Source organism: Phascolarctos cinereus, unplaced genomic scaffold (assembly GCF_003287225.1).
Source record: "Phascolarctos cinereus isolate Bilbo 61053 unplaced genomic scaffold, phaCin_HiC Scaffold_726;HRSCAF=1367, whole genome shotgun sequence".
Classification (NCBI taxonomy): domain Eukaryota; kingdom Metazoa; phylum Chordata; class Mammalia; order Diprotodontia; family Phascolarctidae; genus Phascolarctos; species Phascolarctos cinereus.
The window spans coordinates 409,540,045-409,817,085 of NW_027556098.1; the positions used below are offsets into that span (position 1 = coordinate 409,540,045).

Here is a 277,041-nt window from a genome sequence, read left to right on the forward strand (position 1 = left end):
ACACCCACACACATCCCACCATCCCTGTGGCCCCAAGCTGTGCCTGGATCCCTCCTTGTGTAGGTTCTAGTCTTGACCAAAGATGTGACCACTCACTTTACTAAGAGGTCCTTTTTGTGGGTCCCTGGGGATCAGTTTCTTTACCTGTGAAACGGGGATGACCCTGAGTAGAACTACAGAAACATTCTTAAATTGAAATTCTCAAAGTTCTGTGAACCTCAGAGCTACCACCATTCTAATAACTTCCCTCTCTACCAATGGCTACCCCACCCCAGGCCTGAATAAGACATCGTCCTTCTCCTGTGAGGCCCACAATGCTAAAGGGGTCACCACATCCCGGACGGCCACAGTCACAGGTGACCCTGGGGGAAAGGATGGGCTGAATCCTTGGAGGAAAGGGCTGAGGCTGGAAGGAGAAGGAGGGGTGGGGGGACAGGACTCTGGAAGCAAGGCGGGGCTGTGGGTAACCTAGAAGGTGGGGTCTAGGATTTGGGGGCTCTGGAGGGGAGGGAAAGGGGAAGGCTTCACACCATCCCTTGTCTGTGACCCCCTAGTGCTTCCACAACGTCCTCAGCATCTCCGGACCACGTCCAGCAGTCCCACGGAGCTTGAAGTGGTCTGGACGCCAGGGGACAGTGGTATTTACCCCATCACCAACTGTGCCCTGCAGGTGAGAGGTCCTCCTAGTGGCATCTCCCTGTCCCCACCCCAAAAGAGGAAGTGTCTCCCTCCGAGGCCCGAGGCCCACTTCCCACTGGGGCTGAATCCAGGGCCAATGTCAAGGGTGGGGGTGGGGGGTCACTACTTTACCAGGGAAAGGAGAAGTGGGAGTCAGGCTGGGGACATCCGTCTGTCCCTCTGTCCTCAGCAAATCCCACTTCCCCTTCCCCTCCATGGCTGAAGGACAGAGGGCAAGACAGGTGCCTGCTCCCACCCATTCACCGCTTTCTTCTTGCTCAGCGTATGTTGGAGATGATTAGGGGGAAGGGGGAGGGACCTCTTAAGAATCCCCTTCTCTCCAGTATCTTTACAGTTCCCTGCACCTCTCAGGGCCCAGAAAATCAAAGAACCTTAGAACCAGAGTTATAGAACCACAGAAGAGAGAACCTTAAAATATAAGAACCAAAGAGTACAGAATCTGGGAACCATAGGCTCATAGGCCTGAGAACCAGAGAAAGCCACAAAACACTGAACAAAAGAATCGTGGAATACAGAACCATAGAACCATAGAATATGGAATCCCAGAACACAACATTTAGAACCTTAGGAACCAGAGGGAAGCATGGAGCATAGAACCTTAGAACATAAGATTCACAAAATACGGAATCAAAGAATATAGAGCCTCAGAACCATAGCATTAAGAGCCTTAGAATTAGAGGGAATGGCAGAACATAGAACCTTAGAACATAAGAATCCCAGAAGCCATAGAACCTTAAAGCCATAGAATATGGAACCTCAGAATCATAACATTAACAACCTTAGAACTGGAATGGCAGGACATGGAAACAGAACCTAAGATTCACAGAATACAGAACTTTGGAGCCATAGAATATAGAACCTCAAAACCATAGCAGTAAGAACCTTAGAATTGGAGGGAATGGCACAACACGGAAACTTAGAACCTAAGATTCACAGAATACAGAACTTTAGAGCCCTAGAATGTAGAACCTCAGAACCACAGCATGAAGAACCTTAGAATTAGAAGGAACAACAGAACACGGAACCTTAGAACATAAGAATCCCAGAAGCCATAGAACCTTAAAGCCACATAATATAGAACCTCAGAACCATAGCATTAAGAACCTTAGAATCAGATGGAAATTGCAGAATGTAGAACTTTAGACCTATAAGATTCCCAAAATACAGAACCTTAGAACCACAGAATATGGAGCCTCAGAACCATTGAATTTAGAACTTTAGAATTAGAGGGAGTAATAGAACATGGTACCTTAGAACAAAATATTCTTAGACAGTGGAACCTCAGGACAAAAGAATCATACAATAATGGAGCACAGACAGAAAAGATTCATAGAATGTAGAATCTTAGATCAAAAGAATCATAAAACCTTAGGTCCATAGATGGGCCCTGAGCCCTGTTCCCTCCTCCTCCCTCCCTCTCTCCCTCTAAACCTAGGCTGTGCTATCAGATGACGAGATTGGGGCTAGACCCGGAGCCCTGGAGCCACCAGAGGAGCCCCTGGCATTTCAAATAGCTGTACCACCCCACAGCCTGAACATGACAAACCTGCAGCCCCACAGTGCCTACCACATCCGTGTGGCCTGTGCCAGCTCCCAGGGCCCCTCCCCTTGGACACACTGGGTGCTGGTGGAGACGCCTGAGGGAGGTAGGCTGGGGCTTGGGTCCCTACCCTTTCTATCTCCTGGCCTACCATCCAACCCCCTTCCACTCTAGGGAAATGCTCAAACAGTTCTCCCTTCTCCCGCTCACTTGTGTGCTCATATCATAGGGTGTCTCCAGGAGGTACTCTGACTCACATGGGATGGGAAAGAATGGGGGTTTCAGCCTGCCTTTCTATCCCTCTTTGCCCAGTGCCAATGGGACCCCCAGAGAATGTGAGTGCCATCCGAAATGGCAGCCAGGCTCTGGTGCGCTGGCAGCCACCTCGGGCTCCGCTGCAGGGGACGCTGCAAGGATACAAGCTGGCATACCGGGAAGAAGATGCGCTTGAGGTGGGCATGGCCTCAGCTAGGCAGGAGGGGGCAGGATGGGGAGAGGCTGCTGAGCCTCCACTCTCACTCCCCTCCCTACCCTCACCATCACTCAGGTGCTGATGGATGCAGGGCTGAGGCGGGAAGTGACTCTGGAGCTTCGGGGGGAAGGGGTGCTGCCCAACCTAACCCTGCGGGTGGCAGCCTACACCAATGCCGGTGACGGGCCCTGGAGCATGCCTGTGCTTCTGGAGCCCTGGAGACCAGGTACCAGCCAACCCAACCCTGGGACCACCCCACTACACCCAGGCCTGAGACTCCCTAAGCCTGGCCCAGAGACCTTCCCTGAACCCAGATCAGAGACCCCAAATGTGGCCTAGGATCCACCCTGACTTCCTCCCACCACATACTTGTTCCCGAGACCCCCAAAACATTGCCAGGACTCCTCATTTACGTCATCAAAAGGAGAACCCTATTCCCCCCGCTGCCATATGCCCTGTTCACCACTAAGACCACTTTCCCGGTTATGACCCTTAGTACTCCTCTCCCTTTTCCACACTAAGCCTGCTCCCCTTCCTTTCCTCCCCTCTTCTCTCCACACAGGGAATGGGCAACCAGTGCGCCAGCATGGTAAGGGCCCCTTGCATGGCCCTGGCTCAATCATCAAGTCCCCTCTCTTGTCCAGTGTGCCCCCTAGAAAGCTTGGCATGGTGCCCAGATCCCCTTTGCACATTCAGGAAGCTCCCTTGAATGCCAGTCCTATACCTCACCCACCACTCCTGATACGTTGCGACCCCTTATTTGCCCCCAGCATGACTTGCTCAGGACCTTCTTCACACCCCTATCGCACATAACTGGCATAGCCCTGCTCATTCCTTACAAACTGATGTGCCCCATCACATACCCACTGCATGCTCCTTGCACACCCTCCTCACCTCAGTTCCTTGCACTCCCACTCTGGGCTGTATACCACAATCATCACTCATTGCACACCCTTCCCTCACACTCGTCCCTTCTCCCACCACACAGCCTTTTACACACCTACATTATTTCACTCCCCTCTCAAACACTCACTACATATTCCTTGCCCTCCCGACCCCCAATCCAATCCCAGGTACCTCCCCTCTCCCTACCTCCTCGGGTCCCTGGTGGTGTGGGCAGGGCTTCCTCCAGGAAAGGGGCTTTGCTTCTCCATGACCCCTCCCCAACACCCTGCAGTGAAGGACCCCCCAGCCCCTGCCTTCTCCTGGCCCTGGTGGTACGTGCTCCTGGGGGCTGTAACAGCTGCTGCCTGTGTCCTCCTCCTCGCCCTCTTCCTCTTCCACCGGAGAAAGAAGGAGACACGTTATGGGTAAGCCAGGCCTGCCACATACCCAAGTCCCTCTTCCCAGGCCTAGGACACTGCTGCCAAATCCTAGACCTAGCTTTGGAAGGGACCTCAGAGACCATCCCATACAGCCCAGGGGTAAGTGGACTTGATCAAGTAGCAGAAAGAGCATTGAAATTTAGGTACTCTTGGGGCAGCTTGGTGGCGCAGTGGATAGAGTACTGGCCCTGAAGTCAGGAGTACCTGAGTTCAAATCCAGCCTCAGACCAAACACTTGACACTTACTAGCTGTGTCACTTAACCCCAACTGCCTAAAAAACAAACAAACAAACAAACAAAGAAATTTAGGTACTCTGACTTCCCATCTAGACCTTCTATAACAGGGATAGAAGAGGAATTTGGGGGGGAGGCCCCAAGGACCAAACAGGACCCAGGCTTCTCCCATGTCCCTGGAGGAGCTCTGTCCTCACCACCTGCCCTGATCTCCCCAGGGAAGTCTTTCAGCCCACGGTGGAGCGTGGAGGAGAGCTTGTTGTCCGGTACCGGGTCCGAAAGTCCTACAGTCGGCGCACTACTGAAGCTACCCGTAAGGGACGGGCGGTCAATAGAATGCTCCCACTTCCACTGACGCTACCTCCCCCCGTGATAGTCTCCGAATCTTCAAATCTTAGGGTTCCATAACTTTAGATTCTTAGAATTCCAGAGTGGACTGCCCCTAGGACCCTAGAATCTTGGCCTTCTATAACCTTAGAATATGCGAGGGGAAGGAATTTGCAGGAATCTCCTGACTCAGTCCAATATCTTTCTACCAGCAATCAATGAACAAGAGCGCATTCACTGGGCGCTTTACTAAGCACCAACCATACAGAGAAAGGCTTTTTTAAAACGGTCCCTGCCTCAGGGACTTTACACAACAGGGAAGAAGGCTGGAGGAGAAGAAGGAACACACATGGGGCTTTGGGTGGATTGCTGCCCCTAAGACCATTTCTGATTCCTGGCCCTTGCTTTGCTCTCAGTGAACAGCCTGGGCATTAGTGAAGAGCTGAAGGAGAAACTCCGAGACGTGATGGTGGACCGACATAAGGTAGCCTTGGGAAAGACCCTGGGAGAAGGTGAGTTTCCCAGACCACTCTCAACCCCACCCTGATTTCTTCCTTTCACATCCCCAAGTCCAATGCCTTTCCATAATTCAGTAAGAAACATGGAGGTCACCTATGGCGCCTGAGCTGCACTCTGGCACCTCTCTCTCTGCTCGGGCTCAGGGGCCACCCCCCAGCACCTCCTTCCCCTCCCTCACTCTTGTCTCTGCCTCCCTCTTTCTCTTTCCCACCCCCAGGGGAGTTTGGCTCTGTCATGGAAGGGCAGTTGAACCAGGATGACTCCATCCTCAAAGTGGCTGTGAAAACTATGAAGAGTGAGTTTGCTCGTAGGAGACGTCTCTCCTCCCTTCCCTTCCAAGCCCCTGCCTTCTTCCTCTATGCACACCAGCCCTGAACCAGAGCACCTAGAACCAGACCATGTGGCTTCAAACCCAATACTTCCATTCATGGAGGCAGCTAGGTGGTTCAGTGCTGGGCACTGGACCTGAATTTAAATGGGACCTTGAACTAGCTATGTAACCCTGGGCAAATCACTTAACCTCTTTCTGCCTCCATTTCCCCAACTATAAAATGGGGATAATGAGAGTTATCACAAGCTGTTGTGAGGGTATTTGTAAAACACTTAATACAGTGCCTGACACAGTAGGTGCTTAATAAATGCTCGTTCCGGGAGGGAACGAGCATTTATTAAGTACCTACAGTGTACCACTGGAGATCTAAAGGCAAAACTTAAACAGTCTCTGACCTCAGGGAGCTTACATACTATTGGGAGGAAACAACCTGAGTGAAGAAAATGTATATGATTCTGTTTGGCACTTCATGCCATACTCCTTGCCTTCTCAGTCGATGGGGGAGGGACAGGAGGGAGAGAATTTGGAACTCAAGAAAAATTTTTAATGCATGTTAAAAATAAATAATTTTTTAAGAAAGGAAGGAAGAAGGACAGAAAGAGAAAATAGGTACAAAGCAATTGCCAGCAGGGAGAGCCATCGGCTTCCTGTAAATGTGGCACTTGTGAAGGAAGCTCTGGACTCTCAGAAGCAGAGCTCCCCAGGCACAGGTGGAGGGAGGTGCTGCCTGTACAAAGGCACGGTGATGGGAAAGTAACGTCACATGTGGAGCCAGATTCTGGCACCAACAAGAGGTCATATGGGAATCCTAAAGGCAACAGGGAGCCCCAGAAGCTTCTTAAGCAGGGGAGGGACCTAGTCAAGAGCTGGGCTTGCCCAGGCTCAGAGCTCTAGAGCAGAAGGGGACTTCAGACGTCATCGAGCGCAATCCCTTGCTTTTACAGATGAGAAAATTGAAGCAGTTTAAGTAACTCGTGCAAGGTCACCCAGGCAGGATTTGAACCCATTCCTCTGCTTCCAAAGCTAGTGCTCTTCCTACTGCCCCGAGCTGTCTGCAACAAGGTTGAGCTCTGTGGTCAGCTCCACATCTCCAGCCCCGGAGCCTCTAGGGTTCATTCTAAATCAAAACCCCAACGAGCCTGAGAGGCGTCAGGGTCAGGAACACCGAGGTCCAAACCCTGCTTCTGCCTGGCTGTGTGGCCACGGCCACCTCGCTGCCCCTCAGAGTCTCAGTTTCTATTTCTGTTAAAACGAGTGTGGCAGGGGATAACTGGCCAGTCCCCACATTATATGGCAGCATCTTGCTTGTACCTGGGTCACAGGTGCTACAGAAACATCAGCCATTGTTGTAATTGCACGTTCCCCTCCTCTCCCTAGTTGCCATCTGTACCCGGTCGGAGATGGAAGACTTCCTGAGTGAGGCAGTCTGTATGAAGGAGTTTGACCATCCCAATGTTATGAGGCTCATTGGTGAGTTGGAGGACGGAGAAGGGAGAGGATGGTACATGGAGAATTGGGAGACCCCAAAATCTGGGGGGAATGGAGGGAAGGGAAGGGAAGGATTGGGTCTGTCCTTTAGCCTTCGTGGAAGCTGGGCCAGCCCCCACCCATCCTCCGCAGCCCCTCTCTCCGCATGCCCCTCCCCCCCAGCCTGGGAATGTGGCAGCGATGTAACCCCTGACCTCTCCCAGAAATAGCTGCTCCCCTCCAACCCCCTGGGCTCCGGAAACAAACCCTGGGAACCAGCCTCCTCAACTGTTAGCTTCTCTGCTCCCCTCCCCTCTGCCTGCAGAAAGAGACGGTGGCCAGGGGGAGAAGTTGGATGGGGTTCGTCAGGGGGTAACCCATGAAAGTGGGAGACTAAAGGGCTTCCCTGGTGGGGAGCGGGGATCAGGGGTCTGCCTCCAGGGCTCTGAGTGTGAGGGATTTCCTTCGCCTGTGGTCATCCTGCCCTTCATGAAGCATGGTGACCTGCACAGCTTCCTGCTCTATTCACGACTTGGGGACCAGCCTATGGTGAGGGATTTGGGGTTGGGGGAGGGGTGGGAGGAGCAGGCCATCACCAGAGGTAAATTACACAGCTAAAAAGTGGCAGAGCTAGGGTTTGCACCCAGGATTCTGGGGGCCCAGGGAAGGGACTGGGGTGAGGGGCACAGAGGGAAGGGAGAGAGGAGATGGAGAGGGAGAAGGGACACTGGTAACCATACAGCTGAGGCTTCTTAAAATCACCAGGTCTTAAAATACAACTTCATAGAACCTTTGAATCTAGAACTAGAATATTAGAATGCAGAATGTCATGGCTAGAATGGATATTAGACCTAGGATTCCTTTTTTTTCCTTAATGGACCTGGGATTTCATTAGTGTATAGAGTGTTCCTGGTAAGAAATTCCCTCTAGCAAAGTAGGTCACCACCTGCAGCTTAGAGTCTTCCCAAGCTGCCTAGAGCACTGAGAGGTTAAGTAACTTGGCCAGGGTCACACAGCCAAGATGTGACTGAGCAGGACTAGAACCCAAGGCCCTTGTCTCTGAACTCTCTGGAAGTTCAGGATCTGCCTCTCAGTCCTCTCTACCTCAATTGCTCCTTTCCAACACCCAAACCTCCCAGCTCCTCTCTCTCTTTCTCTCTCTCTCTCTCTCTCTCTCTCTCTCTCTTCTCTCTCTCTCTCTCTCTCTCTCTCTCTCATCTCCCCTCCTCTCCTCTCTTCTTCTCTTTTTCTTTCTCTCTTCTCTCACTTTATCTCTCTCCCCTCTCTCATCTCTCCCTCTGTCTTCATATCTCTCTCTCTCTCTCTCTCTCTCTCTCTGCACATATATATATATATGTATGTATGTATGTATATATCTTCCTGGACCACAAACACATGGCCATTCCACGCTCACACTCTCAAGCTGGGGCACGTGTGGCCCCAGGGGCCACCATCCCTTCTTGCATCTCTGCCAGGAAGGACCATAACATATAGCCACTTAGAGCTGGAAGGGGCCACAGTAATCATTCAAGTCAGCTCCCTCCCTATGCAGCTGAGGAAGCCAGGGCCCAGAGGGGAAACCAGGGTTAGGGGAGTTGGGGAAAGTGTTGGGTTGACTAAGAAGATGGATGTATGCTTGGGGGAAATTAAGTTAGGAGAAAGGCTTTGGGGAGTGAAGGTGGCCGGAGTCAAAGAGGCCTCTCCCTCCCTCACCTCCTTCCCAATACCCCTCCCTCTGCCCAGTTCCTACCAACTCAAACACTGGTGAAGTTCATGGCAGACATTGCCAGCGGTATGGACTACCTGAGCACCAAGAGGTTTATTCACAGGGACCTGGCTGCCCGGAACTGCATGTGAGCCCTCCCATGTGTTTGTGTGTGGGAAGAGGGTGGGGAGATGGGCACAGATACTCATGGAGAAGTCAGGGCTATGGGAGGGGCTGAGAAATGGTAGCCTGGGGAGGGAAGAGTCTATACCACCCCAGGCAATCCTCAAAGAAAAGGGAAAAAAAGGAGAGAAGGTACCCCAGGCTAGAGCATGGGGCCTGTCCTAGGCGGCTGGAGGAGCTCTGGAGAAGAGACATTTTTGGGTCCTGGAACAGTCACAGAGGACTGGGGAGAGGAAATGACCCCAATTAGGCCCTGATGAACTTAATTTCTTACCCTAGGAAACTGAGGGTTGAGGAATGATAGCCTAGAAAAATTAATGGGGCAATACTGAGGGCTCAGAAAATAGGTTCTAAAAACACTGGGCTCCTGTGATGCCCCCAGCCCACCATGGTCCCTGTCCCCTGTCCCCACAGGCTGAATGAGAACATGTCCGTGTGCGTGGCCGACTTTGGCCTCTCTAAGAAGATCTACAATGGGGATTATTACCGCCAGGGCCGAATTGCCAAGATGCCAGTCAAGTGGATTGCCATTGAGAGCCTGGCTGACCGTGTCTACACCAGCAAAAGTGATGTGGTGTGTATAGGGGTATGGCCATGTGTGTATAGGTGTGGTGACTCATGTGTGGGCCAAAGTAGAAGAGATCCCTGAGGGACTCCACTAATCCTCTTCTTCCCTGTTTTCCTTGTCCCCCAGTGGTCCTTTGGGGTGACCATGTGGGAGATTGCAACTCGTGGCCAGACGCCCTACCCAGGTGTGGAGAACAGTGAGATCTATGACTACCTGCGGCAAGGCCATCGTCTCAAGCAGCCAGCAGACTGTCTAGATGGACTGTAAGCCCTGCCCTACCCTGTTACCATGAGCATTTCTCATGTCCCCCCATCTGAGCCCTGAATATCCCCCCAACACTCTGAAATGTTTGACAGAGACCCCCGAGTGCACCTAAGCACCCCAAGATCCTGACCACTCCCCAAACATAGAGACCCTGAAAATCTACCTACAAACTAACGCACTGAATGACCCAAGGCTCTGAGCATCCCCAAAGACATCCCCAAGGCACCAGGAATGTGACCAGGAGCTTCCTCCACCAGAATGCCTCCCGAGACCCCTGAGCCACCCCCCCATTTAGCCTTCTAAAGCCCCCAAAACCCTACAAACACCCTAAGAACCTACCAAACGCTGGTGATGCACTTTCAAGACCTTCCCTGGACCCCCCAGAGAATGTTCGAAATAAGTGCAGATGCTCTGAAAGCCTCCTTGGAGACAGCCCAACTCCTAGGGCCCCTTAAGGCTTCCAGATGCCTAAAGCTCCTCAGCCTCTCCACACCAGACCCAAATCCCCCATTGGACCTCCCTAGACATCCAGTACAAAGAGCAGTGGACTTAGAAGAAAAACACCTAGGTTTGAGTCCCAGCTCTGATCATTACCATGTGGCTTTGGCCAAGTTCCTTCCCTTCTCTGGGCCTCAGTCTCCCCCTCTGTAAAATGAAGAGTCTGGATCATGTTTCCTTCCAGCTTTAAATCCTGTCATCCTAAGGATTCCCATCATTACCCCTAAACCCCCTGAGACCTTCTCCAGGCCTCTGAGACTCAGCCTGAATCTCCCAGAATTTCTGGAGATGGCCCAAACCTTGAGCTGAGGGCCCTTGAGTAATCATCCCCAAAACTCTCTGAGCTCCAAAGAGCACCCTCAGCCCTTCCCTGCCTTGCCCCATCCTCTGAACCCTCCATTCCTCAGCCACTATTCCCCACCAGGTATGAGCTGATGTCTCGCTGCTGGTCCCTGAGCCCCAGGGATCGACCGACCTTCGCAGAACTGCGAGAAGAGCTGGAGATGACATTGAAGAGCCTTCCCCTGGCCCAGGACCCCGAAGAAATCCTCTATGTCAACATGGATGGGGAACCTGCCGGGGCTGCTGGGGGCACCCCCCAATCTAGCCCCCTGCCAGCCCCAAAGGCCTCCTGCAACTGTAGCTGCGTCACCTCTGCCGACGTCCACCCAGCTGGACGATATGTCCTCTGCCCCTCCACAGCCCCTGGGGCCCCAGTGCCCACAACCAGGGGGCCACCTGCACCTCCTGGCCAGGAGGAAGGGGCCTAGGTGAGGCCCCTCAGATCCCACCTTGAGCTAGGCACTGCCACTGGGGAAGCTCGGGGAGTCTACTCCTGGCTTCACCCACCCATCCCTGACCCCTGGGCCCTCCCACCACTCCTGCCCTTCAGACCCCTTGAAGCCACGCCTCTCCCCTGACTCCACCTCTGTCCCTTGTCTCTTACCTTCTCACCAGCTGTCCCTCTTCTTCCTCTCCCCCGTCCCCCAGATCCCTATTTCTTGGACCCATTTATTTCTCCATTTCTTCCCATCCCTGCCTCCATCCTTTCCCCGTCTTCATTCCCCTCTTTTCTCCCTATCTTCCATATCTCTCTTTTCCCATTTCTTTCTCATCTCTCCACATTTTTTCCTTTCCCTGCCCCAGGCCCTATATCTCTATCCTCCTATTCCCTGATCCCCTCCTTGCCTCTTCCCATCTCTGTCCACCTCTTCCTTATTTCCTCCCATCTTTGTCCTCTTCCCTTTGTCCATTCCCTTCTCCCTACCTCTCTCCATCTCTGCCCCTCATCTACCCATCTCTGTCCTATTTTCTCCCTCCAGTTCTGTGCCTCCTTTCCCCAACCATGTAACCCTTTTCCCCATTTCCCTCCATCTTCATCCACCTCCTCCTTTCTCCCTATCTCTGTCCCTGGCCCCCACAGTTCCATTCCCCCTTGGGGTATGCTGCCCCAGCTCTGTGCAATGCATTAGGGATGACCCCCTCCCCAGGCCATCCTGCCCCCCTGAGCCAGTCCCTTCCCCCACATACAGAGATTTTGTACAATATTGGTTCTCCCTCCTCCTCCTTCCCCTTTCACTCCCCAGGGCCCAGATTATCCCCATAAACATTTTGTACCAACCAATACCTGCCTCTTGTCTTCCCTGCACACACACAGACAAAGGCATTCACAGAGACACAGGTATAGAGACATTCAGAGACAGAGACGTGGGGGGAAAGGGGGGCATACCCAGGGATAAAGACAGAAAGACATCTATGTCAAAAAAAAAAAAGACTGAGACAGTGATTTTCAGAGATGGGACACAATTTACAGTTGACAGCTATACAGAGAGATGGTGACACACTCAGAGACATGCAGAGAAATAGAGACAGACATTCAGGAAGAGGGAGCCACCCTCAGACGCAGACATATAAGACACAGGGACCCACACATAGGTAAAGAGACACAGACAGAGGCTGAGATGCGTGCTCTGATAGACAGACAGATACACAGAGAGACAGGAACATACTGAGATAAAGACACAGAGAGACAGGAACAGACACAGATATTCACAGAAAAACAGGCACTGTGCAGGAATAGAGGCAGGCAGAGACACTCTCAGAAGCAGACAGGCACATGTGAGGGACGCTCATGGCAGGCGCACAGACAGATGCATGCAGACACAAGCGCCCAGGCGCACTCAGGCCGTGGTGGACACACACTCATACACATTCCTGGGGGCGGCGACAAGGGGGACAGATTGCCAGCGCCCGGATGCCCCCTGGTGGCGAGTCCTGGTGGCGTCCAGAAGTAAGCCGCAGAGCTGGGGGTGGATAGAATGGAGTGAGCGGTCTGGCTTTGTGCCTGTGTCCAAAATGATGTAGCCGTGTTTGTACTCGCGGGCCTGGCGTCCACTGGTTCTGATGTGGGATTCGCGTCTGAGTGGGGCATTGTGCGGCGACGCCCTATCCTTGCTCGTGTCCCCTCAGGATGGCTTTGTTGAGTGCCTCAGTTACCCGCAGCGGAGTGGGGAAAGGGCTGAATCCGAAGTCAGCAGAGACCTGGGTTCGAATCCCAGCTCTGCCACTTCATAGCGCCCTGATTCTGGGCAGGTCCTTTCATTTCTTTCACTCTCTCTTTCTTCATTTGTAAAATGTGGGTGGTAATAGTTTCCCCGCCCCTTTCGAAGGGTTGTTGTAAGAAAAACCTCCAAGGGCTATATTAAGTGAAATGTTGTGCTTGTTGTGTCTTTGTTGACTCAGACCAGTGGGGGCATCTCTGGTTGTCCTGATCTACAGCTCACCGCTAGACCCAGATGGCTCCGGAGGAGAGGGTGAGGCAGGTGACTTTGCACAGCCCTCTCTCACTTAAACCCAATTCACTTGCAAGTCAAGGCATCACCTTCCTGATGGCGTGGTCCTCTTCCTGAAGCAAGGACAAACAGCAACAGTGTCCTCTGCACCTCGTCGGGCATCTGAGTGTGTCCCCTCTGTGTACCTAACAGGGATGCCATGCAGAGGAAGGGGCATGTGGGTCTGTCGTTGATACAAGTCAATGGATGCATCTTGTGTCAAAGTATTGTGTCACTGTATTCCTGAAAGGGTATATTTAGTGGCTCTGAGTTTTCTCTCTGTCATGTCCCTGAACCAATATGGTGTCGCTGTCTGGCAAATGTGGCAGCCCTTTGTTTGTGCCAGTCACTATGCTGGTGATAGAAAGAAAAGATGAAAAATGGTCCCTGCACACAGGGAGCTTCCATTCTACAGGGAAGAAACAGATTGCATGAAGATGAATAAATATAACATACAAAAAATTTAAATAGAGGCAGCACATGTATAATCTGTATCAAATTGTTTGCCTTCTCATAGAAAGGGGAGAGGAGGAAAGGAGAGAATTTGGAACTCAAAAAAGTTTTAAATGAATGTTAAAAATTGTTATTGCATGTATTTGGAAAAATATATAATTTTTAAAGAAAGAAAATAGAGGCATCCAGGTGGCACAATGGATAGAGTGTTGGACTTGGGGTCAGGAAGACCTGAATTCAAAACCCAGCTTAGACATTTACTGGCTTTAATACCATGGTCAAGTCCCTAACCCCTGTATTCCTCTATTTCCTCATCTGTAAAATGGAGATAATAAAAGCAACTATGTCCCAGGGTAGTTGTGAGGATCAAATGATATCATATTTGCGGAGTGTTTTGCAAACCTTAAAGCGTTATATAAATGCTATCTATTATTATTGTTAATAAGTTTTCATTGACATCCTTGTTTTTGTAGGTTTGTTACATCACTATAATTTCCTCCAATGTCCCTCCTTCCCCCTCTCACACAGCCATCCCATATAACAAATAACATTTTTAAGAATGAGAAAAATTGCCGTAACTGACTGATACATTAAAATATGTGCTATGTCCAACACTTGTGCATCTCCCAGCTCTGCAGCGGAGTGGGATGGGACGAGGGGGTCTTCTTTCAAGCCATGCTTGATCTTTATACAAAATAATCTTGGAAGGGTTGAGGGCACTGAGTACTGGGGAGGATCAAAAAAGGCATCCTGTAGGAGGTGGCATCTCAGCTGAACTTCAAAGGAAGCAAAGGATTTCAGGAGATGGAGATAAGGAAGGAAGGCATCCCAGACATGGGGACAGCATGTGCAAAGGAGATGGAATGTTCTGAACAAAAGAGAGCAAGGAGGACAAGTTGCATGAAATAGAGTTCACAAAGGGGAGTCATCTATAGTAAGCCTGGGAAGATTGCCCGGAGCCACAGCATGAAATGCCAAACAGAAAAAGCAACAAGTTATAACCTAGAGGCACTAGGTAGCCACTGAAGGTTAAGCAAGAAAGTGAAATGACTTACTTGTTCAACTATGTGAAGGAGGCAGTGGACAGGAGGCGGCTATTACAACAGAGCAGACAAGCATTGATAAAGGTCTATATTAGGGCGGTGACCATGAGTGGGGAGAAGCAGGAAAGGAAAGAAGAATGTGCATTTATATAGCGCCTGCTGTGTGCTAGGCACCGTGCTAAGCACCTTCTACAAGCGTATCTCATCTGACCATCACAACAACCCTGGGAGGTGGGTGCTGTTATTATTCCCATTTTACGGTTGAGAAAACAGGCAGCGAGTAAGTGACCTGCACACACATATAGTCACACATCTAATATGTGCCCAACGCTGAATTGGAACTGAGGTCTTCCTGACACCCAGCCCAGCATTCTGTCCACTGCACCACCTCACTGCAAATAGACAAGACCCGGTGACTACATGGGTAGGAAGGATAAAGTTGAGGGAAAAGTTGAGAAGGATGAAGTTCCAAACCTGGATAACTAGAAGGATGGTGGTATCCTCAGCAGAAGCAGTAAAATCGGGAGGAAGGCCAGATCTATGGGGAAAGGTAATGAGTTCTATTTGGGATTTCTAAGGATATTGAATTGGAGACGTCCAGCAGGCAGTTAGTGATGTGGGACTGGATTGACGTCTTTGAGGGTTTTGTTGTTTATTTGTTTGCTTTTGCAAAGAGATGATAACTAATCCCCTGGGAGCTGAGATCACCAAGAGGTAATGCAGAGAGAAAAGGGGGACCGGGATGAAGCCCTGGGGAACATCCAGGTTTAGGGGATGGGACATGGATGATAATCACACAAAGGCGACTGAGAAGTAAGACAGGTAGGAGGTGAATCAGGAGAGAGCAGCGTCATGAAAACCCAAGGAGGAGAGAGTGTCTGGAAGGAAAGGATGCTCAATGGCGTCAAACAGTACAGGGAGCAGGGAGGATGAGAAGACAAAGAGGCAGGGGCATATTCTCAGAGTTAGATGTGCAGAGAGACAGGTGTATACTGAGGCAGGTCCGTACGGGGAGGCAAGGACACACACTCATATATAGAGATGCATGGAGAGATAGGAACATACGTACACACTCAGAGACACACACAGGAGGAGAGCCACAGAACGCTCAGGAAGGGCGAGGACTAAGCAAAGACCATTGGATTTAGGAATTAGAAGATCATTGGCACCCTTGGAAAAAGCCGTTTCAGTCCTTTGAGCCGTCTCTGCAGGCATCTCTAGCTGTATCCTGGGCATCTTTGCTACCCACCACTGCTGATGCTGTGTATGAATGGTACTTTTGTTGTGTCTCCAAAGAGAAGCAAGCAGGGTGCAGGGTATGGGATGTTTGTGTATCTGAGCTGTATCTCTGAGGGAAGCAGTGGTGTTATTGTGTGGCTGGGGTGTGTGTGTGTGTGTGTGTGTGTGTGTGTGTGTGGTTGCTATCCATCAGATTTGGAGTTGGAAGACCAGGTGGTGCTTTCTTGGTGTCTCCAAATGTCTCCAGAGGCAATGTTGTGCGCCTCAGTTGTAGCTCTGGGGGATGCATCATCCCCTGATAATTGGCAGCTTCTAATTCAAATTCAAAAAGAATACAAGATTGTTGTGCAGATGGATGTAAACATTAGGCACATATAACAATGGAACAATGTAATCGATGGAGGAACAGATGAACAAGGATTTATCCAGTTTACATTTACTATGTGCTGGGCATGGAACTCTCCTCCCTTTCCCATCTTAGCCCCTCACCTCTGCATTGTCCTCCTCTCTTGAATCTCCAACACCCTTATCATATCCCTGATTGAGCCCTGCCAAGCCGCGGTCTTGAATCACTCCCACGATTCCCTGCCTTCAACTCCTACACTCTGAGGATTCTCTCCAATTTATCTTGTATGAATCTTTTGTTTGTACAGTTATCCTCCATTACCCTTTGAGTTCTTGAGAGAACAGACTATTTTTTGCCTTTCTTTGAATCCCCAGCACTTAGCACCACAGTGCCTGGCATACAGTAAGTGCATATATAAATGCTTGTTGTCCGATGACTGGTCCTTCTTTCACATGACCGCTCTTCAAATACTTGAAGCTGTCTTCTAGTGTCATTCACAGTGTCCCCTGAAAGTCTTTCCTTCCCAGTTTCTCCGAGTTCATATGGCATAATCTCCCTCTTTTGGAAATACTTGGGAATATCATTTCCCTTCTTCTGGACATTGCAGTTCACCCAATGTGGCCTAAGACTGAACTAACTCATTTGATTTGCCTTATCAAGTTGTTGACATATTGAGCTTGTGTGCCATTAAGACACCTCCCACCCACCCACCCTAAGTCCTATATTATAGGAAGCTGCTGTCCAGCCACATCTCCCTCATACTGGTACTTGTGAAATTGTTGGGGGGTTTTTAACCCAAGTACAAAACTTTACATTAGTCCTTATAGAAATTCACTTTATTAGATTTGGTCCACGATTCAGCTCCTTTACATGAATGTCCATGTCCCATGTCTGAGTTTTTCCTCCTGTGTCTAAGTGTAGGTTCTGGATATCTGTTGTGCCCCTAAGCAGACATTTATAACATATGTGCATGTGTGTGTGTGAGTGTCTTTATTAGTGAATCCAACTGCTTGTGTGTGTTATTATTCATTGGGTTTGGTGTTGTGAGACTAAGCTGTGACTTTATCATGACTCCAATGGAATCCATATCATGTATCTGAATTTTAACTTGATGGGGATATGGCATTTCTGTTGCATGGCCACTTTGTTAATGTGGCATTTTCACTGACATATCTCTTTTTGGGGGGGACATAATTGTAGGGTCAAGTGCCCCCCATTTGTGTGATGTGAGAGAGGGCCAGGATTAGGATTTAAAGACTCGTGTCATGGAACTGCTGGGTTCAAATCTCACCTCTGTCCCTTCCAACCTGTGTGACAAATAAGTCTCTTAAAGTCTCTGAGCCTCAGTTTCCCTATCTCTAAAACAAGGGGAACAGTGTCTCTTAGCGACAGCTCTAAAAACGACGCATCGCTACATCCTCTCAGGTGCTGACTCTGAGGTCCTGCCTGCTGATCTCAGACAGGACAGTTGTTTGATCGCTTCCCTCTGTGGGTCCATTCTGTACCATGGTCGTGGTACAGTGTGGCGTGGTGTTGTGCATTGGTTACGGTTCCACAGGCCAGAGTTGCATTATGTGGACTAGCTGTGCGCGGAGGGGGGGGTGGTAACATCTACTAGCGCTGTGCTTCCACATTACAGTGAGATCACTCTCCTACACAACAAGGTTGTAGTTTTCTGTGGCATGATCGAAGACTTGCATGACATAGTTGTAACTTAGTGTGACTTTGTTGTGGCGTTGTGGCACAGTTGCTGTGCATCATGGTTGTGCTGTTGTGTGGTATTACACAGTGTTGTGTGTCACGATCGAGTCTTGGGGCTAGATGGGAAAGTTGTGATGTACGAGATGGCTGTCGCATTATGTCACAGCTCTGATTTTGGATGACTAGGTTATAAAGCCTGGCTGTGATTTCTGAGGTAGAGTTGTGTTATTATGCGACAAGGCTGTTCATGTGGCACAGTGGAGGTGTTAGCAGTGGCTGTGGTACCGTGGGGCACACTTATGGCACTGAGCTATGGTTTGGGTGTTGTGTGCCACTTGCGGTAGTATGTGGCAAGGTTATTTGGGTGGCAGAGTTGTGGTGCTGTTGCATGTCACGGTGGTGTGTGTCACAGCTGTGTCATATGGCATGTATGTCATGCTGTACATCACAGTTGTCTTAGTGTTATGTACCACGGTGGGATTGTGTAATAGTTATGTTGTAGAACATCATTACTGTCATGTCATATGGTGGTATTACAGTTGTGTTGTGTCATCGTTGTGATGGTGTTGGGTTCACAGTTGTGTTGTGTGTCATAGTTCTAGCGTTGCACTTCACAATTGTGATGCTGTTTCTGTGGCACGGTGGTGGTGTTGTGTGTCCTGGTTGGGATGATGTTGGGTTCCCAGTTGTATGGAGTATCCCAATTGTGATGATGCTGGGTTGGGATGGTGCTAGGTTCCCAGTTATGCTGTGTTGCGTTGTGTTGTGTCACGGCTGTGATGGTGCTGGGTCCCCAGTTGTGTTGTGTTATATGTCATGGCTGTGATGGTGCTGGGTCCCCAGTTGTGTTGTGTTGCGTTGTGTTCTGTCACGGCTGTGATGTTCTTGTGTGTCACCGGCAGGCGCCGTATCACCAGCGGCGGGTCGGCACCGCTGTGGTGTGTCCCACCGAAGCCCCGGCGCCGGGCCACTTCCTGGGGGGGGGGTCTCAGCACGGGGGCGCCCCCCGCCCACCCCTCCGCTGACGTCACTTCCTCCCGGAAGACTCTATGGTGGCGGGGCGCGTCATCGCTGCGTCAGGCTTCGCCACCATAGAGACGTCGTCGAGGGGAGTGGAGCTGGCTCGGAAACCGCAATCGGGCGCGGATCTCGGCCGCTGTGGGGAGGCGGGGAAAGGCGGCCGGCGGAGCGAACCACTGAGGGGGAGCTTCGTGTGCACCTGCTCCGCCGTCCCGGGCTTCGCCTCCCGGCCCAGGCCTCCCCGCGGCTCCTCGTCGGCAGACTCGCTCGCCCATGGACGCCAACGAGTATTTCTCAGGTAAAGCCCGCAGTTTTCGCCGCGGTCTGCGCCGCGGCCCAGGATTCCTCCCCCCGCCGCCGGCCCGCGCCCGTCATCTGGGATTTAACCAATCCGATCCGCGCTTATTAGCATGCCCCGGCAGTCGAACGCCTCAGGATAAATCGGTCGCGCCGATTGGTCCATAGATTAGTGGGAGAGGGTTGGGGGTTTGGGGGTTTCTTGGTTTTTTGGTTTTAATTGTTGCCGGTGGTGATGGGGTTTTTGGGGGGTTTTTTTGGCGGTGCTAGGAAGGTGCAGGCCTCTTAATCAATCAACCTCCTTCCGGGTCCTCAGTGGCTGAAAAGCGCTGTAGGGGGCGGGGCTGCAGGCTCCGCCTCGTCCATTGGCCGAAATGGCTTCCCCGGCTAAGCCATTCCCTCCGAGGGGCGGGCGACTCAGCCAATTGAGGGGCGCGTCACTGAAGCCAAGTTGAAAGTTCGAGGGGCAGCTTTGTGGGCGGGGAGCCGGTAGGCGTTTCGCGAGGCAGGCGCGGATTGGTCGGTAGCGCGGCGCCCCGTTCTCATTGACTGCGGGCGGGCGGGCTTCGGCCAATCGGAGCTCGGCCTAACGCCCTTTCCCCCTTCCACGCCCTAAAGGGAAAGGGGCCTGAGAAGGGCGGTGTCGGAAACGGGGGGCGGTACTGAGCGATGTCTGCGGCTCCCATTGGTCGCTGTCTGCCCTCCGCGCGCCGGCCGCCTGGGCCGCGGGCCAATCAGGACGCGCGCCGGGGCGCGCGAGGCGGTGGGGGGGAGGTGGTGGCGGCCATTTTGAGCCGCTACTGCCGTCGCTAGTGCCGTCGTTGCCGCCACCGCCGTCGAGGCAGTCCTTGGGGGCCGAGGCCGAGGGGCCGGGCCGGGGCCGGGGCCGGTGTCGGGCCAGGCGCAGCGGAGGAGGAGCAGGGTGCAGAGCGGAGCCGAAGCGCCGGACCATGGACGTGAAGCGGCTGAAGGTGAACGAGTTGCGGGAGGAGCTGCAGCGGCGCGGACTCGACACGCGCGGCCTCAAGGCGGACCTGGCCGAGCGGCTGCAGGCGGCGCTGGACGAGGCCGCCGCCGCCGAGGCCGAGGCCGCCGCGCCGGAGCCTGAGCCCGAGCCCGAGCTGGAGACCCAGCCCGAGCCGCCGCCGGGACACCCGTCGGGGCCGCCGCGGGACGGCCAGGAGGGGTCCCGGGCCGAGCAGCCGCCTCCGCCCGTCGCGGAGGCCGCGGGCCCCGACGGCCCTTGTGAGCCCCTGCGAGCTGCGGAAGGAGGGCCCGGGCCGGAGCCCGCGGGCCAGGAAGGCAAGGAAGGAGCGGGCGGGCGGAGGGAGACGAAGCTGGGCCGGGCAGGGGGCCCAGGACCCCGGGGGAGACCGAAGGGACCGTGCGGGCGCCGGGGCCGAGCGCCAGGAAGCCTCGGAGGCGGCCCGCCCCGACCGCGGGGCCCCGCTCGGCCCCCAGTGCCGGGGCTTCCCCGGGCCGTTCGGCCCTCGGGGCCCGTCGGGGCCACCCGGTTCTGGAGGCCGGGGGGACGTGGAGCGGTGCCTGTGAAAAGTCCGATCCCGCACTCCACTTCTCTCGGCGCGGCGCTGCTGGGTCTCCCTTTGCCAGGACTCTTCTGGCTTTGCGTTTGGCTCTTGCTTTGCGAGGTTGTCGGCCTTGATGTTGGTTCAGCTTTTACCCAAAAGCTTCTGGTTTCCAAACTCAAACTTTTTTAGGACGTTTTGGGTAGCTCAGTTTTCAAAGCTGTGAGTTTATTGATGTGGTGTCTTTGACGTACTCCACTGCCATGTAATTGGTCGTATGGTTTTTCATTTCATGTTGGAAAGATTTTGCAGGTAGTGTGTCCGTTGTTGAGTGAGTCTATTTAGGGGTGATGAGACTAACACAGCTGCACTAGAGAAATCATCGCTTCCTGCTTCTCTTGTTGGGAAATTGCTGCAATACTTTTGTTGTGGTGTCTAGTTAGGCTCCTCTAATTCTGGATTGTCAGGGCCCGAAGGAACTTTCAGAGTCCAACTCTTCTTTGTACGGGTAATGACAGACCCAAAGAGGGGGATTTGCCCAAGTTCACACAAAAAATGAGTGACAGAGCTGCGACTGGCACCCCCTCATAAATACTGTGGTGGCGTTGCTTTTATTTTTGTTGAGATGCTTTCATTTTTCTCTTAATTTTGTCCATGGATAACTTGGTGGGGCTAGGTCATTTGGCAGCAAAATCTATTTGTTCCGTGGTCTCTGGAACCTGTCCCCCTAACCCTCCCACCACCACCCCTTCTGTTTTAGATGTCACTGGCAACACTGCAGAACAGAATCAATTTTATGAAACCACAAATGTTCATCAGGAGAAAAAAACTGGATATGAGAGTAAACCTCCAGAGCTGGAGCTGGAACAGCAGCTGACTTCCTACCCAGGTGAGAAGTTGGGCATTTTGTCTCCATCTGCTGGAAGGACAGTGTGAATACTTATATGTAATGTTTATTGTTTTCTAGTCATTGGATAGTTAGTATAGAGGGCCACAGTGCTAGTTTTCGCTTTATGGTTTGGCATCTGGGTGCCGTGTTTTAGGAACAACTTTGACAGGCTGAAGAATGTCCAAAAGAGGTCAGCCAGAATAGGGAGATGACTGAGGAGACCGGGCTGTTTGCAGACCAGTTCAAGGGACTGTCTGGAGAAGAACTCTAGGGGAGCTTCAGCTTGCCATCTCTGAGGATTTCAGAGACCCTCAAGCAGAGCACAAGTTAGACTCGTCCAACTTAGGCTGAACTAGTTGCTGTGGGTAGAAAGTCACAGTGAACTGTCTTGGGAAATTGTGTAGCCCTTCGGATGATGCCAAGTTGTTTCCCCTCTACCAAAACGTATCATCTCAACACCACTTCTCTAGGCAATTCTCCAGGGCTGGGAGTGAGGGGACCAGAACCATCTCAACAGAATCCGGATGACCAGTGCTAGGCATAGGGGGGAAGGCTGTCAAGAATATTTTAAAAAGAAGGCCTCCCCAGCTTCTCGTCTGTGGTTTGGTTATCAGCAGACTATAAGTGACTTACGGACACACACACTGTTCTCTCCTGTAACAATTAGGAGGCACTCGGTAAGGAGACCTCAAGCGAACCAGCCTGTCCCTCAAAGGCTGCCTTGCCTGCCTTTGTGGGAAACAGTGCCAGACAGCTTGGGCCTGAGCTGCAGTGTCCAGTAGGGGTCAGAAAGGCTCAAATGACAGATCGTACCACAAGCATCTATGAAGCCCTGTTGTGCTGTGCACTGGGGAAAGGGGGAACCATCCCTGCTCCCGAGGACTCTGGATTCTAATGAGGCAAACAGCAAGGCCATGTAGCAACACAGACAACGTAAATACACAGGGAGCAAATAGAGATATATGCGAGGTAGTTTGAGAGGAGGTGCCTAGCAATTATGCCTATGAGGACGGTGGTAATTCAGCTGCATCTTAAAGGAGGTCACTAGGGGGCGCCATAGTGAGCAGAGCACCAGGCCTGGAGTCATCGGTAAGACCTGAGTTCAAATGTGGCCTCAGTCACTCACTAGTTGTGTGACCCTGGGCAAGTCACTTCACTCTATTTGCCTTAATTCACTGAAGAAAGAAATGTTAGGGGCAGCGAGGCTAGGTGGCGCAGTGGATAGAGCACCAGCCCTGGATTCAGGAGGACCTGAGTTCAAGTGTGGCCCTCTTACACATAACACTAGCAGCGTGACCCCGGGCAAGCCACTTAACCCCATTGCCTAGCCAAAAAAAGGAAAAAAAAGGAAATGGTAAACCGCACCAGGATCTTTGCTAAGAAAACCCCATACAGGGTCACAAAGAGTCAGAAACAAGTGAACGACACAAAGGAAGAGAGGCGCTGTGATTGGATGAGTGTGGGCATTCCTTAAGTTCTCTCCAAAGAACCTGTCTCATGCTGGGTACCTTCTCATGGCGAGTCTAATATGTTAAGAAATCAGGGATTATTGGAGCTGGAAGGTCCCTTAGAGATCATCAGGGCCAGCCTTTTCCTCTTACAGCAGAGAAAAGTCAAGCAACTCACTCCCAGCCCCAGAAATAAGAAGTAGCAGAGGAAGGGTAGCAGCCCAGGTACGAGGTCTCTTGGTGATTCATTGATCATCGTGGGTATACCCATGCAACAGTCCAGGGCTCTGTCTGCTTTCTGTCAATTAACATGTGACTGCTCTGGGCCTCCCTTTCCGGTCATGTGTGTCCTTGAAAGTATCTTGGGCCACTTAGCACACCCAGGTCCTATGTAGTAGTAAATATACTGAAGTCTGATCCTACCAGTGTGTGCCTGACTATTGCCCTTTGGGCTACCAGCAGTTTTGATTCCTCTGAGATGGTTCTATTGTATAATCCTCAGCCCTGGGGTGTTACCAAGAGAATTGATATTAAGGAGATTTAAGGCTCTGGTAACAGTGAACAGCTTGGAATCCTTCAAAAGGCAACACATTTCCTAAATGTTGAACCAACCTACTGTCTTCTCTTCAGTTCTGGACTGGGCTTATCATCCATCTGCAGCACCTTTCTAGTTTGCGGTTTGTTTTGATTAAAGGGAGAGCCCCAGGGTGGGGCTGCCAACAAAGTCTTCTATGCCAGAAGTGTCAGACTTGAGGCCTATAACACTCCTGAGTGTGGCCCAAACCACATTAAAATGTAATTGGGAAATATTTAAAAGATGAATTAAAAATACATATAAAAACAGGGCAACTAGGTGGCTCAGTGGCCTGGAGTCAGGAAGATTCATCTTCCTGAGTTCCAATCTGGCCTCAGGCACCCACTAGCTGTGTGACCCTGGGCAAATCACTTAACCCTATTTGCCTCTGTTTCCTCATCTGTAAAATGATCTGGAGAAGTAAATGGAAGAATCACCGTTTTGGCCAAGGAAACACCAAAATGGGGTCATAACTGAACAACTGTCAAAGAGATATAACATTAAATGTGTTTTCTTAAGTTGGTATATGGCTCATGGGTCCCTAGTGGCACCTTGCTCTAGTCAGCTTGGTCTTAGACTACTAACACATTTGTACTTTTGTTTCTTCCATGTTTTAAGTCTTGTGTGACATATTTAGTTTCCTCTGCTGTAGAAAGGTTATTTTTCCTGCTGATTTGGAAGGGGAACAGAGTGACAAAGAAATGAGGTTGGGGTGTCACGTGGACCTCTTTGAAGCAGTTCCTGCCCCCCAAAATGTTTCTCGAACCACTGAGACAGATTCTTTGTTAGAGCCCAAGGGAGAATGGAAAGCCCGGCTTCCTAAAAGAAGCAGGCGTAAGTCTGGCTGCCTAGCAGATCATTCTGACTCTTTCCTTCTTTGAGGGCTATTCCTCCCACTGAAAATAATGTGGCTTCTGCAGGGATCCTTAACCTGGTTTTTCTTTGGCAGTCTGGTAAAGCTCCTTCTCAGAATAATGTTTTTAAATGCATACATAAACTACATAGGATTACAAAGACAACTAGCTATGTTGAAATAGTTATCAAGCATTTTGTTGTTGTTTTTGTTTTTAAGAACAAGTTGATGGATCCCAAGTTAAGAATACCTGGTCTCAGGAAATGATGGCTAAAGTTTTTGTCTGTCTTGACCCTCAATGTTTGTCTCCACAGTTGAAGTAAAGCCTGGGATAAAGAAGGAAGACTCCTTTGCCTGTTTCCCCCCTTGTAATCCGTCACAGCCTCCCCTATCAAATAGACATCATTACCAGAGTCGGAAAAGGGCTTTTGAAGACAGCCGGGGACGTGGTTACTATGAACACCGAGAGGATAAAAGGTAGGCTGATGTATGAGAAAGAAACTGGTCCCTTAGAGTGCCCCACAGTCCCGAAGGCTCCATCTGAAGTCCCCTTGTGCCCAGTGCTGCGGCGGGAAGCATTGCAGATAGAAGCACAAGCATGCCCAGGGATGTGAGGCAGAGCCCTCTGGTAAATAAGGCACAATTCAGTCCTGGAGTCAGGGGTCCCCGACATGGGCAAGTGCCATCAGAATTTTATGCCCCGGCTTCTTTCCCTCCATTAGTTCAGGTAAGTCTGACCAAAGCTTTACTTTGCTCATGTCACCCCCTGCCCCAGAACCGTAACTGACTCCCCATTACCTATGGGCTAAAACCCAGCTGGGTGAGTGATAATCTTACCACAGCACCTTACAGGTGGGGATGCAGTCAGTAGGGAATCAGTGACCTCGCTGTCCCCTAAATATGCCTTGGACATTTCAACTTCTGTGCTTTTTACTTCCCCATGGGCACTGCCCCATTTTGGGCCTAGATCAAGTCTAACCTCTTCCCTCAGCTGGAAATGTCCAAGCTCCACCTTCATCTTCACTTGGAAGTCCGGGCTGTCCCCTTGGTGGTGTCATTTGTTGTCCGTTTTTCCACGTGTCTTTATAAACTAGAAACTAGATGGTCGCTCAGGGCAGAAATGGGCGAATGGGCAGCTCCTGTAGGCACCACCCCAAATCTCTCAGGGCTGAATTGTAGTGCTTGGCACAGTAGAGGGGGTGTAGAAGCATTGACTGGGAGGAGGAAAAGGTCACTCCAAGGTTACCCAGAGGAAGCAAGGACTTGAATTAAGTAGGGTTGGCATTGGAGACACTAAAGGAGGCATAAGACCCAGGGTGCAAGCAGAAGCCTGTAGGAGGAAAGGCTGGCAGCCATTGCATCTACCATGCTCAGCCATCCATGCCGCTTGGCAGAGTCCAGGTCAGAGGTGGGGAAACCTCAAGGAGGCCTCAAGTCCTTAATAAAAAGATTTGTTCTATAAAACTTGGGCTCAGTCAAAAGGCCACACCCAAGGACCTAGAGGGCCGCACCTGGCCTCAAGGCCAAAGGTTTCCCACCCCTGGTCCGGGTGTTTAGTCCCTGCTGTTCCTTCTCATATCCCTTGTGAAAGTGCAAAACTTTTGGGGGGTTTTGAGATTAAGAGAACCCTTAGTTCACAAGTTAGGACACTTTAAAAACTGAGAACTAAGTCATTTGGAATCCTGATTATTGCTGCTCACTTGTGCATCCTTTGGAAAAGCCCTCTGCAGCCAGATCTCTGATGCTTGAGAATGGGTCCTCTGTTGGCGAAGAGCCCCGCCCTTGGCTTCTCTTCTTTCTCTGTTTGTACTGGCCACCTTTCCAACCAGGCCATTTACTCATTAACACTTCTGGCAGAGGGTAGGCAGAATCCAGGCCAAGGGTCCTGCTTCATTGGGGGAGGACATGAAAGCAGGTAGTGTAGGGGGAGACAGTGGGGATTGGACTGTGGTCTGCCAGTGTCATCCGTGAGCTAGCCATTCTCTTTGACGGTCTCTCTCTGTCACAGGGGTCGATCGCCTCAGCCACCCGCTGAAGAGGATGAGGAAGAGTTTGACGACACCCTCGTCGCCATCGACACATGTGAGCTTTAAGGAATAGCATTTCCTTCACCCTCAGTGGGGTCCCCGCCACACCCTGTACCGCCCGGTCTGACTGCTCCCTGTCCTCTTAGGCTATCCTCACCTTTGGTTTTCCAAAGAAAGATTCCTTCCCTTACGTGGGGGTCCTCATGTCTCAAGCTTGTGGCCACATCTGGGGCAGGCTAAGCTGGACCTCGTTGAGTGGGTGTGATTTCTGTAAGGGGGGTGGCAAAGAAAAGAAATGTTGGTAGTGGGATTCTGCAGGGCGTGTTTGGAGGTTAGTCTGGTGGGGGTGAGGGGGCTTGGCATGATTGGTGGGAGTCTGACTTGGTCCTGGCTTTGCTCACGACAGACCCTTGATGTCTGTTTGACTGACTTGGTGTCTCCCAGCCGGCTGCTAGGCTGGGCCCTTGTAACCATCAGGGAAAGAATTTGAGCCCTGGTTGGCAGGCCAGATGGAGGACTTTACTCTAGCCGGTGGTGTTTCTCCTGAAATCCCCGCCACCAGAGCGCTCAGAGGTGCCTCGCTGTTGGCCTGTCTGCTCCTTGTCTAGTATTCTTGATGGTCAGTCTTAACTCAATAGAGAAAGGCATTTTAAAAATCCATGTGATAACAGACCTTTGTGGAATGACTCCTGTGCACACTGCTATTATGCTACAGGAGGGGTGCTCCCAAGACAAGGTAGACAAGCACCTTAGAATCTTCTTGAGCAGGCAGGACGCACCAGAGTGCCATGAGCACAGGGCCTCCCCAGCTGTTGCTTCAGTGGGGAAAGTAGTCCAGGCCTGCGGCACAACCGGTGCAAACACGGGGAGGAGGAAGGTGGAGTGACTTGTGTGAAGAAGAGCAAGGAGGCCACTGTGGCTGCATCAGAAAGGGGAAGAAAGTCTGGAAGGACCAGGTTGTGAAGGGCTTGAAAAGCCAAGCAGCGGGATAAGGAGGTACCACAGTGATTGGGGAGGGATGTCATGAGAGCTTTGATTTGGGGAAGCCTCTTGGAGTTGATGGAGAATGGAGTCAAGGGAGACCACCCACAAGAGTGTTTCACCATGTAGACGTGAGGTGATGAGCTTCCCCAGGGTGGGAGTCAGGGAAGGAAGTTAAACAAGTATGATGGTGAGGAGTTGGAAGCTGGGGGTGCCGTGGACGGGCCAGGAGAAGAGGGGGGCAGCCGCAGGGGAGAGATGATGGAATCTCTTTTGGAAGCTGTTAAGCTTGAGGTGTCCAAAAGGCAGAGGCTGATGGGAGACAAGGTCAGGAGAGCTGGCTTTAAAGATCTTGGATTCGTCTGCTTAGAGATGAGACCTTCACAGATGAATGGGACTGCATATCATTGTTATACATAAGAGGGTTTCATTTCCACATTCCTTATGTTGGGTCACCTATTCCTTTTTCCAGATAACTGCGATCTTCACTTCAAAGTAGCCCGGGACCGAAGTAGTGGCTACCCACTCACCATTGAGGGATTTGCATATCTGTGGTCTGGTGCCAGAGCCAGTTATGGGGTCAGGAGGGGCCGTGTGTGCTTTGAGATGAAGGTAAACCTTGGCAGTAGCCGCCACAGTGCCTGACTGGTAGGAAGGGGAGGAGGTGGGTCAGTGTGGCCCAGCCACTCAGCCCGATGACACTAGGTTAGGCATTCGAGTTTCTGACCTCTGGATAGATGACAGGAGGTGGCCAAGGGGGTTCTCTTTTCTCCCATTAGGACTCCATTACATGAGACATGCAGCCTCCTGGGAGGGCATCTTTTTGTTGAACAGAGATGTTTGTTGTAGAATTTGCTCTGTGTGTTGACGGTGTTGGTTTGGACATTTCTTTGCAGTGAAATTGGGAAATAAGAATGGCCACTTGGGGGAAACGTGCTGTGTAGAACGTTAGAGCTGGAAGGAAAGGAGTCAGAATAGAGCAGAGCCCAAGAATGGAGATCAGTCCTTCAGTCTGGGCGACTCCCACTGTTTGCTACTTGTATGATCTTTGGCAAGTCACTTAATCTTACCAGACCTCGGTTTCCTCACAGATCTAAACCCCATGATCTCTGTGACCCCCGAGAGGTGACCATCCGACCTCCAGTGAGAATGGTGAATATGTCATTGTGGAGGTTTCTACTTCCTTTGCCTCCTGAGATTCTCCACTCACTGGTCCTCCTTCTGCCCTCTCAGACCATGTGCCTGGTCCTTTCCTTACAGAGAAGGGAGACGGGTACAATGAAAGACTGTCCTCCCATCCCATTACTCTGAGTCTGGAGTCACCATGCCTCATGGTTTGGAAGGTAGCTTTGACCTCAGTGGAAGGAGAATGAAGCTTTTCTGTGTGTGAGATCTTTCTACTGCTGTTTGAGACTCCATTTCACCAAAGCTAGTCTTGGAACGTGGACCTGCCAAGGGTCCCAGTGTCCCTGTATGGCGTGGGGCCCCCTCACCCCTATGATGCACTGCCCGTTGAGGAGGTGGAGGTCAGAAGGAGCGGTGCATTCTCAAGTGCCAGGACAAGGACGTGACAGCTTGAGTAATTGCTGCTTAACTTGGACGTTGGGGGGGGGGGGTTGTTAGTATGTTTTAGCCAAATACTTATGTAGCCTTTCTGTGTCATGTGTATTTCTTGAGACCCTGTTACTGTATTATTCTGTGGTGTTTGGCACCTAAGACAAAGGAAATCTTGATGGAGTAGAGTGTTGGAACGAGTGCTGGCCATTCCCCAGGCTGGCCGTTTGGAGTGTTGTCTTTGGCTCTCAATCCCAAGTTTTGGAAGGCTCTGTCCAACTGACAGACCAGGGGGTGCACAGGGGAGGGTGACCACGATGACCAGAGGCCTGGGGACCATGTTAGACAAGGATTAGTTGGAGCCTCTTGGCATCTGCAGCCTGAGGAAGGGAGTAGAGAACTGTTCCCAAGTATTTGCAGGGCCATCCCTTCAGTGGGAGAGGGATCAGATTCTTCTCTCTGAACCAGAGGGCAGAACCAGGAGCCATGGGGAAAAGTTGCCAAGAGGCAGAGGCAGGTGGTATTGGAGGGTCTCCTTGTCCCTGGAGGTCTTCACAGACGTTAGGGGAGCACTTGTTGGGGTTTCTTGTCAGACCCACTCTGGATTAAGTGGCCCTGTGAGATTCCTTCCTTCTCTTTAACATTTGGCAACTGGATGCTTTTCATCCGTTAGCATTTGACTCTTTCAAGAACTCTGTGATTTGGTGATTTTGTGATTAAGGCCATGGACCCAAAGCACATCAATCTTAAATCTTCTCACTTCATATCCAGTGTCCTTTTCCTAAAGAAACCTGCTTCTTGGACCCAGAGTAAAGATGGAGGTGATTCCTCCACAGCGTCTCCTCAGCCCCCCCGTCCCTTGCATGTGGAGCCCTGATGTTGTCACCAGTGGCCTCCTAATCCCTCTCCTTACCTCTGTCCTCATGACTCCCTCCTTAGAAGGAGCAAATCCTCCCCCTTGTACAGTATGTGCTGCCTGCATCTCTTAAGGTGTAGCAAGGGTGTTGTCCCTGTTTTATAAGTGAAGGAAACTGAGGCCCAGATGACAGGCACTTGCCCAAGCTTATATACGTGTTGAGTGACAGCTGGCTTTTTAGTAAGAGGTATCTTCAACTGACCATACTACAGTTGGTTTTCCTTGAGAGATGGAGTAGTCGCGTGAGTTGTAGTCTGTGGGTATTTTTTAACTCGGGCCCCCATGCTTTCTGCTTCCTCAGATCAATGAAGAAATCTCTGTAAAGCACCTCCCTTCTACAGAGCCTGATCCCCACGTTGTGCGAATTGGCTGGTCTTTGGATTCTTGCAGCACACAGCTAGGTAAGGATAAGGTCCTCTCCCCCCAAGGAAGCATCTTGAGTGGAGGGGCAAAAACCAGGTCACCTGCACAGCCAGGTTTGGCTGGGGTGGGGCTGGTGCCCCTCTGCCTCCAGGGTGCTGTTGGCGGGCACTGGTGAGGGTTGTGGGGTCCCAGAAACAGCGAGAGTCGTGGAAAGAAGTCTAGGATTGAGCCCAGGAGATCTGGATTCCCTTCCTCTCTGTCCTCATTTTTCAAGTACAATTTGTTACATGCTGCTATCTCCTCTCACACAGGGTTGTTTCAGAACATAACATTTGGTAAACTGTAGGTCCCTGGCCATGGTTATACTTTGGAGTGGGAGTAGATATCCCTTAGTAGCCTCACCCCATTGGCTAAATGGATAAAGGACATGAACAGGCAGTTTGTAGAGGGGGAAAATGCTCCAAATCACTAGTAATTGGAGCAATGCAAAGTAAAACAATTCTGAGGTACCACCTCACACCCGCCAGATTGGCTAAGGTGACCAAAAAAGAAATCAACCAATGCTGGTGAAGCTGCAGGGGCACATCAATGCCCTGTTGGTGGAATTATCAGCTGGTCTAGTCATTCTGGAAGCAGTTTGGAGCCATGTCCCAAAAACTAAGTTGCGCAGAGACCCTTTGGCCCAGCAGTGTTAATACTGAGTCTGTATCAGAGAAAGATCAGAGAAAAGAAACGCACCATATGTACAAAAGTATTTGTAGCAGCTCTTTTTGTGGTGGCAAAGAATTAGAAAGTGAAAGAAAGACCTTCAGTTGGGGAATGGCCAAACATGGTATGTATGAATTCGATGGAACATGGTCGTGCTGTACGAAGTGATGAAAGGGGCGGTTTCAGGGGAGCCTGTGAGCTGAGGGAAGGGAGCAGAACCAGGAGGACGATTTTCACAGTAACAGTGTCACCATACACGATCCCATCAGACTCATAATGAAACAGGCTGCCCACCTCTTGATAGAGTCGACCCACTGAGACATTGTTGGGACGTATCCAACGAGGAGATTTTTGGATGGCTATACGTGTTTGTTTTCCATGGCAGTGGTTGGGTGTAAGGAGAAAATTTGGTCCTGAAAATGAAATTTAACTCTAAAAAGATAAAAAGCTCTTCGCTAGCTGTACTGCTACCATTTAAAAACATATCTAAGGCTTGCTTTATCACTATTAATATCTCATTTTAATTTTTTCAATTAGCAAAAATCTGCCTTCTCTCACCTCCCCCTCCTCCCATTAGAAAAGAAAAACAAAACTCTTGTAACAGATGTGCACAGTTAATCAAAATTCAGTCCCACACTGACCATGTCCAAAAAATGTATGTCTCAGGAGGCCCCTGGGTCCGTCCCTCTCTGTCAGGAAGAGGCTAGCGTGTTCCATCCTATTTCTTAAGTCTTTCAGAGCTGTTTGTCGTCTCAGTGTTGTTGCTTGTGTTTAAATTGTTCTCCTGGTTCCGCTTACCTCGCTCTGCATCAGTTCATGCAGGTCTTTCCAGGTTCCTCTGACGCCGTCCCCTTCCTCACTTGTTAGAGCACATGCCCTACCTCAGTCAGCTGTTACCCAGCCGAGGGGCGTCCCCTCAGCTTCCAGGTCTTTGCCACTATGAAAAGAGCTGCTGTAAATACTCTGATACGTATGGGTCCTTTTCTTCTTTCTCTGCTGTCTCGGGGTCTGGGCCTGCTAGTGGCATCGCTGGTTCAGAGGGTGTGCACGGTTCAATAATCGAGGGACATCATTTCCCCAGCGTTTGTCGTTTCCCTTCTCTGTCATCTCGGCCGATCCGGTGGCTGCGAGGTGGGGCCTCAGAGTTCTTCCAGCTTGGATTTCTCTGATTCTTAGTGGCTTGGAGCATTTTGTTTTTCATGTGGTTGTTGACAGCTTAGATTTCTTCCTCCAAAAACTGCAGGTACCCTAAATGTCTCAGAAATGAGCCCTTTTCAACTTGGATAGATTTTTCTCCCTCATTCATCTGTTGTCTCATTTTAGCTGTTATTGGCTTTGTTTGTGTAAAATCTTTTAGTTTTATATAACCAAAACAGTACATTTTACTTTCTGTGATCCTTTCTGTTCCTTGTTTAGGCACAAACTCTTCTTCCTTCCCTTTTAATGCTAGTGGAAAACAAACAAAAATACTTATCTTGTGGAACATCCGTCTGCCTAGACTTAGGGGGTGCTGAGGCATGGGGGTCTTTACAGTCCCCTCTGACTGAAGCCAGACCCAGATTATCAGGGAACAGCAGTGAGCATTGTGCATTTGGTGTACTTGGGGTTCTATGAAGGGAAGGGGAAAGTGATCTCGGGACAGGTTTCAGTACGCATTCTCTCCCTCTTCCCCGGTACCTCACGCCACAGACCTGGAGTTCCGAGGACCTTTAAACATGAAAGTCACAAGGTCACCTAGTTCAGCCAACTCTTTTTTAAGTATACTGTATAAATAAATGCTATCTTCATAAAAACCCTGTGGAACAGATAGGGCAGATGAGGGCTTCCCGGGGTCTCAAAGCCACAGTCTCCTGATCCCCAGGATGAGGCTCTTGCCCTTAGATTCTCCAGACCAGCTTGAAGACCCACGGGGCAGGCACTGTGTCAAAGTGACCACCCGAGGTTTCACATCCTTTCTTTTTTAGGTGAAGAGGCATTTTCTTATGGTTACGGTGGCACTGGAAAAAAATCTACCAACAGCCGATTTGAAAACTATGGGGACACATTTGCTGAAAATGATGTCATTGGCTGTTTTGCGGTGAGTATGAGTAGACATCCCATATCTGGGTGGGGTCATGCTGATAAAATGGAGCGCTCCACATCTGGGAACTGTGCGCATTTCTTTTGAGAGAGATAGCTACAAGATGCCCTGGGTGCCAGGGATGTCGTGAGAAACCAGCTCCTTCCCCCAAGTGATTTCATTCTACTGGGTAGATGCCCAGTGTAAAGTTTGCAGGGGCTGGTAATGGGCAGAACAAGGAGGGCCTCAAATAGGAAGGGGCATATGTGAGCTAAGCCTTTCAGGAGCTTAGGATCGTGCTCTGTAGAAGTAAGATAGGGTGATGCATGCCAGGCATGGGGCACAGCTCGAGCAAAGGCCTGGCACCAACAGGTGAGAGGTCCTGTGCAGGAAACAACATGTAAACCACTTGGATGGGGTGCCAGGTGTATGAGGGAAAGCGGTATCTTGGGTTTGAGTGCATGACTAGTGGAGAGAGAAGGGAAAGAGGGGCCTGGCTGGCTCTCAGATATTGGTGAACAGAGCCCTCAGTAGCTCAAAGGGGGATTTGGGGTGGCAGAGCTGAGCAGGACTGAGTTGAAAAGAGACTCCTGGCACCAAGGCTACGGGCACCTGCCTGGCCTCTCCTTAGAGCTGGTGTTCCTAGGAAGAAGCTGCGGCTCCTCGGTGGGGGCTGGTTTACTATTTGCTGATGAGTCCTTCCTAATGGTGCTCTGCCCTTGCCTGCATTGAAGCAACCAGGTTAGAAGCTTGTTGCTGCTGGCTTCCTTCCAATCCTGGAGAGCACTCCCCTCTTCAGCCTGCTGCCTGACGGTCTACAGGCACATTTGCAAGTGCCCTGAGGTACCCCTGGCCTCAGACTCTGTTGCTGGTGGGCAATTCCCCTAATGGTCCATCAGAGCCCAGCAGTCGGTGCAGGGGAGGCCTCTTCATTTGTGTCATCAGTCCTGGTTGAGGGCCTCTCTGCTGCTGGTTTGCCTAGAATGTGGAGAGACCCCCGGGGCTGCCGCAGAGCGATGGTTGTCCTGGTGGCCCACAGGTGCTCACCTGGCTTGTGTTCCTGTGTCCTCTCTTTGCTAGCAGCTCAGCACTTGTTTTCTCATCTCCTCTCTCCTCCTTTTCCAGGACTTTGAATGTGGGCACGAAATAGAGCTTTCTTTCACCAAGAATGGAAAGTGGCTGGGCATAGCCTACCGCATCCAGAAAGATGCCCTGGGGGGCCAGGCACTCTACCCCCACGTCCTCGTGAAGAACTGTGCCGTGGAGTTCAACTTTGGCCAGAGGAGAGAGCCCTACTGCTCCATCATCCCGGGGTTCACGTTCATTCAGCACGTGCCTGTGGGGGAACGTATTCGGGGTACTGTGGGACCAAAGAGCAAAGCAGACTGCGAGGTACGGGCCGCCAGGGGCCGGTGCCACTGGCAAGGAGAAGTCAGGGAGGTGGCATCCAGTTTAGAGCTGAAAGAGACCTTGGAGATCACGAGAGCCAAGCTGACTGGGTCCCAAAGAGGGTGTGGTTTATCATTAGGGCAAGCGTTTTGTTTTATTTGTCCAAAGTCACACAGGAAGTAAATGGAAGAATCAGAACTTGAAGACGGCTCCTCCTTGTCTGACCATTCTGTGTTACAGGTTGATGGGGGGGGGGGTGCAGTGAAGAGTTTAAATCATCATTAGCCTCACTGTTTCCTGCTTAGACCAGAAAGAGGCTGGGGGCAAGGGTTTGGCTGGAAATAGGAACACGGGCTAGGCAGGTGCAGAAGCTCTGTCTTTGAGACCAGCAAGTGAGGCAGAAGGGCCTGTGCACAAAGAGCAGCCTCTGCCCTCGAATTGCTCAGCACTCGGGTCTTTTGTTTACCCGCCCGCAGGACAGGCAGCCCCTTCCCATTGCCTTTGCCCTGGGTTATGTCTGCTACATCTCTTTTGGGTGGTTTGGCAGAGGACTCTCAACCTGTGGACGCCTCTCTGATTCCAGGAGGGTTTCTGCCTGGGAAGGTAGAAAAGAGGACAGGAGAAAACCGCCCCAGACTGGGAGCCAGGCCCACGTCCAGTCCATTTGGTCTGGGCTTTGTTTGTGTTACATGCATAACCCCGAGCCACCCCGGACTGCTGCGGCTCTCTGATCCCGCCCCGAGGCCTTCTCCTCCCCTCTCATCATGGCCTTGCCTTGTGGCCTTGCCGTGTGCCTGTCTTGATCGGGTGAAGGTCTCTGGCTCTGACCTTCTCTGATTCTGCTGTTAGGGTGCTTTCACCAGCCTTTGAGTATTCACAGTATTCTCCACTGGATCTTCTTTAGATTCTAATGATGGTCGGCTTGCCAGCGGCTGGCAAAACCACGTGGGCTGTCAAACACGCCGCTGCCAACCCCTCCAAGAAGTACAACATCCTCGGCACCAACGCCATCATGGATAAAATGCGGGTGAGTGTGGCGCGGCCGCCGTCCCCCACCTGCTTGTGGCCTTCAGCGGGCCACCAACCGCGTCTCCCCCTGCAGGTGATGGGCCTCCGCCGACAGCGCAACTACGCCGGCCGATGGGATGTCCTCATCCAGCAGGCCACCCAGTGCCTGAACCGCCTCATTCAGATTGCTGCCCGCAAGAAACGCAACTACATTTTGGATCAGGTACTGCCCGCTAGTCCCCGTCAGCCTCTGGGCACGCAGTAGGGAGGTTGCCTTGGCCACACCCCATGGGTTTTTAAGCCTGATGACATCTTATGGCCTTGAGCCTAAACATGTTGCCACCTTCATGGCTTGCAGAAATGTTTCCAAGCCCTTGTGTGTCTTTGTGAGAACATGGGAGCCAAACTGAGCCCTGCGCTTGCCATGGGCTGTGGAAAGGTGTTGGTGCCCCCGGACCTCCACATCCAAGATTGTGACCGGGTAGGGGCGGCACCAGGCAGGGGCAGCACCTGTGCTCTCATCTCCTCTCTGACCCTGAGAACCAGCCTCTCTCTGGGTTTCGTCTCGCAAATGACATGTTTGTATTTAAGATGGGGGCTGGAAGGGTCCCCCATCCAGCCTCCGGCCTCCTCGTGAGGCAAGGAAACTGAGGCCTGCAGAGAGGAAGGGCCTGTCCAAGGCCACCCAGGTATTAAGTCATGGAGCTCAAACTGGGGCCCCTGAGTGTGGGGTGCTCCATCACAACACGGTCCCTTCCCTCCAGGAGTCATCGTGGATGTCCACTTCCTCAGAATCCGTGGTCATTCCCCAGCAGCATCACTTGGGGTGTCCTGGAACAAGTGCCATTAAAACTGCCCAGTGTGCAAAGGATTCAAAACATGCCTTCATCAGACCTGGGAGGAAACCAGCTATAAGAGATGGGGGGGGGGTTGGAAACAGTTGTTCTAGGGAGGCAGTAGCAGAAAACAGTTTATGGGACATGTAGTACGTCCAAGCCCAGATGGGTGGGGCAGTCGCTGCTCTTGGCTTCTTGGGCCTTGAAGATGGGCCAGGTGAGCGTGGGTCACCTGGACAGTCTGCCCGGGCCGGAGGAACCGTCAGTACCTCCAGGGGAGTAGTGAGTACTTCGGGAGCTGGCTCTAGCAGAAGTGCCTCGGCCCACTTAGAGTCCAGCCCATCAGACAGGCCCAGGCCCCACACTGGTGGCCAGTTATTCTCACTTCTGTCGTTGTGACGAGAGTCTGAATGGTCTCAGAAACAGCAGTGTGTGCCCCATCGGGTTGCCAGCCAGCTAGTTTGTGTCCATTGCTATTTGGCTTTGGCTGTGATGCCTCAGTGATGGCAGTGGTGTAGTCACCCTTATAGTGGCACGGGTGCACATGCACACACGCACTCATGCACACACACACACACACACACACACACACACACACACACACACACACACACACACACACACACACCCCGACCAAGACCTGCCACCCCAGAAAACGCCCTACCACCACTGAGCTCACCCGTGGCTTCCTTCTTCTCCGTCTGTAAATCCCACTTGGTGGGAGCTGGTTAAATCAGTAGTGAGACCCCCCCTCTGACCCCTATCTAGATGGGATCTGGGTGGAGTGCCCACTTGGGGCACAGAGAAGTCAGGGGAGTCCAGCAGGCCAAGTGGGGCTTTGTGTGCGTGTATAGCCAGTGTCTCCTTTTACAGTAGCAAGAAAGAAAGAAGCCCTGATGGCATGGAGCGGGCGGGGGGGGGGGATGAGAGCTGCTTGGCTGTCAGAAGCTGGAGTCCTTTGGAGTGTGTGTGCTGGGGTGAATAGAGGACAGGACTTGAGGTCTGAGGACCGGGGTTCAAATTGTGCCTCAGACCTTTCTTAGCTGTGTGGCCTTGAACAAATCCCTTCACTTTTCTGGGCCTCCATTTTCTCATCTGTAAAATGAAAGGGTTGGATTCATTGACCTCTGAGATCCCGTAGATGTGTGGTCTTAATGGTGTGGGTTCAGAGCTCAACTTTGCTTGACCTTGAACAGTTTACCCATCTATGGCCCTTCCTGTCTTCCTCCATGAAACTGTTTGGGCTGGATTAGGTCAGGGATTCTTACCCTTTTTTCTGCCGTAGACCCCTTAGGCATCACCAGAATGCTAGTGGACTGCTCAGATTAATGTCTTCAGATGCATAAAATGCATAGGTTTGCAAAGGAAACGAATTTTATTGGAATAAAGATGTATTTTTTCCATCCTAGTTCGCAGATACCCCCCATCCCATCCTGGTGGTCTTTGGCCTCTGTGCTTTCAAGAGCCCAATGCTTAGGTTTCTGGGTATGCAAGTCTAGACCCAGGACCACCTTTGGGGCTTTTCCCACTTCTCTTATGGCCTTGGCTGTGGTATAAGGAGCTCATGGGCTTGCAGACGAGGAGAGGGAGCTGCCTGTGCTCCCTGAGCTTACATGGAGAGGCCATATGTAGCCTAGCAGCCCCTTCCTCGGGGGCTCCTGCTTACTTCAGGCTGCTCCGAAGACACAGTTCCACAGACATTTGTAAGGGGCAGGGTCTATTGGCCACTCGGTTGTCTGGGGCTGTGAGCTTTCCTCCTCCAGAGTAAATGTTTTAGCCCAGGCCAGGTGGCTTCCCCCTAAGCTGGCCAGCCAATTATTGGCCTTTGACTTTGTTACGGTATACACAGAATAGATCTGGTGAGGGTCTTGAAAGGTTAGTGAGAAGAGGAGGCTCAAAGAGGCCCACAATTGAATCTGGGCACTTATAGGTGTCCACTTGTGTCCTGAACTAGCTTCTCAGCCTCTCCGAACCTCAGTTTCCTCATCTGTGAAATGGGTCTTATCTCTTGCTTGCCTCCCAGAGTTGTGAAGAAAATTCTTTGTAAATATTTAAATGCAATACTAAATGTTAAATAAAATATCTGTAGAGCTGGAAGGGAAGATAATCTAATCCAACCACCTTCATTCACAAGTGAAGAACTTGATGCCCAAAATGAGAAAAGTGACTTGGCCAAGATCTCTTGGGTAGTTGAGTCAGTATTCGAACCCTGGGCCACTGACCCTCCCCAGCTTCTGTACCCATCACCTCATTTTATAGGTGAACGTAAACCTCAAGTTGAGGACTAACTTTCAGGCCAGTCGAGATGGAGTAGAACGTTCAACAGTCTGCTTCTCCCTCCATCCCCAGGGCTCAATCAGCGAGTCTTAGCAGTGCCAGCAGATACTACCAAGGGATAGCTGTCTTAGGAATTGGGCCTTGAGCAGAACAGCCAGGGGGAACAGAATGGCTGCTGCTTTCAATTGTTGTGAGCACTCTCTCTGCCTTGGGGTCCCAGCTGCCTGTCTCCCCTTCTTCCTGCCCCCCATTGTTGGGGTATATGTTCTTCCCAGAAGCCAGGCTAGGGGCCCCATAGGGCCCCTCTGAGATTGGCAGAAGTCAGCAGGATGTTGAAAGAGCTGGTCAGTCCTCAGATCCTCGGGAGGGTGTCTAGTTCCGCCCCATCAAGGAGTCCTCCATCTGCTGCTAACGGATCCCCAGATCAGGCGTCTCCAAAGTAGATTGTTCCTAACTCCTGCTGTCCCAGAGCAGAAGCATTTCCTTAGATCAAGCTCGTTCTGCCCTAATTCCTCTGCCCCCAAACCCCTTCCAGCTGTCCTTCAGATAAATAATGTGGTGGTGCTCCGCACCCTCATCCCCTCCATTAGGAGTCACCTCTCCTGTTTAGTAGCCTAGACTTCCCATCCCTGTTGCCTGTGTGTGGCAGGAAGGAAAAGTGGAGACTGGGAAGAAGAGGTTGACCACCATTAGCCCAAGGACCCATAAGAATGACGCTTCTGTCTGCCACCTTTCCTAAGGCTCTGATCCCGGCATTAGTAGTAGCAGGAATTTTTGAGACCCAGAAGCTTCTTGTTTGTTTCAGGAGGCAGAAGGCTGGCTTTGATACCTGTAGGGCATGTACTTTGAAGAAAGGGGCCCGGTTGTGGGGTTTGCATCAGCTGAATCGGAAACTCTAGGCTGGGAAAGAGCTGTGGCCTGGAGGAAACTCCTGACAGCTGTTGGCAGGCTTGCTGGAGGAAAGTGTCATTCCCACACAGGCCAGCTTTCCATCCCGCACACGTGGTTCCACCAGGAGGGGAGCATAAGCCAAGTCTGGCTCACTCAGGATCAGAGTTTCCTCCTTATTCAGCCTCTGGAACCAAACAGGCCAAAGGAATAGGTCACCAGGGCCCCTTCCTCTGCCTCCCAGATAACCATGTTCTGTAGCTACCCACAGCAGAACCGAAGGGGGCAGTGTTCTCTGACACTCTCCCCACCTACCAGGGAGGGAGCATCCATCACGCCCCATGCGTCTGATTTGTGCAGGGACCTACCTAAGGTGGGTACAGATTGGCACAATAGGAAAAACTAAAGGCCAGCAGAACCGGCTTCCTACGAACGGACGAGCCAGCGCTGCAGGCAACAGCCCCACCGCAGTGCAGCTGTTACGTATCCTAGCAACCAGCCCTGGTGGTCCCTCGGTGACTGCTGTGGCGCCACATCTGGCCCAGGGGCCCCGGGCTCAGGCTGTGTTTGCTGTAGCAACAGCCTCTGAACTGGAACCGTTTCCTCCCCTTTTCCAAGTGGGAAATGGCCAGAAAAACAGCCTCGGCCCCACGCTTGTAGCTGGATTTTAGCCGTTGGATTCATTTTCTAATATTTGCCACCATTGTCGCTAGGAAGCACCTTGGTCTGGGACAGTTTTCAAACCACAAGGTTTGGCCTGTCTCAGTCATCAGTAAGTGGCCTGCTTTACTCCACAGGGGATTCTAGCCACATGTTGGGGAGTGTGTGGTCTTCTGCCCCAGCTCCGTCGGTATAAAAGCAGAAAGACCACTGCGTAATCCAACAGCCCTAAGAACCCTCCCACCAGAACTTGTCCACAAAGACCACAGGGGCCTCAGACCAGTGCACGCCCCTTCCTAGAGGGAAACATTTGAGGTGTTCTGAGACAGTTCACCTGGAATCGGGACCCTGAGTTTATCCAGATCTGACACCAGTGCCATTTAAAGATGTAAAGTGATCCAAAGGGAGGCACAAAAAAGGTGGGGAAGAAGTGGATCCCATCTTCCAGGCGGTGAAGGCAGGAGCATGCCCACTGGTGCATGGCATCGTATCCCAGCTCTAAACTTTTCTACTTGCCAGAGATCTCTCTGTACCTCAGAAGGCGTAAAAAAAAAAAAGCTGTTCTGTGACCAGTAGACTGTGTGCCAAGGTGGTGTTTTTGAAGACTTTTGGATGACACTAGGTGGTGACAAGCAGAGATGGTCAGTGACCTGCTCTGCCAAAAGACTGCTTCCTTGTTGGACTGGGGGGGAAAGGTGCCTTTTAATTAGGGAGATAGGGGGTGGGGTACTTTTGAGAGGTTACGCTCCTGCTGATCGTAGTGAGCTAAGGACCGTGGCTGTTCCATCACCTTTCTCCTCTCACCCCTACCCAGTCAGACCCCCCTCATGGGCCATAGCCGTCAGGAAGTGGAATCCTCGGTGCTTCATGAATCAGCCTGTCCCTTCTCACCTTCCTCACAGAAGATACAACCCAACATGGCTCAGTTAGGAGCAAACTCCCTACTTTTCAGAAGAGGAAGTAGGCCCAGAAAAAAGGACCTTGCCCAGGGAGCCAGGACCCAAGTCTCCTTCTTGGCTTTACCCATTGGCCTGGCCTCCTCGGTGCCCGAGCTTGTAGGTGAGCACCAATTGCTGTGTCAGAGGCAGGCTCCTGAAGCCAAATTCCTTCCATGGCCACCTGCCGTGTAGCCAGTGACCTCCCATCCAGAAAAGCAGAGCATTGCAGGCCCTTTACCTCCTAAAAGCCCCGCTACCTTTAATGCTTTATGGTTTGCCAAGGACTTGCCTTCCAAAGCACGATGTGAAGTGGTGCCAACTAGATGACAACTAGTCATCTTTCGAAGTGGAAGTTCTCCATCTTCATGACTAGACGTGTGCCCCAGGCATGAGGTACACGGGTGCCCCAGCATAGGCTGGCTGACCGCATGAGTGCCTCGTAGAGGGAACTGTTTTGTCCATGCTCACCCTACCCCATTAGATCTCTTTGTCCCTAAAGGAAGGGCTTCCTGTGGAGGATAGTAGTACATTTGAGAGGTTACATCTAAACATACACAAGAGGATATCTGTTTCCAGACAGCTCTGATTGTCTGGTGCTCCAGAAGGCGGCCCTCATCAGAGCCCCCTTCTGCAGTTCGAGGGCGGGCTTGGGGATGTATTTGTATGTCAGCTGACAGGACAGAGGTGGGTTTCTCAAATTCCATCCCCCTTCTGATAGAGTAGAAGCTCTTAGAAGACAGGGCTTGTGGTGTTTGAGCTTTTGTGTCCCCAGCACCTAGCACAGACCCTGGCTATAGAGTGGGTACTTAATAAACACTTCCTTTTGGCACCTTGCTTAAGAGCGCTCTGTGACACCCACCCCTCACCAGCTCACTCAGTATCTTTCCCCTGGCCTGACTTTGTAGCTGCTGTTTTTGTGTATTCCCTGGCAGCATCAGGCTCCTGGCTGACCCTCAGCTCAGCACAATGGGGTGGCTGGGGAGAGCATGGATCACTCTAAGATCTCAGTGTCCGGGAGCAAGGAGTCCACCTGTGAAGCACAAGGGTCCTAGAGGTTGGTCAGGCTCCAGAAACCTAGAGAACCGTCCTGAAAAGGAGGCCAGGGCTCTGCCTTCAGAGTCCACCCACTCACACAGCCACCCCGGAACTCAGTTTCTTCATCGGTAAAATGTCTCTAACTACATGGCTTCAGGGCCTTCCAGCTCTGGCTCCATGATGCTGTACTGGAGTGTCTTCATTGACCCCCCCCAAACTAAAGAATATGCAACAAACAATCGTTTGCCTCTTTGTCACTTATCGCTAGACAAATGTTTATGGATCAGCCCAGAGACGAAAAATGCGTCCTTTTGAAGGTTTCCAACGCAAGGCTATTGTCATCTGTCCCACGGACGAGGACCTGAAAGATCGGACGATAAGACGCACAGATGAAGAGGGGAAGGATGTGCCTGACCACGCCGTGTTAGAAATGAAAGGTAGGAAATGAGGGAGGAAGAGTAGCCAACTCAGTCCTGGCCCCACAGTGTTGGGGGGGGGTGTCTCTTCCTCTCCCTTGCTAGTTTTCTCTTTGCATTTCTTTCTGCCCCTCCTCCCCATGGTTGCCTTTAGTAAAGATATTCCATAGACTCGTTAACAGCCAAGAGGAAAAAGAGATGTCTTTCCCCTGGCCATCTTGTCCTCCTTCCTTCCCCCCACCCCCTGCCACCAAAAAAAAAGCCTGACTGCTAAGAGTCGGTGGTCAGTGTGAGGTGGTAGGAAGAGCATGAGCCTGAGAGTCAGGGGACAGGTGTCCGCTGGCCTTTCACTTAATGAACTGGCTGACTGTACATGAGATGCAGCACGTCTTGGGAAATCTCTTTCCCCCTTTCACTTATCTGTAAACTGGGGACACCTTACCTTACCTGTCCCCCTTGGAGCTGTTGTGAAATTGAGATTCGATGGCCAAAAAGTGATTTGGAAAGACTGAGAGCCCCTGCCCCTCCCATGCAAGGTGATATTAGCAGAGCATTGCTGAAGGGCTGCCCCAGGAAGAGTCCTGCCGGGGGCATCAGGGACTGTGTAAGCATAAGAGGCACGTGGAAATAGAGGGGCTGCTCTCCATACGTTAGGTCATTTTCTTGGATGACCTTCATTCTCTTCTCACTGCCCCCGAATACATTTACCTTCCAGCTCTCTGGGGGCAGAGGGGCTGGCTTTCTTGCCTCCAAGGTGAGCTTGTTTCTCGGGCCCTGGAAGTAGTTGACCATGTCTCCTTTCTTCCTCTCCCCTCCTGGGCACACCCCAAAGCCAACTTCACACTGCCCAACGTCGGGGACTTTCTGGATGAAGTCCTTTTCATCGAACTCCAGCGGGAGGAGGCTGACAAGCTGGTGCGACAGTACAATGAAGAGGGCAGGAAGGCCGGACCTCCTCCAGAGAAACGCTTTGATAGTCGTGGGGGCAGCAACTCAGGAGGCTTCCGGGGCCGGGGAGGCGCTGGGGGCTTCCAGCGATATGACAACCGAGGACCACCTGGGGGCAACCGAGGGGGCTTCCAGAACCGAGGGGGCAGCAGTGGCGGTGGTGGCAGCGGCGGCAGTGGTGGCGGCGGCAGCTACCGAGGAGGTAACGCGGTCCTCCCTTCCTTTCCTTCTCTCTGTTCCCGGGTCAGCATAGCTGGGTGATTGCCTACGACTTTATGGGGCCATTTTATCTTTTCCTCTGATGGTAACAGGGTTGCCCTTTTCCCCGACCCAGCCAACAGGGGATGCCTTCTGAAAGGCATCTCTAGCATGTATCCCCATCCCTGACCTAGCTTCCAAGATCATGGACTGGGGAGTTAGTCTGTTTGGGAAGACAAAACACACAAGTGAAGTTCGTAACATAAATGTGGAGATGAGAGGCAGGTCAGGACCAGGAAGACCTGGGTTCAGATCCCACTCCTGGCACATTGCTGTGTGACCTTGGGTGAGTCACTTCTCAGTGTTCCAAGTCACTGCCATCGTGTGCTCCGTGGCAGAGAAGAGGCTGTTCTGCCTTGGGAGGGTTTCCTTAGCTGGGAGTTGCCTCTGTCATTGAGGGCCCAGGTCCAGTCCTCTCTGGCAGAAGTGAAAGTGGAAAAGCCTCAGTGTCTGGTCAAAGAAACACTGGGCCTTAGAGTCAGGAGCCCCGACTCACAGCGTCAGTGTACTGATCTAGGCAAGTCCTTCCCCTCGGTTTTTTCATCTGTAAAATGGTATCCTTAGTGCTTGAGCTGGAGGAAAAGCATGTTGGTAAACTTCAGCCTGTTCTAGTGACAAACTGTGAAGCTGCCTCACTGGGACCAAAACAACTTGTAGCTTAGGCCACCCTGTGGGCCTGAGCAGAACAAATCCAAATCAAAACTCCTTTCCCTTCCTTCAACTGACTCTGAGATGTCTGGCTGTCCCGAGTCACCCACCATGGATGGCTCCTGCCAGAATGTGAGGCACGTGACCAGGGCAGAGTCCAGCTGGACCCTTTCCTCCCTTTGTGAAGCTAGTCTTTTGAATATAAGTGAAGGCCATGACATAAGTATAAATTTCCATTTTGTCCGTTCAGTCTATCCTTCAAGCACATTGATATATCTTATTCTTTGTTAGTGATTGTTATCTGCATATTTGCTAAATACCACGTGTCATTAGTGAGGTCCCTTCCAGCTCTGAGTCTGTGCTTCTATGACTGTCATTCAAAAAATTGGAAAAACAGTCAATACTAGTGAGCCAGCAATAGATCTTTGGGACCCGGCACTAGAGACATTCGCCAATAATGATATGTCACCATTAATGACAGTCTGGGTTTGCTCATTCAGCCACTTCTTAGCCCCCTGCCTGTACTGTCACCCAGTCTAGATCTCTTCCTCGTTCTCCACAAGAATATACCCAAACCTGGAAGACTTGTCAAGTGCCCACACCTGCACCAGCTCACCACTCAAAGGAAGCCAAGAGCGAGCCTGTTGAAGAGGCCCATCTCTTTGGTGTGGTGTGGCTGCTGCCTCACTAATCTCATCACGTTGAGCTGGGGGTGCTGGGTCCAAGCTAGCATTTGGCCAGGTATGCATAGCAGCAGCCAGCACAAGACCTTTACAGATATGATCTCCATTTACAGTTGAGGAAACCAAGGCAGATAGAGATGAAGTGACTTGCCTAGGGTCACACAGCTGGTCAGTGGCTGGATCTGAACTCAGGATTCCTGACTCTGTTCTTCCTCTGTGCCACCTAAAGTCCAGCTCCCTGGCTTCTAGTTTGCAAGGCCTTTACTGTTCCTCCTCAGTTGTGGAGCTGCCCAGCTCTGGTACTGGTTTCCAATCTCCCAAGCGTCCATGAAAGCAGCAGCCATCTCCTGCCCATTACCCGCTTCTGTCCTTGTTCTTCCTTGGCTTCTGGTCCTTCTCCTTGATCTTGTCTCCAGTGTAGCGTTTCTGAGGCCGGTCGGGTATATTTTGTGTCAGTCGCCAGCTTCAGTGCTCCTGACGCTGCTGTGTCTCGTTAAAACCCGTGAGGGGAGGTGCTGTTGTCCTTGGTTTACAGATGAGGAAACTAAGGCAGGCAAGTTAAACGGCATGCCCAGGATCTCACAGCCAGGAAATGTCTGAGGCCAGATTTGAATTCAGCTATTCCTGAGTCCCCTGCAGTGCGTGAAGTCAGAAAGACCCGAGTTCAGATCCAGCCTCAGACACGTGCCCCAGGCCAGTCACTCAAACTCTTCTGCCTCTGCTTCCTCAGCTGTGGAATGGGGAGAATAATAGCACTTCCCCTCTGAGGCCAAGTTGTAAGGCCGAAGAGAGTTTGTAGAGCACCACATGGTGGTAGTCTGTGCTATTGCTCTCCAAGGATATGCCGCTCTTGTCGTGAGGCTTCACTATCTTAGTTAACTTCGCTTCTGCTTCGCATTTTAAAGACTCCCGTGTAGCTAGTGATAGCAGCATCTTTTGGAGTCAATTTGGACTCTCTTCTGCCCTGTCTTCTACCTTTGTGATAATCACTCAGCCCCTCTGGACTCAGGGTTCTTTGCCCATAGGATGAGGTGGTTATGCTGGACGATCTGGGAACTAAGGGATTTTTAGAACATCCGTGGGGATCTCCAGACCCCATCCCTGGAGTCAGGAAGACCAGAGTTCAAATCCCACCTCGGACATGGACTAGCTATGTGACCCTGGGCAAGTCATCTGTTAAATGAGCTGGAGAAGGAAATGGCAAACCACTCCAGTATCTCTGCCAAGAAAACCCCAAATGGGGTCACAGAGAGTCGGACACAGCTGAGATGATGGAATGGCAGTCATAATGCCCGATCCTTAGGCACACTCAAGGCATTTACGATGCTTGTCCAGTGAACGAATGGGGGCAGTGACAAGTCCTATTCCGTTTCAGCTCGAGGGGCTTATCACTCAGGGCCTGAGAGCTCCTGATCGCTCCTTCCACGTTACAGATGAGGCTCGGATCAGTGCCCAGTTCTCCTGGCTCTGCTCGGGGCTCATCCTGCCACTCTGGGGTTGCACTAAACCTAGTATTGCCCCCCAAAAAATTCTCTCTACTCGGTAGGCCCTGAGTGAAGTGAGTGGCCACCTGACCAAATGACCTTTTGCTGGTTCCAGGTTTCAACCGAGGTGGGGGTGGAAGCAATAACAGTGGCGGGGGCTACACTCAGAACCGTTGGGGCAGCAGTAACCGGGACAGCAGCTCCAATAGCCGAGGGGGCTACACTCGAACCCCTCAGCCACAGAACTACCCCCCTGCCAGGAGCCAGCCCCCCAGCAGCAGCGGCGGCAGCAGCACCAGTGGCACCAGCTACAAAAGCAGCACCATCCCCACCTCGGGGGCCAGCAGCGGCAGCAGCAACCCTCCAGTCAGCAGCTACAGCCCCCCCCAGGTGAGGCCCGCCACGAGAGTGGGGAGTGAGCGGGGTGGTGGCCCCCGGCTCACTCAGAGCTCTTGTCACAGAGGCACTCAAGTCAGTCAGCAATGATAAGAGCTGAGCCTCTAGAGAAGCCAGGGGTTTAGAGGGGACACCCAGGGCAGCCCAGAGGCCTGGCCATTTAGTCTTTCTGGTGCCCTTTCTCCCTCGTATGAGCACAAACCAGCCAGTGCCCTCGATGAAGGGACTGGATTGGAGCAGGGGCTCTTGACCTTTTGGAGTGTCTCGGATCCCTTGGGCAGCCAGTCTGATGAAGCCTGTGGACTCTTTTCCAAAAACATGTCTTTAAATGCATAAAATGAGGTACATAGGATTACAAAGAAAGCCAGTTATCTTGAAATGCAGCTTTCTAAATATTTTAAGAAGAAAAAAGCAGCACAGCTAGGTGGCAAAGTGGGTAGAGCACCAGCCCTGGAATCAGGAGGACCAGAGTTCAAATGTGGCCTCGGACGCTTGACAGTTAGTAGCTCTGTGACCCTGGGCAAGTCATTTAACTCCAATTGCCTCACCCAAAAAAAACCAAGTTTATAGCCCCCAAGTAAAGACTCTCCTATCTCAAACCTTGTTCCTTCTCAGTGTGGGCAGGAGGCCCATGGTGTGGTCTGTCTTTGGGGTACCCACGTCCCTTACTCCCCGAGTTGCCATTGAGGAAATGGAGCTCAACCCCTGGGAACTGCTTGTGGACATGTTTCCTGCCAGACAGGCGGCATCAGCATCCTGTCTTAAGAGCTAACTTGATAGGAGGCCTTAGTGGTCTTTTTGTCCAGGCTTTCATTTCACAGATGAGGCACCTGACACCTAGGGTTGGGTCACTTGCCCAAGGTCTCCAAGGAGGGAAGCTTGGACATGCACCTCAGGCGTCTGACCTCCCTTGGTCATATGCTCAGCGGTGGGGAGGGACACCTGGTGCCCACTGCCTCCAGGTGCTGTGATGATCCCTGATTATCTGGAAGAACCGATTCTAAACTGGCCACCCAGACTGGGGCCAGAAGAACCTCTGTGGTCTGTAGCCCAGGGCCTCACTAGGCCTCAAACCCAGGTCTGACGACGTCCCGGGAAGACATGAAAGTCCTAAGGTCCATCAAACCACATTGGGGGGGGGGGGGTGAGAACAGGTACAGCCTCAGGTCTGTCCTGGGCCTGTCTACAAATCACTCTGTTTTCCTTTGCAGCAAACTTATACCCCAACCTATAATCAGGGAGGGTACACCCAGCCAGCTTACACCGCGCCTCCACCTCCTCCGCCGCCACCCCCTCCCACCTACAACTATGGGAGCTATGCCACCTACACCCCACCCTACACCACCCCCCCGCCACCCCCTACCGGACAGACCTACAGTCAACAGAACTATAACCAGTATCAGCAGGTACGCCCTAGGAAAGGAGGGAGTGTGTGTGTGCGCGTGTATGTGTGTTGTGCGTGTGAATATGAAAGGGTGTGAATGCATGTGCGTGTATGTGTGTTTGTGTATGAATGCATGTGTATATGCACGCATGTGAGTGTGTGTGGTGTGTGTGTGATGCCTCATGTGATCTGGGCCTCAGAGAAGTTGGCCCAAGGGAGAGCACTGGGGCAGTGAGCTCACAGTCTGGCCCTCTCTGTAACCCCCCTGCGCTGCCATCCTCGTCCTTTCCTGACACAGGGGCAGGAGGCGGTGGCCCAGCAGAACACAGGCCCTGTGAATGTTGACTGTGTGCATATGCACGTGTGTGTGAATGGATGAAGTCCAGGGCGTTTTCTGGCCAGGTGGCCTCTGAGCACCTAGAGTTGGGCCGCCCTGCCCCAGGTGCTGAAGCCTTGTGTTCTCTTTCCCCCCTATCTCCAGTATGCCCAGCAATGGAACCAGTACTACCAGGGCCAGTGGCCGCCATACTACGGCAACTATGACTACGGGAGCTATTCGGGGAACACACAGGGGGGCTCGAGTACGCAGTAGCGGGGGCTGCCCCACAGGCAGAGACCACACCCTCCAGCCTGGGCCGAAGGGCAGCTGCCGCCTTGCCTGGCCATGTCCGTCCGTCCGTCTGTCCATCCGTCCTCAGCTCCTGCCTTTCTTGCCCATCCTCCCGTTGAGAAGGCGCGTGATTTCTTCATCCTCTCCCACAATTTTTACAGTTCCACAATGCAGAAAAAAAAAAGAACCCCCCCCCCTTTGCTTTTCTTTTTTTCTTTTTGAAACACCAGCCCTGTGCTGCCCATCCCTGCCCCTTCCCCACTCGGAGGCTTCAGGGGCCTCCAGTGGATAGCACTCAGTAGCTCCAGGGGCCAGAGGAGAGCCCAGGGTGGCCACACCTGCTGCCTTGATTTCTCCTCCTCCCCCTCAGATTTCCAGGCCTTCTTGAAACCGACCCCTGCTGGAGATGTTTTATTGTCTGAGACATTGCAGAAAAAAACAAAAAAAAAAAAAAGAAAAAAGACGGAGGGAGGAAGAGGCAAGCCAGATGTTTTATGGTAATTATGCTGTTTTTTAATTTTTAGAATTTATGTCAGTTTTTACTGTGGGACGGCTGTTAATATTTCATCAAGGTAACAATTTCTTTGCTGAGTTCAGGTGACTGAGGAAGAGCGCGCATCCACTTGGGAAATGAAACCACAAAATCATCTTTAACCTAACTTTTTATACAATGTCTAAGTTCCCGTAACTTTGCACACACGCTTCTGTGTTGAGTTGAATTGTAACTGCTTTTTGTATTTGGAGAGAGTGACTATTGAACTTTAAAACTTTTATTCTAGACGTGCTGGTGGTCTCTTGGGGAGGGAGGGAGCGTGAGCGGCAAGGGATGGGAAGGGGGAGGCCCTTGGAGAAGGCCCAGACCCAGGGTCGCACTCCACGGGCAGAGCACCAGTTCTCAGGAAACAGTGTGGCTGCCACCTCCGTGTAGTTCCCCCAGCCCATTTCCCTTGGGCCTTCCTTCTTGTTTTCTTCACCTACACCCCAAATCAGCCAAGTATTCAAGCCCCTAATGTGTGCGGAGGCCTGTGAGGAAGAGAGAACCAGACGTAGGAAGGCTCTGTGACTTGCCCCAGGCTATACAGGTCACGTCCGAGCCTCTGGCACAAAGGCGGCATTGCCGGCAGAGAGGACCACAGGGGTCAGAGACCGCCTCCCAGCTGCCCTTTCTCCAAGGACACCATGTTGGGGAGAGGCCTCCAAAGGAGCGAGACCTCCCCTCTGGGGAGGGCCAGAGTGAGCGAGGGAAGGAGAAGCTGGTGTGTGCCGGGCACAGGCTGGGGTGGTGAGACCGAGACCCCTGGGGGCCCTGGGGAAGCTAGGGCTGGACGTGTTAACCCCACTGAGCCTCAGGTGAAGTGACTGCCTCCCAGGGTCACAGTGTGGCAGGGCTCAGAGGGGTCATCCAACAGCATCCCACACAGCTCACCCCAGAAAGCCTTTGTGCAGCCCCCAAATCCTGGCGAGTGCCCTCTGTCAGGCACCCCTGACCATGACCACTGTGTTAGACTGAGGGCACAGAGGAGCACGGCAGGATGAGCTTCAGGACCAAGCGGCGGTGGGGCTGCAGTTTGGTAGCTCGGGTGGGGGAAGGATGGATTAGAGTGGGAAGAAGGAAGGGGTGAGGAGGGCCCAGATGAGGGTGGTAGTGATGTAAATGGGGAGCCATTGGATGCAAAAAAAGGAAAGGGAGGATTGACTCAGAGTGTATCTGGAAGGACTGTAGTGCCCTCAGCAAAAAGGGACGAGTTTGGGGAGGGGAGCCAATGAGTTATGTTTGCAATGTGCCTAGCTTGAGATGTGAGGGGGATGGGATGGAGATAGGCTGAGAGTGATGCGAGACTGAAGAGGAACTGTGTGCACCCCTGTCCCCGTGGATTAAGGGTGAATGGGCAGCCCAGCTGTTGGGATGCGCACCGCAGAGGGGGCGGGGCCTGGGCCGTTTCCTGACATCTACTCTGGCCGCAGACTGACCTGTAGCTCTCCCTGCTGGCTTTCTTCTCCTTTGCCCTCTTCCCTTTGAACATCCCAACAAAGATGGTGCCTTAAGATGGACACTGCATTCCTGAGAAGGAAGGCGGTACAAATTGCATACCCACTTTGCAGAAGCAGAAACTGGCTCAAGCAAACTGACCTGCCTGTGTTATGTGAGGACGTGGAAGGATTGAGAAACGAGGCCTGAAAAGTGGGTGACCACTCTCTTCTCCCTCCCCTCATCATGCTTGTCCTGCATGGGCTACCACCCCTCTGCAAGGTCCCTCCCCCCACAGCCTCCCAAGGCTAGGATCTGGGATTGCCACAGAGGCCCTCCAGCTTCCCTGTCACTAGACTAAGCTGTCTCCACAAGTCTGAGGCTCTACAAGCCTTGTAATGAGTGATTGTCTGGAGGAAAGCAGAAGGTCCCCTTTGGCAAGCTTAGACTCCCTGAGACAGTGAATGGTGGTGGGAGGGCAGTGCAGAACTGGATCCTGCAGCAGGGCTGGGTCAGTGCAGTCCAGATCAAGTGGAAGCTGCACACCGACCTAGAAAACCGTACACTTCCCTGGATTTCTTTTCCATTACTTTGCCACATATCTCCCGCTCTGATCTGGTTCAGGGCCACGCTTCGCAGCGTCCCAGCTGTGTGTCTGACAGCTCTGCTCGGGTTCTGACTCTGCAGTTGGTCTTCAACATCCAAAAAGGTCGGTCATCAAGCTTGTTCCTCATGACAGCTCTGAGGGCTACCCTAAGTCTCCAGGCCACAAGGCCTCAGTTCCTCCCGCTGATCCTTGGTGTCATTCCCCGGTCTGCCCTCCTGTTTGTCAGTGGCTTAAGTAAAAATGCCCAGAACTGGGCCCATTCCAGAGTGGGGCTATATTGAGTCAGTGCCAGAGCCGGCAGGCTTAGAAATACCAACTGTTTCAAGCTCCAAATGGGAGCTGATGAGCCCAAAGGGCGGCTGAACACTAGGCCTCTCATCGCAGCCTTCGGGTAAGCCAGCTTTCTAACTACCATTTCACTGTTGACTCACTGGTCTATGTGTCCAGTAGAATCCCCAATTGTTCAGTCATGTCCATGGGGTTTTCTTGGCAAGGATCCTGGAGTGCTTTGCCATTTCCTTTTCCAGTGGATTAAGGCAAAGAGTTACAAGGCATGTTGGGGCCAGAAAAGGAAGCTGAGACCTACCCAAAGTAACAGGATTTCAGCCGAGGTCATCTGACTCCAAAGGTTCATGTAACTGAATTATAAAAATTGGGCCTTCCTTTCCTGTTGGAATTAGGACAGGTCACTAGGTCTCTCCCCCCACCTGAAAATGAAGGGTTCATGGACTAATATGGTTCATATCTGAAAGGGGACTTAGAAGTCCCAGAGTTTAACGCCTCTCATTTTATAGCTGGGGATACGGGCCCAGAGATGGGGGAGCTCTTGCCCAAGAGCTGAACCTCCCTAGCAGCTCTGTCCTGGGTCTGCTCTCGAGTGAAAATAAGGCCCTCATTGCTACTCGGTGGCGATAATGTTCCCTGATGTTCTAGAATTCCGCTCCTCAGCTGTCACCTTCCTCTTCCTTTCTGTCCTTCCTCCCTCTTCTGTCCTCTCCATTTTCCACTTCAAAACTGCCCCCTTCTCTCCTCTGCTTCAGGCCCTGGGAAAGAGGTGGTCTGTCTCCCTGCCAAAGCCAAGCCTTGATGCCATCTTTTCTGTCTGTTCTATTTGTTTGCCTCTCCAGTCCCCTTATCTGTGGGCTTCTTCCCCAGCTGGCTACAAACATTCTCAGGTCTCGTCTGTTCTTCATTTGACCCTATCATCCCTCCTTTAATCTCTCTTCTATTTCACAGCAGAACTCTTAGGAAAAGCCTTCTACATTCGTTACCTCCACAACCCCACCTTCCACACACCTCTTGACTCCTAGCAATCTGGCTTCTGACCCCATCGCTGGTCTGAAGCCTCTCCAAGTTTAGATTGATTTCATAATTTCTAAATCTGGTGGCCTTTTCTAAGTCCACATCTTGCTTGTCTCTGTATTTCCAGTAGCTAGCACAATGTTCAATGGATTCTTAATCACTCCTCAAATTTTGACACAACCAACCCTCTTCCTGGAAGCTTTGTCCTTCCTTTCCACGTTCCACATTCTCCTTTAGGTGTGACCAGTCCTTGGTCTCCATTGCTAAGTCATCATCCACGTCCCTGTACCCTAAGCACAGATAGTGTTTCTGTAGTGCTTATTATGTGCCAGGCACTGTTATAGATATCTCCTTGGACCCACTGGTATCTTGGACTCTTTCTAGTGACACCATCATATCTCATGGGTTAAATCTTTCATATGGGATGCCCACTCCTTGGCAGAGTGGGAGGGGAAGTCTGTGGGTGTCAATTTTTTTTCCCATGTATTGGTTCGTTGAATTTTCTTCGGTAACTTTTTAAAAGATTCAGTTATTAGGAATGAGCAAGGGTGGGGCATAGGGGAAAATTTAGGCAACGTTAAAAAAAAAAAAACTTAAAATCAGTTCTGTGGTTTTTTTAAACCCTCCATCCCCTATGCAGATGATTCCCAAAACTATCACATCCAGACCTGATCTCTCTCCAACTGCCTGCCGAACACTTCAGCTTCTCCCTTAGATATCTGGAACTTTTTTATTTTTTAGGCAATTAGGGTTGAGTGACTTGCCCAGGGTCACACAGCTAGTAAGTGTCAAGTGTTTGGTCTGAAGCCGGATTTGAACTCAGGTCCTCCTGACTTCAGGGCTGGTGCTCTATCCACTGCGCCACCTAGCTGCCCTGACATCTGGAACTCTTGATGACCAAAACAGAGCCCACTCAGCTTCCCAGCCTTGACTTCCCTCTCTCTCCTACATCCCCTTACCAAGCCTTGTCAGTTCTACCTTCCCAGCATTTCACATCCCTCTACTCACAGGGCTATCACGCTGTCACCTAGATCACTAGGGATCTGTGCAATCACCTTGGTTTCCCTGCTTCCATACAACTGCCAGAACCATTTTGGCGGGAGGGGGGCTAGGTGATGGGGTTAAGTGACTTGCCCAGGGTCACACAGCTAGTGTTATGAGTCTGGCTCCGGATTTGAACTCGGGTCCTCCTGAATCCAGGGCCAGTGCTCTATGCACTGCGTCGCCTAGCTGCCCTCAAAACCATCTTTCTAAAGCACAGGTCTGACCACATCTCTCTCAAGAGTTCAGTAGTTCCCAGATTGCCTCTAGGATTTCAGAATGCAAATTCCTCAGCTTGGCAAAGCCTGGCTTCAGCTTTTCTGCCCACACTTCATTCACATTCCACTTAACACCCACTCTGCTCCATTCAGAAGGGGCCACTAGCTCTTCCCTGAAGTCACCATTTCATCCTCCACCCCTTTATCTTTGTGTCTGCCTGGCCTGGAATAATAATAATTACAATTTACATAGTGCCCCACGGGTTGCAGAAATGCTTTACAAGTAGCTCATTCGATGCTGACGACAGCCCTGGGAAGTAGGTGCTATTGCTATGCCCATTTTACAGATGAGAAAACTGGGATTTGCTCATCTGTGGTAAATTTCTGAGATGAATTTGAACTCCTGACTGCAGGACTGCGCTGCCTAGAGGCCTCAATTGGTAGCATCCTTAAAGGCTTTGCTCGTTAAGTCCTTCCTTCAGTTGAGTGCAAGCTCCTTGCGGGCAGAGAGGCAGGCTCCCTTTCGCCCCAGTCGGTTCCACTGAGGACACTGCCTTGGGGCGGGCACTGCGCGGAACCAAGGGCCGAGAGCGCTGGCCGAGGCAGGGACAGTTTGAGCGTCGCACCCGGGAGCGCCGGAAGCGGGTTCTGAGAGCCCGGATCGCGACCGAGCGGACTCAGGATGGAGACGGAAGCGGTTCAGGGTCCCCTAGCAGGTGAGAACCGCACCGGGTGGTGCAGGGGTAGGGTCTCAAGCGCGGCGGCACCGCCAAACCGCATCTCCCCCGCCCCCAGAGTCCCTCCCCCTCTATCCGAAGGCGTTTATTGAGAAGCCTTCGAGACAAAAGCTGCGCTCAGGGAGCTTCCCTTCCCCCACCCTCCTTGGTGCTTTGTCCGAAGCCGGCCCCCCCTGAGCTGGTGGCGCTTGCGCACACGGACAGGCCGGGATCCGCTGGCGCCTGCGCACATGGGCACACCTGACTCGCGCCGATGGCGCCTGCGCAGATGAGTTTCCCTCTGTCGTCGCCGTACCTGGCTGGTTCCCGCCCAGGGTTTTTTGTGCCCCCACGAAGGGTGGGGCAGTGGAGAGAGGGAATGGGTTTGCGATAAGAAGGAGCTGGATTCGAATCCAGCTTTCCCTCAGAGTTCTTGGTTTTGTGCAAGTTGGTTCACGTCTGAGCCACAGCCCCCCCGTCCCGCCCCAGTCTGTGAAATGAGGCCCCTTTGCCCCCCAAGTCTGGAGAAGGCAGGCGGTGCCGGGGGAGGACCAGAGTGGAGGTTCGGGGGGTGGGGGAGTGTCAGGAGGGGAGGTGCCCAGGTAGGGGGCGGTGCCGAGGGGAGGGAGGGCCGGGGGGGAGGCGGTGCCAAAGTTGGGGGCGGTGCCGAGGGGAGGGAGGGCCGGGGGGGAGGCGGTGCCAAAGTTGGGGCGGTGCCGAGGGAGGGAGGGCCGGGGGGGAGGTGCCCAGGTGGGAGGAGGTGCCCAGGTGAAGGGCGGTGCAGGGGGGAGGGGAGGCGGTGCCCAAGTGGGGAGTGCGGGGGGGAGGCGGTGCCCAGGTGGGGGCAGCCCCGCCCAGTGGGCGCGCTCACTCCTATTCCCAGCAGCAGCCGCAGCCGCAGCAGCCCCTGAGCTCAGGGCCGGGCTGGGAGGGGGCTCCGTGCACTGGGGGGAACCGAGCGGGGCACAGCCCCCTGAGGCCCCCCAGTGCCGGGGCCCGGCCCAGGCCGAGGAGGAGAAGGAGGAGGAGGAGGAGGGCCAGGAGGACCCCGGCGTCCGGGCCATGCTGCGCGCTGTGGCCGGCAGCCGCATCCCCGTGCAGAGCCAGCAGAAGGACGAGCCCGACTTCACGGAGCGGGAGAAGGTGGCCATCCTGGGCCGCCTCTACCGGGACAAACCCCTCGTCTTCCTGGAGCGGTTCCGGAGCAGCCTCCGGGAGGAGCACCTGGCCTGCTTCCAGCACCTACGCGGGGACTACCGGGCCGATTTCTACTGCGCTGAGGTGCTGCGGGGGGGCGCCGGCCGGGACAGGGCCTCCCGCACCCGGCTAAGGAACAGGCGATACGCAGCCCTGCAGGAGCTTATCCGGGGTACGGAGAGCCACGTGCAGGACCGGAGCTGCTGGCAGACTTCGATGGGGATGGGGACATACACAGGGCCAGGGACATGCACACAGACTGGGATGGAAAGGGGGTCATAGACTGGGATGGGGATGGGAACAGGGCCAGGCACACAGACAACGATGGGGACAGGGACAGGGACAGACATGAGGTCATTCATACAGTTGGGACCAAGGTCAGCGCCATGGCTGCAGACCAGGATTCAGGGACAGAGACTAAAAATGTAGCCAAGAACCCAGACTGGGACAAGCAGGCTTGTCCCACTGTGACAGTTGTAAATATACGAGCCCAGGCCTAGGCCCCTGCCCACAAAATAGTCACTCACCTACAGACGCCCATCCCCTGATGTTCTAAGAGATTCGCACACTGTGTGTCTCCCTCCTCTCCCCAGCTGGAAGACTGGGAGTGTTGCCGAGAAGGAGACAGGGAATAGTGGGGCCTTGTGAGGGGAAGGATTGTGGGGAGAGGGAGGGAGGGCAGTCCGTGGCAGCTGTGTCCCACTGTGTCTCAGGTGGGGAGTACTTCAGTGACGAGCAGATGCGAGCCAGGGACCCCCTGCTATATGAGCAGTACATTGGACAGTACCTGAGTGAGGAGGAGCTGGCTGCCCGCTCCCCAAAGACCCTGGCCCCAGATGGCTGCCCTCTAGCCGACCTGCTCCTCCAGTCCTATCAGGAGGGGCTGCTGCAGCGAAGGCTGCTGCAGCAGCAGGAGGAGGAAGACGCCTGCCTGGAGGAGGACGAAGACGAGGAGGAAGAGGAGGAGGAAGAGGAGGAAAGTGAGAGAGGGGGCAGCGAGAGCTTGGTGGGGCTGGGGAAGGCTCCACAGGGCAACCCCACCCACTACCTGAATGGTCTGTCCAACAGATGCCGGGCCTGGGCAGGAGGAGGAGGCCTGGGTCCCTGACTCAGAGGAGAAGGTCATCCTGAGGGAGGAGTTCACCAGCAGGATGCACCAGCGCTTCTTGGATGGCAAAGATAGAGACTTTGATTACAGGTGGGTCTGGCCTCCCGCTGCCCTCCCCAGTGAACTAAAGCTCTGAATAAGTGGAACACTTCAGGGCTTGGGGAGGGCGGGAACACAAGTATTAGAGCCCCCATTTTGCTGACTGAAATTCGGGGACTGGACCCTAGAAACATTGGCTTGAAGAGCCCCCTGTCCCCCACTCCTTTTGGCTGAAGTTGGGTTGAGAGGGACAAGCCTGTAGACCCCCTTTAATGCCCTCCCTCCCCCCACTGCAGTAAGGTGGATGACAACCCGGAGTTTGACAACTTGGACATTGTGTCTCGGGATGAGGAAGAGCGGTATTTTGATGAAGAGGAGCCTGGGGAGGCGCTGAGCACAGAGCTGGATGAGGACTAGGACCTTGGCCCCAACTTGTCTCCCCCACCTCCCCCAGAGGGGGCCTGGTGCAGTGGCCATCGGTCCCCAGGAGGGTGTGCCCTCTGCTAGGCACGGGCCATCCCCCACCTGTAACATGACTGATGAGGAAGCACAGCCTCTGGTGCTTTTGTGGGCCCCCAGGGCAGCACCCTGGAATCCCTCACTGTCTCCCTTCTGCCTCTACCTTGCTGTCCCCCCTGAGCTCCCTTCTCCTTTCAGGCCCCTGAGCCCCGTCTTTGTCAAGCTCACCCGGTCAGGCACTCAGAACAGAACTGGCCTCCCAAGGAGTGGAGTTTGCTAAAAGAGGCCAGCCCCCAGCTCCCCTCCAGTCCCAACCACAGCCACAACTTTCCCTTCCTTCACTTCCTCCTGCCCTGTTTACGCTCCCCAAATACTTGCAGCCTGTTATCATGGGCCCTGAGTCATCCTTTGCCTTCCCCCTCCCCTCCCCCTTCAAGTCCAGCCCCACGGCCTGCCTGGGTGGGGGGCTCAGATGGCAGGCTAGTTGTGCCTAATGGGACCCAGATGACCCTAGTGACTCAGCCAGTTGTGTGGGAACCCAGGCGTCCTGCCTTCCCAGGCCCCTGGCTCCCCCTCCCCCAAAGGAAAAGAAGGTTTGGATTCCCCCTCCCCCAAACCCTTGGGGGAAGAGGCATTGGAGCTCCTGAGACATCTGAAACCATGGGAAAGAGACCACCTAGCTGCCTCCCCCCTTCCTTTCTCCCTTCCCAGTGGGGCTTTCCTGCTGAGTCACAGGGGGGAAGTGGGGTGAGTAAGGACTGGGGAGACATGCCCCACCCCTACCCTTCTGCCTGCTGGGGGGAAGGGGGCAGGGGCAAAGTGTTGGGATTCCCAGGGAGGTAGGAACCTGCAGGAGTGGCCACAGACAGGCTAAGATGAAATCCCAACAGCTTCTGTCACAAGGAGACAAGATGTGCTCATCCTTCGAGACCAGAGAGGGAAACTGAGGCCCCAGAGGACAAAATTCAGAAAACCCAAGCCTGTCAGCTGCTAGCCCAGGGCTTGGACTACCAGCAGAGAATGCCAATGAAGAAATGCAGGGACTGAGAGGGGGAGTGCTGTTCCCCAGACCCTGTCCTTCAATCCACCCTACCCCCTACTCCATGTGCCACTAGAAGAGGGCCAGAGCCTGGGGGTTGGGGGAGGGGGCCAAGGGATGGTCCTCCCTGCATCTCTCCGGTGACTAGCCCTGGTTCTGAAGCTATTCAGACTGGTTTTCCCCTCTCTCCGTTATCCCCTGCTTTTTCCATTGTCTCTTGCTGTCTCCCCCCCACCCCAGCTCGTTTATCTCCTGGGATAGGCTGGGTGATTCCAGGTCAGGGGATGGCTGGTATCCCCACAGGGGACTGAGGGGTCGGTGGGTCGGTCACTCTGTCTGTGTCTCTCCCTGTGGGGGTTAAGGGGAGTGAGTCTGCGTCTGCGTCCTGGGCCAGGCCCTGTCTCGCCCACGACTCTGGAGTCCGAGAAAATATTTGTGTTCTGGGCTGCCCCCTGCCGCCCCCTCAGGGACCCAGGCATCCCAGCCCTGGGGCTGTGTCTCTCCTCTCCCAAACTAGGGAGAAAGGAGTTGGGGAGAGGATGAGTGTCTTGGGCTGGCTAGTGCCTCCTCAGACCCCCCCTCCCCAGGGTCCCCTCCCCAGGATATGTACCATGTAAACACACCAGGCCTGGGGATATTTATACAGTGGGCCGGGCTCTATGCCAACGCCCACCACAGCCCCTGCCCGCGGGCGCCCGCCTGCCACCGTGGCAGGCAGAGAGGCCCCGGGGAAGGGGGAAGGAGGGGTGGGCACACAAACGCACACCCCAAGCCACAGACAACACAAAACACACCAGCAGGAGGGAAAATACCCAAACTCCAAGACACAAATACACCCACTCAGATGTGAATTTGCACAAACTCAGCTGAGACGCCCTGACCCCCCTAAAAATTCACACATGCTCCTAGGGAAGGAGACTGGGGTGGGGACAGTGACAAGCCCTTGTTTAAGACCAGAAGGAGAGACAGGAAAGGTCCCTACCGCCCTCAGTTTCCTGCCCCTGTGGGGGCCGGACAGGAAGCCACGCCGGAACCCAGGCATGCCCCCCTTCACTTCCCTCCGGCCCCAGCCTCAGGGGAGGGACTTGGGCCTTTGGGGCAACAACCACCTTTGTAGCCCTCCTCTCCCCCCTCCCCCACACACCCAGCCTCAAGCAGCTTTAGGCATGGGGCAGACGTGCCCTGACTTAGCCTGACCACCCAGCCAGGGGCCCCTGGCAGGCACGAGTCAGGCATGGGGCAGGGCCCCGGGTGCGAAATGGGGAAGGAGGAGGGGCTCTGGAGATGCCAGGGTGGCACACAAAGGGGTGGGACTTCCCCCCACCCACCACCTCTCCCGAAAGGGGAAGGTGCTTAGCTACACAGTTCCTCTGCTGTACTAGGCAGGGCGGGCACCCCTGAGGCCCAGCCCCCTCCTCCTGCCAGCTCACTGGGCATCCCTGGCCCAAGAGCTCGAGCCTGGGGGCAGAGGGAGCAGCTAAGAGGAAGACAGAGGCGTTCCACTAGTGTGTGTGTATGTACACAAATGAGATACATCTGAACTTCCATGTTCATTGAATCTGTCCAGCTTTCATTCTGTGGGTATCTCTGACCAGTTTGATGTCCATTCCGTACTCTATGCTTGTGAGGAGGGGGGTTGGGGAACAGAGCTGTATCTACGTCAGAGCTGTGTGTCGGGGGCCGGGGGGGGTCCTTTATGTCTGAGTCTGTTCGTGCACCTTCCTGCCCAGCCTCCACACTCGGTCCCTATCCCAGCAAGTCCTGACACAGTTCCCCCACCACCAACACTGCTACCCACCTCCCCCCCCCCCCATCAGAAGTAGCTGGGGGAAGGAGGAGGAGCAAACTCTCAGAATCCTGGTCCTGGGCCTTGGGAGACCCTACTTCCCCCAGCCTGGCCCCTGGCTCATGCCCTCTTCAGCCCCCACACTGGGGAGGAAACTCTCTATAAGGAGTCCTGGCTGGGGGTAGGGCATAGAGAGATGGATAGAATATAGACTTCAGGGAAAGATGGATGAGGGACAAAAGAGAAAGCTGAAGACTGATGAGGACAAAGACAGGAGGGAGATAGGGTGAGAGAGGCGGGTTAAGGATGCAGAGACAACTAGGCAGAGGGAGACATGGCATAAGGAAGGCGGACAAGTAGAGACGTGCCTCCAGCTCCCCATCCCAAACAGCTCCCCCATGCCCTCAATAACACACAGATCCCAGTTTCTCTCTCCACCTTTAATCGGGCCCCAGGGGGTTGGGGTCCAGGTGGCCTTTAAATACCACACACACACCCCAGGCCAGGTCCCTCTCCCCCTCCAGTAAGGGGCCAGCTTGGGGAGGAGTGGGGGGAGGGGGCCGGGCCTGCCGGGGGGTCCCCGGGGATCAGGGCAAGGGTCTCAGCTGCACTTGCAGGAGCGGACAATCATGTTGGACAGCTGCTCCACCTTGGGCTTCCGCCCTACATAATAGACGATGGGCAAAGGTTCCAGGGCCTGGGGCACACAGCAGGGGTTCACTGATGCCCCAGGGTTGTGCTGGTTATAGAGGGCCAGAACCTGCAAGGAGGGAGATGACAAGACTGATGGACCATGGGGCCCAGGCAGCTTCCTCCACCCCTAGCCCTGCCCCTTAGGCTAGGGCTCACCTTACTGTACTGGTTGTCCAGGCTCCAAATGTAGGGACAGGGCCCCAGGCAGAAGTTGGCATGATAGCCTTTGGGCTCATGGATCCACTTCCAGCCCAAGTCCTTACGAAAATCAATGTAGAGCTGACGAACACAGCAGTTCTTCTCCGAGGAGCTAGAGGGAGGGGGAGAGTCCCGAGTGCTCAGAGGAAAGGGAGCCTGTGGTCGAGGAGTTACAGAAGATGGGAGGGGAAATGGGCAGCCAAGGGAGAGTGTTGGGCACCACAGAGGTCAGGAAAGAGATGGGGCATCCAGCAGAGATGAGAGGAACTGGGGAGATGTCAGAGGGTCAGGAGTTAGAGGATGGGAAGAGGAGAGGTAGGAGTAGGGATCAGGTGGAGGGGAGGATTATTACAAGGGTTAGGGGAGATGGGAGAAGCCAGAGGCAGGTTCACAGTAAGGAACAAAGGTCAGTCATTCTCACCTGAAGCAATAGTCAGTGTCCAGGGCCCTTCGGTGCCTGGGGCTATGAAGGTTCTGTGCCCGCTCTAGGGGGGTGGCCATCAGCAGCAGGAAAGGACGATTTTGGTTCTGAATAATTCCCATGTCCCCCCGGACATTGTTCAAACCTGATCCAGGGAGGAGGCACAGCGGTGAGACCAAAGCCTTGGGGGTGGGAGGTGGCTAGATTCTGACCCCAGAGATGCTCCGTTCCCCCCAGATACCCAGATTGGGCACTCACCACTAATATCCATATGTAGCTGGATATCTTTCTGGTCACAAGAGCAGTGGGCACTGAGGCGGAAGGTCTCAGTCTTTTCTGGGAGCCCCAAGAAGAGAGAGAGGTGAGGCAGGGAGTGGGCAGGTACACAGGGAAGGTGAAGGGATAGGTCTAGGGTCCCGGGGGACACGACCTAGAGACAGCACGGGTTCCTAACCTAAGGCAACCAAGTCCCCAACAGGGTAGAAAGGATTATCAAGGGGGCACAGGGAATATCTGTAGCTACATTCTCCTATTGACATGAATTCATCCCTCTTTTATTTCTATGTGTGCATGCGTGATGATCTCTGGACTTTATTTCCATTCGTGGATGGGAATGTTCATTGAAAGGGGAGGGCCCATGAAGCCCCCCTCTTCTTCCTCCTCAGTGCATGCACCTCCCTCTGCCTTTCCCAACCTCACCTTTGCTACTTAACCACTGGTATACCACACTGGTAACATCAAAGGACAGCCACTCCACAGTCTGGCTGGGCCGGACCCGCTGGCTGGTCAGGTAGCGCCAGGAACCATTGCCAAATTTCTTGGGGGAGGACGAAGGGAAGTAAGGGGGCAGCCCTGGAGGTTACCTCCCCCACAGGCCCTGCCAGCCCCACCAGCCCCAGCAGCCTGGGCTCACCTGATACAGCTCCACGTGCTGTTCTACTGTTGACTTGATCTTCAGCATCCGGAGCTCAGCTCGAGACAGCAAAGCTGCATTGGGTACAGCTTCCTGGAGCTCTGAGGTGTTGAAGTGGAAGTAGACACTGTGGGGGATCTTCTCAGCATCTGGGGGGCACACAGGGAGAGAGCAATCAGGGGAAGCCAGCCTGTGACAGCCTTTCTGGGGCAGGGCCCGCCTGCCTCATCAGAGAGATGTAAGGGAAGCCTAAGGAAAGATGGTGGAGGCTGGAGCCAAGGGGCCTGTACACACTGGGAGACTGAAGAGATGTCTGGGGATAGGAGGCCCCTTCCCTCCCTCTCTACTTCCTGATATGGTGCCCCCTCCAGCCCCCACCCCCAGGCCCTCCAAAAAGCTTTCTGTGGCTGAGCCAATTCAGAAACCACACAGCCTGGGTGGCCTGAGCCCCAGACAGACCAAGGGACCAGAATGCAGGAGAAGTCAGAGGACTAGGGGTCCCATAGGAACTTAGATTTAGATGTGGATGATGGGACATCATGAGAGATTATCTAGTTCAACTCTCCTTTCACAATTGAGGAAACTGAGGAGGTCCAGAGGATAAGTGACTTGCCCGATGTAACTCAGGTAGCTAGAAAGTGGAAAAGTCTGGGCCTCCTCTGACTCCAAATGCTGGGGGGGGGGGGGGCGGAGAGCAGAGAGTCAAAGAGAGGAACCTGGATGGCCAACGGGAGAGAGAGGGAACAGGACAGAAAGGGGGCGAAAAAAATACAGAGGAACCGCGATGCAGGAGGACAAAAAGCCGGACAATTCAACAGCCGGAAAGGAAAGGATTATCCTGCCTCGCCTGCCGTAGTAAGTGGAAGAATTTGGATTCGAACCCGAGTCTTCCGACTCCAAACTCAGGGCTCTTTCAGAGGAGGAGGCAGGAGAACACAGATGGAGAGAGGCCAGGATGCAGAGAACCGGACCAGGAGTGGGGAGAAAAAGCAAGCCAAGTCCCCAGGCCCAACAGAGAAAGTGAGAAGCCTTCTCCAGAGCCAAAGGTCGAGATCAGCCCGGGAGCCCCAGGCCTGGGTCCCCAGTGGGGGCCGGCATCTGGGAGGGTCGGGCCAAAAGCTGGCGACCCAGGCTGGAACCTGTCTCAGCTCGCCCTGCTGCCCCGAGGCTCCTAGCCGCTGATTCCCTGCCCCGGGGCCACTGGCAAGAGGGAGGGACAGGGGCTGGACTCCGGGGTTTCCCGGCCGGCAGAGGGACGCCCCGCCCACGGCGTGTGGCCGCCCTCGTGGGTCTGGCCGGGGCTCCCCCGTTTACCCGAACGTGTTTGCCTCAAGCTCCCCGGTGGTCCCTTCCTCTCCCGCGAGCGGCCCTCGCTCGGCCCTTCTGAAGGGGCCCGGCCGCCCCCCCCCCAAGGGCTCTCGGTGCCCGCTTCCCCCGAGGGCTCACCCGGATTCTGGGGCAGCATGAGGACCCGGGTGACCTCCTTGGCGTAGTAGTCGGGTTCGGCCTCGGGCCCCGGCTCGGCCACGCGGTCCCGGGTGCTGTTGTAGAGGGCGAGCACGGCGTCGGGCAGCGGGCCCGGAGGCACGTCGCTCTGCGCTGGCGGGCTGTCCAGCCGCAGCTTGGACAGGATCTGCCCGCGGATGGCCTCGATGCGCCGCCGTTTGACCAGCTCCATGTCCAAGGTCTTGCAGGTGGACATGGCCGCAGCCGGGCGCGGCGGGGCCAGCAAGAGAGCCAGCAGCGGCACCAGGGCAGCCGCCGCCGCCGCCCGCAGCCCCGAGGGCGGCATGGAGGAAGAGGTACAAGCTGCGGCGGCGCTGGCCTCGGGGCCGGCGGCGGGGGAAGGGAAAAGTTTCTAAGCCCGGGAGGGCTCGGGATCCCCGATGGGAAAAAATCTAACGCTTTTCGGGGAGGTCTGCTAGAGGGGTAGGGTGCCTGAGACTAGAGGGAAGATGTGACCACTGCGGGGGGGTTGGGAGGGCGGTGAGAACTTCTAAGGAGAGCGCGTTGAGGGCCAGGCGTCGCCGACTGCCTCGAGCGTGAAAGGTCCGGGGTCTACGCGAGTTCTTCTCGATTCGGGGAGGGGGGCGAGGCAGGCGGGGAAGGCTTCCTCGGGGGCTGCTGGGTGCGAGGGACCAGGGGTCCCGAGGGGAGGCGGGAGCGGGCGGTTGGGTCCGGAGTGTCCAGGGCGCGGTGGCCCTGGCTCCCGGGGGCAGGCAGGGCGCGCTCCGGCTCGGCCGGTGAGAAAGTCTCAACTTCTGGGCAACAAGTCCCGTCCCTCCTCCTCCTCCTTCTCCCCCCTCCTCCCCTCCTCCCGGCGGTGGCGGCGGCGGCTCCTGCGGCTGCTCTGGAGACAGCGGCTCCTGGGCCCCCGGCTCCTCCTCGTCCTTCCTCCTTCCTCCCGCTGGGGCCGGCGACCCGGGCCCCGCTAGAGCCGGGGGGGTCCCGGCCGGCCCCAGGGGCCCCGCATGAGCCGGGGCGGGGCTGGGCTGCGAGGCGGTGGCGGTTGTGCGGGGCGAGACGGGGCGGGGGGCGCCCCCCAGGAACGCAGCTTCGGCTCGGGGGTGGCGGAGGGCAGGGGCAAGGGGCGGGCGGCGGCTCCGGCGGGGCAGCCGGGTTCGGGCTTCGGAGCTTTTTGAAGCGGCTGCGGCCCCACCCAGGAAGCGCGCGCGGGGGCCGAGGAGGAAAGGCGGGGGGAAGGAGGGGAAGGAGGGAGGGAGGGAAGCGCGGCTCCCCCCACCACCACCACCACCACCACTACCAGCCGCCCGGAGGCCGGGGGATGGCGCCCCGCCTCCGGGACCCCGGCGTCCTCACTCCCCCCACGCCGGCAATGGGGGGGTGGGGTGGCAATAGCGAGCTGGACTAGGGGCTCCCCCCGCCCGGGCGTCTGCCCAGGCCCCGGCCGCAATGGGGAGGGGCCGCGAAGCGCCGGGAGAAGTCACTCGGGGCTCTCCCAGCGCCAGGGGAGCGGGGCGTACGGACTCTATTCCCCCCTGGGGTGGGGGTGAGGAGTTCCCCCCCACGCGCGGCGGATACGGCCCCTTACTGGCCCCGGTGCTCTCCCTCCCCACCCCACCCCAATTCAGACCCCGGGACGAACTCGGCCTGCGATCCAAGGCCACTTATTGGAAGGGGTCGGGAGGAAGAGATGGTGGGGATGGCAGGCTTCAAGGCGGGGATAGATGGATAGGGCAGGACAAATAAGGGATTGGAAGCCTTGGGGTCTCATCCCCTGCGCCCCTAGAGGGAGGATTCTCTGAGGACAGGGAGCAAGCCTCATTTCAGCACGAGGTAGCAGTCTAGAGCACAGAGCTTCACCAGGTAAGGCAGTGCAGAAAAGCTGTAGAGAAAACACCGGAGGAGGAGAGAAAAAGGAGGAAAGAACGCGGGGAGCTTACTGGGGGGAGGGGGCAGGTGAGAGGGAAAGAAGCCAGGAGACAAGGGCAAGGGAGAGGAGCTCCAAAGACAGCCTGGACCCCGAGGGGAATGGCCAAGGAGAGGGGGAAGAGGGAAGGAGCTGCAGGCGCTGGGGGAGAGGTCAAGAGGGGAAGAGAATCAGTGGGGCCCACACGCAGAGAAGGAAGCTGGAGTCCAGGAAGTGGGCCTATGGAAGATGGCTGGGCCCAGGGCCCCTGAGGCAGGTTCCTTTCCCTTTATGGACCTGGTGTTCCCATTTTCAAAGACTGGAATGAACCAGATAGCATCCAGGGTCTCTAAGGCTCCTCTTAACTCAGTCACTCAATGGGGTGTCCCTGGGCTCAGTTTCCCTGAAGGGGTTGAACTCCAGGGTCTCACAGTAGGGGAGGGACAGAGATGAGATGTTTGTACTCTGGAGGAATCTTGTATATACCAATTCATGTATTTCTTTCCATGAGGTCGCCCCCCATTGGCTCGGAAGACCCCGGAGAGCAGGGCCATGCTGCTTTTTCTTGGTACCCCCCAAGGCCTCCTTAGGGCAGTGCCTGGCACATAATCAAAGCTCAGCACAAGTCTGATGATCGACTGCTGAGCGCAGAAACCTGGGGACTGACAGAAAAGAGGAAGGGAGGGGAGGACAGTTAGACAGGGAATTGGGGAGGGGTAAGGAGCTGGGAGCTGGCCGAGGTACTCAGCACTCAATGCCATAGCGGGAGAAGTTTCTCAGGATCAGTGCCAGCTCCAAGTGCACGGTGCCCCCCGCTGCTGTGTGGAGCCGGTATCGGTCAGCCCCGCAGTAGACTACGTCCCCGTGGAGCAGCTGGGGCCCACCACCCACGAAGGCCCTCGCCAGCTGCTCTCGCCAGCCACCCAAGGGGCGCCACGTCACACAGTCAAGGCTGTGGGCCCCAGGGCTGCTGGGGATGTGCAAGAAGCCATAGCCGGACAACTGGCAGCGCCCAAAGATGTCCTGAGACCAGACTTGCAGGTGGAGCCGAGGCCAGCCTGGGGAGAGGAGCCAGAGCCTGCCTCAGCCTGCTGCTCCAGCCCTCCTTCCCAAGCCTTGGGCTCCCGGCTCCCTTCCAGGCTTTTGCCCAGGCCACCAGCCACCCCATGGGTCTGCCCCAGTCCCCAAGGGGACTCCCGCCCCAAGCTGCTCCTGCCAACCAATGGTGACCACACTCTGACCAGGAATGACAAGTCTCTGTCAGGCCTAAGAAACAACACAGACTGTCTCTGGGTCTCTCGTCCTTCTCTTCAGCCCTCCCAGTCTTTGGGGGCCCAGGTGGGATTCCCCAAGCCCAGAATCCAGCCCTGGGCTCCTCTGTAGCCTGAAGGCCTGCTAGGCTCACTGAGCTGGACAGAGCCTCATCTCCCCTGGCCAAAGGCACTTCTTGGAGCTGTCCCTTCCCTGCTCACTTACTCCCAAGCCTGGAGCCCCTGCCCTTACCCTGCAGGCCTTTGGTGGCAAAATGCAAGTCAATTGGGTGAGACCAGTAGGCCATGCTGCCCAGCTGAGGGGTGTCCACTTGTGTCTGGCCCTCCCGAACGCCTGACAGCAGCTTCCATGCTCCTCCTGCCGGTCAAAGAAGGAAAGAGGCTCTGAGGGGAAGGAGGGACTAGGAGGAAGGGGATGTTGGGTTAAGGGGAGGTGCCACCCTGGCACTATAAAGAGCCCACCGGTAACCTAATTAGGCCTGGGCTTCTTCTACTGTACAATGAGCTTCTTGGCTGAGATGTCTAGGTCCCTTCTGCCTCTACAATCCCAAATCGAGTCTAGCCAAAAAGAAGGCCAGTGAAGGTCAGTAGCTTCCCTGTAGGACACAGACCTGTGTCAGATATCCTATCTCCCCCCCAGGCTAAGGGCTCTCTCACAGTCCCAGAGGAAAGGAGGAGAGGAGAGAGGTCTAGGACTCTTTGGAGTTGAAGGGTCTGGTGGGCAGGAACTCTGCTGTGGAGACACAGCTTGGGGGTGTGGGTCCCGAAGAATCAGGAAGAGGACCTCAGGACTTCCCCCCCTCCATCCAATACTCTCTCCAGCTGTGTAGACAGGGAAGGTCAAGGAGGGTCAAGTTCCCTCCTGGGAAGAGAGGGGAGGGTATAGAGGAATCCCCAGGGATCTGAGCAGAGGAGGCTAGGTTGTCTCCACACACATACCTATATGGACACCCCACTTGCAGAAGAGGCTGCTCTCAGAAAAACCTGTTGCCCCAATGATCTGCCCAATTACATGGACCTCAGCCATGGCTCCGTGGAGACGAGAGGAGAAATGTCAGAAGACCCCAGGAAGGAAGCCTTTGGAGTTCAGCAGTGACCAAACTGCTTCCTGACTTCAGACATGTTTCCTTCTCTGGGCCTCAATTTTCTCACCTGTAAAATGAGCACATCATGATTTCAGCTCAGTGGATAGAGCACTGGACCCAAAGTCTTGAAGATCTGAGTTCAAATCCAACTTCAGGCACTTACTAGCTGTGTGACCCTGGGCTGTTTGCCTCAGTTTCCTCAGCTTTAAAAAGAGGGATAATAGTATAGACCTTCCAGGGTTGTTGTGAGGTTAAGTTAGATAATTTAGAGCGCTTTGCCAACCTTAAAACGATATATATGTATGCATGTATGTATATACGTATATACATATACATGCTAGCTATTATCTTGACTCGATAACGCCTATCCTGTAGCCCCGCCCCCTTGCGCCTCTAACCCCGCCCCTGACGTCTAGTCCCGCCCCCCACTTCCAAATAGACATGCGCAGTATCTCTGGAGCGAAGCAAAATGCTCGCGATTCCAGCCGCCGCGCAGGCGCCGTTTCTCTGGCAAGCACAACTCTACAGAGACACGTCCCCGCGTCTCACGGCGCCCGGCCCCCGCCTCCCCTGCCCCTAATTTACCCGAGAAACTTGAAGACTTCGGGACCGTCGGCAGGCTCCACGGCTTCCGGGTGACTGCTCGGACCGTTGCTCTGGCAACAGAAGCTCGCTGTCGTCCCTCCGCAGCATTCGTGCACGCCCTCGCGTCGCTGATTGGTCATCGGAGAGGAAATGGGGCGGGGCCAGTAGGTATCTCCCGCCTTCCCTTCGCTCACGCCTTTGCTCTGTGCTGATTGGGGCCTCAGCTAGAGTGGGGTGGGGCGATAATGAAATCCCTCCCTTTCCCTGCGTGTGTGCCCGCCCAGCACACTGCTGATTGGTCTTTACGAAAGGTGATGGGGTAGGACTAACGTCTTCTCCCTTCCAAGATCCCTTGCGCCCACCCCATTGTTGGGCTCTGATTGGTCTGTGACTAAGGCGCTGTCTTCCCCTCTCTTTCATGAAACGTTTCAAGGGGGCGGGCGGGGGGGGGAAAGGGGGAAGGGCAATATCGTACCCTGGTGCCATATTGGGTGTGGCATGTGGACGTTAGGGTGCGGCCATATTGAGTGTGTAGCCCGACTTTATTCTACCTTCGTATTCCAAATAAACAAGAAGAAAACCCGAGCCTGCCACCCTTAGTAAAACCACTTTCTGCTCACATAGCACCTGTCAGATCTACTGGAAACTGCCTTCTTCTCAGTGTAGCCATCCCCCTGCCTCACAGCCAGAAATCCAATTCATTTCAGGCTGAACTTGTGAAGTACCTACTATGTGCCTCTTGTAATACTAAAGCTTGTTCGCTTGACTTGCTACACACTGGGGCTGCTAGGTCAAAAATGAAACAATCCCTGAAACAATCCCATTTGGCTGGAGTATAAAATAACTAATCACTAAGTTGAAAAAAAAAATCAATCAGCATGCATTTATTATTTAGTGTTTCCTGTGTTCCAGGCAGCGAGAAAAGCACCAGTGTTAAAAGGACAAAAATGAAACATGAAACCAGGATCATAGACGTGTAACAGGTCACTTGTCTTCAAGGACTTTACATCCTGCTGAGGGATTACATGTGTACAGACTGGTGATGTAGGTGGATAGAGGGATAGATGGAAGGATGGATAGATACATAGGTGATAGATATGGATGGATGGATGGATGTATAGATAGATATGGATGGATAGAAAGATAGATATGGATGGATAGATATAGATATGTAGAGAGGTGAGGTAGATAGATGTGGATGGATAGAGATAGATCATAGATATAGATGTGGATGGATGGATGAATAGATTAGATTGATATATAGAAAGATGATATTGATAGACAAATAGATATGTAGATCGATGCATGGATGGATGGATAGATGAGTGGATGGGTAGATGGATGGATGATATCTATAGATAGATGTGGCTGAATGGACAGATTAGATAGATAGATATGGATGGATAAATAGAGATAGATCATAGATATAGATGTGGATGGATGGATGAATAGATTAGATATATAGAAAGATGATATTGATAGATATGTAGATCTATGGACGGATGGATGGATGGATAGATGAGTGATAGATAGCTATGTCGCCTCTGTCTGAAGCAGCTTGTTTCAGCCTATACTTATTGTCTGCCTACATTATCTTCAGTCTTTTAATGCTAGAACAGCCTTTGGGCATTTAGCTGAAAGGGAGTTGCCTGAGGTTATCTAACCTCACATCATGTAGGGATTTTACTTTTTAAAAGAAGGTCATGGGGCAGCTAGGTGGGGCAGTGATAGAGCACAGGCCCTGAAGTCAGAAGGACCTGAGTTCAAATCCAGCCTCAGACCAAACACTTCACACTTACTAGCTGTATGACCCTGGGCAAGTCACTTAACCCCAACTGCCTAAAAAAACAAAATAAAACAAAACAATAAAAGAAGGTCATGGTGCTTGGCCTGAAGAACAAGAGGCCCAGAAGTCCAGCAAAGAAGGAAGGCACCTGTCAGAAAAAGAAAGGGACGGGCCCATGGGAACAAAGTAAGTAACTCAGGAGAGTATCATCCTGATGGGCTTCCTGAGGACCTGATTTCATCGACTCTGCTGACTTACAGGTAGAGATCACGTGACCTTGAATCACCTGGATCTGAAATGGGGTGAAGGTGATTTGCTTCTCTCCCTCAGGTTAAAACCAATTCCTCTGACACAAGAGAAGGGGGGAATCCAGTTTTCACACCTGCTGCTCTGTAATTTTCATTCCATACCTTTCACTTTTCCATTTAGATTATGCAAAGTCCTTTCCTTTGTATGTGAGTTGAATAATCCCATGAAGTTGATGCTGCTGTGAGGAAGACGCTGAGCCAATGGCTGTGAGGACTAGAGCCATCTCATAATGTGTGCATTAGGATGGAAACACTCATCCTTTTTTTCTAGGCAGATTCCCTGGAAGATGGAGACTGGAGGGATGCAGGGCCCAGGCAAGGCTCTCTCCTCCCTGGATGTGCCCAGTGCCTGAACGTAATCCAGACAAGCTGTGCAGGGGACTTGAGTTTGCTCAGTTTCCAGTGGGCGCATTTCCACTGCTGATGGCAGCCTACCCCTGCACAATGACGCTCTCTTAGTTCAGGGCTTCAGGTGCCACCTGGTGGCTGGCTCAGATATAACACCCGGAGTAATTTCAAGCTATACCTGCCTTGGTGACAGTATAGAATAGCTAGTTGCCCCAGTGGTAGGTACATGCCCTTAATATATAGAAAGGAAATGGTATATGAGATGGCTCTGTGGGAAAAGGGACAGGGAGAAATACAGGGGGAAATTTTGATGATGTAAAAAAACAAAAATTTTATAAGGACTTTTAAGAGGGAAAGGCACCTGGGCTGTGCCTTGATACAAGTTAGGGAGTCAGGCTGGCAGAGGTGAGGGAGGATTGCATGCCAGGCACGAGGGGTGAAGTGAGGGGATGGAAGAGCACCTCCCGGGGATGGCCAAGGAGGCAGTTTGGCTAGAAAGTACAACGAAAAAGAGTAAGGGGAATTACGTGTGGAAAGGTGGACTGGAGAGAGTTTGTGAATACCAGGCTGGGAGAGAAGGCACAGGGGCTATCATGTAACAGAGGGCTTAGAGGTGTTCTGTTTGGTCTGGGGTAAAAGGAAGGGAGGAATAGGCATTTATAGAGCACCTGCTGTGTGCCAGGCTCGGTGCTCAGCACTTTACAAATAGTATCTCCTTTGATCTTCACAATAACCCTGTGAGGTAGGGGCTATTATGATCCCCTTTTACAGCTGAGGAAACTGAGGCAGGTAGAGGTTAAGTTCTTGCTCAGGATCACACGGCCAGTAAGTATCTGAGCTGAGATTTGAACTCAGGTCTTCTTGCCTCTAGGCTCAGCACTCTCTCCACTGAGCTGCCTCAGCTCAAGGCCCAGCGTATTACATGAAGTTGCAAAAAGACAAAGTAAGTTGAGGCTTGTTGTCAGGACAAACTTCCTAATAATTAGAACTATCCAAAGGTGAAATAAGCTGCTTTGAGGGTGATGGACTGTGCCTCAGACACCGCATAACTAATGGTCAAGCCTCATGATGGCGTGCTTTCCCGGGTTCTGGACAATGGATGGTACTTTCATGCTTTCCCAGTCACCAGTGGAGGGTGCTTGCTCCCATGCTTTCAAGGGTGATGTTTTCAGCAATGTTGTCGGACTCCCTCAAAAAAGATGAAGGTGACATCGAGGTCAGTTACCGAATTGATGGTAAAGTATTTAACTTGAAAAGGCTACAAGCCAAGACCAAAGTAGAGGGAGTGTTGGTGCATGGTTTTCTGTTTGCAGATGCCTGTGCACTCCATGCAGCCTCTGAAGCCGAGATGCAGCAAAGTATCCATCGATTCTCTGCTGCTCGTGCTAATTTTGGCCTAACAATTAACACCAAGAAAACGCAGGTGCTCCATCAGCCAGCACCACACCATCCATCCGTGCAACCATCAGTTACAGCAAATGGAGAGATTCTCAATGCTGTGGATAAGCTCACTTACCCTGGCAGTGTACTTTCCAGGGATGTACACGTTGATAACGAGGTTGACACATGCATTGTCAGAGCTAGCTCAGTGTTTGGGAGGCTCCAAAGGAAAGTATAGGAGAGAAGAGGTATTAAACTGACTTCAGTCTGGTGACTGAAGGCCTACAGAGCCATTGTGCTGACCTCATTGTTGTATGCCTGTGAAACCTGGACAGTCTATCAGCGTCATGCCAGGAAACTGAATCGCTTCCACTTGAATTGTCTTGGGAAGATTCTGAAGATCCCCTGGCAGGATAAGACACCAGACACTGAAGTCTTTTCTCCAGCTGAACTCCCAAGCATTCAAACTCTAGTGCAGTGCAGTTTTAATGAGCATGTTGCTCCGATGCCAAACAGACTCTTTTATGGACAGCCCACGCAGGGCAGGCGCTCCCATGGAGGTCAGAAGAAGCAATACAAGGACACTTTCAAGGACTCTCTGAAGAACGTGGGAATCAGTCGTGAGACACAGGAGACACTGGAACAGAGCCACCCAGTATGGCATGCCTGCTGCAGAGGACAACAACCATGTTATAACGCGAGGGCAGCTAGGTGGCACCACAGTACATAGAGCCTGGAGTCACGAAGGCCTGAGTTCAAATGCAGCCTCAAATACTTACTAACTGTGTGACCCTGGGCAAGTCACTTCACCCCGTTTGCCTCAGTTTCCTCATCTGTCAAATGAGCTGGAGAAGGGAATGACAATTACTCCAGTATCTCTGCCAAGAAAACCCCAGATGGGGTCACGGAGAGTCAGAACCAACTGAAAAATGAATGAACCACAATGTTATGATGGATTTTCCTTTCTAGTACACGTTGCATACGCTGGTTGGGGATGTCTGCCTCTAAATTCTCTATTCTGAAAAAAAAATTCTCTATTCTGAGTTTGTATTTTAACCAAGAGATAGAAATGTTCTGATGAATATTTAACAACAGCTCTCTTGGAAAATATTCAGTGGGACACACTTTTAAGTTTAATCTGAATTACTGTCATCCCCTCCATCACTGTCTTAAGTCTAGACAATCAACCAAACCCAAGGTTGCACCAAGCCCTGCATTAAAGCATTTGCAGTCTTCTGAAATTTTCACCCTGAAAATTTCACAATCGGCTCCTGAGATCATGTTCCAGTGGGCTTCCGCACCCACTGCAGAGGGACAGTTAGGAAGCCCTGAAGGTTCTTAAGCAGAGGAGTGAAAGAGTGAGACCAGTGGAAGATGACTGTGGCGTCTGCATTAAGGATGGATCGGGGAGGCTGGACCAGGAGCAGGGAGTCGAGCTAGGAAGGCGTTGCAATAGTACAAGCAAAAGAGGAGATGAAAAAATAGAACACATCAGGGATGGCATTGAAAGATATCATGGATGGGCAGCTAGGGGGCGCAGTGGATAGAGCACCGGCCCTGGAGTCAGAAGGACCCGAGTTCAAATCCGACCTCAGACCCTTGACACTTACTAGCTGTGTGACCCTGGGCAAGTCACTTAACCCCGACTGCGAAAGAAAGAAAGAAAGAAAGAAAGAAAGAAAGAAAGAAAGAAAGAAAGAAAGAAAGAAAGAAAGAAAGAAAGAAAGAAAGAAGGAAGGAAGGAAGGAAGGAAGGAAGGAAGGAAGGAAGGAAGGAAGGAAGAAGAGAGGGAGAGAGAAAGGAAGGAAAGGAAGGTAGGAAGGGGAAGGGGAGGGAGGGAGAGAGGAAGGAAGGAGGGAGGAAGGAAGAAAGAAAGGAAGGAAGAGAGGGAGAGAGAAAGGAAGGAAGAAAGGAAGGAAAGGAGGGAAGGGGAAGGGGAGGGAGGGAGAGAGGAAGGAAGGAGGGAGGGAGGAAAGAAGAAAGAAAGAAAGAGAGAGAAAGAAAGAGAGAAAGAAAGAAAGAAAGAAACAAAGAAACAAAGAAAGAAAGAAAGAAAGAAAGAAAGAAAGAAAGAAAGAAAGAAAGAAAGAAAGAAAGAAAGAAAGAAAGAAAGAAAGAAAAGAAAAGGAGGGAGAAAGGAAGAAGGAGGGAGAAAGGAAAAAAGAAAGGAAAGGAAGGAAGGAAGGAAGGAAGGAAGGAAGGAAGGAAGGAAGGAAGGAGAAGAAAAGAAAGAAAGATATCATGGAGGTTGAATGGGCAGGATTTGGGGGATGGTGAGGTGGACTTGAGATGGCAACCCTGGGGAACCAGAAAGGACAATGGTGCCCTCACCGTAGAGTGGTCAGGAGAACATGGTATGAGGGGAGAGGCAGTGAGTTCTGCTCTGGACATGTCCAGTTTGAGATGATAACGGCCCATTCAGGTGACACAGACCTGGGGCTCAGGAGGGTGATGAGGGCTCGATATTGAGAGGAGGGAGTCCTCTGCATGAACTCATGGGAGCTCGTCAGGCCACCAACGGGGAGGGTGGTACCTTTGCTTGAGGGTGATGAGCCCACAGAGGAAACTGAGAAGTAGTTGGGCTTGTACAAGGAGAACCAGGAAAGATCAGAGTCACAAAAACTTAGAAGGGAGAGAGTGACCGAGAGTAGACCATTCATCACGTCAGAAGCTGCAAAGGAAGGATGAAGACTGAAAAAAGAGCGTCAGATCTGGCGTTTGTGGGTAACTTGGGAAAGAGCAGTTTCAGCTGAGTGATGAAGGAGGCAGCCAGATGGAAAAGAGCTGGGGGGGGGGGTGCTGGAAGCGGCAAGATTAGATTCCTTTTTCCTGGAGTTTGACTGAAGGAGACACATAGGACGGTATCTGGAGTGAACAGTCAGATCCATTGAGGGTTTCTAAGGATGGTTGGGACTGGACACATTCAAAAGCAGTAGGGAATGAACCATTGGACAGGGTGAGCTTGTAATCTGCTGGAGAAGATGCAAGAGGCACATGGAGAGAGTGAGAATTCCTCGGTTTTGCTCTACTTTCTGCCTGGCAGACCCATTTCTCGGATGAACGTGTTGAGGCCAGGGTTCCCCTTTAGCCATTAAAGACTCTCCGCCAGTGTCCAGAGAAAGGCCTCTTCCTGGACCCCGAGATTTGTTCTGTTTAGCCTCAAAGGGGAGAACCACAGGGCAGACTCAGCTCAGCCTGAGCCAGCCCAAAAGGGTATCTCCCAAGCCCTAGAAATTGGCAGCCCTAAAGACATAGCCCCAGTCATTCCTTGGTGCTCAGTCTCAAAATCAGGTCTTCCCAGGTCTTCTAGTTGTGCCTCCCGTCGTCCCCTCTTGGAGACATATGGGTGTCCCTCCAACTCTGCCCCACCGAAAATCCCAAAGGGAGGTTTCAGTGGCGGGCAGAGCGGGCTAGAAAGATGCCTGGATCCCAAACCTCCTCCATGAAGCCTCCCCTGATTTCTACCCCCTCTTCAAATGAACATGTCTGTACTTATCTTCGTACACATTGGATGTCTCCTCCCCCCACTCCCTGCCAAGTAAGTCAGCTCCCCATTTCCTGGAACACAGTAAGCAAGTGCTTAATAAATATGCATAGAAATGCATCGGTGAATTAATGAAATTCAGTTCTGGATCATGGAATCCTGACCTGGGACTTTAGAGATTACCTAGTACAAGGGTGGGGAACCCTCAGGCTCGAGGCCACACGTGGCTCTCTAGGTCCTCAAGTGCAGCCCTGTGACTGAATCCAAACTTCACGAAACAAATCCCCTTCATGAAAGGATTTGTTCTGTAAAACTCGGACTCGACCTTCCACACCCAAGGACCTAAAAGGCCGCACGTGGCCCCGAGGCCACAGGTTCCCCACCCCTGACCGAGTACAGTCATCTCATTTTACAGAGGAAGAAACTGAGGCTGAGAAGGGAAGGTTATCCTAGATTACTCACAGGCAGCTACGCACTAGAGCCCTGGGAGTGGTAGTAACCCCCAGACCACCAACCATCATCTGGGGAGGCAGCTCCTGTGGAGAAGGGGTCAGCTCTCCCCACCAAATGCCAGCCCAGCATCACTCAGGGGCCGGGCAAGCCAGCCTCGCTGAAGGAACAGAACCACCATCTCCCTCCAAATCCTGAGCCCCAGAGCCTTTGGGATGGCCCGGCTTCTGGCCCAAGGCCCCACCATCCCCCTGGGAAGCAGCAGCCTGGCCACTGCCTCTGAGGGGCGGCAGCCACAGCTCCTGAGGACCCAGAAGGGAACATCCTTGGCCTTGCCCAGGGGCCCAACGTCAGCAGTTTGTCAGCGGGGAGGACATTGAAGAAGAGGTGTCAGCATCCTCTCTGCACCTGAACCCAAGGACCGTGGGCCCTTCTCCCGCACTGGAACTTGAGAGCAGGCTGGTCCTCTTGTCTGTTTGTGCTCCCAGGGACTAGCGCGGTGCTGCCCACGTTGATAAAGGAGGTAGCACTCGAGGCCATGGTCACCTCCTGGACGGGGCTGGTTTTGGCCTGGGCATCCATCTGTCTGGGAGCCACAGGGCCTTTTCCGGACTGTAAAGCCAATTCTCTGTCCTCTCTATCCCTTAAAAGCAGCCCTGCCCCCAAGCAGAGCCAGGCACATCTCCAATATCTCCCTCAAAACAGGCACTTAGTTCCTGGAAGGAATAAATGAAGCCAAGGCCTGCCTGCACACACCCTGCCCCCAGACTCCGAAGGTGCCAGGGGCTCCGAGGTTCCCCCCACTCCAGAGGCAGGCCGAGGCAAAGCATCGGGTTTTCACAGCCTCCTCTGTCCCCCAAGAGACAGCAGATGGAGCGTTTGGCACCTCATCTGCGCCTGGCGATAACCAGACCCTGCAGCCAGCAGTTCTGGAAGGGATGCCAGCGGTGGGCGGCTGCGCAGGGAGAGACAGAGAGAGAAGAAAACATCCCTCCTTCTTACTGGCGAGAAATAACCTCCCCCTGAGCTAAGTCGCATCTCACCCCATCCGTCTTCATCCATTTCCAGAGGATCCAGGAAACATTCACAACTTTTGTGAATGAGAGGCCGGGCTGACACTTCATTAGCATGCCCTCATGCTCTCTTAGCCTTTTGTGTACTCTCTCATCGTGCCAGGGGGCCTTTTGTAAGACTGTAGATAGAGAACTGCCACCCCCCTCCCAGTCACAAAGGCCTGTGTCCAGGGCCTGTCTTTGACATATAGCAGCTGTGGGAGCCGAGGCCAATCCCATAGCAGCGTGGGCAACTCTGGAAAGACTGTAAGCTGGAGATCTGCATCACTACAGAAAGTTTGCACAGTGGGAGTTCCTTGCTTCAATGAACTCACAGGGCTGAACCTTCCCCAGGTGCTCAGTGACACATTTCCTGGGCTTTGTGGCTGGACAGAGGGCTGAAGGAGATTCCCTCTGCTGACTGCTGCTCCCAGCCCCGCTGTGTCCGGCACATTGGCTGAGGACTGCAGTCCTGGCCATTCACCCACTACTTAGCCATTCAGCATGTCTGCTAAGAGTCTTTGGCTCACAACCGGCACACAATCATTGCAGGCCAACCATCCCCCACCTCTTCTGCCCAACTAGCCAGGTCCCACAGACTCCACTAGCAGACCAGAAAGTCATTCACACCTACACCCAACGGGACACTAGTCATTGCAGGTGTCACCCCTGATTGGCTGCCCAGGAGCCCTCACCCAACATGCACCTTTGGGCACATTGTCCTCACCAGTGCCAACCTCCTACTCACTGGATGGGCACACCATAGGACTACAAGCCCTGGTTCCCTATGCAGTGACCTTTCTAGAAGCTTCCCCTGCTAGCAGGGGTTACCTCTTGGAGGGTACTAGTCTTAAGGCTCTCTGTCTGGGAGCTAAAAACCTGAGCTTGGCCTGGGGCCAGTATCCACCAAGAACCACCATCAGAGGGGCTGGGCTTGAAGGCCATCTCTGTGTGTGTGTGTGTGTGTGTGTGTGTGTGTGTGTGTGTGTGTGTGGCTTTGGACTCTTCATGGAACCAGTTAGACTGGGTGACCTTGGATGACCTCTGAGGACCTTCCCAGCTCTACATCGATGGCCCTGTGAACTCCCCCTCCAGGGGACTCAATTTCCACGTCTGTAAAATGATTAAGTTGGACTAGCTTCTAAGCTTCCTTAGACCCTGAAATCCTATGAATATGTTCCATGAACATGGGGGCTGGGGAGATGTGGGAGGAAGTCCCACATCCTCAATTTATTGAGGCCTTAGAGGGGTGAAGGGTATTGCCTGAGGTGACCTAGGGAGGCAGGCAGAGCTGGGTCTGGAACCAAGGTCATTCCTGATGGCAGAGGGAAAGCTTCAGACTCTATTCCCAGGAAGGGAACACACCCCAGCCACCCAGATCTCTCAAGACTGGCCCAGCCCCAGTGATGGAGGGTGGGATCCACCCAAGGAGGCTGATGGGACTCAAGTCCCCCTCAAGGGTCCAGCGGCCTGACCATGGCTAGAGGCCTTCCTGCAGAAAGAGGGCAGAGACACACTGGAGGTGTTTGTGAGGCACAGAATTCTGGGGGTCCTGACACATTTAGGAGGAGGGGGACTCATGCCCAGAGCCTAGAGGTGTTTAGGGGACGAGAAATATTGAGGGTCAAGGAAGATAGGAAGCATTCCTGGAGGAAATGGAGAGGGGGGCGGTGTGTGCGCAAATAGTGCAGGACGGTGAGGGGCGGACCCTCGTGACAGGAGACCACCCTCCCGGCAGCCTTCCGAGGTAGAGAATTCAGGCTCGGCCCCCTCCCCTGCCTTCCCCTCCCAACATCTGCCTTCCCCAGGTCCAGGGTAGGGAGCGGGGGAGTGGAGGGAGGAGGGGGAGTGCGGTCCTGGGCGCCTGGGGCTCCGGGCGGGGGCGGCGGGAGCAGCTGCGCAGAGCGAGGCGCCTAGAACCCGAGCGGACTAGCGATCTCAGCTCCGCAGTACCAGCCTCGGCCCTGTCCTTCCTGGCGTTGCACCCGCAAACCCTGGGCACCCTGAACCCACAGACTCAGGCGTCTGGGCTGCCCACTCCCGGAGGGCCCGGGTGAGTGGGGCAGCAGCGGGAGGGGGAGGGCTCCTGGGATACCCCGCAGAGCCCAGGACAGGTCCTTGTCACTTAGCATCCATCGGCGCGGGGCGGGGGGGGGGGGGGGGGTGCGGTGATGGTGGAAACAACTGGGGGACGCGGGGGTCAGGTTTTCCCAAACCCCTTCACCTAGAGTCGGGGGAAGCTTCCCAGGGCTCTGTCTCCTGTCCCAAGGGTACAGTGAACCCCTAGCTTCCAGATTTTGGGGGAAGGGGGGGCCTTGAGGATGTAGGGAATACTGGATGACCACAGTAGCTAACGGATGGGGGGGGCCAACATTGGGTCTCTGGAACATATATGCAGAGGCTGGGGGCACGGAGGCGGGGGGAGGGGCGGGAGATCTTTCCTAGAACGCTAGAACCCTGGGTCTCAGTGTGAGGGGATGATGAGTAATTGGGGGAGGGGGGATGGGCTGGCGAGAAACCTAGGCTGGGAGTCTGGACACTGGGTTCTGACCCTGACTCCCTTTCTGGGCCTCAATTTCCCCACCTGTAAGATGGGGGGAGGAGGTGTTAGGATCTTTAAGCATCCTTTGAGCTGTGCAAGACCTGGGGTAATTGAGGATTGGGGTTCGTAGAATTGTTTTTATCTCATCTATTTCTTGTTCCCTTCCCCTTGTGGGGGTCTAGACAAGCCATGGACAGTCCCCAGGAGCTGCATCAGCCCTTGCTTGGGTCACCACCTGATGGATCCCCTGTCGTGGAGCCCCCCAACTCCAAGTCCCCCAGCTCCAAGCCCCCCAGCTCCAAGCCCCCCGGCTCCAAGCCCCCCAGCTCAGCCCCAGGGCCAAAGCCAAAGCGGGCCCATCGCAAAGACAAGGTCAAAGAGATGCTTCAGCTGCCCACTGTGAGCTTGGGACTGCTGGAGCCCAAGAACCCCGATCTAGAGGTAGGAGCTGGGCTCAGCCATTTGGCAGGAGCCAGCAGAGGCTCTGCTATCCTCCAAATCCCAGACCATCCCCTCAGCTCTCATGCCCGGGGGCTTTTTCTCTTTCCTCTGGGTCTCCGTCCTGGGACATCTCTCAGGGACTGCATCTGCGCCTCAGAGCTAGTGAGCTCCCCGTCCGGGCAGGGCTCCAAGCAGAGGCATTGAACAGCCACTTGTTGGGGATCCTCTTCAGATGCAGCTCGGCCGACTCAGTCTCCCCAGGGCCCTCTCGTCCCTGCTCGGCAGCAGGGGCAGTCTTTCCCTGCGTCTGCACCTCTTCCTGGTCCCCATCCATCCACCCATCCATCCGTCTGGTCTGCTCCTCTGGGGCTGGCCGTCTCTGCCGCGTCCGCTCTGGCCTCATCCTTCTGCAGTCTCCTTGCTTTGTCCCCGCTTCTGCCTCTTTCTGCTTGTCTCCAGCTGTTCCTTCAGGCCTCTGCTGCGCACTGGCTCTTGTCTCTCTGCTCTGTCCTGCAGACCTTTCTCTGCTCCTCCCCCTTTTTTTCTTGGGGTTTGTTGGTACTGGAATGGGAGTAGGGGGGCATTGCCTGATGGAAGGGAGGGCTCACTCCACTGACTCCCCTTCGGCTGAGGATGGACCCCCTCTCCAGCCACCCCCACACCCCCACCAGTCTCCCTCCTTAGGGGTTCCACTCAGCAGCCCCAAGACTCCCCAGATCAGAACTCTCTTCTCCCATCCCTGTCCATTGTCTTCCACTAGTAGGAAAGGGATTTCACCAGTTTTTCTATCCTCGATGCCTAGCACACAGTAGGCATTTCACATCTCTCACTGCATCTCGGTCCAGGGGGTCAGACGCTACACTATCACCCCTCTGCTGGTCCCTGGCACTCTCTGCTTCTTCCTCTGCCCGCGCTTGGGTGATGGCAGTGGACTGGATAGTGAGGCCAAAAGGCCACTCTGGGCAGGTCCATGCAGGGGCTCAAGAAGTCCCCCCCACCCTGTCTCCTTCCTCCACAGGATTGCTGGTCCAGTGACAGTGACTATGAGGGAATGGGGGTTGGCCAGTTCACCCCACTGCTCTCTCGGGATTATGTGGGCCTGGCAGTCTTCTCCATCCTCTGCTGCTTCTGGCCTTTGGGCATAGCAGCCTTCTCTCTTGCCCAGAAGGTCAGCAAGTGCTGGGGAAGAGGGTGGGTGGGAAGCAGGGAGGAGAGGTCCCTGGGGCCCAGGGCTCACAGCCTCTTCCCCTCTCATCCCTCCAGACTAACAAGGCCTGGGCAGCAGGCGATGTTCGGGCAGCCGGGGCGTCTGCCAGGCGGGCTTTCCTGCTGGCTGTCCTTGCCATTGGGCTGGGGGGTCTGCATCTACACAGCAGCCCTGGTCACACTGGCCACCTACCTGACCTCTGGAGATTCCCTCTAGAGGCTCAGACACCTGTGGGGCCAGTGGGGTCTTGAGTCATGACAGCAGCCAGGACCTCAAGGACTCCCCACCCCCACCTACCCCATTCCCCATCCCCACCCACCCCATTCTCCACCCCCTTACCCCATTCCCCACCCCCACCCATTCCCCACCCATCCCATCCCCTTATCTCTATTTGCCCTACCCCACGACCCTTCCCCATTTTACCCTTTCTATCCCCAGCCCAGGAAAAAACAAGAAATTAAACCTGGGATTCATCTAAAGCCAAAGTGTTGTGTGTCTGTGTTGGGGGTTGGGGGCCCCTGAGCCCTGGCCTTGGGAAGGGCCCACAGAGACTTAGGAGCAGATGACTGGTCCCAGCTCACGATCTCTCTCTCCCCAGGAAGGGCAGGGGAGGGCCAGGCCAAGGTCCACGGAATCGACCCTGGGGCACAGCTGGCCTCTTGGCTGTTCCCAAGGCCCGATCGCCATGCCCCCCCTGAACTTCCCCAGGGCGCTCAGGCCTAGAACACGGTCACTCCTTTCCTCCACCTTAACTCAACTCAGGCACTGTTTCAGTTCACAACAAGCATTTATTGAGTGCCCACCGTGTGCAAGGCACACAGAAACAGTCTCTGCCCACACCAATCTTATTTTCTTCCCCCACAGGACGGTTTCCAGATGCCCACCAAATGTTAGCACTCTCCCCTCTTCAAATGTCCTTGATCTGAATTATCCCTCCAGGAAAGAACAAGTTCCCCGAGGTCAGGCTCAAATCCAGCCTCAAGACACATACAGACGGTGGGACCCTGGGCAAGTCACTTCACCTGCCTCTGTTTCCTCAAATGTCAACTGGGGATAATAACAGCACCTCCCTCCCAGGGCTATTGCGAGGATTAAAGAGACCAATTCGTAAAATTCTAAGCTCGGTGCCTAGCACACAGTAGGTGCCACATAAATGCTTGCTCCTGCCCCATTCCCCAGCACCTGAGTGTCTGGGCAGGAACAACAGGAAGACAGGGTTTTAGCGCTGGACCAAGCCTGGAAGGCCAGAGCCCCGACTTGACTGATGGGGAAACTGAGGCCCACAGAGGGGGTCCTGGGGATCTTGCCCGACCCCCTCCCAATACTCCCTGCAAGGACAGACAAAATCTCAGACAGATTCACAAGGCGGGTGGGGAGTGTTCAGAGCTGAGAAGAGGCCTGAGACCCCGGCCCGGCTCTGGGTCAGCTCTTGGAATAGCGTCGCTGTAAAGAGTCTCTGTAGAAGCGGAAGATATGATGGGAGGCGTGCTGGGCAGCGGCGAGACACTGTTGGAACTGGAGGAGGGGAATGGGGTCAGCTGAGGCTCGGAAGACCCCCTCCCACTGAGAGTGGAGCCCGGATGCTAAGGACCCTCCAAGTCTGTGAGCTCCTCCATTTACAGAGGCACAAAGCTCCCCCCACCCGGGCTCGTCTCGCTCAAGGTTACGGGGCCAGGACGCGCAGCGTCACAATTTGTAGCCAGGTCACACCCCTGGCCTGCAGACCGCACATCCTCCCACCACAGCTTTCAGCTTCCCTCCAAAGCCCACAGACGCCTGTCTCCCAGAGGGCTGGGGAGTGGGGGGGGGGTTCCCCCTTTCCAAATCCCTGCCAAATGTGAGGGCTACAGGAACCAGCCAGAGGGACCCCAGGAAGGACCTTGGGTCTCTGGGAAAAACAAGCCTGAGTCTCTAAGACCACTGGGAAGAAGGTGCAGAGGCTGGATGAGGTCCAGGAAGGGAAGGAAAACCACAAGGCCGACCTCAGGCAGTATCCAGGCTGAGCCAAAGCCACAACCAGCCAAAGACGAATGGGTCTCTGGTCTGGGGGCGCTTAATGTCTGCGCGGGCTCACTGCCTCATCCAGATGCCTAAGCTCTGGAAGCAAGTAGGGCAAATGCCCCCCCCGCCGAATGACCTCCCTGACCCCCCCAAACAGTCCCAGGGCCGCAGGGGCCTCTGGGCCTGGCAGTTACCTCAGCCACAGAGTACAGTCCTTTGGTGGTGGACATGAGCAGCTTCTGTTCAGTGCTGTCCAGGGCGAAGGTTAGGATGGCCCGAGCCTCCTGGAAGATGAAAGCGATGAAGCCCCTGCCCACCTCCCGCCCACTCAGAGACAGAGAGGCACACACACATACACACACCCCCCCCTCATCCATACATCATGAGAAGCAGGGGCTCCCCTCTGGCAGACCGGACCCCCTCCCACCCTTTCCCAGCGGTCACGGACCAGGGGCCTTCTGGTCAGGTGGATGATCACTGGGACTCAGGCCCACCCACCAGGACCATCCTCCCTGCAACAGGATGCTCTTCCATGTGACCATTCATTTGTCCATTCATTCATTTAGTGGTATGACCTATACCCGAGGCTCTGCTCACCTTCTCCTGCTTGGTTGTGGGGTCGAGGACAAGGCCGCCATCTGGGTCCAGGGCACAGGTGACCCCACAGAATAATGCCCTCATGGGCACACCCGCATCCACCAGGGCCAAGCAGGCAGCATTCAGGCAGCAGGCCAGCAGCTGGGCAAAGGTCAGGGTCAAGGAGGCAGGCCCCACCGAAGGCTTTTATCCAGGCTCGGAATCCTGGACCGATGGTTTGGGGAAAGCCTTTAGAGCTATCTATTCTAACTCTCTCCAGCCCTTTAGGGAAGGGAAGAGACTGGGCTGAGGTCACTCATCAAGTCAGAGACAGAATCTGGGTCACAGGCTCTGGGTTGAAAAGGGCCCAAGAGCCATCGGTCACAGCGAGGCGAGAGCTCCCGTCTCCTGGCTGAAAGGGGCCCTTCCCAACAAAGGTCCTCCGACGGCAGACCCTCCCACGCCCCTGGAGAGGCGTGTCTCCTGAGGCAGCTCCCACATCTGCTCCTTTTTCCACATATCCAGGCTTCCTGCCAGGGCTCCCTGGTCTATCCTCTGGAGCAGAGTGGAAGAAGATTAATCCTACCTAGGACAGCCCTGCAGACACCTGGCTACAGCTCCCACCCCCCAGCCTTCTCTTCTCCAGGCTGAGCACCCCCAGTGCTCTCTAGTCTTCCTCAAGGTCTAACCTGAGCCACCCTCCCAACCTTCTCCTTCCTAAACCATGGCTCCCAGCACTAACACGATCCCCCAGGTATGCCCCGACCAGGTCAAAGGGTGGTTGGGCCATCACCCCCTCACTCCTGGAAGCCATGGTTCTACTGTTGAAGTTCAAGATGTATCAGCTCTGGGGGCTCCTCCATCCCACTGCTGCCTCCTACAGAGCTTGCCGACGACCATTTTTTTATAATTGGGGAATCTGCCCCCCAGAAGGGTTTAGAAGGGATCTGCCCCAAACCATGTGAGAAATCATCAAGAAAGTCCAGGTGTCCTAGCTCTCAGCCTGGGGAAGAAGGAAGAGGGAGAGGAGAGAGGTCCCCAGGGCAGAGGATACAGAGCCAGCATCACTGACGATCTGCAGTACGATGGTGATGGAGGTTCGGGGATGCAGGGTCCCCAGCACGACAGCCTCACACGTGTTCCGGATTAGCCGCTCCCTGCTTTTCTCTGCTACTCCTGGGAGGGAAGAAGAAACGACCGACCTCAGTTCTCGCATCATCCGGGGCCCTGACATACCCTCTTGTCCACCCCCTCACCATACAGCAGGGAAGGCCCCCCACAGGTAGCAGAAATCCAGACCAAGACCTCAGCCCATCGTATACAACTCACAATCTGGCCTTTCCACACATCACATGATGCCTGTGGCTGCACCCGCTGGCCACCAGCCCAAGGAACTCCCTAGCTGGCCTCACCTACCACCTCGGCAAATCCCTGGTGGGGCCGGGGTGCAGGAGTGGGACCCAAAATTCCCTCCCCCTTGGATGAAGTAGTTGGGGGGGGTACCCTCAGCTGCCTCTGGAAGGGCCCAGGACCTGGAAGAGAACAACTAGAGCAGCCCAAGGGGGCGAGGGAGAAGTGAAAGCTACAAACACGCCCACAGAGGAGCCCCGCGATGCAGACAGACAGACATGCCCTGGCCCATGACCTTGGTAACAACCACTGAGAAAAGAGCTGTCTCATCCAACTTCAGCCTTCCACTGTCCTTCCCTCCAGTGTCTGAAGACGCGACTCTGCTCCCCTGGCCCCCATCCTCTGCCTGCCCTCCCTGAAGGAGCGCTCCCTCCCTCATCTTCTTTTTTTGTTTGTTGGTTTGGTTTTTTTGTTTGTTTTTTTTTTATTTTAGGCAATTGGGGTTAAGTGACTTGCCCAGGGTCACACAGCTAGTAAGTGTCAAGTGTTTGGTCTGAGGCTGGATTTGAACTCAGGTCCTCCTGACATCAGGGCTGGTGCTCTACCCACTGCACCTCCTAGCTGCCCCCCTCCTCATTTTCTCTCCACCCTTTATGCATTAAGGCCCCAGGCTCCTTCACTACTGCCTGAAGGCACACTCAGAACTGTGGCCTTCTCTGACCCAGCTCCTCCTCCAGCCTGCCTGGAGTCCTGGAAAGAAGCCCTTTCTCTGCCCTGCCTTTACTACACACACACACACACACACACACACACACACACACCCCACATACAAACATACCATACACATACCATACACACATCACATACACACACACACACCACACATACACACATCACACATATATGCCCCACACACCCCATACTACACCCTCCCACATACACCATACATATATACCATATATCACATTCCCCACACACATATACAAACATACCACACACACATCAAACACACCACACATACACACCCCCCCACACATACCACATACCGCACACAGACCACACAAACACACCACACATATACACCAACACATGTACCCCACACCCTCCCACATAGACCACACACCCCACATGCATACACACAGACCCCACACACACACACACACACACACACACACACACACACACACACACTAATCCAGTACTGGACAGATGACCAAGCCCTTCCTCCTGCACAATCTCTCCTCCCTTGTTTCTCGGCCCCAGGGCCCTTCTGGTCATCTAAGCAGATGACCCCCAAATCCGCACATCCGCCTCCAGCGCTGCTCAGTCACGTCCAACTCTCCGGGAGCCCACAGACCATACCGTCCGTAGGTTTTCTTGGCAAATTTTCCTGGAATGATTTGCCATTTCTTTCTGCAACGCGGTGAGGCAAGCACAGGTTAAGTGACTTCCAGGGTCCACAGCCAGTAGGTGTCTGAGGCTGGATCTGAACTCAGGAAGAGGAGTCCTTCGGAAGTCAGGTCCGGGGCTCTATAGCGCCCCCAGAGGTCCTCTGTTTGTCTGTTTAGTCAATTAGTCCATTGGATTCTTCACAACCCCATGTGGGGTTTTCTTGGCAAAGATACTGGAGTGCTATTTCCTTCTCCAGCTCATTTTACAGACAAGGAAACTGAGGCAAACAGGGTGAAGTGACTTGCCCAGTGTCACACAACTAGTTAGAGTCTGATGTGATCTCAGATCCTCTGACTCCAGGCCTGGTGTTCTATCCACTGCACCACCCAGCCACCCCAAAGCTCCTCCTGTCTGTCCTAATAATGACTCAAACCTATATAATTCTTTAAGGACTGAAAAACCGGTTCACTGGCGAGACAGACACTCCAAGTACTACCCCCCCCTTCCCAAAAGAGGCGCCTGAGAGGGATTCGGTAAATGCCAGAGCTAGAACGGAGCCCAAGGGAGGGGCCCTCCACGTTCTGCTCCTCCCACAGCCCCTCCTCCCCAGCTGCCCAGGTCAGATTCCCATCCGTACCTAAGAGCCGGGCTCCTTTCTACACATTCACTCAGAAATAGCTCTGATCAAGCAGAATTTAAAGCAAGCTTGCTTTCGTTGTCTGAAATTAAACTTTGAACAGGACGTACTAGATCTGTGATCTAATTGGTATAGGGAAGTTCCAGGTGAGAACATTCCCTCAACCGATGCTGAAGTCAGCAACTTATCTTCTTAGAAGGTTGCCTAGAGGGGGCAGCTAGGTGGCGCAGTGGAGAGAGCACCGGCCCTGGATTCAGGAGGACCTGTGTTCAAATCCGGCCTCAGACACATAACACTTACTAGCTGTGTGACCCTGGGCAAGTCACTTAACCCCACTGCCTAGCAATGAATGAATGAAAAAAATAAAATAAAAAAGAAGGTTGCCTAGAGCACAGAGAAGTCAGATGACTTGCCCAGGGTCACACAGCCAGTGTGTTTGCTCTTCCAGGTCTTCCAGGCCAGTTCTCTGTCTACTTTACCACAAAGCCTTAGAGGTAAACTGTTAGCAAAATGTTAAAGTTTTAAATGCTGCATAAGAAACTATGAAATTTCTGTATTTATGTTTAGGATGAGATGACATTATTAACAGGTAGATGTCTAGAAGAAAACAAAAACAAAAACCCACTTAACTTGGAAAGGTGCAAGAATTAAAATCACTAAAGAGACTCCAAAAACAACATGATTTTTATGGGACAAAAACTTCTTGTTAGGTTTAAGATCAGCAAAAATAAAATCATTCATCAATACAATCATGTTAATGATTAATTTTAAAATGTAGGCCTCTAGAGTAGAGGTTCTCAACCTGGGATCCAAGAGATTGGTTTTTAAAATATACTTTGACACGATATTTCAATATAACTGGCTTCTTTAGTAATCCCATGCGTTTTATTTTATGCATTAAAAACCACAAGGAATCCATAAGCTTTATCAGACTCCCCAAAGGGTTCTTGACACAAAAAAGGATAAGAATCTCTACTCCAGAGAACAAATAGGTTGAAAAGTATATTGAAAAGATGATTTGCTTTAAATGGCCTACACCATCTAGTTGTTTCATGAATTGAAACAATTCATGGAAGGGCATGGAAGCCCTCCAGGATCCGCAGGGTCCAAATGGGTCACAATCTGCATCATCAAACAGAATACTTAAGGGAATGAGATCACAGAGACAAAGCTTCTTATTACAAGCATACGGCCCCCTATCTTCTCCAGCCAAAAATCAAGAGGCAGAGCCTGGCCAAGCATAGTCATTTTGTTGATTCAGGACCAGGAGATCATTTACATTATGGCCAACATTAATTTTTACTGCTTGCCTTCTCAGGGAGGGGGAGAACTTGGAACTCAGAATTTAAACAATGAATGTTAAGCATTTTTACATGTAATTGGGAAATATTTAACAAGACAGATAAATACACAAATTAGTGTGTGTGTATGTGTATGTATGTGTGTGTGTGTGTGTGTGTGTGTGTGTCACACACACGATATATCTTTTTTTGTTTCTTTGTTTTTTAGGCAATTGGGGTTAAGTGAACTTGCCCAGGGTCACACAGCTAGTAAGTGTGTCAAGTGTTTGGTCTGAGGCCGGATTTACACTCAGGTCCTCCTGACTTCAGGACCGGTGCTCTATCCACTGCACCACACCTAGCTTCCCACAAGATATATCTTTAAAAGGCTTCAGTGAGTCCCTACTGTTAAAACAAAAATGACACAGCTTAGCCCGGAGTTCAAGGCCCTTGACCTTCTAATTCCAACCTACCTTTCCAGACTTCTTTTTTTTCCCCTTTCCCCAATCTTTTGATTTCATAATTATTCTCACTTTGGGAACACATGCTTCCCCTCTCCCATTCAGCAAACCATCCCTTGTAATAAGAAATTTAAAAACAAAGAAAAAACGCAGGTCAGCAAATCTGGTGAACGCACCAAGCAAGCCTGACGTTATCTGCAGAGCTCCCGCCTGCGCTGATGGCAGCCAAAGGAGCCTCCTCTGCCATCCTTCTGACTGCCACCAGCTCCACCCCCCAACCCCACCCCCGCTTTCTACCTTCCGCTCTGGAAACAGTAATCAAGCCCATACTACCACTGGTGGAAAGGAGGTCAATCAACTGTCCTAAGCCTCCAGGCCTGGAGTCAGGAAGACCCGGGTTCCAATCCAGCCTCACATGCTTCCTGGCTGTGTGATGCCAGCCAAGTCACTGAAGCTCTCTCTGCCTCAGCTTCCTCCTCTCCAAAATGGGGATAAGAGCACCCACCTCCCAGGGTTGTTGTGAGGATCAAATGAGGTGTCTGTAAAGTGCTTTGTGAACCTGAAAATGCTATACAAATGTTAGCCATTACTGCCATCCTTGACCTCCCAGATCAAAACACCTCTCCCTGGCCCCAGCCCAAGTGTGCTGTCCTCCTCATGAGAACACACACACACACACACACACACACACACACACAGAGAGACACACACACAGAGCTTACTTAATGAAAGCTTTTTCAGCTTTTGATAAAATACAGCACCCATTCCTATTAAAAACACTAGAGAGCAAAGGAAAAAATGGAGATTTCCTTAAAATAACTAGCATCTATCTAATAAAACCATCAGCAAGCATTATCTGTAATGGGGATGAGCTCGAAGCATTTCCAGTAAGAGTGGGGTGAAACCAGGATGTCCACTATCACCATCGTTATTCAATACTGTACTAGAAATGGGGCAGCTAGGTGTCGCAGTGGATAGAGCACCGGCCCTGAAGTCAGGAAGACCTGAGTTCAAATCCGGCCTCAGACCAAACACTTGACACTTACTAGCTGTGTGACCATGGGCAAGTCACTTAACCCCAATTGCCTAAAAAAAAAAAACCCTAATATTGTACTAGAAACGTTACCTTTAGCAATAAGAGAAGGAAAAGAAATTGAAGGTATTAGATAGAATAGGCAATGAGGAAACAAAAGTATCACTCTCCGCAGATGATATGACGATATACTTAGAGAACCCTAGAGAATCAACTAAAAACTCCTTGGAACAATGAACAAATTCAGCAAAGTTGCAGGACATAAAATAAAGCCATATAAATCATCAGCATTTCTATAGATTACTAACAAAGCCCAACAGCAAGAGATAGAAGGGGAAATTCTATTTAAAATAACTGTAGACAATATAAAATTTTGGGGAACCTACCTGCCAAGACAAATCCAGGAATTATATGAACACAATTACAAAACACTTTTCACACAAATAAAGCCAGATCTGAATAACTGGAAAAATATCAGTTGCTCATGGGTAGGCCGAGCTAATACAATAAAAATGTCAAGTCTACCTAAGCTAATTTACTTATTCAGTGCCATACCAGTCAAACTACAAAAAAAATTATTGGATAGAGCTTAGAAAAAATACCAAAATTCACATCCAGAAAAAGAACTATGTAGTACATGACTAATGTGAAAATAGGTTCAATAGGTATGTACATGCAGAGCCTATGTCAGACTGCCTGCCGTCCTGGAGTGGGGGGAGGGGAGAGATGGGGAGAAAATTTGGAACTCAAAATCTTATGGAAGTGAATGCTGAAAACTTAAAATAAGTTTTTAAAAAATTTGAAAAAAAAATATCAAAACTCATGTGGAAGAACAAAAGGTCCAGAATATCAAGGGAATTCACGAAAAGAAATGCAGGGGAAGGTGGCCTAGCCATACCAGATCTTAAACTGCATTATAAAGCAGCAAGCACCAACACAATGTGGTATTTAGGTACATGGGACGTAGTAGTCAAGGACTATTTGATAAGCCCAGAGAAGCCAGCTTCTGGGAGAAGAACTTACTACCTGGCAAAAACTGGAAAAGAGCATGGCGGAAACCGGGCATACGCCAACACCTTACACCACATACCAAGACAGGGTCAAAGTGGGCACAGGATTTCGACATAAAGGGTGACGCTATAAGCACATCAGGGGAGCAAGGAACAGTTTACCTGTCAGAGAAGAGAAGAATTTGTGGCCAAACATGAGATAGAGAACATTATGAAATGCAAAACAGATAATTTTGATTCTATTAAATTAAAAAGGTTTTGCACAAACAAAGTCAATGCAACCAAGAGCAGTATGAAATCAGAGTTGGGAAACAATCTTTACAGCTGGTGTCTCTGATAAAGGCTTCATTTCTAAAATACACAGAGAATTGAGTCAAATCTATAAGAAGACACGTCATTCCCCAATTGAGAAACGATCAAAAAATATGAGCAGGCAGTTTTCAGATGAAGAAAGGAAAGCTATCAGAGCCACACAACAAAACGCTCTAAACCACTATTGATTAGAGAAATGCAAATTAAAACAACCCTGAGGCACTACATCACACCTATCAGATTGGCCAATATGAAAAATAAAGGAAAATAATAAATGTTGGAGATGTGGGGACTTGGAACCCTAATGCATGCTGTGAACTAATCCAACCATTCTGGAGAGCAATTTGGAACTATGCCCAAATTGCTATAAAAACGTGCATACCCTTTGACCCAGCAACAGCACTTCTAGGGCTATATCCCAAAGAGATCATACAAATGCGAAAAGGACCCACATGCACAAAAATATTCATAGCAGCTCTTTTTGTGGTGGCAAAGATTTCAAAATTGAGAGGAATGGCTGAACAAGTTGTGGTATACAAATGTAATGGAATACTACTGTGCTATAAGAAATGATGAGCAGGCAGACTTCAGAAAAACCTGGAAAGACTTGTATGGACTGCTGCTGAGTGAAGCGAGCAGGACCAGGAGAACGTGGTACACAGTGACAGCCACGTTGTGCGATGACTAATATTGATAGACTGAGCCCTTCTCAGCACTGCAAGGATCCAAGACATCTCCAAAGACCTCCTGATGGAAAATGCCATCCACATCTGGAGAAAGAACCATGGAGTCTGAATGCAGATCCAAGCAGACTATTTTCTCTTTTCTTTTTGTTTTTTCTTTCTCCTGGTTTTTCCCTTTTGTTCTGGTTCTTTCCCAACACAACTAATGTGGTATATGTTTAATATGATGACACATGTATAGCCTATATCAGATTGCTCACTGTCTTGGGGAAGGGGGCGGGTAGCAAAGGACGGAGGAAAATTGGAACTCAAAATCTTATAAAAGTGAACGTTGAAAACTACCTTTACGTGTAATTGGGAAAAATAAAATGCTATTAAGTGGAAAAAATAAAAATTTTTTAAAAAGGCTTTTCTCCTTATTCCTTCATCTTTGCAAACCCAGGAGGAAGGTATGTTTTTCCAGCTCTTCTCCAGGTCATTATGGTTGGGTGGTGTTTCTGGATTATTTACAGAATAGGATGAAGCAGCACTGTTCGTCCTTCCCTGTCACGTCGCACATTGTGTTTCCAGCTCTGCCTGCTTTACCCTGGCATCGGTTCCCACAAGTCTTCCTGGCTTCTACTCTGTGCCTGGCTCTTGGCTACCACAGAAAGCGCCCTCCGCCAGCAGCCCCGGACAACATTCCTAAAACACCAGCCATTCCCTGAATCCGCTGGGCTGCGAGATGGGAAGAGAAGGATAGAGACAGAGACACCCACCCCCGGCTCCCTGCTCACCAGGCAGCCCGATCTTGGGCTTCAGAATCACCTCCAGGGTGGCCTTGTTGAAGATCTCCTTGCTGACTTTGACCTCTGCCGGACCGTAGACGCCAACAAGGACTGACGTGTCACCTGTAGAGATGAAGGCAGAGGAGGAAGCACTGGCTAGGGACAGGGTATCTTTCCCCTCCGGTCTCTCCTAAATTCTTTTTTTTCTTTTGGTGAGGCAATCAGGGTTAAGTGACTTGCCCAGGGTCACAGAGCTAGTAAGTGTCAAGTGTTTGGTCTGAGGCTGGATTTGAATTCAGGTCCTCCTGACTCCAAGGCCAGAGCTCTATCCACTGTGCCATCTAAATGCCCCTCTCCTAAATTCTGACTACCACATCTGAACCACTCCCAGCTCCCACCTGGGTCTACATAAGCTCCACTTGATAATAGCTAAGGCTTTGGGGTGAGATAGCCTGGAGTCAAGAAAACTCATCTTCCTGAGTTCAAATCCAGCTTCAAACACTTACTGGCTATGTGACCCTGAGCAAGTCACTTCACTCTGTCTGCCTGTTTCCTCACATGTGAAATGAGCTGGAGAAAGAAATGGCAAACCAGTCCAGTATCTCTGCCAAGAAAACTCCAAATGGGGCCATGAAGAGTCGGACACGACTGAAGACAACAAAATAATAGCTAATACATATTTCTACAGCACTTTTCAGAGTTCGTGAAGCCTTTACACAGGTCTCATTTGATCCTGACAATCCTGTTATATAAGTGCTATTACTCCACACTTGACAGATGAAGAAACTAAGACCGAAGGAGGAGGTTAAGCCAGCCAGTTAGTGTCAGAAGCAGGATTTGAACTCAGACCTTTCTGACTTTAGACCAGGGATCCCTATTCCCAGACTGTTTCTTCACCTACAGCAGAAAGGGGAGCCCCCTGGGGATGGGGATGGAGGCTGGAGGAGGAAGGTCCAGTGTGGACACAGAAGCCGCCTGGGGCTTCGGGGCTCTCCCGCCTTGCCAGGCAAGATGCCCACGTTTGCAGAACTGGATGTGCTCCTCAGTGTGAACCTGATGGGGTTGCGATCTAGACCCCAGGACGTTCCCACACGGCCAGATCTCGGGCACTAGCCTGAGGCTATAATCTCATCCACTGGCCTTTCCTTGTGGCTGCACCCAATCTCCCTTCCATTGTCTTGCCTCTGTATAGCCCCTGGCCATCTCTACTCCCATCCAGACCTCCTTAGGCCTCTCCTCTCAGCACCCCAAACTACTTGGCCACTCCTCAATCCCTCCCACAGGCTTTCTGTATATAATGTCCATCCCGTCTCCAATGAACTGCTTAGATTCTTATAATCTAACCATGGCTCGGATTCTTAGGATCTAGCCAGGGCTCGGATTCTTAGGATCTAGCCAGGGTTAGGATTCTTAGGATCTAGCCAGGGCTCGGATTCTTAGGATCTAGCCAGGGCTCGGATTCTTAGGATCTAGCCAGGGTTAGGATTCTTAGGATCTAGCCAGGGTTAGGATTCTTATGATCTAGCCAATAGTTTACTAATGTTCAGACTCCTTAAGAGTCTGCCCAATATGATGGATGTTCTAATAAACTTAGCCTTTGGCTGAAAGAAGGCTTGGGTCAAATTCTGTCTGGCAGGACCCGTGTGTTGTGATTTTGGGGTCCCAGGACCCCTGAACCCCTAAACCGCATCAAATCCCCGGCCTGGGACAGGAGACTTATTTACCCGGGTGAGTATTCTTACCCACCAAGGGGAGGTTCACCCGGAAAGGGGGAGCTCTAGGGAGGGAAGTGTGACCTGGGCCACCCTTTATTGTCTTCAATGGTGGAGCTCTGTCCCAGGTGTTTATGCATTTTTACCCCCAAGTGGGTATTCACCCCCACTGGATTGCATACTTGTGCTAAGGGGTAATTTTTGCCCAGATTATTCGCTCAAGGACAAAATGAGGCCCTAAACTGAAGTATTTTACGAACAGAGTCCCAATCCTCCCCGCCCCCCCCAAGACGGGAGGTTACTGACCCCTGGTAGCCAATACTTGTGTATTTATTTACCCACGTGGAGGGAGTAAAAGGGGTAGCTGTCCCTCCCCTGTGCTGAAAGGGCATTTGCCTCCGAAAGAGAGGTGCGGGTGCTTATTTCCTCCGGAGGAGGATCTGTTTAGGATCAATAGTAGGCCCCATCCCTCACAGCAGGCCGGGGTATTCGCCCGGAAACGGGTATTTACCCGGAAGCAAAGGTTCGGCGGAATGGCGCCTTACCCTGCAGGAAGGAGGCGGAGCCATCGGGTCGGGAGAGCAGGTTCTGTTCGCAGGCGAAGTGTCGGAGGCTGCAGCCGAAGCCTCGGGAACTTAGATCCCCGCCGCCGGCGCTGGAGCCAAGGTCCGTCTCCATCTCCACCCACGTGAAGGCCAGCCAGTACAAAACTACTTCCGGGGATGGCCAGGACGCATGCCTGAAGGTCTTGGGGAGCATGCGCAAGCATTTGTTTGTTTGAGCACATGGTTTCCACTGATTTCAACCTCCCTCCCCACGTCCTGCCTGAGCTGTGGGAGAGGGCGCGGGAGCCACGATCACAACGCGCTTGCGCGAAGAGTTTGTTTGTAAAGGCTAGATGCCACGCTTTCCCTCAGTCCCGCCCCCAACTTAGGCCAGAGGAAATTATTAGGTCGCCTGGAGAGAGGAGGCGGGATCAAAATGGCCCGAAGTCCTATCCCAGCCCCGGAGGACCCCGGTCAAGGGGCTGGCCTCGCTTCCGCCTGAAGGCGCAGCCGCCTCAGAGGCCGAGGGGGAGTGGCAGACGGGGGCTGCCTCCCTGGCGGGCAGTGTCCGGAGGCTTGGGAGGCAGTGCTGGCTCACGTGGGGCCGTGGGCGTGGACAGCTTTTCAGGCGATGGACTTGCCGGCCCCGGAGAGAAGCTGGGTGGAAGTCGCGGAGCGAGACGGTTAACGGCTCCAGTCAAAATGGCGGCGGCAGCGGCACGAGCCTGGGGCCTGCGAGGGGGGCTGGCCTTAGCCCAGCGCGGGCCTCGCGGATTGGCGGGATCCGTGAGTGCTCCCGCCCCCGGACCCTGGGGGGAGCTCCGGGAGAGAGAGAAAGAGACCCCCCCCCGGGAGAGGGATCGGGGAGACGCCCCCCCCAGAAGGGAGGGAGCAGAAGGAGTTAAGCTCCCACTCTGAGAGTTGATAACCCCGGGAAAAAGAAGGGACTCCCCCCACCTAGGGAGGGAGTGGAGAAGGAGCTGAGAACCCCTGGAGTGAGGGTGGGAGCAGGGGAGGAGCTGAGACCCCCTGGGGTGAGGGAGGGAGCTAAGACCCCCCCCACCCAGTCCCCTGGGATGAGGGAGGGAGCAGGGGAGGAACTGAGATCTCTCCTGTCCAGGGAGAGAGGAGGGACCGATCCCACCTAGGGAGGAAGCAGAGAAAAAGCCAAGACACCCCCCCTAAGGGAAGTCAAAGGGAGAGCCCCAGGACAGAGAAGGGAGGGAGCAGGGAGACCCCAGAAAAGGAAGGGATTGGGGGATTTGGGACGAGAAGGCCGGAAAGGCTGGGGAGGGGGAATCCCCAGCTCCCTGCAATCCTGCCTCCCTCGGGTTTCACTGTGGGTGACCTTGGGTGAGACACTTCATGTCTGGGCCCCAACATCTTCCTCTGTAGAATGAAGGGGTTCCTCTGGACTTTCTGTGGACTGGGGGAGGGGAAAAGGGAAAGCCCAGAGGGAGCCCTGGCTTGGGCAGAGGCTCGGGGTTCAGGTCCAGCTCTTGGCCTTGCTCTCCTGGGAAGCAAGGTTGAGGGAGCCTGGAAGTGGGGGGTGGGAGACCGGGGCCATAGCGGAGCCCACCCGGGGCTCCCAGGACTGTCAGAGGGCCAGGGCATGGTCAGCCTGGAAAACAACTGGGGAGGGGCTCAGAGGGGCAGCTTCCCCCCCCCCAGCCCTTCCCAGCAGGAAGGTGCAGATCCCAGCTCAGTCTGGGGCTGCTCCTTCCCCTCCAGCTGCTGCGTCCTGGGCCTTGTTTGTGCTGAGAGCTGGAAACAGGACTAGGCTGCCTCCTGCCCATTGGCTGGGCCAGGGGGTGTGGGAGGGGGGCTGGACCCCGGGCCTGGGAAGGTCACAGGTAGGTGGCTCTCATCTGCTTTCCCAACCATTGGTCCCCAGGGCTGTTCTGGTCTTTCCAGTTCCCTGAGGCTTGTATTCTTTCTGGGCTGGAAAGGAACAGGAGGGCTTGGGTGGGGGCAGGGAGGGTCTGAGTTCCAGTGCTGCCTCCTCCCTTCGCTGGCTTCTCTGAGCCTCTCTGAACCTCCTCAGCTGGCAGGGTTGTTGGGGGGGAGGAGGTGCTCTGGTCCTACAGGGACTCTTCTGGGGTCTCTTAGGCTGTGTCTGGAGTGCCCAAAGGCTGGGTGGGTGGGGTCTCCAGAGGGGGCTGGAGAAATGGGGCTGACCATGTACATTGAGTTTGGGTCAGCCTCCACAGGTTGCCCTGATCCTCCCCTGGCACGCAAGGCACAATATCCAGCCCCTGACCTAAGGTGGGCTCATTAGGAGGTGAGAGCCCATCTTTGGGACTGACAAGCATTTACCGAAGGCATGGGGACCCTTATCCTTTGCTTCTCTGACAGGGATGCCTAGGCCTTTCCCAAGAGTGCCTCCCTGTTGTCATGTGGAGTCTAATGTATCATCTCCTTCTTGCATTTTTAAGATCCACAAATCAATAAAGTAAAGTTTTAAAACGTAAGACAGTCCTTTGTAAGCCTTAAAGCAGTATAGGAATGTGAACTGGAATCTCTTCCTCCCCTCAGCTAGTGGGACAGGCATTGCCAGGAAGTGAGCAGGAGCTTCCAGGGGGAGAGGGAGGGGCTGGGGATGGGCACTGACTGTGACTGGGTTTCGTTCCCTGTCCTGATTCCCAGTGACCCGAGACAAATGTGTGTGAACTAGAGGTTGGCTAGGGAGGCATGACTGCACACTCAGTCTCTGTGTCATGTAAGGGAGGCAAGAATCCTATTCGCTGGGACTAGGGAGGAAAGAGGCCCCCCCCCCGTAAGAGACCTTGCCTTGATGCTCTCACACACACACACACACACACACACACACACACACACACAGGCACACACTCTTCAGGTGGCTGGCACTGGCCCTGCCCTGAGGCCTGTTGGGCTGTGTCCTCACTGCATGGTGAGAGCCTGTCCATTCCTGCCCAGCCCCAGGGTCTTGGGGAGCACACAGAGCCACCCAGCATCTGTCCTCCATCCAGAGGCTCCGTTGTCCTGGCCAGTTGTCTCGTGCCTTTCTTCTCATCCTTTGAATACCCTCTGTTACCACCAGAACATCAGGCCTTTGACCTTCAGTTGGCTGTGGGCAAGTCACGTAACTCTGAGCCTCAGTTTCCTCATCTATAAAATGGGAATAAGACTTTTAGCAAATCTGTCTCACAAGGTTGTTGTAAAGACTCCAGATAATACGTGTCAGGTGCTTTACAAATGTTAAAGACAGCATTTGTCCCCTTGCACTGGGTATGGGCTATGCCCTGACCTTGGAAAGGTGTGAGGATATACTGAGGTGATGCATGGAAATGTGCTCAGGAGAGCACCTGTTTGAGGCAAAAAGACCAGACTGACCAGGTCACATGCTAATGCCAGTGTGGCTGATACCAGAATCAAGCTACTATCCCAACCAACTGAGCCAAGTTGGCTTCTTTGAGGGCCTGAAGAAGGGCCTGGGCCAGGCATTGGAAGGCAGCCATAGGGAAGGCCATTGTAAAATGCCTGGTGTGGGCAGGGATGGCTGCTGGGACTGTGCAAGACTAGAGCTGGCCGGGAGCCCACTGGCCAGAACTGTGTCTCCTCGGGAGCGTCTGGGCTGGGGTGGGTTTGCCCTCACCCCTTCCTTTGTTCCATGCGCTGTGCTGAGCACTGCAGATGTACACGTGATAAAAGAAAGTCTCTGCCTTTGGAGGGCTTCCGATCTGCAGCAGGGATGGGGAAGGTCCCTGGCCTTGGGGCAGTGCAGTGGACAACGCAGAGGCAGCTGGGCCAGTGGCCTTCACAGATGCGACAATGGGGATGATCAGGTTGTTGTTTAGAGCTAGAAGAAAGGGAACAAGCATTTGTTAAGCACCTACTGTGTGCTAGGCACGGTGCTGATCACTTTACAGAGATTCCGTTTGGCCTTCCCTGTATCAATCCTGGTAGGGAAAATACTATAATTATCAACTCTTTACAGTTGAGGAAACTGAGGCAGACAACATAAGTGACTGGCCTAAGGTCACACAGCTAGCCAACACAGAAGGCTGGATTTGAACTCAGGTCTTCCTGAGTCTGGGTTCAGCATTCTATCCACTGCCGCCCTGAGTTCTTAGAACCTCCTGGGACTCCACCTCTTTAATGTTATAGATAAGGAAACAGAGGTCCAGAGAAGTTATGAGGATTGGCCACAGTCACGCGGGTGAGGCAGCTGGTGGGACAGTGGTTAGTGCTCTGGGCCTGGAGAAGCCCTAGGTTCAGATTCAGCCCTAGACACTGGTTGGGTGATCTTGGCCAAGTCACTTTGCTTCTGCCTGTCTTGGTTCCCTCCTCTGTCAGATGGGGATCATACCAGCCCCTCCCTCCCAGGCTGTTGGGAGAGTCACCGGCAGCTAACCGTTAATGGGCAGAGCCAGTTTTAAAGCCTGCTTCTCTCTAAACCCACCAGGACACATCCATGTACAAGCACCCACCTACCTGTTGTGTAAACTGATTTAGCTATGCAGACTGGCTCTCGTACTTATCTGTACTTGTCCTGGGTAGCAGAGCCCAGACTCCCAAATAAGCTTCCTGAGGGCAGGCTTCTTTCCCATAGAGCCACACCTGGGGCATAGCGGGGCTTTGTGTGACTAGCTGTGCCGGGGTGGCTGCCAGCTTCCTGGGAGTGGTGTTCTGACTAGCTGGACAGGACACTCCCTTGGGGAGCCAAGATGCTAGTTGGGCTGCAAGGACATGCACCTGCAGCCTGGGAGGGACCCCAGAGGGCAGTTGGGCCAGAGTGTCCTGGGGAAGGATGTCCCTTCTGCAGCATCCCTGACGGAGAGCTTACTCCCTGCAGAAGCACAGGAGGATTTTCCTGGCATTTGCTAGTGGGGGCCCCCCCCCAGCCTCCTGACACATTTGCCCTCTGTCTGTCTCAGGCCACCCGGTGGCAGCAGGAAGATTTCTCATCCCTGGATGAAAAACCCCAGTTCCCTGGTGCCTCTGCCGAGTTTGTGGATAAGCTAGATTTCATTAAACCCAATGTCATTTCTGGCATCCCTGTCTACCGGGTGATGGACCGCCAGGGACAGATCATCAATGCCAGCGAGGACCCCCAGGTGAGGACCTTGCAGGTCTCGTGGCCCCCTGCCCCCAGTCCGGCTTGGAGGGCTCAGGCCAAGCCCACCCTTCCCCTTGCTCTGTCCTTAGCTGCCTCAGGAGGTGGTCCTGAAGCTATACAAAAGCATGACTCTTCTCAACACCATGGACAGAATCCTCTATGAGTCTCAGAGGCAGGTAGGTGGGGTCTGGCCCGCTGGCTGTCTAAAGCACTCCTGGTCACTCTCACACACACACTCACTCACTCTCTCCCCCAAAGCCATTCCTGGGGGGCAAAGGAGTCATGGGAGCCCTCAGAGCTTGGGGGAAGAGACCCTGGGAGGGAGGGTGGGACCTTAGCCTCAAGGTACAGGTGCTCAGAAAGCTGACTTATGGTCCTCTGCTTTAGGGGGTGGGAGAAGAGGGGAATGTCAGAAAGGGGAAGGACAGGCTTGGGGGCGGGGAGAGGAGTCCCGGGGGCTGCTTGGGCCCCTCTTCTGGGGGGCTGAGAGTGGCTCTCTAACAGCTCAGTGCTAGGGGCCCCAGGGGATCCCAGAGAAGCTGCCTGCAGGGAGCTCAGGCTTTCCTAAGTGCTCTGGCCCCACGAGGCTGGCACAGTGCCAGGCCCAGGGTTGGAGCTCTCAGGATCAGTGATCGTCAGGCTGGCACGGCCAGAGAGAGAGAGAGGAGAAGGGCTGTGGAAGGGTCTTGGGGTTCTGTCAGTAACCCACCTGGGGACTTGGGGCCCTTTTTGTTCTTCTCCCCACCTCCCTGCAGGGCCGGATCTCCTTCTACATGACCAACTATGGGGAGGAGGGCACCCACGTGGGCAGTGCAGCCGCCCTGGACGACACAGACCTGGTGTTTGGGCAGTACCGGGAGGCAGGTATGTCATGTACCCACGCGAGCTGGGGCCTAAAGCTGGAGCCGAGGGCAGTTTGGCCGAGAAGCAGGAAGGCTGTGTAAGTCCATCGTGGTCCTTCCCTGTGCCCAAGGTGCTGCCCATCCATGCCCCGCAGGGCAAAGGCAGCCAGAGGAAGTGGGAGCAGCCATGGCAAGAGGGATTTAGGGGGGGCTTTATGTGAGCCAGGGGACTCCTCAAGATCAGCCACTGGGCACCATCTTAGGCCAAGAGGCCAGCTGTCCAGCTCTGCTCCCCTCTCCCAGCCCCCTCGACGTGGGGGGGCATCTCTCCTCCTCCACCTCACTCAGGGAAAGCCAGCTCACTGTGAATTTTCCCCTGATCAGCCTAAGTAACAGAGAAAGTCTTGATGCAGCCACCCCTGCTGGGGCCGACTGATCCCTCCCTCCAGCTTCTGTTGTTCGAATCTCCATGGGATAGCTCTTCTGGCGTGGCTGCTGCCCCTCCCCCTTTTGGTGGCCCCCTGGGGAGGAGCCAGGGGTTCAGGAGGGGAGCTTCCAGTGGGCCCAGGGGTTGTTGGCTTTGACCCCAACCCAAATGTGACCCATATGTGGCCGTGAACAGTCCCTCCTCTCCAGACCTCAGTCTCCCCACCTGTAAATGAGAAGGAACAGTGGTCCCTAAGATCATTAAGCAAGGGCACGTACTGGATACTGGCAATGCCAAGTCAATCGGTGTTGAAGCAGTGCCCTGACCCTACACCCCAAGAAGCCTCCGTCGTACCCGGGCACTGACAGATAAGCCAGGCGTTCAGTAGAGGGACAGGGCAGGGCCCTTGATTTCTCCTCCACTGAGGTAGGCTGGCACCCCCTCTCTCACTTCCAGTGCCAGTGCTACCCAGAGGGTTCTTGCTTCCAAGGTTGGCCCTCTAACCACTTTGCCACCAGGCAAGAGGCGGGAGGGTGGAAGCACTGGCCGCTGGGGTTATTGGAGAAGGCTGTATGCCAGAGGCGTCACCTCAGCCGAGCGTCAGAGATGAAGAGGGGGCACAGCCAGGAGAACCTAGCTAGACGGCACATCCAGTTCAGGGAGCAGAGGCCATTCTAGGGCTCTGCTTTGGATGACCAATGTTCAGATCGTCAGGGTCAGCGTTTGCCAGCTCTCACAGTCCCCGACTTTACTCCCAAGACAGAGATCTGTCCGTCTTTCCGTCCTGGGCAGTGCCCTCTGGGCCGGTCTGCTGTGCCAAAGGCCAGGCAGAGCCATGCTCCCGTGAAGCCACAAAACTACCTCCCACCAAGTAGAAGGAGAGGTGATTTGGGCATTGTTAGTCTCTGTCAGAGAGCAGGTCATTGAGCGCCAGCTGTATGCACGTGGCTACATAAAGAGCATGACAGAGATGTCAACCGGGCAGGGCCAACGGGAGGCTAGAGGGAGATCCACGCAGACCCCAGGCAGTGTCCTCAGGGAGGGAGGCCAGAAAGAAGACGCCCTGGGGATGGACGTTCTTGAGGGTGGCAGTGGTATTGGCGGCTGAGACGCACCTCCACCTCCCAGATGTGGCCACGTCTGCATCTTCCTTCTCCCAGGAGTGCTGATGTACCGTGGCTACCCATTGAATCTGTTCATGTCCCAGTGCTACGGCAACTCGGGTGACCCCAGCAAGGGGCGCCAGATGCCCGTCCACTATGGCTGCAAGGAAAGGAACTTTGTCACCATCTCCTCCCCCCTGGCCACGCAGATCCCCCAGGGTGAGTGCTGCTGTCAGGGAGGTCTGTACACCCACCCAGAGCAGCTGGGAGCGGCCTCGGCCCGCGTTCTCGGAGGTGCTCCAAGGTTCTTGGCCGGCCTCACTCTGTCAGAGGCACAGCAGGGGCACAGGTCCCCTCCCTTTTCAGGGCCTCCTTCCTCTTCTTCCAAATGGGGGTGGGGTCAGACCAGATGATGCGCCACCTCAGTGTCTCCCCTTCTTTCTCAGCGGTGGGAGCAGCCTATGCAGCCAAGAGGGCCAATTCCAACCAGGCCGTGATCTGCTACTTTGGGGAGGGGGCAGCCAGCGAGGGCGATGCCCATGCTGGCTTCAACTTTGCTGCCACCTTGGAGTGCCCCATCATCTTCTTCTGCCGCAACAACGGCTACGCCATCTCCACTCCCACCTCGGAGCAGTATCGGGGTGATGGCATCGGTACGGGGGTTGGGGGGGCTCCCTGCCCTAAGGCGCTGCTCCCAACACGAGGTGCACCCGAAGAGCTGCAGAGGAGTGAGGCCTCCTGATTCTGAGCCTGTGTGGCTGGGGTGCTATGAAGAGGCTCGGGGGCTCCCTCCGGCTCTGACAGGCCTCTCCTTTCTGCCCGTGTGAAGCAGGTCTCTGACAGGGCCACCCCTTCCCGTCACCCAGGGTTCTGCTTGCCTTGCCTGGCCACCCCCCATCCTCTTAATCCTCTCCCTGGCTTTGGCCCCACGCACAAGGTGGGTGGCAAGGGTTGGGCTGGGCCCCTGCTTTGCACCAGGGCTCTTGGTGGTTCCCAGAAGGTTTTCCCCTGAAGCTGATCCAGTCCTTCTCCACAGCGGCCCGAGGCCCCGGCTACGGCATCATGTCCATACGAGTGGACGGCAATGACGTGTTTGCAGTGTACAATGCCACCAGAGAGGCCCGGCGGCGGGCAGTGGCCGAGAACCAGCCCTTCCTCATTGAGGCCATGACCTACAGGTGTGGTGGGGCTCCCTCTCCCAGGCCCCTCTGTAGCTGGGCACCTCCTGAACGGCCCCTTTCCCAGTCCCTGCCCTCCCCTGCCTCACTTCTCCAGCTTTGTCCCTCCCACAGGATCGGGCACCATAGCACCAGTGATGACAGTTCGGCCTATCGCTCCGTGGACGAGGTCAATTACTGGGACAAGCAAGACCACCCCATCTCCCGGCTGCGCCATTACATGCTGAGCCGTGGATGGTGGGATGAGGAGCAGGAGAAGGGCTGGCGGAAGCAGTCTAGGAAGAAGGTGGGAGCCCGGAGCCCCCGAGGGACGCCAGGGACATGGAAGGGAACCTTGGAGGAGAGCCTGTGGAGTGAGGAGGGCCCGAGAACCCAGTGTGGGCGCCAGAACATAACTGTAGCTGCCCAGTCAGGCACGCCCTCGGGGATCTCCCTGTGCCCTCTCCTTTGGGCCTTCCAGCAGGGGGCAGGGGGGGCCTACAGTGATTACTGGCCCCATTTTACAGAAGAAAGCAAGGTTCAGGGAGGCCAGGGCCTGGCCTGTGCCACCTGACTTCACCCTCCATTCCTGCAGTCCTGGCCAGCTCCAAGCTTGCCTTTTGTGACTGATTTGGGCAGTGCAATGTAGGCAAAACCTGGTGGACTTAGTCAGGGTCTACCCAGGACTTACTAGTAGTCCCATGACCAGCACAAGCTGCTCCTCCAGAAAATGGGTCAGAGGGAAGCTGGATGATGGGAGGCTGCCCCAACCTGAGCTCAGCCCCCCCTTCCATTGTTGCTGCCTCAAATTAATGCGGGCTCCATTGGGCATCCCGGCCAGGCCTGCAAGTACAGGGTTAGCCATCTCTGAGCATCCCGGTGTCCTGGCTTTTAGATGTTAGCCGCTAGGGCCCAAACCCCTCATTGTCCACATGGGTTAACTGAGGCCCAGAGAGGGTGCTGATGAGAGCCAAATGGAGAGCTCAGGGCTCTAGGGGGTTTGGCTCTACCATCCCTTCCAGCTCTGAATGTGACCCTGTGATGCAGATGGCTGTCTCTGTCCTGTACTGTTGACCGTTGAGCACCTGTGGCCCTTTCTGTAGGGAAGCCAGCCCTCCCATGTATGTGTAACAAATAAAGGCCTCACTGCTGATCCTGGCATTCAGGGCCTTCATATGTCCTGTGCCTTGGCCCTGGGGGCTTCCTGAAAGGGCCCCCTCAACTCTACTTCAAGTCTCCCCTGATACCCTCCTAGCTGGAGCCCCTTTGCTGTGAATGCCAGCCACTCCCAGACAGCATCTCCCTCAGGGCACGGGGCATACTCTACCCCAAGTGGAACTTTACACACAGTAGGTGTTTAGTAAACTGTTGTCCCTTCCCTCTCTCCTCCCCCGATGCTGAGAAGGTGATGGAGGCCTTCGAAGAGGCAGAAAGAAAGCTGAAGCCCCCGGTTGGCCTCCTCTTCTCTGATGTGTACCAAGAGATGCCGGCCCGGCTCCAGAAACAGCAGGAAGCCCTGAGCCGCCACCTGCAGGCCTACGGCGAGCACTACCCACTGGACCATTTCGAGCAGTGAGAGTGAGCAGGGAGAGGACCAGGGCCAGAGCCAGCCATGTGCTGAGGGGTGAGGTGTGTCCGCCCAGGCTGGGCCCCCCCCTCCCTCCCTCCTGCCATAAGTAAAGTCCTCCCAGAGACTTTGATGGGGGGCAGAGGTGCGGGGGGCAGAGCCAAGGCCATCCCATGTCTGTCACAGACCAGCGTCCCCCAACCTAGAAACCCTTCCCTCTTCCCCAGCGGTCGGCGCACCTGGGAAGGTCGGGGCAGGAGGGGGACAGAACGCCGGTCTCCAGCACCTCCTGTCTGTGACAGTGCCTTCTCTCCAGGCCTTTTGGGGAAGCTCAGGCTGCTGGTCCCTCAAGCCCCAGCCAAGAGGCAGTCAGGGCTCCTCAGGGAAGGCCAGAACACAGATAGATTTGGACTACCATGTGTCGGGGATGGGAGGGGTCAGAAATGGTGCACTTGGGTAGCTGGGAGTCAAATAAAGATTTCTTTGCATTTGGCTCAGGCCAGGCCCACCTTTTGTTTGGGGAGCTGGTGGTGAGTAGGAGAGAGGAAAGGGGGGACATGATGGGGGCGGGGCAGGAAAGAGACCTTTCAGTTGAAAAATCACCTCTTGGACATGGCTTCAATCTGGGCATGAAGGCCATAGCTCATAGCTGCCCAGACTGTTGAAGCTGGGACATCCCTTGAAGGGCATCCCAAGACTGAGAGCCCATAGGGCACAGGCCCAAGCCAAAACCCCCTGGGAAGAGGCAGGGCAGGGCTGGAGTCCCCTTTTCCTGACTCATGCTCCAGGGTCCTTTCCAGAAAGCACCTCCCAGTTCAAGTGGGCCTTCCCTAGCAAAGCCTTTCCTCATGCTAGGTAGGCTGGGCCAGGCCCTCTCTGATGACCAAGAGTGTTTTTTCACCATCTTCCCCTGGCTGGGCCTTGCCCAGGTGCCAAGGGCAAGACTTTCCCCAGGGGGGTGTAGTAGGGAGTGCCAGCCATTGCTTTGTGCTCCCCAGGGTGGAGTGGAGGAGGATTCTGACCCCCTACCCTGGTGAGAAACAGAAATTACTCCGGAGGCTGATTCAGGAAGGGGGGTGTTTTAAATAAATAGAAGCCGCATACAGCCTTGTCCTCTCTCAGCCAAGCTCGAGGGCATGACTGCCGGGGTGGAGACAGTCTGGTTCCTAAGGCCTCCCCTGCCGGGCCCTTGGTCCTGGCTGTCTACAAGCAGGCCCTCAGCCTCCCTCCCTCACAAGCTGTGATCCTGGAGGCAGAGGTTCCAGGGAATGGGCCTGTGATGGGAAGAGAGGGCGGGGCCGGAGCAGAGGAGGGCCACCCCACCCCCTATCTACTGCCAAGGCCTCAGCAATGGACCTGCCCGTTTTGCATAAGCTTCCAAAGGCGAATGGTCTCCTGGGGGTCTCGGGGCTGAACCAGCACGAGGCTCTGGTGGATGCAGGGATTATCCTGCTTGCCTTTGGCTGGCCAGTTGGTGAGGAAGCCGGGGTGATTCTGGGGGGCCAGGCCCAATGCCTGGAAGCAGAGGCCAGAATAGACATCATCAATGGGGAAGGGAACCACCCTGTCAGCAGCCCGGAGCAACCATGGGGCAAGCTGCCCAGCAAACACGTAGCCGCCCCCACTGGCGTAGGCTGGGTAGGCCCCGGCATAGAAGGACTCAGGCACGTAGTAGGGCCCTTTGGGGGTCCGGATGGGTGAGGCCTGGTCAAAGACGTGGCCCAGGTAGAGGCCTCGGGCTGAGGCCAGGGGCAGCCCCCGGAGCAGCTTCAGCAGGGCCTTGATGTTAACAAAGCTATTGTCCTCGGCCCTGAGGACAAAGGTCACCTGGGGGCAGTGGTGGGCCAGCCACCGGAGGAACAGCACATCCTTGAGGCTGCGGTTAAAGGGGACATCCAGGAAGTCCCAGAGCAGCAGGTCCCTGTATCGACGACTCTCCCACTCCACCAGGGGACCCAGGTCAGGGCCTGGCTCTCCCCGAGGGGAGCCCAGGAGGAAAAGAAGGCGGACTCCATGCTCGGGCCCACCCCACGTCTCTCGAACGGCCTGGCGCTCCCCGAATCTGCCTGCTGATGACTTCACGGCCAGCAGCAGGTAGGGGGCATCAGAACCCAGGCAGCTGGGAACCACAGAGCCCGGCACCCACCAGGGATAATCTCGGCAAGCTGCCGAGAGGAGGAAGCGCCGGTGAGCCTCAGGGTAGGAGACGAAGTCGGGGATCTTGGCTGCCGCTGCCTTCCCCCAAGCCTGGCAGTCCCCTGCCGCAGAGCCACCCACCCCAGGCAGGGCTTGGGACAGCTGCTGCTGCCTGTTCCAATAAGCTGTAGCTGGGGCTCCCAGCTGGCCCAGGCGCCCAGAAAGGTTGGCAGGAAGGGACGGCTCGAACGTGAAGGCGCTGGGGTTGGCTAGGGTCTCCGACTCGCGCCCCTCCTGGTATCTCTTGGGCCGCAGAGGGTCTGAACTCCATTCGATGTAAACCTTGAGAGCCAGCAGGGTGAGGAGAGCCAGGAGACAAAGCATACACTTGGAGCAGCGCATGGCAGGGGACCCCCAGGGCTAGGGGGGGGGTCCCCGGGAGCTGCAAGGTAAACGCAGGGCCGCTTAGCTAGGGGAATGTCCAGTCAAGGAGGGGTGAGGCCAGACCCCCAGGTCCATCCCAGGAGGCAGAGGGCCCAGACCCCCCAGGTCCTCGGTCAAGTCCCCCAGGGACAATCTCTGCTCTATCCCTCACCCCCAGGACCCAGGGGCCCCCAATTCCCAGTTCCTGCATCAGGAGCCTGGAGCCCTGGTGCCCCCTTCCCTCCCTCCCAGATACTGGGCTTGGGGACCCAGGCATCTAGGTCCCCTGGCACTCACTTGTGGGCCAGGGCCGTGGCCCAAGCCCGCCAGCTTTGGTCAGGTCAGGCTCCTCCGGCTGCTGCCTCCCTCCCAGACTGAGTCAGTCTGGAGGGGAGGGGAGCAGGGGAGCCCCCAGGGGCCAGGGAGCGTCAGGGGCGGGGCTGGGGAGGAGACCTTGAGAGATACCGACTGAGAGGAGGGAGGAGAGAGGGCGTGTACAGGCTGGTTCTCCGGCCAGAGAAGAGGGAAGAGAGACAGAGACAGAGAAATGGGGAACCTTGGGAGAGGTGTTGGGACAGAGGGAACTGGAAATTCAAAAGAGAGAGAGTCACAGCCAGCCAGCCAGATGCTGGGAGACTGCAGAAGACTCCCAGGGAAAAGGAGACTGGGCTCCAGGGAACAGGGGCCTGATGGGGAGAGTCAAGAAAGGAAGGGAGATCTGGTCAACGGTAAGAGAGAGAAGAGGAGGCGATAAAGGCAGATGAGGGGGCTCAGGGAAGCTGGGAGATGGCGGCAGAGAAGGGAAGGAGCTCTACCCCTCCCATCTCTTTCCCCTGTCTTCGGAAAAGCTCCCAATTGGGGAATGGATTGGGGCTTTCTCCCCGCCCCCATCAGATTCCCCAGTCACCTCCTCCCTCTTCCCCGACAGGTAGCCCCATCAGATACCTGGAGGCTAGACGGGCCCGGGCTGGTCTCCACACCTCTCTACACCCCACCCTTCACCTTCTCCCTGTGGTGACTAACGAATTTCCGGCCCCCTTGGGAAACAAAGTGTTTGCATCAGAATACGTCCACAGGGGCCCCTGCGGTGGTGCGTGTACCCTGGCTTGTCTCTTAACTGTCAACAGACGCTTTCCTACTGCTCACTGGCTGCTGAGGAGGAAGGAATGTCTTGTAGAGGCAGAGCGGGAAGCGAGGGGTCAGGGGCCAGGCCAATTCTAGCTGCCTCCAGGCACACCCAGGCCCTCTGGTCCCTGATTACCGCCCCACCCCGTGGGACCCAGGGGACGCCCTGCCCCCACCCGTGGGCTTCCCACCGGTTATCTTTTATTTATTTAACATTCGTCTTTTTAAATTCTGAGCTCCCAATTCTCCCACTCCTTCCCACGGAGAAGGCAAGTAATCTATCAACTCGTCTTTGTCAAGGGGGAAGGGTGAGAGCAAAGGCCTCTGCCGGCCTGGGGTTCCCATCCCAATCCTGTCTTCCATTGTCTACCAGCTGAACTGTAAATCACTTCACCCCTGAGCTCCAGTTTCCTCATCTGTAAAATGGAGACAGATAATAACACCTGCCCTGCCCTGGCCCCCTGTGGTGAGGATAAATGAAATGTGTGTGAAGTGTTTTATGAAGCTGAAAGCTGCCCCTCTCCATCACCACCACCACCATCATTCCCCAACACCCTCCCCACCCCACCCAAGGGAGCCTCCCGACTCCAGACTGGCTTCCAGCAATGTTTATTATCTGTGTGAAGGAAGGGAGGGACCTCGGGGAGTGACTGAGCCCCGGCCCCCCTCCCTCCCTCAGACTAATGAAGCCCATGAGGAGGGAGCAGTGCAGCCAGGAGTTAATGGACTCCGGTCTGCACTCAGACACCACATCCTAGGGGAGGCTGGGAGGGAGAAGGGATGGGCCATCAGCATCTCCTGGGGTGTCCATCACCCTGGTTTCCGAGGCAACCACCCAAGGGGGTGCTGCCAGGGCTTCCCAGCCCCCCCCCTTGATTATCCCCTTGGTTCATCCCTTGTTTCTCCTGTCCTGTCCATCACTCCAATTACCAGGCCCCTCCCCATCCCAGGACAAAGAGGAAATGGGGGGATTCTGGGGACAACTGCATGAGGGGGGCTGTTAGGGGCCTCTCTACCCTCCATTTATTCAGGGGTGCAGAGAAGCTAAGAGAAAGAGGTTGGGGAAACAGGCCAAACGTCCCCATCCCCTTTCCCCCCAGCATCCTTGGGGTGACTCCTTACTTCTGGTGCATATATAAGCCCATGGTGGGGGAGACAAGGAAAGGGACTTCTGGGCAACATGCCCGATGATGCCCCTCTGTTCTACAGTGTTCTCTGCCCTGGAGGTAGAAGGGAGATGGGGGATCCTCAGAACCCTGGGGCTGGGGTGCCTGGGGAGGTGAGGGAGAGGGGCTCCCGGAGCACCTAAGTAGGCATCAGACCTCCAGGGGCACCAGGGACGGCCGCTGCCGCCTTCTCTTCCACCCTTCTCTGGTCCTCAGAGAGGAGCTTCAGCCTGTCGGCGTAGTCTATCCCAACCACCTCACAATTGGGCAGCATCTCCTCTACCAGAATCTGGGTCAGGCCTTTGTCGGACACGGCTGGAAGGTTGGAGATATCCAGACGCCGGAGGCTCCTGCAGTAACAAGTTTTGGGTGGTAGAAGGGGTGGGGATGGGGGATGACACTAGAGAAACCCAACCTGAGGGCCACATCATCCCATCCCACTCTGCCCCTGAAGGGCCTGAGGACACCTTTTGAGGAGGCCGGGGGGCACCCGGGGGAGGGGAAGGGTCGAGAGGGGAGGAGGGCAGGGATCTCTCACCGGAGATGGTGGAGGCAGGCAAGGCCTCGCTCAGTGACCTTGGGACAGCCAGCCAGAGAGAGCTCCTGCAGGCTGCTGCCCAGAGAATGCAGGCGGCCCAGGCACCAGTCATCCACGTAGGGGCAGCCACACAGCCTCAGAGACCGCAGGCTGGGCAGGAACACTGGCCAGAGGGGAGGGACAGACAGGTGACTCCCAGCCTCCAGCTTCTCCAAAGAGGGGCCCCGCCCCAGCCACCCAGCCAGCCCCTCACCCAAGTTCTCCAGCCCGTAGTAGTTGATGACACAGCCACTGGCGTCCACCTCCTCCAGGGGCAGCTTCTGGAAGTGATGATTATTCCAAAGGAACTGGTTCTTATCTTGGGGGAAGAGCCACTCCTGGTCCTGGAACCTAAGGGGCCAAGGCAGGGAAGTTAGTAGCATATTCTGTCCCTGCTTCCAGCACTATTACCACCCCCCCAAGTCTCTCCAAATCCAGCTTCCTAGGTCCCAAATCACTGAAGTCCTCCTAAGATCCCACTTCCTAAGTCCTATATTAAGTGAGATAATATTTGTAAAACCTGGCACATAGCAGGTGCCATATAAACGCTTCTTCCCTCCCTCGCTTCCAACCCAAGTCTCCCTGAGCCTCTCTTGGGGTCCCCAAATCCAAATCCCCCCAGTTATCCAAAGGACCCCTATCCGGTTCCCTAGATATCCCAAATCTCTCCAAATCTACCTTTCAGAGTCCCCATGAAACCCTTCCCTTCGAAAGCCTTGGGTTCCTTACCTGACAGCTCCCCCATGGGTCAGGACAAAGTGAGCAGCTGCCACACTGGGGCCATAATGTTTCAATGTGTAGCTGAAGACTCTGGTTTGAAGGGATGGGATACTCATTCAGAGTGGGGAAGGGGTGGCTGGGAAATGGGGAGAAGGGAGTCCCTCCCACACCTAATCAGGAAATTAGGACACCTGGTTCTAAATAACAGGCTCCAACACTCTGGCCTCAGTTTCCCCCCCTCTACATAAACTCTTGTACTTGGGTCAGATTTGGCAAGACGATTGCCTGGGTATCACACCATCCTCCAGCATAGCCCTTGATTCCAGAAGTGGGATAGGACCCTTGAGGTGGCTGGCCCGGGGGCAGCTGGGCTCCAGTGGGCCACCCTTGAAGGTATACAGGAAATGGGCTCATCTTTCCCCAGATGACTGCCTGTGACTCTAGGTCCATGACTCAATGTGATCCTGGGTGGTCTCGTTCCCCTCTCTGAACACGGGGCCCCTAAAGACCTTTCTAGCTCTGACATTCTAGGATCAAGTGACTCACTGCCCAAGTTGTCCCTCAGAGACCTTCACCGAGTGCTCACTTGTTTTTCCTATATAGGTTCCAGCTCCAGAAACGGGAAATCCACTCCCGAAATTGCTCCAAGTCATAGAATCGAGAAGCCATGCTGCCCATCAGCCCCTGCTGCGGGTTACGGCCAGGATTCGGATCCAGGTCATAGCTGGGGTTCAGGCCTTGGCCAAAGTTACTCTGGCTGCTCAGGGTCCTGAGGGTCCCTCCCCCCCACCACGTGGGGTGTCCAGCTCGAAGAAGCTAGAGAGAGAGAGAAAGAAAGGGAAAAGGGGAGAGAGAGGCAGAGAGAAAAAGAAGAGAGAGAAAGGATAGAGGGAGAGGCAGAAAGAGAAAAAGAGAAAGGATAGAGTGAGAGGCAGAAAGAAGAGAAAGGACAGACGGAGAGGCAGAGAGAATAAGGAGAGAAAGAAAGGATAGACGGAGAGGCAGAGAGGAAAAGGAGAGAAAGAAAGGATAGAGGGAGAGGCAGAGAGAAAAAGAAGAGAAAGAAGATAGAGGGAGAGGCAGAGAGAAAAAGGAGAGAAAGAAAGGATAGAGGGAGAGGCAGAGAGAAAGAAGATAGAGGGAGAGGCAGAGAGAAAAAGGAGAGAAAGAAGATAGAGGGAGAGGCAGAGAGAGAGAGACGGACAAAACAGAGAGAGAGAAAGTGAGGGAGAGAAGAGGACTGGTGACGGGCAGGCCGGGCCAGGGGACCACGATGTTCACCACCCCTGAATTCCCTAAGGGACCCTCATATTCTTTCTCCAATTTTTCTTGAACCACTTAAATTCCCAAATTCTGCTTCTGAATTTCCAGATTCTCAAATTTCAAACCGATTCGCAAACCCCACATTGTCGACACCCGAATTTTCCCTTGAAACTCCCCCTAACCCAGATACGAACCCCCAAATCCTCCCGCCCAATTCCGTCGGACGGCCCCCGTTGCCCCGTCGCCCCCCCTCCCGTTTCTCTGTGAGGCTCCGCCCCTGGGTGTGTCCCGCTCCTCATCCCAGATGCACCCTCTAGGTGCATCCTCGGGGCGCCTCCTTGCCGCTCCTCCCCCAGCAAGCTCCGCCCCCCAGGGTATGCCTCTCCACACAAGCTCCGCCCCTTGGCTTGCCTGCTCTGGTTGCTCCTCCCCTGAAGGCCCTGTCCAGGGCTTTGCCCTCCTCCGCCTTCCCCTAAACCCCGCCTCTTGGGTGGAGAAACTATTCCACGTGTTCTCATTGGCTTGTCATCTCTCCCCTTCCCCCCCATTGGCTTGTCAACTCGCCCGCCCCTGTTTCCCTCTGCACTTCAGCACACTTCATTCCCCATTGGCTGTTCGGCCAGCTCCATTTATGCTCCCATTGGTCCTTCAGTTTGTTCTTTCCTATTCTTATTGGCTATCCCATCCAGTACCTCTGGCTATTGGCCTGCCCCAAAGTCCGACCTTCCCGTATCCCTTATTAGCCCGGCGCTCGAAACCCCCCTCCCCGGAGGCTCATTGACTTTCTGAGATCGAGTACCCCGCCCTAGGCATTTTCGAGGAGAGCGTATGAAGAACCCAGTCCCAGGAGTCGCCTCCCTTCGGCAGAAACTCTGGATCAGTCTGGGAACTTACCGCCTTGGGAGCCGCCATCTTGGTTCTGTCCTCTGACCAGAGTCTGCCGGCTTCTCCCTCGCAACCGCTCAATCATTGGCTTTTCCTTCTTGAGGTCCCGCCCTCAAACGACATTTATTGGATCCTCCCTCCCCAATGTCAACCCTTGCGATCTTACACTGGCTCCTTTCTTGAGGCTCCGCCTCTAGGTAATAGACTAGCCAACACCCTCTTGAAGCCCCACCTTCATGTCACTCATTGGTTCCTTCCCTTCTTAGGCCCGGCCCCTTCTTAAAGGCGCAGTGCCTCCTAATTCAGCATCTTTCTGGAGTCCTGCGCTGTCTTCCCCACCAGCCCTGCCATGAGTCCTTCCTAGAATCTGCCCTCCATCCCTCCTGCTGCTGGGGGGAGCGGCAGCCGCGGCCCCTCGAACGCCCCCAGCAGCAGGAGGGATTGTGGGTAGGCAGCAGGAACCTGGGCAGTGCGGACTTTGGCCCTGGGTGTCCGCGTGTCCCTGATAGCTCAGGATGGAGGCCTGGGGGCGGCTGGCCAGGGCCGGGCTGGCCCCGCCGGAGCTGGGCGCCCCTCCTCGCGCCTTGAGAGACCCTAGCGGGGCCTGGAGCTCTCCTGGGGCTGCAGCCGGGGCCCCCCGTGCCAACGATGGCATGGTCTGGGTCTGGGAGCAGCTGGTGAGAGAGGTGGACAGAGACAGAGATGGGGGGAGAGAGACAGATGTGGAGAGAAAGACAGATGGGGGGGAGACAGAGACAGAGATGCAGGGAGAGAGAGACAGAGATGGGGGAGAGACAAAGATGCAGGGGAGAGAGAGAGACAGAGATGGAAGGAGAGAGAGAGATGGAGGGAGAGAGACACAGATGGGAGGAGGGAGAGAGACACAGAAATGTGGAGAAAGAAATGGGGGAGAGAGAGAGAGACAGATGCGGAGAGAGATAGACATGCAGGGAGAGAGAGACAGAGATGCAGAGAGAGATGGGGGGAGAGATAGAGAGACAGATGCAGGGAGAGACCGTTGCGGGAGAGAGACAGATGCAGAGAGAGACACAGATGGGGGGAGAGAGACAGATGCGGAGAGAGAGACAGTTGGGGGAGAGAGACAGAGATTCAGGGAGAAAGACAGAGATGAGGGGGAGAGACAGAGATGCAAGGGTGGGGAGAGACATGGGGAGAGAGACCAGAAATGGGAAGACAGACAGAGATGGAGACAGGCAGAGACAGAGATGAGGGGAGGGAGAGAGATGGGGAGACAGAGGGAGATGGAGAGAGAGACAGAGATGGTGAGAGAGATGGAGATAGAGATGTGGGGGGAGAGATAGGGGGAGAGAAAGAAAGGCAAGGAGAGAGAGATGGAGAGAGAGGCAGAGAAAGAGAGGCAGAGAAGAGATGGGGAAGAGAGAGACAGAGGTGTGGGAGGAGAGAGATGGAGACAGACAAAAGTGGGGGGAAGAGAGAGATGTAGGGAGAGAGAGAAAGGGAGGCAGAGACAGAAACAGGGGGAAGAGGGATAAAGAGATGGAGAGAAAGAGACAGGGAGAGGCAGAGACAGAGAGATAAAGGGAGAGAGACAGATGGGGAAGCGAGAGAGATGGAGAGAGAGACAGGGAGGCAGAGATAGAGAGATGGGAGAGAAAGAGACAGGGAGTGAGAGATGGAAAGAGAGGTAGAGATAGAGAGATGTGGAGAGAGAGATGGGGAGACAGAGAGGTGGAGAGAGAGACAGAAAGGGAGGCAGAGCCGGTGAGGGGGGAAAGAGAGAGATGGACAGTGAGCAAAGGAGGCAGAGAGAGAGAAAGATGAGACAGACACGGAGAGAGACATTGAGATAGAGAGAGACAGTCACACAGAGACACGAAAACAAAGACAGAGACATGCTGAAATAGAGACACCAAATCACAGAGATGCTGAGGTAGAGACAGAGCTAGAGAACCATGGGCATCACTGCACAGATGGACACAGGCACAGGTGCAGGGCTAAAGAATCAGAGACAGACAAAGAGACACAGAGAGACAGAGGCAGGAAGAGAGATAGAGAAAGAGAGGTGTGGATGACACAAAGACACTGAGCTGGCGAGACAGGAATGGGGGATAGACCAGCAGAGGGAGACTGGAGGAGGACAGAGAAGGAAACTAACACAGCTCTGGGGACCTAGATACAGACAGAGGGGGAGAGACAGGCACAGAGGCAGTTAGAGAACCAGAATGGAGATGGAGAAAGGAAAAGACAGACACAGAAGCAGGTGGTGAGGGGGGGGAAGTAGGAAAGGAGGTGCCTTGCCCCTGGCGTGGGGAGTGACTCTTAACACTACCCCCAACCCCAGTCTTTCTGCCTGACATTGTCTTTGAGAGACTGCATGGACTGAGACAGAGCTAGGAACAGAGACGGTCATAGAGGGAGGAGAGAGAGAGAGAGATGGGAGAGAGGGAGACAGAGACTGGGCCAGCAAGAGCCATGCCAAGTGGTGAGGAGAGGATTGGGAAAGCCGGTTCCCAAAGTCAGGAACAGGGGACAGGGGTGGGGCATGCTATACCTGCCAGGTTTATATATATATATACATATACATACTAGCAGTATAGTAGGGGGGCCGAGGAGGAGTGCCTGGCTCCCCTTCTAAGGTCTGTCTGCCCATTCCCCTCACAAGTGTTCTTCATCCCCAACAGTGGAGCCTGCGAAGGATGGACCTACAACTGTTTAACCAGCTGTGTATCCTGGGCCTAGAGATCCAGGCGCTTCGAGAAGAGACAGGGGTCGACCTGGATGAGGAAGGAGAGGGGCTGGGGGCCTCTCCAACAGATTGGCTCATCCCAGACTTTGAAATCACTATCTAAGAACCTGGGAAGCTAGTGGAAAGGACCTCCCCCTGCCCTCCTCAGAGTGTCCAAACCCCCAATGGGATACAAGAAGACAGAGCAAACATTTTTAGATGAAAGCAAATATTTATCCTCATGGAAAGCTATAGACCTTTTTGCCCTGTAGGGGACAGAGATACCATTGTTCGCAAATGAATGAGTTTGCAGATGAGAGAATGTTATAATTAGTAATGATGATAGTATGGCAATTTCCTGGGGAAAACCAGATTTTTGTTGGTTTAGACGTCTGCTGGTGAGGCATAGATGCTTGCTGATTGTATGCAGATATTAATAAATGAAATCCAAATGTTCAAAGATTGAGGTCTTAGATTATGGTGCTTAAAGAGACTTTGTATATGATCTAGTCTGACCCCTCAGTTTACAGACAAGAAAACTGAGTCTTGAGAAGCAAAGTAACTTGGCCAAGGTCACCCTGAGAGTTGGGATTATCAGAAATAACCTCCCTCTAGATCCAGTGCTCTGCCCATTGAGCTGTCCGGCCTAGAGACCCTCCAGAAAGGAGTGATAAATGTTTGCTCATGAGCTATGACAGCAAAGCAGGTGTTTCAGGGGAAAGATGGCTGTTTACTGAGGCAATGTGGACGTCAGCAGAGAAAACGCTGACCTTGTCTTAATGAGGAGCCTCATTTGTTTCGAAGGGACAGATGTTGACAGCACATCTGAACTCTTTGTGGCTGAGATGCCGCATGTTTGCTAAAAAGATGTCGGGGTTTGTAGATCTGTCTGTTTGCAGGTGAGATGCCTAGAAGTGTAAGAACTGAGGGAGAAGATGAGTTGAATAAGACTCCCTTGTGGTCCCCCAGCTCAGGGAAAGAGGAGGCAGTTCAGGCTTGGCGAAGGGTAAGTGTCAGGGTATTCGAGATGTTCATTGATCAGCTGGTGGTTTGGGCATTCCTGCCAAGGCTCAGGGACTGCCCAGATCTACTTTTGCCTCCTGGAGCCAGACCTTGAGCTGCTGAGTAATCTTCTATTGAGGAGGAAGGATAGAGTTAGAATTGAGTCCCCAGACACCCCACCACCACCACCACCATTATTTCCCCTATGATTTAGAGGTAGGAAAGGGTGAGAGGCATGGCCTTGAAAATGTTTGCCCACCCCAAATCAGTCCTTGCTAACCTGGCGTCCAAGGTGTAGGCTGGGGGGGTCTGAGGGCTGGGGTGTGGCCATGTCTGAGCAGTGGGATGTACCCCTCAGGAGCATGGCTGGCTCCGAAGGTCCAAGGGCCTGGAGCACACCCAGCACATGCCAAGGATCAATATCACCTGGGAGCAGGAAGAAGAAGGGAGATACTAAGAGAGAGAACAAGTAAAGGTGACTCTAAGAGTGAGGGTCTCTGGATACCCCAATGGATCCCTTACCATTGACAACACCCGGGTAGCGCCTGGGCTCCGACCACCATAGTAGGCATTGGTCCGGGTCACAGCTTCAGCCACAGAGGCCGGGGAGAGCCCAAACACCTGTGCACAAAGCTGAAGCTGGGCTGACAGCGTCTTGCGCCTGGAGAAGGGGCAGCTGGAGTCCTTGCAGGTGATGTCTGCTGGGACAGAGGAAGGAGACTATGGGGAGAAATTACAGGGCCACCTAGCAAATGTCCATGGATGGTAGGTTAGGGTGAGAGGTACACTCCGGTGCACACTTGGGTGCATTGTGTGGGAGGTTCCTAGATATATGATGTATGTGAGTTTTGGTAGAGGGCTGGGACACACGTGTGGAGTACTATCAGGTATTGGGCGTGTTCTGCTTGGACAGCCAGGTATACTGACTGAATGAAAGTTACAAAGATGCAGATTTAGACTGAATGTCAGGAAAGACTTCCTGAATATTACAGCTACCCAGGAGTGGAATGAGCTGCCTTGGGAGGTGAGGTGGGGGGAGAGAAAGGGGGGAGACTCCCTTTCCCTGGAGGGTCTTCAAGGAGAGACAGGAGGACCACTTGTGGGAGATGCCTTTCTTATATGGGTTGCACTATATGGTGGCTGAGGTCCTGTCCAACTAGGAAACTGTGATTCTGCAATTGGACCCCCTGGCATATACAGAGAGGTATTGTCTATTGACCCCAAGCATAGATATGGGTGGCATGAGTCCCCTGAGCTCTTGAAGGCAGATCCTTGATGCACACATGTGAGCGGACTGGCAAGCCCAAGACAAAGACAGATGGTATTGTGTCTTGTCTGAGCCCTTTGGGCTTTTCAAGGCTGGTGGAGAGACGGTCACTCACAGTACCCAAACTATACGTGTTTGATAGAACCACTGCCTGGAGCCCAGGCCCACAGCCTGTGGTCTGCTGTCCTTCAGTTCAGCCACGGCAGCTGCCTTTGAGCTGGGAAGGCATGGGACGCCCAGAGTCTTCAGCACAAGCTATGGGAAGGATACCCGAGTCTCAGGAAGGAAGCTGGGTCCTCAGAGACTCAGGGTCCCTGGCGGCAGGGCTGGACCCTTACCTGGATGGCATCCTGGAGCCCTGAAAGGGGCCCTCTGCTCTGCTTGGCCAAGACGAGGTGGCAGAGGCCTCTCACGTCCAGGGGAACTCCGGCCTGCTGGTCGTACTGCACAGCTGCCCCCACCAACCCTTCCAACTGCTCCAGGAGCTTGGCCTGGTCCTTACAGGCCTCCAGGGGCTCACATGCCCTTACCTCTGATTGCAATGCAGCCTGAGTCTCCTTTCTATCAGACAGGCCATGGTCTAGCTCAGAGAAGGCCTGGGCCACAGCCCTCTGGCACTACCAGGATAGAACTCAGTCAGAAGTCCTTCCTCCTTCCTTCCTGTGCCCAAACACCAAGGTCTGTCTCCCTTTCCCCTCCAGCTGCCTGCAGCTATGGATACCTGGGTTGTCTCTGTCCTCCATTACCAGGAACCAGACACCAGATCATCGCAGGACCATATGTCTAGGACCAGACAGGACCTAAAGAGGCTCTCTGGTCTCTCTGCCCCACCCCCCAATTCTACAGAGAAAGAAACTGGGGCCCAGGAAGTGAAATACTTTGGTCAAGGTCACACAGGTCATAAATGGCAAAGTCCTTATTTGAATTGTACATTCAGGAAGCCTAGAAATCATTTGGCTAATCCCTTAACTTTCTGCATTAGGAAACTGAGGCCCAGATAAGGGAAATTCTCATGGTCATATAGGAACAGACTAGAACTTGGACATAAGCAGTCCTTATGGAAGTAGATGGTCCACTTTCCATGCCCAGCACTCCCTAAACAAACCTCCCTTCTCAGGCCACCCCTCCCCCAAATATGTAGTTTACCCTATTAGAATGTAAATGGTTTTCCTTCAGGCAGGGACTGTCTCACTTTTGTCTTTGGGTCCCCAAGGCATCACCTGAAGATGTTTTCAATTCATTCCTTTCCTTTCCTCTGGCTCACCCAGGGAGCTTGTAGTAAATGCCGGCCAAATGCCAGTTCTATGAAATAATTCCTACTCCCAAGGAATTTACATTCTAAAAGTCCCTGCCCACCATGTCCACTTGGCCCCTGGAGAATACCTTAGGGGAACCACCCACTGCCGGGTCTGCCAGGCTTCTGGATACCACCTGGGGGTGGAAAGCAGAGCAGTGCATCCTACATCTGGCCTTGCCCCCCCTTCCCCAATCCCTGCTCCCTCTATGTTTCCTTCACAATCCCAACCTCAGCCCCCATAGCACATTTTCCCAAGTCCCCTCTACAGCCCCTCCCCAATTCCAGCATCAACCCTTCCACACACCTTTCCCAATCCAGCCCACTCTGAAGATTGATTTCTGTAGTTACCTGATTGTAACTGGAGAAGTCTAGCTGGGCTTGCACAGGAGCTGAGGAGGCCACAGCTGCCCAGATGAGGTGGGGGAACTAGGAGGATGGGGGGCAAAGAATGGATCATGAGTCCTAGGGATGTCCCTCTCCCCTCCCCGAGGATGGATAACTCACCTACCTAGGCCTATGTCATGGATCCCAAACTTGAGTCTCCTGAGGAGGCCATTGTTTGAATCCTGGCTGATTTCTCTATCCTAGCCTCAGTCCCTTCCTGCACTCAACCACCCTCCCTCCACCCCCACCATGAACTGGAGAGAAAGGATCTTGAACCTTTAGCTGGGCCCAGGCAGCCAGGGAGCCAGCGTAGGAACCTCCAAAGCCAATCCAGGGACTGGAGGCTGAGATGTTGTAGATCCGAGAGAGATGGATGCAGGCAGAGGCAACATCAGCCAGGCTACAGGTAGAAGACAGAGCAAGAAGAAAGGTGGAGAAGAGATAGAAACAGAGAGAGCGTGATACAGTGGACAAACACCTGATCTGGAGTCACAAGAAACACCTGGGTTCACATCCTGGTTCTGCCACTTGCTAGCTGTTTGACCTTGGGTAAGTCAACTCACTTCACTTTCCTCCTCTATAAAATGAAGTGGTTGGACTGAACGGGCTCTAAGTTCCCTTCCTGCTCAAGACATGATCTTGTCATCCTGTGGTCCCTAGAAGAAAGACAGAGACAGAAACACACACACACACACACACACACACACACACACACACACAGAAAGAGAGACGGTTGAAGAGGAAGGTGGTGATATAGAGACATCAGAAGCAAAACATACAGTTGGTAAATCCCAAACCCTTGTACACTCCTTAGGTAAACCCAGACAGACCTGGGAGTTCAGCTGGGGCAGCTCAGGCCTCCACAGGACAAGATTCCCATATGCCCAGCCCAGAGCACCCTCCCAGCCAGAAGAAAATCCAAGGTAAATGGGCAGCTCACACCCTAGGAAGGTGGAGAATCTCACCCTGGTGGGAAAAGAGCCAGATTAGACCTGAAGGCCTTCAGGGTGTTGGGGGAAACCCCAACTGGACCCTTCAGAGCTGGGGGAAATGGATAGAGGTCCTCCTCAGTCTCCTTTGTTCTCCCTCCCCAACACCTACTCACGCATGGCGGCTAGACAGGAAGCGGAGCTGAGCTATGTCTAGTCCTCCTGGGGGGATACTCTGTCCATAAAATCGGTGTTCCAGGGATACCACCAGAGCCCCCCAGTATGGGGCCAGGGTCCCAGGGTGACCTGAGGGAAGAAGATGATGGAAGTGGCCCATTGACCACTCCCTATCCCACGCCCAATACCCATTCACAGGCATGTAGTCCAACCAATATGGGAATCCTCTCCACACCATCTGGCCTCAGCCAGTAACTCCAGTGATGGGGAGCTTACTACCTCCCAAAGCCTCAGAGCATCCCTCTCCAAGCCTGGTACCCTCTTCTTAGGACCCAAAGGTTCCTATCTGCAGCCTTCTATACCTTTAAGCACAGAGCTTGGCCCAAGGCTGCCTTCACCCCCAACATGCAGGAAAACAGGGCCATCTGGGGACCTCCAGTGTCTGGCATTCACCCAGTAGCGCTGAGCAGGGTAGGAGGAAGCAGTCACATTCAGCACCCATGGACAGACAACAGCCCTCATTTCTTTGGCCCCTGAAGGTTTTGCAAGTTACTTTCTTCACAAGCACCCAGTGAGGAAGGAAGCTCCCAGTCTGAAATCTATCTTATGGACCAGGAAAGTGGGCTAGGAGAGAAGTGGAGTAACTCATTCCACCCTCACACCAACTTTCCAATGACTTCAGGGGCATCACTCCTCCTAAAACTACCTGCCTTTCTGAGCATTAACCCTAAACCCCAACCATCTTGCTTCTCTGTTGGTCCTGGCCTTCAATGCTTCTATTCCCCCAGGGTGATGGTGGGATTAGAGGTCCAGGGAATTCCCTAGCAGGTCTGTGTCCCAGACTCCTATCTGTCACCATGGGGTTGGCAATCCCAGGGGACTGGACAGCAGATATGGTGTCTGGACTGTTGGCAGAAGAGAAATCCGTCCTGGAGGAGGGTGAGTGGGTAAGACAATTTGATCCTTAGCATATTTTATTGGGGAAAAAGTTGGGGACTGGCCCTGAGTGGGGCTGGGGTAGGGGAAGAGAAGTCAGACTCCCCCTGAATAAGGTTGGGAAAAACTTTGGGGAGGGGATGGGGTCTTTGAGGCCAAGAAGAAAACTTTCGGCCTCAGAGGCTTATTTAAGTGGAGAAGATGGGGTCCAGGGAGATATGTGTGGAGAGAAGTGGGGGGCTGAGCTGTTTTTCTGGGATTTTTGCCCCAGAAGAGCATTTGGTTTCAGGCGTGGAGCGAAGCTACAGGGCCTTTTTGGGGAGAGAAGTTGGATTCTAGTGGGGGGAGGGGCATTCTGAGACATCAGGTCCCGGTAAGGTTGAGGGAAGGTCCTTGAGGTGGGGCTAGGAGGGTGGTCTGTGGGAGAGAGAGGCTACTAGGGATGAGGCTGACCTGGAGGAAGGAGCGCTGGTCAGAGCTGTTGAAAGGATCCAGGGGCTGCCAGAGCCAGCCCTCCGTCACTAGGCTCGGCTCCCCCAGCTTCTGGCCCAACCCAGCCTGCACTTGTCAGATCCGGTCCCCAAGCTGGCTCAAGAGGGACCCTGGAAAAGAGTGAGAAGGAAAGCAGAGGCTTAACCTGGGAGATCCAGGGGCCTCTGCAGTCCCCAGGCCCCAAGGTCAAACAACTAGCTAGAGACACACACTTGCAGTGGAGACCCCCCAAAGGGATGCAGAGAGACCCAGCAGGACAGCAGCAGGAGCCATGGCCCAGATACCATGGAGAGCAGGAGATCCAGGCGTCTGGGCACTCCCCCTGGGCATGCCTTATAATATGCCCCTGCTGGCTTCTGACCAGCCCCTCCTTTGCTTGGACAAGCGTCTTTAGAAACAGCCCAAGCTCACCAGGGACGCCTTAAAGCCTAGGAGATACCTGTCTTGACATCTACAGACTCAGCATCCCTTTCTCAGGTTACTCCCCCAAATGCAGGCTCTCCTTTCTGTTGCTATCTCTTAGTCTCTGACTGCCCCACCCCCCAGGCTCCTTTTCTCCCTCCAAATTCTCTCTCAGTACTAGGACCATAGAATCATAGCTGAAAAAGATTTTAGAAGCTGTCTTCCTCCCCATTTTATTTTTGTTTTTGTTAAGGCAATCTGAGTTAAGTGACTTGCCCGGGGTCACACAGCTAAGTAAGTTTCAAGTGTCTGAGGCTGGATTTGAACTCAGCTCCTCCTGACTCCAAAGCCAGAGTTCTATCCACTGCTGCCACCTACTTGCCCATCTCCCCATTTTACAAAAGAGGAAACTGAGACTCAGAAAGGTTACGTGATAGTGGCAGAGCCAAGATTCCAAGCCAGGTCATGTAGAAGATGGCACCTGAGTGGAATCTGGAAGGAAACCGTGGGTTCGTAGTGAGGAGGGAGGGCAGTCCTGGCATGAGGGATGGCCAGTGCAAAGGCATCAGATCAGTATGGCTGGATCAGAGTGAGAGGAGGAATAAGGATGGAAAGATAGGATGGAACCATGTGGTGAAGAGCTTTAGAAAGGATCCTCCAGACAATGGGGTGCTACCAGAGTCTGAGTAGAGTGTGGGACATGGGCAGAACTGTTCTTGGGCAGCTGCGTGGAGGGCGATGGGGCTGAGGAGACCCGAAGCTTGGAGACAAATTTAAAAGCTGTTGAAAAAACCTAGAGATTGAGGGCCTGAACCCCTTGCTGTCCTTCAGCCCTCCTTTCTCTGTCTGTTTCTGTCCTCCGGCTTCCTCTCTGTAGAGGTCCCTTAACCTTTCCCTTCTGTCCCCAAATCTTCTATCTGTCCCTCAGCTCCCCAGGTGTGGGCCATGGCCCTGCGTTCTGGGGGAGAACAAGATTTCCCAGGTAAAGATTACCTATCCCTGGTTTGGGGGCCATGGACATCTGCCCTGGCTTGCCACCCATAGAAAATGGAGCTAGGAGCCTTCCAGAAAGGAGTAAGGGACAGAGCATGTCCCCAAATCTTCCCTGTAACCCAGAATCCTCCTGGGCAGCCCAGTGTTTTCAGAGGGAGCCTGGCCCAGCGAGGGGAGGGGGAAGGCCCTCCGCCTGGCCAGCATTGCCCCCTGCTCTCCCTCCTCCATCTGTCCCAGGGATTAGGTGGATTAAGGCCTCAATTAATCTACTCCCTCCCTCCTCATAAAGGGGGGGGAGCGTCCTCTATGACCCAAGACTGGTCTCTGGGACTCAACCCACGTCCACAACCCTGCAGGAAATAGGCTTTCCTGGTGGAGCAGAAATAATACTAGTCTTGGGCATTGAGGCCATGCCACTTAATATACTTTTGTGACCTTGGCCAAGTATCTTAAACTCTCTGCACCTCAGTTTCCCCATATGTAAAATGATGAGGTTGGCATGGGTGGCTTCTAAGGCCCCTTCTAGTGCCCCCCCATCCAGATAGGTGGACCCTACCAAAAGGCCAGGTGACTTAATCACTTATTAAATATCTGGGCCAAAATTCAACCCCAGGTCTTGGCCAACTCTCAAATCAACCAAACTTTCATTTGTACATTACAGGGTGCACAGGGAAACTTAATTAAGTCCCAGAATCGTAAATCTAGAGATGGAAGGGACCTCTGCTCCAAGCCCATCATTTCACAGGTACAGAAACGCCAGAAGTCGTGCAGGTAAGAAGCTTCTGATGACTAGTCTCTGTTCTTTGACTTGTGCTAAGTCTCTGAGCAGGCTTCCTTGGAAAGCCCAGTTAGCTGAGAAGACCTGGCACCCCAGGTGCCTCACTGACCATGGAGGGGATTTCTCTTAAGACAGCCCTGCTGGTGTGGTTTTCCGGCTGAGTTCCCGGTTATGACTGGGTCAGCCTACAAATGTTGTTTCAACAGGATGGGGACTTGGTGTCCCCATTTCCCATCAGGCTCAGCCACCCTTCCCTCCCCCAAATCCCCTCTAACCTGCTGAGAAGGCCCCAGGGACAGGCCAAGCTAAGAGGATTGGAGCTGGTGTTTGCAAAATTAGATCATGGTGGGGAGGGAAGGAGGGAGGGAGTCTGGGCTGGTTTGTGGCCCAGACCGGCCCAGCTGCACATATTAAGGAGGCAGCACCAAGGAAGATGTCTGAGAAAGAAACACAGAAACGAGGCGCCAAAGGAAAAAAGGGGTGGGTGGTGGGGAGTCTGACAGTTGGAAAGAGATTAAGATGGAGGAGAAATTGAGACAGATAGGAATGGATGATCAAAGACCACAGAAGCCAGACATGCACAGAAATAGGACAATCCCTATTACCTTCCCAAGAAATGAGAATTCCAAGGGCCATTTTTTTGGGTTTGTTTTTATTGAAATGGATAAAATTCGGGGGAGGAAATGCTCTCTTACTCTATGCTGACTCAAAATTATCTAGGTGGAGAGATTGGGGTGTATGTGGGGTTGGGGGCAATGAGGCTCTGGGAAGGAGTAGGTGAGGGCATGATCTCAGGTCAGGACTCCCCAAGATCCTTGGATGATGAAAATGCCTTGAGGAAAAAAAGGGTATATGAGAAGGGCTAACTTAGAAAGAGGGGGACCCTGTTGACTTTCCCAAGTAACTGGAAACAAACCACACCAAACATAAAGATACTTCCAGTATACACTCCTGGGGACATAAACTGGAAGGGACCTTTGAGGTCAGCTAACAATCCATTCTGCAGATGAGTAAACTGAGGCTTCAGAGGTGAAATGACCCAAAGGTCCCAAGCATCAGGTGAGATTCTGAAACCATGTCCATTGACTTTCAATGGCCTTGTTTGGTGCTTCCTTGAAGATCCATACTCCCAAGGGGCATCTAGGATAGAGCACCAACTCTGGAGTCAGGAGGACCCGAGTTCAAATCCAGTCTCAGACCAGACACTTGACATTTACTAGCTAGGTGACCCTGGGCAAGTCACTTACCCCCAGTTGCCTTGCCCAAAACAAAACCAAAAAAAGAAGATCCATACTCCCATCTCTTCCTCACAACTTGGTGGCTTCCTTCGAGACCTAGCTAAGATCCCAAGTTCTACAAGAAGCCCTTTCTCAATCCTTATTTCTAGTGCCTTCCCAATGCTGACCAGTCCCTATTTATCCTCTCTAGCGTTGGTTTGTAGCTAGTGATTTCCACATTGTCTCCCCAGTTAGAGTGTGAGGGCAGGCCTATTTTTTTACCTTTCTTCGTGTCCTTAGCTGTTAGTACAGGGCCTGGCACAAGTCAAGTCATTTTTCAGTCATGTCCAACTCTCCATAACCCCATTTGGATTTTCTTGGCAAAGATACTGGAGTGGTTTGCCATTGGCTTCTCCAGCTCATTTTACAGATGAGGAAACTCAGGCAAACAGGGTAAAGTGGCTTGCCCAGGGGCACACAGCTAGGACATACATGTCTGAGGCCAGCTTTGAAGTCAAAAAGATGAGTCTTTCTGACTGCAGGACTGGTACTCTATCCACTGGGCCACCTAGCTGGTACATGGTTAAGTGCTTAACAGATGACTGCCTCCAAAAAAAGGTAAGCAACCAGTGCTGGACTTCTTGATGTTTCCTGACTGTTTGTCTCAAGGGTCTGTGTGACCCAGCTGATGTTGGGAGAGCTGTTTGACCGAACTGGCCTGAAATCTGCCCCACCACCACCACCCCATGCACATGCCAGTTCTTGGAGTATGTGCAGTTAGTTCCTGTTGGAGGTCAGGGTGGGTGAGGTTTTCCTGATGGGCCTGCCTACAGCGGAGCTTGGCCCTTTGAAGTTTGTAGTGAGATTTTGTGGGCTTTTTTTTTCAGGTTGGGAAGATTTCTTTGAAACCAGAGTCTTTGAGAGAGCAGGAAGTGACTGCCCAAGGTCACACGTGCTGTAAATGGTAGAGTCTGGATTCAGACAGGGTGCTGGCTCCCAAACCCGATATTCCAAGGAGAGGCAAATTGCCCGATGTTCTGTGAAAATCAAGTCCTTTCCTACTTGGGCAGAGGGAAGGCTTAGGGGGTAGACCCCATTATTTTTGAACTTTTATTCTTCTAAATCGTAGCATGGTAGGATATCCAAGGTCACAATGAGCCGGGATGATCCTTCCTTGTCTCCAGCCAAAACCAGACGGACCTTTTCCTTCCATTGTAAGTTGCTAGTAATGACCTTGGGGATCATCTAGCTGCACCCCCAAAATTACAGGGGAATTGGAGGCCCAGAAAGGAAAGAGAATCGCTTAAGGTTACAGAGGTGTCAAATGGGCAACCAGGATCCTGCATCCAAATTGAGAGACTTTCTTTCCACCTGTCTCCTGGCTCAGAAAGAAGGTTCAGCTTGGAGATGGGAAGGACCTAGCTCTCCTCATCTACAACACCTGGAATTTCCATGAGCCCTGATCCTTGTAATCCAGACAATCAGCTGTTGTGCTAAAGTTGAGTTTCCAGGTACTGCTGGGGTCTTTGTAATCCAGGCAGTCAACAGGGCTGAAGCCCAGCCCCCCAGCCCCAAAACTCTGACCAGACAGGGAGGCTGGAGACTGGCCCAAGTGGGGCCCCATGCCAGGAGCAGGGAGGGGGCTGAGAGAAGAACCAGGTCCGCCCAACTGGGACCCCATGGGTGAGAGGTAAGGGCTGCAGTCTAGACCCCCAAAAAAGGAGCTGGAACTCCCATAGGGCGACGAAGAGGCACTGAAGGCTGCTGGGGCTGGAGCATAGGTCAGAGCATAGGAAGAGGAGGCAGCCACAGAAGCCCCAGGCCCACGTTGAGTGCAGACGGATGAGCCCCCTGCAGCCCCCATTGCGGCCAGGGGGTCCGGGAGTGGAGAGAGGGCAGGGCTCCAGATGGATACTGATGCAGAAGGAGGAGTGGCTGAGGGGGCTGGCACTGGGCTGTAGGGGCCTGGTGGGTCTGGCCCGGGCTCTGCTCCACCTCGGGGTGGGGAGATGCCCTTCTTCTTGGCGGGTCTGGCCTTGGTTGTCCCCCCACCTGCTGGCTGCTGCTGCTGCTGTTGCTGCTGTCGACACTTTGCACGGCGGTTCTTAAACCATACCTGGGGGAAGGAAAACAGGAGCATAGGATTCAGAGTGGGAAGACCAGGAGTCAGGATGGACCTAGGTTCGAATCCCCACCTCTGGGCCAGCCATTTAATGTGGATAATGCCAGCTGTGGTTAGGTAACTCACAGGGCATCTGTGAGACTATTTCCAATGAGATGGTGGACACGTCAGTGTGAAAGGCAGACTTCAGGCTCGAGGGCCAGGAGCTCTGAGGGGGAAAGGGGTGGGGGGCAAAAGAAGTCTAGACCTGGACTCTGGATTCTGGTAGGTTGATTTTGCTGGCTACATCCTCTCGCATGAAGATATCTGGATATCGGGTCTTGGCAAAAAGGCCTTCCAGGATGTCGAGCTGAGCCCTAGTGAACGTGGTCCGCTCTCGGCGCTGCTTCCTTGGTGTGCCTGGGTAGGAGAGGAAGATGACCCCAGTCAGAAGCCAGCTGAGGAAACTAAGGTTGGGGGGCCAGGCCAGTGCTGCCCTTGCCCTGACCTTCCCTCATCCTTTTTCTGTCCCATCTTTCTGTTTTCCTCCTCTGTGACCTCTCCTCTCTCTCATCTTCTACTTCTCTTGTTTTCTACCTCTTTTTCTTTCTCATCTTCTTTCCTTTCCCCCTCCCTCATCCCTCCTTTTCCTTTCTTTCTCCTTATACTTTTCTCCCTCCCCACCTCCCACTTTTTAAAAAACCTTTTCTCTTCTTTGCTTTTTCTCCTTCCTCGCCTTTCTCCAGTTACAGGACCTGAGAGCTGGAAGGGGCATCTCAACAGCCTTCCTGGTCCAAACCATACAGGAGAGGCATCCCTCCTGATGGAGTTGATAGCTCAGAGCCTGTTGCCCAACTTTGGCTAATAGACCCCCAGGGAGGAGAAACCCACCTACCTCAAAGCCAGCCCATCCACATTTTGACAGCTGAAATTGTGAGTTTTCCCTGGCATCAAGCCTAGATGGGACTCTAGGTAGCTTCCACCCAGAAGCTGGGTTTGCCCTCTAGCAGCCAAACAAACAAAGCTAATCTTTCTTCCAAACAATGGCCATTCCAATCCTTGAAGGCTAGGGATCATGGAAAAGAGTCTTGTCTTATCCAGATTAGTATGCCCAGTTCCTAAAGGTTAACATTACCTCAACATTTTACAGTGAGGAAACTGAGGCATGGGTATCTGAGATCACACAGGGATTAAATAGAAGAGTCAGCATTTGAACACGCATCTCCTGAGTTCAAATTCTGCACTCTTCACACTACTAGCTGTCTTCCTTCTTCCCTGCTTCTTTTGTCCCTTTCTACTCTTTCATCTTTTTCTCTTCCATCTCCCCTCTACCTTTTCCCCCTCCCCATAGAAGCCATGAGGTATGGGGGAAAGAGGTTTGGACCTGAGAGTCTGAAGACCTGGTTTCTGGTCCCCTTGATTTGATGTAATCTTGGGCAGGTCTTTTTCTTGTAATGAGTGTAATCAGTTCGCTCATCTGTAAAATGGCGATAGCACCAGGTTCTCAAAGAAGGCTCAAAAAAGACAGTGAAGGTGCTCTGGGAGAAGTCTAGACTTAGGAGCCAGAAGACCTTTCTCCATGAGAAAGAAGTTCCTATAACTTTCAGGAAATCTCAGTCTCCTCTCTGAACCTCGATTTCTTTTCTTTGTAAAATGGGTACCTACAGAATCTTGAGAGTTGGAAGGGAGGCAAACAACAAATTAATCTAACTCTTAACTCAAAGAGAATATACTCTTTAATGTAGCTGAATCCTCCACTTTTGGAGAGCTCTCATCTTCAGATTTTGGATGTTTAAGCCTAACATTACCCCGTGCTCTCTCCCTCGATCTTCAGGGAGCTAGTGTAACTCGGTCATAACTAAGCCTTCCCTGCCTCCAGTTTGCTCATATGGCATAATTTAGAACTTCATTCACTATATTGGTCTGGAAGTTCTCCCAACTCATCAAAGCCCTTCTCATAATGTGTATAACTGGACAATATTCCAAATGTGGCCAGCTATCAGGAAGAAGATGTCCCTAACACAGCACAGTCGGTCAATAAGTGCCTAAGTGTCTAGTAGTCCCAGTCATTGTGCTAGGCGCTGGGGATGCTGACAGTCCCCTCCTCAGAGTAGACAGAACTTTCTCACTGCTAAGTAAATACAGGACAGTCAAAAAATAAATACAGAGTGGTTTAGGATGGGATCAATAGCAGGTGGGGGAAATCAGGAAGCTTTGAAGGGTGCTAGGGGTGATGGTTCCAGGAGGGAAAGGAATAAGCTTTTATATAATGCCTATTACATGCAAAGCATAGTGGTAAGCACTTCCCAAATATTTGAAATTCACAATAAATAGCCCTGGGAGGGAGGTGCTGTTATCATCTCTGTTTTACAGTTGGGGAAACTGAGGCATACAGACTTTAAGTAAATTGCCCAGGGTCACACAGCTAGTGTCAAAGGTCATATTTGAACTCAGGTCTTCCTGACTCCAGATTCTACTCCTTGAAGTGTGTTCAGTCAGTAAATCCCTCTTAATGTGGCCTATTCAATACATCAAAAGAGATAGGTGTGATGGACTTGAAGCCAGACCTTTCCCTACCCTCCTACTGGAGCTAATACTAACCTAAGTTGGCTTTCTGGACAGCCACAGGGGACAGGGGACTCGTAATGAGATTGTAGTCCCTGAAGTTAGGTGGCACAGCACAGAGTGCCAGACCTGGAGTCAGGAAGACTCATCTTCCTGAGTTCAAATCCAACCTCAGACCCCTATTATTTGTGTGACTCTGGGCAAGTCACTTAAACCCTGTCAAATGAGCTGGAGAAGGAAATGGCAAAATGCTCCATTATCTTTGCCAAGAAAACCCCAAATGGGGTCACAGAGAGTTGGACATGACTGAACACAACTCAACGACAGTTCCTGCTACCCACCCAGACCCCTTTCTGGGCAAACTTTGGTCTGGCCAAGCCTCCCACACTTTGCATTTGGGAAGGTGATTTTCCAAAGCCTTTTACAATCAGCAAAGATTTTTCTAGGGTGAGATCTTTTGGATTCCAGATGTGATCATCTTTATCTACTATTCTGAGGCAAATCAGAGTCACTTACAAATCTGATAAGCAGACCTAAAATCTTCCATAACAATTGCTCTTTTCTTAACTTTTAATGGGTAAAGTCAGGGCTTCCGGACCCAATCATTCAGCAAACACACACTCCCCTAAGTCACTAACATTTTCTCTTTTGCCAAATCTGATGGCCTTTTCTCAGTCCCCAAGCCTCCAGTAGCCTTTCTTTGCTGGCGGTGATCCTACCTTCTAAATTCGGATCTGAGGTACCCTCATCTTCCCAGTCACTTAAGGCTAACAACTTCAAAACCCAGGCATTTGTAATCCTTTACCCCTCACTGTCTCATCCCCCATATCCAATCTGTTGCCAAGTCTAGATGTTGTCTTTGTAACATCTTTGGTATGCATCCCCTTCTCTCTTCTGACACTTCTGCTCTGGTGTAGACCCTTATCTCCCACCTGGACTGTTGCAATAGCTTGCTGTTTCAAATGCCTCTTCACTCTGATCTGTTGAAAGAAAAATTCTTCATTTGGGCTTTTCTGCCTGAGTAACAAGGAAAAACTCAGGACGAAGAGAATTAAAAGGAGTTTATTATAAATACGTTGAGGTAGCACCACGTTGCCAGGCTGAGTCTGACCACTTTAACTGCTGTACTCCAATGGCTTCCAATCCATATGAAATCGGATGTTTGGTGTTCAAGGCCCTTCATAACCTGGTCTCCCCCCTGCCTTTCCGGTCTTTCTGCACCTTACCTCCCCACCCCCAAGTACTCTGATTCAGTGACACTGTGCTGATCAAAGAGGCACTCCATCTTTAGACACTGGGCATTTTCACTGGCTGTCCCTCATATCTCCCTTCTCATCTCTTCCTTCAAGTGCCAGCTAAAATCCCACCTTCTACAATAAGATTTTTCAGAGTTCCCGTAATGCTAGTGCCTTTCCTCTGTGGATTATTCCGAATTTACCCTATGTCTTCTTTGTACATAGTTGTCTGCTTGTTTTCTCCCCTGATTAGACTTCGAGCACCATGAGAACAGATTGCCTTTTGACTTTCTTTTGCACCCCCAGGCTTGTTTTGCTCACAGTAGGAGCTCAATAAATGCTTGTTAACTAACACTGGGCAAGGCTAAGCACAGATCACTTTAAAACTCCACTGAAGACTTTCTCCCATGATGATATCAATTCATCAATAGTTACACGTTGGGTCTGTCTGCTCATATTTCTCCATCTGTCTGTCCTACGGATCTGTCTATCATATTTCTCCACCTTTTCACACACACACACACACACACACACACACACACACACACACACACACACACACAAACACTAGAATCTGTCAAATATTTTGTTCAAATATAGGCAAACTAGCTGTGTCATTCTCCTGCGCTCCCAGGTTAAAAGCTTGGACTATTTGTCTCGCAATAGAAATATGAATTGACAAAAAAAATCGCACCTCTGCTCTTTCCTCTTTGCTCCCTTCTCCTGTCTCCCCTTCCATTTTCCCTTTGTCCTTCGAGGTTCCTTTAATAGTCAAATGGCATAATGGATAGAGGATTGCCTCTATCCAAAGAGATAAAGGCAAGCTGACCAGCATTTATTAAGCACTTATTGTTATGGGTTTCATACAGGCTTTTGTCCCCCCAAGAAGAATGAGAAACCTCTTGGGGAATCCAGAGGCAGCTTCCTGTTTCTCTACCTATAAAAGGAGGATAATAATGTAGCCCGAAACCCTGTGTGACCCTAGGCAAGGTTCAGTTTCCCATCTGAAAAATACAAATAGCTCCTACCTCACAGAGCGATAGTGAGAATTCAAGGAGAGAGTTAGGCCACGTGTTAGCTGTGATTACTTTTTCACCATGTCCTCTCTCTGTACATACTTTTCTGTCTCTTCTTTTCCTCAATGGGACCTTATCCCAGACTTGCTCCTCTTTCTTCCCCAGCCTCTCCTCTCTCCTTTTCTCACCATGCCCCCTTGGCTCTTCTTTTCTTTCTCTGCCTTATTCTCTTCTCCTTTTCTTTTCCCTCAGCCCCCTTCTACAGTCTCTTTTTCTCCACCTCCTCTCTCCTTCCCCTTCCCTCAGAGTTGGGCATAGCCCAAAGCTTTTGTGTCTCCTACCTAAGCCTCAGTCTGTTCTCTCAGTGTAATGGGGCAGCAAAACTTAACCTATTCAGAAGGCAGAATGGGCCTGTGGAAGCCCCCTTCCCATTCACAGTTTGGAAGGACTATAATTTAACCCATCCGTTACCAATTCCCTCTCCTCCCAGGGTATACCCGACACAGACACTCACCTGAGTAGCCGGCTGTGGTGGTACCATGCAGAATCTCCAAGGCAGGTGCCGCCAAGGCCAGTGCATTGACCGAGTAATGGGGTGGGGGTGCCTTGAGGTAAGAGGACATCATGCTCCCAGGACCGGGGACCCAGGGGTCCAGGCTGAAGGGATGGTGGGAGTGGCCAGTCAGGGCTGCTGTAAATCACCCACTTCCAAGCAATCAGGAAGGAGAAGAAAGCAGAAGAGGAGGGGGAAGACAATAGAGCCCCTCCCTCAGGAAAAAGGTCTGGGGGTTGGAAAGCACCTAGCACTCACAAAGATGCAGAGACCCAGGGAGGAAGAGGAGGGAGAGGGGTCTAGGAAGCTACATACAAAGGAAAAGACATTCAGAGGCCGAGAGTGAGTCAGAGACATGAGTAGAAATTGGGATGGGATGATCCAGAATAGAACGAGAAACCCTCTGGAAGAGATAAGACACAAGGAGAGAAATTCAGAGATATAGAGGGAGAGTCAGACTCCCTCAAAGAAAATAGGAGTTCTCCAGGCTAGGGGTAGAGTACTTGTTTGCAGAAAGATGGAAGATTTAAATACAATCACTGAGGGCTGGGGCAGAACCAAGGACCCCAGGGGCCCCACCCAGGTTTGGCCCAAGGGCAAGGAGGGAAAGGAACCATCTGCCCCAGTCTCTCTCTTCTCTCTCAGTTTGTCTCTCTTCTGTCTCCATTCAAAACTATCTAACAGACATATAACCCTAACTACCTCACTGGTGGCAAGGATAGGACAGAATTCAACACTGTCTGCCCTCAAGAAGCTTATATTCTACTGACGTTAAATTCTCCATCTCTGCCTCTCCTGTAACAACTCTTCTTGCCTACAACTGTTTACATGTCCATGTGCCTCTCTGTCTTTCCATCCGATTATTTCTCTACCTCTCGGTCTTTCCCACACTCTAGCTGTCAGCTCATCTGTGACTCTTTCTGACTCCCCATTTCTGTTCTTTCTATTATCTCCCTTTGTCTCTGCTGATCTCTGAAGACCCATTCACCCACTTCTCACTCCCTTTTTAGCCTATGGGTGACCCTTTTATGTCTAACTCTGCTATCCCTCAGTCTCTGTGTCTCTCCTGACTGCCCATCTCTGCTTTGTCTCTCGCTGTGTCTCTCCTCCTCTCCTTTTCAGTCTGTCTCCCCACCTCCATGTCTCCCTTCCCCATCCTCTCCCTGGATCTAGCTCTTAAGTCTCTATTTCTCTCCCATTGTCTCTCCCTTCCCCAGCCCACTGTGGGTTTTTCTCCTGTTTAACCTCTCCAGGGTCCCCCTGTCTCAGCCTCCACCCTCACCCATTAGCTGGTTGCTCACCTGTTCACTGGTCAGACTAGGATCAAGGGCTCCTAAGGCAGGGGCAAGGGACCAGCTCCGACAGTCAGCTGGACTGCTGAAAGCTGTGGCCACCCAGGCCCTGGGGATTTTAAGCCTGGTCTCTGAGTGATGTCACCCCAGCCTGGCCTGGATCCTGGGCCCTAATCCTGGGGAAGGCTGCCTCTCCCTCTCCCTGGCACCAGGAGGTGACATTGGGAAGGGGGGAGGGGGTGGAGAAACCAGCCGGTCCCTAATCCCTTCCCTTCCCCCCATATTGACCTGGCAATCAGGGCTGATGGAGGGGAGGGAGGACTGGGGGATGGGGCCATTGTATCCAGCCCCCAGTCTTCACCAGGAAGGGCAGCCTAGGTTCTGACAGAAGCCCCCCTTGTCTCAAGCTTTCTCTGTGGGATCTTCCACTCCTTCCCCCTCCGCCCCAACCCCAACCAGCCCACTTGTCTGCCATACCTCTGGTCTCCTTGGTTTCTCATTCTTCTTGGGGAAAAAAGCCTGTATGAAACCCATAACAATAAGTGCTTAATAAATGCTGGTCAGCTTGCCTTTCTCTCTCTGTCATTGTACATCTCTTTTTCGGTATTTATCTCTATATTCTTTCTTAAGTCTCAGGCTCTTGGTTCTAGAGGTTCTACAGACTTGATCTAGGTCTCTGGGCTTCTCCGCATTCAGCAGACTCTAGCTCAGCCTCAATGCAGCCGTCAAATTGGTATACCTGAAAGGTCTGACCTCCCCTTCCCTAGTCGCTCCAGACTAAAATACAAACTCTTATCTTTCCAGGCTGAATAATAACTAGCAATTCTAGAGCCTCTTTTAATGTTTGCAAAGCGCTTCACATAATCTCATTTGATCCTCAATACAACTTGGAGAGATTGGCGCTATGATGGTCTGCATTTTACAGGTGAGGAAATGGAGGCTGAGAAAGATTTAAGTTACTTGGCCAGGATCACGGGTCACCAAGTCAGTGACTGAGGCAGGATTCGATCTCAAGTGATCCAGACTTTGGGTCCAGCACTCCATACACCATGCCACCTCGTTGCCCAAATGGCACAGTAATTCACCTTCTCTGTTACTTGTGATGTAATGACTGCTCATTACTTCACGTTTTCTGGCCTGCTTGCCGAGTTCCCATCACTCTCTCTTCCCCTCTCCTGAGCTCCTTCCCAGCTGGCTATTCCCTTGTGCCTATAAAGTTCCCAATCCTTACCTACACCTCTTGGAATTCTTTTCTAGCTTCAGCTGGCCCACCCCCTCTTTTAAGAGCCCTTCACATCCCCGCCCGCTTTTTAGTGACTCCTCCTCATTCCTTGGTCATTATTTTGTGTACGTCCCATGTTTATGCCTCTCAGCCCCTACTACGCAAGCTCCTTGGGAGCTGGGACTGTCATTTCTGTCTTTATATCTCCAGCACCTGGTATGTCCATATCAGAGACTTAATTGATTTATCTTTAAAGGGTCTTTAAAGATCGTATCTAACCCAGTCCCTGGACTGGACAGAAGTAAATGCTCGGAGTGGTCATTTGTCCAAAGTCCCACCAGGCATTGGTAAGTAACAGAACTGAGGTTTGAGACAGGTCCTCTAAACACAAATCTGTGCCTTTTCTAAAAAGCCAGCCAAGACTTTAGGGGCTCTCCAGCCTCCCTCCCACTTCACCAGCCTCGCCTAGATATAGGCTGTGCATCTGGGGATTAGGGGCAGGCAGCCCCAGCCCTGAGGGAACTGAACCTCATTAGCTGGAGATGAGGGGGTGGGGAATAGGCTAGGACAGAGCATGCCTGGCTGAAGAGGGAAGGGTTGCTTCTTAATTGGAAAATCCTTTCTTGGAATAGAAGGGAGATTAGGGCCTGGGATAGAAATAGGAGGTAGGAAGAAGTAGGAAAGCCCCCCATTATCATCCTGAGGCCCTTTGAGGGTGTTCGGGGTAATAGTGTAGTTTGGAACACCCCCACCAGTGCTTTGAGATCACCTGCATAGCTACTTGAGGAGAGGGACTGTCTTTTGCGCCTTTTTTTTTTTTGGTATCTCTAGCACTCAGTAGGTGCTTAATAAATGTTTGTTGAATGACTGGTACTTGAGAGTGGATGGTGGTGTGAGGGTGTTGAAGGTGTGGGGAAGAACATAAAATAATTTGTCCAGAATTGGGCAAGACCTTAGAGCTCTTCACAGTCTGGTTCTAATTTCTGTTTCCAGGCTTCTTTTGTGTTCCTTACTCTCCTCCATGCACTAGCTTATTTGCTGTTCCCCGAAGAGGAAACTCCAACTCCAGGCTTTGCAAAGACTACCACCCATACTCAGAGTGACCTTTAATAACCTCAATTCAATTCAGTAAAAGCTGGGAATATAAAAAAGAGGAAAAAGCAGCCCCAGCCCTCAAGGAGATACCATCAAATGGAGACAATGTGCAAACAAACATATACAAACAAGCTATACACAGGAAAAGTAGGAAATAATTAATAGAGAGAAGGCACGGGAATGAAGAGGGGTTGGGGAAGACTTTCTGTAGAAGGTAGGATTTCAGTTGGAACTTAAAGGAAGCCAGGGAGGTGGGTAGTTGGAGTGGAGGAAGGTGGGCATTCCAGGCATGGGAGGACAGCCAGAGACAATGCCAGGAGCCAAGAGATGGAGAGTCTTGTTCTTGGAACAGCCAGGTGTTACTGGACCAACGAGTACGTGTTGGGTACTAAAGTGTAAGAAGTCTGCAAAGGTCAACCTTTGGCTCCCAGAATCCAGTTCTTCAAAATTTAGCTCGAGGTTTAGCTTCTGCAGGAAGCATCTTCCTATGATGCACTTGCCCTCCTCCCCTCCTGCCAGGCTCCCCAGTTTCCTACGCCTCCATTTTCCAGTCCTCCCAGGAAATTCCACGGTTAGCACTCTGTGTATACCCAGTATTTATGCATTTGTGTCAACGTGGACCTCCTGATACAATGAATGGAAGCCCCCAGAGGGCGAGGACTTTCTGGTCCTAGCACTGCCTAGAATTGAAATTACTGGCTTGAATTGTGTTCAAGTCAATTTAATCCCTCCCACCTCCCACCTCTCGCCTTATTTTAAAGTGGAGGAAATTCCAGTTGCTCATGTTCCATCATGACTGACTCTCTCTGACTCCATTTGGAGTTTTCTTGGCAGGGAGGCTGGAGTGGTTTGTCGTTTTCTTTTCCTGTTCATTTTAGAAGATGAGGAAATTGAAGAAAGCAGGTTAAGTGACTTGCCCAGGATCACACAGCTTGTATCTGAGGTCAGATTTGAACTCCAGTCTTCCTGAATAAAGGTATCAAGTCACACCTACCCACCCAACTAACTTTGAATTCACAATATCTAAGAAGTCTTTTCTCCCGAACTTCTAAGCCTCAGGGGTAGGTGTGGAGGTAGTAAAAGGGAGTGTGCGATTAAATCTGGTGTTTTGGCTTCAAGATTTGGTGCTTTGAGATCATTCTTAGCATTTTGAGGTTGTTCAAAGCCTTTTAGGAGGAAACATGATCCTGGGGCAAGATAGAAGGGGCGGTGGAGGGGTTATTATATATGTGAGAGCTGAAAAGGAGCCTTGGAGATCCTCATGCAGTGCAATCCGATCACTGTACAAAGAGGGAAACTGAGGGCCAGGGAGGAGGTTGGATCCTAGGTTGGAGAGAGTTGAGGAGTAACTGAAAAGAGAAGTGGAAATGGCAGGAATAGACTTTTTTTTTTCTTGGAGTTTGGCTAAGGAAAGAAGATCCATAGAATGGTAACTTGAGAGGATGGTAGGGTCTAGAGAAAGTTTTTAAAGATAGGGTTTGAAGCTGGTAAGGATGGAACCAGTAGATGGGAAAGGTTGAAGATGGGGGTGGAGGAGTTGGAAAAAATGGAGACTGTAAACTGATGGAGAAGACAGGAGAGAGTGGGATGAGGGGGACACTTATAGGGGTTGGCCCCAGCAAGGAGAAGGGTCACCAAATTGTTAAAGATTAGAGAAAAGGAGGAGATGGTGGGGAATGAAGTCAAAATATTTTGAAGAAGATGGATAAAATGGATAAAATGACCTCAATTGTCTCACTCAAGAGCCTAGGTGCTAAGCTGAGAAAGTGGGGGGGAAAGATTTGAGATGAGAAGGAAAGATTTGGAATAGTTTCTGGAGGGAAGAAATTTGGAATTGCCTTGCAGTGAAGGCCCAACTTCAGCTGTGGCACTGTCCAGTCAAAATTAAGGCCAGGAGCTCAGAAGGTCATAATGAGGCTGTTCAGAAAAGTTAGGCACAATAAAAGGTGGGGGGACATTGGGAAGAAAATGAGGATCCAAGAAGGGACAGGGCTACATTTTTATTTTGCTTCTGGTTTCTCTGTAAGGGAGAATGACCTTTGCATTGAAAAGGATGGAAGTTGATAGCTCAGATAAATAAGGTGATAGCTGTCCTTAATGAAATGAAGTCACCTGGGCCAGATAACAGTATTATACCTTGCTGGGGAAAACAAACAACAGGCAGCTGGGATTGATTGCTGGACCACTTTCTGGGATAACTTAAAAATCCTGGAAAATGGGACAGGTCCTACAAGATTGGAGAAGAATAAACTTTGCCTTCATTTCCCAGAAAGGGAAGAAAACAGAGTCTTCAAAAGGCCAAGGAGCTTGACTCTGATTCCTGAAAAAATCCAGACTGCATTTTTAAAGGTTTGGTTAACAAACAGCACACCACTTCATGGAGGCCACGATTACAGAGTCAGCACAGCTTCCTCCATAACAGGTCAACCTTGGTTCCTTTTTTGACAAGATTACTGAACCGGATGAGAGGGAATGCTATCCTAGAGTTTAAAGCTTCACAAAAGCTTTTATCAAAGCTTTTGACAATGTATTTTATGGTATTACTGGAGAAAGGATGGGGAGGTATTAATTAGACACCTACAACATGGAGAGCTGATTGGATGAATGAACTTCAAGAGTAGTTGTTAATGGTTCAATTTCAACATGACAGGTGAGTCTACATTTTCTCCATCACTTTCTTAGTCTACATTGTCAGCAAAATAAAAAAAAAAACAAGACCTAATTTGTGGCATATGGCAGTTTCTAAAGTATAAATGCTCACCCTGAAAATTTAACCATCAGCTATTGTTAGCCAATTTGAGTAAAATGTGTGCCTACACACACACACAGCCCCTCTAGAATTTGTCATTTTCCTTTTTTTTTAAACTTTGCCAATTTAGGATATTAATAAATATTTGCTGATTTGACTTGTCTTGCCTCACCTCTTGGGTCACAGTTTTCTCACTTGTAAAATAAAGGTCTTGAACTAGATTCCCTCTCGGGTCTTTTCCAGCTCTAAATCTGAGTCAGAACCTTCCAGAATTCTGGGGTTTACATATGATTGAGTCATTGAGGAAGGTGAAACACATAGTTCCATTTCCCTTCTTACCTGTCCCAGCCCTTTTCACCTCTTCTAGTCCTTACCATCCAAGAGGAGAAATAGGCAGCCCATTCCCCAGACCCCCCAGGGACTTGTTTCTAAAGTGCTTAGAGATCCCCTCTCACTCCTTTTAGAGTCCCTAGCTTTCTTGAAGATCCAGCTTCAGATGTACCACCTTCTTTCTACATGAAGCTTTTCCTGATTCTCTGGCTGCTAGTATTACCCTCCTACAAATTAACTTCTGTGTATATTGGTGTTTATCTGTGCACAGTCATATTTATATATGTATATACCATGCAGCCTCAGATATATATTCACACCCACATATACTTCATACATATATGCATAAAACATATTCACAATAAATACAAGGCAATTATATTCATAACATAAATCCATAAGTGTTGTGTACATGCACACACAAATGTTTGTCTATATATGTATATGTGTGTGTACACACACACACACACACACACACACGTTCAGTTGTGTCTGCCTTGTAGTGACCCCGTGGACCATAGCACAGAAAGCCCTTCTACCCGCCACTATCTCTCAAAGTGTGTCCGAGTTGTCGTTCCCATGACACCATCCATCCATCTCATCCTCTGCCATCCCCTTCTCATTTTGCCCTCAATCTTCCCCAATATCAGGGTCTTTTCCAATGAGTCCCACCTTCTCATTATGTGGTTTAAGTATTTCAGCTTCAGTATTCCACCTTCCAATGAACAGTCTGAATGAATTTCTTTAAGTGTTGATTGATTTGATTTCCTTGCTGTCCAAGGGACTCTCAAAAGTCTTCTCCAGATTTGTTTTGCACGTCTGCACATGTATAGCCTATATCAAATTGCTTGCCTCCTTAGCAAGAGGAGATGGGAAGGCGGAAGAGAATTTGTAAATTAATTTTTTTAAGTGTTAAAACTGTTTTTACATGTAATTGGGGAAAAAATTAAATACTAAACAAATAATTTAAATTTTTAAAAAAGTCTTCTCCAGCACCACAATGGAAAACATCAGTTCTGTGGCACTCAGCTTTCCTTATAGTCCAAACCTCATAGCCATACATTACTACTGGAAAAACCATAGCTTTGACTCTATGACCTTTGTCAGCAAGGTGATAGCTCTGCTTTTTAGTGTGCTCTCCAGATTTGCCATAGCTTTTCCTTCCGTGGAACAAGCATCAATCTTTTAATTTCATGGCTATAGTCACCATCTTTATTGATCTTTGAGTCCAAGAATATCAAATCCAACATTGTTTCCATTTCTTCCCCTTCTCTATTTGCCAGGAAGTGATGGGACTAGTTGCCAAGATCCTAGTTTTGGGGTGTTTTGGGGCTTTTGGGGGTTTTTTTATGTTAAGCTTCAAGCTAGCTATTTCACTCTCCTCTTTCACATTTATCCAGAGGCTTCACTTTCTGCCATCAGATTGGTATCATCTGCATATCTGAGATTAAATCTAACAACCTTAATTCTGGTTTTAGATTTGTCCAGCCTGACATTTCACATGATGTACTCTGCATATAAGTTAAATAAGGTAACAAAAATGCAGCCTTGTCATACTTCTTTCCCGATCTTAAATCAATAAATTGTTCCCTGTTTGGTTTTAACTGTTCCTTCTCCACCTGCATACAGTTTCCTCAGGAGACATGTAAGATGACCTGGTACTCCCATCTCTTTGAGGACTTGCCACATTTTGTTCTGATCCACATAGTCAAGGGCTTTAATATAGTCAATGAAGCAAAAGTGGATGTTTTTCCAGAACTCCTTTGCTTTTTCCCTAATCCAGTGAATGTTGGCAATTTGGTCTCTAGTTCCTCTGCCTCTTTGAAAACCAGCCTGCTCATCTGGTAATTCTTGGTTCACATATTGCTGAAACCTAGCTTGCAGAATCTTGAGCAAGAACTTGCTGGCATGTGAAATGAGTGAAGTTGTTCAGTAATATGTACATACATTTATGTATACACAGATAGATAGATGTGACAGATAGCACAGACTCATATAAGGGCAGATTATCTCCCCAAGAGAGGAAGCTCCTTCAGAGCCTAAAGGGATGGTCTCAAGCACCTTATAAGGACTTCCAACTACTAGGAGCTGCTGAGTCACTCTTTTTTGCAGCCCTCTTTCTCCAATCTTAAGCCCAATTTCCCTTAGGGGTACTGTGGGAGAGAGTAGCACAAACTTTGTGTGTGGGATATTTTTTCTTACTCTATAGTACCACTTTGGTAAATACAAATCTAAAAAGAAAACGAGGGAAGGGAAATAAATAAACTACATGGGAAGCATTTAAAAAAACAAAAAACAAATATCTCATTTGATCCTTACAACCCTAGAAGTAGATACTATTATCCTTATTTTAGTTGAGGAAACTGAGACAGAGGTTAAGTGACTTACCCAAAGAAGTTAGGAAGCATTAGGGCTGGATTTGAACTCAAGTCTTCCTGACTTCAGCCCCAGCAATCTAGTGGACCAACCACCATGGATAGTGCCTTTAGATGCAGGTGAAACTTTAAGTCAAGGACTGATTCTGTTTTTCTTTTTTCTTTTTCATCTTTGTATGCTTGATATATACAGTTATCCCTTCCACATCTCAACTTTCCCCATCAAGGTATGAGTATATCATGGATTGGCATAAGACATTAAATGGGAATTTGGGGGAAGTTTTGCAGAAATGGCAGACAAACACAGAAACAGTTTAGAAACTCAGAAATGCATAAAATATGTGTATAGTATTATATAGCATCAACATATTTTATCTTTTAATGCCATAATAATTCAGACTTCTCTGATACAAAGGGAAAGCCAAAAGATTTTACTCAAATTTTCCAAACCCTTAGGACACTGTGCCCCTAACTCCTACAATGTGAAAGGGATAATTGTACTTGGAATTTAACGAATATGTCACTTGGTCAACACCATTTATTAAGGGTCTAGAAGCTACCAAGGCCAGACATTGAGTATATATATAAAGGGCTGGAAATATAAAGAAAGACAGAAAAAAGATACTTATTTGATTAACTGATCTGGAGTTAGGCTAGTGATAATTTCTTGCTTTTAGAGACTTTTATGGCATAAAGGATCTGGTACAAAGGAATGAGTGTTAATTAATTAGCATTCTGCTCCCTCCCCTAACCCAGAAGGTATTAAATCATACTGAAGTAGATAAAGACTGAGATTGGCACAGCCTGGGGTTGGGAGAAAGGGAAACTGAGGCCTTGAAACCATGGGACTGAAGTACCCAGGGGGCTGGAGACCTAGGATGGGTTTGGGAGGGGAATAAGCTGGAGTGGGGGGGGGGTTGAGGGATGAAACACCAAAGAGAGAGCAAAGAGGCAGCACAAGTAACATACTGAGTATAAAATCAAAGAAGATAGTCAAGTCATCAAGCATTTATTAAGCACTACTATGTGCCAGCCAATGGAGGTATTGTTCATTCTTTGTTTCTGAAAACACGCACTAACATCATAAGATGCTGTTCGACTTTTGGATTTTTGAGGCAGAGCTGCCCAAAGTTGTCAGCCTCACTCTCTCTTCCAGAGTCATCAAAATCCAGAGGCAGGACAAAAGTCAAGATGACTGCCATGGATGCGGTGGATGACCTTGGCATCTTTGATGTCTGACCAAGCTCTAAGCATTCCATAGCACCTGCTTCATGGTCATAGGAACAAATTGTTCTTATCTGCCCATTCTGTCTGGGGAAGTCTTCACATGCCTGGGGTAGACATAGCTTTAACTCACCAATGACTACAACAACAGCAATGGAGAGAAAGAAGGAAGGAAGGAAGGAAGGAAGGAAGGAAAGAAAGAAAGAAAGAAAGAAAGAAAGAAAGAAAGAAAGAAAGAAAGAAAGAAAGAAAGAAAGAAAGAAAGAAAGAAAGAAAGAAAGAAAGAAAGAAAGAGGCAAAACTACAATTCTTCCCTTTAAGGAATTCACAGTTTACTGAAAAGCAATAACAAGCAAATGTTTGTCAATGATACTTAAGATAATGTATAGGAAGTGCTTAACTATTATTATTCTTGTGAACTTGCTTGGTTGCTCTTTCTCAAACAGGACCCAAATGACATCACTATGCTAGAGTCAAGTTACAGTGTGTCCACGCGGCTGATCAGACCTATCCGAGCTTGGAATGTTCTACAACAGGTCAGGCACAAATGGTCCATGAGAATATTTGGGGTGGATTCTCTAAATTTGCACATCCTGCATTTCCTTGGAGCTGTTTCAATTCCGCTTTGCTGCTAGAGCACAGCACCTTCTCTGATAAGGGCACACCATTCTGAGCAGTCCTAGGCCAGTGTCTCCCATGTCACACAATCAATGCCAAAGTTCTTAAGAGTGACCTTGAGAGTGTCCTTGTGTCACTTTTTCTGACCTCAATGTGAACACTTGCCCTGTGTGAGTTCTTCATAAAACAGTCTTTTTGGCAAGCATACATTTTGCATTTGAACAACATGGCCAGCCCGTTGGAGTTGGGCTCTCCACAATAGAGTTTGAATGCTTGTCAGTTTAGTCAAGAAACGATCTCAGTGTCTGGTATCTTATCCTGCCAGGTGATCTTCAGAATCTTCCTAAGATAACTCAAATAGAAGTAATTCCATTTCCTAGTATGGCATTAGTATACTGGCCAGGTTTCACAGACATACAACAATGAGGTCAGCACAAGGCTCTGTAGACCTTCAGTTTGGTGGTCAGTCTAATACCTCTTCTCTTCCATACTTTCCTTTGGAGGCTCCCAAACACTAAACTAGCTCTGGTAATGCATGCGTCAACCTCATTATCAATGTACATCACCTATATCATTTTCTACTCACCATCAGCACAGGGAATGTGCAATGAACACTTGGAGACCTTTATCATCAATATGCCAAAAAAGGAAAAAATTATAATTCTGGGTGACTTTAATGCTAGAGTGGGCTCAGACTATCAGACTTGGCAGAGAGTCCTAAGGAGGAATGGAGTTGGAAACAGCAACTTACAAATTTAAATCTGGATCAGATGGATCTATGATGGAGATTATAACCTGGACTCACCCACCAAGGCTCCATTCTATTCTGCTTTCTAAGAACTGAAAACCTTAGCACAGTTGGGCTGAATATCCTGAGATTGTCAATCAAATAATTTATAGTCACTAAGTGCCTACCTTTTGCAAGGTACAGTGTGTCGACCTGAAAGTTGGTGAAAGAAACAACAAGCTAGGTGATAAGTAAATCCATATTGTTTATTCCCTTAAGTTAGTGACAATGTACATAGAGCCAGAGCTTTAACGGACTGAATCAAGCAATTTTAGGAGGACATTTAAACCCTAACTCAGGATGTCTGTGTTACTCAGATTTATGATCTCCATATATGTTTAACCATAGCATGAGAAAGGAATTTTCTTAACTGGATAGGTTGTAAATACTGTAAGATAGGAGAATGTCAAAGTGCAAATTATAGATCTAGGATATCTGTTTTTTTTCTTTACCATTAATGTGACGCAACATAGCACGTCCATAAAATATCAAGATAAGAAAAGTTTCATTATTCAAGTTAATGTCTGGGTTGAAGGCACCTTAGTGTTCATAAACAGAAGAATGCTCTTGGTCAGCTTCAGCTCTTGACACAGGAAGGGGCATTCTTAGTTCACTCAGAGAGAAAAGATTAATTCAAATTTTTAGCCTTTATTGGGGCCCAGTCGCTCTTAAATGATTATCAAGTGCTAAGAGGAAGAGATACAAGGAAGAAAAAGAAAAAGAGGAAACAGTTCTATATAGAAAAAAACACAAGGCTATTTGTGGGAGTTGCACCTATAGCTTAGAAGGGAAAAGTCGGGGGGTCAAGATAGATTTCATGTAGGTCTTCCTTGAGCTGAGTTTGAATTTTAAGAGCCTGAGGTGTGAATGTAGTGCAATACAGGAATGGGGGACAGTCAGTGCAAAGGCAGAAAAATGGGAGATAAAAGAAGACCAGTTTGGCAGTATCCACCACCATAAAAATGGAAGATGAAGTCAAGAAGAGTGCGGACTCCATTAAGTTTGTGAAAGAGTAGTGGATTATAAAGGATAGAGACTAGATCTGTGATTTAATGAGATGGGGGATTCTGGGTGAAGAAACTTCATCAACCTTTTCAGTCTTAAAGAGTAGCCTTGAGCTAGTCAAGCCAAGTCAACAGGCGTTTATTAAGCGCCTAATTCAGTATCTGGTGCTGAGCTAAAGGGTTAGAAAGAAATGCTAAAAAAAAAACCCAATTACTTGCCCTCAAGGAGCTCACAGTTTAGAGAGGGAGATAACTCAAACAACTGTATAAACAAGATGTAAATGGCAGATAATCAACAGAAGAAAGGCTCTGAGAGGGAGAAGTATGAAGAAATGTCTCTGGCAGAACATGGGACTTTAGCAGAGAGATTAAAAGGACTCTAGGAAAGCCAGGAAGTGGAAATGAAGAGGGAGAGAATTTCCTGCAGGGAGGTTGGCCCGGTGCGGAGATGGGATGTTTTGTTTGAGGAACTTCTGGGAGGCTGGTGCCATTGTATTTCAAAGTAAGTGGGGGAAGGGTTATGTAAGGTAGAGGATGGACTGGGTGAAAGGAGACAACAGGATAAACTAGAGGAGGGGGTAGGATGGAGGGCAATACACAGTATTCATAACTAAAAAACAATCTACAGCAAGTTTCTCTGATAAAGGCTTCATTTCTCAAATATACAAAGAATTGAGTCAAATTTATAAAAATTAGAGCCATTCCCCAATTGATAAATGGTCAAAGAATATGAACAGGCAGTTTTCAGACAAAGTAATCAAAGCTATCTATAGTTATATGAAAAAATGCTCTCACTTTTATATATTGTGAACTATTTGGACACCCCCCCACCCTCACCCCCCTTGTCACCTGAGAAAGTCCTAAAAACCTGGATTGGCCAATCTGGAGAAAGACGTTTTAGCCCACCCTGAACTTAACCTACTGTAATGCTTTGTGTCTCTGGCATAACAGACATGCTTTGCTCTCTGAGTAAACCCAAAATGCCCCTTCCTGTGTTAACAGATACAATGGCAGATGAAGCTGACCAGGAGTGTTCTGTTTATGACTATTAAGGACAAGCACCTTGAACTGGACACTATCTTGAATAATGGAACTTTTCTTATATTATGCTATATTATCTTACGTTATATTATGTCATGTTAATGATAGAAGAAACATAGACACCCTGGATGTATAATTTCAATTGACACTTTGACATTTACCTTATTGTATTTATGCATCTATCCTGTTAAGAAATTCCTTTCTCATATTATAGTTAACACATATGGAGACTATAATTTTGGGCTGAACTGATTCAACCATTTGAGAACTATGGAATATGGAACTGTGCCCAAAAGGCTATAAATCCATGCATACCTTTTGATCAAGCAATGTCACCGCTAGGTCTGTATCCCAAAGAGATGAGTTTTTAAAAACGATGATTAAAAAAAAAGGGAAAAGGACCTATGTGTACAAAAATATTTATAGCAGCTTTCTTAGTGGTGGCTAAGAGTTAGAAATTGAGGGCATGCCCATTGGTTGGGGAATGGCTGAATAAGTTGGGGTATATGACTGTGATGGAATACTATTGTGCTATAATAAATGATGAATAAGCGAGATGCTCTCAGAAAAACCTGGAAAGACTTATATGAACTGATGCAAAGCGAAATGAGCAGAATCAGGAGAACATCGTACCCAGGAACAGCAAAATCGTATGATGGTCAACTGTGAATGACTTAGCTGCTCTCAGCAATGCAATGATCCAAGACAATTCCAGAAGACTCATGATAAAATTGCTCTCCATCACCAGAGAGAGAAAACTAATGGAATCTGAATAATGATCAAAGCATACTTTTAAAAAAATGTCTTTAGTTTTCTTGTTTGGTTTTAATCTGTGTTTTCTTTCATACCATATAGAAATATGTTTTGCATGACTCCACATGTATAACCTATATCAGATTGCTTGCCTTCTCAATGAGGGGTGAGAAGAAGAGGGAGAGAATTTGGAACTCAAAATTTAAAAGCACAAATGTTAAAAATTGTTTTTACATGTAACTGGGAAAAATATTCAATTTATTTTAAAAATAAAAAAATAACTTCCAAAAAAAAGATGTCAGAAGATTGAAAAGGTAAGGGGCGAGATAGGTTATGAAAGGCTTTAGAAGTCAAATAGAGCAGTTCATATTTGATCTTGAAGGTGATAAAAGCCCCTGGACTTTATTGAGTGGGGGAGGGTATTCAGCTGTCTAAGTGATTTTCCTAAAGCACAGTTCTAACCATGAACTGGAGTGGGAAGATGCTTGTGAAAAGCAGACCCTGCCTGCTTGCTATACCTCACTGTTGTTCAGTCATTTCAGTCATGTCTGACTCATGGTGACCCCATTTGGGGTTTTCTTGGCAAAGATGCTGGAGTGGTTTGCCATTTCCTTCTCTAGGTCATTTTTTTGCAGTTCAGGAAACAGGCAAACAGGGATAAGTGACTTACCAAGGGTCACACAGCTAGGAAGTGTCTGAGACTGGATTTGAACTCAGGAAGATGAGTCTTCCTGATTCCAGACCCTGAACTGTAGCCTCTGAGCCACCTTGCTGCTCCTCAAATCATACAATCCTCTCTCCTGACTCCTGGCATTTTCACTGGCTGTCCTCCCTGCCTGCAAAGATCTCCCTCTTCATCTCTGCCTCCTGGCCTCCCTGACTTCCTTCAAGTCCCAGCTAAAATCTCACCTTCTACAGGAAGGCTTTCCTGATCCCTTTGAATATTCCTATCTTCCCTCTGTTAATTATTTCCTATTTATCTTGTGCATAGCTTGTTTGTATCAAATTTGCATCATTTTAAAAAAGGATTCCAAGGTTTATTTATTCATCCAATGTTAACTTAACAAAGGATCATTAATATTTGCCTCATGACCATGAAGACCAAGGATCTGTAGTCCCACTAAACCACTGGGCAGCACAGGTCCTCCCACTCCCCCACCCCCACCAGGCTGTTGCAATAGTCCTCAGGTGAGGTGACCAGGGTCTGCACCAGGATGGTGCCTATATTGGATAGCTAGAACATACTGCCTACCTCTCAATAGAATAAGGCCTGGATGATTTTTTTTTACTTTATGACTAACCCATAAGAGTCATCAGTAGTCACTGATGTAACAGTACTCACCCCAGTGCCGCTCAGAAAGTGGCTGAGGGCACTAATACCACCCTGCATTGGCCAGCACATAGTACCGGGTTTGGAGTCAGAATTCCTGGGGTCAAGTCAGGGCCCCAGTTTACCCCTCTGTAAAAGGGGTAAGCCATGATCCTCTAAGCATAAACTTCCCAGTGTAGATACCCTAAATGTGACTGCTACATCATTCCATGGAGGAGTACACCAATCTTGACATTCTTGAGATAAATAAAACTAGAAGATAAAAAGAAAGTTACCTGTGAGTTGAAGGATCACTCATGTCTCCACCACTTATTACTATACTTAAGGGAAGCCAGGTAGCCCAGCAGATAGTCAGGAAAACCTGAGTTCAAATCTGGCCTCAGATACTTACTATCTGTGTGACCCTAGGCAAGTCACTTAACCTCTGTCTCAATAAACAAAGGCGAACTCATGCAGCTCACAGTCTAATGGGAAAAGACAAAACTGTAAACAACAGTCATCATTGTAATAATAATAACCAGCATTCATATCATGCTTACTAAGTACCAGACAAAATGCTAGGTGCTTTACAAACATTATCTCTTTTGAGGCAAAGTTGATACAGACAAGCTATATATAGGATAAACAGGAAATAACGAACAGAAGGAAGGTGTTAGGATTAGGAAGGATCAGGAAAATGGCTGCATCCACCACCATGAAAATGGAGAATGAGGCAAGAAGAGGAAGGTGAGATTCCTGTAGAAAGTGAGATTTTAGCTGGGACTTGAAGGAAGTCAGGGAAGCCAGGAAGGAGGAAGAACATTCCAGGCATGGAGGGGCCAGTCAGTGAAAATGTATAGAGATGAGAGAGTCTGATTTGAGGAGCAGGGAAGTATAACAAACAGTAACAAACAGCTCGGAGGATCACAGTCTCTTATCTTCCAATTTCCTTTATCTCAAGAATGTCAGTCTAGTTGATGTGCTCATTACCACCACCACCCACCCACCATGGTGTAGCATTCACATCTAGAGTAAAGTTAATGGGAAGTTAATGGTTAGAAGATCATGGGACCCAGTGCTGGAAGGACCTTAGAAGTCATCTCCCTCATTTTCCAAAGAAAACTAGGCCAATAAAATTGGAGGGGCCACCACGGTACTCATGACATCAGAATGGAGTATTCCAATGAGATGTCTTGAGCCCTGTTTCATATGGTACTGACCTAACCAGCATCCTGGCTCAAGTCAAGGGCAGGCCACTAGCTATCATGAAACCAGGCTACAACACCACCCACCTGACTCAGTGCAAACCACAAACACAACCACCATGCATCCATTCAAATAAAAACAAACACCAAAAATGGCGAAAGAAAGCTTGCTGCAATGCCCAGGTGAGAACCTGCTCCCCCACTTCATCAGTTTCCCCTTGCTAGGCATACCTAGGACCCAGGATTTAGGAGTAGTTGGAACTTCTGAGGTCATCTAATACAGCCTCCCTTCAAACCTTAGGCTCAGAGAGGTTAAAGACTCACCTAAGGTCAATCAAACTATAAGTATTTATTAAGCACTTACTCTTCATGCAAGGCAGATAATAGATAACATCTATATAGTGCTCATTATATGCTAGGGCTTGACAAGTATTACCTTATTTCATTCTCACAACAACTCTGGGAGGTAGGTGCTATTATTACCCATATTTTACACATAGGGGCAGTGAGGCAGATAGAGGTTAACAAACTTGTCTTGAGTCCTGTAGCTAATACACTGTGTCTGAGGCTGGATCTGAACTCAAATCTTCAGGTCTCCAAGATCAGGGCTCTATCCACTGCGTACTTTAGTAAGTGAAGGGACTCCATTGTGAACTCCATCAAATACTCATACTTGTGTTCTTCACGTGTGAATACTTATTAAATAATTGTACAAGCAAAATGTACAGGTGCCATAAGTTCATTGATTGACACCATAAGTTCAGGATCATATCAACATGGTTAAGATAGTCTAGAATCATGAAATGTCATTTTCCATGAAACACTCACTCATCGTGCAGTACTCATGAGATAGCTGGTTGTCACCGTGGATAGCGCCTGGGACCTCCAGTGTGAGTTTGACTCCTACTTTGGACACTCACTAACTGTATGAGTTTGGACAAGTGACTTAACCACTATCTGCCTCAGTTTCCTCAGTTGCAAAATGAGGGTAATCATAGCGCTCACATCCCAGGTTGTTGTGAAGCTCAAATGAAGTAAAAGATCTTTGCAAAGCACTTTACAATTCTTTATTTTTTTGGCTTTTTTAGGCAATTGGAGTTAAGTGACTTGCCCAAGGTCACACAGCTAATAAGTGTCAAGTGTTGGGTCTGAGGCTGAATTTGAACTCAGATCCCCCTGACTTCAGGGCCAATGGTCTATCCACTGTGCCACCTAGCTGCCCCAGGACTGCAGAATTCTTAAAACACTACTTAAATGCTAGTTGTCCTGATGATTGTTGTTGTAGGTGATACAAGTAACTCTTACCCCCTGGAAGATCATTGCTTCTCATGCACTAGCAACTGTTTCAACACATAACTGACTACATAGAGAAATTCTAGGAAAAGGTTGATGGTAGTGTGATACGATGGAAAGGGTACCAGCTTTGGAATCGGGGAACCCAGGTTCAAATTCTTCCTCTTCCATTTTACATTTCTTCTGTTCTAGAATGAAAGGGTCAGAGTAGGTGGCATGAAATGTCCCTTCCAGATCTGGATCTATAACCACACCGTAAGAGGGCTTTGGAGTATCCCCAGATCACCTAAGACGGAGGTACCCATGATGGAAGACTGCGGCCACCTGTTTCTGGGAGAAGGTATAATGCATTGATCTTCCATGTGGGTGGGCATAGCCTCTTTCCATTGATTGTGTGGCTGGAACTGTCTTTTTCTTTAAATCTATCTGACTGAGGCACAGCCAATCTCTCCAGCAGTGGCTGGCTTCCCAGGGTAAAAAGACTCATTCACAGCAGGGGCCTCATGCAGTAAACTGGGAGGGAAAGGACCATCTTGGGCTTTATCACCTCAAGAAAATGGCCTCAATTTGTTTTTTCTTTCTACTTCTAGGTACACAGAGGGGAGTCTCAGACTCTTGAGCCATGGGGGCCTTGGAGTCCAGGATTCCAGGTTGGAAATTTCCACGAGCCTAGCAGAGAAACCCCAAGAAGCCACAGTTTTGGAACATCAGCCTGTCCCACCTTCTTCTCCTTGACCATGGTACAGTTATCTCTTCTGTATCATGGAGGTTGGGGTGCAGTGCCCCTGTGATCTGGAAAATTTGTGTTAAATTGTGTGTCTGATGCCTTTCATGTCCTTTTTGCAAACTTTAACTTTTTACTTATTTTAACTTTAAAAAACAAATTGTGTATATTAATGGTATTACAAATATATTGATATTGTATCTTTATGAATAAAATGTTCAAAATATAAAAAAAATTGATATTAGACAATACTGTACATACATTTTATACATTTCCGAGTTTCTAAACTTTTTCTGTGTTGTCTGCTAGCCATCATGTGTCATCTGCAGCTTCTGCAAAACTCCCTAAAATTCCAATTTAATTCCTTATGCCAAACCGACTTTGAGATATACCTATGGGGGAAGTCTATGTGGAAGGGATGCTACCTCGGAACAAAGCTAAGGTGTAGATCTAAATCCTCTTCTCCGCCCCAAAGACCAAGGTGGTGAAGAAGGACTCTTGATCTATGATAAGCCTTTGGTTCCTCTAATGTAATCCGTTGTTGACAATACAGGAAAAAGAATTTAAGCACTGGGGTTAAGCCTTAACACTCCCTGCCCTCAGAAAGCTTACATTCTGATAGGTAGAAGACCACAAACATTGGGGAGTGGTGGCCAGGAAGGGACACTTTTGTCCAAAAAGTTACTGGGCTGGTTGCTTGATAAAGCTTTAGAACAGTAAATTGTTGAGCCCTGCCCGGCACAATGGCAGAATTAATTCAATTGTGGTTCATCAGATCAAAGACTTTGAGAAACCAGATGTTAACTAACACTTGTTCTCCTTAAGGCTAACATCTTCATCATGACTTTGTTCATTGCACTGTTCAGAGTTTTTTAGTTTTCCAAAGTTGTTTGTCATTACAATATTGGGTTGTTTTTTTCAATTTTTATTTGGTATTTCATTTTTCCCCAGTTACATGTAAAAACAATTTTTAACATTCTTTTTAAAACTTTGAGTTCCAAATTCTCTCCCTTCCTCCCTCCTTATCCCTTCTCATTGAGAAGGCGAGCAATTTGAAATAGGTTATACATGTGTAGTCATGCAAAATACTTCCATAATAGTCATGTTGTGAAAGACTAACTATGTTTCCCTCTGTCTTATCCTACCCCCTGTTTATTCTGTTCTCTCCTTTGACCCTGTCCCTCCTCAAAAGTGTTTGCTTCTGATTACCCCCTCTCCCAATCTTCCCTCCCTTCTATCACCCCCTCTTCTTTTATCCCCTTCCCCTCTACTTTCCTGTATGGTAAGATAGATTTCTATACACAGTTGAGTGTGTATGCTATTCCCTCCTTAAGCTAAATCCAATGAGAATAAGATTCACTCATTCCCTCTCATCTCCCCCCTCTTCCCCTCCACTGTAAAAGCTTTTTCCTGCCTTTTTTATGTGAGATCATTTACCCCATTCTACCTCTCCCTTTCTCTTTCTCCCAGTACATTCCTCTTTCACCCCTTAATTTTATTTTTTAGATACCATCCCTTCATATTCAACTCACATCTGTGCCCTCTATCTATATATACTCCTTCAAACTACCCTAATAATGAGCAAAGTCATATGAGTTACAAACATCTTTCCATATAATAATATAAATAGCTTAATTTTAATAAGTCCTTTATGATTTTTCTTTCCTGTTTACCCTTTCATGTTTCTCTTGAGTCTTGTATTTGAAAGTCAAATTTTCTATTTAGCTCTGGTCTTTTTTCAAGAATGCATGAAATTCTTCTATCCTGTTGAATGTCAGTTTCCCCCTCATGGATTGTACTCAGTTTTGCTGGGTAGGCGAATCTTGGTTTTAATCTTAGCTCCTTTGACCTCCAGAATATCATATTCCAAGCCCTCCAATTCTTTAATGCAGAAGCTGCTAAATCTTGTGTTATCCTGGTTGTGGTTCCACAATACTTGAATTGTTTCTTTCTGACTGCTTACAATATTTTCTCCTTGACCTGGGAACTCTGGAATTTGGCTATAATATTCCTGGGAGTTTTCATTTTGGGATCTCTTTCAGGAGTTGATCGGTGGATTCTTTCAATTTCTACTTTATACTCTAGTTCTAGAATATCAGGGCAGTTTTCCTTGGTGATTTCTTGAAAGATGATGTCTTGGCTCTCAGGCAGTCCAAGAATTTAAAAATTATCTTTCCCAGATATATTTTCCAGGTCAGTTGTTTTTCCACTGAGATATTTCACATTGCTTCTAGCTTTTCATTCTTTTGGTTTTGTTTTATAATTTATTAATTTCTCATAGAGTCATTAGCTTCCATTTGCTCCATTCTAATTTTTAAGGAATTTTTTATTTTATTTTATTTTTTTTGCTTTTTGGTGAAGCAATTGGGGTTAAGTGACTTGCCCAGGGTCACAGAGCTAGTAAGTGTCAAGTGTCTGAGGCCACATTTGAACTCAGGTCCTCCTGATTTCAAGGCTGGAGCTCTGTCCACTATGCCACCTAGCTGCCCCTAAGGAATTATTTTCTTCAGTAAGCTTTTGGACCTCCTTTTCCATTTGGCTAGTTCTGCTTTTTAAGGCGTTCTTTTCTTCATTGGCTTTTTGGACCTCTTTTGACATTTAGTCTAGTCTATTTTTTAAGGTATTATTTTCTTCAGTATTTTTTTGGGTCTCCTTTAGCAAGCTGTTGACTTGTTTTTCATGATTTTTTTTTTTGCATCACTCTCATTTCTTTTCCCAGTGTCTTCTGAGTGTATGTTTTGATCTTTCTTGTCACTAAATGAAGTTTCTATAGCCAGAATTTTTTCCTCTGTTTGCTCATTTCTCTAGCCTATCACTTGACTTTTAACTCTTTGTTAAGTTAGGGCTCTGTTCCAGTGTGGAGGGTGTACTGTCCCAAGCTTCAGGGGTTTTGTGCAGCTGTTTTCAGAGATGCTTCTAGGTACCTGTAAGTTCTCAGTTCTTCCAAGGTGGTATGATCTAAGGAGAGGTGTTTAATCCTCTCCTGGCCTGTGCTCTGGTCTGTGAGTGACCGCAAGCACTCTTTTCTGCCCTGGAACTGTGAGAAGGGTTCCCTCTCCGTTATTGCCACAAGCTCTGCTATTCCAGTGTTCCTCCTCACCCCAGGACTGCCACCCAGGACTGCATCCCAGATCCAAGTATGGACAAAGCAACAGAGTCCTGCCTCAGTGCCAGCAAAGAGACCCCATAATCTCCTTCTGATCAGTATTTGATCCCACACCCCTGAGGCTTGATCTGGGTTTTCTGGGGCCCAGTCTGTACTGGCATGGTCGATGCTGTACTGCACTCCTCTCTCAGCCTGGTGCAACAGACCTTTCCTGTCAACCTGCCAGGTTATCTTGGGATGGAAATTTGTTTCGCTCTGTCTTTTTCTGAGTTCTGCTGCTCTAGAATTTGTGTAGAGTAATTTTTTAAAGGTATTTGGAAGAGTTTGATGGAAAACTCAGGCAAGTCCCTGGCTTTATTCTGCCATCTTGGCTCTGCCCTTACAACATTGTTTTAGTGTATAAATGAGTCTCCTGGTTCTGCTCACTTCACTTTGTATCAGTTCACACAAGTCCTCCCAGGTTTCTGTGAAATCAATGACTTCCTCATTTCTTACAGCATAATCATATACTATAATTTATTCAGCCACTCCACAATTGATGGGCACACCACCCCTCAGTTGCCAGGTTTTTGTCACTACAAAAAGAGCTGCTAGAAATAGTTTGGTACTTATGAGTCCTTTTCTTCTTTCTTTGATCTCTTTGTGGTATAAACCTAGTAGTGATATTACTGGGTCAAAGACAAAAGCATGATTTAATAGCTTTGAAGGCATGGCTCCTAACTACTTTCCCAAATAGCAGGACCAATTCACAACACCACCAACAAGGCACCAGCATGGCACCATTTGTCATTTTCCCCATTTGTCATATTTGCCAGTCTGTTGAATATGAAATGGAGCCTTGAACTTGTATTTTTCTAATTTTTTTATTTTTCTAGTTATTAGTGATTTGAAGCATTTTTCCTATGATTATTATTAGCTTGAATTTCTTCCTTTCTACATTGAAGTGCCTTCCTTCTCCCCCAAACCCCTCCATTCATATCTTTTAACCATTTATCTATTAGAGAAAAGCTTTTGTCTTATAAATTTGACCTATATCTCCTGGAAATGACTTAACCATTTCCCTTCTAATTTTAATTGCATTACTTTTATTTCTGTAAATCTTTCAAATTTTACATAATTGAAATTGTCCATTTTATCTTTTGCGATCCTCTGTATCCATTGTTTGTTCATGAGCTCTTCCCCATCCATAGAGCCATCAGGTATGCTCTCTAATTCTTTATGATATCTTCCTTTATATCTAAATCTTGTGCCCATTTGGAGCCTATATTTGCATAGGGTGTCAGATATTGGTCTCTGCCAAGGTTCTGCCCCACTACTCTCTGGTTTTCCTGATAGTTTCTGCCAAATAGCGATTAGAGCCCAGAAGCTATTGTCTTTGGGCATATCAAATGCTAAATTACTGGATTTGTTTGCTTTGGGAGATTGCATACCTAATCTGTTCCACTGATTGATTTCTCCATTTTTTTTCAAACCAGCACCAAATCATTTTGATGATTACTGTTTTATATTATAATTTGAGATCTGGTACTGTTAGGTTACTTCTTTCTCACTTTTTTTCCCCTTGAGATTCTAAAACATTTGTTCCTTCAAATAAATTTTGTTATTATTTTTTCTAGCTCTATAAAGTAATCCTTTGGAAAAGTATTAATTACTCATGGGTAGGCCAAGTCATTATAATAAAAGTGATAATAATGGAGAGCAGCTAGATGGCACAGTGGATAGAGCTCTGGCAGTGGAGTCAGGAGGACCTGAGTTCAAATCCAGCCTCAGACACTTGACACTTACTAGCTGTGTGACCCTGGGCAAGTCACTTAACCCCACTGCCTAGACCAAAACAAAAAATAGCTCCCTTCTCTCCTCTTGACACTCCCACCCTCCTACCCCCCCCCCAACCCCAGTATAGGACTTTATCACCTCACACATGGACTATTGCGATAGCTCCTGAAGTCTCTGCCCATTCCCATCCATTCTCCATTCTGCCACCAAAGGGATGACCCTGGGCAAGTCAGTTAACCCCAAATGCCTCACCAAAAAGCAAAAAAAAAAAAAAGGATAATACTACTTAAATTGATTTACTTATTCAGTACCATACCAATCAAATTACAAATGCTTTAGATATCTTTATTTATTGTAAGGTTGCTTTGTACTTGTAATCATATCATTCCTATGCTTGTGTTGGTGGGTAGGCTTGCCAAGTATTTTGCACATTCCGTAGTAGCTTTAAATGGAATTTCTCTTTCTATCTCTTCCTGCTGGGTTTTATTGGTAAATATAGAAATGCTGATGATCTATGGGAATTTATTCTACATGTTGGGACTTCTGCAAAGGATTACTTTGTGTATGGTGGTGGGGAGGGGAGCAGAGTTTAGAGGGATGCTACACACAGATATATCACAATTACATACAAAATAATTTCTAGGAGAACTGGTGCAAGGATCCAAGTAAGACGCAGCATAGGAAGCAGCACAACAGCTTAGAAGAGAACTAGGGAATCTAAGAAGTGGAGATAAGGAGGGAGAGCATTCCAGGCATTAGGGGACAACAAGATTTCAAATAAGGTGTACAGCACACAGCAGGGAGCCCATTTGAGATGGAATGTGGGGTGCCTAAGTAGGAGTGATAGGAGATCAGTCTGGAAAGATAAATTGGAACCCGATTGTGAAGGGCTTTCAATAGCAAACAGAGGCATTTGTATTGATTCTAGAAATGAGCCCCTGGAATTTCCTGAGCTCCACATGTCCCAATGTGTGTCTTAGAAATATCTCTTTGGCAGCTGTGTGGGGTATAGATTAGAGAGGGGAAGGGAGATAAAATAGCAGTTTATTGCAGTAGGTACCATGCAGGAAGACAGCTAGGTGGCATAGTGCATAGAGCACCAGCCCTGGCGTCAGGAGGACCTGAGTTCAAATCTGGCCTCAGACACTTACTAGCTGCATCAGTTTGGGCAAGTCACTTAACCCTCTTTGCCTCAGTTTCTTCATTCTGTCAAATGAGCTGGAGAAGGAAATGGCAAACCACTCCAGGATCTCTGCCAAGAAAACCCCAAATGAGGTCATGGAAACTTGGATCTTACTGAAAGGCCTCAATAACAACCACGCAGGGGGTGATGTAGGTATGAACTAGGGTGGAGACTCTATGAGTGGAGAGAAGGAACACACATGAAGGACATGGAGGGGGTAGAGTCAAGGCAGCCAGATCTTATAATGGATTGGATGTGAGGGGTAATGGACAGGGAAAAGCAGAGAATGACTCTGAGGCTGCCAGCTTGGGAGACCAGAAGGTTGGTGGTGTCTTCACCCCAGAAACATCAGGAAGAATTAGGCCGAGCTAATGAGTTCTGTTTTAGACATTTGGAAACTGAGATGCCTAGGGCACATCCAGGAAGAGATGTCCAGCAGCTAAGCTGGTGATGGGTGACTAGAGCTCTGGAGAGAGATGAAGCCTGGATATACAGACTTGGAAGTCATCTGCACAGAGATGATAGCTGAACCCGTGGGGTTAATGAAATAACTAAAGGAAAGAATATAGAAGGGACCAGGACCAGGACATAAGGCACACTGGAGTTAGGGGGTGGAACACAAAGGCAAAGAAGAATTGGAAGGACCAGTCAGACTGGAAGGAGGAGAACCAGGAAAGAAAGTGGCAAAAAGAAAAAAGAAAAGAAAAATGAAAAAGAAAAGAAGAAAAAGAAGAATATCAGAAGGAAAGAATGAATGATAAGGCGAATTTCCTGGGTGTCCTCCTTAAGTGAAGAATTAAACTAGTATCACTGTTATTACTGTTATCATTTTTCTTGTTGGTGTCATTATTACTACATATCACCTCTCCTAAAGATGTTGCCATGGAGATTTGGTGGAGCCAGAAAGCTGGCTTTTATAGGCATTACCTAGAGTCTGCAAAGTTTTTAGGGCCGTTGACCTTGGAAATAACCTCTGCTGAGAAACCACAATGCCTGGAGAGAGAGAGGAAGAGAAAATGGATTGTAAGCAAGGCTGCTTCCCCATATTTCTCCTTCTTAGGCAGCAGGAGAAAACAGATGGACATAAAACTGATGGAAAGCGAGGAAAGCAAGTGGAACTGAGACCTCATATCGTGGGACAGTAGGCGTGGAGATGATAAGAGAGGAGAATGCATGTCAGAGAACTACAGGGGTGAGCCGGCTGTGCTTTGTGACAAGATTATGGTTTAGTCCACGACTCCTGCCCTCCCTTTTTTCTTAAAAAGAGTATAGGAGAGAGCTGTAACTGGAGGGGGAAATGCCTCCCTTCCTTTTAAAATCTATTAGAGTTATTATTTATGTATGCTCACGAATGAACAAGTATTTGCAATAATAAGATTCAATCTTGTTCAGTAGTGTTGGACTCTATGACCCCATTTAGTCTTTTTTTTTTTGAGGCAATTGGGGTTAAGTGACTTGCCCAGGATTATACACAGCTAGTGAGTACCATGTTTCTGAGGCTGCATTTGAACTCAGGTCCTCCTGACTCCAGGGCTGGTGCTCTATCCACTACACCACCTAGTTCCCCCTTCATTTGGGGTTTTCTTGGCAAAGATACTGGAGTGGTTTGCCATTTCCTTCTCCAGCTTATTTGACAGATAAAGAAAATGAGGCAAATAGGGCAAAGTGACTGCCTAAGGTCATGCAGCTAGATAAGTGTCTGAGGCCAAATTTGAACTCATAAACTCATGAAGATAAATCTTCCTGATTCCAAGCCCAGTTTACCACCTACCTGCCTCACATCTAGGGGTCTCTCCAAAAGGAGACTAGAAATGTACAATATCAGTCATATGTAGGACAGCTATTTATTTTATCCACACAAAAGAAACACCTAACACAACAGTCTCACAAAGGTTCGTTTACCAAAAACTTGGGCATCAAAGAAAAACTTCTGTTACTGTTATACTCTCCCAGGAGGTTGATTATTTTCAACACCAAGATATAAAGCAATTGTGAGGAGACTAAATTGGTGTTTCACATTTCACATTGGCTATCCATTGCCTGAACAATTCCTTCCCCAGCCATGTCTTTTGGCAATCAGTTAGCCGGTTAATTAACATCTCATTTGAGCCTCTCAACAGCCCTTCAAGGTAAATGCTATTATTATCCCCATATTACAGTTGAGGAAACCGAGGCAAATAGGTTAAATGACTTGCTCAGGGTCACATAGCTAGTAAATATCTGAGGGAGGATTTGAACTTAAGTCTTCCTAGGGACTTCCAGGACCAGTGCTCCAATTATTATGTCCCTGCTAGTTTTGTGCAGAAATACCGCCACACTGCCTTGCACTATGCCCTATGACAAAAAGGCTAAAAATTTGATCTAAGAGTTGGACGAAAGAAACCGTCTTCAATGGACTCCCTTGATGGGCCATATATTCAAATCCTATTAAAAACCTATAGGTTATAATCAAGGCCAGACTTGAGAAAATGGATTGTTTAAAAGGTATGTCTAATATCCAGTGAGTGATCGGAAAGGTGGTTTCATGATGAAGAAATTAAGGAAAATGTGTCAAAAGAAATTTTCTTTCACCTTGACAAACTGATGCTGAGTGAAGTGACAGAGCCAGTGCACCAGACACAGTGATAGCAACGTTTTTCAATGACCAACTTTTATAAACTAGCTCTTTTGAGCAGTACAATGATCTAAGACAATTCCCAAAGACTGATGGAAAATGCTGTCCACATCCGGAGAAAGAACTGTGGAGTCTGAATGCAGATCAGAGCATACTCTTTTCTCTTTTTTTTTCTTTCCCTTGGTTTTCCCCTTTTGTTCTGATTCTTCTTTCACAGCATGACTTACATGGAAATAAGTATAATATGATTATACATGTATAACCCATATCAGATCGCGTGCTGTTTTGAAGAGGGAGAAGAGGAGGGAGGGAAGGAGGAAGAAAATTTGGAACTCCAAATTTTATAAAAGTGAATGCTGAAAGCTATCTTTACATATAATTGGGAATTTTCATCCATTCCATTAATTCCCATTAAAGAAGGTACTACACTTTTCTTGTGAACTTGAGGCCAAATCATGAAACGGTTGCAGCAAAATGTGGCCATATTATGCATTTAAAAATGTAAAAAGCTGTGAGGTTAAATAAGTCATCATATTTAATCATTTACTTCTTCTCATGCAATTCGAACAACTCCCCTGTACTGTATTTGGAAATGAAGGTGATATAAAATAATAATAGCTGCATTTATTAAGTGCTTACTGTATGCCAGGCACTCTGCTAAGTGAGCTTTTCAAATATTTGATCCTCTAAACAACCCTGGGAGGGAGCCAGACAGAAGTGACTTGCCCAAGGTCACTCAGCTAGTAAGTGTAGGAGGCTGGATTTGAACTCTGGTCTTCTGGACTCCAGTCAGAGCTCTATCTCCTATGCCTTTGTTTTGTAAAAAGAAAAGATACCAATATCAATTTTAAAAAGAAGCTTCACTAGTCTCTAGCTTGCTACAAATTCCAGCCTCTTGATCAGGTTCCAGCCTATGCTTCCAGGCTTTTTTTGATGACATAAGCATTTTTGTTGCCCAAGTAAGAGCCAAAGAGAAACCAGGCCCAGCCCAGAAGGTGCTGATATTCTAATGAGAAAGGCTCAAAGCTTCAGGAGTGGTATCCTGGGAGGAGTGTTTTGGTCTGGAAAGTAGTGGGAAAGATGGGCAGAGTCCTGGGGACTGATTGACTGACTTTTCCAGAGATGCTATTCTTTTCCTGCAGGTTTGGAGAGTCTGGGAAGGGCTGGAAGGGTACGTCAGAGTGGGAAGGCTTTGGAGATGTCTGGAGATAGGCCTGCTGGCATCTGGGTTAGGTTAGATGTGGAGAGGGGCAACTAGGTGGCACAGTGGATAGAGCACTGGCCCTGGAGTCAGGAGGACCTGAGTTCAAATGTGGCCTCAGACACTTGACACTTACTAGCTGTGTGACCCTGGGCAAGTCACTTAACCCCACTGCCTAGACCAAAACAAAAAAATAGCTCCCTTCTCTCCTCTGACACTCCCACCCTCCTACCCCCCCCACCCAACCCCAGTATAGGACTTTATCACCTCACACATGGACTATTGCAATAGCTCCTGAAGTCTCTGCCCATTCCCATCCATTCTCCATTCTGCCACCAAAGGTATTTTCCTAAAGCACAGGTCTGATCATGTCACTCTTACTCAATAAACTCCAGAGACTCCCTATTACCCCTAGTGTTGAGATCAGAGTTGGGAGAGCAGTTGGTCCAGGTGTGACAGAATTCACTTAGACCTTCTCTGTACCCATTGGTGATGAGTTCAGGGTGGACCCCAAGAATGTTGGGGCGCGACCTGAAATGATGAGGAATAGATGTGTGGGTCCTAGTGTCCTGAAAGAATTCACTCGGACAGTCTCCAAGTTAAAGAAAGGCATTTATTGAGGTGATGCCCCCCAAGCGGTCCTGCTGCCCATGAGGCAGAGCCCCAGTGGGCTCTACTCCACATGGGAGGCAGAACATAGGCGGCAGGCCCTGTTCCCCTGAGGGAGCAGAGCACCCCAGCTTCCTGTAGGAAGCAAAGGTGTGGTTTAAATACAATTTTATGGAATGGAGGAAGGGGACAAGAGAAGGGGAGGAGCTAGCATGGTTCCAAAATGCCTGGGATATCAGGTCGTCCGGAGGTTATAAGCAAAGAGAACAGGAAAGGGAAGCGGAAAAGCTGTTCTGGAATTAGGGGTGCTTTGTGAAAGCACACAGGTAAGTCCACGATGGGGGCTTCAATGCACAGTCTTCTTTGATCACTTCTTTGGCTGGTCACGTCCTGCATCTTATCTCCTGTCTCACATCCTGCTTGCTCTATCTGCCTCAAGCACTCTTTTCTGCCTCTTCATTAGGATCCAATATAAAACCCTCTGTTTGGCTTTTAAAGCCCTTCTTCACCTAGCCTCTTCTTACCTTTCCAATCTTCTTATACCTTACTCCCTTTCATTTACCTTGCCTTTTGCCTTTCTTTGTATCCTCAGCTCTTAGCACAATGCCTGGCACACAGTAAGTGCTTAATAAGTGCTTATGGACTGACCATCATTACCCTCCAGGAAAGGGTGCTGGCCCTCAGCTTTCACCAAAAGAACCATCGGATCTCTCTCTGATTCAGTGATCCTAGGAAATGCCGCACACGGGAGGCATTCCATCTGACTCCGGATCATTTTAACTGGTTGTACCCTGGGCCTGGAGCTCTCTTCTTCCTCATCTCTGCCCCCTGGTTTTCCTGGCTTCCTTTTTATCCCAGCTACAATCTCACCTTCTCCAGGAAGCCTTTGCCAATGCTCCTTCTAGTTAGTGAAGCTAGGAGCTATGCAGTCTACATCTAGGGTTCTTTGCATAATGTCTCCACCTGTGAACCCCATAAGGGCAGAGACCTTCTTAGGGTGTTCTTTGTAACCCCAGGGCTTAATTTAGCCCTATGTATGTTCTTTCCAAGTTCACAAACACTTATTAAGAGGCTACTTTGTGCCTAACACTGGGCTAAACCCTGCCCTCCAGGGGCTCCTCCAGAGACAACCAACAAACGAAGTGGAGGTAATCTCAAAATTATCTCCATTAGAATGGAAGCTCCTTGAGGTTAAGTATTGTTTAGTTTTTGTCTTTCAGGCAATCTAGGGGCTCAAGAAGTGCTCCGTGAATTGACTAGAACTGAATGACTTCACTTATGAAGTGGCACAAGCCTCAGACACTGTGTGACCCTGGGCAAGTCATTTCACCCTGTTTGCCTCAGTTTCCTCCTCTGTCAAATGAACTGGAGAAGGAAATGCAGACCATTCCAGTATCTCGGCCAAGAAAACCCCAAAATGGGGTCATGAAAAGTCAGACACAACTGAAACTACTCCACAACAACAAAGATGTGGCAAAGACTAAATAATTCAAATTGGTAAGATAAGATAAAAGGTAAATGAGAGCTGAGACGGGACTGAAACGTCTTTACGACAACACCAAATAGGGACCGGACCTGTTTTCAGCAATCCCCGGATAAGGAGGAAGCTCCTAGCAGTGAAGAACACCTCTGCCTTTTAGAAAGCTGCCCTACGTTAAGAGACTTGTTCAGGGTCACACAACCAATATGTGTCCATGGGAGGACTTGAACTCACATCGTCCTGGCTCTAAGGCCAGCTCTCTCTCCAAGTTCAGGAAATGTGTGATTACAAAAGGGTGGTCAGCTAATATGTGGGAGGTGAGCAGTAGACTGGCCAAATTAGTCGGTTCACAAGCATATATGGAGTGCTTACTATATGCCGGGCCCTGGGCTAAGCAAGCACAGAAAGACAGCCCCTGCCTTCAGGGTGCTTATATTCTAATGGGGAAGGGCGGCACATTAAAAGAAACTGAAAAGAGGGATGGGAGAGTAAGACAGCTGTAGGTACCAGTGTGGGGAGATAGAGAAAGGTCTGAAAGGAGCCTGGAGAAGAATGAGATCTGGCTGGTCTAGGCATCTTCCCTAAGGAAGGGAGTTTTTCAATCCTAGGGAGAAGAGGGAGGGAGAGGAGGGGTGAGGCAGGGGAGGGTCTTCCAAGGTGGGAATCACAGGACTGGGAGGAACCTTAGAACAGGGAAAAATTTTAAATCAATTTTTTTTTTAAGAACACAGAGCGTCAGAGCTGGGAGGGATCTTAAAGGTCATTCAAAGTGTCCCCCTGCCCCTCTCATTTTCCAGAAGGTGAAGTAGAAATGAAATGATTCAGAGAAGGTCCCAGACTGAGTGAGAAAGACAGGATTCAGTCCCAGGTCTCCCAGCTTCCAGCCCAGCAGTCTCTCCAGGGATACTGAAAGCTCCTCCAGGCCTCCCAGTGTGACTCTCTCCTCCTCCACAGCTCTCTTCTTGCTTCTCCTGGCCTTGGGGTCTGGATCCCTGCCAGGACCCTTCCCCCTCAGCCAGGGCCAGCTGCCAGGTGTCCAGAGGTGTCCAGTCTGATCCATCTATTTCAGAGCAGGTGGGAGTGCTAATCCCTAATCCCTCTGTGTCAGGTGGGCAGGGCTCAGTGGAAGCCCCGGTGGGGAGAGCCGCACCCCACCCCCACTGGGGCACCTTCCTCAGTCCGTCCATCCGTCAGCCCCCAGCACTCCTCCCACTCAGAGACAAGAGAAAAAGGCTTGATGGGGCTTTGAGGACAACTGGCATCTAGTTGTGTCTCCATGGGTGACCTGGAGCAAGGCCCCTCCCTGGGCTTCTCTTTCATCCCCTGTAAAATGAGTGACCAGATTAGATGGTCTCTAAGGCCCCTTCTAGGGCACAGAGTCTGTTCCAGACAAAATATAGCCACAAAGAGCCCTGAACTGGGCATCAGGACACCTCCTCTGTGTTTGCCACTAACTTGGGGAAACTTTAGTGCTTAGAACACTGCCTGGTATGCCATAAGTGTCTAATAAATGTTTGACTGACTGATTTGTAAAGCAAAAGGTTTGTTCTCAAAGGGTCCTTTGGGCTCGGACCCCTCAAGCTCTGATGACAGATAAAGGATTGTCCTCTGAAGGACAACAGACAGAAATGACCCTATTTGGTTTCCATGATCAGTACAAGCCCTCCTTTTTCCGGTCTTGACCCCACCCCCACTCCGCCTCTTATTAAGTGCAGTCCTCAATACAAGCACGCCCTCTGGTGGTCAGACCACTTCCTTAAAGAATGCCTTTATCTTTTCAGACTTCTTCCAGGGATCTTTCGCCCTCGTCTGGAGTTTCCCCAGGCCTCCTACTCATTCCGTGCTCAAACTGGGTTCTCCTCCCCCTCCTTTGCTCCCCCCCCCCAGCTCCTCCAGGAAGCCCTCTGGGAGTGTGGCTGTCATTGGTACACTCAGAAACGCCCATTCTGGATCAGCAGGAGGACATCTCTGAGTAACCTCCAGAGGAGACATAGGGCCCTTTTCAGATCCTGGTCCTGGGATCATTCTTTCTCCTTTCCCAAGGAGATCAGGACCATAGCTTTCTCTTTGCCCTTATACCCTTGGAGATATCTTTATACACACGTGATGTCAAGTCAAGCGTCCACTTAAACAGGCTGACCTCCTAGTTCAACTCGTCTAATTCCTGTGGCCTGTTCCTTCTCTTTATCTCAAGCTGCACATCCCCCAAATCTATCAACCTTTATTTTTCTCTTGAGCCCCAGTCCCACATCACCAACTGCCTGATAGATAGCTCCTATAGGCATCTTAAACTCAACAAAAGAGAATTAATACCCAAATGAATAATAATTAAACCACCAACTTAATTATTAGATACCATTTAATTAGCAGTGATTAATCATTAACTAAATTAATGCATTGCCCCCCCAAAGAGAATTAATTATCTGAGCAATAGCTCCAGAATCCGGGGATCTGGGTTCAAATTCTGTCTCCAGTGCTAGCTTGTATGATATGAGGTAAACCACTTTACCTCTCTAGAACTCAGTTTTCCCATCTGTAAGTTGAGGGAGTCAAACTAGATGGCCCTTGAAGGTGCTTCCAGTTATAACCATATCATCCTCTGATCTTTCCCCCTAAAACCACCTCTTCCTCTTGATTTCTCTGTTTTTTATATTTTTTTTCCTGTCTGGCACCTTTATTTTTTCCCCCACTTAGTAGTTCACTTTTACAAGATCTTGAGTTCCAGATTTTTTTCTCCCTCTTTCTCCTGCCCCCTCCCCAAGACGACATGCAATCTGCTATAGGATATACATGTAGACACATATTAAGCATATTTCCACATTAGTCATGTTGTGAAAGAAGAATCAAAACAAAAGAGAAAAATCACAAGAAAGAAAAAAAAGAGAGAGAAAATAGTATGCTTTGATCTGCATTCAGACTCCATAGTTCTTTTTCTGGATGTGGACAACATTTTCTGTCATGATTCCCTTGGAATTGTCGTAAATCGTTGCATTGTTGAGAAGAGCTATTGATTTCTCTATTTTTGTCAAAGACCCAGGTTGGAAATCTCAGAATCATCTTCCTTCACCTTCTATAGCCCAACAGTTGCAAAATCTTGTCCAATCTGCCTCCACAACACCTGTTCTGTCCATCTCCTTCTCTCTTCACACAATCATTCTCCTCTCTCCATGTCTTCCCCACTCTTCCTAGGACTATTGCACCAGACTTCCCCTTGGTCTTCCTGCATTCATTCTCTCCCTTCCCAACACTTCCTCCACACAGCTGCTGGGCACTTCTCTGGCCTCTGTTCCTCTAAGCTGGGCCTAGTGTTTAAAATGTAAGATCACTTATAATATTTCATAAGTTTATCAAAGGTCCGTACAGACAAAGCTATGGTTTTTCCAGTAGCAACATATGGCTATGAGAGTTAAACCATAAGGAAAGCTATGTGCTGCAGAATTGACACTTTCTGGAGTCCAGACACTTGGCTGGAGAAGACGTTTGTGAGTTCCTTGAACAGCAAGGAGATCAAATCAGTCAATACTCAAAGAAATTCATTCAAGCTATTCAGTGGAAGGTCAAATACTGAAGCTGAGGCTGAAATACTTTGGCTACATAATGAGAAGATAGGACTCATGGAAAACACCCTGATGTTGGGAAAGATTGAAGGCAAAAGGAGAAGGGGATGGCAAATGCGATGGATAGTGTCATGGGAACAACGAACATGAACTTGGACACACTTTGAGAGACAGTAGAGGTGAGAAGGGCCTGGCGTGCTATGGTCCATGGGGTCACAAATAGTCGAACACGCCTGCGCAAAAATAACAAAAGCACAAACTAACCCATTTGTCCCCACCTGAGTTTCAGCTCTGGGAAAAGGTCCAGCTATAGCTCGTGCCCCACTAAGATTCTTTTCTCCTTCCTAGCTTCACATGACTCAAAAGAAAACAGTCATATTATGGTTGAAAGTAGTTTTTGAATGAAATTGGAAAAGATACAGGATATAAGCCCCTGACTGCTCCATTGTTCTGGAAAATATCTGAAAAATGTTCATTTCCCTTTCTTGTCTTCCACCGGGCTTGTCCAAAACAATTGTATGAGCTCCAGGATCACGAATTCCTGTGTTCTACCTTCCTAGGGGCAAGAGAACAAGCATCTATTATCAAGCATCTACAATGTGCAAGGTGCTACGCTGAGGGCTTTATAAATATTATGTTGCGTGATCTCATAACAGTCCTGGAAAGTAAATGCTATTTTGCTCCCCATTTTACAGCTGAGGAAACTGACTCAGAGAGAGGTTACATCACTTGCCTAGGGGCACACAGCTAGTAAACTGTGGATTGGAACTCAGGTCTTTTAGGCCCAGTACCCTACCCATTTAACTGCCTTAGTGGTAATAATAATAATAATAATAATAATAATAATAATAACAACAACAACAGTGGCTAGCATTTGTGTAGTGCCTATTCTGCTCTAGGCACTGTGCTAACTCCTTTGCAAATATCTTATCTGATCTTCACAGCAACCCTGGGAGATAGGTGCTACTTTACAGATGAGGAAACTGAGGCAGACAGAAATTAAGTTACTTTCCCAAAATCATACAGCTAATGTCTAAGGCAGGATTTGAACTCAGGCTTTCCTGACTCCAAGCACACCTCTCTGCTCCACCTAGCTGCCTAGGGTATGATATTTCACAGCATAATCATCACCACCACATAATGGTCTCACTCTGTTTTTTCAGTCCAAAAATTGGTTTATAACCTTTCATTGTTTTCCACAGGGAAAAAGAGGTTGTGATGAATTGTCTTTGTATGCCTCCCATTCCCATGAGTCTATTTTGTAAATAGTTAAGCTTCCGGATCCCTCTGTGTGGTAGGGAGTGGCTTTCCATCCAGCCTTCCACCTTGCTGGTCCTCCTGCAGAACACTCCATCATACTGCTTCACCTTCTGCTGTGAGTGTAGGGTTTTTGTCACCCTTCCCTGGAGTCATTAACAGCAGCTTTGGAGAGTCATGTGACAGTTTTATCCCTGTTGTTTAGAGAGTGGAGTTCTTGATAGTCACCATTCTAAGGAAGTCCCTAATGATAGCCTCTCTAGCAATTCCAAGTTGAAGAGAGTTGCAATCTAGTCTTCTAGCCACAGATGGGGCATTTCTTGGACAGAACCAGCTTCAGGGGGTGCCTTGAAAGTAATTGCAAATTTGAGAGTTCAGGTTTCTGGACTTCTTTTAAGAGGAGAATTTTCCCTCCGTGTATGTGGCTCCAGATGTTAGAAGGAGCCATACGACAGTATGTGTGCTGAATTTGGAGTCAGAGGACCTGGATTTGAATCCTACCTCTCCCACTTTACTACAGGTTGTGACCTTAGGAAAGTCATTGAACCTTACAGTTCCTCAACCCGAAAATGAGAGGGATAGATTAAATAGCCTGTAAGGTCCCTTCCAGATAAAATCTGTGATCCTTTGGGATCTCCTATGGGAAAACAAGGGACCTGGACTGTCTCTATTGAGCATTGCTCTGAGTTATTTGGATTGTGTTCTTCTGATGGACTAGGGGACGTCTCTCCAGTAATCCTAAGACCATTTTGCCTCTATGGGATTCACACTCTTAGGACACCTTGGAGACCTATGTAGGTTATCACTTTGAGTATCTCCCCCCATTCTAGTGAGTCCCACTTTCTCCCTAGAAGTCCACCAAGGGCTTTGACTCCCCTGGAAGGAAAGCTCACCTATGGTTGCTAAATACATAACATCTAGGCATTCCAGAAAATACCTTTATTTTTGTTTTAAAAATTTTATTTCTACCTTTTTTTAATCACCAGAATCTCTCCCAGGATCATTTCTCTTCCCTCTTCCAAAGATCAATCCCATATAACAACATTTTTCAAAGAAAAAATTCTTGTTGTTGTTAAGTCATATCTAACTTTTTGTGACCCCATTTGTCTTTTTTTTTTTAAGCTTTTTGGTGAGGAAATGGGGCCAGAGTTGTACCTACTGCGCCACCTAGCTGCCACTATTTGGGGTTATCTTGGCAAAGATACTGGAGTGGTTTGCCATTTCCTTCTCCAGTTCATTTTTTATAGATATGGAACCTGAGGTAAACAGGGTGAAGTGACTTGCCCAGGGTCACACAGCTAGAAAGTATATGAGGCCACATTTGAATTCAGGAATATGAGTCTTCCTGATTCCAGGCTTGGCACTTTGTGTACTATGGAGCCCCCTAGCTGCCCTATAGCACCATAAAATAAAAATAAAAGAAGCTAAAAAATAAGCAGTACTGATGACCATAACTGAAAAACTCTGGAAATATGCACCACACCTGTGGAACTCCCACTTCTGCACTCTTGCTACATTTACTTTTCACTGTTTTGTGCATGTTCTGTCCATTTACATTGTTGCAGTCGTAGTATATATTGTTCCCTTGGCCTTGCTTCACTCTGTATCACTTTATGTAAATCTTATCATTCTTCTTGTAGGCCCCTAGGGGGCGCAGTGAGTAGAGAACCAACCTCAGAGGCCTACCAGCTGTGTGACCCTAGGAAAGTCATTTAACCTCTGTTTGCCTCAATTTCCTCCACAGTAAAATAAGGATAATAACAGCATCTACCTTGCAGGGTTGCTGATAGAATTAAATGAAATAATATTTGGAAAGTGATTAGTTTAGTGCCTGGCGCATCATAAGCACTTAATGAATGTGTCCTCCCTTTTCCTTGCGTCTTCTCTGTATTCATCATATTTATCACTTCTAGCAGCACAGTAATATTCCATTATTTACACAGCAGGGACGAAGCACCATAACATTTCATTCCATCCATGTGTCATAATTTGTTTAGCTATTCCACAAAGGCCATCTACTTTGTTTCCAATTTTTTTTTAAATTTGCTATTACAAATTATTTGCTATTACAAAAAGTACTTCTATAAATACAGCAGGAAAAAAAATCCGTCTGGGGACCTTTTTTCTCATCCATAGTCTTTGAGTAATAAGCCTAGTATTGAAATCTCTGAGTCAAGGACTATAGACATTTTAATCACTTTAATCACACAATTCTAAATTGCTTTCCAAAATAGTTGTACTGCTTCAGCCCTCCACCAACAATGTACCAATATGCTCATCTTCCCACAGCCCCTCCAACATTGACTATTCATATCTTTTGTCATCTTTGCCAATTTGCAAGATATGACAACATCCTTGTTTTGACTTTCATTTCTTTTATTTTTATTTATTTATTTGCTGGGCAATGGGGTTAAGTGACTTGCCCAAGGTCACACAGCTAGTAAGTGTTAAGTGTCTGTGGCCGGATTTGAACTCAGGTCCTCCTGATTCCGGGGCCAGTACTCTATCCACTGCTTCGTTTCTTTTATTAACAAAAATTTGGAGCATTCTTTCATGTGGTAATAAACTGGAATTCTTCTTTCGAGAACAGCTGGTTCATATTCTTGACCACATCTATTGGGGAATAGCGTTTCGTCTTTATCCAGTGAATTCCTCTTAAACTCACCAAGATTGTCTGAGGGCTTCAACTCCTCTGGAAGGGAACCTCACTTGGAGCTAATGCATAGGCACCCACCCCTTCCCATCATTCTTGTACCATCCAAATAATTCATTGTAGTAAGTACCAGAATGGCAAAACCAGGTCCCTTCCTCCTCCACATTGTCACTTTTATGTTTAAAATTATTTTTTATTTAATTTGTTAAATATTTCCCAATTACATGTAAAAAATTTAACAATAATTTTTTTTTAATTTTGAGTTCCAAATTCTCTTTCTCCTTTCCACCTTTCTCCCTCCATGAGAAGACAATTTCATTTTAATAGTGCATGTGAGGTCATAGAAGACATTTCCACATTAGCCATGTTGCAAAAGAAAACAGAAACAAAATAAAACAATAAAAATAAAGTTTTAAAGAGTATGTTTCAATCTACATTCAGAGTTTCTAATTTTTCTCTTTAAAGGTGGATGTTGGGGCAGCTAGGTGGTGTAGTAGATAGAGCACTGACCCTGAAGTCAGGGGGACCTGAGTTCAAATCTGGCCTCAGACCAAACACTTGACACTTAATAGCTGTGTGACCCTGGGCAAGTCACTTAACCTCAATTGCCTAAAAAAAAAGTGGATGTCATTCTTCATCACGTGTCCTTTGGAATTGTTTAGATCATTGTCTTAATCAGAGTAGCCAAGTCTTTCACAGCTAATCATTATTACAATGTTGCTGTTACTGTGTACAGTGTTCTCCTGGTTCTGCTCACTTTATTCAGCATCAGTTCATGCAAGTCTTTCCAGATTTTTCTGAAATGTGCCTGCTCATCATTTCTTTTCTTTTCTTTCTTTCTTTCTTTCTTTCTTTCTTTCTTTCTTTCTTTCTTTCTTTCTTTCTTTTGTTTTTGGCTAGGCAATGGGGTTAAGTGACTTGCCCAGGGTCACACAGCTAGTAAGTGTTATGTGTCTGAGGCTGGATTTGAACTCAGGTCCTCCTGACTCCAAGGCCAGAGCTCTATCTAATAATACATGTTTGTTGACTGTGCCACCTAGTTGCCCCCTGCTCATCATTTCTTATAGCACAACGGTATTCCATCACATTCATATACAATAACTTGTTCAGTCATTCCCCAATTGATGGGCATCTCCTTAATTTCCAGTTCTTTGCTACCACAAAGAGAGCTGCTATAAATATTTTTGTACATGTGGGTCCTTTTCCCTTTTCTTTGATCTCTTTGTAATATAGACCTAGCAGCGGTATTGCATGGCACAGCTTTATAGGTCTTCAGCCATAGTTCAAGATTGTTCTCTAGAAAGGCTGGACTAGTTCACAACTCCACCAACAATGCATTAGTGTCCCAATTTTTCCACATCCCTTCCAGGATTTGTCATTTTCTTTAACCAATTTAGTCATTTCTTGTTAGCCAATCCGATAGGAGTGAAGTGGCATCTCAGAGTTGTTTTAATTTGCATTTCCCTCATCGGTAGTGATTTAGAGCATTTTGAAATGTGACTGCTGAAAGCTTTGATTTCTTCTTCTGAAAACTGCCTGTTCATATCCTTTCACCGTTTAGCAATTGGGGACATATCGTCACTTTTAAACCCTTATCACCATTTCGCTTATCATTAGAAGCCATGTGAGCAATCCTCTTCTCTCTCCAAGAGGCCTTAGGCTGGGCAGCCAGCCCTGATTCAGGGAGCCAGGACCTTTGAGACGCCTGACGTAGCTGACAAAGGCTCATTTCCTTTGCAGCCGGCTGAGAACTGCCTTTTTGTTCCAATAATACCACATTACTACTTAATCTCCACTCTCTTGTCCCAACACCTGAATCATAGACTTTCTTCCCACACCTTTGATTTCTGACATGTGTGCCTCTGACGGGTTCCGTTTGTTTAGATCTTCCTCTCCTATTGGTTGAGATGTTATTTAAACGTTCACCTGGGGCTCCAGAGCCAAAGAGGACATCAGGACTCGGGAGTCTCCTGAAGCGCAAGGTGCTTCCTCTGCCTTCTCTGCACCTGAGGTTCCTGTTGGCTGGTGGTGAATGGGGCTGTTCTAGGTGGGTGGACAAGAGGACAAAGATGAGAAGATAGAGCGGTCTGGTCTGTTAATGCTTGGGCTTCACCCTTTGTCTGTGTCTTCCTCCCTCTTCTCAATACTCTCCCAGCCTTTGAATCCTTTGGGTCCCAGCTGAGGTTGGCCCATACCTCACTCCAGGGAGGCTTCATGGCCAGCCTTGGCCCCTTGGAATCTCTCCTGTCTGTGAGCTCCTCCAGCCTTTCAAGGTGAGTCCCATCTGGGAGCACTGGGGTTTCCCAAGGCCTGGAGGACTCTCAGAGGGTTTTCTTGAAAGGAACCTTATCTTACCAGTTCTAGTCAGGGAGCTAGCCCAGCCTCCCCTACTGCCTGACCAGCCAATAGCTGGGGACCTGAGGGAGGAGGCGGCAAAGGAGCTTAATGCTGAATGTTGCTTCACCTGTAAAGTGGGGATTAGAATGGATAAGCACTTCCCTTTCAGGGTTGTCGTGAGGACAAAATGAGACACTTGTTAAAGTGTTTTGCAAAACTTAAAATGTTATATAAATGATAGCTAATGATGAGTGCTTCAGGTGCTCTATCCAGCACTGGATGAGTGACAAGACCTTGGAATTTGGGATGGAAGCAGAACCAGTGATTACCGGTGAGTTTAGTAGTAGAGGATAATGGTCCCAGAATGTTTGAACCTCCACATGGAGCCCAAACAAGGGGTTGTGCCCAAAGACTATGACCATTTCAGAAGGGCCCATAGGGCAGAATTCTGCCCCTCCCTCCTGTTGTCCTTCAGGCCTACCTCCCCTAGAGTCTTTCAAGGCCAAGAATTTCAAATTCATTGCAACTCTTTGTCTCCAACACCATCCCATCCCCACCAGGCCCTGGTTCTGAGACGTTTCTTCTCCATCCCCGATTCCTGAAGCCCCACCTCCCCCACCTCCATCTCCATACCCATCCCTCTTTTCTTATTTGAGATCCCTCAGGACAGGACTGGGCCTGGTGATGGGGCCTGGAAAACACACTATGTGGGATGGGTAGAAAGACATGGCGTTTTGAGGCTGTAGAAGGGAAGATTTTGGGGTGGGGACTTGACTTGACTCTTCAAATGTTCAAAGGTCTGTGTTGGGAAAGAGATAAGAACTGTTGTATCTGGCCCCAGAGAGCAAGATTAAGATGAAGTTACAGAGATGCAGATTTTTAAAAAATTAAATGAATTTTGTTATCATGAAGATTGACCTTCTATGCCTTCCCTTTCCTTTCCTTTCCCTCCCATTCACTGAGAAAGCAAGAAAATCCAAATCCCCTATTACAAATATGTACAGTCAATCAAAAGAGATTCCCACATTGACCATGTCCAGAAACATTATGTCTCAGTCTGCCCTTGGAGTCCATCAGCTCTCTATCTGGAGGTGGGTCCCATGTTTCATCTTGAGTCTTTTGGAACTGTGGTTGGCCACTGTGTTGATCAGAATTCCCAAGTCTTTCAAAGTTGTTTGTCCTTATAATGTTGTTTTTGAATAAATTGCATTCCCAGTTCAGTACAGTTGACTTTGCTTCAGTTCCTACAAGTTTCCCTAGGTTTCTCTGAAATAATCCCTTTCACCGTTTCAGATGGATCACATTCATATTCAGCTACTCCCCAATAGATGGGCACTGCCTCAGTTTCCAATTCTTTGCCACCACAAAGAGAGCTGCCATAAATACTATTGCATATATAGGTCCCTTTTCTCTTTCTTTGAAAAGAGGCAGATTTGGACTCAATGTAGAAGAAAGGCTTCTTAACAGTGAGGGCTGTTCTACAATACAGGGGGCTTCCCCAGGAGGTAATGAACTTTGCCTTCCTGGAAAGTATTCAAGTGAAGGTTGGGTGATTTCTTGTCAGGCTTTCTGTAGAGAAGGGGCTTTCAAATGGGCATCTATGGACTTGTTTTTTAATTCATTAACTGGAAATTGACTCAGTACCCATTCATAATCTAGCCTCTCCTCACTCCCACCCCCCAACATTTCCAGACCTCGAACACCTTACTTTCTAGCTTACTCTTTGATCCAGAGACACTGGTCTTCTGGCTGTTCCACAAACAAGACACTCTATTTCTCAGCTCTGAGCATTTCCTCTGGCTATCCCTCATGCCTGGAATGCCTTACATCTTCATCTTCACCTACTGGATTTCTTGGCTTTTTTAAAAAATTTTTTATTTTTAGGCAATTGGGGTTAATTGCCCAGAGTCACACTGCTAGTAAGTGTTAAGTGTTTGATCTGAGGCCAGATTTGAACTCAGGTCCTCCTGACTTCAGGGCCGGTGCTCTATCCACTGCACCACCTAGCTACCCCAATTTTGTGGCTTTCTTTAAGTCCCAACTAAAATCCTATCTTCTACAGGAAGCCTACCCTAACCCATCTTAATTCTAGTGCCTTCTTTCTGTTAATTATTTCTATTTATCCTATGTATAGCTTGCTTTGTACATATTTATTTGCATGTTATCTTTCCCTTCTCCCATCAGACTGTAAGCTCCTTGGGGGCAGGGGCCATCTTTTGCCTCTTTCTGTATCCCCAGTGCTTGCTTAGCACAATGCCTGGCACATAGTAGGTGCTTTCTTTTGGGGGGGGGCTAGGCAAAGGGGTTAAGTGACTTGCCCAGGGTCACACAGCTAGTAAGTGTTATGTGTCTGAGGCTGGATTTGAACTCAGGTCCTCCTGAATCCAGGACCAGTGCTCTATCCACTGTGCCACCTAGCTGCCCCCAATAGTAGGTGCTTAATAAATGTTTATTACATGACAATCAATCAAATGAAGGAACGAGGTATGAAAAATTCTTAGACACCTCTATTGAATTACTCCAAGTTATTACATGGGTGTGAAAAGTCCTTAGATAATTTGGAAGTCTTTGGACAAAATGAACAGATGTTACACAGGAAATATATTGGGACTGGGTGAAGAGATCCAGTAATGCCCTGTGGGGTTTGGATGAATAGAAAGTGAATTTGGAATCCAGCATTTGAGAGATATAGCAATGGAGCAGCTCTAGCCAAGCTCCTGAGAGGGACCTGCCTCAAAGGAAAAAAGTTAGGTTGGGTCACAGGGGATTACTAATTTACTACAAGAAAAGCAGAGTTCCATACAAGGGGAGAGATGGGTAGAGTATGCAGCTCTTGGATGTGATGTTGTGACATCTTATAACATTATGTGTGACAGTAAGATGAATATCAGTGGTGATAAAAACATTAAAAAAGGCTTGATAAGCAGTTTGGATTCACAAGGGGGCCAATAGATATTTCTTTAAATTATGCTCTCACAGTGGAATCTCAGTTATTTAACTAAGGAGTCCCCTGGGTCTTGAGCATTCTAAAGATTACACAAGTCAGTGGTAGGAATGAGTCAGACCCACCTGTTTCTTCTTTCATCCTGTTTCCCCAGATCAGTTGCCTGAGGACCTGTACTATGAGACACTGGGGAAGATTCTGCATCATGTGAAGACACCCGTGACCATGGGCCTTTATGGGCCATGTAGGCATCATCTGAGTCAGTTCATGGACAGGATTAAAAGTAGGTACATGTGACTTTATCCCTTTTGGGTTATGGAGCAAGTCCTCTGCCTTCCCTGCCACAGGCAGGCCCTTCTCCTCAACCACACCTCCAGCCCTACAGCCCTCCCACATGAGACTCATTTCTGTCTCCAGTTCCTGAGTTGTTCCCGTCCAAGCCATATTCGCTCTACTCTATTGTTGAGGCACTATTGGTGGAACTATGAACTAGTCCAACCATTCTTGAAACAATTTGGAAATGTGCCCAAAGGGTTATAAAATTGTGCATGCCCTTTGACCCAGCAATAGCACTACTAAGTCTATATCCCAAAGAGATCAAAGAAAAGGAAAAAAGGACCTATTTGTACAAAAATATTCATAGCATCTCTTTTTTTTTGTGGTGGTAAAGAATTAGAAATTGAGAGCATGCATGCTGAACAAATTATGGCATATGATTGTCATGGGAATATTATTGGGCTATAAGAAATGGTGAGGGGTATGGCTTCAGAAAAACCTAGGAAGACATATGCAAAGTGAAGTGAGCAGAACCGGGAGAACGATGTGTATAGTAATGGCCATATTGTAATGACAGTGAACCGTGAAAGACTGAGATACTCTGATGAAGGCAATGATCTAAGACAATTCCAAAGGACATATAATGAAAATGGGCAACTAAGTGGTACAGAGGATAGAGCACCAAGACTGGAGTTAGGAAGACCTTAGATCAAATCCAGCCTCAGGCACTTCCTAGCTGTGTGAACCTGGGCAAGTCATTTCACCCCGTTTGCCTCAGTTTCCTCATCCGTAAAATGAGCTAGAGAAGAAAATGGCAAACCGCTCCAGTATCTTTGCCAAGAAAACTCCAGATGAGGTGATGAAAAGTCAGACATGACTGAAAACAACAAACATGATGAAAAATGGTATCCGAAGTGCAGATTGAAGAAGAGTTTTTTCACTTCCTATGCTCTTCTTGCTTTTTATTGTTTTGTTTTGTTTTTTGAAACATGGCTAATATGGAAATACGTTTTGCATAACTTCACATGTATAATTGGTATCCTATTACTTGTTTTCTGAATGGGTGTGGGAGAGTCTGGAGGGTTGGGGAGCATTTGGAACTCAAATTTTAAAAAATGAATGTTAAAAATAAATTTAAAAAAGAACATTCCCTCCTCCAAAGTCATGGTAGGTTCAGGGGGTACCTGGAGCCAGGAAAGTTGGCATGCAATGATAATGACAAGAAATAATTTTTTTTGGGGGGGGGTCTGGACTTTTGATTTCATCTGTAGGAAGAACACTCAAGTAAAGTCAACAAACATGTATTATTAGATAGAGCTCTGGCCTTGGAGTCAGGAGAACCTGAGTTCAAATCTGAACTCAGACAATTGACACTTACTAGCTGTGTGACCCTGGGCAAGTCACTTAACCCTGATTGCCTCACCAAAAAATAAAAGAAACAAACAAAAAAACACATATTATGTTACACACTGAGTTACAATATGTCAGGCCCTAGGGCTACAAAAAAAGGGCATAAATAGTCACTGCCCTCAAGGAGCTTATTGTGTTTGTCCTTGTTCTTGAAGAGACTTGCAGGTGACTTTGATTTGAGTGAGTGAGGACTGTGCAAGGCCACCAGCCTCACTTTCTTCTCCAGAGCCATCTGGGTGCAGTGGCCAGATAGTCATCAGGATGATTGCAGATGGCCCAGCCAAGGAGCTTATATTCTAATGGGGGAGACAGCATACAAAAAACCATGTTGACAGACACAGGGTAAGTTGAAGGTAATCTCAGAGGAAAGGCACTAATGTGGAGGGGGACTGGAGAAAGGTTACATGCAGAAGGTAGAATTCCACATGAGAAGCAAGAGGGGGATTTGAAGGGAGAGAGAGAGAGCGAGAGAGAGCATTCCAAGCAGATGGTGAAAATGCATGGCATTGAATGGACTGTCTTATTCAAGGAACAGAAAAGAGACTGATGTCACTGGATCATACAATACATGGAGGGGAGAAAAGCATAAGAAGACTGGAAAAGCAGGATGGAACCAGGTTGTGAAGGGCTTTAAAAATCAGAGGATATTGTATGGAATCATGGAGCCAACAGAAAGCCACTAGAGTTTATTGAATAGGAAAAGGGGGCAATATGGCCACACCAGTGCTTTAGGAAGCTCAGCTTAACAGCTGAGTGGGGGATAGACAGGAATGAAAAGAGCCTAGAGGATGGGAGACCAACTGGCAAGTTCTTTCTTTTCTTTTAATTAGTTAATTTTAATTTTTATTATTTTATTTTGCTTTTTGGTGAGGCAATAGGGGTTAAGTGGCTTGCCCAGGGTCACACAGCTAGTAAGTGTCAAGTGTCTGAGGTATGATTTGAACTCAGGTCCTCCTGACTCCAAGGCCAAAGCCCTATCCAGTGTGCCACCTAGCTGCCCCCTATTTATTTATTTTTAGTTTTCAACATTCACTTCCACAAGATTTTGAGTTCCAAATTTTCTCCCCATCTCTCCTCTCCCCTGACCCCAGTACAGCATGCATTCTGATTACCCCCTCCCACAATCTGCCCTCCTTTCTATCATCCCCACTTCTCTTAATTAACCCCTTCCCCTTCTATTGTCCTGTAGGGTAAGATAGATTTCTATACCCCATTGCCTGTGTATCTTATTTTCCACTTGTATGTAAAAAAATTTTTAACATTCATTTTTAAAACTTTGAGTTCCAAATTCTCTCCCTTCCTCCCTCCTCACCCCCTCTCATTGAGAAGGCAAGCAATTTGAAATAGGTTATACATGTGTAGTCATGCAAAACACTTCCGTAATAGTCATGTTGTGAAAGACTACCTATATTTCCCTCCATCCTATCCCACCCACCTTTTATTCTATTCTTTCCTTTGACCCTGTCCCTCCTCAAAAGTGCTGCTTCTGATTACCCCCTCCCCCAGTCTGCCCTCCCTTCTATCATGCCCCCCTCTCATCCCCTTCCCCCCTACTTTCCTGTAGGGTAAAGTAGCTTTCCACACCCAATTGATTGTGCATGTTATTCCCTTCTTAAACCAAATCCAATGAGAGTTAGTTTCACTCATTCCCTCTCACTTCCCTCCTCTTCCCCTCCACTGTAAAAACTTTTTCTTGCCTCTTATGTGAGATAATTTACCCCATTCTACCTCTCCCTTTCTCCTTCTCCCAGTACGTTCTTCTTTCACCTCTTAATTTTCTTTTCTAGATATCATCCCTTCATATTCAACTTACCCAGTGCCCTCTGTCTATATATATTCCATCCAACTACCCTAAAAATGAGAAAGGTCTCATAAGTTACAAGTATCATCTTTCCATGTAGGAATGTAAACAGTTCAACTTTAATAAGCCCCTTATGATTTCTCTTTCCTGTTTACCTTTACATGCTCCTCTTGCATTTGAGTTTTGTATTTGAAAGTCAATTTCTCTATTTAGCTCTGGCTTCTCAATAATGCATTAAATTCCTTTATGTCATTGAATATCAATTTTCCCCCTCATTGATTACACTCATTTTTCTGGGTAGGCGATTTTTGGTTTTAATCCTACTTCCTTTGACCTACAGAATATCATATTCCAGCCCTCCGATCCCTTAATATAGAAGCTGCTAAATCTTGTGTTAGCCTGATTGTGTTCCCACAATACTTGAACTGTTTCTTTCTGGCTGCTTGCAATATTTTCTCCTTGACCTGGAATTTGGCTATAGTATTCCTGGAAGTTTTCCTCTGGGGATCTCTTTCAGGAGGTGATCTGTGGATTCTTTCCATGTCTATTTTATCCTCTGGTTCTAGAATATTAGGGCAGTTTTCCTTGATAATTTCTTGAAAGATGATTCTAGGCTGTATTTTTGATCATGGCTTTCAGGTAATCCAATAATTTTTAAATTATCTTTTGTGGATCTATTTTCCAATTGTTTTTCCAATGAGATATTTCATATTGTCCTCTTTTTTCATTCTTTCGCTTTTGTTTTATCATCTCTTGAATTCTCATACAGTCACTAGCTTCCATTTGCCCCATTCTAATTTTTAAGCAATTATTTTCTTGGGGGCAGCTAGGTGGCAAGTGGATAGAGCACTGGCCCTGGATTCAGGAGAACCTGAGTTCAAATCTGGCCTCAGACACACAACACTAGCTGTGTGACCCTGGGCAAGTCACTTAACCCCATTGCCTAGCCAAAAAAAAAAAAAGCAAATATTTTCTTCAGTGAGCTTTTGGACTTCCTTTTCCACTTGGCCAATTCTGCTTTTTAAGGCATTCTTCTCCACATTGGCTTTTTGGACTTCTTTTGCCATTTAAGTTAGTCTCTTTTTTCTACGGCTATTATACCCTCTGGTTCTAGGACCTCAGGGCAGTTCTCCTTTATGATTTCCTGAAAGATACTGTCCAGGCTTTTTTTTTTTCATTGTGATTTTCAGGTAGACCAATAACTTTTAAATTGTCTCTCCTGGATTGATTTTCCAGGTCAGTTGTTTAACCAGTGAGGTATTTTACATTTTCATCTATTTTTTCATTCTTTTGTTTTTGCTTGACGGATTCTTGCTCTCTCATAGAGTCATTAGCTTCCATTTGCCCAATTCTAATTTTTAACAAATTGTACCTCCTTCCCCATTTGGCCAATTGTATTTTTTAAGGACTTGTTATCTTCAGTGTACTTTTTTTTTCCCATTGTATTTTTTAGAGACTTTTCTTTTTTTTTTCTCTTTTTTTTGCTAGGAAATTGGGTTAAGTGACTTGCCCAGGGTCACACAGCTAGTAAGTGTTAAGTGTCTGAGGCCAGATTTGAACTCAGGTCCTCCTGACTCCAGGGCTGGTGAATAATTTACCCCCATTCTACCTCTCCCTTCCCCCTTCTTCTAATGCATTCCTCTTTCTCACTTTCTCCTTAATTTTATTATTTTAGATATATAAAGTGTTTTATAATTATAGTAATATAATCCTATGTTTGTCTTGGTAAAATGACTCCTAAGTATTTTATATTGTCTACAATTATCTTAAGTTGGTAATATATAGACTTTGTTGATGATTTATGTGGGCTTATTTAATATCCTGCAACTCTCTTGAAATTGTTAATTATTTCAATGTTTTTTAGTTGATTCTCTAGAATTCTCTAGGTATATCATCGTATCATTTGCAAAGAGCAATAGTTTTGTTTCCTCATTCCTTCAATTTCTTTTTCTTGTCTCATTGTTGTAGATAGCATTTTTAGAATTATTTTGAATGATAGTAGTGATAATGGGCATCCTTGCTTCACCCCCTGATCTTATTGGAAAGGCTTCTAACTTATCCCCACTACAGATAATGCTAGCTGATGGTTTTAGATAGACACCACTTTTTTTTTTTTTGCGAGGCAATTGGGGTTAAGCAACTTGTCCAGGGTCACACAGCTAGTATCAAGTGACTGAGGCCGAATTTGAACTCAGGTCCTCCTGACTTCAGGGCTGGTGCTCTATCCACTGTGCCGCCTAGCTGCCTCCATTTATCATTTTAAAGAAAGCTCCATTGAATATGCTTTCCAGTGTTTCTAATAGGAATGAGAGTAGCATTTTGTCAAAAGCTTTTTCTGCATCTATTAAGATAGTCCTATGATTTTTGTTGGTTTTGTTATTGATATGGTCAATTATTCTGATCGTTTTCCTAACATTGAACTGCCTGCATTCTTGGTACAAATTCTACCTGATCACCATCTAGGATCCTTGTGATACATTGCTGTAATCTCCTTGCCAGTATTTTATTTAAATTTTTTGCATCAATATTCGTTAGAGAAATTGGTTGATAGTTTTCTTTCTCTGTTTTTGCTCTTCCTAGTTTGGGTATCAGCACCATATTTATATCACAAAATTTTTTTTTGGTAGGACTCCTTCTTTGCCTATTTTCCCAAATAGTTTATATAGTATTTGAATTAGCTGTTCTTTAAATATTTGGTAGAATTCACTCATGAATCTGTCTGGTCCTGGGAATTTTTTCTTAGGAAGCTCATTTATGACTTGTTCAGTTTCTTCTCTTTTCTTTTGTTTTTTGGATAGGCTTTTTCAAAGTATTCTATTTCCTCTTCTGTTGATTTCAGCAATTTACATTTTGTAAATATTCATCCATTTCACTTTGATTGTGATTTACTGCCATATATTTGAGCAAAGAGCTCCTAATAACTGCTTTAATTTCCTCTTCCTTGGTGTTATATTCACTCTTTTCATTTTTTATAGTGGTAACTGGTTATTTTTTTTTAAATCAAATTAACCAATGGTTTATCCATTTTACTGGCTTTTTCATAAACCAGCTCCTAGTCTTATTTGTTAGTTCAATGGTTTTCTCACTTTTAATTTCTGTTCTTTTTTAGAATTTCCAACTTGGTGTTTAATTAGGGATTTTTAACTTGTTCTTTCTCTGTTTTTTTTAAAGTTGCATGTCTAATTCACTAACCAGCTTCTTTTCTATTTTATTGATGTACATGTTTAGAGATAGAAAATTTCCCCTAGCTGCATCCCATAAATTTTGTCATCTTGTCTCATTGTTGTCATTTTCTTTAATGAAATTATTGTTTCTATGACTTGTTCTTTGACCCACTCATTCTTTAGGATTAGATTATTTAGTTTCCAATAAAATTTTCATTTCTATCTTTCTCTGGCCCTTTATTGAATATAATTTTTATTGCATTATGGTCTGGAAAAGATGCATTTAATATTTCTGCTTTTCTGCATGTGTTTGTGAGGTTTTTATGCTTTAACACACAGTCAATTTTTGTGAAGGTGCCATGTAAAACTGAGGAATTTTCTATTCCCATTCAATTTTCTCCAGAGATCTATCATATCCAACTTTCCTAAAATTCTATTCACCTCCTTTGCTTCTTTCTTATTTAAAATTTTATGGTTAGAGTTATCTAATTCTGAGAGGGAAGGTTGAGGTCCCCCACTAATATAGCATAACTATCTATTTCTTCCTGTAACTAATTTAACTTTTTCTTTAAGAATTTGTATGCTATGCCATTTGGTGCATATGTTTAGTATTGTTATTACTTCATTGTCCTTGGCATCTTTTAGCAAAATGTAGTTTACTTTCTTATCTCCTTTAGGTCTATTTTTGCTGTTGCTTTCAGATCATGATTGCTACCCCTGCCTTTTCTTTTGTAAAACACCTCAGCTAAAATATAATCTGCTCCACCCTCTTATTTTTATTCTGTGTGTGTCCTTCTGTTTCAAGTGTGTTTCTTGTAAACAACATATTTTTGGATTCTGGTTTCTAATCTAATCTTTTGTGTGGATGAGTCTACCCCATTTACATTCATAGTTATGATTGCTAAGTCTATTTCCTTTCATCTCCTCTCTCTCTCTGTGTATGTGTGTGTCTCTCTCCTGTCTCTTTTCAAGTCTATTTCACTTCTGACTACCACCTCCCTTAATCTACCCTCCCTTCTATCAGCTTCACCCTTTTCTTATTCCATTCTCCTCTTATTTCCCTGTTAGATAATATAGATTTATATGCCCAACTGAGTGTGTATGTAATGCCCTCTTTGAACTAATTCCAAAGAACGTAAGGTTCAAGTTTTGTCTGCCATCCTCCACTGTAAAAGGTCTTCAATGCATGCCTCTTTTATATAATTTTCCCTTTTCTTCCTCTCCCTTCTGCCTTCTCCCAGTTCATCCCTCTGTCTCACCCCTTTTTTTTTCTAAGATCATCTCGTCATAGTCAACTACACCCCTGACTTCTATGTATACTCCTCCTAACTGCCCTAATAATGGGAAAGTTATTAGGAGTTAGAAATATCATCTTTCCATGCAGGAATGTAAACCATTTAAACCATATTGAGTCCCTTATGATTTCTCTTTCATGTTTATCTTCATATGATTCTTTTGAGCCTTTTATATGGAAGTCAAATTTTGTATTCATCTGTTGTCTTCTTATCAGGAATGCTTGAAATACCTCTATTTCATTAAATATCCATTTCCCCATCACCCAAAGGATTATACTGGATTTTGCTCGGTAGGTGATTTTTAGTAGTAATCCTAGCTCCTTTGCTTTCCAAAAAAATCATATTCCAGGCCCTTCGCTCCTTGCTCTCAGCTCCCTCAGCTCTCCCCATCTGGGCCCCTCTTTGCGTACTTGTAGTTGTAACAGCAGCTCCTACTTCTGTAACCTCTTACGGCTCACCGAGCGTTCTCGTAACATTCCTAAGAGGTTGGTGGGACGTGAGCTATGCTCCCCTCTTACAGCTAAGGCTCAGAGAGGGGCAGGGACTTTCCTGGTGTAAATCAGCACGTAGGGGAGCCTAGAAGTGCAGCAGGGAGAAGTCCTACAGGATGCTGCTTTAACGCTGCCTACTTCTTGTCAATGGTCTTTTTTTTTTTTGGTGTTTGTTAAATTCATTATTTTAAAAAATGCTTTTTTTAAAAGAGCACGGAGAAACAGCACTGGGAGGGACCTCAGAGCAGTGGTTCTCCAAGTGTGATCTGGAGATCACTAAGCCACTTTCAAGGAGTCTGCAAGGTCAAACCAAATTCAAAATCCTAAAATATTTTAATTTCTAATACGTTATCAACATATAACCTACAGAAATAAAAACTTTTGTGGGGTGGGGAATCTTCAATGTTGTTGGGTTTTGTTGTTTTGTTTGTGTTTGTGTGACGCAACAAGGGCTAAGTGAGTCACATAGGGCCACACAGCCAGTAAGGGTCAAGTGTGAGGCCACATTTGAACTCAGGTCCTCCTGGGCCACTGCTCTATCCACTGCACCGTCTAGCTGCCCCCTCAATAATGTTTGAAGAGTGTAAAGGGGTTTGAGAATCATTGCCTTACTGCATGCTGGGATGCTTGGAGCAGAAGACAGCTCATACGTATATAGTGCTTTAGGATTTTTAAAGCCAATCACGTTGTCTCATTTGCTTCTCACAACCCTCTGAAGGTGACAGTGTCCCTATTTTAGAGATGAGGAAATGGAGTTTGAGAGGACCACACAGCTACTAAGTGTCTGAGGCAGGATTTGAACCCAGTTTCTCCTGGTATTACATCCAGCCTTTTATGTGCATTGGAAGGGATCGTAGAACATGGATTGCTGAATCGGAGTGGAGCTTTGGAAAGTAAGCTGTGAGGGCTGGAAGGAGCCTCAGAGGATATCAGGTCCCAACCCGCCACCACATCCCTGAACAATGACGATCTCTGGGGATAGAAAACTCACCACCTCGCAGATGAGTCCATTCCACTCCTCATGGTGCTGCACTGCTGTTTGCCTCTCTGTGACGCCCACACCTGCCCTCATATTAGGACCACGTGGCGTATGACTGCTTAGCTGTCTCCCAGATGGCTGGGCTCTGGCTAAGACGATCACAACCCTGAGAAACCACTCATTGTTTTCCGATTCTATCACCTCATGCTGTCTCGGCTTTGGAGACACGGATGTGGCCATGCTTGCTCCTAGTAAACATATCCTCAGAAACAAACCAATGCATCTGTAGTCCCGTTTGTGTGCAGGCTTCTTGTGGACGTCCGCTTTTGTTGGCCAAAGCACAGCACCAAACTGTCTGCCTTGGCTACCGACAAATGTGAAGCAGGAAGAACTTCCCTTTACGTGAATGAATCCTGCCCCTGCCTCCTCTGCTTCTGGCTCAGACTCGAGGAGGCTCCTGAGAGAACAGCAGCAGTCTTTAGCAGCCCCTCTACTCCAGCCGATGCCAGGAGAGACCTATGCCAATGCCTAGTGAGGGGCAGGCCAAGCAAGCCCCTGCCACCTTCTGCAGATCTTTCCCACTTCCCCGCTCTCTTGGGCTTTCCTCCTGGCCAAGGTTACAACTCCTAACTCCTTTGTGAGGATCTGGTCTCTATCTATATTGGTGCTGGTTATCCCCCGTGAGAACCTAAGCCCCTTGAAACAATTTTGTGCTTGTATTCCTGGTGCCTAGAACAGCGTTGTTCAGTCCTGTCCAACTTTTTTTTTTTGAGGCATTTGGGGTTAAGTGACTTGCCCAGGGTCACACAGCTAGTGAGTGTCAAGTGTTTGGTCTGAGACCGGATTTGAACTCAGGTCCTCCTGACTTCAGGGCTGGTGCTCTATCCACTGCGCCACCTAGCTGCCCCCACGTGTCCAACTCTTCATGTCCAACCACGGGGTTTTCTTGACAAAGATACTGGAACGGTTCGCCATTTCCTTCTCCAGCTCATTTTACAGACGAGGAAACTGAGGCAAAGAGGGTGAAGTGACTCGCCCAGGATCACACAGTTAGTGTCCAAGACCAGATCTGAACCTGGATCTTCTGGACTCCAGGCCCAGCACTCTACGCACTGCACTGCCTAGCTGCCCCATAGAACACAAAGAACACAGTTTATTGATTTTTTTTAATTTTTAGGCAATTGGGGTTAAGTGACTTGCCCAGGGTCACACAGCTAGTGAGTGTCAATCGTTTGGTCTGAGGCCAGACTTGAACTCCGGTCCTCTTGACTCCAGGGCCGGTGCTCTATCCACTGCACCACCTAGCTGCCCCCTAAACAGTTTATTAGAAAGAAAACTGGAAAAAAAATTTTTTCCAGAAACTTTCTCTGATAAAGGCCTCATTTCTCAAACACAGAAAGAACTGAGTCAAATTTATAAAAATAAAAGCTATTCCCCAATTAATAAATGATCAAAGGAGAGATCAAAGCTATCAATAGACACATGGAGAAATGCTTTAAATCACTAACAATATGGGAAATGCACATTAAAACCACTTGTGAGCTACCACCTCACACCCACCGGATGGGCGAATATGACAAAAAAAGGACAATCGTGGGAAAACTGGAACACTAATGCACTGCTGGTGGGGTTGTGAACTGACCCAACCACTCTGGGGAACAATTTGGAACCGTGCCCAAAAGGCTACAAAACTGTGCATACGCTTTGACTCAGCACCAGCACTTCTAGGGCTGTACCCCAAAGTACTCCAAAGAGAGCAAAGAAGAAGGATGTGGACCTCTGTGCACAAAAATATTTCCCGCAGCTCTTTTTGTGGCAGGTAAAAGTGGAAATTGAGGGGATGCCCATCCATCGTGAAATGGCTGAGCAAGTTGTGGGATGCAAATGTAACAGAATACTGTTGTGCTACAAGAAATGACGAGCAGGATGGTTTCAGAAGAACCCAGACAGACTACCATGAACTGACACAAAGTGAAGTGAACAGAACACTGTACACAGTAACAACAGTGTGTGATGATCGATCACGAATGACTCAGCTACTACGACTGATACAATTCCAAAGGACTCAACAAAAAATGCTATCCACCCCCAGAGAGAGAACTGACGGACTGAGAACGCAGACTGGAACAAACTTTTTTCACTTTTACATTTTGCAACATGATTAATATGGAAATGTTCCGCAGGATTTCAGTAAGCAGGAAGTATACTGCTTATCTTCTCAGTGGGTAGGGGAGGGGCTGGAGGGAGAGAATTCATAATTTAAAAAACTATTAAAATGATTGTCAAAAATAAATTTATTTTTTAAAAAAAGCAAGAAAATGTAAATCATCCCTAAAGGAAAGTGATTTTGCAGTAAAGGGCCCTACGAGTTGCTGCTGGGACTCCACACAAGGTTAAGAAAAGCAAAAAGCAAAACCCCAATGAGACTGGGAAAACAGGACCCTAAGGGAAGTGATGGAAATGCTGATTCTCCCCTTTACCAGAGCTCAGCTTGGGCTCCTCCCCTACTTCACTGCAGGACCTTGGACAGGTCCTTTCCTCTCTGGGCCTTAAACATTCCTATCGGGATGCAGCCTTCAAGGGTTCCTTATCATTTCCCACACAGGCCTTCCTGACCAGCATTCAACAACTCAAAACCACAGTTCTGAAGCCTCGGCACAACGTTTACATTTAGTAAGTCAAACTGAATAACCCCCGCCAATATTTCCCCATTCACACATGGGGTACACAGGTTATCCCAATACCAATGGAGAGGGCACACATTCAGAGACCTCACGTGCAAGGCAAATGTGTCGGAAAGCACACCAGGTACACATGGGAACATTCCTAGAGGACACACATGGTCAGGTGAACTCTCACCTGGTACCTCAGCACCATCGGTGCCCTCTAGAGATGTCTCAAGAAGTTATCTGCCAAGCATCTAGTCTGCCAGGCAGTGTCTCTCCTCCCCTCCGGGCTGCTGTCTGCTGGGGTGCAGTGACTGAAATGCCTCTCCCTGCCAAGGGAGGCTCCAGCTCTTTGGAGGGCACAGCAGGGAGTGATGAGCTATCTGCCCAGATAAATACCCAGCCAATAAAAGTTGACTGGGGAAGTCTCTTTCTCCTGGTGTTGCCTACAGGTTCCTCACAAAAGCTGTCTTACATGAGCTCTGGAAATTCTTTTAAGTTGCCAAATCTACCTGCACCCTCAATATACGTTCTGGGGACTCAGAAGGCACTCAACAAAATCCTAAAGGAGTGGCAAGGAGGTGGGTGTGACACGGAGCCCTCAACTCCACAGTGGCCCCTGACTAATGTGCGCACGACCTTCGAGGCAAGACCACAAGGGCTCAGCGGCACCTGTGGGCTACATCTGGGGTTCGTGCTCTGGCCTGTATCAGGGCTATCACCAACCTCAGAAATACTTATTAAGCAGGGGATTGGTGGCGTGGGCTGTATGAATGGTGGAGATATCAGGGGAAAAAAAGTGGTCCCTCCCCAGCATTAGAGCACATAAAAGATCCATCCAGAGCAGATGCAAAGTGGTCTTCAAGGGGAAGCCAAGGCAGCTGGGAGGACCTTAAAGGGCTTCCCGCCCAAGGTGGAGAGGGACGGCATGGAATGTCTCCTCCGATGCCCCCAGACCCCGGGACTCCCAGTCTTCTACCAGCTGGGAATCTACCTGAGCAGACTCCGCTCATCCAGCCACCCAAGAGCAAACACGTGCTAAAACTGAGGCGGCCTGCCTACATCCAGCCTGCTGCTCGCCCGCTGCCTGACAAAGCCTCCCTGGGTAATTACCCCAAACACCACTGTCTTTTCTACACGCTCACTGTGATTTTTAATGACCTTATTAGAATTTGGCAGACTCTCGGCTGAGCATGACCCTCAGGAGACAAGGCTTCTGCGTGAAGGACCGGCAGTTCCCTGGGGGAACAAAACCTCTCTGCAGAGGTTCTCAGGAACCACAAGCAAGATAAGACAGACCCAAGGATGGACTGAGACTTGGAGCATGAAGAGGCCAGGCCAAAGGACTTTTAATGGAGCATCAGAGGTCAGGCAGAGCAGGTGTCCAGAAGGGCTGCTACAACCTGTGGCCAGAAGAAACCATGAAATGGTTAGAGACAAGACTTGGCACCAAAGGCTGGGCTGGGACAAAGGGGCTTGGGACACTCACTGGAACTCCCGGAAGGACCGCTTCTCCACCAGCTTGACCTTGTATTTCCGCTTGAACCTGGACATGGACGGAAAGGGGAGCTCAGAGATGAGGCCGCCTTCCTCAGACCCTCCCCCTCCCTATGTGGCCCATCCGTCTGGACCCTCACCTGGCTCTTTCCCTAGGCTCTATCATGTTCCTTCTCTGGAAGCTCTTAAATCGGTCCCGAAGAATGCTACCCTCAGGCTAGGAAAGAGATAAGGAGGTGTCAGGTGGACCCGAGAGCCCTGTGCTCTCCAGCCCAGCCTCCTCATGCCCTCAGCCCCCGGGGCGGGCCAAACCCGGCCTGCCTGGGGGACCCAGAGTGTCGCCCACTGCCCCAGACCACTATCAGGGTAGGGCCTCAGGCGTGCAAGGATGAGTCTCATCACTGGGCATAGGATCCTCCAGCACCGCCCCTGCCTGCCCCAGGCCCGATACCTTTAGCTTCCTCAAGGAATCGGCCAGTTCAGTGCTGAGCTGCACATCAATGTCCGGAGCCTGATATCTGTCAGGAAGGAAGGGAAGACATATAAGCTGCACGTCTACCTGGGTCTCCTTGTTCACTGCCCCCTCCCTCCACCCATCTCTGAAATCCTGTGGCCCCTACACAACTGCCTTAGGATGCTAAGGAAAAGAGGGAAACTTTCACTTGGCCACGGAGACAAGCCGTGTCGCCCTTTTCTTCCTCCCCAGCTCCTCACCTTGCCAGCCAGAAAAGGAGCCTGGGCCAGAGGGCGGGACTCACCATGGGAAGATGGGAAAGGAGGGGGCACCACAGGGCAGGTGGGGCTGAAGGCCGGAGGGAACGGCCAGGGCTGGTGGCGGCAGAGACAGGAACTCCACCCACTCACTCCTTCCCTCCCCACTAGAACCAGGGGACGTGGAAGGAAACATGGGAGAGCAATTACAAAAGGCTAGGGCTACCCTGTGGGGGCCTTCAATGCCAGGCTGTGGAGGGTGGAAGAAAAGGATTCTGAATGGATGAAATACAGGGGCAGACCAGCCAGCACCGTGGGTGGACATAACCCCCCACCCCCTTCTCCACCCGCCAGTTACTCACTTAAGACGACCCAGCCGTCGGGGTTTCGCGTCCTCCGCCAGCCGCTTCAACCTCCGTCTCTCTCGCCGCCGGGCCAGCTCCGCCAGCCGCTGGGCCACCTGCATCCTGATGCCACGGAGCTGGAACACCTCCTGGCGCCTCGTCCTTGCCGCCCGCTCTGCCGCCTGCTGGGCTCTCTATGGGGAAACCCCGACCCAGGCCCGTAGGTCAGAAGGTGGAGCTTTTGTCTGACCAGCCTAAGCCTACACGAGCTCCCCAGGAACCTGAGCCATGAAGCCACCCAAGGGGCAGTTGTCTGAGAAGCAGCAGAGATGTGCCCGCGCCAGGGCGCTCCTCACCAGCTTCTGGGCCTCCTTCTCCCGCCTCCTCTGCTGCTCTGTCTTCTTCTCTGGGCCTGGGGGTCTGTGTGCCTGGAAACCTGCATCCTCCTCTCCTTCCGGCTCTGCAGGAGCTTCCCCGTCCGACTCCTCCAGGAGCCCTTCACACAGCTCCTTGAACGCAGACTCCTGAGAGGAAGATGGGGGCTGCTGAGGCCCCCCTCTGGCACACTGCCCCCCAAGTGCGGGCCCTCATCACTTGTGGCCTGGACACCCCCCATTTTCCCGTGGAGCCCTGCCTTTCAGGGTCCTCGACGCACTACTCCCCTCTGCCTCCATGCCTCTAGGATAAAGTACCAGCTTCTCTGTTCAGAATTTAAAGGCTTCCTCACACGGCTCCAGCCCAATCCCCAGAGCTGTGGTGTCTCTACAGGTGATATCCACTGCATTCCAACCAAGCAACAGACTGCTTGTCCTCATACACTCCACAGAACATCCCCCCCGGACAGCTTCTGGCAGGCCTTGCATGCCTGCCCTCCTCCCAGAATTCCCAGCTTCCTTCACACACCAGCTCCTACAGCAAGGCTTTCCTGGTCCCCTTAATCTTGTTTTCAGTTCAGTTATTTTTTAAGGTTCCAGATTTGAGATTTCTCTGGGATAGGGAATGCCCATTGAGTAACCCCATGCTACCGATATGTATATCTACATCTATATCTCAATCGATCTCTATCTACACACATGCAGACACCAGACCCACATGTTCCAGTCTCACAAAACCACTTGGGGGAGGCTCTGACCCCAGGCTGGCTCTCCGGCCACTCTGATCCAGTGATGCTCTCCTCAGCCTCTTGACCGTCCCAAGTTACGCTCTATGTACTTATCAATTAGCAAAGTGAAGGCCCCTCTAGTTTAAAGTCAGTTCTTTGATGGAAGGGATGACGCTTAAGGGTTTTTTCTGTGTGTCGAATAGTTAACAGCGTCCTAGCACAGGATTCAGGTGGAGATGAGGAGACAGGACAGGGTTGCTGGGCCACAAGGGTCCCTCAACCCAGGCACAACTGCCACTTGGCTGCCTAGGGTCCCAGCAGGTACCTTGGTGGGGGCCTCATCCACAGTGGGGAAGGCCAGCTGACGACTGAGTTTCTCTTCCACCTTCTGCCTCTGCAGCTCCACTTCATGGGCTTCCAGGAGCAGGGCCTGGCAAAGACAAACAGGAACACCAGGTGAGGAGGTAGGGCCGGCTCCCAGCATGTCCTAGGACCAGTCTAAGGGGTCCAGGGCAAGAAGGGAGATGGTACCTGGTGGGCCTGGAACGAGGGGTTGTAAGAGCCTCCAGAAGATATCACTTCCACAGCCGGGGCCTGAGAGGGCTTGGTCTGTAGGCGCTGAGGTCGCTACAGAAAGGGAAAGGAGAGAAATGGGGAGAAGGGATGAGAGGGCGTGCCACCCAATCCTTTCTGCAGGCCAGCTGGCCAGAACACAGTGGAAGAAGCCATGACTGACTTGTGTGTGGTCCTGTCAAAGTCTCTTCCCTTTCCTAAGCTTGCAATGAGGTTCATGGGATTGGAGGTGGCAGAAACCATCTAGTCTGAGGCCTCTATTTTACAGATGAGAAAACCAAGGCTCAGAGGGGAAGTGAGCTATTCAAGGGCGCAGGTACCGATCTCAGCACTCTGTGGCAACCAAAGGCATCTTCAACTAGAACATGGGAACTGGATGGGCACAAGGCCCCTTAGCTTTCACAGTCTAGGGTCCAAAGGCACCCAAGTCTTTCTCCCTGCCTGGCTGCTCACGGCTGCTGCTTCCTCACTCCCCAACCAGAGGTCATCTCCAGTCGTCCTAATGTGTATCTTGCCAATGAACCCAGATGGCTCCGGAGGAGAAAATGAGGCTGGTGACCCTGCACAGCCCTGCCTCCCTCAAACCCCATTCACTTGTAAGTCACAGCAGCACCTGGTCAATGTCATGGTCCTCCTCGAGAATGAAGGACAAACCACAATAACAACCCCACCCCCCACAGTTCCTTCCCCCACCCTCCCAGCCCTTTACCACACAGACACTCCTCACCTTTACTCCCTTCCTCTTCGTCTGCTCCAAGAAGAAGGTGTCCTGGCCAACCAAGGGGTGGTCCAGAGGATCTAGAAAGGACGAGGTGGGGGCAGAGGACAGAACACCAGTCATCAGGGAACAATGGGGAGGAAGATGAAGGGCAGAGAAGGAAGGGGGCCTCCCTCCAAATTCATCGCCCCGAATGACTCCAACTCAGCTACCAGAATCTGCAGGGAACCAAAGCTCTAATCGTAGCAGCAGAGGCAGAGGTGCCAGCCCCCCCCCCCCCCCGGCAGTGGAATTAAAACCCAGGTCTTCTGTATCTCGACCTGCAGCTTTTGTCAAGTCCACGGACCCAGCCAGCCATCCTCTCACTTACTGTCCTTGGCCCAGAGGTCATAGAATGGTCGGCCAGCCGTTTCCTCTGGGTCAGAAGGCTTGGTCTTTGGCTCTGGGGGCTGACGTAGTCGGGCCTGGGCCTTCCGCACCTCCCGGGGCAGCTTTCCCTGCTGGGCCAAGTGCTCCCACAAGCGCTGCTTGCGTTTCAGCTTCTTCCCATTGGGGATCTGGTGGGCAAGGATGCTGCCAAGAAGGGGGCAATGAGAGGGGAGATGAGGGAAGAGGACCCAGGTATAAGGAAAACTGTAATCCCGTTTTCCTCATCTCCTACGGCCCGGACCACGGCCTCAGTTCCCCAACTTCTGATGACTCCTCCCCTTGAGTCTCTCACTCTCCCAGGTCCTCTGGCTGTCTACTCTCTTCTGAGCCACTACTCTTGTCCATCCTGCTGGGGAGCCCACCACGACTCTCCATGGCCCACACCACCCCATCTATACTTTTCAGCTTGACCATCGAGACCCCCCAGGCCAGTGCCAGCCTTCTTTTCCCTAGGATCCTGCACATGCCGCCTCTATTCTCAAAGAAAGTCCACTTTCGCCTTCGATACTTCCCTTAAACTGACCCACCCCTTCCCTGTCCTGCACCCACTCCCTTGTCCTCTCCCAGTTCCTGCCCCTTCTGCAAGGCCTAGTGCAGCCCTGCTCCCTTGGCCAGGAAGCCATTCGTGGTAGGAAATAAAAGCATACAAATAAAAGAGAGTAACAAAATGTAGTTTAAAAAGAAAAAAGGCAGTCCTGTGCCTGTGTATCAGGGTAGTAAGGAAACAGTTCTTCTGATTAGGGAAAATCAGGGAGCTTCCTTTTTTTAGAATTCCTAAAAAGGAAATCCCAGGGAGAATGGAGCCGAGTGAAGGGGGAGAGAAGAACACTCAGTTACTTCTTTGGGGAAGGTACTTTGGAACGTGATTCTAAAACCCGATCAATCCAAAAAGGCTTCTTCAGGAGCTGATTTATCTTCAAGTCTGGAGGAAAAGGAAGAGTCAAACAGATGGTCTCCAAGAGCACTTTGCACCCTAGCTTCCTACATCACAACTCCCCTTCCCTTCCCCCATGGAGAAGCTACAACAATCTTAACTCATCAGGCCAGAGAAGGGGAGCTCCATATCTCACTCCTCCTGCCCCAGCCCAACCCCTCTACCCTCCAGGATCTGAGAGTGAGCTCCCTTTTCCTAGGCCTGGGTTTTCCCCAACCTTGGTGGGGAAGAAGGCCCCTTCATCTCCCAAGCCCCATACAAGGATAGGACCGCTTTTTTCCTTTTCAAACTATGCTTCATTACTATCTTTTACTTATGTACCTTCATTTCCTACTATGCCCCCCCCAGCCACCCCTTATGACAAAGAAGAAAAAGTTCAGCAAATCTAATCAACATATCAACCAAGTTAGACATTTAATGCAACACTCCATTGCACTAAAAATTTAACATTAAACATCAGTAAAAATAACTATATTTAACCATCACTTACATTTAAATTAACTGGTTTCAATACTTAAAAGTATTGATAAAATGTTTTTTTCCAAAGGTCTCTTCTAGATCTACAATTCCTTCCTTTAAGTCTGCTGCAGGCTTCTCTAGGGCTCTGCCTTCTTTAATCCACAAAACATTAGCCCAAAAGGGGTCTGGAGCACCCATCCAATCCAATCCCATAATTCTCTCCTGATTCACGCTCCTCTCCACTCTGGCTAAAATGTAAGCTTCCTGCAGGCAGCGACTGTCCCTAGAACCCAGGGTCTGGTACAAATTAAGCACTTCACAGGGGGGCTTGCTGAATGATCACCGAAGGGGAATCAGCAGCGCCTGTGAATAGGGACACCACACTGGGGCTTCCCAGCACCATTCCAGCACACCACCTCTCCAGGGAAGCAGGTTTTCTATTTGATGCTTAGCTTTTCACAGAAGACGTCCCTCCACTCAATCCCTAACCAGTTCATGATAGCAGCAGCGCCGACTAAACCTTGGGAAGAACCTGTCTTTGGCCTCTTTTTGCATCCCACCAGAGCAGGGCAGTGCCTGGCCAGTATGAAGTGCTTAATCGATGTTTACCTATTATCTACTCAGGCCTGTGCCCTTCTTCTCTAGCCCTTCAAGCTACTGCCATGCTGGCGGTCCCTGCCCCCCAGACCGCCCACTCCTTGCTTCCCGCCCCGCCCCCACGCTCCCCCTCTTTGCTCCCCGCCCCGCCCCCCATGCTCACCCTTCTCTTGGTTCCCCGTGTCCACAAAGAAGAGGTGTTCATCCGGAGTGTCTGAGATCAGGCCCCTGGGGCAAAGAACGCGCAGGTGAAGGCGGGGTGCTGGATTTCACACACCTTTCCCGGGGTCCAGGCCCCGCCAGGGTGACCCGCTCCCTGAGCCCGGGGTCCCCACGGCCCCTCAGGGACCTGCCCCTCGGAGGCACCGGAAGTGCCCCCTGCCTCCGGACCACGCGCCGGAAGTACAAGGGAAGGGCCGGCTTGGTGACTCCCGGGTCCAGTGAGGCCGACCGGAAGCGTGCCCAGGACCAGCGGAAGTGCCGGTCAGACGCCCGCCTGCGGAGCGCCCCCGACCCTGGAGTCCCTTCGCAGCCCTGCCCTGTCGGGAGCCCCGCCCTCCCCGCGGGCCTACCCGGCCGCGCGCTCCTGCAGCCGCACGTCTTCCAGAAACGTGTCCACCTCCTGCCCCAGCGGCTCCTCCGCGAGACGCCGCCAGCCCCGCTTCTTGTTCCGTGGCCCGCGTCGTCGCCGCCTCGCGGCCCCGGGGTCCGCCGAACCGGACCGGAACCCGAGGAACCCCGAATCGCCGGCATCGCGCTTACTGGCTCCACCACGCGCCATCTTGCAAAAGGAAAGAGATTGTACTTGCGACACCGGATATCCGGCAAGCGCCTCTTCCGACCCCTGTACTTCCGGCTGCCGCCGCCATGTTGGTAAAGGGAGGGCGATTTTTACAATGTATTAACTTATTAACGTAAATTACCCTTTGTAATTCAAATTTACAGTGTTGATTAACGCAGTGACTGTACTGTACTGCACATCTACAAATGTAAATTCGTATATGCATTTTTATATTCGTATTTGTTAGGTATTTGTAGAGTGTTTTGTACTGTCGGAGTCGGGAAGATGAGTTCAAATCTGCCCTCGGACACTTCCTAGCTGTGTGACCCTGGGCAAGTCACTTCACCCTGTTTGCCTCAGTTTCCTCATCTATAAAATGGGCTGGAGAAGGAAAGACAAACCATTCTGGTGTCTCTGCCAAGAAAACCCCAAATGGGGTCATGGAGAGGAACTACAGAAATAGAAATTCGTATTTGCATTTGTATTTTCATATTTGTGACATATTTGTATGGTGTGCTATACTATATAAATTTGTATTTACATCTGCCTATTTGTATTAGTTGTACATGTTATACAAATTCGTATTTATGTATTTGTATAGATTGCTGTATTATGCAAACATAAATTTGGGAATATGAATTTTCCGTGGCAGGAAAGGGAAAAAGCGTTTATGTAGCACATACGATGTACCAGGCACGATATTAAACATTTTAGTTATTATTTTGTTTAATCCTCACAACAGCTCCGGGGGGTAGATACTATTATTTCACCCATTTTACAGATGAGGAAACTGAGGCAGACAAGTTAAGTGGCTTGCCCAGGGTCATAGCTAATAATTGTTTTGAAACCAGATTTGGACTCAGGTCCTGATGATTCCGGGTCCAGGAGTCTGTCTGCTGGTGGCCTCAGTAGTTAACGAAAGTGCCCTGTTTATGCCCCTTTTTGATTTTGGGGGGTTTCTCCTGTACGTGTTTGAAAAACAACCCATTGGTGATCTTTTTGTCCTTTTATTCTCAGGCCTCTACCTACCCATTCACTAACACCTTAATTTTAGGTGTTAAACCTTGTCTTAAATGAGTACAGCCAGCAGCATCTATATTGGGCTTTAAGGTTTGCAAAGTCCTTTATAAAGAATGCCTCATTTTAGTCTCACAGCAACCCTGGAGGTAGATGCTGTAATTATGCCCATTTTGCATTTGAGGGAACTGAGGCACACAGAGGTTAAATGACTCGCCCAGGATCACAAAGCTAATAAGTATTTGATGAGGGATTTCAACTCAGATCTTCCTGATTTCAGGCTCAGGGTTCTCTCCACTGCGCTGCCCAAGCTGCCAAGCAAAACAAACCCACGTATTCCCTTTGTTTGGTTGGTTTTTTTGCTTTTTGGTGAGGCAGTGGGGGGTTAAGTGACTTGCCCAGTGTCACACAGCTAGTAAGTGTTGGATTTGAACTCAGGTCCTCTTGACTCCAAGGCTGGAGCTCCATCTACTGTGCCACCTAGCTGCTCCCCCCCATACACACACATTCCCTTTGAAAGGCTATGCCTTATTCTCAGGTGAAGTTAACAGGCATTTATTAAGTGCCTGCTGTGCATAAGCCACTGTGCTGTGTTCCCGGGGTACAGAAAGGCAAACACACAAATCCCAAGCCAACTCCCTGCTCTGGAGGAGCTCGTGATATGACGGAGGAGACAACATACGTACAAACAAGCCATAGATGGCAGAAGCGGGATTAGCAGGGGGCAGGCCCCAGACTTGGGGGGACCTGAAGAGGCTTCCTGTGGGTATGGAATGTTCACTGGCCATTGAAGGAAGCTGGGATGGGGAGGGGAAGAGCGAGAGCCCCTGGACGTAGGGGGACAGCCACTGAAAGTGTCTAGAGCATCTTGTTCCAGGAAGGGCACAGAGGCCAGCACCATTGACTGAAGAATCCTGGAGGGGGTGGGGCAGGGTGGTGACGTGGTCACTTTGGGGGCTGAGTGAAGGATGGCCTGCAGTGGGCAGACCACCCCCCCCCAGCAGCTCTGGCAACAGTCCAGGCCTGAGCTGATGAGGGTCTGCACCAGGGTGGGGGCAATGCCAGAGGAGAGAAGGGCGTGTACTGGGGAGATGCTGCATCGACAGATTAGATGTGGGGGGTGAGAGGCGGTGAGGAACTTGGTTGTGAGTCTGGGGGTCTGGGGGGACGGTGTTGCCCCCAACAGTCATAAGGAATTTTGAAAGATGGGAGCATTTGTTGGGAAAGATGATGAGTTCCATTTTTGACATGCTGAGTTGGAAGTGTCTTTGGGATGTCCAGTTTGAGATATCTCATAGGCAGTTGGAGATGGGAGTTTGGAGGTTAGAGAGAGCTGAGGGCTATACTGATAGATCTGAGACTCTTCAGAATAGGGATCATTTAGGGGGCAGCTAGGTGGCACAGTGGATAGAGCACTGGCCCTGGAGTCAGGAGGACCTGAGTTCAAATGTGGCCTCAGACACATAACACTCACTAGCTGTGTGACCCTGGGCAAGCCACTTAACCCCAACTGCCTCACAAAAAAAAAAAAGAACAGGGATCATTGAATCCACAGGAGCCCCTGAGACCCCCAAGCGAAGTAGTATAGCAGGAAAGGAGAAGGGGCCCAGAACAGCCCTGGGGACACCCCCAGTCACATAAGGAGCTGGAGCAGGAGCGGGCAGACATGGACGAAGAGAACCAGTGGAAAGCCCGGAGAGGACAAGGGTGTCAGGGCCTTCTGGTCTGTCCTCTCCGGCCCATGGTGCTCTCTCAGGGAGGTGATTCTGTGAGCAGAGAAGAGAACAGGGCAGCCTCTGCCTGGATGGCAATGTCCTCTAGCACGTGGCCTGCAAGGGAATGCTAGGCACACCGTAGGGCAAGGCCTCTCCAGGGTGTAGTGTATGGAGCCCCCAGGCCTGGAGGCAGGAAGAGCAGAGTTCAAATCCTGCCTCAGACATGGACCAGCTGTGTGACCCTGGCAAGTCACTTCCCTTTCATCTGCTTCCGTAACTGTAAAAGACAGCACCCACACCCCAGGGTTGTTAGGAGGCTCAGATATTTTTGGTCATGTTTGTAAAGCACTTTGCAAACTTGAAAGGGCTACATGAATACTAGCTAAGATTATTATCCAATGCTCTGTCATCTTGACTCTGTATTCCAGGAGTGGGGTGGTTACTAGCCCTCCCACTGAAGCACAGCTCCAGTCGTCGGGAGACTTCTCCTGACTTCCAAGCCCTCAAGTGGATCCCCATTGCTGTGGGAAGTCCTGCCAACAGTGCAGATTGCAGCCCTAATACACCTGCCCAGCCTGCCAGCCCCTGGCCTCTCCTCATTTCCTGACGCTCCAGGATACCCACCATGTGACCAGCTTATCTGCTCTTCCTATCATATTTTTCTTGAATTAATAAATGCATTAATTGTTATTTTTTTTTTTGCATTTGGGGTTAAGTGACTTGCCTAGGGTCACACAGCTAGTTAGCATCAAGTATTTGGGCTGAAGCCAGATTTGAACTCAGGTCCTCCTGCCTTCAGGGCCAGTGCTTTATCCACTGCACCACCTAGCTGCCCCTCAATAGACATTTATTTAGCACCTACTGTGTACCTAGGATTGTGCTAAGCCTGGGAGATACACATAGAAAATTCTTGTCTTGGAAAAGCTTTTATAAAGAGCTAGACTTGCAGTCAGAAAGCCCAGAGTTCAAATGTGGCCTCAGCCACTTACTGGCTGTGTGACCCTGGACAAGTCCCTTAACCTCTGTCTTCCTTAGTCCCCTTATCCGTAAAATGGGGGCAGTAATAGCACCTAACTCTCATGGGTGTCATGAGGATTGGAGGAGATATTGGTAAAGCACTTTTTGAAACTTGAGTGCTATGTAAATGTTAGCTATGATCATTATCACTGTTATTATAGAGATAGTGGGAGACCACACACATTGAGGGACGGTGCAAGGGAGGGGAAATTTGATAGTGAGTGGGGTCATAGGGGAGTAGAATTGACATCCCCTTTCCAGGGGCAGTGGGAGTGTTGATTTGATTGTGGTTCCAGGACTGAAGAGTAGGGAGAGAGGAAGGGTATGGGGTCAGGGTGGGATGGGGGCTGGTAAGAAGATGGCGGATGATCCAATAAGGCATGGCGGGAGACAGTCGGGGCCATGGGGCACCAGGAGATGGAGAAGATAGAAAGGGCTGTCTTCCAGGGATTGGTCAAGAAGATAGTCAGCCTACATGTGGCGGTGGTGTTCAGTTGCTTCACTCACGTCTAACTCCTCATGACTCCATTTGGGTTTTTCTTGGCAAAGATACTGGAGAGGTTTGCCCTTTCCTTCTCCAGCTCATTTGACAGATGAGGAAACTGAGGCAAACAGGGTGAAGTGATTTGCCCAGGGTCACACAGCTAGGAAGTGTCTGAGGCTGGACTTGAACCCACAAAGATGAGTCTTCCTAACTCTAGGCCCAGCGCTCTATGCACCACGGCCCCACCTAACAGCCTTAGATGCGGAAGATGACATCTTTTAGTCTAGTTCTCAGGTTGCTACCAGGTGGGATAGATAAAGTGGAGGGCCTCAGGTTTAGGAAGACCCAAGTTAAAATCCAACCTCAGATGCTTACTAGCTGTGTGACCCTGGGCAAGTCACTTTCATTACTTTGCGTTTCAGTTTCCTCCCTGTAAAATGGGGCACAATTAGAGCATTTCCCTCCCAGGGCTTTGTTTGATATCTAATTAGTTCACGTTTGTGAAGAGCTTTGCAAACCTGAAAGTGCTATAGAAGTGCTAGGTCTTATTTTCATCCAATAGGAAATTATTGGTTGTACGTCACAGCCCGTTCCCTCCCACCCCCGTACTCCTCTCCTTTGCCCCTCTCCCATGTGATAGTTATATTTAGTTCTTGCTTATATTTCCTGTTCCCCTGCCAAACAGTAACACCAGTAGAATCCGGGCATTAAACAATGAGCCTTTGTTTCTGTGGAAAGTGTGGGATGATTACTGGAGCTATGCAATTTCTCAAAAGTAATTCAACCCAGCATCCTCATGGTCAACTCTTGGCTCAACTCGTCATGCGTCTGTTCTGTGTGTGCTCTTTCTGCCAGCTAGACATACTGATGGACAAGCCCTAGAGGTTTTTATCCAAACGCGTGTCATGATCTAGACAATAGACACTTTTCATCCACTTGGTCTTTCCTGTGTGGATGGTCAGGTCAGGCTCTTTTAAAAAGTTCTGTTCCGTTTCAAGAGACTCTGCTGTGTTCCAGGGCTGGTATCCAGCCCATTGTTGTCCACAAACAGAAGAATTCAGAGAACCAGACTCTCTCTGGAGAATCTCTTTAATTTGGACCTCCTTCATCACCCTGGTGAATACCTCTGGTGAGCATACACCTCCGTGTTTTAGGGCTCACCTGATGTTTATGGTGTGGGATTTCTTTTAGGGCATGAATTAGGGTTATTTCTCTCATTAAGGCTTTCAAGGAAATGCAGTGATTTTGGTAATTGGATGACTGCTCCTTCAGGAGCCTTTAAATTGGCCTTTCACCTTACTTTCTCATGACCAATAAGCAATGTGAGCATGGTGGGATCTTATACTGTCTTCTTCCTTCAGCTGGTTGTGGAATGGGAGAGGTGTGGTCCATGGTGGACTATTGCTTGGGAAAGCCTCCTGGTTTCTTACTGACCTCCTCTTCAAGACGCCTTCAGTTCCCATCTGTGACTGGCAGAAAGCTTGTATGTGGATGAGGGAGGAGGCACGTAGATCGGTGGTTGGGGATGTCTTTTCTTGGTGTTAGAGAATCGTGCATTTAGAGCTGAGGGGCACCTTACTGGCCTTCAAATCCAGCTTCTCCTCCGACCCCTGCCCCTTTGCGGAGAGAGATCGAGTGAATCACCTTGGGTCAAGGAACCAATCCTGTCCCCGGCAGGATTTCCTCCTGACGCCAAGTCCGACGTCCTTTCCATTGCGCCACCTGTAAGTTACATGTGTTCACAAGTCACCTACTCGTGTGGGTGGATCTGAAGCCTGGCCCTCTGCAGAGGGCAGGAGAGCCCAGGGTAGCGCCCATACCATCAGCACCCTGCCTTGGGGTGGGGAGAAGGGCAGGCAGGCCCCAGAATGGCCACCGAGGCTGGGTTTGGGGGCTAGAATTCTCTCTCTCTGTTCCTCTCACATTTCTCTATTCTAGGGACACAGGTACGTGTTCAGAGCGGTTCCCCTCCATAATTGTTCTTAAGGGAGTGGGTAACCCTTAGCTTTCACTCACCAGATACTGGTTACACAAAAGACCCTCACGCATAGCAGACAGGAAGGAAACTCACTTATCCTGATGAAATAGCAAACAAAAATTAGTCAAGTTCTGTGGATTACAATATGCTAGAAAATACACAGGGGTAAATGAGCTCTTCAGCTGGGAAGGAGATAGTCAACATTTATTAAGTACTGTATGCCAGGCACTAATAGCTCAAACTAGGAGAGAGAGAGACTGGTCTCCCCAAAGGGTCAGTTAGGTGGCACAGTGGATAGAGTCCCAGCCCTGGAGTCGGGAGGATCTGAGTTCAAATATGACCTCAGACACTTACTAGCTGTGTGATTAAGGGCTGGAAATTGGGAACAGGCTCCCGGCCTTCCCACCAGCCTCAGAGTTTGGAGGAACTCCTCCAGCTTTTTCCCTGTTTTAAACTCAGCTGTCTTGAGCTGCTCTGCATCCTGACCCCTTCTGGGGGGCCACAGCTCCTGGTCCCTGTAGAGAAAGCATAGGTCCATCCCAGCAGCTGCTCGGCCAGCTGGGAGCTCCTGGCCAGCCCACAGTGTTCCCCTTCCCCCCCCAGAATGACAGCGAGGAAGCCTTGGACTTTGAGGCACAATCCTGACTCTCAAAGTCAATGGCCAGGAGCCCGTCTGAGAAGCAGCCGCCTAGCTTTTGGCCACAGTAGGAAAGTGAACCCTTGTTCCTAGCTGACTAAGAAGGGAAGAGCTTCCCATCTGGTGGGCTCCCATAGTTCTTCGTCACTCCTCTTTGGGAGAGCCACAGCCAGCTGAATGCCTTGACTCAGTATCCCCATCTCGCCTCTGTCTTCATCTCTATGGCAAGCAAGAATAGCCAAGGACATCCCTGTTTCCAGCATCTTCTTGGTAGAGGGGCTTCTAGGGAACTCTGTGGGGAAAGGCAGTAGCAGCAGGTGAGTATTGGGGTGCGGGGCGATCAGGGAAAGGCCTGCTGAAGGGGACGCTGCAGATGTTAACTGATGGGGGTGACACAGTCGGCCCTGGGCTGCAGGAAAATCACTCGGGCTCCTGTGGAAAAGGAGCTGAAAAGAAGAGCCACAGGGAAGGTGGCACCAATTGCAAGGCCATTGAATCCATACGTTGTCCAAGTGAGAGGTGATGAGGGTCCGAACTAGGGGGTGTCTGTATGAATCAAGAGGGGGGTGGGTGGCAGAGGTGTTTCCGTTTTGTTTTGTTATTAAAGGAAAGATTTGACAAGTGATTGTAGAGTATGTTGGGTAAGGAAGAGCGAGGGGTCAGGAATGACCCCAAAGCTGCAAACCTTGGTGATCGAGAGGATGGGGACACCCTGGAGGACTAGAGGAAAGGGTGGTGGGTTTGAGGGAAAACTGGAACAAGTTCTGACTGGGACATGTTTGGGACATCCAGGTTGACATACCCAGTAGGTCGCTGATTCAGGACTGGAGGTCAGGAAAGAGACCAGGACAAAATATAGAAATCAGGGAGAACCAGGAGAGAGCCCCGGGGGCATGTACAGGTCTGTGTAGGGAAGCTAACTGAACTCGCAGGAGCTGAAGAGATGGCCGAGGGAGAGCACAGGGGGAGAGGGGGGCCAGGAGAGAGCAGCGGGGCCATGTCCCGGGTTAGTGAGCCTGGCGTGGAGATGAAGTGGCAGTGAGCCACATCTGACGCAATGAACCAGCGCAGTATCCGGGAGATAATTGACCGGAGCGAAGGCTACTGAAACATCCAGCAGAATGAGGCTTGAGAAAGGCTGCTGGATTTGGTGATTAGGAGGTCGCCGATAACTCTGCAGAGGGCAGTTTCAGCTGAATGATGAGGTTGGAAGCCAGGCTGAAGAGGGTTAGCAAAGAGTGGAGACGACAAGCATACATGGCCTCTTTCCAGGAGTTTGGCTGTGATGGGGAGGAGAGATGTAGGATAATAGCTAGTGGGGATGGTATAAGAGGCAGCTAGGTGGTGTAGCAGATAGAGCTCTGGACCTGGAAACGGGAAGATCTGAGTTCAAATCCAGTCTTGAACATTTAATGACTGCATGACCCTGGGCAAGTCACTTAACCACTCTTTGCCTCGGTTTCCTATCTGTGAAATGAGAAGAATAATAGCACCTACCTTCCAGGGTTGTCATGAGGATAAAATGAGGTAATATTTGTAAAGCACTTTGTCCACCTTAGAGTGCTATATACATACTAGTGCTTGTTGTCTTAGTAGGTCTAGGGTTTTTTAAAGAATAGTAGATACCTGGCATGATTTCTAGGCAGCAGAGAATAATCCTGAGATTGCCAGGGAGAGATTGATTAGAGAAGGTAATGATTATGGGAGCAGTTTGCTAGGGGAGATGGGAGGAGAAGGGAGCATGTAGAGGGGATGACCTTGGTGAGAAGAAGGGTCACCTCTTCCTCAGAGAGTAAAGGAGGAGAGACTGGTGGGTGATGGCAAGTGGTTATAAGGTGAGGGGAGAGTAAAGTGTGGGGTGAGGTCCTCAGCTGGAGTGAGGAAAGGGGCACTGAGAAAGGCTTAAGGGAGTGGGATAGAGAATCAATTAGGGAGGAGTAAAATTCGTGTCTGAGGCACTAGGTGGCTCAGTGGATAGAGTCAGGACAACCAAGTTCAAATCTGGCTTCAGACACTTAGGAGCTGTGTGACCCTGGGCAAGTCACTTAACCCTCCACTAGCTTCAGTTTCCTTATCTGTAAAATGGGGATAACAATAGCACCGACCCCTTAGGGTTGTTGTGAGGATCAAATGAGATAATATTTTTAAAACACTGGGCACATTGTAGGCACTTTATAAATGTTAACTAACAGAGCGCTGGACCTGAAGTCAGGAAGACCTGAGTTCAGAGCAGAACTGACACTTACTAGCTGTGTGAGCCTCAAAAGTCACTTAAGTTCTGTCTGCCTCGGTTTCCTCAAATGTAAAAACACATCTGCCTCCCAGGGTTGTGAGGACCGAACAAGACGGTATTTGTAAAGTGCTTGGTAAACCTACGGGCACTTTTGTGTTGTTCAGTTGCCTCCAACTCTTCATGACCCCGCTTGAGGTTTTCTTGGCAGAGATCCTGGAGTGGTTGGCCATTTCCTTCTCTAGATCATTTTATGGGTGGGGAAATTGAGGCAAATGGGGTTAAGTGACTTGCCCAGGGTCTCACAGCTAATAAGTGACTGAGGACAGATTTGGACTCAGGAAGATGAGTCTTCCTGCCTCCAGGCCCAGCACTCTACCTGTACCACCTAGCAGCCCTAAGGCTATTAAGGCTATTACAAATGCAGTTATTAGGATTACTTTACTACTGTAAAAAGGCCAGTTGAGATTAAGTGACCTAAATCAATAAAGCCCATGCCCCAAAGGAATCTCCGCTCTAACATACCTACCTCACAAGTGGCCTGCTCGTCTGTGCTTGAAGCTTTCCAGCGAGGGCGAACTCGCCGACTCTTATGGTGGCCTCTTCCATTGACAGGCAGCTCTGATTGGCAGGAAGGATTTTTTTGACATCGAGCTTCAATCAGCGTCTTTGCCATTTGCACCCATTGCTTCTAGTTCTGTCTCGTGGAGCCCAACAGAACAAGGGGCCCCTCTTCCACAGGACAGCCCTTCAGAAACCTGAAGACAAGAAACATTTGTTAAATGCCTACTGTGTGCCAGGCACTGTGATAAGTGCTGGGGATACAGAGAAAGGCAAAAGAAAACCCCCAGCCCTGCCTTTCAGGAGCTCACAATCTAATGGGAGGACTAACGTGCAAATACCTGTTTTGTACAAACGAGGCATAGACAGACTGAATGGAAGGTGATCTACAGAGGGAAGGCGCTAGCATTAGCTTCCTGCTGCCTCTGAATCAATCAGGAAACATTTACCAGGTGCCTACTAGGAAAGAATTAAACCTTTTTTAATGTGAGAATACAAAACTATATAGAACACTTCATGAATTCACATGTCATCCTTGGGGAGGAAAGAAAAACTACACTAAGGATAAAAATCTAGAATGATAACTAGCTTTAATCTACCCTAGTCCTAATATTTCACTCAATCCCATCATTTAAAAGATGCAAGGCCATCCAATCACGTTGGCACGCCCTGTGCCAATACTGGCTTCCCTATATCAGGATTCTAAAGCTCGCATACCTTCTAAACAGTCCAGTAGTGCCTAAACTTGGAGCCAACCAGCAAAATCTGGTTTTTTGGTTTTTTGGTTTTTTTGCTAGGCAATGGGGTTAAGTGACTTGCCCAGGGTCACACAGCTAGTAAGTGTTATTGTGTCTGAGTCCAGATTTGAACTCAGGTCCTCCTGAATCCAGGCCCGGTGCTCTATCCACTGCGCCACCTCGCTGCCCCCAACCAGCAAAATCTGGAAAGGATTGGGATAACCCAATCCTGTGGGATAGCCCATGTACCCATCTGAGCCGGCCAGCCAAATGTCTCCCTACCTCCTTGAGTCTTCTCCCCAGGTTGACGTCCTCAATTCTTTTAGTCTGAAGGCTCTTCTCCATATGCGCCCAGAACACTGTAAAGCCTCCTAAATGTGATTCACAATCACTCAGAAGAGTTCAGCCTGACAATCCACACAAGAAAAACTAAGTGGATGAAGAATGCTTATCATTCTATGATCTGAAACCAGAGTCTATCAGCCCCTGCATGGATTCTCCTTTCAACCAGCTGCGATATTCATCTTGGCCGCAAGAGGGTGCTCAAATCCTGCAAAATACACTTTGGCCCATTAACGACTTAAAAATCAATTAACCCCATGCTTTTCAAGGTCCCAGTGTAGGAATGAAATATTAAAATATAGACTATAATTGCATTTTGACCCCCCCCATCCCTTTAAATGTTGGCCTCTCTCAATATCTCCCCTCACTACCCATGGAGTCACACATTCAGGCTGTAATAACCATCATCTTATTTACAGGACCCTCTCCCACTGGCCTGAGATACTCGTCTAACATGGGTTGGTTGTGTGGGTTCAGTACTGGGGCTGTGACTTTACTACCCTTGCAACCTTAAGCAAGTCACTTAACACCTCTGGGTCCCTCCCAGCTTTAAATCTGTGCTTCTGGGATTTCTGTTTCTGTCCCATCATGCCTGCTTCCCCCCCTCGTCTCAGTGGACAGGGGAAGGTCCCAAGCACATCTGCCCAATGGCTCATGGAGGAATAAAGGAAGGTCTGTCTCTCAGGAACAAAAAAAGGCAGGAAGCATCTGGCCCTGGATCACCAGTCCAGTGGCAAACAGACTCCTGTGAAGCTGGCAGCCCTCTCAGACTCTGGGTGGAGACAGTCTTCTCGCTGAAGCCCAGATTGGTCCCTGGGCTGCTCCTGCCTCCCCGGGCTGGGATGACCACCCCTCCGGCCAGCTGCCTGTGTCTTTGGGCCCACCCCCTGCCTGCTCAACCCTGACTCCGGAAGGGAGATCATAAACATAGCTTGTGTCTCTTTTTTCCTCCTCTCTGTTTAAGAAATACTAATAAAACCCTAGGAACTCTCATTAGCAGTAGAGGGTCACAGAATCTGCTCCATTTAGCTGCCTCCAAATCGTTCCGGGCCCACAGAAAGATTCAAAGAGGTTTGAAAACAAAGTGAGGACTGTGGGAGAGTGGACTCTGTCAGGAGAAGCCACCCCTTTGAGCCATCATATAAAAAGAAGGAGCTGAAAGATCTGCTTCTTTTGACCTCTTCCCTCTTTGGAGAAATACAGAAAGGTAGCAGAGCTGAGAGCCCACTCGGGTTACTGGGACACATTCCTGTGTGCCTTTGAGTGTAAGCATACACTACCTGCATTTGCTCACCCAAGGCCCAGGAGAAGAGCGCCTGGCCACCTTTTCCATTTTTCCCCTTTCTGACCACGGACGTTCCCAGTCCAAGAGAAGCCGACGACAGCCAAGGCAGTGGTGAGGTAGAAAAACAGAGACGATGTGTGTTCCCTTGGCTGGAGGGGAGAATTTATTTCTTTCATTGCACATGGACAGTATCATTCTCAATCCCCTGCCTCCTAGTTAGAGGAGGAAGTCTATCCAGAGCAGTATGATCCCTAGCCAGAAAAGGGAGCTTTCTTGGGGAATACTTTTATAGATCTAGAGAAAGAAGGAGATAGCGTTCCTGAGCAGCTTGTCTCTTGGAGAAGGAAAAGGATCACCCAGCGACACCTGCAGCTAGGGGATTGGAGAGGGACTAAAGCCACGACAGGGTGGGGCAGAAAACCTGTACTTTGCTCCCAGCTATTACAATCAGGAGTTTCAGGGGCAGCTAGGTGGTGCAGTGGATAGAGCACCGGCCTTGAAGTCAATCCGGTCTCAGACCAAACACTTGACACTTACTAGCTGTGTGACCCTGGGCAAGTCACTTAACCCCAATTGCCTAAAAATTTAAAAAAAAAAAAAGACAAACACGTTCATCAGGAGTTTCAGTGGCACAGGTCTGATGGCAAAGGGTTACCTGTATAGCCGCCCCAGAGTATGCTTCCTATGTGGGGGAATCCAAACCACAAGGTAACTCGATGGACCTGGAGGATACAGTGTTGGACAGACACTATGGGAGAGAATTTCACCTGGAATGTCGTATCTGCTGATAACTGCAAGGTCAGGTTATTTTTTTTATTAGATTCCAAGCCATAGACAGTCAAGCAGAAAGACTTTGAGACCCTGGTGGAAAAGTAGGACGCATAGGGAAGAGAATTGTGCCCCCTACTCCACCCTCAGCTCTCTTTTTCAGCTGCTTTATGTGTTCTCTTACCCAACTAGAGTATAAGTTCCTTGAGGGCAGGAGCTCTCTTTCTTTTGTATTCCCAAGCACTAAGCAGTGCCTAACCTACAGTATGTGCTTAATAAACACTTTTTGCCTTGCTTTGCCTGGTGGAAACCACTTTACCTTTGCACCCATTCTCCTCAAGTACCAAGACAGTAGCCAGAAGGAAGAGTATACCCCAATTCAGAGGGGTATGTTTTTACTTCTGTTCTTGTTATATCTTCTCAATAATTTTCCTTTGAAAAAGCTAATTGCTATCCCAAAGAGATCATAAAAATGGGAAAGGACCCACAGGTACAAAAACATTTATAGCAGCTCTTTTTGTGGTGGCAAAGAATTGGACATTGAGAGGATGCCTATCCACTGGGGAATGGCTGAGCAAGTTGTGGTATATGAATGTAATGGAATACTACTGTGCTGTAAGAAATGATGAGCAGGCTGACTTCAGAAAAACCTGAAAAGACTTGTATGGTCTGATGCTGAGTGAAGTGAGCAGAACCAGGAGAACGTTGTACACGGTAACAGCCACATTGTTCAAAGAGTAACTTTGATAAACTTAGCCCTTCTCAGCAATGCAAAGATCTAAGACATCTCCAAAAGTCTCATGATGGAAAATGCTCTCCACATCCAGAGAAACAACTGTGGAGTGTGAATGCAGACTGAAGCATACTAGTTGCTCTCTCTCTGTTTCTTCTTTCTCATGGTTCCTCCCATTGGTTCTAATTCTTTTTTTACAACATAACTAATTGTGAAAATATACTTAAGATGAATGTGTAAGTAGAGCCTATATCAAATTGCATGCCGTCTTGGGGAGGGAGGGAGAGAAAATTTAAAACAAAATCTTATAGAAATGAATGTTGCAAACTAAAAATAAATAAAAAGAAAAAGCTAATTGATGCTAGTTAAAATGATATTGAGTTTCTAATCACTCAGACCATCAGTGATTTTGAAGAGATAACTGTAGAGTGATAATCGGGGAGAGCACATTGGAATGGGGCCTTGAGCCAGCAGCATTAGGAAAGACCTTCCTGCCCTTCAGGGCTACCCCTAGAATCCTACGGGGGTAAAGGTATCTAGTTGCCTTCTTGGGGACTGACTGGTCAGGATGAATGGGAGTCAGGATAAAGATCCCAGCCAGGATCAGCCCGCAGGCCTGCTAGACAGGAATGGAAAGTGAATTGGGAAGGGCTGAATACCAGGCTTTGCATTTTAGCCTTGAGGCAATAGAGAGCCAGTAAAAGACTTTTGAGTCACATTCTCACTTTTGTTCCAAATTGCATTAAAGGATCCCACAGAGGGGTTAGTGCCTTGCCCAGGATCACATAGGTAGTGTTTGAGGCGGGATTTTAACCCAGTGCCCATGTCAACCTTGTCCACTCATCCCAAAACAAAAAATGAGGGAGTGTTGGAGACTTCCCAGTCACTGCTCTGGAGTACAGAAACCACCCCCTAAAAGGCTCCTGCCATTAGCCACAAGGTGATGTGTGAGGGGTGGGCAGACAGTAGGTGGGTGGAATTCCCCAGTGATATCTGCACAGCTGATGCTGTAGGTGCTGGGCCCAGAAGTGGTCAGGTTACCACTGCCCTGAGGGCCAGGCTCACATAAAGGGGGAGGAGAATTGAGCGGAGGGGGATAAAGGTGGGAGTGGCTAGTGGCAATCCAAAGGAAGAGTGGGATGTGATCCATCTTCTAAGCCTCTGATTGGTTGACCACAATCTCTTTGGGGTCAAGCCATGGCTCTCCCAGTGACCCTGGCCCCACATTGAAAACCATTGCCTTAAGAGTCCCTACAGCCCTCTTAGGCTCAACTCACCAGGCCTTATTCAGGGCAGCTGCTCGGGAGAATGGCTCCAGTGCCTCAAGTACTCTGGAGAGAACGGTGCCAGAAGGTTCCTGGCACCAAAGCTTGAACTCCAGAGGAATGGGCACTTGGCCTCTCCCAACCTGGACCTTCCAAGCCAAAGTGACATTTTCATTCTACCTGGTGCTGAGACCCCAGAAGCGCTTTCTGTGATGGACCTTGGGCACCTCTCATGGGAAGGACACTTCTTCCCCAACCCAGGCCTGGACCTCTACTGATCAGAGTGCTAGAGGAGAAATGCAGGGTGAAGGTCACTTGAGGAAGCCAGCAGGGCACCACCCACCACTTACTTCACTCAAGGAGGGGAAAAGCACATCCTGGGCCAGGATTTTGTGAAAAAGCCAGTGGAGCCTGGAGACGCTGGCCTCTCTTCGCCAAGAAAGGCTGTAACTTAGCTGTAGGAGTCACCATTGTCCCAGCGCTAGTGGGCTTCTCCCAGGTGGGTCCGCCACTAGAGATTAGCAACTTGTCATCGGGAGAGTTGCCTGGGACACTGAGAAGTTAAGGAATTTGTGCAGAGTTATGCAGCCAGCATGTGCAAGGAGGGAGAATTTGAACCCATGTCTTTCTGACTAGGCCAGATTCTATCTACTATATTTACTACTAGCCACCTTGAAGACATTATGGCAAATAAGCACAGGGGTTAGAGTCCTAGACTTGGATTTCAAATTCAGCCTCAGAATCTACTTAGACTAGCTGTGTGATAAAGTAGGCAAACCTCTTAACCTCAGTTTCCTCATCTGTAAAATGAGGATAATTAGTACCTACCTTACAACATCGAATGAGCTAATAAACAGAAAGTACTTTGCAAGCCATAAAGAGCTACATAAATATTCACTATGATTATTGTTTGTTATCATTATTATGTCAGAAGAAAGGAAATCATACTAACTGTAAGAGTCAGGAAGACAAGAATTCAAATCTCTAAACCAAGGGTAGGGAACCTGTGGCCTCGAGGCCACTAAACCTCTTACTTAGTGAGTCCCCCAGACAGCTCTAAGATTATGTGTTGCAGAGAATGGGGTTGGTCATCTGGATCGTTTAAGGGAGTTCTTCACCACAAGTTCCCAAAATAATGAAATCCTGGGTCCAATTTTTAAAAAAGACCATCATCATGTACACAAATATTTATAGCAGCTCTTTTTGTGGTGGCCAGGAATTGGAAATTGAGAGGATGCCCATCAACTGGGGGATGGATGAACAAGTTGTGGTATATGAATGTAATGGAATAATATTGTGCCATAAGAAATGATGAGCAGGATGATTTCAGAAAAACATGGAAAGACTTATATGAAGTGATACAAAGTGAAATGAGCAGAACCAGGGGAACATTGTACACAGTAACAGTAACATTGTACCATGATCAACTGTGAATGACTTAGCTATTCTCAGCAACACAATGATCTAAGATTCTTTTTTTTTCCCAGCCAAAGACGAGGTTTATTAGAACATCCGTCATATTGGACAGACTCTTAAGGAGTCTGAATATTAGTGAACTATTGGCTAGATTGTAAGAATCTGAGCAGTGGCTAGATTTTAAGAATCTAAGCCAATCCAAGCCTCTTGATGGAAAAAATCTATCCATCTCCAGAGAAAGAACTGATGGAGTCTGAATGCAGATTGAAGTATACTATTTTCACCTTTTTTTTAATAGTTTTTTCCCCTTTTGTTGTGTTTCTTCTTTCACAACATGACTAATGTGGAAATATGTTTAACATGATTGTGCAAGTATAACCTATGTCAGATTGCTTGCCATCTTGGAGAGGAGGGAGGGAGAGAATTTGGAACTCAAAATCTTATTAAAAAATGAATGTTGAAAATTGTCTTTACATGTAATTGGAAAAAATAAAATACTCTTCACATTTAAAAGAAAAAAAGAACACTAGATTTGAAGTTAGTTTAAAAATCCCAGATTGGCTATTTACTACCTGTGTGACCTTGGGACTGTGGGACCTCAATAGGCTTAAGACAAATATCTTTAAAATGACCAAAGGTCACTTCCAGCTCCCAATTTATGATACTGTGACTTCTGCTGCATTTGGATGTTTTCATTGACTTGGAAATTTTCCTTTTAGTTCATGTGCTAGGCAACCCTCATTTAATATCCCTGTCAAGTAAATTTATATATTTAGTGGGAAAAAACCCATCATCATTATTCATTAAGGCTATAGCCATCTTTGTAGATAATTTAACCCAAAATATAACACCCCGGAATCATCCAAATAACTTTTTATCCATTTCTTACTTATCTATCTACATATTGTTTTTTTTCCAGATAGAATGTAAGCTGTTCGAGGGCAGGGACTTTTTGGATTTTTTCCTTCTACGTATGCCTAGAAAGTTCCACAGGGTCTGGGGATAACATCTGTTTGATAAATTATTGTGAATGAAGAAATGAGTGAATGGATAAGTGAGTGGAATGAATAAGTGAATGAAAAAAGAAAGAATGAATGAAGATGAATTAGTGAATGTGTAAATAAATGAGTAAAAGAATGATATACTTGATGATTTAACAAGTGATTGATGGGTAAATGACTAAATGGGAGGAATGTGAGTGAATTATCCAGCAAAGGAATGAATCAATCAGTGAATAAACAAATGAATAGTGCAGGGAACAGAATGGATCTTTGAGTCATTTCTTGTGGTAGTTTGACTCTTCCTGACCCCATTTGGGGTTTTCTTGGCAGAGATGCTAGAGTCGTTTGCCATTTCCTTCTCCAGATCATTTTACAGATGAGGAAACTGAGGCAAACAGGGTGAAGTGACTTGCCCAGGGCCACACAGCTAGTAAGCATCTGAGGACAAATTTGAACTCAGGAAGATGTCTTCCTCACTTCAGGCCCAGGACTCTACCCACTGTGCCACATAGCCACCCTTTGAGCCATAGGACCTAAGTTTGAGCCCTAACTCTGATTGAGTCCTCGCCCTGACATTTACCAGCTGTGTGACCTTAGGTTGGTCCCTTCACCACTCATCAAGGTGGCACAATGGATAGAGCGCTGGGCCTGGAGTCAGGAAAACTCGAGTTCAAATCCTTCATTTCTCACCAGGCTGCAGCCTCTGGGTACCATCATGCCTCTCATCCCCCTTTTGATGCACCATCTTCCCCCTTTAATTGTGAGCCCCTTGAGGGCAGGGACTGTCTTTTGCCTTTCTTTGTATCCCCGGGGCTTAGCACACCTCCTGGCATATAGTAGGCACTTAATGAATGTTTATTGACTGACTGAAATCCTACCTCAAATCCTACCTAGCTGTGTGACCCTGGGCAAGTCACTTAACCCCTGTCTCAGTTTCCTCAACTGTAAAATGGGAATAGTAAGAGCACCTTCCTCCCAGGGTTGTGGTGAGGATCAAATGAGATCCTATCTGTAAAGTGCTCAGCACACCACACATAGTAGGTGCTTAACAAATGTGTTTCCTTCCTAATAGAAATAAATGTTTCTGTCCCCTATTTCCTCTACTTAGCTGCTAAACCTTACAGGACTGTTGGTTAAACTTCCACAGAAAGGGGAGATGATAATAACTGTATAAAATGCATGCAGGGAATGAGAGCTGCGGGCTGTGGCCCACGCTGAGCCTTAGAGTGGAGTGGGCCACAGAATCTCTAAGGCCCCTCCTGGTGTCGGGTCTCTCCAGCGTCCTGGCGGGGAGGAGGTGCCTGAGCTGGCACGTTTGAACGCCAGGGGGCTCCCACCTCCAGGGAAGGATGGGGAGGGGATGCTGGGCTGGGCTGGGCTGGGCGGGGAAGGGAGCCAGGAAGGAGGGAGCTGGGGAGGGCAGAGCTGGGGGCCTGAGGCTGCCTGGGGCCTCGGAGCCCGCAGGCTCTTAATGTAGTTTGAAATCTACAGTTGGTGCTGGTGTTCCCAGAGTCCTTCATCCTGGGTCTCCGCTATAGTTCTACCCTGTGCCAGAAGCCTTCCCCATCCTCCTCAATCCACGTGCCTTTCCTCCGAGAGCAACCCCTGTTTGTCCTGGCCATGGTTTATCTGCACATTGTCTCCCCCAACAGACTTCGCTCTTTTACCTCTCTTTGTGTCCCCAGCACTTAGCACAGTGCCTGGCACACAGTAGGCACTCAATTAATGCTTGTTGACTTGACATTGTGAGTCATGATGTCTGAGGGTGTCCTTGTTTTTGTTTCTGGGTTGTGGGGGTCCCGACATGTGCCCTGTGCTCCGGGGGGAACACTGTGTGCCTTGGGTTGAGGGATAGCTCCTGTCTTGGGGGCTCCTCTGAGCCTGGGCAGTCTGTCCATGTTTGGTGTGTCCGTGGCTCTCCGCCACCTCTGTCTCTGTTTCATCTACCTGGGAGGCAGACACGTCCTTGCTGTCTCACTGAATGTCTCCCGCAGCCCCCCTCCTCCCAGCGAGTGCCTATATCTGCTCTTGGCACCTGGTTTCCATGTGAGTGGCGTGTGTGTGTGTGTGTGTGTGTGTGTGTGTGTGTGTGTGCTCTGACTCAATTCACTACATATTATACACATGCATGTTTTGTGTGAAAAATTAAGTCCTTGGTCAGGTCCTGGCCAGGCTGGGACACATGTGCTCTTCCATACACGGTACACACACATATATGCACACAGCAACTTTGCCCACTTACCCAAAGCTGGGCTGAGGCCAGTTGACCCATGACCCTACTCCCCACCAGGCTCTGTTCCCAGGGCCAGGGAGGGGAAAGGGGCTGGGCTGGGGTGGAGCCAGAGGGTCCCACAGGAGGGTGGAGGGCGGGAAGAGAATGTTAACTTTTCTTTGGAAAATATGTCCCAGCTGGCAGTACGCCCAGGCCTGAGTCATTAGGGCCAGGCGGCCCCTCTGAGTCACCAGCGCCCCTGGCACCCCCTCCCCCACACAGGGAGGGCTTGGCCCGCCACACTGTGAGAAGCATTTTTATTATTGAACCTCACACTCTCCTCTTACATGTCACAGAGACTAGGGAACCCGCCAGGAGGTCTCACAGCCAGAGGGGTGGGCCAGGCAACCATCCTCTCTCCCAGGCTGATCTCAGGGCCACGGCAGCAGGCTGGACAACCACCCCTCTCTCCTTTGCTTGTCTCTGTTCTGAGGCCCAGCAAAGAAACCAAGAAATCGCCCTTCCCTTACCAGAGCGGCCTTGGGCCAGAAATATGGGAGTATACCCCATGGGGGTATACAAACCCCCTACCCCTCATCCACCCAACCCCCCTGGGGGCTAGGCTTCACTTCAGGGGTCAGCCTTGCCACACATACCCCAGCAGCCTAGGTAAGGAACAGAATGTCCACTGGGGATCTCTAAGCGTGGGTGTGTGTGTGTGTGTGTGTGTGTGTGCATGCAGGTATAAGGGTGGGATGTCCCACTTTGGACAATCAGGTATGAGTGGGATTTTGGTGGAAGGAAGGCCTGCATACTCCCCCACTCCCATCTCAGGGTCCCCCAGGAGGGGAGAAGTAGCTGGACCTCGGTCCCTGCCCTTCTAGGTGACACACCAGGTGATTAATCTCTATGGACCCTGGTCCCTGCTCTAGGAGAGGCAGCAGACAAAAAGAGTATTGGACTTCAGGTCAGGAAGGCCTGGATTCAAATCCTGCCTCACACACTTTCTAGCGTTCCAAAACTGGGCACGTCACTTAACTTTCTCAGCCTGTTTTCTCATCTGTAAAACAAAGGGGTTGGATGGGATGACATCTCAGGCCCCTTCCATCTCTCCATCAATGATCCTGTGTTTCTGTAAGAGTCGGGCAGAGTCGGCGAAAGAGGGTAGAAAAATGGCCCCGGTAAAATACAGCCTCCCCACCCCAGAAGTCTGGATATCATAAATATGGACTCATGGACTTGGTGATGGATTCCTCGAGTGCAGCTGATGGGGAAAAGTACACAGCAAAAATAAAGATTCCATATGACAGATATGGGCCAATGAGTTTGTTTGGAGAACTGACTGTTCTTCACATAAATTCTATAAACTGACAAGTCAGATGGTCTAGGAAGACCCAGGTAAAGTATTTAAATACAGAAGGAAAGGAGGCAGATCCCTGGGTCTCTAACTCTCTACAGCCAGACTGGCCAGCTCCTGCTGGGGACGTGACCACACCAACCCCACTCCAACTAGTCCCTGGGCAGTGTCCAGACCAGCCACCTCGGAGGGGCTGGACCAAGGACCAGAACTCTGAAAGAAACTTCATTCTCTTTCATCTCTAAATCACTCTCCCTAGCTTAGCTCTGGGGCAATCACATCTCTCTGTTCTGCCCTTGCCCTTGCCCCTGAAGTCACTGACCTGCGTTGGTCACCTAAGAGGAATAGATGGAGAGGAAGGAAGGTCTAGGACTGATTCTGTCCATCTAGGTCCTCTTTGGAGCCCTCAGTGGTCCCTACACTTTCTCCATGGACTCATGGGGCAGTCAACAAGCTGGGGGCTAGAAGCATTCCTTCTATTGGTCATGTGACCAAGGGATCAGTCACTTGCATCTACTTAATGTGTCCACAATGTCACGTATACTTAAAACCTCTGCCTCATCCCCCTCACCTTGGTCCTTATACTATGTCTGCTGAACAACCAGGTGTGTATGTGTGTGTGTAAGTGTGTTGGGAGGGGAGGTATTTATCTGTGTGTTGGGGATGGAATATGTGGAAGGGAATCTCTCTTTTCCCCCCAACTTCCTTTTAAATCCAAAGACCCGTCACGGCTGAGGATTCGGGTGGAAGTGGAAGAGAGGAGAGGATGTATTTTAGTCCATAGAGCTAAAATACAAGCAGGTCCCTTGGGCCTTTATAAGGGCTGTATGAAGGGACTTCCCCAGGGCAAGGCAGGAGGAAAAGCAAAATAATTCACATTTGGGGTAGCTGTGAGCAAGGTAGAGTCTGTTTGATGAGGGAGAGTGAGGGATATGAAGGGCCAGGAGCAGTGTCCAACTAGTGGGAGGCTGGTTAGGAAGTAGGAGAAAATGGGAGTCTCTGAATGGGACAAAGATTGGGTCTCAGAGTAGGGAAGATTTGGGGGCTCAGAGGGAGAAAAGAGCTTCCAAGGGAGAAACCAGCAGTCATAAGGGGACCAAGATGAGGGAAGAAGGATGGGGAAGCATATTGGGAGTTCAGAGAGAAAAGGGCTGAAGGGGTTTAGGTAGAGAATGGAGGTACAGGTCAGGGGATTAGGCAGAGCTGGAGATTTAGTGGAACAGATAGGGAGGCTATTAGGAGTTAAGAGAGAGATTTTGGAGATGCAAGGAAGGGCAGAGATGTTAACAGATTGGAAGCTTGGAGAAAAATAAAGGGGGATCAGAGTGAGACAGAAATAAGAAGGAAGTTTGGGACATGAGAGAGATAGAAACGGGGCTCAGAATGGGACAGAGTTGGGGGGCTCAGAGAGATGAGAGTTCAGAGTTTGGGGGCTCAGAGGGGGACAGGCCAGTCATGGAGATTCACAGAATACAGAGATGGCTCAGAGAAGGAAACATGATGGGAACTCAAGAGATGGTAAAGTTGGAGATTCAGAGAAGACAGAGATGGGAGCTCAGAAAGGTCCAGACATAGGGACACCAGTCAGGGGTTCAGAGAAGAACATAGCTATGGGGGACACAAGCTAAAAGTGGGCTCTGAGAGGAAGAGCCGGGGAGCAAGTTTGGTGCGGGAGCAACAGAGCCAGAAGCAGGCCCCTCACTCGGCAGAGCCCTTTTGACGGCGTTTGGAGGGCGGCACCAAGTGCCGGGGCAGGTCAGCGGGCAGCCCCATGGCCCTCCAGTTTGGCCTCGATGAGGTGACTGGCCAAGGCGAACTCCTCATCGTCCAGCATGCCGTCGCGGTCCACGTCGCTCAGCTTCCAGATGCGACCCAGGACCGAATTGGGCAGTTTGGTGCCCACCATCCACGTCTTGGCCTTGGAGCCGCTGAGCTTGCCGTCGGCCGGAGCCAGGTTATAGAAGATTTCGTCGTATTTGGATTTGTCCTTGGTCACCACCCACTCTGCTTCATCATCCCCATCTTCCCCCCCTTCGCCCAAGGCCTCTCCGGGACCCAGCTCCACGAAGGGACCCATGTGGGTGCCCTCGAAGGCTCCCCCCTGCACGCCCACCTCAGGGCTCTCCAGCTCTTCCTGGCGCAGCAGGGGCATCAGCTTGGCGATGTCCTGGGTCAGCATTTCATCCAAGGCCTCCAACAGTTTTGGTTTCAGAGAGTGGAACTTGGTGAAATCATGAACCATGAGGAGTTCCTGCCCGGAGAAACCAGGAGGGTCAGAGAGAATCAGGGTCCCATGGGCAAGGGAGGGAGAGGTGGGACAGAGGAAAGACAGAGGAGGCAAGAGGGGGGCACAGCAAAGGCAGAGGAGGGAAGGAAGAAGGGATGAGGAGGCCTAGGGTAAAGCAGGGATGAAGGACAGGGGAGGATTAAGGAAAGATGAACAGCAGAGAGACAGCAGAGGACTGGAAAAGAATGGAGACAGAGCTTACAACATGACCAATGTGAAAATATATTTAATAGGAATGTATATGTAGAGCCTGTATCAGATTGTGCACCATTTTGGAGGGAGGGGGAGAAAAATTTTAAACTCAAAAGCTTATGGCAGTGATTGTTGATAAATCAAAATAAATTAATAAAAAATGGAGGAATGGGGAAGGGCACAGGGAGAAGCAAAAGGAAGGAGGAGAGATTTCACTGGGGAAGAATGGGGGCAGGTGAAGAGGGATCAGGGAAGACTGAGGAAAGATAGGAGAGGGACAGGAGAAGGGGAAGAAGAGACAAAGGAAAGGTGAGGGGGAGGAAGAGGAAGAACAAAGGAGAGCAGAGATTGGTGGAGGAAGCACCTGGCTGGGCCCACCAGACCGTCCCCTGGCCTTGGACCCTGGGCTGTGTCCCTCTCTCCAGACACTGTCCCCTTGGACTCTGGGCCTCAGTGCCTCCCCCCAACGCTTACATCCCTCTCTAATACATACAGAGGCTGGCACCAATCTGAGAAGCTTCCAACCTGGAGGGGGTATCACTGTACCCATCCCACACTGCATCCCACATTCCTATGAAAATTCCCATGGTTGCCTTCCCCGACACCCAGCTCCTCCTCCTCCAAGCTTCCTTCACTGATCTTTAAATGCGAAAGAACGGGGAGGGAAAAGACTGCCAATGGATATTTCCCCAACATAGTTATAATAGAGAGAGCTACAAAGAAGGAAGAGAGTGTCTAAGGTAACGAGAAGTTCTCTAAGTACAAAACCCAAGAAAAGACCCTGGAGTAAAACCAGCAGACTCACATGTCTATTCCACAGATGCCCAAAGTTTAGGTAACAAGCCAGATGACATAGAAGTTCCTTCCCAAGGAAGAAAATTGGACGTCCTGGGGGGACTTGGGGGGAGAGCCCACAACTGAGCCATGGCTCTGTATGGGGGATACCTCATTCCAAAGGAACAGGAAATACAAAAGGTGCCGTATAATTGTGTATTAAGGAAATATAGTCATGTGAGGGGATCCAGGACCCAGAGGACAGGCTGGGGAAACACAAAGGAAAGTATCTGGGTGAAGGTCAGAGGAGGCAGAAATAGCAGTGATTTCATCATTAGAGTGGACTACAGACCACACGGACAGCAAGGGGAAATAGATGAGGAGCCTGGGACATAGATTGTTTCTCCCTCTCTTCCTCCACCAAAAGCAGGATAGCTAAATAACTTATCGAATTGCCTTTAATGACTATTTCAGCTTTCAAAAGGCGGAGGATCCAACAAAGGGAAATTCTGTTCTGGATCCGATTCTCCCTGACAGGGAGGAACTGCTGCAGGAGTGGAAATGAAGGGACCCCTGGGGGGAAGTGACCACTCCCTCCTAGAGTTTGTGATAGAGAAGAGGAAATAGTCTGACATGCTCCCTCAGTTGAGGGGAAAGCGGATTCCAAAGGGTTCAGAGGAAAGATAGGTGAGATCCCATGACCTGAAATGCATCAGGGAAAGACCACCCAAGAGAGATGGGAGATGGCTCAAAGATGGCATTCTGAAGCCACAAAGGGAGAATAAATCCATCAGGGAGGAAACATGGGATTGGTCTGAAATGACCAGTGGGGATGCGCAGGGAAGTTTCCAATTAACTTAGATTTTTGAAAGAAACACAAAGAAAATGGAAGCAAGGCCAAGGAATAGAAGGAAATATAGGGACACAGCGTGATCTGTAAGAATGAGGAACGAGAAAGCTCAGGAGGTGAGAGAAGGGAAGGACGACAGAAAAGGGTCAGGACTGGGGTTTGGAGTTGGTTTGGTTTTGTTATATCGGGAGAAAAAGAAGTGACAGAGGCTTCGCTTGGGTGATGGCAACCAACAACAGAGAAAAAGCAGGGTGACTCCTCTTAACTTTCTCCTATTTCCTCTGCAAAAACAGTGACTTTTTACACTGGAAATGATAGAACCAAAAATGACTAAGAGGGCATTGATACCCAAGATCGTTAATGAGTTAGGAAGAGAGTCCCTCACTGCCCTTGATGAATTCAAATCCCTTGGCCTGGATGAGCGCCTTCCTCAGGTCCCGAAGGACCTGGCATCTGGAATGGCTGAGCCCTTTGGGGACATTTGAAAGACTGCATCTGAAAAAGAAGATGTACTAAAAGACCAGAGAAGAGTGAACCAGTTTTCAGAAAAGGGAAGAGACAAGGCTAATGAGTTTGCTATGGAATCCTGTGAAAATTCTAAAAGAGATCTCTAACGAAATCGTGGATTACCAAAATTCATAAATGGTCAAAGGATACAAATAGGCAGTTTTTGGAGGAAGAAATTAAAGCTATCTATAATCAAAATAAAAAATGCTCTAAATCACTATTGATTAGAGAAAAGCAAATTAAAACAACTCTGAGCTACCACCTCACACCTATCAGATTGGCTGATGTGACAGAAAAGGAAAATGATAAACATTGGAGAAAATGTGGGAAAATTGGAACACTAATGCATTGCTGGTGGAGTTGTGAACTGATCCAACCATTCTGGACAGCAACTTGGAACTATACCTGAAGGGCTATAAAACTGGGCATACCCTTTGATCCAGCAATACCACTTCTAGGTCTGTACCCCAAAGAGATCATACAAATGAGAAAAGGACCCACATGTACAAAAATATTTATAGCAGCTCTTTTTGTGATGGTAAAGAATTAGAAATTGAGGGGACGTCCATCCATTGGGGAATGGCTGAATAAGTTGTGGTATATGAATGTGATGGAATACTACTGTGCGGTGAGAAATGAGCAATGAAGAGCAGGCAGATTTCAGAAAAACCTGGAAAGACTTGTATGGACTGATGCAGAGTGAAGTGAGCAGAACCAGGAGAATATTGTACACAGTAACAACAACATTGTGTGATGATCAACTGTGATAGACTTAGCTCTTCTCAGCAATACAATGATCCAAGACAATTCCAAAAGACTTGTGATGGAAAAAGTTAAGCACATCCAAAAAAAGAACTATGGAAGTCTGAATGCAGATGGAAGCATACTATTTTCACTTTTTTTTTGTTTTTTGTTTTTTCTTTCTCGTGGCTTTCCCCTGATTCTTCTTTCACAACATGACTAATGTGAAATACGTTTAATATGATTGTACATGTATAACCTATATCAGATTGCTTGCTGTCTGGGGAAGGAGGGAAAATTTAGAACTCAAAATCTTAGAAAAGTTAATGTTGAAAACTAAAAATAAACAATTTTTAAAAATAAAATAAAAAATAATTATCATCAAAAAAAATGAACATTGAAAACTATTTTTACATGTAATTGAAAAAATACTATTAAGGAAAAAAAATAAAGAGATGGTGGGTGAATGTCCAAAGAGCGAAGCAGTGATCTCCAAGAAGCAACATGGCTTCATTATGGACAGCTGGACTAATGCTATTTTCTTTTTGACAGGATGACTAAACTAGGAGATGAAGGGAATGCTGTAGCTACAGTTTTTATCTGGATTTTAGCAAAGCTTTTGAGAAAGGATCTCATGCCACTCTTACAGAGAAGATATGGCTTAGAAAATAATATGGATAGTGTAGGAAAGGGCTGACTGGCCAGATTCAAGGAAGTTGTTAATGGTTCCATGTCAATGTATCTGGAGGTTTCCAGTGGAGTGTTCCAGGGATTGGTACTTGACCCTATGACATCTAACATTTTTATCAATGACTTAAAGGGATAGAGGTTGAGCCCATCAACTGTGAAGATGACAGCAAGCTGAAAAGGAGAGCTAATACACTGGCTAACAATCACGATCCAATGGGATCTTGAAGGGCCACAAGAGGACAGGGCTGAATCCGATAAGATGAAAGTCAACAGGGAGATGAGTGTTGTACTTGGATAACAGAAATCAACTTCACAAGCTTAAGACAGGGGAGGCGTGGAAAGACAGTTGTCCTGAAAAGAATCTGGGAGTTTTAGTGGCTCACAAGCTCAGTATAAGCCAGTCACGTGACACGGCAGCCAAGTATGAACACAAGTGAACACAAATCCAGGCGGCAGAGCTTCCGGGAATAGGAAGGTGATGGTCCCCCAGCACTCTGCCCTTCTCAGACCTCACCTGGAGTCCTGGGCACCATGTTTTAAGACAGATATTGACAAGCTGGAAAATGTCAAGGAGTAAGCAACGAATACGACAAAGGGCCACGACGCGGGAGGCTCAGCTGAAGGCACTAAGGGCGTTTCGCCTGAAGACAAGACGACTGGGAGGGATGTCTACAAGGCTTTGAATGGCTGTTGTGCAGGGGAGGGGCGCGGCTTGTTTGGTTTGGCTCCAGAGGGCAGAACCAGAAACAACAGCTTGCAAAGAAGCCAACTGAGTCTCGATATCAGAAAAGGCTTTCTAACAACGTGAGCTGCCCCAGAGGGGCGTGTGCTACCCCTAGAGGAAGGGGTTCTCCCTCTGCGGGGATCTGGATAACGTCCCATCAGGTATGCTATCCTGGGTGTTCCTTTGGTACGTGGGTTGGACTGGATGGCCGTGGAGATCTCGTCTGGCTCTCCCATTTTGTCATTCAGGGATCACCGAGCCACCTCAGCATTCCTCCTCCAGCCAGGGCCCCCAACATCACCCTGCCTCCTCCTGCAAGGAGCTCCCCCAGGTCACTCCTCCTCCTCTGAGAAGTCCTCCTGGACTCCTCCGTCCTCCCTCCCTTTGTCCCACTGACCTGCATCTTCTCACAGTCGGGGAAGTCTCCCGGGGAGATGTGATGCTCCAGCTGGATCTTGGCGAAGATGACAGGCAGGTTAGTAATGAGCTGTTTCTTCTTATTCTCCTTCCCGAACACCGAAGGCATCTCCTTCTTCAGGTAGCTGATGATGTAGGCGTGCACCTGGGAGTAAGCAGGCGGTAGGCTCACCAACCCAGCCCCCGCTCCAGGTGCCAGCCCCGGGAAATCAAAAGAAATCGCTTTTGTAAAGCGCCTGGTAGACAACAGGCGCTTAATGAGTGCCGCTCTCTTCCAGAGACCGCCCTTCGCTGAGGCTGGTCCAGAGCAGAGGGTGGGCCATGGAGCTGGATGGGAAGGGAGCCGCCTCCTTCCCATCTCCAGGAAAAAAGGGGGCAGGGCTTTGCATCTCTGTCTCCATCTCTATAAGATGATAACGACGGCACCAGGTATGCCAAGGTGTAGTACACCTGCGAGCTGGCCGGGGAATCAGGATGACACCGTCTGTGTGACCCAGGCAAATCATTTCACCATTCAGGGCTCGTGGAAACTCTCTAGGACCGTCAATTGCAGAGAACGGACCCACCCCTGAATCGGCAGATGGACTTTCCTCGCCTGGGAGTTCCCCACACCAACAAAGTCATAGGTAGGATCTTAACAATAAGAGCATAGTGACTGGATCTGTGATTTCAATGATAGAAGGAATTCTCAGGTGAGGATACTCCCTCTGCCGATACAAGCACCGTGTTTGGTGAAACTGATGGTCTCAGAGAGTGGTGCCAGCCAGGGCCGCCAGGGCCACCCAGCCACCAGCCAGGGTGTATCACAGGCAGAATTTGCACCCAGATCTTCCGGCTCTTAAGCCAGTTCTCTTCATGACGTCACACTGCTCCTCCCGTAATATATAATAACAATGTCATTATTTATGATCATAAACAAATCTTTTGATAAATATCTTAGCAGGACATCATTGGAACTAACGTAGAATATTCATAGGATGAGAACGCATTAAGATTTACCAAGAACTTTTTTGCTGTTTGGTCCTTTCAATCATGTCTGACTCTTCGTGACCCCATTGGGGGTTTTCTTGGCAGAGATACTGGAGTGGTTTGCCATTTCTTTCTCCAGCTTATTTTACAGATGAAGAAACTGAGGCAAACAGGATGAAGTGACTTGCCCAGGGTCACACAGCTAGTAAGTGTCTGAGGGTAGATTTGAAGTTGGGTCTTCCTGACTCCTGTGCCACCTAGCTGTCCTACAAAGAACTTTACATTATCTTAACTGATCGCTGGATTCAGAGCCAGATGGGACTTTATCCATATCATCTGGTGCAGCACCTTCATTTTACAAGTAGAGAAACTGAGGCTTGTGGAGGGGAAGGGACCAGCCAAAGGTAAAGCTGGGACCTGAACGGACTCCAAATTCAGGCTCCTTCCATCCTTTCTGTCTCAGTCTCTGTCTCAATGCCTCCTCACCTAGATAGGGAGATGAACTTCGCCACTTTCACCTCCTGCCCCCCAGGATGCAGTGAGAATCCTCCCGGGTCCCTCCAGGAGGCAGCCCAGGGCTCCCTCCATATCTCAGGGAGGGAGAGGGTGCCCGCCTGGGTGTGGAGGCCTTCCTGAGGCAGGGGGCCATGGCTGTGGGGAGGACAGCGATGTGGGGAGACAGGATTTGGGGAGCAGTGGGGAGGAGGGGAATGAAATCAAGCAAGCCTTCTCCTGTGATGGGGGAAAGGCGGAGAAATCTGGCAGGGAGTTGATGAGCAGTGGGGGGGGGGTGGAGAGGGGGACTGATGGCTTTCACAGGCAGGAAGGAGGGAAAGGTGCCGGGAAGAGATAAGGGGGGAGGGGGAGTTGGCGCCCGGACTCCGGGGTTTCCGGAGCCGCCTCCTGAGGGGGGGAGATCCAGGTGTCCAGGACGCCTCCAGCTACCAGCCACCTCCACCCTACGAGGCAGAAGCCGAGAGGCACACAGAGGGCAGTCTGACCTAAGCCTACAGCTCTTCTGAACTCAGTCTATGCATCCATCTGGACAGGACTCCGGAGTGGTGGAGGAGGGAGCTCTCCTGCACACTGACGGAACAGGACATCTATTGGCTCCTCTTGCACCCCCTGACTCCCCTTCCCCAGGACTCTCCTCCAGGCAGCCCTCCGGGCTCTCCTCTCTGCACCCCCGGGCTCTCCTCCTCCAGGCAGCCCTCTGGGCTCTCCTCTCTGCACCCCCGACTCGCCTTCCCCAGGACTCTCCTCCAGGCAGCCCTCCAGGCTCTCCTCTCTGCACACCCTGACTCTCCTCCTCCAGGCAGCCCTCCGGGCTCTCCTTTCGGCACCCCCTGACTCCCATAGTGAGGACCCATGGCTCACCCTGACAAGGCGGGCCCGCTTGACCAGGTCATTGAGCCGACGCAGAGCAGCGTGGCGAGGCAGGGCCTGGATGTCCCTGAAAAGGTCCTGCTCCTCCAGCTCGAAAAGGCGCCGGTTGTCAGGCACAAGCAGCGGCTGGGCCCAGAAGCTGCCGATGTAGACCCGCAGGACCTCGGGGGCCCCCACCACGCGGCCCAGTGCCCACATGAGCGCCCCATACACACGCATCAGCTGCTGCGTCTCCACCAGGTCCGCCTTGTTGAGCACCACCCGGATCTTGTCCTCGTGGCCTCGGAGGGGCCCCGATGGCCTCAGAGAACTCATCGGAGATCTCCAGTTTGTGGGCGTCAAACAGGAGAATGATCAGGTCCACGCGCTCAGCAAACCAGCGCAGGACAGCAGGGAAGTCATAGCCTGGGAGGAGACAAGGGTTCGTGGAGCTCTGGCTGCCTCTGCCACCGCCACCTTTGGGGAGCCTGCTTGGATTGGGGGACCATGTATAGCCTCTTCCTCTAGGTAGCCCTCCTGGATTGGAGAAGCATCTCTAGCCCTGACCTCCCAGGCTGACCCTAGAAGGCCTAGAGAGATTGTGGGAATATCCACTGTCCTCCTGTCTTAGCACCTCCTGTCCCCTCCCCTCAGGAGCCCGTCAGAGCTTTAAAGCAGGAACGTCCATTGTTTGCTCTGTGGCTGTTAATGTTTCCTTCTGCAGGGAGAGTTTGGAAGGTTTCATCAGAACCCTCCCCCCCCCCTTCTCTGTTCTCATTCTCAATACACAATCCCCGGACACAGAAGCCCAGAGGAGGGAGACCAGGGTCCTGAAGGCAGACTTCAGGAGGGCCTCTCCTAGTGCACAAAAAATGCCTGGATGGGTCCTGCCCATTGGTGCCCAGCCCAGCTTGCCCCCTGCTCTAGGGGGGGCCTCCCCCGACTCCTTCTCAGGCCTAGGGTGTGAGTACTAGAGGTGGCAGTATCTGGAAGCCATTGTTCTGGGGAGGAGGAAGGGATCAAGTCATCAAGGATCCACCCCCACTTTTCCCCAGCCCTTCCTTCTCCCCCCAACACCTCCCTAGCACAATAACACACAGAGTCCTGGAAAATGTGTCTCAGAGGGAGGAAGGGAAGGTATGAGGGGAACACTGAGGACTGAGTCAGGCCATACCACTGACTGCCCAAGGAATGAGGGAGACCGAGACTGCTGGGCAGACACACCGAGTCAGACACACACACACCCAGGGACACCAGACCCACCCAGACAGACACACACAGGCAGCCCTGGTGGCCCCTGCCCCTTTTCTGATCCTCTTATCTTCCCTCCTCTCAAGGCCCACCTGATCCCAAGCCCTGGTGGATGTTAAGGGGAGGATACAGCAGGAATTCCTTCACTCCTCACCCCCACCTGGCAAGCTCTTCCCAATCTCTTCTCCAGATGCCTCCAGCCTCTGCCTCCCTCCCTCTTGGGACAGCCCAGGCTCAGGGCCAGGGACACATTAACCCTCCCTTGCCCTCAGCACCCCCCTCCCATCTTTAGGCCAACAGCCAGAAAATATATGTCCCTGCTCTGTTCCCTCTGCCCCAGACACCTATGCTCCCCCTTCTCCCTCTAGCCAGCCCCTGCCAGGCCCAAGATCTCAGAACACACAGAGGAGCAGGGACAGGGGAACCCGGGTATCTAGACCACCCTGCTATCCCACGGTGGTGGGTCTCCCCATCCTGCTTCTTCCCAAAGTTCAGATTCAGTCTGATAAGGTCTGATAGAGACCTAAGGAGAACATGGTGATAGGGAGACCTGATGAAGAAATCAGAGCACTGGGGAGACCCGGCTGCCTGGGGTGAAGGAAAGAGGGGCTGGCCCACGGATGTTCCCACATTCCAGCCCCGCCTGTCCTGGCTCAGCCCTGGCCTGCCTCCTCTTATGGTCTGAGAGGCCTTTGCAGGAATTCACCCCCCCCCAGCTGTTTATAAATTCCACCAAGGGCCTGGCCCCCACCCAGGACCCAAGTCTGTCCCGCCCAGCCAAAGGAGAGGGGAGCCCCACCCCCCACATCTGGGCCCCAGAGGGAACCAACCTCACCTCCCCCCATTCCCGCCCCAACCTCCCACCAGCCTCTGCTCTGCTCTAGTTCCTCCCTCTCTCCCTCCCTCCCTCTCTCTCTCTGTCTCTCTCTCTTCATCTCTCTCTTCTCTCTCTCTCTCTCTCTCTCATTTTCCCTCTGTCTCTCTCAGCTCTCCCTCAGCCTCTTCCAGTCTTTGCATAGCTCTCTGTCGCTGTGTCTGTCTCTCACTCTTTTCTCTCTCTGGGTTGTTCCTTGGTCTCTTTCTGTCTCTGTTCTAATGTCATTCTCTCTGTTGCCTTCTCCCTTCTTTCTGTCTCTATCTCTCCCTCTTCTATGTCTCTGTCTGTCCTTGTGTCTCCACCCCCCACTGGCTCTCTTTCTTGCCTTCTCTGCCTAGGCCTGGACACGTTAGCTAGGCCCTGACTCCTCACACGTGTTCAGTTCCACCTCCCCCCCCCCCCCCCCCCCGCCCCAGCATCAACATGCCCCAACAAGGTATCCCATCCTCCCCTGCGCTGCTCCCAGTTCCTGCCTGCCTGCCTGCCCTCCTCCAACTCACTCTGCCCTAAGCCACTAGGAGACCAGTCCTAGACTCCCAATGTGTCCCAGGGCAACAGCGACTCCCTGAGAACCTGGGGGTCTGGGCTCTTAGCATGGCCCCACTTGAAAGAACTCCAGGTGTCCAGGGCTCAGCCCTCCCTACAGGGGCTACATCAGCATCTGGGACTGGGTCCTTCCCCTCTCCCCAGACCCAGGTCTCTGGGCTCCCAGCTCTGCCCTCATCAGCCTGTTTCACCCCACCCCCATGCCGGGTCTTACCTCGGCTCACCCTCTGCTTTGCCCCAGAAAGGATGCCCGGGGTGTCAATGATGCTAATGCTCTCCAGGACTTGGTTGGGGAGGTGAGCACACATGAACCTGGGGAGAACAGCGGCCAGTCTAGGGTCAGGGCGAGGGAGTCAGGCAGAGAAAAGGAAGGATCTCCCTCCATGGAGGGAGAATCAGTGGGATAGGGCAGAACTGAAAGGGAGAAGAAAGGAAGTCAGAGAGAGAAGGGGGAAATGTGGAGGGGAATGGGAAGGAGTGAAAGCAGAGAAAGGACAGAATCAGGAAGGAGGGGGAAAGAATTTGGGAGGAGGAAGGGACAAGTGGGGAGAGGATCTGTGAGAGAAACTGAGTAAGGCTGGGGAGAACTTGTAGGCAGAGGAGAGGATGAGGGAAGTCTTGGGGGGAAAAGCAGGAAAAGAAACAATATGGGGGAGAAGTGGGGTGAGGATGGGGGCAGGGAGAAAAGGGGGGGCACCTGTTGAGGAAGGTATTCCCGAAGGGATTGAGTTTGCGGAAGGGCTTGTCCGGGTCAACGACGAGGGCATTGCCAGGCACGGTGCCCTCAGTCTCACCGTGCATGACGGCCACGAAGCAGTCAGTAGTAGGCTCAGGCCCCACTCGAGAGCCTGGCACTTCCTGCTCCAGCAGGTACTGAATGAAGCTGGTCTTTCCTGTGCTGTATTGGCCTGCCACAAGTACCATGGGCTTGCCCTCGAAATCGGCATCCTCCAGGGCCGGCGAGTGGAAGGACCCGAAGCGGTAATGTTCTTCCAGTGGCAACAGCTTGGCTCGATACAGCTCCTTGAGTGCGGTGGTCACCGTGCGGATGGCCTCGGCCCGTTGGCCCCGGGCCGCCCCGCCTCCCCCGCGCTTCAGCCAGCTAAACATGGTGTGAGCTCCCGCTGGAGGGACGACGTTTGGAACCACAAATCCAAGGGTAGGCCCACAAATGGACGGATGGAGGACTGCCTGAAGGAAGATGGAATCAGAAGGATGAATGCATTTATTTACAGGCTGCTTGGTGGTGCGGTGGACGGAACCCTCACCTTGGAACCAGGCTACACCTGGCTTCATATACTGCCTCACGCTTCCTAGCTGTGGGATCCGAGCAAATCCCTCACCCTCTCCAAAATGGTGCTCCCTCCACACCTACCTCCCAGGTCTGTTGTTAGGATCAAATGAGATAATATTTGTAAAGTGATTGCAAACTTTAAAGTGCCATATAAATGCTATTATTATTATGCATTATTATAATAAACTGATAAGTAGAAGAGTCCCTGATTTAACGAATAGAAGATGCCGGTTCCTCCACTCTGAATCAAAAAGTTAAGAGGATTTTGGTCTGCATTAAAAAGAACAGAGCACCCAGAAGCAGGAGGGAGGGGATGGAGCCCATGTTCTCTGCCTTGGCCAGATCACATCAGAAGCAGTGTGGGTGCCCCAGCTGAGCTGAAGGGCAGCCAGGACAGGGTAGTGAGAATGGCAAAGGGCCTGCAGCTCATGCATCCAGAAGAGCTTGGACTGGTCAGAAGAGGAGACTTAGGGGAAACATGTCTTGGACGGTCTTGTGGCTGAGGGCCCAAGTTTATTCTTCTTGGCTCCAAATGGCAAAGCTCTGGGTGGAAGCTCTGGAGAGGCCGATTCAGGCTGGATATCAGGAAAAAACCCGATAGTGATTAGAGCTGAGAGAACACACGGCCCCAGGGAAGTGGAAGTTCAGTGGGACTAAGGCTAAAATCATTTAACTTCTCCGAATGTCATCAGTTTGCTCATTAGAAAAGTGGGGATAATATAATACTATTGGCACTGCTTGCCTCACATGGTTTTCATGAACCAAGTGCCCTGCAAACCCTAAAGCACTAGCTAGGTTTGCATTATTGTCAATAAAGTTATGGTTATTACTGCTGTTATCTCGTTAAATTTTTGGATGGGGTACAGGAAGAAATGATTTGAGGACGTCACTGTCCTGCTAACTACTCTTTGGTACTAACTGTTCTTCACTCCCTTGACTGGGTGGGTAAAATGCCTACCTTTTGTAACTGAATAAGAATCTGTAGAATGGGTCATTGTTAGGTTTTTCTTTTTGCAAAGGGGTTTTTCATTCATGTGTAGTCTGGACTCACTGGGCTCTAAGGACCCTCACAGTTCTGAGAAGCTGAAAAATCTGTGACTAGAGAAGTAGGTGAGAGTCAGGGGAAAAGTGGATGGAGGGATGCCTGGATGAGTGAGGGAGTGAAGGGCTTCCTGGGACAGGATGGAGAGAGAGAGAGAGAGAGAGAGAGAGAGAGAGAGAGAGAGAGAGAGAGAGAGAGAGAGAGAGAGAGAGAGAGAGAGCGCCAGAGACAGAAAGACAGAGAGAGACAGAGACAGAGACAGAGACAGAGAGACAGAGGATGGATAGGAGGCTGCCTGGAGGGAAGGGATAGGAAGGATATGGATGGATGGGTGGATGGATGAATAGACGGATGGCCAAAGTAAGAGGAGAGGGCCAAGGAGAAGATGTGGACTGGAGGAAGAGAAGGGGTACAGGAAACAGATAGCAGGAGGGCTACCTGGAGGAGAAGTGGGTCAGGAAGAGAGCTGATGAAAGGCAGAGCTACAGTCAGCATAGAGTGAGGAGGCTTTTGCCTCAGTCAGTCACCAAGTAGTTATTAAGCAACTACCAAGTTCCAGATACTGTGCTAAGTGCAGGGCATTCAAAGAAAGGCAAACAGCAGTCCTTTCTCTCAAGTTTACAGTCTAATGGGAGGAGATGTCATACTTCCTGTAAGGGTTCTGCTTCCTATTATTCCCACCAAGGTGATGGGCCCCTGCTCAGACCATCACCCACCAGACTCCTCTTCTTGGACCCGTTTGCACTCCTGACTCCTTTTGTGGGGAGAGGAATAGGTTGCCCTCTCCTGATGTTACTGCATCTCCCACTGAGCTGTCCTCTGGAGTTCCACAGCACCCCAGCCCGTCCTTTGTTTTTGCCCCAGATGCAATAATTCCTCTGATGGAGGGCCACTGGGACAGGGAAGGGTACAGACAAGTTCTTCGCTGATTAGAGTCAGTCAGAGGAGTTCGGAGGCGGATCGGACCTGAGATTTCATGGTGGAAGGAGCCATCAGGCAAAGCAAGGCCTTCATCCAATGCAGAATGTAGCATCTTTGCCTGCTTCTCCCCCAGGCCTCCCTTCTTGCCACCAGGCTCTGCCCTTCTCCCTCTTCTCCTCTGCATTTCCCACAGACCCTCTCCTCATTTCACCTGCTTCTCTCTTCCCCCTTCTCTCCCAGATTTTTTTCCTTCTGTCAGACTGTTGCCCTACTTGTCCCCCAATTTTCCCTTCCCTCTCCCCTCCTCACTGGGCTTCTGCTTTCTTATTTGTTCAATGAAAGTGCAGGGGGTGGATCTTATTCTGAGGTCTAGTCCGGTTCCAAATCCTATAAGAGGTTGCACTGGGGCTATCCAGAGAAGCAAATGGGGCTAGGAGAGGATAGAAGGGACATAAGAGAGCCAGAGGATATTGTGAAAGAGAGAAGAAATAAGGGCAGAAGGCTATTTGAAGAAGGGAAGGGTACAGAGAAGGCGGTAAGTTGTACTGCAAAGATTCTCCTCTGACTAGACTCACTCAGAGCAATCGGGATGGGGATTGGACCAGGGGCAACCAGGCAAGGCAGAGAGGTGGAAGCTGATGGGGGAAGGGGGATTACCTGAGGAGTAGGGGGAGGGGGACAGAAGAAAGGAGAAAGCGCTGACGGGCTGCCTGGGCAAGGAGGGGAAACCAGGGAGAGAACTGACGATGGATAAACAGAAGGCAACTTCGCGGAGTGGACCTATGATGGAAGAGAGGGCCCTAAGGCCAGCCCGGAGGAGGAGAGAGAGAGCCAGACAGAGAGGGGACCCGGGAGCTGGAAGAGATCTCCGTGCCCATCTGGTCCAACCTCTCGTTTAACAGGGAGTAAAGTCAATGTCAGAAGTAAGATTTAAATCAGGTCCTCTGACTCCGGAGTTCGGGCTCTTTCCACAGGTGTGGGGTTAGCGAGAAGAATGGGCCTAGAAGGAGGAAGAAGGAGGAGGAGGAGAAGATGGTGAAGGGGCTGCTTGGAGTCCTGAGGACTTGGATTCAAATCCTGTGTCAGTCAGTCCCTAGCTGCCTTAACTTCATCAAATGACTTAACTGTGCCCCAGTTCGGTCATCTGTAAAGGGTGAGGGTTGAGCCCGGGCGCTACGAAGGTCCCCCCTCCCGCTCTACCTGTGCGATCCTATGAAGATGGGGGCTTGGAGCAGGGTGAGTGCCCGGCGGGGGCGTGTGGGGAGCCTGGGGGTGGGCAAGGAGGATTCTGGGCGCCTAGAGGGGCTGAAGGCACTGGAAGGGACCAGAAGGGATGGGGAAAGTGGAGGGAAGGTGGCATTGGAGGAAAGGGGAGGGTGAGAAAGGCTGGGAGGAAAGCGGGGAGATTGAGGGGTGGGGGAGATGGAGAGGGCGGAGGAGGTACCCACCAAGCCGGGCGTCGCAGGCGGGAAGACGCAAGGACCTGTCCTGTCCTGTCTGTCCTGCCCTGTCCTGTCTTGTCCTACGGGGGTCCCCGCTGGACTAGGCTGGGCAGGGGGGCACTGGGCGCGGCTGCCGCTCGCTGTCCTGTCTCCGTCTGAGCCGGGGCGGGCGGGGCGGAGGGAAGGAGAGAGGGAGGGAGGGGCTGGGAGGGTCACCGCACCCTCCCCTCCCCTGTGCCGTCCTCCCCTCCCCAGCGGGCCCCCACCCCGGCCTCTGCCGCCCCCTGGTGGGCGGCTGAGCCTCTTTCCCGACTTTGCTACTTCGCGTCTGTCCCTGTTTCTGTCCCCTTCCCTCCCTCCCTTCCTCGCGTCTCCCGTTGTCTTTCTCTTTAGCACCGGTCTTTTGCGGCAGTATCGGGGAGGAAGAGGGAGCACCGGAGAGACCTGGGTGTGAAGCCCACCTCCCACGCAGACCCGCTGTGTGACCCCTCCGCAAGTCCGATGATTTCTCTGAGCCTTAGTTGGCTCATCTGTAAAGTGGAGCTAGCTAGAGATAACAGCTTGGCACAGTGACTTGAGATCAAGCCTCGCGGTCAGGAACACTGAAGTTCCAATCCTTTTTCTGACACATGCACTGTCTAGGTGGCCTGGGACAAGTCCCTTGACCTCTGATTTGGGAAGAAAGGAAGGAAGGATGGATGAATTCAGAATTTATATGTGTCAGGCACTCTGCTAAGCTCTGGGGATGCAAATAGCAAAAAAAAAAAAGTGGTAGAGGGAGTTTCTTCACTGGGAGCTCCCTGTGCCAATTAAACCTTAGGTCTGGTTCAAAAAAAGTGAGGAAGTCACCATAATCAGTATCTGTTACTATGTGAAAATAAGGACCCAAAGCAAACTGAGACGATTCATGCAGGGATTCTATATGTTAAACTACCCCTCACTTCTAGGATTAAAGGGAGATCAAATTGGTTATGCCCAGCTGCAAGGGTAAGAGGCTCTTATCTCACATTTATATTTATTCTGCAAACAGTAATATAATTCTCTCTCTCTCTTTTACTCTCCCTTTTCTCTATTTTCTATTTCTCTCCCTCATTGCCCTCTCTGTATATGTACATATATATGCATATACATACGTATATGTATGTATGTATACCTCTGCTCCACCATCCCTATGTATTTTGCAAGGCTAGATAAGGAGCAAGTAGATTGTACACATACACACACACAAATATCTCTAACTCTATGTGGGTATAGATATATAGCTATAGATAGACACAGAGTGCTTTTGATAGCATTTTTATTACTCACATACTCAAAGTGCTTTGTAAACATCAAAGTAGTGCTCTGCTTGGATGAACCCAGGGCCGCATTATCACATGGACTTCTCAAAGACTTGGGCTTTCCCTCTTGTCGTGGGGTCCCACAGAGCTCCATCCGTGCTGACTTTCTTTGCCGACATCCTCATGAGGGGGAGCCCTCTCTGGCTCTCCAGGTGAAGTTCACAACTCCACCAAGGCCTTCTCATCCTGTGCAGTTCTGGTCACTTCTGGGTCACCATTCTCCTAGAGACCCTCCTCAGGGGACGCCCTCTCCCCCCCCACACCTCCCAGGGCCAGAGTCTCACCTCTAGGTCTTTTTACTTCCGCCACTAGTGGATATAGAGCCGGCTTGGACCCAGACTGGCTGTGTCTTAAGAGACTCCAACTGAAATTACAGGGAAAGCAGCACTGCCTCTCACCCGGGAATGCAATTCCAGGTCCAGCCCCATTCCTATCATTCTACCATGACTAGTCCCAGATAGGAGTTTCAGCCCAGGTAAAGCACCAGAGTCAGTCATGGAGATCTGGGTTTAAATCCTGCTTTATCCATTATCTGTAGAAGTCATTTAACAAGGCCTTAGTTTCCTCAACTGTAAAACCCAAGGGGTTTGACTCAGTGGCTCCCAAGGTCACCTCCAACTTCAAAACATAACTCTGTGAGTCCTACAACCCCACTACTGATGTTTCAGGGCCAAAGCTCTAAGAGCTAAATGGTCCTTAGATGTCATCTGGCCCAACCCCTTCATCTTACAGATGAAGAAACTGAGGCCCATAGTGCTTAAACGACTTGACAAGTCATTTAAGGTCAAACAGATGATAAGTGGTGCCGCTCAGATTTGAACCCCGATCAGCCACATGGCTGTTCCACAACCATCCAAGCTCCCCAAAGGGACCAGGAGCTGCCTGCATATATATGTGTGGGGAAGGGCCTCGGAGTATGAATGCTCAGTGATCTATCCTTTTTAAGATCATCTTCAGGGAAAGCCAAGCAGGACCAGTGGAACCCAGGGATGATCCCCCCCCCTTCCCCGGGCCACTCTCCCCAAAACAAAACCCAACAGAATTTCCTAACTGTTCTGCACCCATACTATGGCCTGAAATCCCTCAGCATGGGTAGCAGGGAACCTTTCATTTCACCATTAATAACAATAGGCACTTTGTGTTGTGATAATTTTACAGACATTATTGCCTTTAAAACTTATAACCACCCAGGGAGGTAGGTTCTACAGTTATTACCCCCATTTTACAGATGAGAACTCTGAAATCCCCAGAGGCTGGCTACCCTCATCCCAAATCTCAGTGAACTGATCGTCTTCCTAAAGGCTCCCACACTTTTGTTTTCACCTTCCCCTGCCCTGGCCCTTCTTTTCACCACCGGTAACTCTTTCAAAAACCCAAGCTGATTGGGGCACTTCCTAAGCACTCTCTTTGGTCTCTTCTAAGGTAGCTCCTGGTTTCTTCTTAATTGGGATGGCATCTGTTGGCTTCAGTATTATATCCCACAGTGCTTCCCACCAGCCTCCCCATTAGAATTTTTGGATGCAGAATCCTACCTAGCCTTTCTCTGAATCCCTTGCTATCATGGTCTTGGGATTGGAAGGGCCCTTAATGGCCAAACCTCATTTTATATGAGAACACTGAGGTCCAAAGATACTTTCCCGGGGCCACAGCGTCTGAGAGGGTCATCTGTCCACTCCATCCACGCTCCCAAAATCGAGAGCCTGGATTGCCCTTCTTTCTCTGTCTCTAATTCCAAGATCATACGGTCATTTCCCTGTCAAAGGTTCCCCTCCATTTCCTCTATCCCCCCCAATCCCACTTTTGGAGACTGTTTTCCTGTCTTGGCCAGGCTAGCAGCACCAGGCCCACCTACTGACCAGCATGGGGGCTTTGACCTGACCTGTTTGGGGCACTCAGACCCTCCTGAGGCAGTCTGGTGGCCCCCAAACTCCTGGTTGGTGCTCTGTGGGTGCCAGACTCAGTGAGGACGCCTGATTGGCTGTCAGAAGTGTAGCCCCCAAACTCTGGGTCAGCAGCCTCTCAGCCTCCCCCAGAAGCAGGAGTCACGGGCCCACACCATCACACCCTGAAGTTCTGCTGCTGCAAAGCACTCCCCCTAATGACCAGAATCAAGCATCCTCAGTGTCATCTTCTCCATCATTTTTGTTCTTCAAAAGGTAATTTAGAGCAGTTAAGAATAGGTAAGTGGTTTGTTTTTGGCAGAGAGCGCCAACTTCAGCTTCCAGGGGAGCTGGATGTAAGCTTAGGATATTCTCTCCCCTCTTTCTCCCCGCCCCCCCCAAATCTCTCTTTCTCTCCTCAGGAAAGGAAGGGATGGCTAGCATACACTGCGTACGTTTTCTGCCCAGCTCAAGTGTCTGCAGCTTTTGCTTAATTGCTGTGTGACTCTGGGCAAGTCATTTTAGCCTAAGTGGTTTCCTTCCCTGTCAAGCAGAGGTAAGAGATCAGGGCTTTTCTGTTCAGTAGGGGTGCTCCGAATGCTATGGAAATGTCAGCCATGATAATTTCCTGGTCTTTCTCTGTATTTCCTCATGTTTCCATCTCTCCTGGTCTCTGTCAGCCTATCAGTCACTACCCTTCTTCTTTAGAGAAGCAAAGGAGAAGCCTCTCTCTCAGACCTTCACCCCGTTCCCCCAATCCCTAACCCCAACGTGGAAAGACCAGAAAGAAGGGAGTGGAGACAGGGCAGGGCACAGATTCCGGTTTAAAAAGAGGACTGGCTTTAATTTACAGGGGAATACTAAATGTACAGGATTCCTTAAAAAATCGTTATACACAATAAATACAGTACAAAATATTTTACAGTACTAGTTTGTCTCCGAGATCTCAAAGCCCGGCAGTGGGGTGGGAGGAAGGGCAGGGCTGAAAGGGTGGGAAGATAGAGTGGTCTGCTTCGGCTTTGGGAGACTCTCTGATTTGGGGAGGGTGGGGGAGCAGCGCGCACACACACACACGCAAACACACGCACACGCACACGCATGGACACACACACACGGAGCTCCTCTGAGGGCTAGAAAAGACAGCCCCCTTCAAGAAGAGACACAGTGGGAGGCACGGTGGTGCAAGTAATCTGGCAAGCTGGGGGATGGTTCTACTCCAATGCTACTCCTGACGTGCTGTTGTGTGACCTTGGACAAGTCCCTTCCCTTGGATGGGGCCTCCATTGCCCAAGGGCACTGAAGAAGACGGCTCCTAAGGTCCCTCCCAGCTCTAAGTCCCCTCATGTTTGTGAAGCACTTAGTACAACGCCTGGTACGTAGCAGGCTCTTGATAAATCCTTTTTCCTCTCTCTGGACTCCATGGTCCCTAAGGTCCCTCTCCCAACTCTGAAACAGTCCCTGCTCTCTCTCTCTCTCTCTCTCTCTCTCTCTCTCTCTCTCGCACACAGACACACGGACGTACACACAGTGGCAGTAATCGGCGTCCCCTCCTTCCCCCTCCCCTGGAGCTGGAGCAGAGCCTAAGGACCCACTAAGATCACAGGCTGTGGGTGCTGGGGGGCCCCCAAGGGCCTCCCCAAGACCCAGGGACCTTGCTTGCTTGCTCCACGGCCCCCCCCACCTCCTTTCTTAGTGTTCTGGGGCTGGAGCCAGGTTGGAGGTCAGGGTATTGATAAATCCAATAACTTAGGAAAGAAACAGCAAGTTATTTGTGGGGGAAGGCAGAGGGGGGGCCCTGGCCTGATCCTCCCTGGGCGTACGTTCTCAGGGCTGTCTGCAGGGACCGCGGAGGGAAGGGGGGGCAGGGGGAGATGCTCTGCTGTTATCTATTCAACGTCCTGGCACCCAGGCCCCCGTTGTGGCTGGGGCCCAGGTAGCTGTCGGGCCGGTGCGGGGGCGGGGAGGCGGCCAGGTTGGGGTGCGAGGGGCCGCCCGCAGTCCGGCCCGAGGGCTGAGGGGCCGCCTGCTGGAGGTTGAGGATACTGTCAATGGCACTCTGCAGGTGCTCCGTCAGGGAGTCGTCCTGGGGGCTGTCACTGGAGAAGCTAGCGTTGTCCATGTCCGGGGACTCCGATTTGCGCCTCTTGGCCGGTGGCAAGGGAGGCGCCTCCCAGGCGGGCCCAGCTCCGGCCCCAGTCCCAGCGGTCACCACCTCTGGAGGGGCCGCCTTCATCACCCGCTGGTACAACTCGTCTTCCACCTCGGCCAGCTCCCGGATGAGGCCACTGGTGGTGTCGTCCGATTTTATGAGGGGGGCCGGGGCCGGGCTACCCCCCGCGGCTGCCCGGGGGGCCCCGGCCCGGCAGCTGCTGAAGGCATCCACGTTCTCCCGGTATGTCTTGCGGAGGGGCAGTCTGGGGCACAGAGAAGTGGGTGGTGCTGGCTTCCGATCCGTGGGTGCAGGGGGGTGCTCCACTGTCCCATTCATCTGGCCCGAAGAAGCCAGGGCTGGGGCCGGGGCCTGAGGCGGCAGCGGGGCCAGGGGCTCGGTCCCCTTGGGTCCTGGAGAGGGGTGGTGGACGGGGTCCAAGGCTGTGTTGTGGACCACCTTGCTGAGTCCGGCCTCCTGCTTTATTTTCAGCTTGAGGCCAATTCGACTCCGAGCCTCGTAGGTTTTGATAGGCGGGCGGCTCCGGGACGGCAGGGGCGTATCCTCATCCGCATCCAGTGAAGATGCCGCAGAGGAGGAAGAGGAGGAGGACGAGGAGGAGGAAGCCCGGGCCCAGGTCACGGAGGGAGAGCCACCTGCCCCACCATGCCGAATCACCAGCTTGGTGGGTGGATGCGGGGGCAGCTGGGTCGGGGCCCCCGAGGAGGAAGAAGAGAGTGGGGGGTGGGCTGGGGTGCAGGAGAGCCAGTGGGCACTATGGCTCTCTGATCCCAAGACAGGAAGGCCATGAGGCCTGGAGGAAGACACATACTCATCTGCAAGAGGTAAGGAGAGAAAAATGGGCATTACTAGGGGGCAGGTCTGCTTTCCAACCCCACCTCCCTCTGAGATTCAGGGCAGCACAGGAATATAGCACTGGGCCTTTTTCTTTTTCTTGTTTGGGTTTTTTTGGGGGGGCTAGGCAATGGGGTTAAGTGACTTGCCCAGGGTCACACAGCTAGTAAGTGTTATGTGTCTGAGGCCCGATTTGAATTCAGGTCCTCCTGACTCCAGGGCCAGTGTTCTATCCACTGTGCCACCTAGCTGCCCCTTAACTGGGCCTTTTCCAAAAGAGAAATGGATCACCAGCCCCCTGCAATGCCCCCATTAGGTGTACACAGCACCTAGCCTGGATCTTAGTGATTCCCTCCTGGACTGTGGACCACCTGAGGGCATGTCTAGTCTAAACCTCATGCTTCCTCTGGCATTCAAGACGTATTTAAATTTTTGTGGAACAGTACTGAATAGAAACCTCCTGCCTGCTGTGTTTTGGGGGGCCGGTGGGATAGCTTTAATTCAGCCACCTGCCCCCCTACTCCTTTAGATCACTGGGAATATGAACAGTGGGGATATGTGGCCAGGGGGTGGGGGAGAAGAGCAGGAAAGCCCTCCCTTTTCTCCAGGGAGAAGGTGATTTCTCACATGGCCTAGTGGAAAAGGTGGGGAACAGATGGGCCTGGTAGGGAGCCCAGGTGGAGGCCACCAGCTGCTTCCTAGTCTGCCCAGAGCGGGCCGGGGGGATCCCGGGACAAGGGCCCGCTCTTACCAGGCTTCTCCTTAGCCAGCTGTTTGTCCAGGGCCAGTGTGGTTTTCTCCTCTTGGATAAACATCCGATCAATCATGACCATCTCTGCAGAAGGGCTCACCCTCTGGGGGAGACAAGGGGCAGAGCATCAGAGGCGGCACAGGGCTCGGGAAGCGACGAAGCCGAACTCCCACCCGGCTGCACGGCCGAAGGGCCGGCCCAGCGTCACTGAGCAGCAAAGCTACGTCTCCTGGCCCCCCACTCTGCCTGGCTCTTCAGGATTCCTCCCTGTAAGCTTCCAAATCCACATTCCCCCTGACACACACACAGGGTCAGCAGCAAGGTGGCCTGAGCCAGGCACAAGGCCAGGGGAGGAGGGCTGGGGCGAGGGGCCCCCGATGGAACGGCGGCTGGAGGGACCACAGAGACGGCTAGTCCAGGCCTCTCCTCGTACCCAGGAGCAACCTGGGCCCCAGGGACATTAAGCATTTGCCCAAGGTCACATCGGCAGTAAGCATCGGATGCAGGATCTGAACCCAGGTCCACAGCATCATTCTGCCCGTGGGGATTTCTGCAGCAAACGTTTGCCCCTCACAAGGCTCTGAATGCCGATGCCTCCTCCAGTCCTGGCAGCAGTGGGGCTGGCAGGTGGACCCTGGGGCAGAGGGTGGGTGGGGGACCTACCCGGGACTCCTCCAGGAGAAGCAGGCGGTATTTATTCAGCATGGCCTGAGTGCGTCTCAGCAGCTGCGTGGAAACAGTCTCAAACTCTTCATCCACTGCCGGAGAGAGGGGACAGGCACAGAAACAAACTCTCTCTCTCTTTCCCACCATGTGTCTTTCATATACACAGTGATGGAGAAAGAAATACTTGGGGGTGGTCTCTTATAGGGTATGGTCTGTGAGGCTCCTCTCCTCCTGGCCCCCAGTGACCCTCAGCAACACCAGGGACACAGACCATCAGAGACAAGGACCCTCAGAAGGGTCAGGACAGTGATCACCAAGTCACAACCTTACAAAGCAACAGGCCCATTTAACAGATGAGGATAACTAAGGCCAAGAGAATTCAAGTGACTTGCTTCAGGTTATGCAGTTAAGAAAGTAGTACAACCAGGATGCTGACCCAGGGCCTCAGATGCCAAATTCACCCCTCTTTTCATATAACTCATCACCACCAACCCATTCAACCCCCAACCTCCCCTATCAGTACCCCCAAATTCTTCCTCTCTTGGGGCTTCCCTATGGTGTTTCCAGAGTCCCTGTTCCAAAGCCTTTCCAGACTTGTTAGGCTTCATTTTTTTAAAAATTTATTTATTTTTAGGCAATTGGGTTAAGTGACTTGCCCAAGGTCACACAGCTACTAAGTGTCAAGTGTTTGATCTGAGACTGGATTTGAACTCAGGTCCTCCTGACTCCAAGTCTGGAGCTCTATCCACTGTGCCACCCAGTTGCCCCTTCAGGCCTCATCTTTTTACGGCTGGGGCTGGAAAGGTCACTACGGAGAGCCTTGCGAGTGGGCTGGGAGGTACAAGGGTCCCCATGGTGGATACTGACCTCAAGTCAGAAGGATCACCAGAACTAACCTCGGAGCCACAAGGGACCTCCGAGGCTGCTTAACCCAAATCCCTCACCTGACAGATGAAGAAACTGAGGACCACGTGCCTTAGCATCACAAACCTACAGCTAAAGCCCCTCTTTTCTAGGTGAGAAACGGAGGTCCAGGGCATGACAGCGTGACGACGCTGGTGGGTCCTCCCCCTCGCCCGGAGCAAGCCCAGCAAGTCCTCACCTCTTCGGTGGTCGTGAGGAGAGGGCAGGGCTCCCTGGTAGACATGATAGGGCAGCAGGCGGCGCAGGGCATCCTCGAAGGAGGGGAAGGCTGTCTTATAGTCAGGATGCAGAACAGAGCCCTGATGCCTGTGGAGGTGCTCCAGAAAGCTGGGGGCAAGAGCGTGAGACCAGTGAGCTGGGGAGAAAGGCAGCCCCCACATACACACACACACCCCAAAATGGGCGTGAGACCAGTGAGACGGGGAGAAAGGTGGCCCCCACATACACACACCCTCACCCACACACACCCACCATACCCCAAAATGGGCATGAGACTGGTGAGCCAGGGAGAAAGGCGCGCCCCCCCCCACAACATCCCAAAATGGGTGTGAGACCGGTGAGCTGGACAGAAAGGTGCCCCCCACACACACACACCCCACATCCCAAAATGGGCGTGAGGCCAGTAAGATGGGGAGAAAGGCGGCCCCCCCAACACACACACCAAAAGAGTCACAACAGCACTTTTTGTGGAAGTAAAAAACTGGAAACAACGTAGCTGCCCGTCCACGGGGAAATGGCAAAGCAAATGGTGGCGGGCAAATGTACCATAACGAATGCTTTGTCAGAGATAACAAATGTCAAGAATTCTGAGAAGCCTGGGAAAACTTAGATGACTGGATGCAGAGAGAAGGCAGCAGGACCAGGAGAACAGCACAGAGCGTGTTCGGACACTGCCATCTCCCCCGTTAGACTGGAAGCTCTTGAAGGCAGAACAGTCTTTTCCCTTCCTTTGTATTCCTAGCGCTTAGCACCGTGCCTGGCACACAGCAGGCACTCAATAATACTTCTACTGACAGATAATTACTAAAATGATGTAAAGTGAAAAAACCAAAAGAACTCCAAAACTGAACCCTGTCTACCTATCCTATCTGTCCTACAAGAAATGAGAAAAGGCCCCTCCCTCCCTTCTCTGAGGAGGTGGGAGACCATGGGCATGTGATGGTGCATATGCCAACAGCCATGGCGGCCGAGCTGGCTGGCGTGGCTGGACTGGTTTCTTCTTTTTCGTTTTTAACACTTGTCACAAGGCATGGTTCACTGGGGAAGGGAGGGCAAGAGATGTATTCAGAAAGACAACAATAGCATGAGGTGTTGATAAAACGAATTTGAAAAATAAAAATGCTAGGTGGGAGACCCAGAAGAGAGAGACCAGGGGAACTCAAGGCTCAGAGGAGGCAAAGATATTCCTTCAGTCTGCATCACCCAGCCCCCCCCCCACCCCACCAGCTCCAGCTCCAGCCCCAGCCCCCACTCACCAGGCCTCCTTGCTGGGCTGTAGGGTGGCAGGTTTCTTCAGGCTGCTTACTTTGCTCTCATACTTGGGGGACAAGGGGAGGGGAAAGAGAGGATGAAAGTCCATCCAGGGCATCTCTGAAGGTTTCCCTGCTCCCCCCCAACATCATCCCTGCCCACCACATCCCAGCAGCTCAGGCTGGAACCCCGAGAGACAGAGAGATATCGTCCTGCCTTGGGAAGAGAGGATGAAAGTCAGAGGGGACTGATGGGCCTTGAGGTTCAGTCACTCAGGGAGAAGGGGGTGAGGGAAGAGGTGATCTCACCTGGGCAGGGGGGCTAGGCCCCAGCTGGGGGAGCCCTTTCCCCACAACCTGGATTGGCAGGGGCCCCTTGGGAAGGCCTGGGCTGGGCCCCAGGCTCATGGCAATGACCTTAGGCTGGGGAGAGGTGGGATGGCATTGAGGGGGCCCAGCCAGGCCAGGTGGGGCTCACCCCGTATTGGTATCTCTACTTCTGCATCTATCTGTATAACTTGGTCTCTGTTTCTAGATGTGTCTCTGTATGCCTTACCATCTATCTACCTTTGCCTCTCTCTGAATGTCTCTGGGGGGGCTCAGGACCTCTAATACAACTGGTGCCCAAGCAGCCCTGTACATTCTCCAGGGCAGGTGCCCATTTCACTCTGGAATGGCTGCATATCGTTAGAAAGCTGCATCGATCCTAGCTTTCCTTCTTTGCAATTTCTGACATAACTCAGCGACTCGCTGGCAATTCTGTCTTGCCCCCACTAAATAATCTCTTCTCCAGGCTAAACATGACTAGTTCCTCAGTCAGAGATTAACTTGGTGAGGTCTCCAAGCCTCACGCCAAGGTAGGCACCCTTCTCTGGCTGTTGATGTCCTTAAAACTCCAGATGTGGTCTGGCCAGGGCAAAGGTCTGGGGGATGGTCATAGCACCTCCTTTTTTATGGATTCTTTGCTTCTCTTAACGAGGCCCAAGACCGTGTTGGCTTTTCTGGTCACCATATTGGTCTCCACTCAACTCTTTTCTACGGGATCTGCAGCTGGCCGGGCCTCTTCCATCCTGGACCAGACCCAAGGGCTCTACTTATTCGATTTGGCCGGATGGTCTCTTTCTGGATCCCAATGCTCCTATCCAATGTGTCAGGGGCCTATCTATCCCAGATTACTTCATGAGAAAAATAAGCAGCTGTTTCAGCCTTCCTTGATCAATAACCACATTCTGCCCATCTCGACCTGCCTCCTTCATGTCCACCTGACTCTATGCCCGGGTCAGTGGTCTCCAGGATTTAGCCAATGGGCGGATCCCTCGGCGGCTCTTACCTGCCCTGGAGATGGGCCAGACGTCTTTCCCTGCCCCGTGCCCACCTTGGCCCCGCCCAAGGCTGGTACGCTGCTGCCAAACACTTTGCTGTCTGCAGAGATAAATGAAGGGACAGCTAAGGAGCTGAGAGCGGGGGCCGGGCCCCAACCCAGAGGCCTCCTTCCCTCCCTTGAGCCCAGCACTGGCTTTACTTCTGGCAATATACACGACGGGCCTTTGGAGAAAGACCTCCAAAAAGCCGGGTTACCCCTCCCCTCCCCCGAGACTCAAGCTGCCGATAAGGTGGGGCCACAGCATCCCCTCAGATCAGGCCTCCCTTGTCTTTCTCTATCCTTTCTCCCTTGGTATCTGAGTGACATCAAAGACACTTTCCCCACTTGCCCCCACTGGGCTCTGCCTCCTTCCTCCACCCCCTCCCCAAGTCTACCGCATACCTGCGCTGGCTGCTGGGACAGGAGGGTGACTGGAGGTGGCCTGGGCTCCAGGTGGGGCCTGTCCACTAACCAGGATGGATGGGGCCGGGCTGGCAAGGGGGCCCAGCGCTGGCGGGGTCTGCTGGGTGGCTGGGGGACCTGCAGCTTTACCCTGGAGAATGAGCCCAGATGGCACCTGGGGGCGTGAAGGAGAAGAGGTAAGCTTGTGGAGAGGAGAGGAGGGTACAAAGACACAGGACCCTGAGAGGAGGCCCCACGAGAAGAGCACGCCGCCTTGGGATCCCGGAGTGGGAATCGAGTCTTTGCTAGGACTGGGGCGGTCACCTCACTGGCCTCAGTTTTGGCCCAAATCGCTTGTAATCCTGAATGAGGAGGCAGAGGCGTGAAAGAAGGGACAAGGGGGTCTCATGGTTGGCCCCTACCCCACCCCCAGCCCCATGCCCTCACCGTCACCTGGTGGAATCTCTCCAGGAGTGGCTTGGATTGGGCCGCTGGGGTGGCCAGGGCCTGGAATGGGTTGGGCACCATTTGGAAGGTCCTTGGTGGTGGGGGGGCTGGAGGCTGTGGAGGGGGCTCTGGAGCAAGGTGGACCGCTGGTGTGGGTGTGGGGGGCTTGAGGGGCACTTGGCTTGGGGCAAACTGGAGCTGGAAGTGGGGTGAATTTGAGTGAGGGCCATCAGGGGGAGCTGAGGCAGGCAGCCTGGAGGTGGCATCGGAGGTGGTGGTTGCTAACTGCGCCTGCAGGTGTGGAGGGGGAGGTGCAGGGCCCTCAGGAGGTTGAGAGGGGGGCCGCAGAGGGGGAGTCGGGGCTGCGGCAGGGGTAGGAGTAGGGGCCCCATGGGAGGAAGGGCCCAGGGGGTTCTGGATGACAAAGAGGCCAGGCAGGGGCTGAGGCGGTGGGCAGGGATGCAGGGGAGGCTCTGAGGGTGGCCGGGACACACTCTGGGGTTGGGAGGGCGGGCGGGAGTGGGGCCGGGAAGGGGGTCGAGAGGGGGGCCGGGCAGGGTGGGGGGAAGGCAGGTGAGGGCTATCGCCCAGTGGTGGCGGGTGAGGTAGTGATGGGGATGAGGAAGCCCCTGGGACCTTCTGCTGAGCAGCTGAGATCTGGACAAAGAAGGGTGAAAAGCTGAGTCAGTCCTGGATCCTTCCCCTTCCCCATCCACCCAATGAAAAATCTGAATTCCTTCCACAACAGGTAGAACTCGCCCTTCTCTGTGGCACCCCACCCCCAGCCCCGGGAAGTAGAGCCCTCACCTATCACCCCCAACCCCCTCCCATCCACTGCCTAGCCCTGTTCCTTCCTCTCTTCTCCTGACCATCATCCCACATACCAGCTCTCCTTCCCCCTAGACCACCTCTTCTTCCACAGCCCCATCCACGAGCCAGCCCCTCCCCTGCACCTCGAGCCCAGAGTCAGTCAGTACCCCCTCCCCTGGCCTTTCCTTTCCCTGCACCCATCTTATGCCCCCCCAACAGAAAGAACCCTTAAGCAGGGGTGGGGGTGGGGGGAGGAAAGGAAGCAGCAGACAGCAGCAGAGTGGGGGGGGGAGGAAGCACCGCTGAGATGTTAGCCCCCTCCCCCACCGTCCCAGCTAAGTCAAGGGGAGACATGGATCAGAGCAGCAGGTCTGACCACCTGATCGCCATACACTAGAGCGCCGGGAGACAGATGTGCACTCCTTGAGGACGCGGCATAGGAGATGGAGCTTGTCCGCCTTGGCCAATCTGCATGCATGTGTTTTGCGGTTCTGTCTTCAGCCTCTTCTAAGCTTGTGTGTCTGTCTGTGTATGTGCCTGTCCCATGGACCCCTCACCATCCTACTCTAGTCACTTCTTGTCTGCTACTAAGGCCCATGTCCCACCCTTACAGGACCACCAGATACACAACCAGAAAGAAGGTAGAATACCACCTGTCCCCGCCCCACTAGTTTGCAGGTGAAGAAAGTGAGACCCAGAGTCAGGGAGTGATTTCTCCAACATCCCATGAGGCATAGGCAGGATTTGAACCCGGATCCAGAGCTCAAGTCTTCCCACTCCACCATCCTGACTTGGTTCCTGGGGAATCCTGGGCTTTAATGATCCAAGAAGGCCCCTTCCCTCTCAAGGGATGGATGGATCCAGGTGTAAATCCTGCCTATGCCCAGACGGTCACTCCAATAACACTCAGCTGTGACCTCAAGATATGTGCCTAGGGGGTTGCTCTGGGAGGGCTGAGACTCACTGGGATAGAGATTCCACTGGACTTTAAAAAAAAATAAAAAGCAGAGCTAGTGATTCCACTTGCGTGTGCGTCTGGGTCTGGCACGTGCAGACAGCAGGGCCACGTGCCCAGGAAGCAGGAGGCTGTGCTCACGGCTCGTCGCCGGCCTGGGTGCCCTCCTCGGGACATCCTTCTGCTTATCCCAATCCTTCCTAATCTGTGGTCCCACAACAGAGCACAATTCCCTTGGTGTGGGGTGGAGTGGTGTGGCCTGCATGGGCCAGAGGCCAGAGACACCAGCACCCTGGTGGTCCTGGCCACTGGGGCTGCCCAAGGTCACATGCCACTGCCCCACCACACTGCCCACCGCCTCACCCCAAGACTAAGGCTCTATGCTCCCACCCTCTGGCTGCACCTCTCTTGTCTCGTCCTTGTTAGCATGACTTTTTGAACCCAAGAATTGGATTTGATATGGATGCTAATTAAATTTAATCTTATTAGAGTCACCACTTAATCTGATTAGAGTTAACACAACTTCCTGGCTGAGTCTCAGTGCTCTAAACTGTGAAATGGGGAGGGTGACAGCACCCACCCTCAAGGGACTGTAGTGAGGACCAGATGAGAAAACGTACACAAAGCGCTCTGCAGATGTCCGACATCACGATCGTTAGCTGGACGGCCTGATGCGTGCGTGGGAATCTGCAGGCATGCTTGTGCTGGTTCATGCATCCAAACACGCATGTCTGTACGCAAGAGCCCACAAGCATACAGTGGAGCGTACGTACCATGCGCTCAGCACTGGGCAAACACGTGCACGCGTGTAAACACATATACTCGTGCCTGGGCATCTGTGGGGCTCCTTTCACCAAGGTCACCAACAACTCCCTTCCAGACAAATTTAGTAGCTAGCTCTCTACTGAAGATCTCCAATTTATACCGGATAGTCTCCCCCATTAGACTGGGAGCTCCATGAGGGCAGGGACTATCTTTTGTCTTTCTTTGAATCCCAGGCACTTAGCACAGTGCCTGGAACCCAGTAAGTGCTTAATAAATGCTTACTGATGGACTGACTGTTCTGGACACCTGGGCCACCTCTCTGTGCAGTAGCCTCAGATTCCATTAGCTTTGAGGGCTGCCACTTCACACTGTAGCTGCATGGTAAGCTTGTGGTCCACTAAGGTCTCCAGATCCCCAGGCGATGAGATTTTGGCTAAGTCGCTTCTGCTTTCTGGGCCTCACTTTCCCTCTGAGATAGCTAGCTGGGGATTACGCCCTATGGGCTCTTCCAGCTCTAAGATACTCTGTCTGCTGGATGATTTACCAGCATCTCAGACTTGAAGCATTACCTTCCCCCCTCAAAACCTGCTGCCCCTTTTGACATGTTTGACCCTGCCCATGGTGACATCATTTCCTATGCACACATCATCTCCCCCTGAAGAACACGGGCTCCTTGAGGGCAGGGGCTGTTTGGGCCTTGTTTTGTACACCCAGAGCTTAGCACCATGCCTTCATTTTGTAAACCAGACAATCACAATCTCCTAATGGGGAGGGAGATAATGACACCTCCATGGAGGAAATTATGATGCAAATGGTGCAGCTGGACATGGCCCAGCCATCCGACCCAAGTCTTAGCCAAGAAGGAATCTTCTTCCCAGTACCCTCACAACAAGCGATCTTCGGAGCCCTAAGGGGAGGGCCGCCACCACCTCCCGGGACAGCCCAGGCCATGACTGGTCAGTGCTAAGCATTTGCCCAAACCTGTTCCTCTTTGTTCCTTCTACGTGCAGAACAAGCACAGTCTCCCTTCCAAAGTCAGCCTTTCAAGACTCGGACATGGATTCTATGCGCGTCCTGCCCCAAGTCCTGTCTTCTACAGGCTAAACATCCCCCGTTGCTTCCGCCGCTCTTGCTCTCGTCTGGCCTGCAGGCTCTTTGCCAGCCTCGTTCCTACCCCTTTTGGATGTTACAGGTGGTCAAAGTCCTTTTTAAAATCTGGGATCCAGAACTGACAACAGTCAAGGTGTAGGCTGACCAGGGGAGTCCAGCATCCTGACAGCTAGAAGCCAAGCCTCTCAATGTGGTCCAAGATGGCGGCCTTCTCAAGGGAGTGGACTCACACTACATCTCCCAAATCTTTTTCAAACAAATTGCTCTCTGGCTATTTGTCTCCCAAACCAGCAAATAGGAGGGGCCTACTGGCTCCACCTTTGCTCGCAAAAGGACTTGAGAAAAGGTCAGAGTCCTTCACCCGGCCTTCACGCCTTCCGCTCTTCCCATGCCTCTCCAATATTCCCTTAGAATGTAAGCTTCCTTAGAGGAGACACTGCTTCCTTCACTGCATTTGCAATCACAGCTCCTGGCACACAGTAGGTGCTTAATATGTGTTCGTTGATTCATCCGTTGATTCAACAGGCAACCTCGCACTCAGCCTCACCAAGACATTCTATAGCCCTCTCACCCACCAGGTTCGTTCTGGCCTCTGTATACAGCAGGTGCTTAATAAAACACCTTTGAGGGCATATAAGCCTCTTCCTGCTATCTAAGTGGAGTCCACCGAGTTCAGGGGTCAAGCTAATGGAATCTGAGGCTACTGCACAGAGAGATGGGGTGTCCAGAACAGTCAGTCCATCAGTAAGCATTTATTAAGCACCTACTGGGTTCCAGGCACTGTGTTAAGTGTCTGGGATTCAAAGAAAGACACAAGATAGTCCCTGCCCTCATGAATTAATTTTGTGGCTGTTAGGTCATTTTACACCAGGCCAAACTGGACCACCCTCCATAGGTATCCCTTCCATCCCCCCCCCCCCGTGCCTGGAGAGCCCTCCGGCCTTCACATTCACATCTGGGCAGCACACTCAAGGGTTCTTAGGATACCACCTGACCTCCCCTTCCCTCTGCCATCCACAGGAGCCTGGAGCCAGAGCTTAAAGGGACCTCTGAGCTCCCCCTTCATTCTACAGAGGAGGAAACTGAGGCAATGAGAGGTTAAAGGGACATGCCCAAATTCCCACAACTATTAAGTGGCAGGGCTGGGATTCGACCCCAGGTCATCTGACCTCACAGCCAGCACCAGCCACCACCTGTACCCTACTTCTCTCCACAGAGATTTCATCATCTCCCTCTCCCTGGTCTTTCTATCCCCAAGGCTTAAATGTCAGAGGATCCACTTCACGAATGTCGATTGAATTCAGTGGGTCACTTCCTTCCCCCCTTATGCCAAATGTCTAATGCAGAGCTGAGCACACAGTAGGGCCTCAGTAAATGTGCTGAGTGAATGAACAAGTGCTTCTCCTCCCTTCCAAGCAAGTGACAGAGGTATGAGCAGCAAGAGAGCAGAGGGTCAAGCGAAAGGGAAAGGGGAAGCCCCTCCCCCCCCAACAAACCAAACCCTATGACAGACTTTTGCTGGAGATGGGGGATGGAGAGCTGAAGTGGGGGCTGGGCTCTACCTGGGGGGTCAGGGCCGGGGGAGTCTGGCTGGTGGGGAATTGAGGTATGAGGCCGGCTCCTTTGGTGTCAGGGGTGCCCGGAGTGGGGTCACGGGCCTGCGGCTGGCCCGTGCCGCTGCTGACTATGACAGAGGCGGGTGCGCTGCTCGAGGTGCTGGGGGCTGAGACAGCAACGCTGTAGGCGGGCAGAGGCAGGGAGAGGTGGGTGCCCTCCATGGGCAGCGGGAGGTACGGGGGCTGCTGGCTCCTCTCCTTCTGAAACAGCCCCCAAAGGGTCAGAAATCCCTGCCCATGGACAGGCTTCCCCACCCCCAGAGACACTGCCCCTGCCCCCCCGGCCCCGGGGGCTGCCCCATACACAGGTCTGACGCAGCACATCCACTGAGAGCTGTGCCCGTCCTCCCTGACCGGCTGGTCTTCCCTCCTGCTGTCACATTATGCATACTCTGCTCACCCATCTCTTCTGTCTCCTCTTACTCATCTCCCCAGAATCCTTGCCAACCCCCTGCTGACCCTCTCCCCATGGCTCTGCCCTGCCCTCCCCGACCCCCCCAACCCGTCCGGTTACCTGGGGCAGGAACATCTGCATGGACTCCTGAGTGATGACAGCTGTGGTGGTAGCTGGCTGTCCCAGGACAATCTTCTCAGGGCTGGATGCCAGGCTGGGGCTCGGCTGGGGAGTCGGGGGCTGTGTGGGGGCCGGGGGTGGCGGCTGCTGCGGGAGGCCCAGTGGCAGTGGGGTCACAGGAGGCACTGCGGCGGCAGCAGGAGGAGCCTGGGGGGCCGCCTGCACAGTAAGGACGGGAGCCGCCTCGCTGCCGGCCGGGGCCGCCGCAGACTGCACCAGGCCCTCTGCCGCATTGAGCATGGCCACGGCACTCGGGGGCAGCGTGACCCCCTGGAGGACGGTGGCGGTGGCGGTCGGGCCGGCAGGTGCCGGCTGGCTCTGGGTGGGCAGGCTACCGGCAGCCAGGGACACGGGCATCTGGAAGAGGGTGGGCTGGCCCACCTGGATGGGCGCAGCAGAGAGGATGTGAGCAGCCCCGTGGCCGCCGGCATGGGGGGCCAGCACGGAGCCCAGGCTGAGAGGCCCCGCCAGGTTCTGGTTGGTGAGGATCGGATTGGCGATGAGTTGGCCCCCGGTGTGGGGGGCGGCAGCCGCGGCAGCCAAGATCTGCCCCCCCACGTTGGCGGGGAGGGCCGAGATGGGCTGGGGGAGCTGGACGGTGGGGGCGCCAGGCAAAAGGAACTGGTTCTGACCCTGGAGCATGTGCTGGGCGGGAATCACGATGCTGCTGCCCTGGTTCAGGAGGTGGACGCTCATGGGCTTGCTGAGGGTGCCGGGCGGGGGAGCCGCCGAGGTGCCCGGCGTGCTGCCCACTGTGGCAGGAGGCGGCTTGAAGACGTTGGCTGGCAGCGTGGGCGGGAAGCCAGACAGCACCACGTTCTGGCCCGCCTTGCCCGCAGCCATGAAGGTCAGATTGGAGGGGGCCTTAGGAGGCTGGGGCAGACTGCCCGCCTCGCCCTGGATGGTGAGCGTAGCTCCGGCGGTGCCAAAAGGCTTGGGTGTGAGCTGGTAGAGCTTGGGGGGCAGGACGCCCGCCGGCTTGGGCTGGATGGGCGTTGGGGTACGGTGCAGGATCACGTTGGGCGCCGGCACCAGAGAGGAGGCTCCTAGGCCCGAGGCCACCGCCAGCGGCTGGCCCCCCGGGCCCGCGGCCCCGCCCGCAGCTGCTGTCCCGGGCACCCCACCCCCGGCAAACACCGAGTTCCCGTTCAGGGTGGTGGCGACGGCGGCCGAAAGGTTCTTCTGAATGACCAGGCCGGCCCCTTGTGGCGAGACCCCAGCGGAGGCCAGTGTCACGGGACCAGGTTCAGCCGGCGCCGCCGGGGCCAGATAGCCCCCCACGGGCACTTGCTTGGCGAGGAGCTGGGGGGCCGGCGGGTTGAGAGCCATCACAGACTGCCCTACCACCTGGATGGGCGCCAGGCCCAGGGCAGCAGCTGTGGCGCCCCCGGGACTGCCGTTGGGCAGGCCCTGGAGGCCAGGGATGGGCTGCAGGGTCACATTGCCCAGGCCGACGGGCTGCAGAAAGGGCTGGACGCTGAGGGCCTTGTTTACGTTCACCACGTCGGGCGGCTGCACCAGGGCTTGGTGCGTTAAGACTGCCGGCGGCTGGAGGCCGAGGAGGTCAGCGCCGCCGGGGAACAGGGTCTGGGCTCCGGCGGCCGCCGCGGCCCCGGCCCCGCCAGCCCCGCTGCCATCAGCCGGCTGCAGGGCAGGCAGCTGGAAGGGGCCCAGGTCCAGCTCAGCCTCGGCCTCCAGCGTCTGCTCCGTGATGTTGGCCTCTTGCAGGCTCTGCTGAAGGATGTCGCATGGCTGCTCAGCGCCCCCCGAGCCTCCACCTCCGCCGCCACCTCCGGCAGATGGAGAGCCCAGGATGTCATCCTCCAGGAAGTCCAGGTCCACGCTGGTCGCAGGCTGGCTGGGCTCTGGGTTCAAGTGGTTGCCTGGTGCTTCTTGAACATGGAGCTGAAGACAGAGAGGAGGCAGCAGAGATGGGGAGGAAGAAAGAGTCGGGTTAGAACGCAAGCCCGGCTCAGCGGCCGTATTCACCCACCACCCCTTCACGTCAGGCAGGGCTGACCACGAGCATCCCCAACATCCCAGGTCATAGACCGTCCGTGGGTCTGATCACGCCACTCCTCACAGGCACCTCCACCTGGCGCCCACAGCTCCTTCAAACCTGGCAACAAGCCGTCATTGCTGCCCCCTCCTCCCCCGCTCCTTCAGACAACCCTCCCTCTGGACTGCTGTGGAAATGCTGTTGACGTGGGGGCTGATTTTGTATTCTACTGCTTAACCTATTGTCTTAACATTATTGTTGTAAGAAACAGTGGATATGAAGGATTCTGAGAAGCATCAGAAGACTTAATTGGACTTATCCTCTGGTGTTTTTTCCAAGTAAAACATAATGCCACCAGCAAAAGAAAAAAAAGTCTGTTAAACAAACCCTGGACTTGCCCCTCTGGACCCAGAGTCACAGGGCTCCCTGCTGTGCGTCTGGCCACCTGATGAATTCTGACTCAGCTTATAAAGGAAGGCTCCAGGTTGGGGTGGGGTGGCAGGGAGTGAGGGGCTGAGATCAAATGCCACCTTCCCCTTGAAGCCTTCCCTGATTTCCATAGTCAGTATTGATCTTCCCTCACATGGCGTCTTGGGCAGAACTCCTCTAGTAATGTGCTTCTCACATAATCAATATTATAGATTTGAGTCACTCAGGGTGACGTCTCATCCCTCAATTAAACCGTAATTCTCGAGAGCCAGCACCGGGTTCTGGAGCCCGACTGGCAGAGAGAGAGGTGTCTGCCTTCAGCAGGAGCTTAGGGAAGAGACGGTATAATAGGAGGCGGGTCACCAGCTGTATGCCGAGAGCTGAAAGAGGCCTCCAAGGCCATCTACCCCCCTCCACCCCTCGTCTGACAGACAACCGAGGCCCAGAGAATTAAGACCTGCCCATGGTCACCCAAGGAGTGAGATTTGAATCCAGGTTCTGTGATGCAAAATCCAGCTCGCTCCCTCTGCTGTACCACATGGCCTCCTAAGAACCACAGATCCACAGAGCTGGAAGGGACCTTGGAAAACCAAAATCAATCCAACTCCCTCATTTTACAGCTGAGGAAACTGAGGCCAGAGCCAGGCAGTGACTCGTCCTGGGCCACTTCCACAGCTGAGTGATTCGGACCCAGATCTCAGGGACCTCAGAGACCTGAACATCCCCGACGACTGGTCACTGAGCTGTCTCTCTGGAAGCCCTCAGGCCTGGGAGGCTCACTACCTACCATCTACGGCAGCCCCTTTTGGCCTGCTCTAATCATTAATGGCGTTTACCAAGCAAAAGCCCAGACCTCTCCCTCTGTGCTCCGGCCAGGCAGACCACGCCTGATTCCCTTACACGTGGGGAGACGCTCACCCCCCGAAGGCCGGCTGCTGGATTATTATTTTTATGCCATGGTGACCCAGGGAAGAGATGAAAAATAACCTGAGGACGTCTTTGCTATATGTGATTTCCTGCTGTTTCCACAAAAGAGGCAGGAGCAAAGGCCTTCCTTTGTATTCCCAGTACTCAGAACAGTACCCGGAACACAGTAAGAGCTTAATAGATGCTTTCCGATGGATGGACGCGTTCAATGACAGGGACCGGAGTCGGAGGGAAGAGAGAGACTAGATGGAGAGGGAATGATTGACTGAGAGTAAACCTGGCAAACACTTCTGGGGCACTTTCGAGGTTGCAGAGGGCTGTCCTGGCTGCAGAGAAGGCCTTTGTTGGGGAATGACAGATGTCTCCTATTCACTCTCGCTCCCCTGGTGCACAAAAGATGCTACAGCCGTGTCAGGCGCAAAGCTGCCTTGGGCCACCCCACAGCAGTCACTGGCCTCACCGGGAGATTTGTGGGCACTCTATGCTGCTGTTCTTGGGGACCCACAACTCAGCCTGGGTGCATCAGCCCGTTCGCCACACAGCCCCAGGCCTAGCTGGCTGCTCGGCCACAGCCTTCCCTGAGTCTCCTCCACCCTGGGATTGTAAAAACCTAGGACCTGAGAGCAAGGAGGGGCCTCTCACAGAAAGAACACAGACTGGTGTTCCAGAAGGCAAAGCGCTTTAAAAGGGGGCGGGGGAGAACGTCCACTCCCTCTGAGTCAGACATCCCACCACTGGGGAGCCCCTCCAATGACGTCAATGACCAAAAGGAGAAAAGAACTAGAAGCCAAAAGCGGCTAAAGCAATTGGGGTCCATAAATGCAACGGGAAATGGCCTACTGTGCTCGAAGAAATAAGGAAAACAGAAGAATGGGGAAAACTTCTGCGACTTAATGTCAAGTAAAATAAAGCTAAGAGTAAACAGAAACAGTGGAAAGAACACAAAAATAAAGAAAGGGGATACTAAGGAATTATAATGGCCAAACTTGGCCCTGGAGAAGAGATGAGAAAATGCTTCTTTGCAGAATCAGAGGTGGGAGTCTATGGATAAGGAACAGTGAGTGCTTTTAGCTACTGAAGCACCCTGTTCCCAGGCTCTGGTTTCCTTTCCATTCATTGCTACAAGAAATGGCTCAATGGGCCATTGGGCGGTGCCACAGTGCATAGAGTGAGTGCTGGGACTAGAGTCAGGAAGACCCACCTTCCTGTGTTCAAATCTGACCTCTGACACTTAATAGCTATATGACCCTGGGCAAGTCACTTCACCCTATTTGCCTGAGTTTCCTCATGCGTAAAATGTGCTAGAGAAGGAAATGGCAGAACACTCCAATGTCTTGGCCAAGAAAACCCCAAATGGGATCACAAAAAAATATAAAACAAAGGGAGAAGAGACATACTCTCAAAAGAAAGTGATGGAGAAAATGGATTAATAAAAATGAATTTTTTTTTAAGCACAAGAGTTAGGGAATCATTAGAGACACAGCAAAGGTCTGGCTCTGATCAACGGAGCTGCATGGCTAGATAAAGCCATTTAACTAAGCTAAGCCTCAGCTTCTTCTTCCACAAAATGGGGATAATAATTAACAATTAATTAATAATCACTAGTTATTGTTAATGATAGGAGTCCGTCTTCCTAGAAGGCTGTAAACCTGGCAAAGTCCCTGATACATTGTATCATTTGAACCTCACAACAAATGTGTGCAGTGGAGATCGGAGGCATTATCATTTTACTTTTACAGATGGAGAAATTGACACTTAGAGGGACTGAGGCGTTTGCCCAAGGTCCCAGAAGCCAGATCTGAAGCCAAGTCTTTCTGGTTCCAAGCCCAGTATTTAATGCCCCCCACCTCAAGGGTTTCTGACTGCTACATCACAGAAGTCCAAGCCTCCCAGAATATTTCAACTGCAGAGGGAGGTGGACGCTCTTCTGGGATCACAACAAGAAAAAATCAAAGGCTCTATTGGCTGTTTGGGAGCTTCATGTGCCACTAGTATAACCTCCAGGAATATGGTGACCGCACATCACAATGCAATGAAAGAGAGGGTGCCCAGCAGGGTGGCCAGGGATCACCTCCAAACCAGCTGCCATGGCTGTGTCATCAGATGCACCACTGCTTGAAACAAGGGCAAAAACCAATGCCCAATTAGGAAAAGGTATAAAGAAAGAGAAGATGACTCTATGAGAGACTGCAGTGTCTCCATCCTATCACCGGCATCGAATTACGGATGCTGGAGAAAGGGAGGAAAGCAGAGACATTAACTCTGTTACCATCAGCAGCTTAGATGGTAACTCTGTTACCACCGACAGTCAGCCCAACAAGGACTCAGAAGGGACTCAGAAACCTCCACTTTTGGCTGCACCATGTTAGAGTAGGAGCTCGCCAGACAAACATGGGTGAGGTCCGCTGAAGCCCACGACTGGCGGAGAACACCAGAAGCTGACGCTCTGAGGGCGACAAGGAAGCAGAACCGATGTTGCCAAGAGGTTCTACGGAATGACAGAATGCCCACATTTGGACTGCAGCACCCCAGGACCCACAGTGGCTCCTGAGCAAGCACAGACGGTATTTCAGAAGATGGGAAGAGTTATTGGACCTAACTAAACAGATAACAGAATGGATAATAGAGGGGGCAGCTAGGTGGCGCAATGGATAAAGCACTGGTCCTGGAGTCAGGAGGACCTGAGTTCAAAGCTGGCCTCAGACACATAATGCTCACTACTGTGTGACTCTGAGCAAGTCACTTAACTCTAATTGCCTCACCAAAAAACAACAACAAAAAGAAGGAAGGAGGGAAGAAAAAAGAAAGAAAGAAGGAGGGAGGGAAGAAAGGTTGGGAGAGAGGGAGGGAAGAAAGGTTGGGAGAGAGGGAGAGAGTGAGGGAGGGAAGGAAGGAAGAAAGGGAGAGAGGGAAGGAGGGAAAGAAGAAGGGAGGGAGTGAAGGAAGGCAGGAAGGAATGACACACGGGAGACAACACAGTTTTAAAGGCATTCAGAGATCACTTTTCAAGATATTTTCCTGCCTCCAGCCTCCAATCAATCCAACACACAGCAACCAAAGTGATCTTTCTAAAAGCAGTCACTCCTCTGCTCAATAAACTGCAATGGCTCCCTATCACTGCTAGGATCAAAGACAAACTCCTCTACTTGGTGCTTAGAGCCCTCCACAACCTGGCCCCAAGCTACGTTCCCAAACTTATTGTACACGACTCCCATTCCCACACTGTAAGTTCCAGCCAAACTCACCTCCCTGCTGTTCTTCACAAATGCTACATTTCCCATCACCACACCTTTGCACCGGCCGTTGTTGGGGTCTGGAAAACATCCTCCCTTACCACCTCCACTTCCACCTCTTAGAACCCCTGGCTTCCTAAGACTCAACTCAAGTTAATTTTTCCACAGCAGGCCTTTCCCAGTCCCCCAAACGCTAGTGAGCACCCCATCTTTACCTCGTATTTATATTAATTTTGAATATATTCATTTATGTACATATCAACCACAATAAAAGGCAAGGTCTTGTCTTTATGTGCTAAGCACCCGGAACGATACCTGGCACACAGCAGGTGCTTAATAAATGCAGACTGACACACCTCCTTTCTCATCTGAATGGTGCCCATGCATTGCTGGTGTCCTTGCTACACGACTAAAAGGAAGGAGGCAGGCTCATCCCAGACAATGTGCTAGTGCAGGCTGCCTCATCACCGGGCCACAAACGATGTCAGGAATATGGCCAGAGGACCGTACACTCAGGCCTGGGAGGGATGTGAGAAGCCACGGAATCCAAACCCCTCGGCCTGTAGATGAGGAAACTGAAGCCCAGAGAGACTGACTTGCCCAGGCAGGATTTGAACTCAGGCCTTCTCAATGCCAAGTTTGGTACCTCACCCTCTGCATCACTTAAGACTGCTTTGCGGATTAAAGAGCACGACTATATGGCTCTACTCAAAGGCAGGCATCTCCTCACGGGCTCGATTTGCCATAACAATAATAATAATAATATTAACAGCCATCAGCCCTGCATCGAGTTAAGGTTTGCCAGGCGCTGCCCGCCAATCCTTCCCTTGGCCACAGGCGCCCAAGCTCACTCTTGTCTCTGGTCGACTTCCTGCTGCCTCGTTCCTCTCTCCTTGGTAAGTGGGGCTGGGCCACTGCCCCCTCCTTTCTCCCCGGGGCTCCCCACCCCCCACATCCCATCCTTCCACCCTCCCCCCAGACCACTCACCCCAGCCCCTTCAAAGAAGGCACTTGTGGCTTCCCCCGTGTTATCCAAAAGGTCATCGCTGTCAATCTGTAAAGACACCCACCCGATCGCAGGCCAAAGGTCAAAGGTCTGGTGAGGAGGCCGGTCCCCTGAGTTACAACGTGGGTCTGTCTTCTCGGGAGAGGGCAGCATTGATTCGGGGGGAGGGAAGACGGGGAGCTCATCACCATGCCTTTCAGAAAGAGGTCACCAGGAAAGGGAGACGACAAGCCTGCTGGTCTAGCTAGCCCTCTGCCCAGCTCTGCACCCTCCCCACTGGCTCCCCGAGAGTCCCCGACCCCATGACTCACTTTCTCTGATCCATGTAAAAAATCATTGAGGGCTTGAGGGTCACTGTAAGGGAAAAAAAGGAGAACATGATGAGTGAGAATGGGGAACTGGGAAAGGGGACACCCTACCCACCCAACAGGTAGGGGAGGGGATGCGGTAACTCACCAAATCACGTCTAGCAAGCATCGCCCGTCTTCATCATCCATCTCCACTGGAGGGGGAGGGGAGAGAGGGAAAGGATAGGAAAGGGGGAGGTAGGTGGGAGGAGGGGAGGGGAGAGGGAGGGGAGAGGAAAAGGGGAAAAGGAAGAGGGAGGGGGGAGAGGGAGGGAGGAGGGGAGGGAAGTGGGGGAGGGGAAAGGGAGAGGGAGAGGGGAGGGAGGAAGACAGAGGAGGAGGGGGAGGGAAGAAGAGGAAGAGGGAAGGAGGAGAGGGGAGGGGAAGGAGGGGGAGAGGAAGAGGATAGAGGGGAAAGGGAGGGAGGGGGAGAGGGAGAGGAAAAGGGGAAAAGGAAGAGGGAGGGGGAGGGGAAGGGAAGTGGGGGAGGAAGGAGAGGAGGGAGGAGGGGGGAGAGGGAGGAGAGGGGAGGGAAAGGAGGGGGAGGGGAAAGGGGAGAGGGAGAGGGGAGGGAGGAAGACAGAGGAGAAGGAGGGGGAGGGAAGAAGAGGAAGAGGGAAGGAGGAGAGGGGAGGGGAAGGAGGGGGAGAGGGAGGAGGATAGAGGGGAAAGGGAGGGAGGGGGAGAGGGAGAGGGAGGGGGAAGAGGGGAGGGGAAGGAGGGGGAGAGGGGAAAGGGAGGGAGGGGGAGAGGAGGAGGGGAGAGGGCAAGGAGGGAGAGAGAGAGAAGTTTAGTGCTGGGCCTCTTGCGCTCGAGGCATCCCCCCCCCCCAGAACACCTCCATTCCCTGCCAGGGAAGCAAGGTAGCTGAGTGGACAAACTGCTAGGCTTGTAGTCAGACCTGACTTCAGATCTCACCTTAGGCACCAAGGTATTTAACCTCTCAGCCTCAGTTTTCTTCATCTCTAAAATGGGGATAATAACAGCACCTGCCTCATGGGATTATTGTGAAGACCAAATGAGGTAATATTTGTAAAGTGCTTTGCAAACCTTGCAGTGTAATGTCGATGCTGGTGAGTATGATTAGCGCTTCTCCCCCACCCCCCTTCCCCAGAAGGCATCTCAGAGGCTATCACGTCCAACCAACTCATTTTACAGAAGAGGAAACTGAGACTCAGGAACTGATGTGACTTGTCCAAGGTCATACAGGTAGTAAGTGGCAAAGCTTGGATTCGAATCCAGGTCTTTTGACTCTAAAAGCAGCCTTTTCTCCCTGGTGCCATACCATAGCTCCCTTTTTTAAAGCACTGGGAGGTCTGGGGTACAGGAATGATCACCCTCACCTTAACAAAGAAGAACCTAGGCAAAACGTCTTGCCCACATCCAGGATCCCTGGGCTTCCCCACAGACTGTGGCTTTGCCCCCACATCCGCAGGAGGAGAAGGAGACCAAGGCAGGCAGGCAGACAGGCAGGCAGGCAGACAGACGGAGATACGGATGGACAGACAGACAGGGACAGACGGATAGACACACACACACACACCCCTTGGAGACAAACTAACAGAAGTCCAGGAGAGGCAGAACACAAACACAGCGAAAAAGCACTGGATTTGGACCTGAAGAGCTGTGTTCAAATCCCACCACAGGGGCCCACTAGCTCTGTGACACAGGACAAGTTGCTTTAATTTCTCTGGGTCTCAGTTTCCTCATGTGTAAAATGAGGGGACTGACCTCAAGGGTCCTTCCCAGCTCTAAATCTAAGATGCAAAGAAACCTCATGGAGACACCCACAAATACACCTGAAGATACACAGAAACATTCGGGGCACGCACACACACAGTATGCATACTGCCCAGAGCATATCACATATACCCATTACACACCACACACACACACACACACACACACACACACACACACACACACACACACACACACACCCACACCCCCTCCCCTTCAGACAGGTGCCTTCCGCCCTTGGCCCAGGGGAGAGGGGATCACGGGGCGCTGCCAGGACCAGGATGGGGGACAAAGGGACAAGGGGGTGGAGGCAGAGGAGCCTCCAAAGCCGGGCCGGGCTGGGCAGGGGGAAGAGTTGGGGGAGGGGCAGAATGACCCTGGACACTCCCGAGTTAAGTCTCGAAGTGACCTTGAAGATTCCTGGGCTCAAAGGGCTCCCTCTTCAAGCAGCTGCAGCACAGCCCAGAGGAGGGCCTGGAGCGAGCAAGAAGCCCAGGGCTCTAGGACCCCGGACGTAGAGCTAGGTAGGAGCCCAGAGGCTGTGTGATCATTTTACAGAGGAGTAAACTGAGGATCACGAGGGCCACGTGTGTGGTCTAAGGTCACACGAGGTAGGATGTGTCAGAAGCACGACCGGAACCCAGGTCCCCCAACCCTGGAGCCACTTGAACAATGTGGCCTTGAACCCTGGTCTTCTGCCTCCAAGCTCAAGTCAGTGCCCCATCTCTCAGAGGGAGACTTGGCCCAGAGGCGCCTCCCTCGGCCTGACCTCACCCTCCACCCAATCTCTGCCCCGAGGAAGAGAACAGGCCAGACCCGCTTGGGGAACGGCTCTGCGCTCCTCGAGAGCCTCTGTGGCCCGGGCTGATGAAAGCCCGTCTGGAGAGCCATGAATCCCTGTGGCGATGTTGCTGCCTCCCTATCACGGAGCCCCATGGGGAGGCATCGTGGCTGAGGACACCCAAAGTGCACCCCTGCCCCCACTGCAGCGAGAGAGTGGTAAGTGACAGGGAGTAGCCACAGGACCCGCAGGGGCGACCAGAGGGAGGCCTCGGTCCAGCTCACGGGTGACTAGAACCAAGGAAGACGAGGCCCAAAGGGGCTGCAATCTACACCAGTGGAGAGACCGCCCATGTGGAGACAGCATCAGGGTGACATGTCTTCGGTCCCCTTCCCACCCCGCAGCTGCCCCAATTACCTGAGCTACTATCGAATCATGAAGGGAAGGAGAAGGGTCTCCACTCCAGGCCTATGCTGAGCCCCCAGCTGGGGACTTGGGGAGTGTCCTTGGAGGGGCCAGCTATGGGGAAAGAGAGAGAGAAAGAGACTGTGAAAAAGGGAAGTGAGCCGTGGGTCCAGCCTGCCTGGCCTCTCTTCCCGGCCCTCCCCAGCACAAACCAGGCCCAGCTCGGTTCGGTTCTCTTGCTATGCTCCAGAACCCCCCACCCCCACCCCTACACAAGGCCCTTCTTTTTCTCTTCCCGTTAACTTAATTCAATAAACAATTCAGTACATAGAATGGCAGAGCTAGAAGATCCCCCTAGAAAACAATGTTGGATACCCTCTGACCCAGCAATAGCACTTCTAGGTCTGTACCCCAAAAAGATCATACAAATGGGAAAAGGACCCACGTGTACAAAAATATTCATAGCAGCTCTTTTTGTGCTGGCAAAGAATTGGACATTGAGAGGCTGCCCATCCACTGGGGAATGGCTGAGCAAGTCGTGGTATATGAGTGTAATGGAATACTATTGTGCTATGAGAAATGATGAACAGGCTGACTTCAGAAAAACCTGGGAAGATTTATATATGATCAATGCTGAGTGAAGTGAGCAGAACCAGGAGAACATTGTACACAGTAACAGCCACGTCACACAATGACTAACTTTGACAGACTTAGCTCTTCTCAGCAATGCAAGGATCTAAGACATCTCCAAAGGCTTCATGATGGAACATGCTATCCACACCAAGACAAAGAACTATAGAGTCTGAATGCAAATCGAAGCATACTATTCACTTTGTTTTTCTTCTGTTTTGTTTTGTTTCCTCTTTCTTGTGGTTCCTACTATGGATTCTAATTCTTTCTTACAACATGACTAATGTGAAAATAGGTTTAATAGGAATGTATATGTAGAGCCTATACGAGACGGCATGCTGTCTTGGAGAGGGAGGAGGGGAGGGAGGGGGAGAAAAATTTAAAACTCAAAAGCATATGGAAGTGACTGTTGAAAACTAAAAATAAATTAATATAAAAACAAACAAAAACAATATCAGAGCTTGGAGGGCCCTTAGAACAAAGGCAAAGAGAGCTGGGACGGTCCCTTAGAAAGCAATGTCAGAGCTGGGAGAGCTTTTAGAACAGGGAATGTCAGAGCCGAGAGGCCTCTGAGCCCATCAAGTGACCCACAGACCACTGGCACCAAAGTTATCTAGCCCAACTTTTTCATTTTACTGACGAGGAGAAGGAGGCTCATCCCTGGGAAGGGCCCATTCCCTTTACTAGGGCGGACCACGTGTGTGCCACCCAGAGACCAGCCGAGCCCACCCAAGAGGGGCCATTTCAACTCAAAGACAATCCACCATGGCACAAAGGGGTCACAACCCGCACTGGTGAAGGGTCCACCTTATTGAGAATCAAACACACACATAGCACAACTGCTGGCTAAGGTGCATGTCTGTGTTATAAAAAGTGTACCCCCATTGGCGGCCTAACACCCACTGTAAAGAAACGCGACATCGTGGGGAGAGGGTTGGATTGCAGCATCACTATTACATCATTATTATTACAACTTGGTTTGCCTACCAAATTATGACATTCAGAACAGCAACAGTGACTGGCCCTATGACTGTACTGGCATATTGGTAACTCCCAGGTGAGGAAAGCCTCTCTACTAGTGTAGGTTAGCACATTCTCAGCAACATAAGAGTCAGTGAATAAATACTTATCAGGCTCCATGCCAAGCACCGGGGATACAAAAACAAGAAAGAGACAGTTCTTTCCCTTAAAAAGCTCACAATCTAAGAGTTGCCTAACGCATTGAGAGGAAGAATGACTTATCCAGGGTCACAAAAGAAAGGATGTATCAGAGGCAAAGACTTGAACTCAAGTGCTTCTGTCTGTAAAGGTAACTAACCACTACCCCCCCGCTCCAGCCTCTCATGTCTGGTACATTAAATCTAAAATCTGACTTTTGTTTTAATCTTGTTATCACTCTTAATAGCATCAGCATGTTTTACATTAACATAGGCACTTCATAACATGGCCAAGAAAAATTATACTACTTCTTTTTTCTATCCTTTTAAAAAAGTATCCTATTAATCTGTCTTTTTACATTGCTCTTACTTTCCAATGACTACCTTTCCCATTTCCACCCCTGAATCCCCAGCTGTAAAATAGTATACTTATGCAAAACAAGCTAACACATTGGCCTTGCAGGACAGAGCATGCCCCATTCTGCCCCAATAGTCCACCACCTCTCTGCCAAGAGGAAGACAACGTCTTCACTGCCAGTCCTCAGGACTTTCTATGTTATGTTCCTTTGCATTGTTTTAGTCATTCTTCAGCCACTTGGGTTGGTAAGACATGTCTGGAGGGCTTAGAGATCTCCCCAGAAAGGAGATCTCATCACCTATAAGGAATCCCCCCTCCCTTTGGGCCCTGGAGGGGGACAGGATGGCGGTCAACATCTCGGCTGGGAATCTGCTGTCTTCTTTACCACCGACCTCATGGGATGCTAATGATCATTGGGTCATCAGCTCTCCCCTGCTCCCCCTTTCAAGGGTGGTCTTTCCTATGGTCTGAACATGTGCATCAGTGATGCTTGATGCTGAAGATGGGGGCCGGGGGCAGAACTGAATGGGACAAGGAGAGGAGCCCAAGCTGCCTTTGGGAAATCCAGCAGCCAGTGCTTTTTTTTTTAATTTAAAAAAACACTTTTAAACTTTTAATTAATTAATTAATTTTTTCCAGCCAGTGCTTTGAAGCCTGCCTAGTTTCTCAAAGGCCTGTTCCCAGTAGAGACAGATGCGGCTTCGCTGGCTCACTCCCCAGCCCTGTGACCTTGGCCAAGTCCCTTCCACTCACTAGGCCTCAGTTTCCTCTTCTGGGGAATGAAGAGGTGGGGCCAGATGGCCTCTGAGGGCTACGCTCATTCTAAATCAAAGATCCTAGCAGAAGTCAGGAACATCTGAGGCCCACCGTGACCACTCACTAGCTGTGATCTGATTCATTTAACTTTTATGTGGCTAAAGCAACTTCCTAGGATCAGATTCAGGGCCTGAGAGACCACCGAGTTCAATTCATCATTGTACAGATGGGGAAACTGAGGCCCCGGGAGATGAAGTGACTTGGGATCACAGATTCAGGAGCTAGAAAGGACTTCAGGTCATTTAGCACCATCCCCTCATTTTGGTGAAAAGGAAATCAAGACCCTGGGAGGTTAAGTCACTTGTAGGCCAAAAGCAGTGGAGCTGGGATTCGAATACAAGTCCTTTGACCCCAAATTCAGGGCTGTCCTCTGTACCATCCTGCCTCTTGGACTTCTCTTCCAAGTCCAAGAGGGGGGTTCACTTGCACTGATAGAAGAGTCCCCCACAGATACATTCTTGACGTGGCCCGGCTGCCAGCTTAAGGACATCACAGGCTCCAATGTATCACAGCCACCAATCACTCCAAGGGCAGAACAGAGACGCAGGGTGAGCAGGAGACAGCTGTCATCTATCACCAACAAAGGAAGAAGGGCCATAAAGAACATGAAGAGAGGGAGGCGGGCAGCTCGTACGGGGAGAGACAACCACTGACAGTGGTTAACCTTGAGTATGTTCCAGGGATGGTCAAGAAGGTCCCCAGGAAGGGGAGGATGAAAAGGTGTAGCAGGGGTGGGGAGTCTGCGGCCTCGAGGCCACATGCGGCCCTCTAGGTCCTCAAGTGTGGCCCTTTGACTGGCCTTGAGGCTGCAGGTTCCCTACCCCGCGTAGACTAAGAACACAGCTCTAGTCAGAGGTCAGGAGGCAGAGGTGGCCAGTGGGTATCACTAGGTCTCAGGTCTTGGGGGGTCAGCTGGAGGAGACCGAGGTATGACAGACCATGGAATCATAAAACTCAAAGGTAGAAGGAACCTCAGAGATCATCGGGTTCAAATCCCTCATTTTTATAGTAGATGAAACAGGCTTAGAGAAAGGTTGAATTGCCCAGGTTCACACATCTAGTGCCTGGACAGGATCTGAATCCAGGTCCTTCTAACTGTATTAAGCGTACTATGCCAAGAACTGGAGATAGGGAGGGACAAAAGATAGCTGCTGTTCTCAAGAAATTCAGTCTAATGAGGAAGGGAGCCGTTAGGCACAGACAAACAGAAGGAGAGAGACAGGCCCTCTGAGACTGGTGTGGGCGACGTCTGGGTTACAGCCACAGCCAAGACAGACTAGCTCCCGGGGCACCAGAAAGTCACGGCTTCTTCATGGGAAATGGGTTTTAAATCAGGTACATCTTGATTTTCCATCTCTGGTGGCACAGCCAGAGAGACACCAAGTACTGGCTAGGGGGAGAGACCCAAGGGACCAAAGACAAATGTGGAATGCAAGCACGGGTTATGGAAGATTCCAGAAAAGGGCAGGAAGAAGGGGTGTGTCCACAGGAGGGGCAGCCTGCCACGGGCAAGCTCTAGAGGCCCATAGCCACTGGGGCCACTAGGGGGAGTGCGGGATAACGTGTCAGCCTTGAATCTGACACTTCCCAGCTCTGTGACCCTGGGCAAATCACTCACCCTCCCTCAGGTTCCATTTCCTCAACTGTAAAATGGGGATAATAAAAGCACCCCTCCTCCACTCCCTGGTCTGTTGTGCAGATGAGAACAAATGACGTAATTTATGTAAAGGGCCTGACAACAGGCTAGGGGCTTGACAACAGGCTAGAGGCTGGACCCAGTGATTTACTGTATGAGTGACTCCAAAACAGGTCGGCACCCGTCTCAGAAGGTTCTCCGGCTTCCCGAGGGTTGCCTGGAGCAGGGTATCAGGGCCACTAACCAGGAACACAAGGATCCCTACCAGCCTACGCTCCCTGACTCAGAAATATCCCCACGATCTATGTTCTGCTGGCGTTTATCTATTTTGTTAAATGCTCCCTAAACACATTTTACTTTGCACTGGGAGTGCTGTGAGCCAAACCTCCGGCCTAGAACACTGAAATGAAATGACTTGTCCAGGGTCACACAGCCTTCTGATGTCAGCTGGGGCTGACGATCTACCCCATCAGTCAGCTTCTCAAACCCAAAGTGCTACATAAATGCTAGTTCATATTATTTGTGGGCTGATTGTAATAATCATTGTTAGCACTTAAAGAGGTTTATATATATTATTTGGGGGGAATTCTATTATTTCAGATTAAGAAACTAAGACTGAGAGCGGTTGAATAGCTACTCGTAAAAGCAGGATCTGAACCCAAGCTTCTCGACTTAATTAAATTCAGCACTCTATGCACCAGGACAGGCTGCTCCATTATAATGGAGGATAATACAAAGTGTGCCTCTGAACAAGGGTCTCTAGGCAAGACCCTGTACGAGGATCTCTTCATCTTAACAAAGCCTGTGAAAAGAAATTTTAGAGGTCCTCGAGCCAATCTTTTCATTTGATGGATTTGGAAATTGAGGCTGAGAGAGAACTACCTTGCCCAGGATCACATACTGAAATAGGGAAGAGAAGGGGAGGGAAGAGGAAGAAGAGAATGGAGGATGGATGGAGGGACAGATAGAAAATAAAGAGGATATAGATAGATAATACTAGTCACATTTATAAAGCACCTACTGTGTGCCAGGCACTGGGCTAAGTACTTTACCATTATTATCTCATTATCTCATTTGATCGTCACAGCAACCCTGCAAAATAGCTGCTGTTATTATCCCCATTTTACAGATAAGAACATTGAGGCAAACAAAGGTTAAATGACTGGCCCAGGGTCACTCAGCTAGCTGGTGTATGACATCAGATTTGCTCCATAGATAGCATATTTATTAAGTATTTACTGGATGATGCCAGGTACTGTGCTAAAAGCTTGCAACCCTAATCCAAGTAAGATAGCACCTGCCTTCAAGAAGCTTATATATTAACAGATGCAGACAAGGTATACAAGGGTGCTGGCACTTGGGAGGAGTGGGGGAGGAAAAGGCCTAGGGCACAGTTTGGACATGGGCAGATAATGATGGCCAAATCAGGATTCGAACCCAGAACGCATCCCTCTTTTCCTTTTTTTTTTTTAAAGGCAATTGGGGTTAAGTGATTTGCCCAGGGTCACACAGCTAGTAAGTGTCAAGTGTTTCGGTCTGAGGTCACATTTGAACTCAGGTCCTCCTGACTTCAGGGCCAGTGCTCTATCCACCCACCCCTCTTTTCCAACCCCAAACACCGAGCAGTTCCCCCATTGGCCAACAGGAATCACAACTGCAGTACACTCTCCTTGTTGTGGGGCAGGGGTTTTGCAAGTCATTCAGCCCGAGAGGATGATTCACGGTGACCCTGGGATGTGCCCAGCACTCCCCTTGGTCTGGTCTCAGGGGAGGGAGGAAACAGAGAAGCAGTAACAAAAAATGATGTGTATTTTCTCTCCGGGTTCATGCATCCATCACCAAAGCGCCTGGAGGGAGCTCCTCCAACCACCCCCATTGGCCATTTTAATCATGCTTGATCTCTCTGGACCATCCTTGTAAATTGTAAAGGGCTCCACAGGCAGTGAGTCAAGAAGCATTTATTAAGCGCCTACTGTGTGCCTGGCACCATACCAAGTACTGGGGATACCAAAAAAAAAGGCCAAAACGGCCCCTGCCCTCAAGGAACCTCCGGTCTAATGGAGGAGACCAAGGGCCGACCACAAACGAGCTATCGACAAGCTATGCTGGAGAGAGTCAGCAGAGCGGAAGGGGGCTGGGCCTGTGATTTCACTGATCCACAGGGACCTCCCAGGTGAGGAAACTCCCTCCGGCAATGCAGGTCTATCTTCCTTGCAACTGGTATGTTCTTACTCCAGCCCGATCAGAGGCAGCACTCGAACCCAGATCCTGCCTGGCTCCCAGGGTAGCTCCCTATCCACTATACCACTCAGCATCAACCCGAATGCACTGTGGACGCGGGCACTATTATTCTCATTCTGATTCTTAACACGAAGTGGAAGCCCGTCTGGTAGGGAAAACAAACAAATGATCAAACTGAGGGTCAGGAAAGTCAGGCACGGGATTGAGAGCTAGAAGAAACCCTCGAAATCGCCTAATCTAACCCTTTTATTTGGCAGATGAGAAGAAGGGCAGATGGAGGGGGGCACAGGGAGCAGAACCGAGTTCTAATCCAGACGATCGGACCCCAAAGCCAATATGGGGTCCACTACTCCACATGTAACAGGGTCCATGACTGTGTCAGGACTGCCAAGGATTCAGAAACCTGCCCTGGGGCATTCGGTCATCAAAAAATGCAGATAGAAGATGTCTAAGGAAGGCAGAAGCCTGGGAAGGGTGCTGGGGGGCTGGATTACAAAGGCATTTGTCCAGCATGCACGAGCATCCGAGGAGTGGGTTCAGTGAAAGGCTACTTCTTAGCCACCCCGTGCCTCAGTTTCCTCATCTGTAAAATGGGGGATGAGGAGAGGAGAGAAATGACTCAATGGGGCCTGAAGTCCCTTCCAGCCTCCGATCTACGAGGTGTTCAGCCAAGGTCTGCTGACCCAGAGTCGAGGGTCCTTTGCAGTCCACTGCACAGACAGACAGTCTTTCTGCCACGACACACATCCTGAATTAGCTGGACATGTCTTTTACCTGGGGGAAGAGAGGGACAGGCCCTGCAGCTTCAGGATGGTGGCTGTGAGTGATCAAATAGCTCCTGGCTCAACCCAGTGTGAAATAAAGGCAGAAAACTGAACATACAAAACCATCCCCACAGACAGGAATAAAACAAAGTTGCCACCTTATCAGAACCTTGGGCCCTACTTTTTTTAATCAAATCCAGCTGAAAAAGAAAGCTCTCTTTTCCGGCCAAGGAGGAAAGTCAAGGCTGGGAGGGGCCTTAGAACAGGGGATGTGAGAGCTGGGAGGGGCCTTTTTGAACAGGGGATGTCAGAGCTGGGGGGAGGGGGGCTTTTGAACAGAGAATGTCAGAGCTGGGAGGGCCCTTAGAACACGGGATGCCAGGGCTGGGAGGGGTCTTGGAATAAGGGTTGTCAATAACTGGGGATGGAAGTCTGTTTGTAGAGATTACCTTGTCTCACTTCCTCATTTTACAGATAGGGAAAGTGAGCACCAAAGAGGGGAAGGGATTTCCCAAGGTCCCACAGTGACTCAGAAATAGCATCCAGGATTTCTGAATATCAGCCTAGGCTTCTTTCTACCCCAAAGCGGACTGCTTATAACTTTGGCGCCCCCAATTCGGTCACATTATTGGCTGAAAAGGCCCTTACGGACCATCTGACCCTCCTTAATTGCCAGTGGAGGACACTGAGGCCCTGAGAGGGAAACCGACTTGCTCTTCCTCCCCTCCCCCCCACCAGAACTCCAGCTCCAACATCCTGGTCCAGGCTGGGAGACATGGGGCAGGGAGGGAGGATGTGCTGGCTGTCTTCAAGTGCATGAGAACTTTCTGTCACCCAGAAGCCCCAGAAGGCTTGCTCTGTGTGGCCCAGGGGCAGGATCAGGAACAGCCAAGGCTTGTGGTTTAGTCAGTCAATAAACATTAATGAAGGTCCTACTATGTGCCAGGCACTGTGCCAAGTGCAGGGACGCAGAGAGGCAGAAGACAGAGCTCACCGTCCAATGTGGGAGACAACCCACAGCTGGGCCAGGCCCGGGATCAATGGAGATCCCCGAGAGGAGGGCCCTGGGACCAGGGGGCCAAGGAGGTCAGGAGCCCAAAGTGGGATGAGTTGCCTCCGGGGTACAGACCGGGCTGCACTCGCTGGTCCCTGAGCACCCCTCTGGCTCAGACCTCCTATGACTGGGCCGCCTCTCACCACGGCGTCCAATCTCAAGTATTTTATGACCCATAAAAAGGGATGCTCAGAACTTTTACATTTCCGGCCAGGGCTCCTCCAGAAGCGTCAGTCCCTTCGTTTTTATCTTCTTTACGGACTTGCTATGCCCCTGACCTTAGGCAAGTGACCCCCCCCTCCAGATGCCAACGTCCCTATCTGTACAATGAGGCATTGGGGCAGGTGATACTGGCCAGCCCCTTGAGCTCTGATGGTCTCTGTCTTCCATCCTAAGGCCCCTCTCAGCTCTAAAGTTCAGTGATCTAAGATCCTTTGTCACTTTGACATTCTGTGATTGCTCCTAAAGACCCTCCCAGCCCTGACATTCCCTGTTCTCAGGCCCCTCCCAGCTCTGACATTCCCTGTTCTAAGGCCCCTCCCAGCCCTGACATTCCCTGTTCTCAGGCCCCTCCCAGCTCTGACATTCCCTGTTCTAAGGCCCCTCCCAGCTCTGACACCCTCTCTTCTAAGGGCAGAGAAGCAGGAGCTATCTGAAGCAGGTGTCCCTGAGTGGGACTGCACTAAGACACAGCCCACCCCAGCACCAGGAGATGCATTTGGAAGGCCCCACCCAAGCATGAGTCTCAGCATCATGGGCTCATTCCTGGAAGGGACCTCGGGGCCAGAGTCCACCCCTCCCTTTACCAGTGAGCAAACTGTGTCCCAAAGAAGCCAGGTGAAACTGCTCAAGGTCACCCAGCCAGGAGCAGAAGCCAGGCCTTGGGATGCCAACTCCAGGACTCTGTCCACTCTGCCACCCTGCCTCCTGGTGATCAAACACCCAGCAAAGGATGCTACTCGGTTCAGACGCAGTGACTACTGTGTCAGGGGAAAGTGACCTGAAGGTTTTCCTACTGCAGAGACCAGGCAGTCAGTCTGAGGGAATGAGCTGGCTAGCAAGTACCTCATCTTAAACATATAATTAATCATTCCAGAAAAAGACATCCTAATCTAAACCTTCTCTGGTTTTCAGGGGAGGAGGAGGACACTTGCTTTCTATGTATCTCATCTATGAGTGCATTATGCGCCATCACCCTCAGGTCAGAGGTACCTGCATCTCAGCTACCTTCTGGGAAACCCCGGTTCTTTCCCACCTGCCCACAGGGAGTCCTTAAGGGACCAGAAAATTCTGAATGTGGCTGAACAACCCCACCCAGGCCTGGCCTCCACAGCGGGGTCACCGTGCTACTTCCATGACTCCCTAGACTAGCCTTCTGCTGGGCATAGGACTTGGCCAAGGTCATGCAGCTAAGCTAGTGTCTCAAGGAGCTGAACCCAAGTCTTCCTAAATCCAAGTCTAGTGGCCCGTTCATTGCCACGTACTGCCTTCCCCAAAGGATCACGCCTGAGCTCCTCAGAGGCCACAGGGGAACCTCACAGGGGCCTCGGCTCACGCCCACTGGGGATGCAGTTGGCTCCTAATGCAGAAAGGGCAGACTCACAGGAAACAACGAACCCTGGCTGCCACTCTGGCCACCACCGTTCTAGATGCTAAGGCCCCCCTACCTCTCCATCCTCTGGACCTCTGGGTGTTCTCAAGACCCTCAGACTATCAAAAAACCACACAAAAGACTGTTCCAAACCCCTAAGAATGAGAAAGATGCAAATTAAAGCAACCTGGAGGTTGCCCTGCACACCTGGCCAACTGTAAAAGATGGAGAGACGGCCCTGGGAGTTGGTCCAGCTGTTCCACAAGCAATCTGGAAGGACGTAGGCAACGTCATGAAACCCGGACCCCCAAGGAGGGCAAAGACAGGAAGGGGGGTCCCCCAAAGACCACAGTCGTCCCAGAAGCGAAAAACTAGAAACAGAGTTAAGTGGGGTAAGTAAACACAATGGATTGTGCCGGAAGAAATGACCTATATGGGAATAGGAAGACGGGGAGGTCACTACAGTAGGGAGCAGCTAGGTGGCGCAGTGGATAGAGCACAGGCCCTGGAGTCAGGAGGACCTGAGTTCAAATCTAGCTTCAGACACTTGACACTAGCTGTGTGACCCTGGGCAAGTCATTTAACCACAATTGCCCCCCAAAAAAAAAACAACACCACAGAAGTAGGCGAGTAGGAGTTCAGTTTTAGATATACTGAGTTTAAGATTGGTGACCCAGGTGGAGGTGTCAAGGACAGACTAGATCTGAGTGTGTAGACGCAGGAATCATTTGCAGGGAGTTGATAATTAAATCCACTGGAGCTGATGAGGTCACCAAGTGAGTACAAGGAGAGAGGAAGAGGAGTAGAGGGCCCAGGCAGAGCCCTGGGGTGCAGCTGCTGTTAGAGGGTCTGAGGTGGACGGCAAAGGGAAAGGAAGAGAGAGCAACGTCACAAAAACCTAGAGGAGAGAGAGTCCAGGAAGGACAGGGCCGTCGGCAGACAGGCTGAGGACTGTTGTTTCAGTCATGGCCAGCTGTTCATGGCCCCGTGGAGGGTTTTCTTGGCAGAGACGCTGCAGCAGTTTGCCATTTCCTTCTCCAGCTCATTTTGCGAATAAGGAAACTGAGGCAGGCAGGGTAAAGTGACTTGCCCAGGGTCCCACAGCTATTAAGTGTCTGAGGCTGGGTTTGAACTCCTGAAGATGAGTCTTCTTGCCTCCAGGTCTGGAGCTCTATCCACTGCACCACCTCGATGCCCGTGAGGATTAGAACTGGGAAAAGACCAGCAGGTCTGGCAAACAAGAGAGCCCTGGCGACTTCTGAGAGGGTAGTTCCAGTTAACTGAGGAAGTTAAATGCCGCATTACTAAGGTTGGAGGAATGAGTGAGACAGGCAGGGGGCAGCGACTGGAGACCGTTTTTTCAAGGCGTTTGGCCGAGAAAGGGAGGAGAGACAGAGAGGGTAACCAGCCCAAGAGGATGGCAGGGTTTGGTAAGGGCTCATTTTGTTTAAGGCCTGGGGAGACGTGGGGATGTTGGAAAGCAGCAGGGAAGAGACCAGTTACTAGGGAGAGACTGGATCTGAGAGCCGGAGGCAGACGGAGGACCCAAGCTCCTGGACAGGACAAGGGGGAGCCAGGGAGAAGATCTGCCTCTCTGGCGGATGCTGGGAGAAGGGAGGAGGGAATGCGAGAGGAGGGAGCTCCCGGGGAATGAATTCTTTTTGTCAAAGTCCTCAGCTGAGAGGAGAAAAGAGGGGGTATGGTGGAGAGGGGCTTCGAGGAAGGAAGAGAATGTGTGAAATCACTTCTGTGGGCAATCAAAGAACTGCCCAGCTGCAGTGACCACCCAGTCTAACCCCCAGAGAGGAAGCGACCCAAGGCAGGGTTCGAACTCAGGGCTTCCTGATTCTTAAGACCAAGACTCAATCCACTCCGTACAACTCGGGGGGGTGCTCCAAGAAAAACTCGAGACCCAACCTGCTGGGTTAACCACCCCCACAGGAGCACATCATCTCATCATTGGGTTCTTACCGAACAAGTACCATACCCACTGTGGGGGCTCCTCTGGCCTCTTCTCCTGTATGACTCCTCCCCATTCCCTGAGCATTGGGTTGGCCCTCTGAACAAGCCCTGACGTTCCAGGCTCCAGGCTGACCTCCTCCTCCAGGAAGCCCCCCTGAAACGGCTC

General features: G+C 50.7%; 16 protein-coding genes and 1 long non-coding RNA gene across 27 annotated transcripts in view; 7 read left to right on the forward strand and 10 right to left on the reverse strand.

Moving 5' to 3' along the window:
- AXL (AXL receptor tyrosine kinase) overlaps positions 1-11,756 on the forward strand; it is a 19,988-nt gene extending 8,232 nt beyond the window's left edge. Inside the window, exons 5-20 of one of the 2 annotated variants that reach the window (XM_020978422.1) lie at positions 276-356; positions 555-670; positions 2,135-2,345; positions 2,552-2,691; positions 2,787-2,937; positions 3,274-3,300; positions 3,889-4,021; positions 4,489-4,583; positions 5,014-5,109; positions 5,334-5,411; positions 6,825-6,917; positions 7,342-7,463; positions 8,658-8,767; positions 9,217-9,376; positions 9,497-9,633; positions 10,557-11,756. In XM_020978422.1, coding sequence (XP_020834081.1) covers positions 276-356; positions 555-670; positions 2,135-2,345; positions 2,552-2,691; positions 2,787-2,937; positions 3,274-3,300; positions 3,889-4,021; positions 4,489-4,583; positions 5,014-5,109; positions 5,334-5,411; positions 6,825-6,917; positions 7,342-7,463; positions 8,658-8,767; positions 9,217-9,376; positions 9,497-9,633; positions 10,557-10,902 — 2,096 coding nt within the window. In that variant the 3' untranslated portion in view covers positions 10,903-11,756. The remainder of the gene's footprint in view (positions 1-275; positions 357-554; positions 671-2,134; positions 2,346-2,551; positions 2,692-2,786; positions 2,938-3,273; positions 3,301-3,888; positions 4,022-4,488; positions 4,584-5,013; positions 5,110-5,333; positions 5,412-6,824; positions 6,918-7,341; positions 7,464-8,657; positions 8,768-9,216; positions 9,377-9,496; positions 9,634-10,556) is intronic. The other variant, XM_020978423.1, reaches the window with a different exon arrangement.
- A 7,048-nt stretch (positions 11,757-18,804) lies between these two features.
- On the forward strand, positions 18,805-49,596 carry HNRNPUL1 (heterogeneous nuclear ribonucleoprotein U like 1). 3 transcript variants are annotated; one of them, XM_020978426.2, is made up of 15 exons: positions 18,805-19,063; positions 21,349-21,477; positions 24,667-24,829; positions 26,361-26,434; positions 27,833-27,972; positions 30,132-30,231; positions 32,866-32,978; positions 34,086-34,352; positions 35,254-35,376; positions 35,452-35,580; positions 42,260-42,428; positions 43,240-43,557; positions 46,544-46,818; positions 48,036-48,230; positions 48,690-48,963. In XM_020978426.2, the coding sequence occupies exons 1-15, from the start codon at positions 19,039-19,041 to the stop codon at positions 48,798-48,800; spliced, it is 2,331 nt and encodes a 776-aa protein (XP_020834085.1). In that variant the 5' UTR covers positions 18,805-19,038; the 3' UTR covers positions 48,801-48,963. The 3 variants fall into 3 exon arrangements, with proteins under 3 accessions (XP_020834085.1, XP_020834083.1, XP_078001950.1); XM_020978424.2 differs by lacking the exon at positions 18,805-19,063 and adding an exon at positions 19,835-20,364; XM_078145824.1 differs by lacking the exons at positions 18,805-19,063; positions 42,260-42,428; positions 43,240-43,557 and adding an exon at positions 19,835-20,364 and having other exon boundaries at positions 48,690-49,596.
- Positions 49,597-54,484: 4,888 nt separating this feature from the next.
- Positions 54,485-57,861, forward strand: CCDC97 (coiled-coil domain containing 97). 2 transcript variants are annotated; one of them, XM_020978428.2, is made up of 5 exons: positions 54,485-54,671; positions 55,555-56,040; positions 56,582-56,848; positions 56,937-57,066; positions 57,312-57,861. In XM_020978428.2, the coding sequence occupies exons 1-5, from the start codon at positions 54,638-54,640 to the stop codon at positions 57,430-57,432; spliced, it is 1,038 nt and encodes a 345-aa protein (XP_020834087.1). In that variant the 5' UTR covers positions 54,485-54,637; the 3' UTR covers positions 57,433-57,861. The 2 variants fall into 2 exon arrangements, with proteins under 2 accessions (XP_020834087.1, XP_020834088.1); XM_020978429.2 differs by having other exon boundaries at positions 54,528-54,671; positions 55,558-56,040.
- A 2,863-nt stretch (positions 57,862-60,724) lies between these two features.
- TGFB1 (transforming growth factor beta 1) lies at positions 60,725-65,134 on the reverse strand. The gene is made up of 7 exons (XM_020978427.2): positions 63,971-65,134; positions 62,525-62,673; positions 62,311-62,428; positions 61,870-61,947; positions 61,612-61,756; positions 61,149-61,302; positions 60,725-61,059 (listed from the first exon to the last, which is right to left on the reverse strand). Exons 1-7 carry the CDS (start codon positions 64,314-64,316, stop codon positions 60,901-60,903), a joined length of 1,149 nt encoding a protein of 382 aa, XP_020834086.1. The 5' UTR covers positions 64,317-65,134; the 3' UTR covers positions 60,725-60,900.
- A 1,234-nt stretch (positions 65,135-66,368) lies between these two features.
- Positions 66,369-68,967, reverse strand: B9D2 (B9 domain containing 2). Its single transcript, XM_020978430.2, has 4 exons — positions 68,836-68,967; positions 68,105-68,317; positions 67,398-67,523; positions 66,369-66,952 (listed from the first exon to the last, which is right to left on the reverse strand). Exons 2-4 carry the CDS (start codon positions 68,190-68,192, stop codon positions 66,639-66,641), a joined length of 528 nt encoding a protein of 175 aa, XP_020834089.1. The 5' UTR covers positions 68,193-68,317; positions 68,836-68,967; the 3' UTR covers positions 66,369-66,638.
- A 4,195-nt stretch (positions 68,968-73,162) lies between these two features.
- Positions 73,163-82,139, forward strand: TMEM91 (transmembrane protein 91). The gene is given in 7 exon segments (XM_020978469.2): positions 73,163-73,312; positions 77,401-77,538; positions 79,452-79,696; positions 80,368-80,626; positions 81,645-81,794; positions 81,890-81,979; positions 81,981-82,139. Coding segments are annotated over 7 exon segments (1,101 nt in total). The 3' UTR covers positions 82,050-82,139.
- A 462-nt stretch (positions 82,140-82,601) lies between these two features.
- On the reverse strand, positions 82,602-95,806 carry EXOSC5 (exosome component 5). The gene is made up of 6 exons (XM_020978465.2): positions 95,593-95,806; positions 93,345-93,458; positions 85,465-85,586; positions 84,432-84,572; positions 84,029-84,118; positions 82,602-83,348 (listed from the first exon to the last, which is right to left on the reverse strand). Exons 1-6 carry the CDS (start codon positions 95,804-95,806, stop codon positions 83,256-83,258), a joined length of 774 nt encoding a protein of 257 aa, XP_020834124.1. The 3' UTR covers positions 82,602-83,255.
- A 26-nt stretch (positions 95,807-95,832) lies between these two features.
- Positions 95,833-106,260, forward strand: BCKDHA (branched chain keto acid dehydrogenase E1 subunit alpha). Of its 2 annotated transcripts, none has more exons than XM_020978458.2 (9): positions 95,833-96,378; positions 100,491-100,670; positions 100,762-100,848; positions 101,428-101,536; positions 103,102-103,263; positions 103,491-103,697; positions 104,081-104,222; positions 104,337-104,508; positions 105,607-106,260. In XM_020978458.2, exons 1-9 carry the CDS (start codon positions 95,833-95,835, stop codon positions 105,775-105,777), a joined length of 1,776 nt encoding a protein of 591 aa, XP_020834117.1. In that variant the 3' UTR covers positions 105,778-106,260. The 2 variants fall into 2 exon arrangements, with proteins under 2 accessions (XP_020834117.1, XP_020834119.1); XM_020978460.2 differs by lacking the exon at positions 95,833-96,378 and adding an exon at positions 97,499-99,398.
- A 571-nt stretch (positions 106,261-106,831) lies between these two features.
- On the reverse strand, positions 106,832-109,999 carry B3GNT8 (UDP-GlcNAc:betaGal beta-1,3-N-acetylglucosaminyltransferase 8). Of its 2 annotated transcripts, none has more exons than XM_020978463.2 (2): positions 109,273-109,999; positions 106,832-108,346 (listed from the first exon to the last, which is right to left on the reverse strand). In XM_020978463.2, exon 2 carries the CDS (start codon positions 108,304-108,306, stop codon positions 107,113-107,115), a length of 1,194 nt encoding a protein of 397 aa, XP_020834122.1. In that variant the 5' UTR covers positions 108,307-108,346; positions 109,273-109,999; the 3' UTR covers positions 106,832-107,112. The 2 variants fall into 2 exon arrangements, with proteins under 2 accessions (XP_020834122.1, XP_020834121.1); XM_020978462.2 differs by lacking the exon at positions 109,273-109,999 and adding an exon at positions 108,625-108,835.
- A 46-nt stretch (positions 110,000-110,045) lies between these two features.
- On the reverse strand, positions 110,046-114,194 carry DMAC2 (distal membrane arm assembly component 2). The gene is made up of 6 exons (XM_020978464.1): positions 114,073-114,194; positions 112,502-112,731; positions 111,925-112,005; positions 111,410-111,546; positions 111,157-111,319; positions 110,046-110,968 (listed from the first exon to the last, which is right to left on the reverse strand). The coding sequence occupies exons 1-6, from the start codon at positions 114,088-114,090 to the stop codon at positions 110,758-110,760; spliced, it is 840 nt and encodes a 279-aa protein (XP_020834123.1). The 5' UTR covers positions 114,091-114,194; the 3' UTR covers positions 110,046-110,757.
- A 63-nt stretch (positions 114,195-114,257) lies between these two features.
- Positions 114,258-117,232, forward strand: ERICH4 (glutamate rich 4). Its single transcript, XM_020978467.2, has 2 exons — positions 114,258-114,740; positions 116,727-117,232. The coding sequence occupies exons 1-2, from the start codon at positions 114,579-114,581 to the stop codon at positions 116,892-116,894; spliced, it is 330 nt and encodes a 109-aa protein (XP_020834126.1). The 5' UTR covers positions 114,258-114,578; the 3' UTR covers positions 116,895-117,232.
- Positions 117,233-117,307: 75 nt separating this feature from the next.
- PRSS16 (serine protease 16) lies at positions 117,308-123,527 on the reverse strand. Its single transcript, XM_078145825.1, is given in 13 exon segments — positions 117,308-117,903; positions 118,053-118,303; positions 118,306-118,470; positions 119,155-119,171; positions 119,173-119,294; positions 119,378-119,656; positions 120,423-120,470; positions 120,685-120,762; positions 120,997-121,120; positions 121,826-121,955; positions 122,189-122,288; positions 123,216-123,364; positions 123,467-123,527. Coding segments are annotated over 13 exon segments (1,587 nt in total). The 3' UTR covers positions 117,308-117,840.
- Positions 123,528-126,109: 2,582 nt separating this feature from the next.
- LOC110202389 (homeobox protein otx5-B) lies at positions 126,110-134,229 on the reverse strand. Its single transcript, XM_020978468.2, has 3 exons — positions 134,076-134,229; positions 129,014-129,165; positions 126,110-128,760 (listed from the first exon to the last, which is right to left on the reverse strand). The coding sequence occupies exons 1-3, from the start codon at positions 134,185-134,187 to the stop codon at positions 128,077-128,079; spliced, it is 948 nt and encodes a 315-aa protein (XP_020834127.2). The 5' UTR covers positions 134,188-134,229; the 3' UTR covers positions 126,110-128,076.
- Positions 134,230-136,794: 2,565 nt separating this feature from the next.
- LOC144454512 (uncharacterized) lies at positions 136,795-153,301 on the forward strand. Its single transcript, XR_013482952.1, has 4 exons — positions 136,795-136,975; positions 144,848-144,937; positions 152,604-152,751; positions 153,002-153,301. It is a non-coding gene; the product is annotated as an uncharacterized LOC144454512 (long non-coding RNA).
- Positions 153,302-189,544: 36,243 nt separating this feature from the next.
- NOP53 (NOP53 ribosome biogenesis factor) lies at positions 189,545-198,102 on the reverse strand. Its single transcript, XM_020978421.1, has 13 exons — positions 197,871-198,102; positions 197,462-197,526; positions 196,146-196,230; positions 195,250-195,452; positions 194,889-194,959; positions 194,120-194,215; positions 193,914-194,018; positions 192,843-193,010; positions 192,505-192,680; positions 191,883-191,949; positions 191,572-191,648; positions 191,424-191,480; positions 189,545-191,337 (listed from the first exon to the last, which is right to left on the reverse strand). The coding sequence occupies exons 1-13, from the start codon at positions 198,077-198,079 to the stop codon at positions 191,331-191,333; spliced, it is 1,386 nt and encodes a 461-aa protein (XP_020834080.1). The 5' UTR covers positions 198,080-198,102; the 3' UTR covers positions 189,545-191,330.
- A 19,675-nt stretch (positions 198,103-217,777) lies between these two features.
- EHD2 (EH domain containing 2) lies at positions 217,778-235,902 on the reverse strand. Its single transcript, XM_020978404.2, is given in 8 exon segments — positions 217,778-220,604; positions 220,606-221,085; positions 225,997-226,161; positions 228,363-228,659; positions 228,661-228,776; positions 231,239-231,336; positions 231,722-232,215; positions 235,730-235,902. Coding segments are annotated over 7 exon segments (1,641 nt in total). The 5' UTR covers positions 232,135-232,215; positions 235,730-235,902; the 3' UTR covers positions 217,778-220,532.
- Positions 235,903-239,760: 3,858 nt separating this feature from the next.
- Positions 239,761-277,041, reverse strand: part of BICRA (BRD4 interacting chromatin remodeling complex associated protein) — a 69,007-nt gene continuing 31,726 nt past the window's right edge. The window contains exons 2-15 of one of the 5 annotated variants that reach the window (XM_020978408.2): positions 264,679-264,780; positions 261,850-261,895; positions 261,705-261,747; positions 261,376-261,441; positions 253,740-255,704; positions 253,172-253,423; positions 247,976-248,626; positions 247,523-247,697; positions 247,088-247,179; positions 245,764-245,825; positions 244,467-244,615; positions 243,362-243,456; positions 242,699-242,801; positions 239,761-241,928 (exon numbers count right to left, since the gene is read on the reverse strand). In XM_020978408.2, coding sequence (XP_020834067.1) covers positions 240,826-241,928; positions 242,699-242,801; positions 243,362-243,456; positions 244,467-244,615; positions 245,764-245,825; positions 247,088-247,179; positions 247,523-247,697; positions 247,976-248,626; positions 253,172-253,423; positions 253,740-255,704; positions 261,376-261,441; positions 261,705-261,747; positions 261,850-261,890 — 4,797 coding nt within the window. In that variant the 5' untranslated portion in view covers positions 261,891-261,895; positions 264,679-264,780 and the 3' untranslated portion in view covers positions 239,761-240,825. Of the gene's footprint in view, positions 241,929-242,698; positions 242,802-243,361; positions 243,457-244,466; positions 244,616-245,763; positions 245,826-247,087; positions 247,180-247,522; positions 247,698-247,969; positions 248,627-253,171; positions 253,427-253,739; positions 255,705-261,375; positions 261,442-261,704; positions 261,748-261,849; positions 261,896-264,678; positions 264,781-277,041 lie in introns of all 5 variants that reach the window. The other 4 variants (XM_020978406.2, XM_020978407.2, XM_020978405.2 and 1 more) reach the window with 4 other exon arrangements.

What these genes read in the sequence shown, in the direction of transcription:
- HNRNPUL1 (XM_020978424.2), top strand. Translation starts at nt 20,013, where the DNA reads ATGGACGTGAAGCGGCTGAAGGTGAACGAGTTGCGGGAGGAGCTGCAG. An exon ending in GCAACTACATTTTGGATCAG is followed by an intron (nt 35,581 to 42,259) that starts GTACTGCCCGCT and finishes ACTTATCGCTAG; the next exon opens with ACAAATGTTTATGGATCAGC. An exon ending in CGCCGTGTTAGAAATGAAAG is followed by an intron (nt 42,429 to 43,239) that starts GTAGGAAATGAG and finishes CACACCCCAAAG; the next exon opens with CCAACTTCACACTGCCCAAC.
- CCDC97 (XM_020978428.2), top strand. Translation starts at nt 54,638, where the DNA reads ATGGAGACGGAAGCGGTTCAGGGTCCCCTAGCAG. An exon ending in GGTTCAGGGTCCCCTAGCAG is followed by an intron (nt 54,672 to 55,554) that starts GTGAGAACCGCA and finishes TCCTATTCCCAG; the next exon opens with CAGCAGCCGCAGCCGCAGCA. An exon ending in GGAGGAGGAAGAGGAGGAAA is followed by an intron (nt 56,849 to 56,936) that starts GTGAGAGAGGGG and finishes TCTGTCCAACAG; the next exon opens with ATGCCGGGCCTGGGCAGGAG.
- TGFB1 (XM_020978427.2), bottom strand. Translation starts at nt 64,316, where the DNA reads ATGCCGCCCTCGGGGCTGCGGGCGGCGGCGGCGGCTGCCCTGGTGCCG. An exon ending in CCAGTGGTTAAGTAGCAAAG is followed by an intron (nt 61,948 to 62,310) that starts GTGAGGTTGGGA and finishes TGGGGCTCCCAG; the next exon opens with AAAAGACTGAGACCTTCCGC. An exon ending in GCTACATATGGATATTAGTG is followed by an intron (nt 61,757 to 61,869) that starts GTGAGTGCCCAA and finishes TCCCTGGATCAG; the next exon opens with GTTTGAACAATGTCCGGGGG.
- B9D2 (XM_020978430.2), bottom strand. Translation starts at nt 68,192, where the DNA reads ATGGCTGAGGTCCATGTAATTGGGCAGATCATTGGGGCAACAGGTTTT. An exon ending in CAAGTGGGGTGTCCATATAG is followed by an intron (nt 67,524 to 68,104) that starts GTATGTGTGTGG and finishes TTTGACCGGCAG; the next exon opens with GAGGAGCATGGAAGCTGCTG. An exon ending in TGCCACCAAAGGCCTGCAGG is followed by an intron (nt 66,953 to 67,397) that starts GTAAGGGCAGGG and finishes TCCTCTCCCCAG; the next exon opens with GCTGGCCTCGGCTCCACCTG.
- EXOSC5 (XM_020978465.2), bottom strand. Translation starts at nt 95,806, where the DNA reads ATGCTCCCCAAGACCTTCAGGCATGCGTCCTGGCCATCCCCGGAAGTA. An exon ending in GCCCAAGATCGGGCTGCCTG is followed by an intron (nt 85,587 to 93,344) that starts GTGAGCAGGGAG and finishes CTTCCCTCCCAG; the next exon opens with GAGTAGCAGAGAAAAGCAGG. An exon ending in CCACAACCAAGCAGGAGAAG is followed by an intron (nt 84,119 to 84,431) that starts GTGAGCAGAGCC and finishes TTCATCTTCCAG; the next exon opens with GAGGCTCGGGCCATCCTAAC.
- BCKDHA (XM_020978458.2), top strand. Translation starts at nt 95,833, where the DNA reads ATGGTTTCCACTGATTTCAACCTCCCTCCCCACGTCCTGCCTGAGCTG. An exon ending in TGGGCAGTACCGGGAGGCAG is followed by an intron (nt 101,537 to 103,101) that starts GTATGTCATGTA and finishes TCCTTCTCCCAG; the next exon opens with GAGTGCTGATGTACCGTGGC. An exon ending in GGAAGCAGTCTAGGAAGAAG is followed by an intron (nt 104,509 to 105,606) that starts GTGGGAGCCCGG and finishes GATGCTGAGAAG; the next exon opens with GTGATGGAGGCCTTCGAAGA.
- B3GNT8 (XM_020978463.2), bottom strand. Translation starts at nt 108,306, where the DNA reads ATGCGCTGCTCCAAGTGTATGCTTTGTCTCCTGGCTCTCCTCACCCTG.
- DMAC2 (XM_020978464.1), bottom strand. An exon ending in ACCCATGGGGGAGCTGTCAG is followed by an intron (nt 111,547 to 111,924) that starts GTAAGGAACCCA and finishes TTGGCCCCTTAG; the next exon opens with GTTCCAGGACCAGGAGTGGC. An exon ending in CTACGGGCTGGAGAACTTGG is followed by an intron (nt 111,320 to 111,409) that starts GTGAGGGGCTGG and finishes CCCTCTGGCCAG; the next exon opens with TGTTCCTGCCCAGCCTGCGG.
- ERICH4 (XM_020978467.2), top strand. Translation starts at nt 114,579, where the DNA reads ATGGAGGCCTGGGGGCGGCTGGCCAGGGCCGGGCTGGCCCCGCCGGAG. An exon ending in TCTGGGTCTGGGAGCAGCTG is followed by an intron (nt 114,741 to 116,726) that starts GTGAGAGAGGTG and finishes CATCCCCAACAG; the next exon opens with TGGAGCCTGCGAAGGATGGA.
- LOC110202389 (XM_020978468.2), bottom strand. Translation starts at nt 134,187, where the DNA reads ATGATGTCCTCTTACCTCAAGGCACCCCCACCCCATTACTCGGTCAAT. An exon ending in CACCACAGCCGGCTACTCAG is followed by an intron (nt 129,166 to 134,075) that starts GTGAGTGTCTGT and finishes TCTCCTACCCAG; the next exon opens with GCACACCAAGGAAGCAGCGC. An exon ending in TACCAGAATCCAGAGTCCAG is followed by an intron (nt 128,761 to 129,013) that starts GTCTAGACTTCT and finishes TCCTTCCCCCAG; the next exon opens with GTATGGTTTAAGAACCGCCG.
- NOP53 (XM_020978421.1), bottom strand. Translation starts at nt 198,079, where the DNA reads ATGGCGCGTGGTGGAGCCAGTAAGCGCGATGCCGGCGATTCGGGGTTC. An exon ending in AAAGTACCTTCCCCAAAGAA is followed by an intron (nt 195,453 to 196,145) that starts GTAACTGAGTGT and finishes CCTTCTTGGCAG; the next exon opens with CATCCTTGCCCACCAGATCC. An exon ending in CCTCGTTCCAGGCCCACCAG is followed by an intron (nt 194,019 to 194,119) that starts GTACCATCTCCC and finishes TGTCTTTGCCAG; the next exon opens with GCCCTGCTCCTGGAAGCCCA.